This window comes from Monodon monoceros, unplaced genomic scaffold (assembly GCF_005190385.1).
Source record: "Monodon monoceros isolate NGI ecotype Baffin Bay Population unplaced genomic scaffold, NGI_Narwhal_1 Super_Scaffold_3, whole genome shotgun sequence".
NCBI classification, from domain to species: Eukaryota; Metazoa; Chordata; class Mammalia; order Artiodactyla; family Monodontidae; genus Monodon; species Monodon monoceros.
In genome coordinates, this window is record NW_021703780.1 from 53,603,245 (window position 1) to 53,891,602 (window position 288,358).

At 40.1% G+C, this 288,358-nt stretch overlaps 1 protein-coding gene across 3 annotated transcripts; it reads left to right on the forward strand.

Moving 5' to 3' along the window:
- Positions 1 to 75,212: 75,212 nt before the first annotated feature.
- On the forward strand, positions 75,213 to 193,704 carry ARPP21 (cAMP regulated phosphoprotein 21). 3 transcript variants are annotated; one of them, XM_029242664.1, is made up of 20 exons: positions 75,448 to 75,552; positions 77,245 to 77,411; positions 78,395 to 78,436; positions 79,401 to 79,490; positions 83,411 to 83,555; positions 85,014 to 85,092; positions 85,754 to 85,813; positions 86,539 to 86,679; positions 99,178 to 99,286; positions 101,153 to 101,254; positions 107,244 to 107,281; positions 109,183 to 109,242; positions 113,474 to 113,706; positions 123,430 to 123,663; positions 130,744 to 130,925; positions 131,941 to 132,045; positions 132,976 to 133,236; positions 136,613 to 136,739; positions 191,598 to 191,746; positions 192,909 to 193,704. In XM_029242664.1, exons 2-20 carry the CDS (start codon positions 77,283 to 77,285, stop codon positions 193,164 to 193,166), a joined length of 2,544 nt encoding a protein of 847 aa, XP_029098497.1. In that variant the 5' UTR covers positions 75,448 to 75,552; positions 77,245 to 77,282; the 3' UTR covers positions 193,167 to 193,704. The 3 variants fall into 3 exon arrangements, with proteins under 3 accessions (XP_029098498.1, XP_029098499.1, XP_029098497.1); XM_029242665.1 differs by lacking the exons at positions 83,411 to 83,555; positions 85,014 to 85,092; positions 85,754 to 85,813; ... (11 more) ...; positions 191,598 to 191,746; positions 192,909 to 193,704 and adding exons at positions 75,213 to 75,289; positions 79,694 to 81,534 and having other exon boundaries at positions 75,379 to 75,552; XM_029242666.1 differs by lacking the exons at positions 83,411 to 83,555; positions 85,014 to 85,092; positions 85,754 to 85,813; ... (11 more) ...; positions 191,598 to 191,746; positions 192,909 to 193,704 and adding exons at positions 75,213 to 75,280; positions 79,694 to 81,534 and having other exon boundaries at positions 75,379 to 75,552.
- The last annotated feature ends 94,654 nt before the right edge of the window (positions 193,705 to 288,358 follow it).

Here is a 288,358-nt window from a genome sequence, read left to right on the forward strand (position 1 = left end):
AGATGGTCATTACAAGAAGTTTGTTAACAAAGGCTGACAATTATACACATAACTTCTGGAGAATGTTGCAATTTTAACTAATTCATCAGAAATATTATAATGAATGGTGTTAGCAATTCAGGATGGTGAATGTTCTAGATTCTATAAAACCCACGTCAGTCACAGACCCACAGAAGAGAAATCATCCACCTGATTGCTGAGAGATGTTTGTGCCTCTACACTCTCTTAGCTGATCATGCCAAATCTGCCCTTGTGATTCACCCCAGGCAATAAGTGCAAAACCTACCTGGAAGACACACAGTGCCTTTTATTTCTCTAGACTCTAGAGAGTTTGTTTTAAATAAAACAAAACAAGTAAACACAGAAAAGAACCCTGCACTATTGGCCCCCAGACATGGTTCACTGGAGGCTTGTGCCACATCCTGGGTGACCCACTGTCCCATGGCTCTGTCATCGGGCCACCTGTGTCTGTCCACTCCAGGAACCACACACAGAGCTCAGCCAGATAGAATTGGATGACCTAGCCATGCTCAGCTAGAATCAGTTTTTGCTTTGTGGATCAGATTTAGATGTTCTGGTTTGGATAGAGTCACACAAATCCAATTTGGGCCTCTTGACCTTGGAATGAATTCTATTCAGATCATGCTTTTCTATGTAAATTTTATTATTCTCCATTCCTCTTCCTGTGTGGCACTTAGCATGCCTAGCAGAGGGCTTTGGCATAACTTGGTGGTGTTTATTCTGACAAAATATTACTGAGTATGTAAATATTTCAGAATGCATTTGCATACCATGTTAGTGATACCCTAAATTTTAGACCCAGCTAATATAATGGGCTACTCTAACTGCATAGTTTTGTTTATTTGTTTCAACTAATTTAGCATGGGCCTAGACAGATGCTGTCTTAATTACTGCAAAACAGTTTTCTGCTGTTTGAATATTTAGTGGAAATTTCTCTGAGTACTTAAGATGCTTTCTCTGGTGAAATAAACATTTATAATGGAAGAGTTGGTGTTTTTTGATGACCCCCAAGCCAATGTCTCTTGGCTTATGTAGATGTGTGTACAGTGTGCCATGTGATTTGTGGCTTCAGGCACTGGCCCATCACCGCTTTGTGTTTTGGCATAAACATAATATAAAAGAATGCTGGACAGGAGCTGCATGAGGTGCTCTGATGGAGCTAACCAACACGTACTCAGTAACTGCTGAGGAAGATGGATTGTCAAATAATCTACCCGGTGCTCTGACAAGCTACCTTGGTGTGATAATCTTGTTTAAGATCTTGCTACATTATTCATTGTTCTTCTCCACTACTAATCTTTGCAGCATGCTCCTGTTATGTTTCTGCTTGCGTTCTCAGAGCTATGGAGACTGTTGTTTTATGATAAAGATAAAGCTTTTCATTAATTTGCCCATGCTTTGCAGGGAGAGCAAGGGAAAACAATGATCTCTGGTAGTTTGCTGTTCACAGACTGCTTCCTGCAACTGGTAATTTCCACTGGCTAGAGGAGAATTAATTGTACATGAATAGAGATGATGGCGGCTTAGGCGAGGTCTCTGTCAAATGTCCATGGAAAGGGGGATAAGTTAAAAGACTGGAACACTTACCTCCTTATTACAGCACCAACATGGTTCTATCACGTTAATATATTTGTTTATGAACATTTGGATATATGGATATAGACACATAAATACTGCTGTCTTACAAGCATCCATATTCCGTTGCCTTTTAACATCAGCAACATTGCAAGGATAAGGTGAGTTAGCGCAGAGATGCAGTTAAGGAATCACAGAACAAAAACTGAAAAGTTTCTCAAGAATTTACTAGAATACTGAAGTCAGCTGTGGAAACCGAACGGCTGGTGGCTGGCAAGCTCAAAAAAGACAAATACATCGAGAATGAGAAGCTCATCTCAGGAAAGCAACAGGAGCTGGTCACCAAGATGGACCACATCCTGGATGCGTTGTAGCCCCTGCACTTCCAGAGGGCAGGTTGGGAGAGGGGAGTGGTGAACACTGAGGCTGGCAAATGTTGGCACCTGTATTTTGCAAAAGGCCTTCAAGGAAGAGAGAAGCCAGGTCCTGCCTCAGGTAACACAAGAAGCTTAGTTTTTGTCCCTAAAGTGTTCCTTTGAAACACAAACAAAAAAACAAAAACCCAAATCCCATTAAAAACAAAATACCTTTGTATTTTGAACAAAGAAAAAAATTTTACTAGAATAAATCCTAGAAAATAACTAAGAAAATAACTCAAAATAATAGTGAGAAAATAATTAAAGGAATTAACATGCTATACTAGAATTAAATCACTTCATGCAAAAGAAAGCAGTAAAGGAAGAATAGAGAAACTAAAAAGGTAGGAGATGCAAAGAAAACAAATAGTAAAATGGTAGAGATAAATCCAATTGTATCAATAATAATATTAAATGTGACCAGATTAAGCAATCCAACCAAAAGGCAAAGATTATCAGACTTGATTAAAAAGGAAAATCCAACTATTTGATGTTTATAGGACACATACTTTTTTTTAGGGTTTTTTTTAAATTAATTTTTATTGGAGTATAGTTGCTTTACAGTGTTGTGTTAGTTTCTACTGTGCAGCAGAATGAATCACCTATACATGTACATATATCCCCTCTTTTTTGGATTTCCTTCCCATTTAGGTCACCACAGTGCACTAAGTAGAGTTCCCTGTGCTGTACAGTATATTCTCATTAGTTATCTATTTTATACATAGTATCAATGGTATATATGTATCAATCCAAATCTCCCAATTCCTCCCACCACCACCCCCCTTTCCCCCCTTGGTATCCATAGATTTGTTCTCTAAGTCTGAGGACACACACTTTCGATTCAAAGATGCAAACAGGTTGAGAAAGTAAATGGACAGAAAAAGATGCATAATGCAAATAGAAGCCATAAGAAAGCTGGGGTGATTACAGTAATATCAGACAAAATAGACTTTACAATAAAATTAAAATGTTGCTAGGGATAAAAAGGAGCATTTTATAATGATAAAAAGGTCAAATTCATCAGGAAGATTTAACAAATATAAATATGTATGCATCTAATAACAGAACCCCCAAAATACATGAAGCCAAAACTGACAGAATTGTCGTGAATATAGGCAATTTAACAGTTATCGTTGGATACTTCAGTAACTCCACTTTTAATAAAAGCTAGAACAACTTTACAGAAGATCAACAAGAAAATAGAAAACTTGAACAACAAGAAAATAGAAAACTTGAACAACAAGAAAATAGAAAACTTGAACAAAACTGACAGAAATGTCGTGAATATAGGCAATTTAACAGTTAAAGTTGGATACTTCAGTAACTCCACTTTTAATAAAAGCTAGAACAACTTTACAGAAGATCAACAAGAAAACAGAAAACTTGAACAACACTAGAAATCAACCTGACCTAAAAGACATCTTTAGAATCCTCCAGTCATCAGCAGCAACTTCTTCAACCATAATGGGATTGAGAAATGGGAAATGAGAAATTTCCTAACAGAAAACAAGTTAGAAATTAAAAGTGAAATAATATTTTCTAAATAACCAATGACTCAAAGAAGAATCACAAGGGAAGTAGAAAATACTTCGAGATGAATGACAATAAAAAAGCCACTATAACAAAATTTATGGGATACAGCAATGCTTAGAGGAAGGCTTATAACTCTAAACACCTATATGAAAAATAAAAAAAGAAATATCACAATTCAGTAACCTAGCATTCCACCTTAATATGCTGGATAAAGAGATTAAGGTACATCTAATGGAAGAAGAAAAAAGGAAATGATAAACATTTGAGTGGAAATTAATAAAACAGAATAAAGAAAAGAACAACCAAAATTTGATTCTTTGAAAAAGTCAACAAAATTGACAAACCTTTAGCTAGACTGACAAAGGAAAAAAGAGGGGACTCAAATTACTGAATTTAAGAATTAAAGAGGGGACATTAATACTGACCATACAGAAATTTAAAACATCATAAGGAGAGACTGAATAATTGTACGCCAACAAATTAGATAGCATGAGTAAAATGTACAGTTCTAGAAAGACATAAGCTACAAAGTGAATCAGTAAGAAATAGAAATCTGAATAGACTTATAACAAGTAAAGAGATTATAAGGCTTATTACTATATGTTTTTAATAAGGTATTAAACTTTTAAGGTGTTTGTGACAAAGAGCCGAAAGACTTGAAGAGCTCCATCTCTCTTTTACACCAAGATCAATCTTTAGCTTAAAACCTCATAATTGTTAAGACTTCAGAATTCTCTACTGCATTTTAACATGGGAGCTGTCATTGGATTGTGTATCTCTTTGAAACACTGATAGAAAAATCAGAATTGGTTTACGCTAGTGTGCTATCTGAATAGCCGGAATGAAAGCTAGGAAATTAGGAATCATGTAATTATACTTTAACCAAAGGATTAATGTTATTACAGGTGGGACTTAAAAACATCAGTCATTGCTTTGGGTAAGATAATTTTTTTTTTAAGTGGTGTCAGAAGACTACCTGGGAAAATGGGAGTGGTTGGTCCATGACATGACCTCTGTCTTTCTTTAGTTAGCAAGGATGAGTTTATTAAAGCAACAAATTTATCACACTGAAAATTCTCATGGACCAGACCTCATATGTTAGAGAGAGAGAGCTTTGCTCAAATATTTGAGCCCAATCAATATAGGAGGAAGAAAGCAAAGTGGAAAGGCCCTGGGAATTTATAAGAACTTTGGCTGCCTTAACTGCAAAACGAATAGCACCTGTTAAAGATTGCGGTAAAGGTTAAATGAGTCAATGCCTGGTACATGGTAATTGTTTAGTAAATGGTTCTTGTTATGACTCTCTCCAACTTTCAACCTCCCCAACCTTGGACACCCAACTCTACTGTTTTTTCCCCCAATCAAAATTCTTTTCATTTATTTTATTGAAGTATAGTTGATTTACAATGTTGTGTTAATTTCTGCTGTACAGCAAAGTGATGCAGATGTATATATATATATATATATATATATATATATATATATTCCTTTTCATATTCTTTTCCACTGTGGTTTATTACAGGATATTGAATATAGTTCCCTGTGCATAAACAGGGAACTATATCCAATATAGTACTGTTGGATAAACAACAGTAGGACCTTGTTGTTTATCCTCCCCCATCAAACCTTAAATTATCTGAATAGAAGATTTCTTTGCTTCTCCTGTGTCTATAAGTCCCATATTTTTCCTTTTTATGACATGTATTTCAATAGGTAAAATACTTATATAATTTCTATATAATAAAATAGTTATACAATTTCTTTTTTCTATCTTAAGTTATGATGTTGTAAAGGTAAAAGCCATATCTTATTCACCATTTATACCCGCTGATGTTCAGTATAGTATCTTGCTGATAGAAATCACTCAAAAACATTTATTGAATAAACTCAACACTCTTTCAAGCCTTTGATGGAAGTATACCTTACAAACAATAAGTTGCATGAATTATAATTGTACAGAATTATGAGAAGATGAAAAACATGTCCACATAAGCCACCACTAAGGTTTAATAACAGATGCTACTAGCACATCACTAGCACCCTGGAAGCAACCTCCCACACTGATAACCACTCTCCTGACAGCTAACACCGTACAGCCTTTCAGTTTTGTCTGTGTTTTAAACATGTATATCTAGTTATGGATAATCCATATGCACAGATAAGAGTGTTTATTATTTTTTGTTTTCTGATCAACAATACTAGCAGAACAGGGACTAAAGCACTACTTCCAAGTTAAAATCACTTTTAACTTGAAAACACAAGCCCCTCAGGGATGGGCACCACTCCAGTTAAAGGGTTTCTCTGTATTTTCCCAGTCTCCTTCTCACCACTCACAGTTTATAATCTTCAAGAAGCAACTTTTGTTTTCCAGTGAAGATGATTGAGGCCCACTCTGCAAGGTGCTCTGTGGAACGGTGGTGCAAAGTCCACGTCCTCAGAGAGTTGAAAGCCTTCAAAAGCTTAAACTCCTTGGGAACCAAAACAGCTGAAAATTTTAGAAGTGTGAAAGTTGTGCTTTGAATTATAGAGGAGATGAGATCTTACAGCGGATCCAAGAAGCAAGAAAGTTAAGCTCTGAAACATTTCATCTATACTAGTACCAGTTGGAGGTTAGGGAAGCTAACATGTCTGTCTTGGGGGAGGTAAATATCTGATGAGTTAGTGCACTGGTCTGGCATACTTCAGTGCCTTTTGTTTGGATTATATCTTGAGTTTGCCCCTCCTACCCATCTTGCTGTGGTTCCTTCCTTTTGCCTTTAGTTGTAGAAGATCTTTTCTGGTAGGTTTCAGTCTTCCTCATAGATGATTGTTCTCCAGGTAGTTGTGGTTTTGGTGTGCTTGTGAGAGGAGGTGAGCGCAGGGTCTTTCTATTCTACCATCTTGGTTATCCTCCAATGCCTTTTTTTTTTTAAATTAGGGCACAACCTACCTGAGTAACTGAGTAGGAACTAGCAGCCTTGATTTGGAGCCAAGAGAGTTTATGAGGATTGGAAGAATGAGAACATAGAAGATATAAATAAAGCATTTATTCATTTATTTATTTATTTATTCATCAACCAAAAAGATTGCTAAACTCCAAACAGCATTTAATCTGATGGTGGAGAAAGACAGATTAAAGTGAAAATGATTATGCACCAGATTATTATTTGGGTAAAACATAGCTAATTCCTGAGATCAGAAAGAAAGCCTAACCCAGAGAGGAAATTATTTTCATTATCGTAGTTTTTATTTACTATTCACATTAGATGCTGAGAAAACTCAGGTTTGTGAATCATTAATCCTTTCCTGAGTGGCGATGTGGTTTTCTTGATGAGGTGGCATTTGAACAAGATCTTGAAGAATGAGTTGGGGTGTAGCAAAGAGTCTAGGCTACCTTCTCTGAATACTGAAGATGTGCTGTGAGGTGTTATGATGTAGAAACCATTGCTAGTGCTCTGCCATGTATAATAAACATGAAAAGTAAAGGGTCACAATTATTCAGTTCTAATCATGATTGCCAGTCTTGCTTCCTTAGCTTAGGGAGTTAGTTCTAATAGCTGCAGAAATCAATGAGAGACCTTGCTTTGCTGTAAGTCTTTCAGACAGAGCCACTACTAATTGCTCCGTAACTGTGGGTCTGACTGTGTTATCAGCCTTACTTCTCAAGTGATCCTATTCTGGTGTAATTCTCCTTTTAATGGCTATTTGTACAGAACAGCAGAGTCACAATGGCCCTTGGAGACATCTTGTCCAGAATTTTATCATTGGAGCCCTTTCTCCAGACACAATTCTATTTAACATTGTAAACAAATCAAAGAGGAGTGCTCGACTTAAGGAGTCCTTGTATGTGGCCTGGTCTGCTCAACCACTGCCCAGACTCACAGCTGCAGTGACCCTGGAGGAAGCTCCAAGGACACTGTGTCACCTGATCAAAGAGAGTGATCATTGTCTTATCTAACACCTTGTTCTTACAGGTGAGGAAATTGATACCCAGAAAATTTAAGTGATGACTTGAGGTCACACAGCAGGGAGTTGTCATAGCTACCCCAAATTCACGTCACCTTTCACTTGAACGTGGTTAATCTCCCAAGTCTCTTTAGTAACAAATATCAGGAGTTGGGTTCAAAGTGTAGGGTAACATTTTGGCCACTTAGAATAAAACTCATTTAATCCCTTCATCTCCTCACATGAAACAGTATGCAGTACAGTGAATCTCAAAACCTCAAGGGCTTATGAACAACACAGAATCCTTGACCCCATTCCAGAATCAGTAAATCAAAGTGTCCAGAGCTTCCCTGGTGGCGCAGTGGTTAAGAAACTGCCTGCCAGTGCAGGGTACACGGGTTCGAGCCCTAGTCCAGGAAGATCCCACATGCCGTGGAACAACTAAGCCTGTGCGCCACAACTACTGAGCCTATGCTCTAGAGCCCGCGAGCCACAACTACTGAAGCCCGCACACCTAGAGCCTGTGCTCCTCAACAAGAAAAGCCACTGCAATGAGAAGCCCGCACACCGCGACAAAGAGTAGCTCCCGCTCACCGCAACTAGAGGAAGCCAATAGCAATGAAGACCCAACGCGGCCAAATATTTAAAAATAAATAAATAAAATAAGTAAATTTTTAAAAATAAATAATAAAATGTCCTAGGTCAGGGGCTTCCCTGGTGGCGCAGTGGTTGAGAGTCCGCCTGCCAATGCAGGGAACGCGGGTTCGAGCCCTGGTCTGGGAAGATCCCACGTGCCGCGGAGCGGCTGGGCCCGTGAGCTGCGGCCGCGAGAGGCCACAACAGTGAGAGGCCTGCGTACTGCAAAAAAAAAAAAAAAATGTCCTAGGTCAGGATGAGAGATCAGATATTTTATAAGACCATTCAGGTGATTCTGAGGTAGCCTGTCAGTCAATGGGGTTAAGATTCGTCACTGGGCTTATTGTTCTCAGGGAGTTGTGACTCATTAAACTTTGGAACTTAAAACTTCATGTGCAGAAGGATATGTGAATGGTATTTCACTTTCTACAAGAGCAAGATGACTTCATCTAGGGAAGAATTACATAGAGAGTTCGGGTGATCCGTGGGTCTTTCCATCTGTCTTGTGAGATTTGTGCATAAAACGGAATGGTCTGACACTATTGCATGACCACAGAGACCAGTGGGAAAGACTGTGGAAGGCACATCAGTTGTCTCCTTCAATTGTCCCTCCAGATATAATCATACGATGGTAAGATTTTGGCCTCCAAATTTAAGACTATTAAGATCCCTTGGAAAAGCTCAGTGTACACATGTATTCTACTTTTATGTTTAAATTAGAAATGTCAGGTTCATCCCAAGTAGGTAGAGATACCTTTCTTTATAAAATAATGGGTTTTACAGAAGTCAGAGGGATCTCAGAAATCAGGCAGTTTATCTCTATTTTTTATAGATTAGGACTGATGGGGCCCATACGTAGGTAATGGTGGGGGTAGGCCTTGAGTCAAAGGCCAGGAAAGTGAGTAAATTTTTTTAAGTGAGTAAATATTTTGTATAATTTATTAAATGGTATACAAAATAAAGTTTCCTCCAGAACTTTATATACACGAAATTTGAAATAGGTAAGAATAAATAAAAACAAAATGGGATAAGGAGGACATTTAATTCAAATTAGATTACAGATTACTTGAGAACTTTCTAAATCATCACTGTTATTTTCCAACTTGTGTTTATTGTAAATCAAGGTGGGCACACAGTGGTTTAAGAAAAGGGATTCACCCTCATTAGTTTCTCAGCAAAGGGGGGAAAAAAGCAATAAGATTGAACTTGATTTTTAAGACACTGTGATTTTATATGTTTATTTATTTATTTATTTTTAACATCTTTATTGGAGTATAATTGCTTTACAATGGTGTGTTAGTTTCTGCTTTATAACGAAGTGAATCAGTTATACACATACATATATCCCCATATCTCTTCCCTCTTGCGTCTCCCTCCCTCCCACCTTCCCTATCCCACCCCTCTAGGTGGTCACAAACCACCGAGCTGATCTCCCTGTGCTATGCGACTGCTTCCCACTAGCTATCCATTTCACATTTGGTAGTGTATATATGTCCATGCCACTCTTTCATTTTGTCCCATCTTACCCTTCCCCCTCCCTGTATCCTCAAGTCCATTCTCTAGTAGATCTGCGTCTTTATTCCCGTATTGCCCCTAGGTTCTTCATGACCATTTTTTTTTTGTTTTTTAGATTCCATATATATATGTGTTAGCATACGGTATTTGTTTTTCTCTTTCTGACCTACTTCACTCTGTATGACAGACTCTAGGTCCATCCACCTCACTACAAATAATTTCGTTTCTTTTTAATGGCTGAGTAATATTCCATTGTATATATGTGCCACATCTTCTTTATCCATTCATCTGTTGATGGACACTTAGGTTGCTTCCATGTCCTGGCTATTGTAAATAGACAAAGCAATCTTGAGAAAGAAAAACGGAGCTGGAGGAATCAGGCTCCTTGACTACAGACTATACTACAAAGCTAAGTAATCAAGACAGTATGGTACTGGCACAAAAAGGGAAATATAGATCAATGGAGCAGGATAGAAAGCTCAGAGATAAACCCGCACACATATGGTCACCTTATCTTTGATGAAGCAGGCAAGAATACACAGTGGAGAAAAGACAGCCTCTTCAGTACGTGGTGCTGGGAAAACTGGACAGCTGCATGTAAAAGAATGAAATTAGAACACTCCCTAACACCATACACAAAAATAAACTCAAAATGGATTAAAGACCTAAATGTAAGGCCATACACTATCGAGCTCTTAGAGGAAAGCATAGGCAGAACACTCTATGACATAAATCACAGCAGGATCCTTTTTAACCCACCTTCGAGAGAAATGGAAATACAAACAAAAATAAACAAATGGGACCTAATGAAACTTAAAAGCTTTTGCACAGCAAAGGAAATCATAAACAAGACCAAAAGACAGCCCTCCGAATGGGAGAAAATATTTGCAAATGAAGCAACTGACAAAGGATTAATCTCCAAAATTTACAAGCAGCTCATGCAGCTCAATATCAAAAAAACAAACAACTCAATCCAAAAATGGGCAGAAGACCTAAATAGACATTTCTCCAAAGAAGATATACAGATTGCCAACAAACACATGAAAGGATGCTCAACATCACTAATCATTAGAGAAATGCAAATCAAAACTACAATGAGGTATCACCTCACACCGGTCAGAATAGCTGTCATCAAAAAATCTAAACAATAAATGCTGGAGAGAGTGTGGAGAAAAGGGAACCGTCTTGCACTGTTGGTGGGAATGTAATTTGATACAGCCACTATGGAGAGCAGTATGGAGGTGCCTTAAAAAACTAAAACTAGAACTACCATACAACCCAGCAATCTCACTACTGGGCATGTACCCTGAGAAAACCATAATTCAAAAAGAGTCATGTACCACAGTGTTCATTGCAGCTCTATTGACACTGTGATTTTAGATGGAAATGTTTCTACAAAGAAAGAGCAAAGGGCCAGCATACTAATGGCAGTGAATGTCTAGGAGCTGGTCTAAAAAATGTTTGGTCCTCTAAGCAGACATGCAGACTTTTCAACCATAACTCATACTTCTCAGCAAGTTCATTTTATGCACTGAAATGCAGCTTTTGACGAAACTCGTGGCTCTGCCTGAATGTGCCTTTGACTGCGGCTTAAGCAGCTGCCTCTGACTCTTCTTAAGTCTGTCAGCTTGTGAAAGAGATGTGAAGGGGCCAACCCTGCCTCCCGGTGGGAACAGAATCAAGAAGTTTTGCTATCCTCCCTGCCCTCCCTGTCCCGGCTACCTCTTTTTGCCAGTCCCCACTGGAGCAGAGAGAAAGGCAGAGTGCATGTGGGAAATGCTGCTTCTGGTGCTGAGGTGGTCTCAATCTGTGTGCCAGCAAGTGTGGCGCTTGGCCATGTATCAACTTTGGAACCAGATAGTGCTACGTTTGAACCTTGCTTTCTCCTCTGAGATCTCGTGTAAATTATTTCATCAGTCTGATCTTGTTCAATCTCTGGGCCTCAGTTTTCTCATTTAGAAAGTGAGAAAGATAAGAATACTAGCTCCCTCTCGGATTTTCTAAGTTCATTTTTTTTGTACCCAGAGCAAAATAAGTTCTCCTTAATGATTGTTTACTCCACAACCTTTATCATAGATTCCGTTCTGGACATCTTTGTTTTGACAGGTATACCAGTTAGCTTCTGCTGGGTAATGAACTACCCTAAAACATTTTAAACAAAACCATTTCCTGAGCTCAGCGTTCTTCCGATTGGCAGTTTGAGCTGGATTTAGCTGGACGTTGTGTTGTGGATTTGGCTGATGTTGGCTGGGCTTGCTCTTAACTGCGTTTAGCTGGTAAGGCACCCAAGGCTGCCTGTGACAGGGGAGCCTTTCTGGAGAGGCTGGATTTGTTCCCACGGAAATAGCGGAGGTACCAAGAGAGCAGAGTGGAAGCTGTAAGACCTCTTGAGACCCAGGTGTGGAATAAACACAACGTTTCTTCTGCCACATTCTTTCGGTTCATCAACTCATAAGCCCAGCCCAGATTTAAGGGGCATAAAATACATTCCGTTTCTTGATGGAGGGGCTGAAAGAATTGGTGCAATATTTGCCGTCTACCAGGTAAGCTCCTTCTAGATACAGTTTTAATTAACAGAAGGAACACTGTACTGCATGACAGGATGCTTGGTTCTTAGTCACTTCACTGAGTCTATCATCATCTACAAAGGAGGGCATTTGTAGCAAAGCTTTGTTATTTTAATTTAAAATTGCGTCTCCGTCTCCTTGTGATTCATCCCAGAGCTAAGACAAGCATTGATGCCATGCATTTATTTATTGGGGGGTTGGGGACACCTCCTCTTTTTTTTTCTTTCTAACAGGTGTCCTGGGAAATCCTTCTGGAGTAGCAATCTGGCCCTTCATCTCATTTTGTCAATCCGATCACCCTAGGGTAGGGCAATTTAACAGGAGTAATTAATCATTGTATTTTCTGAAATTCGAAGCCAAGGCACATTAGCCTCATACCAGAGAGCATGTATGCAAGTGAGGGGGTTATGAAGGAGTGTGTGTAATGAGAGAGGTAAGAGTCTTATAATTAAGGAGGAGCATAAATAATAATGAAAGTCATTAGTGCCACTCGGTTGAAAGAATGTCATCAATGTAATTGGGGCATTAAAGTGAAATCCATTATGACAAACATTAACACATACAGAGGAGGGGAAAATGTGGTTATCTTGAGTTTGACAGATAGTGTCAGCTTCCAGTGGGGCCCAGATGGCATTCAGGAAAATGTTATGAGCAGTTTTATTTTAATATTTTTGGTTATGTGATATTTGGGAATCGAATGACACAAACACATGAGGAATTTTCACATGCCTGGCCTTGAAGCGGCTGGCAGAGAGGGGAGGTCACCGGAGGCAGCAGCCGACTGGAGGACTTCCATCTCAGTGCACGATGTTTTTTCTTAGGTGTTGTGAAAACTCAAGGCATATGATGCAGCCTGGCATTTTTTCCTCTGTGAAATTCCCCGTTGAACCAGACATGCAGTTTGGATGCTTTCTTTAAAAAATAGCAAAGTGTGGGGGGAGCGACAGGGATGAGAATGAGGACATTTAAACAATTATGCAGGAAATTATATGATGCTAAAATTGAACACGGACAGACTGTGCAATGGCAGGATTCCCACTCGTGCTGAGCTTTGCAAAGTAGAGGATTTTTTTTCTCTCTCTGGGACTGTCGTTTTTGAGCGTGAAATAATTTAGAATATAAAACAAAAGAAAAAATTTAAATATGTCTAGAGATGGAGGCAAAGAAAAACAAAAAAGAAGGCAGTTGTAAAAAATAAGAGAATTAAGATGAAGTGTGAGAGAGGGAGTGTGTGTGTGTGTGTGTGTGTGTGTGTTCAAAAGGAGAAAATGATAAATGATGGCAGTGGTTTGGAAAGAGGTATGTTCTTCTCTGGGGTTTCTTTTTTTTTTTTAATAAATTTATTTTATTTATTTATTTATTTTTGGCTGCATTGGGTCTTTGTTACTGCGCACAGGCTTTCTCTAGTTGCAGCGAGTGGGGGTTGCTCTTCGTAGCAGTGCATGGGCTTCTCATCGTGGTGGCTTCTCTTGTGGAGCATGGGCTCTAGGTGCGCGGGCTTCAGTAGTTGTGGCACGCGGGCTCAGTAGTTGTGGCTCACGGGCTGTAGAGCACAGGCTAAGTAGTTGTGGTGCACGGGCTTAGTTGGCTCTGCGGCATGTGGGATCTTCCTGGACCAGGGATCAAACCTGTGTCCCCTGCATCGGCAGGCAGATTCTTAACCACTGCGCCACCAGGGAAGCCCTCTGGGGTTTCTTTCCAGGGTAGGACAGACTCGAGGGGATTGAGTCTCTGCCAGCAGGGGTATCATGAGGATTCAATGAGTCTATATATGTAAAAGCCTTAGCACACTGACTAATGGTAAACCCTCAATAAGTGGGAGCTATAATAACTATCATTATAAGTGTTATTGTATGTCAAGACTGGTCGAGCAATCCATATATGGGGGGGTCTAGATTATTCATGCATGATGGCGAAGAGGGCGGAGTACATTGACATCTGTGTCAAACCCACTGTATGCAAAGAGATTTAGATAATATGTTAGCTCATTTAATCCACGTGGCAAACCTGCTCAGCAGGTATTATTGCCTATAATCTAGGAGACAAAGGCTCAGTTTAACGCATGTAAAGCAGTTAAAATAGTGATTGGTACATAATAAAGTCTCAATAAATACTAGCTCTTATGATTGCCACACTCAAAGTCACACAGCCAACCATTGGAAGAGTCAGGTTTTAAATCCTTCTCTCTTTAATTCCAGCTGCACCAAGCTGCCTCTCACCTGACTCACCTGGAACAATCTGCACCCCACAGATGAACATTCTAGGGTGAAAAGGCTGTGGAGACAGCTGGGATGTGATGTAAAGGCTTTGAAGCTTGGAGCCAGATACTTAAGTCGAAATCCCTGATACTTAGATGCATGGTTTTTGTAGTGCACATGGAATCAGGAAGGAAGGACTGGCTACCCCAGTTACTGGGAAAACTGTTAGTGCTCATATAAGGTCATGGCCCTTCCTGAGATAGTCCATACTTGATCTTGATGACTAATAGCCATGGAAGTGTGAAGGCATAGACATCCCAGCTTAGTAGGAACGACTCAGAGGGGCCATCATAGCTCTAGGGCTCCTCGCGTGCAGGGGTGTGTGTGTGTGTATGTGTGTGTCTGAATGTTGCCTGAAGCTGTCAAAGGTCCTGCATGACAACTGGATTCCTCCTTCCCATCCCCTGTCTTTTCCATCCTTTCCACAAGAGTAGATCCCAGACACTCTTTTTAATAAACATTCTGCAGATTAAACTCTAGTTCAGAATCTGCTTCCTGGGGAATTCAAGTGGAGACAGTTTTGAATCTGCAAAGGGAGGTGGTATGGTAGTTGCCTAAGAGGTTTCTGTGAGGCTCTGAGGGGAACTTGTCAGCCTATTCAGGCAGGAACACAGCTCTGAGCACATAAAGGAGTTTCAGAAAATATTACTGAATCTAAAGCTGAGTTGATTAAAGAAAAGATGATGAGCACACATCGTAACATCAGCACTGAGCAGGATCATTCAGGGGGGCTGAAGAATTTCAATCAGCATCTCCATCCCACCCTGAGGAGATGCCATCCTGCATTCAGGTTCATCCCCAGGAGACAAAAGAGATTGTTTGAGTAACAGTGTCTTGCTGAACTTCCCCCATGTATGTGCTCTGATGTAGGAAAAAAACCTATTTAAAATGAATATCAAAGACATCAGAGAAGAACAAAAAAGAGTCATAAAATGACAACATTTAAACCTAAGAGGAAATGTAGAGAACAGGCTTGTGTCTTGATTTAGGAAGCCTGACTTAAGAGTCTAAATAATAAGTAATAATAATAATAAGAGTGGAACTAAGGAGGAACAATCAGAAGCAAGAGACGGACTGACTTAATTTTGTCTGTTTGCTTACTTGTGTTTTTTTGTTTGTTTGATTGATTGATTGATTGATGGCTGCTTTTGGGTCTTCGTTGCTCACACGGGCTTTTTCTAGTTGTGGCGAGTGGGACTACCCTTTGTTGCGGTGCACGGGCTTCTCATTGCAGTGGCTTCTCTTGTTGCGGAGCATGGGCTCTAGGCGCGTGGGCTTCAGTAGTTGTGGTGCATGGGCTCAGTAGTTGTGGCTCATGGGCTCTAGAGTACAGGCTCAGTAATTGTGGCACATGGGCTTAGTTGGTCTACGCTTGTGGGATCTTCCTGGCCCAAGGATCAAACCCATGTCCCCTGCATTGCCAGGCAGATTCTTAACCACTGCAACACCAGGGAAGCCCCTGCTTACTTGTTTTTAAATTACATTTTTATTTATTTTAAATTAGATGAATAATATATAAATATGATCTCATAATACAAAAAAGCAAGTTAGTCCTTTAAGGATCTAACCCTAAAGGACTAGATCCTGCTCACCCTAGAGGTCTTTGGCAATAGAAAACATTGTTGGGCTAGAGATTCTTTTCTATTAGTGAATACAGTATTTGCTCTTATATTTTTATTTGTTTTTTTAGAATTTTCAATTACTTTTTGAGCCTTTTTTAACTTACATTTTTCTTTAAGATATCTTATTTCTTCAAACTCTTAAAAATTATTTGTAGAAGGTTGTTCGTAACTTATTTTGGAATTAAACAAAAGGAACCTCACATTTGTAGCAAAATTACCCTTATACTTCCTAAGAGTGTTTATTTGTATATTGTTCCTTATTTTCTTAGAGAATTTCCTGATTTTTAAAGAATGAGCTGTGTGCGGGAAAAATAATCTTTGTTATAATTAAAATTACAGTAATTTAATCATTATACTTTTATATTGTTTTAATTTTTGGTTTAACTACAATTGTCTTTCTATGTTTTACAGCTGGATATTTAGATAATCACATCAACTGTTTTTGTAATTATCCATCTATCTACCTATCAATCTCTATCCATTATTTGTAGGGCTGTGAAATCCCCTCTGAGCACAGCTTTAGCTACTTCCTAGTGGCTTGAAAAACAGGTCATTTATTTTAAATAGTTTCTATATTGTTACTGCATTTTAACTAGTTTATTATTTAAAAGTATAAAATTTAATTTCTCAACATGTTTTGGAGGGCATTAGCCATTAATATATTATTGATTTATAATTCAGTTTCATCAGGGTTAGAAAATAGATTGTCTGCATGTATTTTTTAATTAGAGATAATTCCCTGTTGCCTAGCATATAATCTGTATTTATAATGTTTCCTAGGTTTGTAAAGAATGCATATTTTTTCTTTGGAAATTATGAGCTGCTCTAGAGAGCTATTTGATCGTACTTATTGTTTGTATCACTTAACTCTTATATCTTTACTATTTTTCCCTTCTTTTAGGGAAAAGGTTTCAAAGTCTCTCCTATGAATTCTCCCACTTCAGCTTTATATATTTGTGAAGATATTGCAAAATCTCTTTGCATTTTCAAAATTCCATCATTAGAAATGGATTACTTTCCATCCAAATGGATTTTTATTTTCAAACATTTTCTAAAGAAATGCCATCAGCCTTAGAAAAGGTGATACTTCCAGCTGGCCTGGCAATCGCAAGGTATTGATGCCTCTCTCTTCCCTCCTGGGCCTTTGCCAGTCTTGGCTAATTGATCAAGGTCTTCCTTCCTGCAGAGTCCAGATGCTACCTTGGAATATACTGCTCAAGTCAGTTGCTACCAACTGATCACAGTTTGCCCTTCAGTTAAAACCTATTTGCCCTCCCTGTTTTAAACATTATTAGTCAATGTAAGAAAGTAAAGTTGACCAATGCCTACTAGGTTTGGAGAGATGCCTCAGATTAATACTTTATCTGTCAAGCTAAAGCTGTTGGCCAACACTGTTTAACATGGGAAATCTCAAGATAAAAAGTATCCTTGAGACCTTCTCAAAATAATTATTGGACAAAATCCAGACAGCCAAGTGATGAATCAAAATAAACAATTCTGCATTAAAGAAACTATGGCCATGGAATCCATCAAAATAAGATTAAACAGTTATAGTTACAGGACAGAATATACACAGTTTATACTCTGACCATGGAAATACAGAGTGTTACTGGCTGGAAATAAGTTAAAATAGCTGATCTGTGATTATTGGGAGGATATTTTTGGGGAAGGATAAAAGCTGTTGACCTCACCTAATCTTCTTTTAAACATCGTGGTAACTAAACCCCTTGGTAAATAATGATAGTTGGTAGGAGGGAGGGTTCTTATCTATGGAATTGTCTTCACAGAATACCCATGGGTTAGGATTGCCTATGATGAACAAGACTAGTACAAATGGATTTATGAAACATAATTCCCCAAGAAATATTATATAAGCTATATGACAATCTAGAATATCAAATGAAAATGTCTCATGACTAAAATGTTTTCCACTGGGTAAGACTCTAGCAAATTTCAATTAGAGGCCTCCTATATTACTCTAGTCCAAAGATCTCTTCTCAGAAGGAAGAATCTGAGGAACTATTAATGGTCTCTGGGACCTCTCTTCACTTTGCTTGGGCCTCTCAATTCTTGCATATTGAAATTATTAGTAAAGCTTGGTGTTGAGTAAGGCCATTCATTTTCTTGACTCATATTTGACAATCAGTTCTTCATGTTTGCTGAGTAAGAAAATTGGGAAGATGCATAGACAGAAGTACGAAACTGAGTATTTCATCTTTCTTAGCATGGAATCCAGCAGAACTGAAACATGGGACTAACAAAATGTTTTACTCTCAACCTGTTAATGTTTTTCAAAGTATTCTTTACATACTTAGGGGATTTTTAGGCAATTCCATCACTTAAAGTGTAAAATGTTTACCTATTATTTAACAGATCATTTTGTTTTGCTTCTATTTCTCCTCATTCTATATCCAAGTAATTTATTATTATTAAAAGTAGCATGTACTATAAAATCCCTGAAAAATGTTTTGTTTCTATCTACCTACCCGTACTTTTTTTCAAGGAGAGCACACATGTTATAAAGATTATTTAACATTAAATTCTTTATGATATGTGTGAATAATTTTCAAATGATAAATTATTTATTTAAAAACTGTGTGCCAGATCCTTAGTAAGGATTGATTTAACAAATGTCAGGGCCTATGGAAATGCTAAAGGATGGGGAAGAAAATGATTAAAATGTGGAACCCAGCATTCTCAATCCTAACATTTTGTCTCCAATCTGGTAATTTATACAGATTTTTAGAGTGTTCATTCTCCCTTATTTTTTCTACATGCACAGCTACTTATAATGTCCTAAGCAGTATTTTAAGTGATGATAAAAAGAAAAAGGATAGAAAATCTTCCCTCAAGGAGTTTAGAGTTCAAAATAAAAGTAGAAGTGTGGTGTATTGTTAAAGGTAACAAGCTCTGTATAAAGCGCCAAGGAGACTTGGAAGAGGAAACAGTAACTGCCTGGGGCAGCTAAGGAAGGCTTCCATGAAGAGATCAGTGTACAAACTAGGGACATCTAATTCATGGTATATAGGAAAGTTTTAAGACTTTGATATTCCATTATTCAAAATAACACCTTGAATGGGGTGCAAAATACAACATCACACCTGATTGAAATAGTCATTGAAATAGTCATGAATAGTCATGTCAACACTGTAAACCTTGACAATTAACATCGTTATGGATTGACATAAACTCTTTGGGTTTCATTTTCTTCATCAGATAAAAAGTGGGGTTGAATTGCATTACCCAGTACTTTTTGAACACAGGAATCAGTGTTGCCAAGACTAATAATAAATTTATACCAGAAGACAGACTATAACCAAAACCTACCCTAGGAGGCATTAGCTTAGCAATCAGGCAGCAGGTGTGAGAATCCTGATATAAGAAGTTGGAAAGAGCAGAATGTCTGACGAAATTGTCACCTACAGTAACCTAAGAACAAATCACATTCCTTACATGCATGAGGGCATAGGGGGAAAGTATGAAGACAGAACATGTTAGCAATGTGTGTAGAATATTGTTGGATGCTTTGGCAAAGTGTTAAAAGAAAGAGATTAACTCCAGATAGAATTGGCTGGTTTCCAAATAAAAATGAAGGAACGCAAAGGGTTCTAATGTTGGAAAAGCATACTGCATCTAAACCCTAGTTAAGATGGCAAATATAGAGGTTTTGAATGGAAATATGCCCAGTAAATCTGATCAATTGATTAAAATGATGTAAGCAAAAATCAAAGTAAGAGTATAGCCTACATACTTATTGTTAAAATTTTTTCAGTGGGTTATTGTGCCTCAGGGAAAAGATTGAACAAAGGGTTTGGCCTTTACACCTGTTATTGTAGATAACCTCTTAGAAGCAGCATAGAGAGAGAGAGACAGGGAAAGAGAACCAGAGGTGTGGGGAGCAAGGAGGAGGAACAGGAAGAGTTTAATAAACCGCCATGAGTGTAGTTAGCACATAGAATTTACTGGTATCAAACTATAAGAAGCCAAGTAAGTTTTGAAAAATAGTTACTACCAAAGAAACCAAGAGCTTGAGACTTAAAATGACCCTTTGGCTCTCAAATTGCTGCAGGCAAGAGGCAGAATAAGAAAGTCACACAACCCTCTAGGTGGGCCAAGGAGGATAATGGAAAAAGAACCACCGCCCCAGAAGGCATTGCCTAGAGACTCGAAGAGCAAAGACAAGGTTGCTTCTTTCCAAGAACAGAATCAAGACTTAAAGACTTCTCTGTATACAGAGAATGGAAGACCTTAAGAATGTCTGCCCAGAGGATTTCAAATTTGCTACAAACCTGTGGCTGATATGTATTTCCCATTTCTCCACTTTCCACCTGGGAGTGTTTACTGTGGTTATCCTCTCCTTGTCCAACCTCTGCATTTGAGGGTAGGTTGATAGGGTGTCAGGAAATGCCTTTTAATTCACAAATTTCTGTAATACTCTATGAAAGTTCTTCTGAACCTGATATATAGTAATTACTACACATCACTAAGAGATCCTAGACTTTGAAATAAATGTGTTGATCAGTTGATATTTGGGATTGTCTCCCATGACAAGCGAGTAAATGGGTTTTGTTATTGTTTTTGGTTGTGTTTCCTAAATATGTGGGAAGAAAGGGAACAAAGAGATATATGGTGATCACTAGGATAGAAAATTACGGTATTTATATATTTATATGTCTGAAACTCAAAAAATATCAAGGATAGCTGAATTTGATTAGTGTTCATGTCTAGGTGTTTGATGGCTCAGCAGTATTCGGATGAGTGATAATATAAAGACGTACATACTGTATAAATCAATGTACACTTATTTGCTTTTCTTGCCTTCACTTCAGGTAAAATCAATAATTATGTTTTTATATAAAGTTTGTCCCCTAATTTGTGTTCAGGTGACAATAGTAATAGAAAAGGTTAAAGTATAACGTAGAGGGACTTCCCTGATGGTCCAGTGGTAAAGAACCCGCCTTCCAATGCAGGGGACATGGGTTTGATCCCGGTTGGGGAACTAAGATCCCACATGCCACAGGGCAACTAAGCCCACACCACAACTACTGAGCTCGCGCATCTCAACGAGAGAGCCCGTGTGCTGCAAACTACAGAGCCCACGTATTCTGGAGCCCACGCGCCACAACTAGAGAGAGAAAACCCACACGCCACAACTAGGGAGAAGCCTGCATGCCCCAACGGAAGATCCCACATGCAGCAACAAAGATCCCGTGTGCTGCAACTAAGACCCAACGCAGCCAAAATAAATAAATAAATAATAAATATAAATATATATATATACAGTAGAGATATAGTCAAAGTGCAGACAGTTTGAATATGAAACAAGCATAAACAATAAAAAATATAGAGTATAGATTTTCAGGAATGTTATTTTTCTTCTAGATTGTTTATTTTTTTTGTTAAAATAAAATGAAAAAAATCAAATCACTAATTTGAACAAAATATAGTAAATTAATTTGGATTTATTTTTTTAATTATTTAAATCAAATTCATTACTCTTTAGATATAAAACTATTCACAATTCTAGCCTTTAATGTCCATCTAGATGCCAGTGTAAACAATCAGTATTGTCCTTCAGACATATTGCCCAATTTTATCAAATAAAAATGCAAGACACCCCATTAAATTTGAACCTCAGATAAACAGCAATAGTTTTTCGTATAAGTATGTTCCAGATATTGCATTAAGGCATACTTATTCTAAAACAGTTACCCATTTTTTAATCTAAAATTCAAATTAAACTGACTGTCCTGTATTTTATCTGGAAACCCTAATACACTATAAATTTAACAGTAATTGAATTTGCCGAATATTGCAACATGTTCCAGAGTCACTAGATACAACTGTTGCAAATAGTATGGTGATATGTAAGTAAATATCTGAGGAGGAATTAATTGAAAACCACAAGTAGCAACAAAACAGGCACTTGGCAATACAGGGAACATATTTCAGTATATTAAAAAAAAACATTAAATTCACACCCAGAGGATAGATTTGACATGTTAATTAATTTGTCTTTTCTCTTACCTAAGTGCTTCCACTGCTCAAATTCCTCCTGCATTCCAAAGCAGCATCCATCTTCATACTTAGCAATGCCAGGCATTTTCAAGGTAGTCAAACACAGGTGTCTTCTGTCTCTAGGCCATAGGGCAGAAGTCCTGGAGAAGGGTTTTCCCCCAACACCTGAGACCTGCAATGGGATTAGTCATGGGGGTGGAGTTAAGAGTTAAGACTTATGCTCTACCATGCAAAGTCCTTCATCCCAGTGTCATTGGGGCACATGTATTCCTTAATAAGTGTGTGTGTGTGTGTGTGTGTGTGTGTGTGTTCTTATAAAATCCTGGGCTCTTGAACACCCAGGACCCAGAGTAGACATCCCTCATACCCAGGTGTAAAATGAATAAATTAGACCTTAGATATATTTCTTTCTGACTGTCTCTGCTCTGACAATTCCCCAGTCCCCTTTGTAGGCCCCCTTTAGTCCATGTGACTAGTCCTGGGCAATGGACTGTGAGGAGAACTGGGCACTGTGTGTCATGTCTGTGCCATTTCAGAGCTGGTATGACATCCTTCAACTGTCTCCAATAGTATCTGCTGTGGAGATGGCAGCACAAGACTGTAGGGCCTCCATTTTTGACCAAGTGGGAAAGAGCCTGGCACAAACCCACATTAGATATGTTGCAAAAGCAAAAAAATAAACGTCTGTTAGGACAAAACCAGAAGGATTTTGGAGGTTTATTCCTTCCATCAAAGCATAGCCTGGCATAATATGAATAATATCAGTTCCGTACTTTAAAAGAGCTTTCCACATTCTAAGATTATGTATCCACCTGTTTTTTTTAAATCGTAGTTTGTGGTTTTTAAATTTATATTTAAATATTTAATCAAACTGGAATTTTATTTTAGTGTAACATATACCATACATATTTAATCCAAAAAACCTGTCCAGACAAAATTTATTACCTAATCAATGATTTCCCCAGTAATTTCCAATAAAATTTTTATCATCCACCAAATCAGGGGTCACAAACTATGTTCTGCAAGCCAAATCTGCCTGTTTTTTAAAAAATAAAGTTTTATTAGAACCCAGTTATGCCCATTTGTTTACATGTTGCTGTGGCTGCTTTCATACTATGGCCGAATTGAGTAGCTGTGACCAAGACTGTATTCAACTGAAAGACAAAAAGTAAAGTTCAAAAATATAGCCAGGATAATCATTAAAAAGAAGAATTCTCAACAAAAAATAGAGATAAATATGTGAGGTATTGGATATGTTACCTAGATGATGAGAATCCTTTCACCATGTGTACGTATATCAAATCACCACCATGTACACTTTGAATGTCTTACAATTTTGTTTGTCAATTATACCTCAATAAAAGCTGGGGGGGAAAAGAAAAAGAAGAATGGGATCTTGCCTAGAACATATCAAGCCTTAGTATAACCCATCAGTAATTAGAACAGTGTGATACTGGTTAGATGAAAACTTAGTGCTATCACCTCATTTTGGAAATTTAAAAATAAAAATGATGCTTTAAGGTGGAAATGACTTATTGAAATCGCATAGTTGATTTCATGGCTGACTCAGGACCAAACTCCTGGCCTCCTGCAAGCCCCTCTTGGTCTCTGTTTACTTCAGTACATGTTACTTTCTCACAGACCGACTAGCTTTATAAAGCAGGGAATCTAGGTTGTACTGTGGTAACAAAAAATCTGCAGAAGTCAGTGGCCTAAAACATAATTTTTATTTTCTTGCTTAGTTTGTCTGACATGGGTCACTGTTGCAGTCTGCTCTACACAGTCACTCGGGGACCCAGTTTGATGCAGGCTATCACCATGGAGCTGGACTATCTGGGCATCTGACCTCCTCTGTGGTTGTGTGGGGGCCAAGGAGAACCCAGAGGATTTTGCAGAGGCTTCTTACTGCCTCGGCCCAGAAGTGATATGTACAACTCTGTTCACTTATTGTTAGTGAGAATTTGTCACATGGCCAAGCCTGACTGCCAAAAGGCTGGGGCGTGTGCTGTCCTCTAAAGGAAAGGAGTGGGTGTGGTGAGCCCTGGGTTACAATTGCATGTGATGAAGTGGAAGTTACTGAATTGTTAGACTGGTGATTTCTTTCTTTCTTTTTTTAATATTATTGGAGTATAGTTGATTTACAATGTTGTGTTAGTTTCAGGCGTACAGCAAAGTGATTCAGTTATACATACACATATATTCATTCTTTTTCATTCTTTTCTCATATAGCTTGTCACAGAATGTTGAGAAGAGTTCCCTGTGCTATATGGTAGGTCCTTGTTTGTTATCTATCTTATATATAGTAGTGTGTGTATGTTCATCCCAAGCTCCTGATTTATCCCACCCCCCCGCCATCATTTCCCCTTTGGTAACTATAAGTTTGTTTTTGATATTTGTAAGTCTATTTCTGTTTTGTAAATAAGTTCATCTGTGTCCTTTATAAAATTAGACTCTGCATATGAGTAATATCATGTTATATTTGTCTTTCTCTGTCTGACTTACTTCACTCAGTGTGATCATCTCTAGGTCCATCCGTGTTGCTGCAAATGGCATTATTTTGTTCTTTTTTATGAATGAGTGATATTCCATTACATATATGTACCACATCTTCTTTATCCATTCATCTGTCAAAGGACATTTAGATATGCTTCCATATCTTGGCTATTGTAAATAGTGCTGCAGTGAATATTGGGGTGCATGTATATTTTCTAATTGTGGTTTTCTCCAGATATATGCCCAGTAGTGGGATTGCTGGATCATATGGTAGTTCTATTGGTAGTTTTTTAAGGAACCTCCATACTGTTCTCCATAGTGGCTGTACCAATTTACATTCCCACCAACAGTGTAGGAGGATTCCCTTTTCTCCACACCCTCTCCAGCATTTATTGTTTGTAGACATTTTGAAGATGGCCATTCTGACCAGTGTGATGTAATACCTCATGGTAGTTTTGATTTGCATTTTTCTGATAATTCGTGATGTTGAGTGTCTTTTCATGTGGTTTTTGGTCATCTGTATCAGACCAGTGATTTCTTATCTGATTGAAAGATAAGAAATTATTTCTCTCCCACAGAAGCTTCCGGGTTTTTAACATATTCCTGACTCTCTGTGTCTGTACCCTCATCCTGACAGTTGAAGGGTAAATATATGTCAAAGCAGTGATTTTGGCCCTGTGTGCTTAAAATGGTTAAATTGATAAGCAAAAAAAAGGGGATGAAAACAATGGTTTGGAGGCTTGCTCATGGCTCCCAGGGATCTGCTGTATTTCTGGAGTGAAGGAGGGCAGAGTCCACCAAACCATCCGCAAATTCTTGGCCTGAAAGAGTTCACCCAGCTTCCTCAAATATTTACCATTTTTTAATAGAAAGAAAAGTGTTTAGTGTTTGTGTTAAGGGAAAAGCTTGAAGCAAAAAGATAATTAGTAAATTCACAGAATTTTTATTTACTTCTCTCTCCAAAATGAAAATTTTGCCTTATGACAATTCAATTAAAAATACACACATAACAACATTTCGTAGGTTTGTAATGGTATATTTATCTTTTTATTCTATGTAATTTATACCAGGAGGCAAAGGTCAACCAGCTCTTTAATAAAGATTAGTAATCAAAACAAAAGATATTCTGAAGCCGCTGTAGCATCTTTAAATCTAGTATTATGCCAAAATGTAAACTAAAGGCACGTTTGACAGGCAATTCAGATTTAAAGATTTACACTAATGGGATAATCCTCCAGTTTGGAAACCACACCCTCCAGTAGCCTTCACTTTTGCATAATACCCATGTTTTGTATTTAATACACCACTCTGCTGTCATTAATATATTGATGTAGTCAGTGTCATGGAGATAATGCCCATGACTTATTCTAAAGAAGAGAATAAGGAGCATATTATAAAGTGACATGCATTTTGCAATCCAGTTATGTAAAACATACCTGTATATTTATAGATATATATGCACAGAAATTGGCTAAGCATGAAAGTGATGGCTGTTGAGGTGGTGGTATTTTGGGAGATTTTATTTTGTTCCTTTTTCATTTTGATTTCCACCCTCATTTTGTTTTTTTACGATAAATCTCTATAGATTTTGCAAACGTGCATTTATTTTTCAAAATTAAAAAAATTCTTGGGAGAGTAGCTTTGGAGAACAAATTGTACATTCATGTAGAATTATAAATGTGCACATTGTTCTTTAGATGCTGGATATTGGCCTACAACTGGGTTTCCAGTAAGATCATAGTACTCTTTTGAAATAGTAACACTGTGAATATATTTTACCTTTTAAACACACACACACACACACACACACACACACACACCATTTTAAGTTATGAAGAACAGTTAAAAATGCAAATGTGCTATATTTCATTAGAGATGGATTGTAGCTGTTTTATTCTAGTGGCTAATTCATAGACCTTTTAATGTTATCTCATTGTGGAGAAGCCAAATATATTATTCCAGTTCTGAATAACTTGGTAACCCTTTTTGTCTCCCTTTGCGTGAAAAAGGGAGCGGTGTCCATTACGGAAGAAAATGCTGTATCTCAGGGCCAGGAATGTAAAACTAGAGACAGGATTACACATTTGCTTTGGCAAATGCTAGATTATGCTCTGTATCATTCCTTGCATTGCAGGGAGAAACGTTTTCCTCCATCCTTCCCAAATATGCCCCTGATGCTTCTGCTACATTTCTGCTTTCAATTCTGGGCTCTGTTTTTAAAAATCAAAAACATCTTTCATGGGTTCCGTGGGAAGTTGAGAGCACTTCATGCTGAAGGAGGTCCTAGAGGGCAGAGCTAACCCTAGGCAGGTAGAGAGGCCCCTAGACGTCTTGCCTGAACACACGCCTGCTCTGCAGTCAGATTCCCTGCATCTGAGTGCCTTGCTGCCTGGAACACAGGCCTCGGCTATGCAGAAGTCACGGGTCCCTCAGGGCAGTGGATGCAGAGAAGGAAGATGCACAGTGCTCAGGGGGACCAGGGGCCCAAACCCCCAAATACTAAGGTTGTGTCTAAATGCTGGTATTTCTTTCCCAAGAGATGCTAAAAAGAAATACGCGGTTTAGTCAACAGCCTTTCTTGTCTTTTGATGCTCAGATGACAGGTTTCCTAAACCTCTCTTCAGCTTTTTCTTCTTGTTGTCCCTCCGCTGATTTAGATGCATCTCCATGAAAATACTACACACATTCCTTTTTGAGGAAATTTCTGGGTTTGCCCTCACAGCAAAGCATCACCGTGTGCGTGTGCTGGCCAGTGTTCATTTCCGGTCTGCCTGTGAGAACATCAGGGTTCATGGAGATCATTTTCTTGTACTGCACACAGCAGACTCCGGAGGGATCTGTGCCATCAGAACATTTGGTTTCTAGTCTCCCAAGTCCTCTTTGTTTTTGATCGTGACATTTCTTCATGCTCAGATGCATACGTGATGTAACATTCTTTGTTGATGTTCTGAAATGTGTTTTAGAGTTATTTTGGCTTAGCACGAATTAAGAATGGGGAACTAAACTTTTCTGATTAAAATGTTACTCTTCGCCCCCCCTCCTTATTCCCCTGCCTTTCTGTACCAGGCATATCTGTATGGCTTTAAACCCAAGACTCGTATTTTAGACCCTAGACTGTTATGTTGGAAATAGGGCAAATGAGAAGTCTCTCTGGGGGATTTGTGAGCCTTTGTTGTGATGGGGGAGAATGCCCTAAAGGGGAGCTCCTAGCAGCCTAATTGTTGAGAAATGATGGAAGTTCAACAGCATGGAAATTTACTTCTCGCTTCAGCTGAAAAGGTGCTTATAAAGGTAGCTGGGCTATTTTAGCAATTTGCCTTGTTTTGAAAATCCAATTTGAAAGCTTCATTAAAGGGCACTAATTTAGTGTCTTAAGGGAATATGTGTAAAGGAGCTTATCAACAATCTTAGATGTTTGCCAGTGTGTAGGTGAGCTCAACTCCCCAAGCTGGCATTACCTGGTTACCTGTATGCCCTTTCATTTCAAACACAATGCCAAGTAAATTCAAAAGCATCCAGACCAAGAGGCTAACAGCACAGCTTCTGCTTGCCGCACGACAGGCCAGTAAATCGGGAGATGAGTTCTTGGGGCAAGGAATAGTGAGTGACTTTATTCGGAAAGCCAGCAGACCGAGAAGAGGGTGGACTAATGTCCTAGAGAACCATCTTACCCCAGTCAGAATGCAGGCTTCTTTTATAATAAAGAGGGGAGGAGGTGTGGTTGGTTGTTACAAACTTCTTGGGGCAGGAATCCTCTGTTCTTGCAGCTGTCCACCTAGGTCAGGCCAGGATGCTCCTGTAAACCTCCAACAAGACAAATTGTTGTTCTCTGTTCTGCAACTTTTTACCTCTATATGAATGGAAGAGTGTTATACTCTTAAAGGTCAGAGCCTTGAAAATAGGCTGTCATGTGTATTCCAGGCTATAGGCAACATTCGTAACTCAAAGCAAAAGAAATAGAATACAAAGGTTAAAGTAAAAGAAACAGATCTAATATGGAGTCAGATTTTGTTCTTCCCTGTTGCACTTCCTTTTTCCCCCATTACCACCACTTCCCACCCCTAAAGGCAGGATGCTTTCAGTGCAGAAACACCTCTGCGTGGGCATCAGCATCATAGATGTCATGCAGAAGTCCAATAAGGTAGACAACAGATTTAGTGAGTTTAGTGGTAGTTAATATACAGCAGACCAAGGGCCTTAAGGAATGGTAACTGTTTGAGATTGTTTAAGGAAATACAAACACCTTCCAAATGCCTAGAAGAGTCACGTACTGTTCACTGCCTGCCTCATATTCCCAGAAGTATATTTCAGGCCCACATTGGGATGCAAAAGTTAAAATTGGCAAGCTGAATTCTAATTACCTGCATGGCCTCAAATAAACTTGAACCTTCTCTAGTCCCTAATTTGTTGACTACATATGAGAAAAGGTAGAAAAATTTAGCTGAATTAAATGAATATTATTCTTCTTTGTCACACTTTCCTTTCTAAATAAAGGTTAAACTCTATGAGAAATTGCATTAAGTTTCATCGTCAAGCTTGTCTATACACTGATAAGGTATTGAAACATTCTGTCTTTTTCTTTTACATAATCACCGAAGTATGTACTACGAGTGCTGTTTGAATTCCCCTTCCCCGATCAATGGTTATAATTTCTAATCCAGTTTATAGAATCGAGTTCCTCTGTGTGTGTGTGTGTGTGTGTGTGTGTGTGTATTTCCAGAGTGAAGTTCGATCTAGAAGACTTGGTGTTAAGAATAAGCTCTTCAGGTTTCCTCTTAGTAGATTACCCATTCACCCATTCAGGAGCTGCTTAGGTGTAGTTCTGTCCAAAAAGAAAATCAAGTACACTGATCCTCCTTCCATGCAGTCCCAATCGTGTGAGTTTAAGACAGCACAACTTGTCACAACAATTTCCCCCAAGGAAAGTAGATTTTTTAGAACATGACTTGAGTTGAAGGGAAGAGAATTAGAAATACTTTTGATGCATTTTTCCTTGAATTCCATATGGCTGGAAGGAGGGGAGAAATGCCTGTCAAAATGTTTTTGGAGAGGACTAAGTCGAAGTCTCAAAAACTAGATCAACAGAAGGGTCTTGAATTCTTTAGGCTTCATTTGCTGAAACCTCATACAATAGATTTACTCTTATTCCAGCACGGCTGATCCCCAAGGGAGGCATTTTCCAATATTTGGGAAATATGTATTCATCAAAGACCAGTACAACCTTATCCTCATTCTTTTCATAGCATTTGCTAGAACCACACACACCATCTGTTTGATATTTTAATCAATCTCTTAGCATATATGAACATGGCTACTGCTGTTGAAATTACATTTCTATAAAAAGTGGAAGGCGCCTCCCTTAATAAATCTGTTTATGATGTCTGTCATCGGGAATGGGTGTCAATAAATGGAACTAAAAGGACATTTATTGACGTGTATTACTAGTTATTTGTTGTCTCTTCATGGGGTTACTAATTGCAGCTGTTAAAAGTTGATTTTCTCTTCTCCAATTTATTGTGGGATGGGGCATTCATTGCGCCAGATCCATAGTCATTCAGTGCCTACATTTCAGAAGCTGAATTGCTGGATACTGTCAGAATGAGCTTTGGCAATTCCATGCAGGCGTGTACAAGTATAATTTTGCTTCCCGTTAATAACAGCCTAGCAAGGAAGCTCAGAATCAAATGCCTTGCTCTCAGCTGGGGGCAGAACGCCAGAATGATCTATCTTGGCTGGTGACCTATAATGTTGGAAAAGTAGGCTCCACATTCACTCAGGAGGGGTGGGCGGTATTCCGGAAATGTATTCCCATTCCTCCACTATTCCTTTTTTTTTTTTTTTTTTTCCTTTTGGTAGTGTGCGCCTTGAAACAATGGGAAAAAATGAATTACAGATAATAAAAATAGCACATCTCCAGAACAAACGGGAAATGCAGTGCTTTTATTTCTTGGGTTGTCAACTCGGCGCCCTGCCCCACGCCCTAGCCTGCCGGGGTTTCTGGGGGCACCTCTGCGATTCTCAGTCAGCGCCCGAGTGGGCAACGGGCTGGGCAGGCGCCCACGGGGAGTCCACTTGGCGTCGCACGCCGGGACTTGGGGTCCTGCTCAAAACCGCGAATCTCTGAGAGCTCTGAGGCTACGGCTCGACTGGGGTGGAGTGAAGTGTTATTGTTGTGGGATATTCTCTGCAGAGTTGGCCTGGAGAGTGAGCCCCGGAGGAAGGGAGTGGGCAAGGCTTGGCCAAGTGTCCGCCAAGTCGGAGTCGGGAGGCGCCCGGGAGAGGTACGCGGGGGGTCTCGGCCCGGGGCGGGGAGGGATGCGCGCTGGCCGGCCGGCGGGGAGCGGGAAGGCAGGGTGGAGGGGAAGGGGGCAGCGTGCCAGTTTTCTCTCTGATGAATGATGCTCACGCCCTGTGCGTGGCTCACGCGCTTTGTCTCTAGCCCGGGGCCAGGCGGAGGAGAACGGCTGGGGGGACGGATGGCACCACGCGCTCCGAGCGCACCGGGCAGGTGCCCGAGCTCCAGCTCGGCCAACTCCGGCCGCGCCCCGTGGCCGAGGCCCGGCCCCCGCAGGCGCCCGGCCGCGGCCATCTCCCGGGTGTGGCGGGTCGGGGACTGGAGTCTGCCAGCCGAGCAGCTGCCACGCCACATGCCACCCGCGCGCTGCCGCCAGCCCAGGCGGGGACCGGACGCTGCCGGGGCTGCGGGGAGGAGCCGGGCGTGTGGGAGGGCAGGGGCGCGCGGGACCCAGGGACTACCCGAGCCGGCTGGCTCGGGGGATGGGGGGCGGGGGGGAGACAGAGTGACAGAGCGACGGACAGGTGGGAGCAGTTAGACAGCTGGAGACTCGGAGACCGGCACGCAGAGAGAGGGAGGGAGAGTCAGGGGAAGGAGAGAGAGAGGAGGGAGAGGGAGAAACAGCCTCGTCCTCCCTTACTCCAGACGCCCTCTCCTCTGTCCGAGGGAAGCGGCTGGGGCATCGAGTGACAGAGCGACAGAGATGCGGGCACAGAAGACGGGGAGAGGGACCCTGCCTCGCTAGTGGGACCGAGATTCGCGGAGGGACAGACCGACACGAGGGGCAGCTCGGAGAGCTGAGCGCGGGACAGCGAGAAGCCCGCGGTGGGCCGCCAGGCTGAGCGACAGACGGCCAGACAGACAGACGTGCCCGGGGACGGACCGGCAGACAGGAGGCGGGGGCACGCTCGGTCTCCGCAGTCAGCAGGGCGGAGAAGGCGGCGGCGGCGCCCCCTGAGCGCATCCGGAGCAGCGACGAGCAGCAGGGGCCGCGGGGTCGCCGGCTGAAGCCACCGCCGTCGCCGCAGTCCTGGCCGCCGCAGCCCTGCCAGGAGCCCCGCCGACGCCGCAGAAGGCTCCTTTTACTAGCAGTTAAATAAACCCACCAATAATAACAATAATACTAATAACCCAAGCCAAACCAAACAAATACAGCCAGATCGATCCGTGAGAAACAATAATATTAATAAAAGCCAAAAACTAAATCAGATCAATCAAGGCACCGAGACGCTGGGGGGATATCCACTGTTCGGTCAAGGTAATATAATTAAGGTCTTCAGACGTGAACGTTGCACGCCTTTTGTGATTTTTTTTTTCTCTTTCTTTCTGCCTTATATCTGTGCTTTCCTTTCTAGTCTGTATTTCTCCTTTCTGTTTGTAGAAAGCTGTTGTTTTATATGTATTGTGTATTTATGTTTTGTCAGAGGAGGGGTAGATTCCCCCTCCCCAGAATGAGGCAAAAATGGAAAGCTGCGAGAGAATTGAAAAGGGCAGGTCTCTTCATCAGAGAAGTCTACAGTGATTTATGCAGGTTTCTCAGTAGAAAGTTTGGAGTGTTTTTATTTCATTTGGAAGAGAGCTGTGCAAGGGGCAGAAAGTTGTCATCTGTTTGTTGTCCTCAGGGGACTTGAGGTCCCAAGGGGTTTAGGGGGAAGAGATGTTCAGTTTTATTTTTACATGGTTGAATTCTGTATTTCATTGCAGACTCCAAATTTAACGTCTTCCGTCTGAGGTTGTAGATATGGTGGTAGAACTGAGTTGACTGAGACAGGTGTTTAGAAAGTTTCCCAGGAAGAGAAATTGACTCACTGGATTTTTATGCATAGAAATCAAGCTGGAGTAGATGTGGTTGCTGTCAGCTGCTTGGGTTCAGTATTCCGAAGATACAGGATAAGGACAGAGTCCAAGCCTGAAAGGAAAGACAAAGAAGGAATTGAAAGTTAGAGGGATGGGAAGCTAGGAAGTACGATGCAAGGCTGGTAGGAATCACTTTCATGGTAATGTGTTTAGAGTGCAGATATCCATTTTAATTTCTGATTTTTTTGAAGTTTGTTGGTATGACACTTCAGCCTCCCCAGACACAAATGACGATCCCCAGAGTTGGAGTGAATCTGGACAAGATTTCACTCAAATGCTGAGTAAATCCAGATGATCCCCACCTCTTTCTCATCCACTTTGGTGATCAAAATGGCTATGATTGTTTTTAGAAAACAGAGAAATTGAAATGGGAGGAAATCATTTTTCATTTGGTAAAAGTTAGGAAACCTTTGACACTTTAAAATAAATGCACCTACTGCTTTGATTCGTGTCACCACAGGGTTTGCATGTCTTCAGAAGATTTTAATGTCATTTTCGCAGAGGGCAGTCATTTGGAAGCCTAGAGCTCTAGCTATGTAGCCGAGTGGTCTACTGTCTTGGCAGTAATTGCTTCTGCTGCCTCCTAATGTGGATCGCACAGGAGAAATTAAGTATGTACTCTTCCCAGGTTTATATGGATTTTTAAGGTATGTATTTGTGTTCGATCCTACATTTCCTTTCTTATCACATTCTTATACTTCCTTTTATCACTTCAACTAACAGAACGTTTTTCAATTTTCCAGAGAGGGAGTTTAGAATACTCTCTAAGGAATACACTTCCTCCTCACAAAAGATACAAAAGGCTAGCCTATTTCTATCCTTGCTTATTAATACCATTACTTGGTTTAAAGTAACTTGGTTTAAATGCAATTTTAAGACATTTAGACTGCTATGCAGAGATGTCTTAATTTCCCCTCACTGGACGTGATTGATGTTGTCCAATAAATCATATAACTAAGTTGCTGTGGATGAATGAATGTTCAACGGAGTACTTGTTTGGGTGAGGCATATTTAAAGAAACTTATGCAGCTCCAGAAATGGTCCTTTAGCTTCTCAGTGACTTAATTTCACTCTACCCTGATTTCTCTTTTACAATATTCAGCTCAGACTGAGACAGGTTTGTGTGCTCTATTAGATTTGCAAATTGCTGATCTCCCAGTGACTTTCCCTCTTAGAGACCAGCTGAGTGTGGTTACCTTGAGAACTGTGGCATTAGCCCATTAGAGCATGCTCCACTGGGGAGTTCTGTGCAGTCTATTTTTAATGCTATTTAATGAAGGAGCGAGCACCTCACTCAGCGATACAAGGAGCAGGATGGAAGACAGAGCTGGGCATGGTTATGGATACTGGAGAGGGATCTTTGGAAAGGTACAGACTGGCTACTGGGTATGGTAATTTTCATTAGTCCTAATATATCACACTAACAGAAATCAATTGATTTTAGTGGGAGAATTACACACGAATAGTTTGATATGTGTTTTCATCAACCTTTTCAGTAATTCTTAGAAAGAAGACTCAATAATTTGAGTGCCTTAAAACTTCAGTGAGACAGTAACCAGGGAGTTGCTGCATATATACTATTTTTAATTCAAGCTGTCAGGTGCTTGGGTGGTAAGAAGTGCAGAAATAATTTCAGATTTCTAAAATATTGTACTAGGGAAGGGTTTGGAGCTTGTAAAATGTTCCAGGTGTAAAATAACTAACATCCTTCTAAGATGCTGATGACTTGAAGCTCTGCCTTGTGATTTTGTTTTTCATTTTCCTTTATAAACTTGGAGTCTAGGTCAAGTATTGTGAAAATGAAGTGAAATAGGAAGTTTTGGTTGAACTTGTTAGAATATTTGAGTTGTTTTCTCTCCTTACTCTGAGATAAGCACAATAGATTATGTTACCGAAGGTTAAATATTTTAAAAATGTAGATAGCAGAGGCAGCACTGGTAATTTTGGGAATCTTATAATGAGGGGGGAACATATCTTTATATTATAGTGTGTAAAACATGCAAAGCCATCTGTCTGCAACGTTTGCATATATGCAGAAGACCTGTCTTGAGGTAGAAAGTGAGAATGTTCAATCAGAAAGGTCTCTGCTGTTCATTTTCGTATTAACAACCTACTACAGTCGGGTTACTTCTTTCTACAGAGTAAAGCTAACTAGAAAAATGCCTAAGCAGTTTCAAAAGTAATAAACATAAGAGAAAGTGAGAAGTTTGTATTAAGTGGGGAAATGAGTCATATAATTATTGTTAAATGAAGCTGTTAGAACAATCTACAGAGTTGTCCTGGATCTTGCCAATTTTTACAAGAAATAATCAAAAAAAAAAAAAGTACCGAAGGGAAATACATTGCAAAGAGTTACTGTAATTTGCTGTTGTTGCTTCTGTTTTCCACCTTGTACTTTTAGAGGGAGAAAGTAATCTATATTGACTGTAATATTTCCCTTAGTGGTCAGGCTATTTGGACCACTGTGCTGCTACCTTTCTCAAGATTCTCAAGGCAGTGGGCATTCTCATCTGAATTCAATGTGTATTTTGTCTGTGGACAAGATAATGATAAGCTACATGAGTAGAGTGTAGAATGAGTCAGCCGCTGAAGACACAGTATACCATGTAGCCAGAAGTGGAAAGGATTGAAAATTCTCATTAGTATGGGGAGACAGTTTTAAGTCCATAAGTTTGGAAATTGCAAATGAACCATTTGTATACACGTTAGTTTAATTCAGATCTGCTTTGTGACAAGGTTAGGAAAGAATCTGGGGCTTAAAGGTGAGGTCGACACCGCGAGCCATCTCTTCAAATGGTAAGTACTGGCATCGTCCTAACTGGTACCACACAGTGGTAGCCTGTTGAGAAATTTGTGAATCTCTAACCAGAATAGGAATTGGTTTCCTTAAAAATGCCTTATGTCACCTGCAAAGTTCTGAACATATTCTAAGTCAGTGATGATTAACTTATAAAATACATGCTTCCTCTCTTTGGACAAAGGATCTTTATTTTTTAGGAAATTGATGGTTCTAGAGGCTTTACATTTCTGCTGACTTTGCTTTCTTTTATTTTTCATGCTAACATTTAAAGTTAAATATGATAAATGATTTCAAGCAGTGATAGAAGTCAATGCTAAAGGGCTGTTGAAGGTATAAGCAGAACATTAGCAAGATGTGTCTGTGACTGGATTTGTTTTTCTCAGGTGGTCTTTGCTTCTGAGGGTCAGTTTCCTTTAAGGTGTATTTATGCCAAGTGCTAATAAAGTGATTTTTTTCAGCGCCTCAGAGTCTTATAATTTAAATTAATTTTACTCGTCTTGGATTAAACTTGGCCCTGGATGTTCAAAGTATTTATTCTATTTACATCACAGCGGTTTCATTTCTCTGAGGATGAGATGGGAGCTGATACAAAGTATTTAAATTGCGTACATTAATATCATATGCTTGATAAAAAAATAAAGTGCTTGGGACAGAGTATCAAGTTTATACAGCAGTTTTTAATGTTTGGCAGCAGTGTTATCTTGTGGTTTCAGAATTCTCTGTAGTCTGGTGATATTTTCCTAAGTTATAAAATGCCCATCTAACGTTTTGAAGGTACCTTTCTCTAAAATTACTGGGACATATCTGTGCCCTGGGAAATAGCTATGCAGGTAAGCCAAAAAGCGAATTGAAATAATTACATTGAGACAGTTGAGGGGATATCAAAAAAATAAAAGGACTGACTTCTATTTACCAAACTGACTCTACTTTCAAACTGAGTCCTTAGCATCATGTTATGTTCTTTTCTTGCTGCCAGCATAGACTTTGGTATCGCCAGGTGGAAAGACTGGTAATCACGGTCTGTGGCCACAGTAGATCAACATTTTAAATTTCTCTACATACTTTTCTGAAGAAAATTTCTTCTGGTAGTTTTTTATGACCCCCGCTTAATATACATGTCAATGCCAAAGGTTATATAAGATTTTTAAAGTTCTGTAACCAAGTGATATCTATTAGGATAAACTTGCATCTGTGACTTATTTAAATGCCAAGGAATTAATCCAAAATTATCTCACTCAAGGCACAAGTTCATAATTATCCCTCAGTCGTAAGTTCATACAACGTTTTTAAAGTAGTATAATTTACAATTGCTTCTTTTATCTAGCAACAGAAAATATTTCATTTTCTCCGGGTAAAGGGGAGAGGGTTCCACTAATCATTACCCTTTAAAAAACAGGCCTCTTACCACTTTGTCACATTTATCAGTACCTTAAAATTATACAACAGTTTTTACATTAAAAATGTGTTGTGGATAACACACAAAATATTAAGATTTTATTGACAAAATCACTTCTGTAAATAAAAACTGGTTTTAATATAAGTAAAAATAAAACATGGTTTCAATTGAAAGGAGGACTTAAGCTTTTTAATAGGAAAACAGTTACGTCACGTTTTATTTCAAATATTTCAGCAAATTTTGTAGAGATTTCTTTGGTATCCTGTGGTTACGCAGTATGTGATTCTACGCAGAATCACATAATGTAATATACAGTCTTTTTTCTGCAGGTTTTTTCACTGCGACATATTCACAAAGCTAATCTACCTACTAGATAAACCCAGATAAACTTCCTGATACCCACACAAGATAGGAAATCAGTGTTTGTGATAGGGACTTCCAAAAGAACTCTGTGACTTCTCAACCTAAGGTGTAGTGCTGGAATTTTTAATAGTGGATATGCATTCTTTTACATTTGCATTATCATTGCTTGCTTCTTTATTATACACTAAATGCTTGAGATAAGAATGAAGACCATCTCTAGGGAAATGGAAACCAGAGGAATGATCCTCCTATATTTTGCAGATTTTCTTCCAGTTGCCAAGATCCAGTACTCACTGTTAGAACAATCTAATCCATAGAATCGTACCTTAAAGGAAAAAAAAATGCATGTTGACATATTGTGATCTGGTTGAAATTGAAAATCAACACCCATAATTGAGGTAAACTATTTCTACACCTTCAGAGAATTAAAATGGAACGTCAATTTCTAAAAGTTTCACGATCCTTCAAGTACAAATATAATATGCCTTGACGTGTAAATCAGAAGGCCTAGCTGTCATCCGATTGTTCCGTCATTTGAGTTGCTTTCAGGTGATTTCATCACTCTCGCATAGATCTAGAAGAATCCAGCCATGGGTCAGAAGAGAATGAAGGAGGGGCATGGCAGCTCACTGAATTTCAGGGACTACGTATAATTGTTTAACTTCTTTTTGCTCATAAACTCAGTAGGAAGATAAAAAGCTATCAAATTGTTTTTGCAGTTTTTTTATACATTTCTAAAGCCACCAGCTAAAATCCCCCCCCCCTGAAGTTCAAATATTTATTAATAAGAAAATATCTATACTCTGGATTGACAGATTTTTCGTAGCATTTTGCTTGTTAATATGTATACCACTTTGATGGAAATCCCAGTGTTGCTGTCATCTGACTTAATTTAATCATCAAAGAGCTGTTAGAAAATAAGTAGATTCTGTCACATGAGTATTTCAGCATTGTTTACAAGCTTCAAATACCCGTTTCTTTAAAACATGACTTTTTTAAAAAAAATGTTAGTGTCAGAAAACCTTTTGGTTGGAAATATGGCAATTTATTTTCTGTTTTTAGAGAAAGAAGATAGAGGTTTATAGTCAGATGATCACTCTTTAAGCCAAGGAAGCACACAGTTGTGTTGAAATTGCTATTGAACTCTGCCAAATTCATTAATTGTCAGGACTTTGCAGTCATGTCTGTAATCCTGTTTCTTTTATCTGGCTTATGGGAATGATCAAGCTAACTCTTTTAAATTACATAGTTTTATATTTGTTTATTTTAAATTTACTGAGATACGCTGGCATTGTAAGAACTTTAGGAAATTATCAAACAAATGGCATAGCACTCAAGATGGATTCCAAAATCCCAACTAGCTGGTATTAATGATTCGTCATTTTTTTTTTTTCACTCTGGTGCTTATTTAACTTTGGTCACAGCACATACTTCCTTTGTGAAGATTAAAGTAGTTCTCTAATCCTGAAATTTCCACACAATCACTACCAGAGTTTTGGAAAGATGAAATGATATAGCACGCCATCATAATGCGTGTCCATGCTGTTGCTATCTGCTTAAGCACCATAAAGCACCCTTAACAACTAGACTCCTTTATCTTTAATTATTATTATAATTATTGTCTTCATCCGGAACTACACATGACTTTGTTTTCAGTGGAGTTTTCTTTCAGCATCAAGAGATGGGAGAGTATATATAGTTAAATGTGAGAATTTACATATGAAAAAAAAGTATACGTATTTTAAGACAAGAATGTAAACATCCCTCCAAAAGGGAAATCAGTTTACTACACAGATGATTGCAATGTCTGCGTTATTTGTCAAGTGTGATGTGGGAAGCTCTAGTAGAGAGATATTTTGAACTCAGTGGTGCTTCCGATCCAATGTCAGGTTAAAAGTGAGCGAGGGATGTATGCTAGAGCATACTGGAGCTCATCAGAGAGGGAGCAGGTGACTGCTGTGCGCCGTGACGAAGGGCTTTACTTCTGAGGTATGCGGGCCTCCGTGGAATTCTGCAGATCAGAGAAACATACAAAATCTGGATTAAAATAAAAGGTCTGGAAAACAAAGTCAAAATGTGGTGGTGCACCCAGATCTCACTTCTCCAAAACTTACATCCGTAAATATGCAATTTACCACCTGAACAACCCATCCTGGAGTTTGGCCTCTGGATCTGAGTAAATAAATAGAAGTGTGTCTATGGCCAAGACTCTCAACCCCTCTCTGCTTCATAGTTTCTGCAGGTAAAAGAGCATAGTAACACCAGTCCAGAAGCAACAAATGACTAGTTATGTGACTTCAGTGATTTCGTTAATTCCTCATTGCTTCTATTTTCTCATGGAGAAGGTAGGACAGATAAGGCCGACTTTGCAGGACTGAAACAGAAACAAAGTACCTGCCACATAGGTATTTTTCACCAAAAGGAAATCATCATCTTTTCATATAAAAAAGTTTAGAGGGAGATTTAACCTGATTACATGAATGAGAAAAACGTCCTTTTAAGAATTTTTAAAAATAATATAGAGTACAGTTCTCTTCTGTTCCCACCCCGTAAACATTTTTACTGGTTAGAGTTGGAGACTAGCTTTACTCTCTCTGGGCCTATGAAATGTTGAAGGCCAAGCAAAGGTAGTAACTAATCTAGGAGGTGTGCCTTGTACATGGATAAAGATGCTTAGTAGGGTCATTATCTTCTGTAGTCTGTAGGGGAAGGGATGGCTCCATTCAGAGTTGTCTGGAAAATGAACAGATAGGAATTATTTCTCTAAAACATTTTAATTGTGTAATTTCTACCATCCCAAAGGGGTGGTAATCATCGAATAGGAAGGGGTTGAAATGAATCCATGAAAGAATAGCCCTACAGGGCTTCCCTGGTGGCGCAGTGGTTGAGAGTCCTCCTGCGGGTTCGTGCCCCGTTCCGGGAGGATCCCACATGCCGCGGAGCGGCTGGGCCCATGAGCCATGGCTGCTGAGCCTGCGCGTCCGGACCCTGTGCTCCGCAACGGGAGAGGCAGGAGCGGCAGCTCTGGGTTGGCATGAGAGGTGGAAACATTTTTCAACGACCTCCCAGACGTGAAGGGAAGCAGAGCTGTGGGCTTGCTTCTGGGCTCTCTGGCGACCCCTACAGACAGCTTTGGTTTCCTGTCTCCAAGCGCTGACTGAGCTGTTTGGGCAACTGATACGGCCTCTGATTTTCAAGTATCTTCACTTAATGTTGCGGAAATGAATCATTTCGGCACGTGTGTGAAAATAGTCAAAGGAGGGAGGGGAAGACTTCTCTCATAATTGGGGTTTAATCAGTTAGTCCCCCGTCAGAAAATGTAGAACCATGAGTTGTGTTCAGTGCAGAGGGTGAGCCATGCAAAGCAGTAAATGCATCAAATAACCACATTTTATTTTTTATTATAATTAAATATCAGCCATTCTTCTGAGGGATAGTACCATCAGAAAGTCATCCAGTGAAATTTCTCAGAATGTACCTGAGAATAAATTTATAATCCTTTGGTATTGTAATATGAGCTGGAAAACAAAAAAACAAGGAAAGGGTAGACAGATTACATATACTGTATACACTATATAGATATATACATATGTATATCTATATAGAGTGTGTGTGTATCTAGAGTCAGCATACAATATATGCTTAAATAATAGCTATTTAACTAACATTAAGCAAAAAACTAATTTATCTCAAAAGGATACAGGCAAACCTCAGAGATATTGCAGGTTCAGTTCCAGACCACCTCCATAAAGTTACTATTGCAATAAAGCACATCACATGAATTTTTTCTTTTCCCAGTGCATATAAAAGTTATGTTTACACTGTACTACAGTCTAAGTGTGCAATAGCATTATGTCTTTAAGAAACCAATGTACATACCTTAATTTAAAAATATTTTATTGCTAAAAAATGCTAGCCATCATCTGAGCCTTCAGCGAGCTGTCATCTTTTTGCGATAGTAACATCAAAGATCACTGATCACAGATCTCACTATAACAAATATAATGACAAAGAAAAGGCTTGAAACACTAGGAGAATGACCAAAATATGACACAGAGACATGAAGTGAACAAATGCTCTTGGGGAAAATGGCACCAATAGACTTGCTTGATGCAGTGGTGTCACAAACCTTCAATTTGTAAAAAAAAAAAAAAAAAGCAGTATCTGCAGAGCACAATACAGTGAAGCGCCATAAAACAAGGCCTGTGTATATTTCCCAGTGCATTTTTTTCGCTGTCTTTAGCTGTTCTTGCTTGCACATGCCAGATATTTAATCAGCTTGTTGAATTAAAAATTGACCTTTATATTGTTGATGGCACCTAATATTCAAGATTTAAAATCAGCTCTAAAGTTTTAATTGTGATTTTTTTCCCAAAAGTTTCAGCCAAAGTGGATCTGACATTCATCTTTCTGACAAAGAGAACAAAGAGATGCCCTTATATGTAGAGTTATAACTTCACTAGAGATGATTTTGGCTGTTACAAAGAAGCTTTTCCTTCAGATCTCAGACAGTGACTCGGGCTTCTATGGGGATAGCAAAGTCCCTAAAACTTCAGTCGTTTAAACCGAGTACCTAGATCACTTTTACATCTACATGGAAGGAAATTACAGTTAACAGTCAGTTATGGTCTCGGGAGAGAAGATGAGGCAAGTTCACAAACAATTTCCAAATCACTGGCACGCAGAGCTAGAGACAACTGCTGTTTACTGGAGATGTGCCTTCGGAGAGATTAACATTGGTGAAGGTGATCCAGGTTGTGGGGAAGAAATTCATTCCTCTGAAGAACTGGGCAAGTAGGCGGTGATGGATTAAAAGGCCGGGGTTAGGGAGTGAGGAGAAGAGAATACTGACAAGTTGGGGTTTCCTAACTCCTCTTCCTACCATAAGGAGAGTCGCCCTACTCTCCCTGCTATGTGGGAACAATGATAGGATTAACCAGAGTTAAATGGCAAACCATTTAATCCACTTGGGACAACCGGAACTGAATTAATGTCTTACTCCTATCTTTCAAAACAATCTAGTCCTAAAGGATGGGATCCAGTCGATTAAGAGTAGAGTGAGTTTGCTTTCTTAATTTAACTTCTACATTTTAAGATATGCTGAGTGTGGTTCTGATTGTATGAACATCTACTCTGACTTCCCAAAGCAAAACAAAACCTGGTACCTTAATTTAGAGAGATGAGGAGAATATTCTCTTTCTTCTTTGAGGCTACGGCAGGCTTTAGGAAGATGTGGATAGCAGGAGATTCTGACACAGCTGGTATTTTCATCAGGAAGCCGGAAAAATATCTTCTGAACCACACTGTATCAAAGTAGGGGAACTTCCATGGGAGCTGAACTGAGATTGGGTTCTTGTGTGGGAGTCAGCAAGACTTGTCTGTTGCATCAGATGTCCCACTCATTCATTTATTTTTTCATTCTTGTTTTTCAGATATTTATTGAGGGTTTCCTATGTGTCAGGTCTCATGCTAAGTATTTGGGAAATTTGCTATATAGGATTTTGTAGGCATTTGGGAGAGAGAAATGCACTAGAACATTTTGAACAATGAATTGAATGGTTGAGAGTGTAAGGAAACTCCAAAATGATAGGTGGGCGATATCTTGGATGATAAAGCAGTATGAATTAATTTGGACAAATGAGAAAAATCTTTTTTTACCAGTAAATCTCGTTAAGAAAGTTGACAAGGAGTGTACCTTGAGAGCGGAGACCATTACTGTTTCCAGAAAACAAACAGGGAAGAAGTAGCCCTGCTACTGGGGAAAAGTTCTGTTGATGGTAATAGAGCACAAACTAAAACCATCAGTTGGGAAGTTCTCTAACAAGAGAAAGAAGATCAGCTGATTATGACAAATGTGTATGGAATTGGAATAAGCCATTTTGTTTTCTTTGTTGATTTATAAAATCATATATTTACAATATTACTTACTAGAGCTGCAAGCAACTGGTACAGATTTAATTGTAATTATGAACTGCAAAGTTCAGGTTCATATCAGGTCAAACCAATGTATCTGTTTAGAATTAAAAAGTAAGTTTTTCTAAAAGCAAATTATTCTTTGAATTTGTTGTTAGATTCCACATTGTGCGTTTGAAAAAGGAAACTGAAATAGTTCCAGAATTTTATAAATGTCCTTAATAGATTAAAAATAATGCCTGTGATTAGAGGTAGGTGGAATTACATACGGTTCTGTAGGGAAACTTTAGGAGTAAAAGATTGGATCTATAAGTTACCCGAAGGATTTTTTTTTTTAAGGATGCAGTTCTTTCCACTGGCAGAGATAAAGTTAAAGATTTAGGTATTTGGAAGCAGAGAGATATCTTGATACATTGTCCCAAAACCTGGCATCATGTTAAAATTTCTTGCCCTGAAACACTGAGAAAGAACTTACTTTTAGAAGTTACCCATAAAGCAATAGGATTACACCAGATGATTTCTAAAATCTCTTCCAGTTTTCAATGTCTATTAATGATTTTGGGGGGTATAATATTTGTGAATCAATTTTATATTGCATTGTCCATAAATTTTGGTCATGCTTTTTTTTTTCTTAGCCTTTAAACTAAGCACTAATGCTACAGTATGAGTGAAATGATTAGAAGGTTATCGTTCTTCTATCACATAACTAACTTATCAGGAATAGAATAGTTAGTTAAGAAAAAAGGATAATGGATTCCCAGACCTGGGTTCAGATCCCCCTCTGCAACTTGCTAGTAAGTTTCTCAAGCTTTCTAAACCTCAGCTTCCTCATCTCTAAAATGGGCTTGTTGTAAGAATTAAAGATGCAGTACTTATCCCAATGCTCAGTATTCATTTATTTATTTCCTGATGCTTACATTTTCAGATACACACCTCCAAGCCAATGGTTCAGTGAGGAAAGGCCATCTGTGAACCCCTAAAATCCAGATGTTTTCCAAAAGATGCTCCTTTGCACAGACAGCAGGCTTCGACATTTTAGAAGCTTAGATGGACAATAGGGACCCTGGAAAAGAGATGTGGGCATGGATGATTTAGAATTTCATTATCTATTAAGGGTAACTCACATGGGATAAGACTGTGGCTCAATGCTTCTTTACAAAGAAAGTTAACTAGGCTTTTTTCTAGATTTGTCTAGAAATGGTGTAGAGAGTTTAGTCTTAGCACCATTCTGGGGAAAATTTGGGACTTTAAGAACTAGGAATGATTGCAAATAAAATTGTGGTAGACTTATGATTTGTACACTTTGCAGGTAAAACCAATAGCTATACCCAACAGAAGGCCATTTGTGTAATCAGAGATCTACCCAATGAATCTAGCAAGAGAAGAGAGCTCTAAAATCAGCTTTTCTAAAATCACTAGAAAACATTACCTCATTGTTCTGACCTGGCTGTAAAAATAGATTGGTTTGGATGTTTTAAGAAAGGATGAGGGGATGTCACTTGTTTCATTGTTTATAGATTAGATCCTCGGGCTCAAGCAGGAATCAGAGGGTTTGCACTGTTAGTGAAGGAATGTACAGCAGTGAGACAGACCCAGACCTGTGAACTTGAAAGGACTGATAGATGTTACTCCAGGTCTTAGTGACCTGACCTAATGTATTGAATTGAAAGAAAGTCAACTTTGGGGGTATTCCTAATGAAGTACACCCAGAGACGTAAGGGAATTTTAAATGAAAGAGACATGGGGTTTTGTTTTTTCTGAATTTTTTAAGAGATGTTACTGAGTATCCATTTGTGGAGGAAATCTGTACTTATTTCTGTATTGATTAGGTCATTAGTGCCATTTGTTCTGCCCTGTGGGTGTTACTTTACTTGGCTAGCTCCTTCTGCGCTCTGCATTACCCTGTTTCTTCAGGCAAAAGTTCTTATTAATAAGAGATCCGAGATTTCTGTAGCCCTGCATGTATCATTTGCTGGAGCCACAGGGACAGTGCTAAGGAAAAATCAGTATCCTTCCACTGATTCTGAATTTACCTTTGGATCATTTTTGGTCAAAAGTTGTCTGTGGCCTTATTATTTTGGAGAAATAATTTGTTTCATTGTTTTGCAGTGTAAAAGTTCTCAGATATTTATGAACACCCTCTCTTACGAAAGAGAGGGACTTGCATGCCCATGTGATGTCCACGCCGATCTGCTCTTGGTTGTGGTCACAGCCGTGGCAAAATTTCTGTTGTGGCATACTTGCAGATTCTTGTTGCAGGGAAAAGAAAGGTGTATATTTCATTCTTCTTCTATTTTTTCCTCTGTAATATGGCTTACACTGTAATATGTAATAGCCGTATGAAACACAGAGAATTTGATCTAATCTAGGCATAAGGAATTGAGAAACAGGATACAGTGGGATAGTGGAAGGATATGTATGGAGCCATGACAAAGGAGGGCATGGAAATTAACTTCTGAAATTGGTATAGCCACTTGGGACAAGAATGGATTCTCAGCTCCTGATTTTAGGGACATTTTCTCCTGGTATGATGGAAAGGCAATAGGCTTGAAGTCCAGGTGACTTAAGTTTGAATTCCATCCCCGCCTCTCACTGACCTAGTCAAGTTAATTAACTACTGTGAGCTTCCAGATGTCAGCAACAAAACTCTCTTCATGAATTATCATACGTAAAATGCTAGCCACAAACAGAAATGTTGTCTCTAGCCTGCTTCCTCCTACAGGGCCTGACTATTAATCCGTTAAAACATTGAAACCTGTAAGAGCACATGTAATGAAATGATATATCAATACTTGTTTTAAAAATGCTACGAAGCTTGAGTCACAAGTATTTTATCTGACCACAGATTACTGGAAAAAAAAAGATAAAATTATTTTGGTGGGTGGTGGGATTTTTTTTGTTGTTGTTGGCTATGCTGTGCAACATGTGGGATCTCAGTTCCCCAACCAGGGATCAAGCCTGTGCCCCCTGCATTGGGAGCGCAGAGTCTTACCACTGGACTGCCAGGGAAGTCCCATGGTGGGATTCTTTTGCTTTGGCTTTTATACAATGTTGACAATACATATAGCATAGTTAAGGAAAAGAATAATGAAAAAAAAAAAAAACTACACCACATCTAACCTGTATCTTTACTCACCACCCAATTTAGTCTGAAACAATGTTATTGATTTAAGGGACCCAGTGGTTCATACTTAAGTACAAGTAGATGCCCAAGGATAACTGATTAAGGAACAAAATGTTAATTAAAAACTTCTGGTAAATAGATAATGGTTTTGAAGATATTTATTAAATGAGGAGTGGAGTTTCAAGAAAAATTGCCTTTCCATTTTTTTTTTCTCATGGAGTCACGAGGTTTGGGCTTTTAAGCGCATGCTTGACGGTACACTTGTGATTCTTATAGTTCAGGTATATTGCCTCGCTCTTCAAATATGTGTTCTGAGCTATCACTCAGTCAGGTTGGGGAAAAGTTTATTTACGCTCTGCCTTCTGTCTCATGTTCCCCATTAGTTCTTCCTGAACTGATACCAGGTAGATAAACCTGTTTTAGGTCCACTGGCCAACCCATATTTCTGCAGTTTCCTAATATTGAAGATGAAGTTATCAGTTTTTACTGATACGTTTTCCCTGAAATTATCTTCCGGAAAACCTAAGTTAGAATGAGCCAGTGTGAGCTTTCTTCATAGATGGTTTGTCCTCAATTCGTTTTCTACCTAGCGAACCCCAGACACCTGGGACACAGACCCACTCGTTCTTTGCCTGTGCTTTCCGTGTGTTTGCGTAGAGGGTGGTGGTTGCCTTTGGCAGATGTACAGGATCAAAGGGGCCTTTTTATCCTGCTACCCTCAGGGAGTCAGTTTCTCAGATAAAGGAAGTAGTGAGGTTAACAGTAGTTTCAGCCCTCCCCTGAAATAAAAGATAAGTGTAGTAGGTATAATAAACATATTTATTAATTATTTGTCAAAGGCAGTGGCTTGGTTAAAATATTTGGACAGAGAAATTTAAGGATTATGCTTACTTTTTATTAATTAAATGCTTTAATTTTAGTAATTGCTGTAAATGAGATATACATTTACATATACACATATATTACATTTTATAGCATATATAATAAATTATATATTATATGTATATATATGTGTGTGTGTGTATATATATATATATGTACATGTATAAATTTGGGATCTGGTTATATTATAAAAAGAGCAATCCCTCTTTTTGGGAGCTCTGTGGTGAGGTGACCTAAGCCAGCTGCTTTTCTACTTCATTTTCCTTCTGAATTCATTTACCTCACTGCTGATGAACAATATCCCACTAAGGACAGGGTTACAGAACAGAGCCAGTGAAGAGAGGAAACTTGCATTTGCCCCTGTTCTCTACGCATCAGTACTGATAAAATGGCAAGACGGAAATAGAAGGTAGGGCGATGAATTCATTGTTTCAACTGAGGAGTTAGGGATTTCTGTACATTTCAGGTTTTGATTCCATAGCTCTGCCCCCGGTGACCAAAGTGAACCACACTGTCTGTGTTATAAATGTCAGTGGGTGATCTAGGGCTCCTATGTGAACACAAATGAGCCATCTTCTTTTTAAGTGACTCCTACTACAGAAGGAAGTACGTGTAAGTCAGTCTGTCATCTCGAGGGGAAGTCTTGGACTATGGCATTCTTTTCTGTACTGCCCAGAGTCGTTCATCCCTAAAGCAGTGGTTCTCAAACCTACACGAGCATCTGAAATCACCCGGAGAGTTTCTTCAGACAGAGATCACTGGACCCCACTGCCAGAGTTTCTGATTCAGTAGATCTGGCGTGAGGCCCAAGTATTTGCATTTCCAACAAGTTTCCAGGCGATGCTGACGCTGCTGGTCGATGGACCACAATTTGAGAACCACTGATCTAAAACATAAAACTTTTTGTCAGAATGTAGAATTTGCATGATTGATGTTTCATAATCTGAAGTATTAAAGAATACTGTAAAATATCAAAAAAAACCTCAGGATAAATTTTGATTTACTCTGATTTAAAAATTATTTTTTAAGCATAGCATCTTAAAAGAAGAGATGAGGATTCCAAATTCCACTAAACAGAAAAGAGTTAGGAGCCTCTGTTTTGGATGACTATAGGAAGGTGCAGATTTTCCCATGAGGGTACGTTCTAAGAATCTCCAGTGTAGGATCTAAAATCCATGGACATAGAATAATCCCAAATTCACAAGATTGGGTATTCTAAGGATCAAGAAAAACTTTAGAATAAAATTTGGTGAGCACCAGATGTTAAAACTATGAACACAGAAACCTGTAGATAAAGGTCTGTAATAGCTTTATTCATAATTGCCCCAAACTGGGCGATTCGTGTTTCAAAAGGTGACTGGATAAAACATGGTGCATCCATACCATGGAATATTACTCAACAATAAAAAGGAGCAAACTGCTAATTCTTGCAAAAATTTGGCCGGATCTCAGGGGCATTATGCTGAGTGGAAGAATCCAATCTCAAAACATCACAGACTTCATAACCCCATTTATGTAACGTCTCAAAATGATAAAATTATAGTGGCAGAGAGGAGGACAGACTAGTGAATGCCAGGAGCTATGTCAAAGGGGAGGTGTGATAGGAAAGAGATGGCGTGAGGCAGTGTTTGGGATGATGAAACTGTTCTCTAGCCTGATTGTGGTGGTGGTTACACAAACATACAGGCATTAAGATTCATAAACCATACAGCCCCCTGTCCCCAAGAAGTCAAATTTACTATATGATCACTTTAAAGTTAAAAAAATTAACATCAGAATAGTGCTATCTTTTATTCGTACCAAGTAACTGGATTTGCACAATTACATCAGGTAAAAGTACCAGTGTATTTAAAGAAATAAAAATGCTTTACCTCAAGCGAAAGGAAAACAAAAACAAAAACGTGATTTTCATGAAAAGGGATCTTCATAAATGGTTAAGGTCGTTTGCTGCTAGCAGAGATCCTAGGAAGTTGGAAAAACCTGCCTGACACCGTCCTGACCTGTGTCCCCTCTAGGAGTTCTCTCTCATTTCCTCATTTTTCCTTTTTCTTAGAAACCTTCTCTGTAAGCTTTGTTGCTTTCAAAATGAATTTCAGGGGCATTTGAATTTAATTTATATTAGCTGAAAAAGACCGACAACCCCAGAACTGTCATCCACGTACCTCCCACATATACGCATGAACCCCCAGAAATCACCATCCACCCACAGCTTGAATAACCCCGTGATGGCTCCTGGGAGCCTTGGAAGGATGTCAAAACCGTTTGGAAGTAGCTGTATTTTTTAGACACACTGATGTCTCTAGAAGGTCTGGCTCTGCAGAAATGTTGACGGTTTAATATTAGCCAGGCTCTAATCAGGTGATATCAGTATCTGTTGAATGGATGCATATGTTTGTCTCAATGGGACATAGAATGCTAATTACGAGTGACAGTGTTCTTCTGAGTGCTTCACATGCGTTAACTGGTTTAATCCTCACAACCGTCGGGGGGGGGGGCAGGGGGTCTCATTATTTGGGTTCCCAGATAAGGAAACTGACGGCACAGAGACACGTAAGGAAATTGCTCAGTCAGTGGTAGAGTCAGGCTTCATCCCTGGACATCTAGCTTCAGAGTCCGAGCAGTTTCACAACTGTAAAGCTCTGTGATGTCTTGATTTTGCCTCTATTTTCTCCTTTTCAGGACAGGCTGATACTTGTGTTAATGGTGCCTTTCAGTTTCCATGTGACCACCAACCCCGAGGTCCCTCATTAACTCTTGTACACAAATGACAGTTGGTTGTTGTACCAACTGGGCAGGACATACAGATTCTAGTGTTTAAACCCAATCACACAGGATGCCACTGGTTACCTGAACCTCGTGTGTGAGTCGAGTTACAGCTGTGGGCAGAGGGAGAGGGCAGCCAAAATGCCTGCTGATACCCGAAGCAGTACGCTGCTCTTGTGGACGCATACACATTGGCAAGCTCCGCAATACGGTGTCTCTGGTCTTTGGATGCCTAGACTTTACAGTACTTGGAAGCTGCTCTCACGTCGGTCAGGCCCAAGTGCTGCTTGGTTAAATCAGAAGTTTGTCCAAGAAGCCTGCTCCTGGCCTAGGGAATCTGCTTTTCCAACCACCTTGGGTGAGCCGAGGAGAACTTGACTTTGGAATGGAGAGAAGACTCCTTCTCCTCATTCTTCCTCTGATGCAGCTTGTGGAGCAGACAGAGGAGAACAAGAATCCAATCTAGACTTTAGAAATACAGAGGTTTTCCTTAGGTTCACTGCTAACCAGCTCCTTCTCAGGCTGGACTCTGGTGATGTTCCCCCAGAAATCCTCCTTATCAGAGATAGTCGACTCAGTCCCCAAAGACAGCTGTGGATTGAGGTTGTACCGCCTTGAGGTCGGCTCCATGCATCAAAGAAATCCCTGTGCCTGAATTTCAGCATGGTGGTCATGGTGAGACCTCATGAACCTTAGAAACAGTCCTTCCCCCGGGTGGGGTAACATTGGCATGGACCACAGGTCATGCATCCATTGTACACTAACAGCTCTTCTGTAGCTCATCTGCTTCTCACTTTTAAGATTTTATAGAATCAAGTATTCAGTATGCTTTTTTGTATTGTAGTGGGACATCCAAGGCAACTCTACTGATGAAACGTAATTGCAGGTTTCTGGCTAGGGACAGCAGAAATGATCCTCTCTTGCGGTAAAAGGTGTAGTTATTGTGCGGTTTGCCATCTTTCTGGAATAAGCACCCGTGATTGTATGTGTGGTGTTGCAGTCACTCCTTGGTGCATGCATACCGCCGAATGCACAGATTGAACAATGTTATGGGTGGCAGTGGACAGAGCTATGTCAAAGGGGAGGTGAGTTTTTGAGACCAACATTTGAAGAATATCAGTGACATTTGACCTTGGGCAGGGGACCTGTCCCTTTTGAACTTCAGGTTTCTCTCCTCCTTCCCTCCCTCCCTCCTTCCCTTCCCCTTCCTTCCTCCCTCCCTCCCTTCCTCCTTCCTTCCTTCCTTCCTCTCTCCCTTCCCCCTTCCTTCCTTCCTTCCTTCTTTCTATTAATATGTGAATGAGATTAGCAGTAGTGAAGATTAAAAACACTACGTGTAAAGTATTTCTTGCAGCATTTGGCACATAATATAAGAAAACATGGTGGCTATTATTTTTTAAAGTATGAGTTCGTGCATCTGTGCATAAGTTGAATTAAATATGAACAACTCTGGAAATTTGTGACTATCATTATCCAGATAACAATTTTACGATTTACTTTAAAAAAAAAAGTGATATGGAGGATCAATTTCCATTGGTTACGAAGGATGCTCCCAAGGCTCTTCTGGTGACTTATCAGTAAGTCTCGTGAGGAAATAAAGTAATTCAAATATAAGTTTCACTCCAGCACAACCGTAGAGGCAAATATGTCTATTAAATAAAGCACTTGATGTCTTAAGAAGCTGCCTTTTAGACAGGTTCTTTCTGAACTAACCCCTCTTTGGCCCCCGGGCTCTGGTGTGTGTCACTGGACTTGTGCAGGGCTGAATCTCAAGAGTGAGTGTACAACTGTCACGCACAGTCTGCGTGTGAGCGACAGAGCACCGGCCAATCTTCTGCAGCTGGGAGCAGCAATTAGCCGCTTGGTGAATTAGGGTCTTGTTTACACTGTTGTCCAAGATAATCATTTGCTTGTTTTAACTGAGATGCTCTATCTTCCTCAGAGGCATCAATCCTCGTATTTAAATGATAAGTTCTTTAAATCTCACAAATCATGTGTGGGTTTCACAGGAGGAACCCTGTCACAGCCTGTATTTTCTCTCCCTAATTGGGGAATCAAGGCATGAGTTACAGGTATATTTCAAATTATTCTTCAAACAGTTATAAAAACATTATGTGGTCTAGTCCAGCAACTTTTTGGACACAGACCTATTTTTAAGAATGCCTTTTATGTGAACTCCCAGAACACATCTATACGTACACATGCACAGACACGCCCCCTCCCCCCCCCACCCCAGCACACAAACACCCGCACACACAGATGCGAAATTCGAGTTTACAAAATAAGGCATAGCCTTCCCTAGGGTATCGTACTCTAATTCTTACCTATTCTATTCTAGTGCATCTCATTTCACTCCATTCTATGTTCTGTTTACTTCCTTTACAAAATTCAAGTTATAACCAATGATTTGACTTTCTGATTTACTAACATGTCACAACCTGAAGTTTGAAAAGCATTAATCTACATATAAATTGACTTTGGATTCTATCTGCTCTCCAAGTATTTGCAGAAAGGAGTACGTCTGGCATTACTATGTCTTTTTGATCTTCAGCTTCGTGTGATCACAATACAATGATCCAAATATGTCCAGATTTACTCTACCGAATAAATGCCAATTAGTACCCCTTTAAGACAATAATGACCTCTAGTCACTCAGTATGTACTTATTGATGAGTCAGATAAGTTATTTTGGAGATCATGAGTATGAGTCACTACCTACTATATCCGGTTTTTCCAGAAGAGGGACTTCCTGAACAAAGTGTCTGTGTATTCCTAGGAAATGTTTGCTGGTCTGAGTTGTGTTCTTCATGCAGCCACAGCTGCATGTGTTTAAAAAACACAGGTTTTTTAAAGACATAAGTCTTAAAGACACATTTTAAAATTTTATACCATGAATATAATATAAACAGTTAATATTTTAAACAATTGAAAAATTAATACAGCATTCCTGGTTAAGATGATTAGAAGACATTCGCAGAAGACATTTATCTCTTTTAGAAACCATGGTTAATTTCCTGTTACGTTCCAGATACCTTCGTGGTTTCTGGAGACCTAGAGATAAGTAAGACATAGTCCCTGTTCTAGAGGCACTAACGCCTGACTCTCAGATGACTTCAGGACCCTCTGATAAGTGCTGGAATGGAGATGTGTCCTCTGATGGAGGTCAGTGTGAGCACAGAGGAGGAACAGACCGTGGGGAGTGGGGACAGAGCCAGAGATTTGATGGGGAAGAGGTGACTTTCAAATCTCATCTTGCTGGTTAATATATAGGTTTAAAGCAGTGATCCTTCACATGTAAAATGAGTTTCTCCTTTGGAGAGTGGAGGTGGCTGGGGTCACCTTCCCTCACCGCCAACTGATGGAGGGGCTTTCTGCTTTATCCCCAAAGCCCTATACCCTTCCAGAGTAGCCCAACCAAGAAACACATGGGTACACAATGACCATGAGGCCCGGATGTGTGAAATTCGTGTTAGTTCTTGTAACAAAAACATCGGAGAGCTGTTTTGTGACAAGTGTCACAGGTGTGCATTGCACCATCTGCTGGCACTGGAAGAATATGAGAAGCATTGCCAAGGGCCGGATTGAAGTTCTGGCCCTGACAGGCCTTACTGGCATATTTCGCAGGGTTCTCAGGTTATATGGACCTTGACTTCTTTCCCTTTTTGACTGGGTTCAAGGCCAGAGGTGGTTTAATAAATAATATAAGGTATCTCTTCTAAATTAGTGAAGGTTCTTTTAAATGTGTACATTTAAATGGTTCTTTTCAGTTTCTCCAGTGGGACATGGGGTGGGGCTAGTATATCCACACTAAGCAACAAGCAAGATGATCTGTAGGCCTGAAAAGGCGGGGGCGGGGGGTGGGCAGCCATCAAAGGACCACTTACTGTGTGTTTGCTTGTGACTTCGGCAGCTTATCCTGGTCTAATCCGCCCAGCGTGAGCAGTGGAACTCTGCCTCTGCCCCGCCTCCTGCATCCACACCGGAGGTGCGCATCCCTACTTTGACCTTGCTCCTCTGCCCCTTCGAATCATCCTGGCCGCCGGCTGTTACCTTTGCCCTCCTTTCTGATCTCTGCTGCCCCATCCTTGGAGAAAGGCCTGGGCTCTCAAGGAGGGCAAGAGGGAGGCTGCTCCCAACCCTTCAGGGTGTGGAACCACAGGTTCAGATAATGACCGGCTTCATTCTTAAAGTTCACGACTTGGCGAATAATTGTCAGACTCAAAAGGAGAATTGTTAACTCTTGACTGAGGACTTTGGGTAAATATTTCCTTTCTTACTGGGAGGATACTACTTTCTTCATTTCATTGGGTGAGAGGATGTTTTCTTCAAAATCATAGATTAGTCTAATCTGTTATCCTTGAAGCTTAGTGAACTACCCAGTAAGGATTCATTTGGAATTCGTTGTTTAGCATACTCGCTGAAAAACAGAGAAGGTAAGTCCTTGAAACGCTAAGTTGAATAACTCCTCGTTTTTAGCAGACTGTAAATTTCCTGAAGGCAGGGGCTGGACCATATCAATCTTTGCACGGCTCACAATTCCTAGCAGACTGGATTGTACCTAGTAGGAGCTGAGTAAATAATTGTTTATCCATTTCACTAGCATTAACAGCCCTGATTACACACATGATCACACACACGGATTGTCTGGGCAATTAAAGTGGGGTCCTCCAAGAGACTAAATGTTTTACCTAGACTGATTTAAGTACACATCTTCTCAGCCTTGTAAAACATCAAATGCTGAATACAACTTACTATTCTCATATTGATTCATTGTCGTAGTATGAAAATCAGTTATTGAGCTGTGTTTGTGGGAATAACGATTCATGCTGTTACAGCTTCCCCTCCCCCCAGGCCTATCCACAAAGAGAAGTGGTGAAGGATGCCACATAAAGAGGGAAAGAGATAAAGTGACTCTGTGGGTTGTCACTGGTAAAGTTTATAGAATGCTGCTCAGCCTATAGGACCACAATGAGAGCATTAGCTGCTATTATAATTGTTTAGACTGCTCCTTTATTAGTGTCTTTGAAGTGCTAACATACTTGCTCTGCATAGGGGAAATCAGAACACTTATAAATTTCCTATGGCCAGCTATAAAAATTTTTAAATCAACAATATTCAGTTCTAATTTACCTTATTATGTCCTGCCTATTCCTCCAAAGAGTACTTTAGATAGACAACAGTAATACATGTTTCCTGTGGTGAAAGGCATGGTCAACACTTTCTAACTTGTATAATCTCGGGCAATTTTCTTGACCTACTGAGTCTCAGTTATCCCATCTGTATAATGGAAACTGTGACAGCTAAGTATTAGCGATTCTGACAGAGTAAATGATATCATGTGTATAAGCCGTTTATCATGATATCTTTAGTGCCTACTGTGTATCAGGCATGGTGTTAGCTGCTGGTGGTCTTGAAATGACATCTAGGAATGTCACTTTCAGAGGTGCCTGCAAGTAGATGTGTGCTAGATTTGAGGTTAGAGGACTGTGTAACCTAATAGTGGCCTCTGAGAATTGGAAGTTAAAAATAGGATCAGATTTTATGTTTAGATGAAAATTCATAACTTTGGAGAGAGTTATAGATTTTTAATTGACCAGAATTAAATATGGGGTCCAATAAGAAGCAGTTACTCGGAAGTACAGATTGATATACAGATACACATAGTATGTACACGTTTCAGTCCCTTTACACGTATTGCAAGATTTGGATCAGTAGTGAGGTGTCCAGGGTTAGAGAAGGTGCGTTTTGTTACCACCACGATGCGACTTCAGCCTTCCAGAGGGAAGTCCTGAGGTGTGGCAGGCAGGGCCCCCAGAGCAGCCTCTGAGGTGGAGTTCAGTGTGCAGGAGGTTTACTCAGGATGGTTCTTGGGACCAACACCATGAGGGACACAGGGAAGGGAGCAGGAGTGGCCAGAGGGAGCGGTGAACCACAGTTCAGGCCTGAGGATGAGATCAGCCTCGGCCAGCTCCGGGGCCGTGCAGCTAGGAGGGCCCTGAGTGTCAGCCTAGGCTGGAGATGGCCATGCTTACCTTCCCACGTCAATCACTTATTGGATATGGACTGTCCTAGGAAGAGTGTGGCATTGGAGCCTCAGACTCTGCAGTCGAAATAACCCCTCAAGAGGCAGCAAGTCCTTCCTTGAAGAGGATTCTGTCTCTACTACCAAGGTTGACCAGAAAGATTAAAAAATGACCACCACAGTGCCCTAGAACAAGTGTATTTTAATGTGTACCCCAGTGTTGCATAAAACTTGTCTTATATCACTCCTTGGGGAAAAAAGCCTTAACTAGATATGGGTCCGTTTTTTTCAAAGAAGCTGTGGATCTGAGAGATTTTCAGACCTCTCCCATTCTCCCTGGCGATAACCATCAGTCATCTGTGAATGAGAGCCTCTCCCACCTGGACTGAAGCCCCGTTCGGGTGCACAGTACTTCTGTCTGATACTATTATATTATTTAATCCCAGAGGAATTTATTATGAAGACCTTTAAAACATGCACAAAAAATAACGATAATTGAGTACCAACCCCCCATGTATGCATCAGGGAGTGTCCACATTTCCCCTTCTCCTTCCGGAGGGATTTCTAATGCATAAAGCATAGCCTCCTGGGTTCATCTGAGACAGATCCTGACGGGTGTGTCCTCAGAGCAGGGTGAGATTTCACAATGTTTGAAGTCACTAATGTTTCTTAATAGCACTGACGTGAACGCAAGTTGGAGTTATCAGATCCATGGTTCCGGGAAGCGACCTGCTCACCACCCCCAGATCTTCAAAGCAGTGCCCCGCCAGCCACTCACATTTCCACTGTCTTGCCTCTGCAGCTCAGCAGTGGGAATTAGATTTGGGCCTGGAATGAGGGCTGATGCCTGAGGCTGTCTCAACAATGTTCATGGCAACCCAAGAAGCCCACACCGGGAGTCACAGGCCGAGAAAGGTGCATGGAACTCTTGTGCTTCAGTTTCGTGACGCTGTTGTGTGGAGGGGCCTCCTGAAAATTGATGGACACGGAAGTGACCTGCCAGCCTGCTGTGCTCTTGGCAATATTTCAGCCCAATGCAACATCAAAATCAAAATTTCAGTTTAGGAAAGGAGCATCGTAGGGAAGTCGTACAGAGACTATCTAGAGCCAAATCGGGGATCTGATTAGAACCCGTGACCTGAAGTTCCAAGACCATTTCTGATTCCCTAGCAAGTTCGAGTCCCCAGGTGGGTCTTCCGGGGTGTCCAGGATGAGGCCCCAAGCCTTAGGCTGCGCTGGGCCCGGCTCTGTCCTGAGCGGAGCAGCCCTGGCATGCCAGGGAGTGAGTCAGCAGTCCCCTCTGCCCCCGCGGATGCAGTGGGGACTTGGTGGCTGTTTGGCCCCAGCGCAGGTGGCAGCGGGGGTGGCGGCGGTTGCATTTCCTCTTTGAGGTGGGGACTCAGCTGTTTCCTTGGTCACGTGCCCCTCCTAAGCGCTTGGAAGAGGCAGGAGGCCAAGAATACAGCTGAGACTTGAGCTGCAGCCAACTCCCAGCAGCTGCTACTCTGTTCTCTGAGCTGGAATCAACTCCAGGCTGCAGTGTGGCCTGATCTGGCATTTGGGGAGGGGCCCGGGAGGGGTGTCACTTGCATATTCTGAGTGACTTAACCCACCTGCTGTGTGTGTGTGTGTGTGTGTGTGTGTGTGTGTGTGTGTGTGGCTTAATTTAAGTGACACTTTTCTAATATCCCAGTTACATGAAAAAAAATGTAGCTCAGTGAAAAAAGGAGAAGGCGTTCACTTTTGGGGGGGGTCAGTGGATTTGTAGATCTTAAAGGAATTACTTTAAAACATAAAGCTGAGGGTACCATCCTAACTCAGAATGTGTTTAATACAAGCATGTTTTGGTCTACACATTTTCGTCTCTATATATGCACAGAAGCAGCTTGGCAAGGATATTGCACCAGGAGCAAGAAGTACTGAGTCCTAGTGATTGTGTGGCCTTTACAAAGATAGGTATGTGATTCTGGACACCATCTTTGTTCTCAGCCTAGGCTGTTTGTTTGTTTGTTTAACATGCTAACTGAAGACAATAAATCTCTCAGATCAAATTATGAGTGTTTTTTGGAGAAGCAAAACAAAGAAAGTGGAAAGTTTTGGGCAAAATGCCAAAAAATCAAATTTTAACAGTCTACAGAATCAAAATGTGTACTTAGTTAACACACAGTATCTATTTCTTTTTTTCCCCTTTATTTATTTATTTATATTGAAGTATAGTTGATTTACAATGTTGTGTTAGTTTCAGGTGTACAGCAAGGTGATTCAGTTATACACACATATATATTTTTTCAGATTCTTTTCCCTTACAGGTTATTACAAAATATTGAGTCTAGTTCCTTGTGCTTTACAGTAGATCCTTGTTGGTTATCTATTTTATATATAGTTGTGTGTATTTTTGTATCTGTTTCTACACAGCAATAGTTGATAGGTCTTTAAAATGGCTTAGCATAGAGCTGTTTTATGTAATGTAAACATATCCATTTGGAGGTAAGAGATCCTACCAAACATCTAGGATTTTGTTACTTCCTATATTTGAGAAACCAGAAAAAGAATTATCTGCGTAAACATCTCATGAGTTCCTGAATCTGTCCTCCTATTTGAAAGCATTGCTGTTGACGAAGAGCCACCTTTAATGAACTCTACCTGCTTTTTTATGCAGTTAATACAAAATCCTCCTCAAATCTGGGTCCTCCAGAGGGTGCGGTGTATTCTAGTCATCTTTGGACCCCCTGTTCCTATCAAGGTGCTCGTTAAAAGTATGTAGAAGAAACGAAAAGGCATTCAGTTTATCCTGTTCATTATGCTTTTGAAAGGAAATGTGATGATGATGTGTGTTGTCGTGGTTTTAAAAATACCCAGATCAGGCTTCCCTGGTGGCGCAGTGGTTGAGAATCCGCCTGCCGATGCAGGGGACACGGGTTCGTGCCCCAGTCCGGGAAGATCCCACATGCCGCGGAGCGGCTAGGCCCGTGAGCAATGGCTCCTGGGCCTGCGCGTCGGGAGCCTGTGCTCCGCAACGGGAGAGGCCACAACAGTGAGAGGCCCGCATACAGAAAAAAAAAAAAAAAAAAAAAAAAAAACCCAGATCGTCGCTCACCGTGTAACAGCTCCGCTGGTCTTTACCCTTCTTCCCAGACCCTTGGCTCCAACCTGCCCCTGAAAGAAGAGTGGCTGCAGACAGGAGATGTTTAAAAGTGACAAACTTATAGGTGGCTGCTGAGTAAAAGGGACTACAGATGGTATAGTTGGAGAATGCTACAAATGATGACGGATGTCACCCAGGCACCATTCCCTGAATCCAAACCTACAAAGCGGAAGGGAAGCACATTTCTTTTAATGAAGTTACAGGGTTTCCCCACGAACAGTCCATTTTCATTGAAAACTTTTGGTTGATTCCTTGTAGAAGCAAGTAAGCTCAGAACCCAATATTCACGTCAATGGCTCCATATAAAAATATCCTTGAATTCTTAAGACATTTAAGTCCAGTCTGACTTGTAATTGTTTTTGACTTTGTTTTTAATGTATTTGAGTTGTTTTGATTTTAATATTCCAAGAACAAAACATATTTTATGATAATTTAAGTGTTTATCTAACTCATTTTGAGATTCTTCTGGCATTATTAAAATAGTTCTAAAAAATTTTATTAAACAATTTGGTTCATGTGTAGGGTATTTTTCTTTAGGTTTATCTTTGATGTTTATTTATTTATTTATTTATTTTATTTATTTATTTAGGCTGCACCGGGTCTTGGTTGCGGCACGTGGGATCTTCGTTGAGGCATGCGGGATATTTCATTGTGGCGCGTGGGCTTCTCTCTAGTTGTGGCGTGTGGGTTTTCTCTCTCTAGTTGTGGCATGCAGGCTCCAGAGCGCCGGGGCTCTGTAGTTTTTGCAACACGCAGGCTCTCTAGTCAAGGCGCACGAGCTCAGTAGTTGTGGCACGTGGGCTCAGTTGCCCCGCGGCACGTGGGATCTTAGTTCCCCCACCAGGGATTGAACCCACATCCCCTGCATTGGAAGGTGTGATTCTTTATCACTGGGACACCAGGGGAGTCCCTGAAGTTTATTTAAAACATGCCTTTCATAGACTAACTCCTTTCACTGTGCATTTGATTAGATGGACTTATTCTCTGCTTTTGGTTTTGTTAACAATTGCATTGTCTTTACTTTCATGTTTTCTAATTGAATGGGTAATTTCATGGCAACCAAAAAGGGATTCACTGTGCAATTAACACTGCAAGTAGCCTATTTGAACTCATTCAATATTTTTTGGTGTCTTCTCAATCTTTCAGTTTACTTTTTCTGATTGTAAAGTTAAAATAGGTTCATTTGAGAAAATTTAGAAAGACTGGGGTAAGCATGTACCCTCAGATATCCTGTGGTTTCATCCCATGGATTCCAAAGCATCACTTTGGCTGCCTTGGTTACTTATTATCAGGCATGTGGTGATTGTTATTCTCACTCATTTGAAAGTGTTGTGGTTGAAGTTGAAGTCCTGTGGCCAGTCTGTCAGAATCTGAACTCTAACCCCACCTTGTCCTAGAGCAAAATCTTAGCTATGATACTTAATGCCTCTGTAGCTGTTTCCTCCATTCAAAAATAGGACATTTGAGGGTGAATCCTTTTATCCTATATTTTTTAATCGAAATAATGTCAGGTACACAGTGAGCAGTAGATGTATTGAAATTGTTGTCAATCGGCTCTGTTTACATTAGCATTAAACTTTCTTTTTATGTAAAATCTCTAATTGTATCATAGTAAAAGTCATTTTCTTTGCAGTGTGATTTATGGCAGTGATAATGATAATGAGGAAATAATTGCTAGTTTGAAAGTGGGACCTCAGCGGTTTTGCATTATGACTAGGTACCATAATCTCATGACTTGTTAAATTTATGTATTCATTCACTAATTCATTAAATAAGTACATCATCAAACCATCACTGAACACCAGATGTTTCCATACAATAAAAGTAAGGATAGTCCCAGTTTTTAAAGAACTTATGTGAGAGTGAGAGAGATAAGTAAGAATCTGTTACTTCTCTCTCTCTCTCTCACAGAGGAATCCACAGATTCTTCCTGAACCTTGACAGTCTTTTTTTCAATGTCCATTGGAAGCTGGGCTCCATTTGGCTTACTTCGTTTTTTTTGTTTTGTTTTTTTTTTTTGCGGTACGCGGGCCTCTCACTGTTGTGGCCTCTCCCATTGCGGAGCACAGGCTGAGGACGCGCAGGCTCAGCGGCCATGGCTCACGGGCCCAGCCGCTCCGCGGCATGTGGGATCCTCCCGGACCGGGGCACGAACCCGTGTCCCCTGCATCGGCAGGCGGACTCTCAACCACTGCGCCACCAGGGAAGTTCCATTTGGCTTACTTCTTAATAGGTTTTGGAGAGGTGCTGGATTAAAAGAAGAAAAAGAAGCAATGTAAGATTTTTTTAAAGTTAATTAAAGGAAAATATCTAATCTGAAACGGGAACTTATAATGCACAAAAATGTAATTTATAATGAAATTTCTCCTAAATAATGCACTCTGAAAACTAGCATGGAACAGGCATCTTGACAGCGTATACATTCTTGAGTAGACACTGATTTTCAAAAGGAGGACCTTTACATACTGGTAGTATAGTGGCTGAGTACCAGTAGTGGTGACTGGAGCATCCCTGTACCATCTCTGAATTTGTTTTTATCCATTTGGGGTGAGAAGTAGTCTTAATTAGATATAGAAGTGTTCATTTTTGCCTGAGCGTATCTATACTAAAAAAGGGGGGAGAAAAGAGAACCTAAAAGCCTTTTTTAGGGGTGAAACTGTAAATATTACTTCTAATAAATATTGTTTATTGCATTCTTCATATATAGCCCAGATGTGAGTGAGTGTGTGTGTGTGTTTCTGTGTACATGAATGTGTATCTTTAGAGAGGTTAAGATGTGTGGAGACTACACTTCACATAGACCATGACGAATACAGTATCAATAGCTTATTATTGCTGGTCAGAAAACAAACTTTTGCTCCAGTGTTTATTTAAAGGCTGCAATTGTCTTTCAAAATCCACTAAGAAACCTGCCCCCCCAAATGCAGTTATAATGTTTTAAAGAGAAAAGAAAAAACAGTGAACAGAAAAAATTTACTCCTAATTTGCATACAGAACTTTTAACAAAATAAAATATGTGAAAATGCTGCATCACAATACGTGTTAAGAGAAAGATTCCTAAATTTTCTACCAGTTTTTAAGAATGTTGCCAGACACAAAATCTGCAGTAAAGCCCAGGCCACTCAACTAGGTTCTGTCTAGAGAAAGCCAGGAAATAAGGGTAGGTTTGGCTTATAACCAGAGCATTGTTTTTTTTTTAATTTTTTATATATATATTTTTTTGCGGTACGCAGGCCTCTCACTGTTGTGGCCTCTCTCGTTGCGGAGCACAGGCTCCGGACGCGCAGGCCCAGCGGCCATGGCCCACGGGCCCAGCCACTCTGCGGCATGTGGGATCTTCCCGGACCGGGGCACGAACCCGTGTCCCCTGCATCGGCAGGCGGACTCTCAACCACTGCGCCACCAGGGAAGCCCAAGAGCATTTACTTTTTAAACAAAGTTTTCCAGAATTGACCAACTGAATTCATGTATACACGATACAGCAGGCCGGGAGGATTTAGACAGGCAGCTCTTCTTTTCAGTTTTTCACAGTCTCCTGAAGTTCGGCTTCTTGGTGAGCCAGTGGATGGCCTGTGGAGGGAATAGCCAGTGGATTCTGTCCCTGTGTCACTCTCCCCTTTCTCCTTCTGGAGTCTCTGAAGTTGAGAAAAATTATGGCCTCACCTGGAATTGGCATCTGCAGGTGTGACCAGGCCCCCCATGGGAATGATCAGGCCACAGAATTTCCAGCAGAAACACTCGCAGGCAAGTTATAAGGATAGTTTCAGACCAGAAGGGATTTCAAAGACCTGGGATTGTACAAATCACACATGTGTGTTCTCTCTCTGTGTATATATGTATACATATATGCACATAGATACACATACATATACACACACACATATATATATAAAATCTTAATATTTAAATTAGGATACTAACAATACCTTTTGAGGGTAAAAGTAGTCATATATGTTGACATGCTTAGAATCCATCGGTACTAACAGATTCAGATTACCTTTCTTATCATTATGTACGTGATTTGTGAGGCAACAGGATCCAATCATGTTCTTTACACATCTTTTCCTTTTCAGTGAAATTACATAATTGTTTGAAGTGTAGAACCCTTTTTTGTATATACCATACTTTAACAAATACAGAAAAATGCTCTCCTAACATATCTATAATAATGAACCATCCCGTCTTTGCTTAGATGCTAGTAATAATGAGTGAATGACTCTTTTTGTCTTCCTAGTTTTCAGTCTATTTATGAAAATTAAAATTTGTTTCAGGCTCCATCATGAATTCCTCCAAATATTCCATGTTCTACTTTCACATATTAATTTTGGATGATTTTTTCTGACAGTTGGGCTGGCCTGCCCCTTCCTCCTTACCTTTTTTTCTTTCCTCCCTTCCTCCCTTCTGCCCTTCCTCCTTCCTTCCCTCCCTTCCTCCCTTCCTTCCCTCCCTTCCTCCCTCCTTCGTTATGAGTAAAAAAAGTTATGTTTTTTCCCGCTCTGTATAGTTTTCCCCATGTTTACGACTTGGACTTTTTATTAAGGAGATTGTATCTAACAAAAATGTTTCCACTTCTGAGCATGCCTTGCTATATATTATGATGCAAGTGTTGACTTCTCTTATCTATGTTTAAAATCTTGAAGGTATCACAAATAAGCCAGTGGCTCAAAAGCTGAATATTACACATTACATAAGACTGACAGATGTTTCATTTCTACAATAGATCAAATCATAAATTTGATTCTTTTGCAGATAATTTCATCCTGGCCATTTCCACGTCTGAGGCTTGGATGTACAGTCTTGCAAACTTTTAAACAGCTGTTGTTTAAAAGTTGTTTTCGTTCATTTTGCTTGTTTTTGTTCTTTGATCCAATACCAGATTTCCAGCCCCCATTTCAGGAATCCTGTTGTCCTACTGTGTTGCAGGGATACTACATCCCATCTGACTTTTAACTTCAAGGTTGCACCTTAGAGATATCAAAGTGCGCGCATTAGCCTCACGTCTTTCTTCCTAAAATGTCCGTTTGCACTAGGTCCACCCGCAGTCCGCCTTTTTTGAAGTCTCTGAAAATCAAGTTAGTTTCAAGGCTATTTTCTTCTAATCATACGACAGACACATGTACAAGGCTAATAGCTCCTTCCCGACCCTTAGCTTAAGCATTACACACCCCATGAATAGAATGACCCCAAATCTTCAACTTCACCATCAGGAATCCTCAAAGAATTTTTACATACAGCTTAACCCTGTTCTTCCAGTAGTCATGGGACCCTTCAGCCCTGGGATCTCAGGCCCACATCTCTCATCACCTGGGTTGAAAGTGACCATGTATCTCCTGAATTTCATCAGTGATTTCTGCCAGTTCCCTTATATAGATGGTTTGATAACCTGTTTTTTCCCACGACAGGTAACTCTAGCAGGCTCTAATAACTCACAGAGCTTACAGCAATGCATAGTTTTGTAAGATTATCCAAAGGTATTAGATATTTTAAAATATAGAGAATTTTAAAAAGCACACACCTGTTTTCCCTGGGCTTCTCTGGATTGAAGGGACATGTTGGAAAGTTTGAACAGGGAGCATCCCAATAGGAGAGTCTATCGAAGTAGAAGGCATTCACCTGCAAAATACTGCAGTCTTGAATGCAACTAACTCTCTAACAGCCCCTTAAAGCAAGAATGTTTTCTTTAAAAAAGAAAAAGAAAAGCTTTGAGGTCAGGCTTGAGGCAGGGAGCAGGGGAGAGGTCATGGGTGTCTGGCCAAGCTTTTGAGGTACACAGTGGTCATGTGATTGCAGTAGTGACATTGAATGGTGGCACACAGGCCAACTTTAAAGGGCAGCCCCTATCCTTCAAGTGACCGGCCACAGCTCCCTGTAGGTGACTTTGCAAGCAGGGCACCTCGGGTTTTAATCACCATTGCCATAGATGGCCCCAGACCTGGGGAAGCACGCACATGCACATTCATATGTCTTAAGTAGGAAATTACCTGCCGGGTGAGTCCTGGGACACCTGGCATAGAGACAGATTCTGTTCCACCAATGTGTCGTAAGCTTTCTGAAAATGTTTCCCTCCCAGGAATATATCCATTTCTCCTCCCGGCAAATTGGTACAGATTGTGTTCTTGCTGTGTGTGAGGCATTATCCATGCTCCCAGAGACACTGGTCCAAGAGCCCTCTGTCCAGGGAATTTAGTCATTCTCCCACCCATGTTTACCACCTGGAATGCTTTAGATGGTTTATATTTAAAGCAGGATCCTAAAACAAGCCAAACCCTCGATGGCTTAGAAGTCAAGGCTTTGAGACACCATATTGCATATTTGCGTTCTTCTCCTAGACGTTTGTTCTCCCTGAGTCTCTGTAAGTCCTGTCTCTGAAGCCACAGAGGTTTCACTCCCTGCCTGCTTCCCTTCTCGTCGAGGAAAGGAAGCATCGCAGGAAATGTTTTCCCATCACTTTCTCCAGCACTTGAGGTCCCAATGCAGACTCTTTTCCCGAAATCCATTCCCGAACATCCTTTGGTGGTTTTGTTGTTAACTCACTCTCCCACACCTACAATTTACATAGTCTTTCTAGAGATTTCATTGTGGTGAGGAAAAATTCCAACACCGCGTTGCTAGCCATTAAAACTAAAAACATGCGGATGTCAAATGAATTCATGTATCCTACATTTCAAGTGCATTTTCTCCCAGGAAGTCTGAGGACAGTAGGAATTATTTATTGAACACTTATGTTCTTCTCTAGCAAATCTGTTGATCTCAGCCCAGTGGCTTTCTGGTTTTCATGACCGTGTTTGCAGGGGTGTCAGTATGGAATTTTGTGTCGTGCTGTACTAGGCAGCGTAGAGAAAGAGGAAAAACAAGAGGAATAAAGTTCCCCGCATTCAAGAAGGGGCAGAGATGGCCGGTAGGATGTAGATATATTATCCTCCTCTATGTGGGCTGAGCACCATTGCACTGCAGTGGGGGCATGTCATCCTGAGGGGCCAGATGACACAGGTGAGGGGCCTGATGAAGTGAGCACTTGGACGAGACTCCATGGAAGAAACTCGATGTAATAACTGAAAAAAATGGAGTTTAGAAGGAATGAGAGGCACTACTTCTGTATTTGTTTTTAGTCTGGAAATGTGAGCAAGGCCTAACTGTCTGGCCAGTTTAATTGTAATAACTCATACATTTGTTGGATGCCATCATTTTCATGAAAACTCGGACACTATCAAGGCCCTAAAGAAACTCACCCGCATGTGAGTCTTCAGTTCAGGGTTTCCATGCTTTCCTTTTATCTAATGAAAACGTCTGCCCATTGTCTGTTTTCTGTCACTTGTATCTATTAGTTCCCTTAAGACTGCATTCAAATTAGCCTTTGTGAATAGAAGACTTTGAGGAAACATTAGGTCTAAGGTTGGCAGTGGTGTGCGTTTTTGTATTGTATGCTTTAGTCCTCTGGATGGGATTGCTTTGCTCTCAAATCCCTTTGTCCGCTGAATTCTCTAGTTGGGTTGTTAGCTGTCCCCGGGGGCAAGCGCCATCTCTTTCCTTTCTCTAGTGTCCTGTCCAAAAGGCCACACAAGTGTAGGTGCTCTCTAGGTAAGCTTGGACTCTTTCTCTGAATGGACTGTCCATTATCACAGACACACAGAGCTCAGTGACACCAAGGCCCTCTTGAGACCCTCCCATCCAGAAGCGTGTCATGGTTTTGCCCTATTAGTGGCTGTTGGGCGTTTTCCCTTAACCTTGCCACATTGGTTAATAGGTCTCTGGAGGGTTAGGGGTTGGAGGAAGCAGAAAAAATAGTACAGTGACAACAAGTCCTGCTGTGTGTCAGGCACTGTTCTCAACACTGAGTTAATACAGAGGTAAACTAACCAGGCACAAATCTCCATCGTTGTGTAGCTTATGTAATAGTGGGGGGAGAATGATTTTTACTACTTGGTTCAAATATTGAGCCTTGTTAAAGAGTGACTTGTCTGAGTGTCTAAGATCTGGGGATTTCCGTGATCGAAGTAGCCAGTAGCCAGCTGCCCTAACACTAAAGAGACAAGATAAGTGGGCGTGGTCTTGCCCACTATAGGTTAGCAACAAATAGTGCAGTTGATGTGAGGATAAAATGTAATAATCTATGGAAAACACTCATTCCAAAATCACCCATGTGGAAGTAAATACTAAAAGCATTTATTGGTGTGGCTGTTGGATCTTGTAGAAAGAGCTTGCTATCAATATATTAACACACAATTGTAGCCCAGAGTCACCCGACAGAACTAAAACTCCCTTTGTTCCTGAATCTCCTGAAATTCCCCCTGCTGTACTTGGGATGGCAGCAGACATCCGTTTCTGGTAAATCTCTCTCTCCTGCCTCTCTCCCTCCCTTTTAGGTGTAGAACTCGCCTCCTGCGGTCATAGACCCTTAAGACCCACACTTGAGCTTTTTATTTTGGGGGAACATCCTTCAATTCCTTTGCTCCCCTTGAAAATCTTTTCATTCTGCTGCTGTTGTAGGGGGGTGGAAGGAGGCAGAGCTGAGGTCCTGGGTGGGTAATTTAAACTTCTATGTTGATTCACTTTGATTAGATTTAGTGATGATGTTAGCTAGTAATAATTCTGAAAAGGCAACCTTAAGGCATGAAATATTCACAGGCTGTGGCACCAAGTAATACCCCTTGACGTAAGGGAAAACAAAGATAACGTGGCATCGTGGCCGTGAAAACCTCTTATTTTTCCCAGTTTATATATGGATAGAACACGAACCTTATCGCCATTTCAAAAACTGACAGAATAACAATTTATCGATTTATCTTTGCTTTTACTCATTTTATCTAAATGTCTCTTCCTTCTTTTCTGCAAGAAAGGTTTTAATGACACACACATTTAGCTCACCCTGTGGCACCTATAACTGCATCACATTTGTTAAGTTTCATCGCATTTGAAATGACAGATTCTTCCTTCACTTCTTGTAGGAATAAAGGACAAAAGAGTTCACATCAGATACGCTGAATAAAATTAGTATTTCTCCCCACCCTTTTTTTGAAGTGCCTTTTCTCTTCATGATGAATTTTTAGAGTTTTGAATTCTTTAAGCCAGAATTGAAAATATGCATTTGTGATAAATCCTTGTTCCGTTACAAGGTGTCTCCAGTATACATAACTGAACATAAGTAATGGATTATATTCTTGGCATCCAGATCCTCCGAAAGAGGACATCTTAAAATATTGCATTGAACTGAATTGAACTGAGTTGAGAATACAGAACTTCTGACATCTGTGAGATTAACAATGCTCAAGCAAAAGTATCATTTCAATTGATCATCCCCTCTCCCTTCCCTGAAATAGTGTTGTCTGTCCCAGGAGATCATGGTACAGTGATACCAAGGGAAATATTTAGGATAAGCTGTGTAACTTGGTGAGATTCCTGGAAGATCTAACTATTTAGAAACATTTTTGTTTGAACAAAGTTATGTGGTATCATCGGCAACAAGATCCCAGCAGTGTTATTTACTTTCCCGGAAAGTTTGTTTTAGTTACACTTGGAATAAAAAAGCAACTTCCCAAGTCGGAGATCCTGGCTCTTTGCTTAAACATTAAGGAGACACTCATTTCTAAATGTTACATGTGTTCTGGCACCAGTAAATTCAAATTCATTGTTCCATATTTAAAAAAAAAAAAAGTATAATGCTTTCTGAAAACCCTGGGCACACTTTATCTGGGAATCTTGCAGGCATGTGATTTTCTTTATGGCTTCTGGAAAGACAGGTACCATGAGTTCTAGAAGTGAAGGAGGAAACTGGGCAGATAACTAGCAGACATCTAGAGGTCATTCTGATGACTATGGCTTATGGGCTTTCGGGAGTTTCAAAGAAAAAGATGAAGCACAACGTCTAGAAACACACATGTGTCCATAAAATATTAGGGATAAGATCGGGAAAGAAACACACGTACCATTATCAGACAAACTGTTCATGAAGTTTCTGGGCAGTATTTGTTGGCTTATGCGACAGGAAGGGCAGTAGTGGTCTAAGGAAAAACAATGTGTGGGTGTCTCTTGCAATATCCCAGGAACTAATTGCACAGATTAGATAAGCCTCGTCTGTATTTCTAATAGAGCCCCCAGTCGCTAGAGGAACACGGAGTTTTAAAAACAGCTCTGATCCCCAGTTAAAATGACAATGTTTCTTACCCAGCTCTGCCACTATCTGTTTGTAGATCTTCTCCAAGTCACTGGGTTTAATATCAGCTAGACTAGCTGATTTCAAGGTTCTTTGCAGGGCTGTGGTTCTCTGGGTACCTTTTTTTTTTTTTTTTTAAGTTTGCACATGGCTGCAGGTTGGTGATGCTACCCTGTGTATGGATAAATCATACCTAGACTCTTAACAGATTGAGGTAGGAAACATAAGGTGGTGATTAGCCTGCATGGCCTATGAAAGTTGAGGCTATTTTAAAATCCTGGGACTGGTCCCAGGGGTCACCCAGTCAAATCTAAACAAGCCTCAGTGCTTTCTCAGTCTCGGATTGTTTTCTAACATGACAGCGGGGCCACTGGCCCTGTTCTCTGTGGCATTAATTGTGGTCAGAAAATTCTCCTTATCTGCAATAAAAAAATATGCAGGGCTTCCGGGTTCCGGCTTCTGGGACCGGGTTTGTGCCCTGGTCCAGGAAGATCCCACATGCCGTGGAGCGGCTGGGCCCGTGAGCCACGGCTGCTGAGCCTGTGCGTCCGGAGCCTGTGCTCCGCAACGGGAGAGGCCACAACAGTGAGAGGCCCGCGTACCGCAAAAAAAAAAAATATGCAAAATACTCAGTCAGTGATGTGACAAAGCAGCTGATCAGCTGCCCCATTACCGGCAGCTCTCTCATTCAGATGATTGACAGCTCATGTTTGTATTGCACTAAGATGCGCCCAGAGTTGTCTTGTGCAGTTAGAAGTGGTTTCTGTTACCATTTGTGGATGAGGACACATTGGCCAAACATGCACTGATTCTAGTAGAGGTGCAGCAGAAAATTCTCAGCACATCACTGCATCCTAACCTTTTATTCTTGCAGTGTCCACATTGGATGGTTAAATAGCAGAGCTTATCTTGCCAAAGATGAGACTGCTAAGATGATGCTGAGGAGGAGGATGGCCCCATTTATTGGGTACCTATTTGAATCAGTACAAACCAAGGCAGGTTACATCCACCATACTTGTCTTTCTACGTATGTGTTATCAATACACCAGAAGCAGTTTTGTAGAGTAGGCCAGTTCCTCTCTTGTACTATCATTTTCTGCCTTTGATCTGTTTGTGTGTATATTGATTTGTCTATTTTTCATTTATATCACATTCAGGAAGAAAAAAGTTTTTTAGGTTCTTTTATTGTGACAAAATATACATAATATAATATTTATCATTTTAGCCATTCCAAAGTGTACAATTAAGTGGCATTGAACTGTGTAACCATCACATCTGTACCCACAACTTTTTTTCCCCCCCCAACTTTTTAATCATCCCCAACAAAAACCAATTAAACAACAACTCCTTTCTTCCTTACCTCCAGCTCCTGGTAGCCTCCCTTCTACTTTCTGTCCCTATAAATTTGCCTGTTCTAGGTACTTCATATAAGCAGAATCATACCATCTTTGTTCTTCTGTGTCTGGCTTATTTTACTAAGAATAATATTTTTAAAGTCCATACGTGTTGTAACATGTATCAGAATTCCATTCCTTTTTAAGGCTGAATAATATTCCATTGTATGTTCTAGTCCCTGCTTTCCATTCTCTTGGATGTATATTTTGGAGTTGAATTACTGGGTCATATGGTAGTTCTATGTTTAGAAAGGTAGGTTCTTATTTTTTTTCCTAGTGCTAACTTTTGAAGCAACACCAAGTAAGGCCAATTCCTTGTTCTCTGAATATGTTTTAAAATAGCGTTAGAAAATAGCTATTTTGTCCTCCCTAAGTCTTCTCTTGTCTAAACTAAAAATTGCAAATTATGCAACTATTTTTTAGAACCCAAATGTAAGATCTTTTGTCCTGCTACATTTCACTTTATTACTTTCATCAATTAGTTCTGAGGATATCCAAATATTTATTATGGGACCCAGTACATTATTTACTTCTCCCAAGTTTATGTCTTTCTTTGAAATACACTGAGAAAACATTTAAGAATTACAAAAGCAGAAGTCATCTTTGTTTTCCAGTTCATGAATAATCAAGAAAAGGATGATGAAATTGTTTAACCCGTCTTTAAAATTTTTCATGTGGATCCATTAGAAGTATTTAACTTTTATCTTATTTTATTTTTTTGAAAAAAAAAGAGGATTTTTTGAGATTGTGTTACAGCATCCTTGCAGGTGGTAGAGATTCCGTAAACAGTTGTTATAAAAGTGAGGAATTGAAACATTGGCCTTTTTCCTTCAGATGTTTTTACTGAGATCAGACCTCTCTTATTTTTAAAGACACTTGTGATTATTGTGGGGCTGTTCTTATGTTCAAAGCTTTGACATCAGTTTTTTCCGTTACTGAAGTCTGCTAAATGTTGATGTAGGTTATGTTTGTGTCCAATTTGCTGTAATAATAAGGAAGAAAAAGTGATATTCTACATATGAGGTACTGTATGTTTATAAACTGCCTAGCTATCAAAGTTGAAGTAAGAATATTCAAGTAAAATACTTCTACCTTTAAACCCCTAGTATGAAAATTCCTTTTCTTAAATATCCTCCTAGGTTCTTCCTCCAAAACAGTTGTCTGATCACTTTGGCATTTGCATGGTGGTTCAAGAATTTTACAGAATGCCTGTGCATTGAGTTGACCAAAAAATGTTTAATGAAAGGGTAGAACTCCTGGTTGAGTATTTCTTATACATGTATTGAAGGAGACATTTTTCTTTGGAAAGTAAACTTATGTGAAATTCTCTTATTGATGTTTTTCTGTTACCTGGGGAAATTTTCAAGCTTGCTGAAGGTATTAGTCTGTATGTTCTATTCATGCCATGATGCCATGGTTGCTCTCATTTCTGAAAGGATTATATTCCAATTACTTCTCTTTTCTTTCTTTCTTTCTTTCCTTCTTTTTCTTTCTTCCTTCCTTCCTTCCTTCCTTCCTTCCTTCCTTCCTTTCTGGCTGCATTTTGGGTCTTTGTTGCTGCGTGCAGGCTTTCTCTAGTTGTGGCGAGCGGGGGCTACTCTTCGTTGCAGCGCGCAGGCCTCTCATTCCGGTGGCCTCTCTTGTTGCAGAGCCACTAGGGAAGCCCTCCAATTACTTTTCTTCTCTCTTTTTTTTGTTTTTTAAGTCTTTAAACTTAATCTTACATGTTCAAACTAACTCGTTTAACTTTAACAGAATAACTGTTTTGAGACTAGGGTGTATCTTTGGTTGATAAGGGGTTGCAGCATTTAAATACCTTATGCAGAAAATTGACAGATCCCTAATATCACAGTTTGCTAGTGGCTTACGTTTGCAGAACTGTGACTAGCTAAAAGAAGAAGGAACAGTGCATAAGGGGAAAACATTTCAGTTGTTCAAATAAGTAAATCTTGATTGTGTTGTCTCATCATAAAGTACCTATACTGATCGAGGATAAGATTAGTCATCCTCTGCTAATTTGGAGTAGAAGGATTGTGACAAAAGTGACTAATAAAGTGGCCCTCCCAACTTGCTAATAGAATTTAATGTCTCATTTTAGATATCCTCTGAGAACTAAATCACTGCTGGAATTTGAATTAAACCCCAAGCTTTCTTTCTCCACATGACAGCCCAGTGATTAATGTATGCAACACACACACACGCGTGTGTGCACACAATTAGGACATGCCTATTTTGTTGGTAATGATGAAAGACAGAATATTTGGTCTTCTGCACGGTGCTTCTCTCCTCTCGCCCTCTCTTTCTCATTCCCACAAACCCAGTTGCTACTATATGCAACTCTAAAGTCAGCCCAAAAAATAAGAAACAACATAATCTAAAATAGTCATTATTTTACTCATTTTCCTCATTGTAAATAGCTGACAACACCATTGATCAATTTCCTATAGCTTACTTATTGCCTGCCTTTCCTCAATATCACCCCCTAAACCGTGGTTAAAATATTATTTCCACTGAAAGAACTGCAGTGACTTTTATTTTGTGCATTTGTATAGAGTCTCCTTTTTCTCCCTCCCCACCTCCAACCATAACAATTGACACTTGGCCAGGATATCTATTAACCAAATGTTGGGTAAAACATATTTGTTAGACCTGGTTTTGCTTCTTTGTGAAAAATGGGAGAAATTGGGACAGATGAAGACTAAACAGCAGTGGAAGAGTCGGGTTAGTTTGGGGAATGGAAAGCTGGACTAGGGTTGATTCCCTGGCACTGCTTTCTTAGCGAAGAGAACAGTTTTAATCAGTTACAAAAATATTTGTGATCCATATGTTCCTCCCTGCTCGTTCCCATATGCCCATATTCTCTTTTATCTTGGTGGATGATGACTTTATGATTCAGGGAGGCAAGAATAATACCTCGCTGGCTTTAGAGCACAGTGCTATTTCCAAACGTGTCCTGGTAATTACGCACGCACACATATCCAGGCTGTTCACGCTTTGAGATGGTTACGTGAATACCAGTTTGTTCTTTCTTCGTGGAAAGAATTATATCTTGCATCCACCTACTGGGGCTGGAATAAGGCATCTAAGGCTTAGATTTGAAAACTGCATGGCCATTTCACCGGCTGGATTAACCACCACTGTACAAATAGGAACATCAGAAAAAGGAGACAGGAAGGCTGCGGTGATCGTTGATAACTTCATTTTCTTTGGGAAAAGGAAAACAGAATCCAAAAAGCATTTGGTAAATCCATCCATCACAGGTGCCTATTCTAAGACATGTTAGATATTGAGCTGGTTACTTAAATAGATCCTAATTTTAAGGCATGTTGACTTCTATTTAGTATCAAGTTTTCATTATGTGAAACTGATAAAAATTGAGAAATTAAAATTACTGTTGATGAGCAACGCATTTGATCCCTAAATTCATGTTTCCTTCGCCATAGTTATATAATTTTTAACGACAAAAGAAACACTTTTTACAGCCAAAGTATCCATTTTAATAAGACATAAATAACGCTAGAAATGATTGACTGTATAAGCGATTGAATTTTCAACAGTTGTTTTCCTCTTACACAACAAATGGTGTCGTAACCCAATAGGCTGTTGATAAAGCTGCAGTAAAATCCGATGAGGAGCCAGCTGTGCTCATGTCAACTTGGGAGGGGGCAGCGAGGGGGAGGCAGAGAGAGTTTCTAAACTTCAGAGTAAATAACTGAGATGCATTTAGTGTTTTCAAAGTCGGGTATATGGTGGAACACGTGCGCAGGCTGTTGGATTTAGCAGATGTGCGCCAGGGTAGAGTTGCAGCAAAGGGAGAGAGATACAGCTTGGTTTTGGCAAACGTTATTAGGAATCTGTCTCTCTCTTTGCATTCAAGCTGTATTTGCCGCTGCTCCTGTAGGAGTTGTGAGAAAAAGAAAGTGCACGTTATAGCAGGGATTGTTTTCAACAGGCTCAAAGTTTGCAAATCTGTTGAATCCCTCTGACAGTGTTGCTTTGCTGTCAAACAGAATGCCCAGCTGACGGTGGCAGTCCTGATTGGGAGGGGCCAGTAGGTGGCGGGTAAATGATGCTCACACAGCAAAGAGAATATTCGGAATTCTTCTCAAACTGTCAGTGGAGAGGAAAGAGCTCTCTCAACAATACCACTGTGAAAGTTTTCTTTTTCCTTTCTTTGTGTTTTTCACTTTTATAGCTAATGCCTCATTAAGTCAAAAATCTTTCAGCCTTCTTAGGATAACTTTCAGAAGAAAAGAGTCACAGGAACAGCACTCAGGTAGATTATATTGATCTATAATTAAGACAAAAGCTTTGGTTAAAAACGGAGGCAAGACTTTTGCTCATAGGTGATCTGGATTGTCATTGAGGCAAACACACAAGCTTGTTTTTTTTTTTTTAATATAAAGTGCGAGATTTCACTAAAAAAGGTTAAAATTGAAGTGAGTAATCTTCGGTGCATAATGCAATTGTTAATTTTAGCTCGTTGCGTGGGTGCCGCTCTGACTTGAACAGCCGGCTGTAGCCTTCATTAGAGAAGAAGCAGGCAGCTCGGGACAGGTGGAGTGGATCAAGCTGTGAACGTGATTTGCTGGAGGCCGGTCATTAGTGTTAGAAACCCAGTCTTGTTTATTTCGTCCCTCACCCTTACCATGGTTGTTGCAATTATTGTGACTATTGACTTTTCGTCTTTTTTCAGGTGGATGATGTGTCAGGCTGTGTAAGGGAATCGCACGGAGATGGGCATTTTGAACTGTTAATGGGGACATGGGACTCCCGCTGTCTCTGATCCCTCGTGTGGATTTTCCCAGCGTAGAAGGACAGAAGCCGCTCGTAAGTCACCAAGACCGACAGCAGAAATTCTGCGCAAAAGGTAAAGGGCTGTCATCAGATGGCTATCATCTCATCTGTATATTTTTCTCATTCTATAAATATGCCTGTTTGCATAAAACAGTTCATGAAAGGCAACCAAAACAGACAGGATCTGTATCAGGGATTCAACTGCCTTAGTGTTTGTAAAATTAGAGCTCAATTTGTTCTTTTTTTTTTTTTTTTTTTTAAAGCTGGCCACAATCTGTTTTTTATTGAAACCCTCTGGAAAAAAAGTTAGGGCAACAGAAGTCCCATCTCCTGCCCCCACTCAGTACATTGAGAAACAAACTATTTGCTACTGGGAAACAGAACTTTTTGTTTGGTTAACTACACACATCCCCGGTGTCACTGAAATACAAGAGATCTGTCAGATACACTGAATGGATATCCTCAAACCTCCCCAAACCTAAGAGCCTTGCTCACCAGGCCCTCACAGACTCCCAAGTACCATCCTTGAGGAAAACTTCCTTTTCCATTCCCACAATCCTTTGCCAAGTGAGCTTGTCCTGTCATGGTAGGTCTTAGCAAATTTGCAACAGAAATTACTGCAATTTAGATTTTTCTCGTGCTTCCTATGTCCAGTTGGAAATAAAGTTACTGAACTAGTAAATGATAAACACTCCCAGAGAAACATGTCAAGACACTGATTTGTCCAGTAATAGTTACCATTGTAATGACTAGGAACAGGGCAGTCATTACTTGGGAATTTTTGTGAAAAAACTGACTTTCTAGGCTACAAGGTCTTTCTCTTATTTTTCTTTCTCCTTCGTTCCTCTCTTTTCTTTCTTTTCCTCCTTCCTTCTTTTCTCTCCTTTCTTGTTTTTCTTAAAAAAAAATTGAGGAGGAAGTAAATGCTAAATTATTGAGGAGCCCCCTTTGACAGCACATCAGAAGGGGAAGTGTCAGAGCTTTATGGAAGAAGGGAGAAAAAAGTACTAATAACAGGCTTACACTTTGAAAAGCCATTTCCAGTGTCTGTGTAGTCGTCTCTTGTGAGCCTGGAGCATCGGAGTTCAGTTGTGATAGCTTCCTTCTGCAGAATCTCCAGCATCAGTCACCGACAGGGCTTGGGGAGGGCTTCTGCTTTTAATAGCGTCACCGTTACTTTGAAGCCTGAAACTGTTGTCCCTGAACGGTTTACTGCCAAATTTAGATCCTATGTGTATACTGAATTATTACCTCTTACATTGACTTCTGCCCCTTGTAGAGTGTACTGAATCCCTTATACCCAGGAAGGTATGTCTGTGGTTGAAATTTGCAAATGATTTATGAGTCATCTTAGAGATGCTGCAGAACCTAGTACCACCTCCCGACTCAGAAGTGGAGGAAGAATTGGGGAGATACTCTCTTCTTCTTTTGCTTCTACTTTGTAGAGGAGCATAGGAACTGGGAGACGTGTGGGACTTTGATGTCTCATTTTAAGATGTATTGACCCACCTTGACGGCAAGGTGTATTCACAAGAGCATGTTTATGTGTTTGGAGGGGCGTGGACAGGGCAACTGAATCTGCCTCTTGTGTTTGTCTTGGGTACTTGATTTGATCTTGTTTTATTCTCCTTTTGTATAAAATTGTCAGGGAGGCTGGAGTTGCTTATTCGAATTTGAGTACAAAGGGAAAAATCAAATATCTCAAGGATAATGGTCAAGACTTCACCCTGTGCTGACATTACTTTCTGATGTCTTAACCTTGTAGGGTGTCAAATCTTGTTATTTTAATTTGCATCTGGGAGAATGTCTGAGCCAGGAGACCTGAGTCAAACCATAGTGGAGGAAGGCGGGCCTGAGCAGGAGACGGCCACTCCAGAGAATGGCGTGGTTAAATCCGAAAGTCTGGACGAGGAGGAAAAACTGGAATTACAGGTGAGCCTGGAGAAGTCCCATTTCTCATACCACTATGTGCATCCCTTTCTTTCATTTTGAAGATACTCTGAAGGTTTGGGGGTTTTTTGCTTGTAAAGAGTTTGACTAGTAAAATAAATAGGAAATCCATAAAATGAATCTTCTCCTTTCCCAATTATTAGTCTTTTTTTTTTTTTTTTTTTCTGACCAAACAGTGCATTCTGGTCAAAATGCCCTTTGAAATGAAAAAAAAAAAAAAAAAATCCAAAGAACATATTTAATGACTGAATTTGCCCACAGCTTCTGCATATTAATTTCCAGATCAACTCAAGTAGCCTGTGGAGGACTTCTCCTGAGGCAGCTTTACACTAGCTGAGTTATAAAAATGGGTTTGTAGTCCATGGAATACAGCTCATGACAGACTAAGAAAAATCAAAGACATGAGCTCTGTTGACCTTCCTGGGCAGGCTAAGCTTCGATTCTTATTAGCAGAAAAGCCTAGAATTCCCAGCCAGAGAGAGAGAGAGGGAGAAAGAATGCTCTAGAAGGGGTAGGGGGAAGTTTGGGAGTGATTGACGGTACTGAAAAAGTGATATGATTAAATACTCATGATTTATGAGAGAAGGAGATTTGGTAGAAGGAAAACAAACTACTTGCAAATAACCTGTATCGATTTTCTTTAAACCAAACTACAAAAGTGTTAACTCTTTTTATATAAAAAGGGAGCAGAGGCTGATAACAGCATAATGGCCAAAAAAGCCTTCAAGGCCGGCTTTTCCCCTCCCCAGGAGCTGCTGTAAGGAGGGAATGAGAAAAGCTAAATGGTCAAAAGTTTGGGGAAGCAAGAGCTGGGGGAGTCCTCCCTGGTGGTTATAATACCTTGTTGCTGTTGTTATTGATTTTTCAACTCTGGTGACATCTTTTTCTCTCCTTCTCTCCCCTCCCCTCTCCTGGTTGTTGGTGGACTGTTTGTTTGTTTGTTTGATTTTGTTTCTAACATACAGAGGCAACTGGCGGCTCAGAACCAAGAGAGAAGAAAATCCAAGGTAGGGTTCTGGAATACTACATTGACCTGATATCATGGTTGCACGTGGATTAACATCAGGGTTAGAGAATTTGCCAACGATTCACATGGCTGTATGTGGATCTTGGCTGCACCGGTGCTGCCTGCATTTAATGGGGTCGTGTTGATGCCTCTCTGCTCTATGTGCTTTTTTTGGATGTGGACTATTTTTAAAGTCTATTGAATTCTGTTTCATGTTTTGGTTTTTTGGCCACAAGGTATGTGGGATCTTAGCTCCCTGACCAGGGAACGAACCTGCACCCGCTACATTGGAAGGTGAAGTCTTAACCACTGGACTGCCAGGGAAGTCCCTCTGTAGGCTTTTTAATTAGAGCATTTAGGGTTCACATAGCTGCAGTGTATATATTTGATCCTGGCAGACTTGACAGTGCTTTACAAACACATAGCTGCTTGTTTTCTTTTCATTTTAAATCAAGTTTGGGGGAAATGTTTTCGTCTGTCTAATTAGTTTCTGCCTTGAAGTAAACAGGTTCTGGTGTTTAGGACACAATCTTCAACTTTTAAAACATCTTCTCAGTCAGGTCACTTCCAAACCCAGTTTTAGTAGAAATTAATTTGTGTTATCTTTTTCTCCTTGTACTTTCATGAAAAGACAGCAATTCATTCTTTGTACGTCTCCAGTGTGATGGGCACAGTTTGCTAGGCGTGTTCCTTAAATTCATCCTTCCACATTCTCCTCCACCTGCATCTCCATCAACACTGGGGTCCGATGCTTTAAGCCAGTGTAGACACTGCATCCCCATCAACACAGGGGGGTGATGCTTGGAGCCGTTGTAGACAGCACTGAGCAGTGGATCTGAAGCTTGCTTTTAAAACTCTGATTTGGGAATGTCCAGAGAAGGTGGAGATGATTCGACAGCCTGAGGATATTTCCTGGGGGGTTTTTCTTTATTTTCCTTTCCTTCTCGTTTCTTTTCCCTCCCCAGTCAGGAGCAGGGAAAGGTAAACTGACTCGCAGCCTTGCTGTCTGTGAAGAATCCTCAGCCAGACCAGGAGGGGAAAGTCTTCAGGACCAGGTATACCCCCCGTCGTTATGGATCATTGCATGAACGGGATCTACCTTTGTGTGCATGAGTATTAATTTGGCATTAAATAGTGTTTTGGGGGAGCAAAAAACAGTTCAAGAAGGAAAAAGTCTTCTGGCTTCATCCTCTGTTTCTGAGACATTCAATATTAGTTGAACAGTTTGTCACAAAGTATTACATTTGTTTTTTTCCAGACCCTCTGAAAACTGCAAATGGAAAGGAATTCAAAAGAAATTTAGATTAAAACTTAAAATGTAAGCACAGTCGTGCTGATATTCCTCAAAGGCTCTCTCTTGATAAAACTGAACCAAATATAGTCCCAAGTATCCCATCTCCTTCCTTATTGGAGATTCTTACCTCCCCAAAATGCACTTGCCTGTAAAAAAACAAATCTTGGCTTTTATGAAACTTCAGAAATAGTGAATAAGGTGCATTGAGTTTTGGAGACATACTTTTATGGCCTTTGGTGGAGATTTCTCACTACTGGAAAAATTGTCCAGAAATAAACCTGAGATGATGGTGAATTTGAGTTAATATCATTAATACATTGCTGCATATCCTTATACCTATTTTTGCTCCTTATAGCAAGACTATTAAGCTCTAAAAATTCAAATTCCAACAAAACCCTTCTGTGACAAAATGGGAAACTTCACATCATATTTATTTTTGTTTGCCTTTCAGGCATCATATTCATTTTTATAAAAATGGTCTTGCTGCTAAAAAATTTTCCTTATTTTATCAGAGGCTGAGAGCAGTCAAGACAAGTAAAATGATTTATCTGAGCCCAGAGGAGGAAAAATTGATTAAGATAGCATTATTTTTGTTGGGCCTTGTTTTGCTTCGCTCTTTTTACTTTAATTAAAATAGTCTAAATTCTCCTCATGGGTACAGAGAGCATTGAGAGCACTTTCTTTAAAAGGACCAAAAATAAATTCCTTATAGATTTTGTCCTAAGAGTATTTTTTTTTCCCTAGCCTCATTTCCTTAATAAGCCACCCATGTCGTAAGCCATGGGCAGGCTAGCTTTCAGTAGCCATCCCTATGTTTCATACACAGGCTTTATTTTACTTGGGCTCTGAGAAATATGTGGCTTTTGTTCAGCATTTTATTTGTGCTTCTTCTTTTAAGGGAGATTGAAAAGGGGGAGTAATGTGAATATCACAGCTTATATTATTCAACATTGATTGATGGCTTGTGATGTAATGCACACAATATATGTTAACACTGCAGAATGACAGACCCTGGGAGAAGTAATGCCCCAGTGGTCCCCCACTTCTAATGCCAGGCAGAGGAGGACAGCCTTTATAGATTTCATCTGCTTTTTATCCTATTTGACAAGTACCAGGAGGAAATTTTTTAAGAGATCATCTGTATCATTGTGCCCATCCTGGACCTAAGTCTAGGTTCTCCATACAATTGGTGCAGAGAAATAAGAGGCAAACGGTGCTTTGTTCCTGCTGGTTCCAAGCTGAGTAACTAAGACTAGCTTTGTAGAAATTAGAGCTTGCAAGCCTCTCTTTGGACTGGCTGAGGTGTGGTGGAAGCAGGGGGCTGATAGACACACAAATAAGCGAGTGGCCGTGCTACTTTTTTTAGAAAATAAAGAAGCAGACCTTTGAGCTTGAATGCAATGCCTTCATTAGGTACTACCGGCACTTAAACAAAATGTGGGAACTGAATCCCTGAGAACACTGGCCGAAGTATACAGTATACGGATTGTATTGCTTCCCCAATGTTTGTATATTCACAGTATTTGGAAAACTGCCTTCATTTTCCTGCGTGGGAAAAACTCTTGCTACCTGTATTACTTGATCTCAGACCCATAGCTGATGGTTCAGCCTGTCCTTAAGTTAAAGGAGTTTTGCTTTTCTAATGTTATACTATTTACCTATCAGTGTATTACTGCAACTTGAATCATTCTTTTCCTGTTGTTGGATATAAACTTATCCTGTACCGATGTATTTATTAATACTTGTATTTTATTATTGAGCATATCAATAAAAATATTAAAAAAGAACAGATTGTTTTTTACCAACTCTATAGCACTTTTGTGTGTTCTTTCAACACCAGAATGTGTAGAAAAGACAGGTATGTTTCTGAGTATGGTATTTGTCAACACACGGCATGAGTTTGTACATATTTTTGGTAAATGATGTCCTTTAGCCTGTGCTCTTACATTTATATTTCCAAGCCTCTTTGATTTTAGATTCAAACTTACCGAGGCTGGATGGTTCAATCGGTTTTGAAGAAGCAATGAGACCACTGCCATGGCCTGGTACCATCACTTTTTTCCCCTGATCCACTGTCGAATCGATTCTTCCCCACTCAGAGCCAGAAATGTTCCAGCTGTTTCCTTAACAAGTGGAAGCAAACCGTAACCCCGAAGTCTGCCTGAATCTTTGCAGACTGAGACATTTCTGTCCCAAGTCCGGTGATAAAAGACCTTACAATCAAATTACACTCCATTTTACATAATTTGTATATGTCCATCCCGAGGATAAACATGTGGATATCAGGAAACCCGGCTAAGATAAATATTTACCATGAGAAGGTGTTTTATTTCATCCTCTGTATCATGCATCTTTCCAAACATGGTGACTTTTTAATTCCAGCCTGGAATACACAATGGAGCCTCTCCCAAAAAAGAAATTTGGCTTTGGAGGATTTTTGTTTTCTGCTTGTTAGATTAGCTAGATTTACCAAGAACCATTAAGAATCCCAGATTGACCGTAATTTGAGGATGTAGAGGCATAGTTTAGTCACATGTAGAGGAGCATTAGTTTAGCTATCAGTGAGAAACACTATTAGTCATTGGGAATATTTTTTTCCTACGTCATAAATGTTAATGTCGCTAGTAGAAGAAAGCTTTCCCATCAAATCATCTCTTACATAAGAGCCAGTGGGCTTAATGTTGGCTCATTTGTCATAGTTTTAATCATAGTGTAGTTTTTTCATAAAACTGAAAAACATAATTTGGCTCATTCTTCTTCAAAACAGTGAACATACTATCAACCAAATGGCTGATATATGAGTTAATACAAAATGATCTGTTTTCAGTGAAAAATCAATAAATATAAAAGTGGATCCAGTCCCAATACTGTAAATGGTCAACCAAGCATCAGTTCAAGAGAATCTTACATCTTGGAAAGGATTAACTGATGCTAGAATTAAAATAATATTAAATATTTATGTATAACTGATGGAAAATATAGTCCTATTTTCTACCTTTTCTAAAAGGCAGTGCTTATTGTAACCATATATTACGATGATTTATTAATAGCCTTTGTAAACAATGTATGGTAATAACCCATACCTAGGATTCCTGCAATTCTATATCTTGAGTTTTCATAGTGATAGAAATCATTATTGATATGGTTCTAAAGCAGATTTTTAATTGTAAATTGGCTGTCATGGCCTTTATTTATGTCTGTTTTTTCTGTAATTATGATTCATAGTATCTGTCTGTCTGTGTTTGTGCCAATTTTTCCTTACAAGGAATTATAGAAAAGAACTGCAGAAGCCTCTTTTTTTCGTTTTTTTTTTTTTTTGAGACATGACAGGAGCTGTGATGCAAGCTTATTGATAAAGAAAATTTTTCCTAGGTGTTTAAAAATAAACCTGTAGAGAAAATCAGTGTTGTTATCTACGGAAGTTTAACTTGCTTATGGTTAATATTCATGAGGCAAAGTTTTAGTACTATATACTTCTCATGACCTTCCATTGACTTCTGAAGTTTAATTCACCTTAAAGGGCAATTATTTTTCTGACAGGTTTAATTTTTTACCATTTAAGAAAAAAAAAAATCTGCACCTGGCTTTCATTTTCCTGTTCTTAATAATCTCTATGCAAAATGGAAACCAGACAGAGATTCTTAAATCTGGCCCTAAATTATTATATTTTTTCCCCAACAGGAATCAATTCATTTACAGCTTTCCAGTTTTCCCAGCCTGCAAGAGGATGATAAATCTAGGAAAGATGACTCTGAAAGAGAAAAAGAAAAGGATAAAAACAAAGATAAAACCTGTGAAAAACCCAAGATCAGAATGTTATCAAAAGGTGAATGTGAAAATGTTTCCTTAACTTAATTTGGACGCATAAATAGTCACAGAATACATTATAGATTTTACACACATGTCACCTCCCACCAAATTCTGCATATAATTTTATATGTGTACGTGTGTGTGTGTGTAAAAGGTGATGTGACCTTGATTTTTTTTTTCTGTTCATGGTGTCATTTTTGTGTATCTAGAAAGGTTACTTTTAGGATCACATATTTCTTTGGATATTCGTTTGGATATCCTATTTTCAATGAGAAGTTTGTACAAGGGAGTGAATATAAATATGTTCTTAATTCAGGTTTATTAGTCCAGTTAACTCGAATTGATGATCAGTAATAGTACCCAGTTTTATATCTTAACTTTCATGTTTATCTTAAAAAACAGATAGTGGATTAGCAATTCTCAGTCGATAAGTGGTAAGTGTTGTTATCCCCAAAGCACAGATGTATATACCAATGTCAGTGGAACACATATTAACATTTTATCTGGCACAGATGAATTTGGTCTCTGCAACCCATATACTGCTCCATAATGTCTCATTTAAAATATACACACTTCTACTTCAATAAAAAATTCTTCCCCAAAAGTTATTCCTTCTAAAACCCCAAATCTACAATCCGGGCTTTTCAAATTGTTGCCTTATGTATAATTATACAAAACTAAAACCAAAAAAAGAGAGAGAGAGAAAAACAAAACTAAGTTGAAATGAAGAATACCATGAATAAATAGCTTGGCAGTAGAGTATTTTTTTAAAAAATAACTGAGGGAGCATAGGGCATCTGATCAGCTGAGAAATGACAACTACTTCTCATATTATGCTCTATAACCACATATCTGCCTATAATGATTATCTCTGCTGCTGAATATCTAAAACCAAGGTGTATCCAAGAGTAAAGAAGTACAGCTTCCTAAGATGGCTTTAGAAATTAAGCTTTAGCCAGCATCAAAAGACTTGAAAGACTTGGAAATATTTAGTGCCCTCCTATACTTTGTATTGATTATTATTTAGACAGTCTTATAACAGAACTTTCAGTTTTTGCCTTCTCTGTTTTAAGAGAAAGAGAGTTCCATGGTATCTCAAACTCTTGAGAGCTCTCTCTGTGGGTTGGGAGTACCCCTCACTGTCACGGTGAGGTCGTGCCCTTGCTGATTGACAGCACAGAATGAACACATGACATTTGACTCCACCCACCCACCCAGACTGTGCCCACTTCCTCTCCTATGACAGTTGGGTCTTTCCACACTGGGAATTTACTGGGTGTTCTCAATCCCCGAATCTAATTTTCATCCTGATGTAATATTACCAGGTTGCTAGTTTTGTAACATGTATCTTTCACACCAATAGCTTCACCTAAAGTTTACCTGAGCAAAAGGGATCGGGAAAGGTTGGGAAAACCTTTTCCACCCCACCTCCCCATCGGCCTTTCTGACAACTCCATCCTGCTATTTGTTTCAGATTGCAGCCAAGAATATACGGATTCTACAGGCATAGACTTACACGAGTTTCTGATTAACACATTAAAGAATAATTCCAGGTAAATTATTAAGTAAACCTCTCATTTCTAGAAGAGTCAAGTAGAATATTACAATCAAACTCATTAATCCAAACACTTCTAAGAAGAGAGTTGTAAAAGGCAGGCTTCTTCTCTGATGTCTTAAACTGTCTCTTGTATTTTCTTTTTTCTGCAAATAGTTTGCATGTGTACTGTTTATAAATAGTCTTAATTCCTGGGTACTTAGCCAATGAATAAATTACAGTTTACAAGTTCTGCTTTTCTGGTCACAAAGAGATACTGATTAAGGGGAAAAAATAGAGGATGAGAATCAATGTCAAATAAACCAAATATGCATCAGTACAGCTATAGAACCAACTACTTAGGCTTAGCTTTGTTCCAGTTTCCTATCAATTTAAAATTTACTTGATGTGTTTTATGGGCCTAATACCTTGCATGCCTTAATTAATATTAAAAACTACAGGAGTTTCAATATTACAAAATACTTAACAAATGAGATGAGAAATAATCTTAAACAGAATGGAATTACAGGTATTTGGACAGCATATTCCAGAGAAGAGTTAGATACTGATTTGTAGCCACATAGATTTAAACAATCTTTTCCATACATATAAATGAAATTGTTAAGTCTTTGGGAATGGAAAGTACATAAAGCCTTTTCATTTTAACATTTATTTTGCAGAGACAGGATGATACTCTTGAAAATGGAGCAGGAAATTATTGATTTCATTGGTGACAACAAGTATGTTAAATTGCAATGCCGGTTAATTAATCTGATATGTCTTAGTTTGGTATTTGGGTTTAATTATTCATTCTGGAAAGATTTTTAGGGATAGATAAAACATTATTTAATGTGTTTGCTGACTCATTAAACAGAGATGCTATTGGAGTTAGGAGCTATGTGCTGATGGGAATTGTTGCTTGGACCGTGTGTGCTCCTGCTTGTTAAATTCCTGACAAAATGGCTATAAACAGGGGGCCACTGATTAGCATAGAGTAGCAGTAACAAGAAGCGACCCTTTTCATTTTTATTATAGTTTTTTAATGGGCGCCAGCTGGCTGTAGTCAGTTATGCCTGGAAATAATTGTACTGCTTTCAGTGTCAACCATGTAATGACATATCTCCAGATAGGCATCTGCAGTCCCGTATTATGTCATGTCATTTGTCCTGTGCCTGGCTCTGTTGATAAGGTATCCTGGACCAAAACAGAACACTTTCCAGTGGACATTAAGTTCTCTGTGGTCTGAGAAATGTGCAACTATAAAACAAAAACACTTATTGTAACTTAATCAATACATCTGTAAGTGGAAAATGTGTCTGGAAATGAGGACCTCACGTGATGCCAGAAATGAAATAAGCTTAATGGTTTGGATGAAAAAGAAATGGTTTTGTTTGTGTGCCTCTAAAATGTACTACAGGCCAGAAACGAATATGCTGATTCTGCTGTTTCTTGTATTCCTTTCCAGTAATCATTATAAAAAGTTTCCTCAGATGTCGTCCTATCAGAGGATGCTTGTCCATCGAGTGGCCGCTTACTTTGGGTTGGATCACAACGTGGATCAAACAGGGAAATCTGTCATCATCAACAAAACCAGCAACACAAGAATGTAAGCCCCACCACTGTATTTATTTAGCATTTGCTTTTTCTCTTGTGGATTCATTTATAAGAGCACAGTATAAAATTCAAAGTACATGGCATTTAAAATGTGCAGTGTTATTTATCTCTTGCTCTTATCAGCAGTAGTGGCATTTATCTGTAGAAGATTGTCTGAGGACCAGGAAAGTCGATAAAATTTAGGCCGTACTGTGTATTTATTGCCTGATCTTTTACATAACTCGTGAAACGCAATTTTCTTCCTTCCATCAGTAATCCCTGTGATTACATACAAAACATGGAATGTGTTATGTCAAATATACCTCCAATGAAAAATAACAGACATTTTAAAACAATAATGACATACATAGGATAATTGTCCTTTTCTTTGTTTTTCTGTTTTATAGACATCGATCTTAGTGTGGTTTTTAGAATAACAAAAAATTCCAAACCTGGAGACAAAAGTCCTGCCTCTAAGACCCAATTCTTTTACTTACTAGCTGTGTGACTTGAAACAAGTCATTTAAAATCTGCCATCTCAGTTTTTTCACCTGTAAAATGAGAGTTTTTGAGCTGGCTAATATGTAAGTTCTAGATCTAAAAGGAGGTTGCTTGTTTGGTTTTGCTCCTTTCAGTAATTGTTTGCTTCTATCTTAATGACTTTTCATGGTGCCACTGAGTCACCAAAAAGCATAGGATGAATAGTCATTTGCTTTGGTAATTTGGAACTGTCTCTCTTGAACTCATGTCTCCTTTAAGTACAGCACAAACCACCTTCATAGCAAAACTACACATTAAACTCAAAAACTGTCCCTATATAAAGCATTCTCTTAAGACATCTGTGTATTATAATTTCTTTTTTCACAGTGTTTGGTAAATTGTGTAAGCTGCATGGTTTTTAGGAATGCCGTGTTGGTGAAGGGAACTTTTGTATCAAGCACAGCAGCATGTTTAAAACATTATTTTCTACTCACCGGAGGTTGGGACTTGTTGGGATGGAGATGAGGCTCTTTCTCTGCTCAAGACTCAGTCTGTGTTCAGCAGAATGAGAGTGAAAGTCATCGTGGAGAGAGCTCAGACTAGGAGATCTGGGACTGAGGTTGGCTATTATCTCAGGAACACTGAACACTTCACTTCTCTGGGCTTCAAATTACTTATTTACCTGCAGGAGAGTTTGAAACGGATAATGTTTAAAGGCCCTTGGAGCTTCAGAATTCTTGGGTCCTGTGGTTGCATTCTACTGTGCTGGCAAAATACATCTTAAAATGTATTAGCTTTCCACTTTATCTGATTGTTGGCACGTGGACCTCCTATTCTGAACAGTAGTAGGAATGAAAGATTACTGTCCTTTAATCCTTTACATCTTCCCTCTCCATCAGATACTCCTGGTTGTTGCTGTTGTTTTTCACTCTCCATTCTGGTTTTTCTTATGACGTTCTGATACTAATGCAGGGACACACTGATTGCAAAATAGGCAAGCAAGTGACTCTTTCCTTCTAATTTCACCTCTTTCTCTGTAAGGCCATAACAGACATGGAAAAAACCCATGGGTCAAGTAGATTGGTACAGTTTCAACGAGTAGATATAGTGCATTTATGTTTAATTCACTGTGATTTTGCAATCGCATAGTCATAAATATTAATACACATGTTTGAGACCTGTTTCCTTGTATAACAGTTTTTGAGAAAATAAACCAGTGTATAAAGGCTCTCAGTAAACTCTGAGTGATGACTCTGAACTTGCTCAGTCCGATGTAGTAGTCACTACTTATGTATGACTATTTACATTTTAAATTAATTAAAGTTAAATAAAATTTGAGCATTAAGATTCAGTTCCTCAGTCAGGCTAGCCACATTTCAAGTGCACCTGTTAGAGCATATATAGAACATTCCCATTTCTTCAGAAAGTTCTATTGGTCAGCTCTTCTCGAAATCCTTATGATTCTTGCAAGTTTCCATATACCACTAAACGACATAATTTGTCCCTTAAACCTTTTATTTTCTGCCAATGAGCATCATATTATCATAATATCAGACTTCTTCACTTCCAAAAGAGCACTAGATTTTCTTTTTCTTTTTTTTTTTTTAAATGGCCAGTTTCCAATAGACCCCATGTGTTCATGCCTCCAGGAAGAGCAGAAGGAGAGTTTATGCAGGGTACACCTTTAGGTGTTGCTGCTACAACAAAATGCCCAGGCTGCTAGACATTTTGCCTGGTTCCTGCTCTTGATCCTCACTCTGTGAGTCCTAAACAAAAAGAAATGACCGTATGTCATGGACAATCAAGGTATTTTCTGAAGAGCTGAGCTTAATAGTCCTTCATCCACAGTTGTCAAGGCCTACTGTCCTATTCCAGCTGCCTTTCTGACCGTCCTCGATTTGAGTGGCTCTTGCCGGGGCTGAGATGGGGTTGGGGGAAGTTAATATCTTTTAGGACAAGACTAAAGGAAGAATTAAATGTCCTTTTACAAATGTCCTTAACAAGTCACATTTCCAGGACCTGAATCACTTTGGGCAGTTTCAGCAAAGGAGAAATAAATATTGTTCTGTGGGAAATGATACATTTGATGTTTGAAGTCTGTTGCCATGTTCTCATGGAGTTGAAGTTGGAAAGGGAACATCTCTTCAAGTTCTAGGTGTCTTGCGTTTCTTTGAAAATTTCAGGAGTTGTGCCATCAGCGCAATTGGCATGTGATGGTCGTGGGGACCGTATTGATTTAGATATATTATTAGATGAAAATGTTTCCATTTCTATAAAGGAGGGAGGCTGAGATGGAAATTCCTCAGATGGTTCCTTGTGGGTTTTGTGTTTTAGGAATACCTTTTCAATGTGTACAGTTTTATGCTATTCTGAAGCAAATACATTACAAATGCATATTTTAAATGGCACTGCAGCTTGGGAGAAATGCAGAAAAACGTGGATGGAAGATACAAAAATGAACCAGAGGGCTGAGGGAGAGAAAACACTTTCTTATTTAACTTTTAATTTTTCTTTTTCAATGACACTGAGCTGGCATATAAGGTGTTCCTCTGGCGTGGATGCATATCAGCTAGATATTGGCTAGGATTTATTTCCAGAATCCCTGTTTTTCTAGATTGTCAGCAGTTCAAGTAATTATAGAATGTGACTTGAAAATGTTAAGTTTTGCATGGAGAGAAAATAGTTTCACCTGAAGTTCAAAATATTTAAGTCACGACAGCAGACTATGAGGATAATACATACACGTGTGTGTACCACACTCACTTCTAGTATTTTCTCTAATGTCTTCAGATATAATACATCCATCCTTTCATGATGGAAAAAACTTATCTCAGACTTCTCAGTTAGTTAAGTGGTATAATCTCTTATACGAACATTACCTAATGTTCGTTCAGTTGCACTGGGTACTTTACCTCTTATTTAATGTATATTATTTCATTTAATATTAACAACATATAACATAAGTCATTAGAGGTTCATTTTACAGAAGAAGAACATTAAGCACAAGCTCAAGTTCAATTTTGGACTTACAGAGAAGCAGTGCTCAGCGTGGCTGGGGTCTAAACCAGTGTGTCTAATGCTGAGAACAATTTTCTTAAATAATCTAACTCTCTTTAAAGTAAAAACGTCCAAAACATCTTGGGCAAAATCCTCACGCTCTCCGGGATTGGTTGGGATTTTCAACTCTTAAGTCTTTTGTTGTCTGATAAGAAACAATGATTGAGGGAGAAGATCTTTTTGAAGATTAACTCAGTGGGGTCAATAAATAACAGAGACTTCCTATAAAATGATAGTTCTTGCCAGATTTTCTGTATTTATCACTGCTACAAGATGTGATATTTGGGGAGAAAAAGATGCCGTATTTGGTAGGGGGTGATAGCCATCCAGTGGAAACTTCCTATACTCCATTTCGATCTGTGTTTTCAAGAATGAAAAAGCTACGCTTATGGATAATGTCGGTACAGGAGATAAATGTATCCATTGTGTTAATACAAAATTACTGCTCCAAGCAATTCAATTGTCCAAATGCATGTTTTCATGTCATAGCCACAGGAGCATGGGGTTAAGGATGTAGTAGTCCTGAGAGAGTAGAAAATAAGAATCATGTTCATTTGGGATACGTTCCAAAAAGGTGCCTTCTTCTGAGTGAACTGATGCACTTTAGAGACTTTAGCAAAGGAAAGTCACCTTAGCCTGGCACCACTGCATCCTTGTTGATTCTCAGGGCTAGCCAGGGTGAGAACCAGGTGAGTGTATGTCACCTACAGCCATCCAGCACATCTGTTGTTCCACGAGTTGGATCTGAATGGTTAGGGATGCCTCTCATTAGAATTGACTGCTTTTTGTTGAAATAACAGAGTTTTTGAGCTGAGGCTCACTACGTGGTTTTTTTTTTTTTTTTTTTCAGCTTTTGTTGGGCTCTCTTTCCCCCGTTTATTGCTAGAAATATGTTTCACTCTCTAGCACTTTTAAATTTTTTCTGTTGACATTCTTTGTTAACTGTCAGATTAGGTGGTGACACCAAATGAGCCCCTTGGAAATCTGGGGCAGAGGTACTAGGGTCTGTGCAGTTTGGTAGTGCAAGTGATATTTAGAATGTATCCACTCTCTATCATGTTACTTTTTTGATAAGTATTGAGGATTGAGGCTAAAAGATGAACAGTGCTCTTTTAAAAATATTTAAATGTTACAAATATATGGGTCTATTTTCTTTATGAGAAGCTTTATTCTTCTCTTTGTTTCTCTCTCTGATCTTCACTTTTTCTCTTTTGCTTATTTTTCTACGTGTTTAGCCCAAAGCAGCTCATTGTTCTCTTATTAGATAATATTTTCCCGCCCCCCCCCCCATTTTCTCCTTCTTAGAGAAAAGATGTATGCTCAGGGTGTATCATATGGAGACGAGAAACCATCTACTTTGACTAGTATTTTCCAAAGGGCCAAGATCAGTCATAGGCAGAGAAAATCCCACGTGTATCTGAATGTCTTTGCATATGTCAGAGTAACCATTTAACTAGCTCCAGATAATTTTCATGTTAAAATGTTGTCATCTCTTGAATATTTTTTTCTTTTGTCTTTCACATCCACCCACTGTCATTGCCTCCCATCCCCTACTCTTAAGAGTGCAAAGCAAGGAAAGGAAATGGCAGATCTACTGCGGAAAGAGGATACAGGCCCCTGCACCCATGAAACAAGAATAATGGCTCAAAGGCAGAGGTTGGGGGTGACAGCTTAAGAGTCCAGTGCTCAAGAGCACAAGGTCCCGACTCCTGAGAGGTGTGGACGTGGGTATTGGCCTGGAGTGATGAGCGGCGTATGGTGACTGTGGTAGTTTGCTTGTTTGTTGCAGAAAGGATGATTCACTGAGCTGGCTATTAGGTAAATCACAAGAACCATGAAACTTGTTCTGGTGCTAAGCAAAGCCTCTCTCTGAGTGAAGCAGTTGAGCCCAGTTGACTTTGCTAAGAATCCCTGAGGTGATGGGTGATGACTGCCCTATGAAAAGGACTGGGGGACTGCCCCCTTCTCAGGGGGCAGACCAGAGAGGAGTGGCCAGCAGCACAGCAGGGTCAGTGGACATCTGTTCTGCTTAGTTTCCTGAAGGGACTCAGGTTGAAGATGGGAGTCATCAGTTCTTGACCCTTAAGCACTCACTCCCTGCAGGTGATGGAGTGCATTTATAGCAGAACAAACCAAAAAAACCCATACTTTTCCTCCCACATCTGTTGTATTTCTTTTCCTTTGTCTCGGAATGTGAGTGGCACCAGGAATAAACTGAGCAGCGTCCTGATATGATGCTTGCTTACTAACCCTCTGAAGAGGACTAAGCATCACTTCAAGTGCCTCTTGGAAATCTGTGAGCGGTTGGTTGGCATCCTGTCATTTCTAAACAGGACAAATTTACTCTGCACTTTTTATAGGAATAGCATTGAAAAATCATCTGACCTTAAGCCAAAGGTCAGAAACCTAACTAAGAATCACTTTCAGGAAAACCGTGGGATTTTATTTACTGAACAGACAACCGAGTTCTTTAAACAATAGTCCAGCTCAAGGTTCAGACATTTATTTATTAACATTGGTCAAACTCTGCATCATGTCTCTCAAAATATATTTTCTCATATTATTATTCTCAAATACCTCAGAGAACATGTGTCTGTAGATAGACAGACATACATTGTGAGGACAGAAAATAAGTGTGCTGTGTTCCTTTCACAACTTGAAATTATTTATGGGCCTTTGAGTGTTGAACATATAATTTACTGTTTCATTTTGGAAATGAAACATGCACGTACCTTCTATAATGTTAATATCCTTAATATAACTTTTTTTAAAAAAGAGCTTTCCCATGCAGTAATAATACTTTCCAAATATCTGTATATCTATCTATCTATCTGTCTAGCTCACAACATTCTAGGTAGATAAAGCTAGACTGTTTTACAGAAGAGAAAACTGAGGTTCGTGTCTTGATCTTACCTGGTCATTTCACAGAAGATCAAGACTGAAATCCACGGCTACTGCCACTCAGCCAAGACTGAGGTTTACATGGTGTGTAAGTGCAAGCCTGTGTGTATAAATGTGTAAAGACATTATCTGTATTATACAGTTTGGGACGGTTTAGAGGGAGGTTCACTATACACATAAATACTACATATAGTCTTTTCCTATATGTAGAGTAGTTTGGAGGGAGCCAGATTACAGTGATTTGGTTCCTTCCATCAGCACCTTGGCCTCCTATAGGGAGCAGAATTAGGCCCAGTTTCTGCAGACTCCCTTTGTTGCTTCTAGATCCACCTTTAGTAGGAGCAGTCACATTAGCACTCTCCCTGGGGGAAGTTGTAGGGCATACTTGAAGGCCAGAGCCTGCTTGTGTATGATGAATCTTCTGGTGTATTTCCTGTGTCTTATTAATCTTAAGATTTCTAGAGAACAAATGTATGGACACCAAGGGGGGAAAGTGGTGGGGGAAGGTGGTGGCGGTGGGATGAATTGGGAGATTGGGATTGACATATACACACTAATATGTATGAAATAGATAACTAATAAGAACCTGCTGTATAAAAAATAAATAAAATTCAAAAAATAAAAATGGTCAATAGAATGAACTGAAATTTCAACAGAGAACATATACAAATGACCAAAAAAAAAAAAAAAAAAGATTTCTGCTAGTGGAGAGGCCGTGAGTGTGTCACCATGACTTCAGGAAAGGTGGAATTGGGGCATAGAGTAGAAAGAGAAGTTGTAGTCTGTTGGTTGAAGATGTTTGGTTTCCAAACTTAAATGCTAGAATGCTGAATTTTTAAGGCGTAGTCTCATTTAAAAGAGAATAAAATGGTATAGAATGATAAGGTGGAAGTGGAAATCATGAAATATGTAAAGAACATAGGACTTTCTTTTTTAAATAAGAGATATCAGTTGTCAGTATCGTAATTGAATATTTCCACGTGTTAAGGGAACAGGGCCACTCAGACTTCTGTAATATGTTTGACTATTAAAATATTTTTGACGAATGTCTTTGACATCAAAGTATTTCACCCTGCTGTGCACAGCAACCTTTCATGCATATTGATGACCATCTTTCCATTATTCAGTATGAAATTCAAAGATGTCCCTTTGTGCTCCTCCGCATTTAGCAGAATTGAATTCTTCATTTGTGCGTATGTGAGGGGCGGGGATTAAACTGAACTATTTGGATGAGAAGTAATACATTTGGTTTCAAGAAATGGAAACCAAATGGCAGTGAGAGTAAACCACTGAAAATACTTCTAGATCAAAAAGATTTTTTAAAAATAATAAAGCATCCTCATCTTTTTTTAAGGTTCAGGTGAAAGAAATCTAACTAAAATTGGAATCAATTGACGAGAAGATAGAGTTTGATGGTCTTACACAGTATTTCACTCAGCCATACTGCCTGTCAATTCATCAGCTCTGTCTAATAAGGAACAATGAAGAGTTAGTTCTAACTTTTGAAAGGTTTGACTGGGGATGCCGAGACAGAATGGAAATGCCAGTACTGCTCACCACACGTGATCAATGAGTGTCACAGTAGACACCTGCTATGAATTGTGGGAAAACACTTTTTTAAAAAACTTAAGAAGAGGAAACTATTTTTTTTTTAATCAAGAAGAAACATTAGGAACTTCCCTGGTGGCGCAGTGGTTAATAACCCGCCTGCCAATGCAGGGAACACAGGTTCGACCCCTGGTCCGGGAAGATCCCACACGCCACGGAGCAGCTAAGCCCGTGCACCACAACTACTGAGCCTGCACTCTAGAGCCTGCGAGCCACAACTACTGAGCCCGTGCACCACAACTACTGAGCCTGTGCTCTAGAGCCCGTGAGCCACAACCACTGAGCCCACGTGCCACAACTACTGAAGCCCGCACGCCTAGAGCCTGTGCTCTGCAACAAGAGAAGCCACCACAATGAGGAACCCATGCACCACAAGGAAGAGTAGCCTCCGCTTGCCACAACTAGAGAAAGCCCGCACGCAGCAATGAGGACTCAACACAGCCAAAAATAAATAAATAAAATAAAATAAATAAATTTTGAAAAAAAAGAAGAAACATTAAATTTGTTTTCTCTGCTTTTTGATAATGATAAAGAGACAGCTAAAAATAATAACTCATGGACTGAAATGTTCCAGGAAAAAAAAATGTAGGCATGTATAATGCATGGCCATGAGATACATAGTAAACTCTAGTTATCATTAATTTAATAAATACCTTGACCTTTTGAAGCCTTGAGGAGTTTTTCTTAGAGTTACATCTTGATACATTAAAAATAATTGATTACCATTTTAAATAAAGGTCCATGATATATTACTTTAGTTCCATTCATTTTATGGCTAAGAAATAATATTGCTATAATGTTAAAGTAGTGGTAAAAAAGATTTTTAAAAGCGCTAATATAATGGTGCATTACCAGTAATTTTTAGTGTAATCACATATAATACTTCAGTAATAAACTGTAGCCTGCGTGAGTTTAAACCTAAAATTACTCCTTACCTCTAGGTAATTCTCTATAAAATCAACCTGGAAAAATCTTATTAGGTTTATTTTATTCCTTTTATGCAAACTTCAAATGGTTACTTTCTAACCTTTCAAAATATTTTTGGAGAATCAAGAAGGGATTAGTAACTTGGACTTTTAGTTTCTAATGTTTGAAAACAAATTTAAACAAAATACTTGAAAAGCAGTCGTGCAAGATGCAGTTTGCATAATTTATATCAGAGTAACAAATATTGTTGTCCTAAATAATATTTCCATTATTGATTCAAACAAGCTCCTTTGACTACTCTTGCTTATGTGATGGATGTATTTTTCCTGCTATGAAAAAAAGAAAATCAGCACTATGAAGAAACGCAGATGACATTTCAAAAATAATGGTTGAATAGCTCTCTCGTAACTATAATGACATTTTAACTGAGAAGTTCCCAAACTAGAAAAGCTAAAATTCCCATGTCCACCTCTTTTCCCAAGATATCCTCAAATGTGAAAAGCTTTTCTTTAATAACACAATTGACTTGAAGCCAAACATAAATCTGATTTTTAGAGATGTTCCTAATGGTCTAAATTTTTTTTTAAGATTTATAATTTATTTATTTTTGGCTGCATCGGGTCTTAGTTGTGGCACGCGGGATCTGCATTGAGACGTGCGGGATCTTTCGTTGCGGCATGAGGGCCTCTCCCTAGTTGTGGCAGGCGGGTTTTCTCTCTCTAGTTGTGGCGGGCAGGCTCCAGGGTACGTGGGCTCTGTAGTTGTGGCATGCGGGTTCCAGAGCATGCGGGCTCTGTAGTTTGCAGCACGGGGGCTCTAGTTGAGCCGCGGGAGCTCAGTAGTTGTGGCGCGCGGGTTTAGTTGCCCCACGGCATGTTGGATCTTAGTTCCCAGACCAGGGATCAAACCCGCGTCCCCTGCATCGTAAGGCGGATTCTTTACCACTGGACCACCAGGGAAGTCCCTCTAAATTTGAATTTATGCTCCTATTAACCAAACTCTCTCCTGTTCTGTTTTATAAACATTTGTGACTGTATATCTTACTCAGTGATTCTTTGATCTGTCCCTGAATTACTGTGATTTATATACAGCTGCGCTAAATTTTCATTCATTCATACATTGAGTAATTTATTCATCCAACCAAATGCCTCCCATATGCCAGGCATGGTTCTAGGCACTAAGGATTCAGTTTTTAAAAAGCAAGGTCCCTACCCACATGGAACTTGCATTCTATCTCTGGTTACTACGCTGAAATCTCACTCTAAATGATTTTCTGCCTAAAGAAGAATTTAGTCTGAAGCAAATTCACCTTATGCTCGTGAATCCAAAAGTTCACATTCTTAGACCATTTCATTTCTAAATGAACATTTATAGATGATTAGCAACAAATAAAAGAAATATATCTGTATATTTAGCAGTCAGCAAATCATTTCATTGACTAGAGTTTATCAGGTTTACAGAACTTGGGGCTATTAGAAGAGGCTTAATTAGTATTGATACTATCAACGTTTGTACTTAAGTTAATATCCTAATTTTACATGCTACATAAAAAACAATACAACAACATCTAAGTGTTTGAAAATGTTGGGAAGCTTTAAAAAAGCTTTTTTTAAAAAAAAATTTGGATATCACTGTATTATACACCTGTAACTTATATAATATTGTACATTTACTATATGTCAATTAAGAAGAAAGGAAAGAAAACAATATAACAACATCTAAGTGGTTGAAAATGTTGGGAAGCTTTAAAAAAGCTCCTAAAAAAAAAAAAAGAAAGAAAAAAGAAAAGCTCCTGGAGAATTTTTCTCGTTTACAGCGACCTGTAGCTATTCACACTAGTATTGTCAGACTTTATAGCGTAATAAGTAATTGAAGTGACCTGTGACTGTGCTCCACCAAAATATATTTAATTTCTCTACTGTAAATGACCTCTTCATTATAAAGTGCAAATTTACTCTGTTCTGATGTTATAATATCACATTCGCACTTCCAGATTGCTGTATTTTATTACATCTTAATTTTGATGGAAAACGTTTACATTGATATTGAAGATGATATGATGCAGATTTTTTGTTCTTTATCCTGAGGTGTGAGGCCCTCCAACCCACTGAGTACAACAGAAGCAGAGAGAGACTGAATCACTTCTCTGCAAGGATGTGAATAGGCTGTTTGATGCCTGTGGCTTAGTGGGTGAATCTATAAACTGGAGTCAAAAGATTTAGCGAGGGATGGTTTCTTTATCTGTAAAAGAGGCAAAAAATATTTGCTTTTCCTACATCAAAGTTTTTTTGCAAGGATTGAGTAAGATAATGATATCACTTTGCAGAAATTATATACAATTCTAGAAGCTATAACTGGTATTATTTCAGTTTTCTGGTTTTGTCTGCTCCCCAATTATTATTATACTTTATGTATGTGCGTTTAAGGAGACAATGCTTCTCATCAAGATTTGAATTATACAGTTAAACTGCTCCTTTGTTTTCAAAGTGCTGTTTGCTTATTTTGGAGCTAATGATGTGATTCCCTTAATTACTGGTCACCTTAATTGCTGGTCATATTAAACAATAGATGCTGTCACATGGCTTCCCAATGACTGGATACATACTGAACCCAGGGGACTTACGGAGTAATACATCAGACATGAGAGACACTTTAATGACAGCCGTAAATTACAACTGCTCCTAAACTGGGGAATGAACATTTTAGCACTTCCTCTGGGATGAACCCAAGCCCAAGTCATTCATTGAGTTCTTTGGTGTGCAGTGATGCCCGTGGGAAATTAACAGGGAAGTGGAGCCCTTTCCTGTAATAATACAAAATGATTAAGAGGACCTTAAAAAAATCAATTGACTAATCAATAGTGTATAACTGCTTGGAGCATTTTCCCCATGCTAATCAGACATTAAGTTGTTTAAACTAAATATCTCCAGTTTCCCCTATTACTGAACTGATTTATAAGACATGGTCAAGGATGTCAGAGTCTACTGGAGCCAGATTCCAGAGCATTTGTCATTAAAGAAAGACGGAAATAATTCATAGATGGTTCTCTCTCACTACAGATTTAGAAGGCTCTTGAAAGGGAAGATATAATAGGAAGATATAAAAGAAAGTGTTCTCCTAGTTTCCAGACATTGGTGAATGAATGTGGCAATCCCAAATTCTAAGCATGTATAGTTGCTTGAGAATATGGGCAGGGACTTGATTGAATTCAGGAGTGATGGAGGTCAAAATAACTATAGAAAACATCTATACACTATATATTTTCAGGCCTTTAAAATTTTTTTTTAACTTCAGCCATGGTGAACAGCATGCAGCAAACAAGACTCCGAATTCCAAACAACCAAAGGTATTCAAACAACACCTGTGAAGTGACATATTATTACCTACCTGTATATTGCCAGCAATTCTACTATCGAAACCACGTGTACACTTTTTTTTAAAGTTGAATGCCACTGTGCGGGGTGGGGGGAAACACTAAGAAATAACTTTAAACAGGGGGAAAAACTTTTTTTATTGATATGTTTTACTTTGCTGGCAGACCAGAGCAAAGGTTTTGTGAACATTTAAAAGATGAAAAAGGTGAAGAATCCCAGAAGCGGTTTATCTTGAAGCGAGATAACTCTAGTATTGATAAAGAAGACACTCAGGTTGGTTCTCAAGTTTGAGAGTGGCTGACGTTGTTGTTTTTGAAGGTGGGCTGCCTGATGTTCTTGTCATTCTGTTGTCCCCGCTCCCCCTCCCAAATCTCCCCTGCCTCTGAAACGACTGTCCCCCCCAATCCCCTGCCCCCCTCCCCCCTGCCTCCCTCTTTGGCATTCAGTGGGTAGCAAAACACCACATCCTGGTTGCTTCAGCGATGGCTCTGTGTTGGGCTGCATGGGTGGCGCTTGGCGCAGGCTCTGCTGCATGTCTTGGGGGGTTGGGATGCCGCAGGCTCCGAGCTGATGGGAAGAGCTTTGTCAGTTGCATTTCCAGGTGTCTGTGTAACTCTGGCAGTCGTTCCCCTCCCTACAGCTTTATCCTTCCGTTGTGCACACATTGAGCTGGATTGTCAATACGGACCGCTGATCAACTGATGTAGCTGTAAACAACAAACCTTGTTATGGTGAGGCCAGGTGGATTTTGCAAACTCTCCTAAAATAAGTCTTCACAACAAAGAATTGAGTTCAGGTTTTAGTCCCCCACCCCTTCCCCTTCCCATGTTTTATCGTCCATGTCAGTTGTCTGCTTGTTTTGCACGAACTGGAGCAGAACTTCCTCCTTACGTGTTTTTTGCTTGTGACAAAACATTACATTGTTCTAGAGTAGCCTTACTCATGGGACCTCAACAAGGCTAGAGAGACTTTTCTATGGATGGAGGGGGTGGGATCCAGGGTGATTAAGAAGAAAACTAAGTAAATGGCAAAAGAAAACAAAATTTTAATGATAAGAGGAACAGTAGAAAGTCATATAAATGTCATTACAGTTACCCTTTATGTCTCTGACAATCAAATAGATTTTTTTTTTTGGCAATGACTTTGCTTTAGAATGCTGAAAGGTAAGACAATCTGCGTCTCACTCAAGTTGTTATTTTAATTACCCACAGTGAGTCACTGTGAGCCTGTGTGTGCATCTCTGACGCACTTTTTTTTAAAAAAAAAACCCGTTCGTCATTTGTATCTCGTTTCCTGCCACCACCATCAAACCACACCATGGCTCGAGTTGACTCTGGAACATGTGCCCGTGTCCTGTACTTAGTGGGTGTTTGTTGAATGGATGGATGGACGTGGTTAGTGCAGGGCGTTTGGGGAGGAACGGCAGGAATAAGATGGGAGGGCGGTAGAGACACAGGAAGTGGCTCAGAGGGAAGAACAGCAGTCCTCATGCTGGGTTCTTTGAATTGTTAGATTTCTTGACATCGACCTTAATCAGCAGACAAGCTTTTTGAATTTAGTTCCTCTTTTTATCCCAGACGCAATTCACAGAATAAGTCATTGAGTGAATAAAAATACAAGTTAGGATGCAGAGAAGTAGCATCCACATCTTCCATTCTGCCTGTTCCCTTCTTTACCGCCTTGCTCTGTTTCTCCGGTCGCCAAGTTTTCAAAGCCATTTCTTCTCTTAGCCATCTTGAACTAGCCACTTCCTCTTTTCTCACCACCATTCTGCCTCCTTTTGGAGAGTCAAAATCACACAGGTTTGCTAAGGAGACAGAGCCCATGACTCATGACCCATCACGTAGCCAACTGACTGAATACCTGAGGCACATTCAGGAGCTTACACTCCAGAAACTCCCATGCTACTTGCATCCAGCAAGGGAGCAAGCAGGAGTAACAAGCATCCCCTGCCATTGCATGGCACACACACCACACACATACCCCACCACGGCTTCCTTAGGGACCAGAGGGAGTAAGGCTTTTCACGCCCCATTTGCTTAAGTGAACATTTATTATTCTCAGCTGACAGTTTTTCTTAACTGCAGATTTCCAACAGCTCAACTTGGATAACCCTCCTGATTTCTTTTTTCTGTTCAGCAAAACAGAATGCATCCATTTAGAGATGACAGACGAAGTAAATCAATTGAAGAGAGAGAAGAGGAATATCAGAGAGTGAGGGAGAGAATATTTGCACACGATGTGAGTAGTTGTTTTCATTGCCTCTTGAGTGCGGTCCTTCCATCAGCAGCAAGGCAGCCTCATTCCCCAGACAGGGAGCTGGCAGGGACGAGGGAAGCTGGAGGCAGGGAACAAACCGAAGGGCAGCAAACTAGAGGTGTTTCTGGAAGAGGACCTGCTTCAGGGAAGTGATGGAGGAGGGGCCGAGGGTTTGCATGTGTTCTCTAGGGTATGACCTGTGGGGAAATAGAGATACCATTTTGGTCAATGAAATAGACTGTAAGTACAGAGAGAGGTTGCCAGATTTGCAGAAATCCCTTCACGTTCATATTAGCCAGCAGATACCACACGGTTGTCTTTTTAAGACCAACATTGTACACAGGAAAGAATTACAGGAAAAGAAAGAAGAGTCGTTGATCTTACACACACACACACACACACACACACAGAATTTTCTGCAATTTAGCAAGTATGGACATTTTATTATATCAAAGTTAAATAGTGATATTCATCCCCCCCACCCCATTTTCAGATCGAATAGTTCTGTGAACAATTTTCAAGGATATAGTCAGAAAACAATTTTTATTGTTCAAATCCCAAAGAAGATGCGGTTGTTTGTTTGTTTTTTATCCTTTTCCTCAGTGTGGCCAAAATTAAATGCAATTAAATTAAATACAAATTAAAAGGTTTAAAAAAACTGGATTTAAATGCAATGAAATGAAAAGGACAAGCTATTGCCATAGGCTTTCCCTTCCATGAACTCATCTGGCACCCTCCTAAAATGCTGTGGCCTCTTCTCTCTGCAGAGGTACAGCCGTGAGCACCTTTGTGTAGACTCTCTGCTGCCAACACCTCTGGCGTTACTAAGTCAGGTGGAGCGTCTGACCTCCTGTGTGATTTGCTCCTGGATGTCTTACAAAGCCAGCCTAGCATGGAGGGGGACTGCTCTCCCTAGAGGTGTTAAGCCCAAGCCAGTCTCCCTGATCTCTAGATCCTCTCTGCCTTTCTTAAAACACAATTTTCAGTTGAATAATCTGGCCCAGAGCTTGGGAATTAGAGGAGTGTGAGAGAAGGAGATGGAGGTAGCCATATTTGGCTGATGTCCAGGTACAATTCTAGAAGATTCTAGAAAATTCTTTTATTATGGTCAGAATTATTGAGGGTGCATAGGACAGCAAGACACATGGTAGACCTTTCCTTATGTTTGCTGGATACAAGAATGCAGTAATGAGAGGATCTTTTCTAGTCATGATACTATAATGATGCCAACTGTGGACTGGAGGTAGAATGTTCCTGTCTGATGACCTTCAAGAAGAGAAATATTTCTGAAGGCTAGTTTATTTTCTATTTTCTCTGTCTCTTTCTCTCTCTCTCTTACACACACACACACACACACACACACACACACACACACACACACTTTTCCCTCTTAGTCTGGTTCTGGCAAGTCATATAGTTTATGAATGAGTTGTTACATTGATAAACAAATACTTATCACCCACATAATATACAAACAACATTATTCTTTTTTTTTTCTTGCCAAAGCTGTGCCACATTGCCAGACACTCAAGAGCCAGGTGACAGTAAGTAACGTCACTGATGCATGCCTATGATGGGGGTGACACTTGCCCTGCTGTACTTCATTTGTGTATTCTCGTGTCCATAGGGAGGTCGTCAAAGGGAGGAGGGGTCAGCGTGACTCCCTTTACACATTGCATTTCCTCACATCCATCTTAAGGAGATTATTTGTAAGCGACCTGGGTTCCAGGCTAAAGATTGGAGGCAAGGGTTCCTGTTTAAAGCCTCTATGGCCACATGCTGTATTAACTTTTTTTAACAAGTAAAAGCAGACTTAAATGTGAGAAAGCTTAAATGCAAAGCTATTGTCATAGCCTTTTTATTCCATGAAATCATTCAGCAGCCTTCTCTACAATGCTGTGGCTGCTTCTCCCTATGGGAGTGGAGGCATGAGCTCCTTTGATAGGCTGTCACGCCCGGTGGCCAGCACTTCTGGCTTTACTGATTCAGGTGGGAAACTGCCTGTTTCTGACACTGCTTTTCACTTGATCTCCTAGGGCAGTAGTTTTTTAATCAGCATGCTGTACCCAGAGTGTACTCATAAAGGGCTTCAGAGATCAAATAAAATCCCTGATATTACCTGCAAAATATTATGTTCATGAGCATATGTGCATTTTTCTAAGGATAAGATCTGTAGTGTTTATCATATTCTTATATAAGTTTTCATGATGCTTAAGTGAGCCACTAAGAGCCGCTTTCCTAGATGGAAAACAAAATGTCTTTCTCCCTAGTCTGATAGCTCTTGTAGAGACAATGCAGTCATACCACTGGTATTCTCTGTTTTAGCTATTAATATTCCCAAATTCAGCAGCTTAAAAAACAAACAAACAAAAATCTGCTTCTCTCACGGTTTCCATGGGTCAGGAATCTGGGAGTGGCTTAGCTGAGTGATTCTGACTCAGGGCTTTTCATGAGGTTACAGTCAAGCTGGCAGCTGGGGCTGTACTCATCTGAAGGCTTGGTGAAGTGGTTATCTGCTTCCAGGTTCACTCGAGTATCTCCAGACCTTAGTTCTTTGCTGGCTGTAAGCTGGAGATCTCACTTCCCACATAGTGATGTGGGCTTCTCCATAGACTTGACAGGTGTCTTCAGAATGGCAACTAGCTTCCCCCAGAGCAAGTGATCTGAGAGAGAAAGAAAGAATCCCAATTGGAAGCCACAGTCATTTATAACCTGATCCTGGAAGTGACCTACCTTCCCTTCTGCTGTATTCTGTTGGCACACAGACCAGCCCTGGTGCATGTGGGAGGTGCTACACAAGGCAGGGGTCACTGGGCGCCACCTTGTACTAACAGGATAACACAAACTCAAGGACATAACAGCAATATGAACTTTCTCGAATAGATATAGTAACATAAAGACAGGACCCTTTAGGGAGCCTTCACCTATGCAATTCCAGATTCCCAAACGATCATTACTGCTGCCCAAATTGTCGAGGTTCACAAGATAATAATTAAAGTATCTTAACTCAATTGTAAAACAAATGCAAAGAATCCAGCATAAGGAAATTAAGTTACAGGCATCTAATCTTTTTTTTTAGCTGGTCTTTAATTTAGCATCTTCATAATTTAAAAACAGAGGTAATATAACCAGCTTCCTTTGCCAATTATTAAGTAGTGGAGTAGTTCAAACAGGTTCAAATATCGATACACTTAAGTAGGATTTTTTTTTCTACTTGAAGTTACAATAGAGATTTATAGAAAAATACTTCCTGGTATTTACACTTTAGCAAAATCCAGATTTGTTTTAAAATTAGAAGCGTTCTTGAATATTTTACAAATGTATCTTGGTTTCTAAGGATGTGTGTGTGTGTGTGTGTGCGCGTGTGCGCGCGTGTGCTTTTGTACATAGGTGCACGATCAATATATGCAGATTCCTTCAGGGTTTTCTAGAAAAAGTTTTTCAAATACAGTTGGAGAATTTTGGTATCTTGAAATAAGACCAATTTATCTATTATTTGGGAACTAAAATGTTATTTAGAGCACACAACAATTTAGTTCTCAAATAATAAATAAATGTACTTTTGTTGTCAGAAGCACTTGAAATATAGCTCTTGTTTCCTTTGGCAAGAATTTCAACTTGTTTTATGATTAATCCTATGCAATGTTGTTCCTTTTAGGAAGGTTAAGTTGATAAAGCAATATATTTGAGAGAGACCTGTTTTGCCTGTAGGGTGATTTCTGAAGGGTATTTATGTATAAATAAGGATTCGGGGGGGACCTCATCTTTGGTCTCCTTTGCACGTGCTGGGATTCTTCAGGGAGAGCTGATGGTGAGGGTGTGAGGCACCACCTGGCTTGGGGGTGTCACGTGGAAGAGAATTCTGTAAGCCATCGGCAAAAACGTTTTCCTCCTTAAAAAAAAAAAAAGACCTTTATTTACATCTGAGAATGCATATACCTGACAGCTCTGAATGCTGGGCTTAATTACTGTGACAATTTTATCTTTCTCTGCTATTAAAATTTGTAAGTTATTAATGCTACTTTATACACACACACACATTTTCATCAGTTACTGAATTGTAGCCCATAACTGTCTCTTGTCTTATTTATGAAAATGTGGTAGATGGATGATGAGATGATTTTTTAGGACCTTTCCACAAAAATCAGGCAGATGCTCTGGAGATTGGTTTTGGGGAACATCATCTTTGACTTGCAAGTGACTTATTTTTTAATTCAAAGAGTTTTGGGCTGCTTCACTTTCCCCCAAATGCTATTAGATTAATGAGTCTGAAGAGGTCAGCATGTCTTTGATCAACTCTTTCAAAGAAGTAATTGAGTCTCAGTTATTCGGTACCAGCCAGAACATCCTAAATGTAATTGACCTCTTTTCAACCTCAACAGATGAGAAATAACAAAGTATTAAATTCATCGTGGATATCTGACACAATCTCACTTTTGTCACATACCAGGACTTGGCTCAAACTTGACTCAAACCCGTAGGGAAACCAAACTAAAGGAAATAAAGACAATGGGATATTTAGCTTACTTTAAAGAGATCCTCATAGGAATAATGTCAAGGGCACATCATCTGTATTTGTTTCCTTTTATAAAATTAAATGTCAAATTTTTTAAAAAAGATATTTTTCTGAAAAGCTTTTTTCTTAGTTGGCTGTTTTTGCCTTTTGTTTAATAAAATTTTTGCACACTTGGTCTTCGGGATGCATGTTAAATGCGCAGAGGTTAAAACAGAAATCGTTCTAGAGATGCCCCCATTAAAATGCTCAGACCACTGAGAAAAACATTTATGCCCAATCTAGCCCTTTGGCTTAGTGGAAGGAAATGATTTTTCCAGTAAAATGTAGAAAGAAACCAATATCCTACTGGCATCTCTGAGCAGTGGTTACATTAGCAGCATTTTTTTTTTTTCATTAGCAGCATTTTTAATTCAAAAATTCAATATTGAAAGGTCATTATTATTTCTTTAGTTTTATTTTATCTTAAAATCGACCTATTAAGTCTCTATTTATCCCTTTAGCCAGGTGACTTATTCATCATTTAGAAAATCCACACGTATAATTTTACATTTGTAAATTTACATTTACAAACTTAGTACTTTGAACATGGTTTTATATTAGTTCCTAAACACAGTCGTATTTTAGGACTGTTGCACCATATTTTGTTTAGACTTCTCTTTCTCTGTTAAAATTTAATTTGATCTACCTTTCCCGAGCACATATGATAATGGAATTTTATCTTCCCTAAGTTGTATATTAAACCCAAGATAGCAGAGAAATGCGTGCTAGAAAATGCAAGCTAAGAAGAAAGTCACTGGGTTTTTTGTGTGAAAAACTAAGATATATTAGATGGAGCTTGATATTCTTTCCCAATTAACTTCATTTTGTTCTCACTTGTTTTCTGAGCACCCCGCTGCCCCCGCCAACTCCCCGCCAAGATTGTTTGATAGCATCTCTTCAGTTTGAGAGTCTTGCAGGTCATCTGTTTATGTTGTGAGAGTTTATTGTAGCCAGGTCATAATTTCAGGATTGTGGCTTTACAGCTCTCCTATCCTCAGGTGGATCGTGCCAAGTTTGCACGCTCTGCCTTGATCTGAACTTGTCCTTTTGGCTCCTGATGGCGGCTGCATCTCGGCAGCCCTAGAGGAAACCACTAGCTCAGGACCTGATGCTCACAGGTTTCTCCAGCAGCTTCATTCACAACATCTCTCTTCTGACCTTGGCGCTACACGGGCTAAATCTGTTTGAAACCTGGAGACACCGTGATGGAAAAGAGCTGCATGAGAATGGTTTACACTTCTAACTCTAACCGTTTTTTTTTTCCTTTTTTTTATTTCCATTTTTTCTGAAAATGGTACATATTTTTCTTAATTCTTTTCCTCTTGGAGGGGAAAAGTAGTTTGAAAAGCAGGCAAGGATTTGGGCTCCCTCAGCATATCCAGAACATCTGATACAATGCTTTTTTTTATTTTTCAGTCAGTTTGCTCCCAGGAAAGCCTTTTTGTGGAAAACAGGTAAAATGAAATTTGCTTTTTCATGTCTTTAGAGGAACAAAGTCTGTCATGTGTCTTGTTTTTCATAGATATACATATGCCATATATAAGTGTGTGCTTGAATATATGTATAAATACATATATCTATGTGTACACACGTATATATGCACACATATATGTTATTTAGCATGTCTAAAAGCTATTTAACTTTGGGGAAAAATTCCCCCCATTACTTCCAAACATAAGTTTCAACAATTTCCTTATTTAAAGTCTCAACTTCTGGTCCTTCCAAAGGTATAATCCTGTTACCTTCCCCAGGCATTAAAAAGTATAAATGTTGAGACGAGAACTTGCAGTTTCATTGGCTTATTGAATAGGCTGCTAAAAGTACTTGTGTATTTGGTGTTATTGGCCTCTTCCTGTGCCCTATCGTTACATGTAGCTACACAGATGATAATCTGAATAGTATTGTTTTATGTTTCTCATTCTCAATAATCTGTCTTCATAAAAGGCTGAACTTGGAAAACTTATCTAAACCGATCTAGATTTATCAGTGTACCTGGCTGGGTATTAGTAGAGAAGGTGGTGGTTATGACATGAATGTGTTAAAACATTTATACAAAGTCTTGAGTATAAGAGCAGAAGTTCTCAAATTTAGCATGTACCTTTTAAAAATAGTTCTAAACTGATATAGATATTAAAATGCTCCATTGATTTAACTGCACGTTTTCAAGGGGAATTAAGGAATTCCTCATTAGCTGTACTGATCACACTAAAATGCATCACAGTGGTCAACTTGGATTGGAAATATGGTAGCATTAAAAGAGTGGTGGTTAATTTCATTTCAGGTGTTGGCTTAATGGGTATCCCTATAAAATCGATTAAAATGGAGGCTATTTAATTAAATTCCAGTACTTAGAGAAAAGTTAAACCTGGCATTCAAGAGGATTGGTTTAAAAAATGCCCTCATTCATAGCAGCAGTTAGAAAACGTCAAGTAACTACCCTCAACTGAATAACCTCTTGTAGAAGAAGGGATGAAAGTAGTGAACAGGTCTTTACAAGGCATCCAAAAGCATCCTCAAAAACCCATACAGTTTTCAACAAGTATTCCTTTCTTACAGTAAATTAAGAATCCGTGAGCTTTACCATCGTAGGGATGTTAAAGCAATCCAAAATTCTATATCCAAAATTGAATTTGGATATTGGATGCAACATTTGGATGTTGAAGCAATCCAGAATTCTATATCCTTACCCAAAGAATGAAGTGAGCATTTAGAATTCAGTTTAGTAGGACGTGTCATTCCCTAGTCTTCTAGCCAATCATTTTCCCTACTTACTCCCTAATCTTCGTCATATACTTGTGTTTTGTATGAAAAGACTGCTAGTGCACTTGTGTCCCTAATATTCAAATTGGATTATATTCATCAATACAATAATTGGTCACAAATATGCATTGCATATGTGAAGAAGTATTGATGGTCCCCAAAAGCAAAATTCTGAGTAGATCCCTACAAAAATAAATATATTTCTTTGATACCTGCCTTTGGAAGGCATATTTCACTATGCCCAAAATATAAAGAATAACATTACCCAAAGAAAAAAATCGCAACCGATATATTTAATTAATTAAATGTCTATTATATCTATATCCATTTCTTTGATTCTCCCCTCCTCTTCCATTCCATCTGTTTCTTCTTCCCTTCTTTCTCCCTGTCTAGCATCGGTACTTTATCCTAGGGTAGGGAAAAATCAGGCTGCCATTAATTTATTAGGGCAAAATTCTACATCTTGAAAATAAACCGTAGCATATAGGGTTGATTTGCAAGACAGGTGTGCTGTAGTTGAGTACACATCCATTTAACATAGGGCATTTAGTACCCTTAGATTTTATATCATAAAAATCATGTTTTTCATTTCCAGTAGGCTCTTGGAAGACAGTAACATATGCAGTGAGACCTATAAGAAAAGACAGCTCTTTCGGTTGGTATGGTTTACTTTTTTAAAACTGTGTTTTCAGATGATGTGGTGGAATCAATGTTAAATATAAGTGTATTAGTATAAAATATCTCTGTTCATGAAATAAAATATGTTTGGTTATCTCTTTGTAAAGGTTGTTACTGAGCTAGTGTTGAAGCCATACGGGGTCCTGTGAGATACAGGACTGGGAAACCAAGTGCTTTGTCTACAGTCCTTTAGGGTTCTTCCTCTGATTTTCTGGGTTTTTTTCCTCCAGGACTAACTTTGACAGCACACTGATTTCACATTCCCAAATCAACTTTGGTGAATTACACTGAGTTAAAATTTCTCTTATAGCTTGCAATTGTGTATACGTTCCCAACACTGGAAAACAAATCAATGAAAACTCTATTTGAGTAGTTGATTTTTAGCCACTACTATCCATCATAATATTTCAAACAATATTTTTTCAAGCACAGATTTTATTTCTAAAGAAAGATATGGGATTGTTTCCAATTATAATGAACTACTTAAATCAAGATCTGTGTGGGATAAGGAGAATAGATTTTATATATATATATAATATGTATAAAGTTTTATACTAGGCTAGAGAGTGCCATGAAAGCAGAGGTACTATACCTGCTCTCTCATTACTTTATTTTTATTTTATTTTTTTTATTTTTTGCGGTACGCGGGCCTCTCACTGTTGTGGCCTCTCCCGTTGCGGAGCAGCAGGCTCCAGACACGCAGGCTCAGCGGCCATGGCTCACGGGACCAGCCGCTCCGCGGCATGTGGGATCCTCCCGGACCGGGGCACGAACCCGTGTCCCCTGCATCGGCAGGCAGACTCTCAACCACTGCGCCACCAGGGAAGCCCACTTTATTTTTTTAATTAAAAAATTTTTTTATCTCATTACTTTATTAAATGTGTCTCTACCATCCATTATAGGGCAATGGATACACAGTGCTATATATATTTTATATGTATATGTGTATATATATATATTCAATACCTAATACATATATTTACCTAATATATATATTTAATATGCTAGTGCTTTTATGAATATTAGGATTCATCTCTGTTGTAGGAAAGGCAAAACAAACGAACCAACAGAACTTCTTGACCACTGAGAAAAAAGGAAATGCCCAGAAGTAAATGAATTCTGTGCTTAGAACATATCTTTTTGCTGTAAATCTGAACTTATGACCTCATCCTTAGAAAAGTTAGAGCAGTTTCTTTTCTTTTTACACTTTGGCAGAAACAAACAAAAAGACCAGGATCTATTTTTTTAACTTCCTTTACTTTTCTAGGTTGAACTAACTTCTAGAATGTATCTGTGCTCTTGCAGTCACACACCATGACCTGGCTTGTTTAGACCAGTACAGATAAAATGTGGGTTCTTGACCCCTAGAGGCATTTAGTTTTACATAGCCCCAAATCTGGTCCCTAGCCAGAGCTACCGTCTACTGAAGTCAACCATCCCAAATACGGATGCTATAACCCACCAAAATTACCAAGCACAGAAACTCAGGAATATGACTTAGCACAAAGCCATCCACACACTGATAAAAGCAGTTCAAAATGTACATCATACCTAACTTGGTAAAAAAAATAAAAATAAAAAAGTGTCACGTCCAGTCATGAAGGACATAAAAGTTATCAGTTATGTTCATCAGCACAGAAGCAGAACTTAGAGTATGTGCTTTGTGACTACTCTGGGGTCAAATTCTAGTTATGTACAAGAGGGCCAACGCCTCTTGATGGCCAGATATTCATTATCATTGTCTTCCTGGTTTCCAATAGAAGAAGACTAGGACTGGGCTTGTTAGGAAGTATAGGAAGGCAGTTGTGGATATGATACCTATGATTCCACACCCAAATAGATATGAAATTCAGTTCTGGACCTTACCTTGCCAGTGTTAAGGTGAATGATTGATAGAGCAGTAAAAGATATGATTTCAGTGTATCCGTATCTAGAGATCATAAATTAAATGCATTATTTTGAATCTCATTAATGCTAACTCTCTAAAGCAACAACTTAAATTCCATTTTTTATGAAATGCACAGATCTTGACTTGAGATGAGGATTTGAGCCAGTGGATTAGAGGTAGAAGAAGTTAAGGAAATCTTAGGTTGCCTCATTGGCTATGGGATGTGACATGAGCCTAGAGGAACTACCCAGTGCTTTAGAAACACACTAAAAAGCACTTAGGAATAGTGGTGGACACCTCCTTTGCAGAGAAAGGCTTAGCCACTCTGGCATTTAGAGGAAGTCTAAATTCCTCCCATGGAGGTGCAGAGTTGATCATTGAAGCAGACTTTAGTGATGATCGCCTCTATATGGGGAATTGCCTTCTGATGCATCCTGTATGCTGAGGACCCCACTCCAAATCTTTTCCTATAATAAATATTCTGCGTTATCTACAGGAGAGATTATTGTCACACCCTTGGTACATTCATGATTGCTAAATAATGATTTAGTCAGGCTTTGTCAAGCGTGGGTCAAATTAATCAGAATTATATGAGAAAAGAATGAAGCTGAATTTGGAGATTTAAAGGGAAACAATCAGGAATAGAGCACCTTGAAGGGCTGTTTTTTCTCCACCCAGTCTTCTCTAGGCTGTTTGAATTTCATAGGTTTTAAGAACTAAAGACACCTGGCCCTTGGTGAGTGTCTGATACTTCCTACTCACAAACTAGTCTTTTTTTTTAAATAGTCCTTGTTTCTAAAACCAGCCATCCCCGAGGTACGGAACACAGAGAGAATGTTTGTAAGAAAACATTAAGAGAGGACAGCAGGGCGCTGAGTACTTTTTGTTTTGTGAATTTTCTGTTGCATTTCCTCCTCTCACTGTACAAAGTCTTTATCACAGACTAGCTGTTTCATCTTTATTATCTCCTGGATCCATTGACCTTCTTAAGTTTTCACAAAATGAAAGAAAACGTTTAGTAAGTAAAGTTGAAGCAAAACCTAAAATTTTCTGTATACCTTCTGTACAATTTGGTGGGTGAGTGTTTCAATCAGATATGTATACTTCTAGCAATCTAAAGACAATCTTTAGAAGAATTGTCTTTAGAAGAATATTAATTGTCTTTAGAAGACATTGTCTTTAGAAGAATATTAATATTAATAAAACTGCTATTCACCACTGTGATCAAGATTTCTATCACATTGCACAGTGTTATGAAATTAGGGGTTATATCTATTGCCCATGGTTTTTGTCCCCTTTGCTTATTCATAATCCATGAGAATCTTAGAATATTTTGATGATCCATTATTTCCAAACTGCAGAAAAGCCTCTGAAAAATAGTAACCAAGTCACTCTTTAAGCAGTTGGAAACCAATGAAAATGCAGATTTCATCAACTTTCTCTATAAAATACATGCAGTTTTGCACACTGCTTAGAAATACTCTGTAGTCTTCAAAAATGACTTTTGGCTATTGGATCTCTTCCAATAAGTTCAATCTTTTTCTATTTGAATTTTGAACAAATGTGTCATTTCATCTATGGAGCTATTTTGTTATTCCCATTGATCTCCTTGGAAAGTTTCGTGTCAGTGTAGTGTTTGCACTGTTGTTATTATCACGAATTTTTCTATGTGAAAGTTATTAAAGGGCTCTTTTCCCTGCCCGTGAAGGTTAAACTCACTGGGCAAAATTCTCACCAAAGGTTAACAGAGGAATTCCTGTGATCTCTGTGCTGTCTGCCAAAGCCTTAATATGTATATAATATAGTTAGCGACTAAATTAGTAAATGGCTTCTTTGAAACTGTGTATTTTACCATGGTCCCTTTTAGCATTTACTTAATGCTAAAGGGAAAGAGGAAACTCTTCTTCGGTGGGAGTTGCTTTTAGGATCATTTAACATCATAATTGCTTTCAAACACTGCTTCATTGTTGATTTCAGTCAGGAGAATTTACCTTCCTCTCTCCTCTCCACAAGAGAAGTTACCAATTATATCTTATATCCTATTTTTCTTGTTGTTTCCCCTTCACTGGCAGAGGGACCATGTGACATTTCTAGGTTTGGTTTTTCGTTTGTAGCATGAGTGTTTGTGTGATGTGTTACCTGTCTGTCTGTACATCAACAAGGTGTCTGTGCGCTGTTTGTGAGGCGACAGGTGTCAAGGAAAGGATTGACAAGAAGGGCCTTGTGTAGACAGTTCTTACAAGAAAGGTCCCGCTCTGTATCCGCTCTGCTCTCGGAATCTAATGCTGTCCCGTGCATCTTTCTGATGGCCACACTCCAGGGGCAACAGAGACAGCTCGGGGAGAACATCTGGAAGTCGGCAGAGCAGCTCGGAGAATGAACTCAAGTGGTCCGACCACCAAAGAGCCTGGAGCAGCACAGATTCTGACAGCTCCAACCGCAATCTCAAGCCTGCCATGACCAAGACGGCGAGTTTTGGGGGCATCACGGTGCTGACCAGGGGTGACAGCACATCCAGTAGCAGGAGTACCGGGAAGCTGTCCAAAACAGGTAGCTAGTACTGAATGGGTTTATGTCCTGTGATAGTTTCCTCTGATTCCACCCAAGCTGTACAGTCAGCGCTCTCACTGACTTCCCTGAAGTAAAGATAATGATGTGAATGATATTAATCACTGGGATAGCAAAAAAGTCAGAAGGTGCAATTGCAATAACAATACTGCCTCTTGCGAGCTGTGTGCCTGGGTCCAATTATTAACCTCTCTAATCTTCAATTTCCTTATCTATAAAATGTGGATGGTAATAGAATGATACTGTAACTCCCCTCAGTAGACTATTGTAAGTTTAAATTTGACCATTTATATAAAATCAGTTACCAAGGCACCTGCACAAGGCGGCTATTTAACCAAGGTTAGCTATTTTTAAAAATTCAGTATTATGATTTATTCCTTAAAGATAAAGAATAGGATAAGCAAACAGAGCCTCAGAAATTTTCAAGTCTCCAAGTAGCTAGGTGCATGCATCTTCTTTTTGCCCATTTTTTTCTTATAAGTGAATAGTGATCTTTTTTTTTTTTTTTTTTTTTGTGGTACACGGGCCTCTCACTGTTGTGGCCTCTCCCGTTGCGGAGCACAGTCTCCGGACGCGCAGGCTCAGCGGCCATGGCTCACGGGCCCAGCCGCTCCGCGGCATGTGGGCTCCTCCCGGACTGGGGCACGAACCCGTGTCCCCCGCATCGGCAGGCGGACTCTCAACCACTGCGCCACCAGGGAAGCCCGAATAGTGATCTTTTGACATAGGTAGTTGAAGTTTGCATTCATACTGGTGCATTCATAGCCTGCATGTGCAGTGAGTGGGAGTCCAGGGCCCCGAGGGGAAATGCTGAATGGACAACGCCAAGCAGAGGTAAAACACGGGCAGTCCTCCACTGTGAATACTTTCCCAACCAAGCTTCTCACTAACGCTGGGGAGCCTCTTTGTGAAATCTCGGCTCATTATGCTAATGGTTTAACATAATTATGTTGTTGACAAGTGCTTCCTAAGAAATTATCTTGTGTTTTCCTACATAGGCAGAAAATTAATAGCATTTAGTCTCAGCCACTACTTTATGTATATATCCTGCTTCTTGGAAAGATTCAGGTGGGCTCGCACTGCCTTCTGTCATCTTTATTCACCAATTGGTGAATTCTTGATTTCTTCCTCTAATTAATTGCTCTTATATCCCACTATTGCAGCAACTGAAGTCAAGAAAATCCACTGTGGTACACTTGAGTTCCTGTAAACTAAGACAGGTTAAAGAGTTTTAAATCTCCTTCAAACGCAGAAACGAAGTACCTTAAATGGTGCACTTAAAAATTCCAGCACACCCAAAGAGCTCTTAAGATTTTTAAATTAATCGTCCTTCTCCACACACCAACCACCAATCATCTCCAAAGCAAAGCTCTTTGGAAACATTTAAAACACTTCAAGAATGCTAAAATGCCGTGTTCTTTGAAGAATGATTAGAAATTGTAAGTGCTTCAGACATTTTTTTTTTTTCTTTTCATCTAAGTGTCTCCATTTGAAAGCCTGTCAGGGTACAGGAATGGCAAGAAAAAAAATTAAAGGGGATCAAGATAGGATGTCAAAACAAACTTACAATCTCCCAAGATGGTTTTATGAAGCAAAGCTGTCAATTTTGCTGTCATGGAGCTTCAGAACCACACAAGTTTCTGATTTTTTACTTTATTGTTCACAGTGGAATGGCAAACGTTTTTTGACCTTTTAGAAACTAAGTCTGGAGTTGTGACGTTTAAGTTATTCTTCTCCTCCTCTAATTACATAGGTTCTAGCTTCAAATAGTTAATAATGAGACTCTTTCCAGGTGGGAAACATGTTTTGCTACATTTGGGGAAAAGCATATTAACTGAAGTCAGAATGCACAAGCACATCCTCTTGAGATCTGGGCTGTATTTCCCTTATTGTACCCCCTGCACTGAGCACAGCAGTGGTCACCTATCAGGGGTCCAGTGCAGGCCTGTGGAGACAGCTGATTTCATCACATCCTCATTGGGAAGAGGACTTGAATGGTGCTTGCACTGCGACCCCAGCTGTTTCTTGGTAGTGGCAATGGGGTTGAGAGAGAAGTGTGTGTGATATCTATTTCTTTCCACACTGATCACACCATGTTGGGTTTTTTTGTTTGGTTGGTTGCTTGGGTTTTTTTAATCTAATTTTTATTTTATATTGGGGTATAGTTGATTTACAATGTTGTGTTAGTTTCAGGTGTACAGCAAAGTGGTTCAGTTATACATATAACTGAATTCTTTTTCAGATTCTTTTCCCATATAGGTTATTACAGAGCGTTGAGTAGAGTCCCCTGTGCTATACAGTAGGTCCTTGTTGATTATCGATTTTATATATATTAGTGTGTATCTGTTAATCCCAACCTCCTGATTTATCCCTCCCCACCCTTCCCTCTTTGGGAACCATAAGTTTGTTTTCGAAGTCTGTTTCTGTTTTGTAAATAAGTTCACTTGTATTGTTTTTATAGATTCCACATACAAGTGATATCATATGGTATTTGTCTTTCTCTTTCTGACTTAATTCACTTAGTATGATCATCTCTAGGTCCATCCATGTTGCTGCAGATGGCATTATTTCAGTCTTTCTATGGCTGAGTAATATTCCATTGTATATATTTACCACATCGTCTTTATCCAGTCATCTGTCAATGGACATTTAGGTTGCTTCCATGTCTTGGCTATTGTAAATAGTGCTGCCATGAATATGGGGTTGAGAAATAAGTGTGTGATATCTGTTTCTTTCCACACTGGCCACACCATGTTGTTTTACTACCGTCCTTCCCTCTTGATGTCCAGAGCAGGGCTTCTCGACTTTAGCTGCATCAGACTCACAAGAAGAATTTGTTCAAGCACAGATGGCTTCTCTACAAACCAAGCTTGAGAAACAACTGCTCTGGAGAAATAAGATAGCCTTCCATTTTGTTTTCACCATTTTACATGGCCTGGCATCTTGTTTTCTGGAGACAAGGGTATCCTTGTTGTTACTTTCCTCGTCTATGCCTTGGGGTATTTCTGGAGCCAGTGCAAGATGCCTCATCTTTCCATCACTTCCTCTTCTCCGTGTTTATTTTTGTCACTACACGAATGCATCCTGGATATTCTTTTTCCCTCGTAATTTCAGAAGCTTTAGGTTATTCTACTGAACTCTGACACTTGGATCTGGAAACATTTTCTCAAACTCAGGAGAAAAAAATACTCATGGTTCAGGGTCCCTGTAAAAGAAAAATTGCATCTGATGAGTTAAAGTGGCAGGGAAGACTTTACCCATAACTGATTCGATAGAGGTCAAGACTGTTGCAGTAGGGGAGAGAAACTAAACTCAGCCCTGCTGAAACAACGGCAGGAGAGTCTGTCAATGAGCTAGAGGGCCTTAAAGAGGTGATTGGTCAATTTGATAAGACCGCCGGTGTTTGCTAATTGGTGCTGAGACTTGCAGAGAAAGGCACCATTTTTCTTGAGGACTTCACTTCAAAGGGATGGCTCCCAAGTCCTTAAGAAAGACCTTCCCGGGTTGTAAAACTGATAAAAGTCTGGGAGAAGATTTGCATCTTTTTTTTTTAAAACATCTTTATTGGAGTATTATTGCTTTACAATGGTGGGTTAGTTTCTGCTTTATAACAAAGTGAATCAGTTATACATATACATATGTTCCCATATCTCTTCCCTCTTGCATCTCCCTCCCTCCCACCCTCCTTATCCCACCCCTGTAGGTGGTCACAAAGCACCGAGCTGATCTCCCTGTGCTATGCGGCTGCTTCCCCCTAGCTATCTATTTTACGTTTGGTAGTGTATATATGTCCATGCTGCTCTCTCACTTTGTCACAGCTTACCCTTCCCCCTCCCCATATCCTCAAGTCCATTCTCTAGTAGGTCTGTGTCTTTATTCCCGTCTTACCCCTAGGTTCTTCGTGACATTTTTTTTTCTTAGATTCCATATATATGTGTTAGCATACGGTAGTTGTCTTTCTCTTTCTGACTTACTTCACTCTGTATGACAGACTCTCTAGGTCCATCCACCTCACTACAAATAACTCAATTTCGTTTCTTTTTATGGCTGAGTAATATTCCATTGTATATATGTGCCACATCTTCTTTATCCATTCATCTGATGATGGGCACTTAGGTTGCTTCCATGTCCTGTCTATTGCGAATAGAGCTGCAATGAACATTTTGGTACATGACTCTTTTTGAATTATGGTTTTCTCAGGGTATATGCCCGGTAGTGGGATTGCTGGGTCGTATGGTAGTTCTATTTGTAGTTTTTTAAGGAACCTCCATACTGTTCTCCATAGTGGCTGTATCAATTTACATTCCCACCAACAGTGCAAGAGTGTCCCCTTTTCTCCACACCCTCTCCAGTATTTATTGTTTCTAGATTTTTTGATGATGGCCATTCTGACCGGTGTGAGATGATATCTCATTGTAGTTTTGATTTGCATTTCTCTAATGATTAATGATGTTGAGCATTCTTTCATGTGTTTGTTGGCAATCTGTATATCTTCTTTGGAGAAATGTCTATTTAGGACTTCTGCCCATTTTTGAATTGGGCTGTTTGTTTTTTTGTTATTGAGCTGCATGAGCTGCTTGTAAATTTTGGAGATTAGTCCTTTGTCAGTTGCTTCATTTGCAAATAATTTCTCCCTTTCTGAGGGTTGTCTTTTGGTCTTGCTTATGGTTTCCTTTGCTGTGCAAAAGTTTTTAAGTTTCTTTAGGTCCCATTTTATTTTTGTTTTTATTTCCATTTCTCTAGGAGGTGGGTCAAAAAGGATTTTGCTGTGATTTATGTCATAGAGTGTTCTGTCTATGTTTTCCTCTAAGAGTTTGATAGTGTCTGGCCTTGCATTTTAGGTTTTTAATCCATTTTGAGCTTACTTTTGTGTATGGTGTTAGGGAGTGTTCTAATTTCATTCTTTTACATGTAGCTGTCCAGTTTTCCCAGCACCACTTATTGAAGAGGCTGTCTTTTCTCCACTGTATATTCTTGCCTCCTTTATCAAAGATAAGGTGACCGTATGTGCGTGGGTTTATCTCTGGGCTTTCTATCCTGTTCCATTGATCTATATTTCTATTTTTGTGCCAGTACCATACTATCTTGATTACTGTAGCTTTGTAGTATAGTCTGAGGTCAGGGAGCCTGATTCCTCCAGCTCCATTTTTCTTTCTCAAGATTGCTTTGGCTATTCTGGGTCTTTTGTGTTTCCATACAAATTGTGAAATTTTTTGTTCTAGTCCTGTGAATAATGCCAGTGGTAGTTTGATAGGGATTGCATTGAATCTGTAGATTGCTTTGGGTAGTAGAGTCATTTTCACAATGTTGATTCTTCCAATCCAAGAACATGATATATCTCTCCATCTATTTGTATCATCTTTAATTTCTTTCATTAGTGTCTTATAATTTTCTGCATACAGGTCTTGTGTCTCCTTAGGTAGGTTTATTCCTAGATATTTTATTCTTTTTGTTGCAGTGGTAAATGGGAGTGTTTTCTTAATTTCACTTTCAGATTTTTCATCATTAGTGTATAAGAATGCCAGAGATTTCTGTGCATTCATTTTGTATCCTGCTACTTTACCAAATTCATTGATTAGCTCTAGTAGTTTTCTGGTAGCATCTTTAGGGTTCTCTATGTAGAGCATCATGTCATCTTCAAACAGTGACAGCTTTACTTCTTCTTTTCCAATTTGGATTCCTTTTATTTCTTTTTCTTCTCTGATTGCTGTGGCTAAAACTTCCAAAACTATGTTGAATAAGAGTGGTGAGAGTGAGCAACCTTGTCTTGTTCCCGATTTAGTGGAAATGGTTTCAGTTTTTCACCATTGAGTACGATGTTGGCTCTGGGTTTGTCATATATGGCCTTTATTATGTTGAGGAAAGTTCCCTCTATGCCTACTTTCTGCAGGGTTTTTATCATAAATGGGTTTGAATTTTGTCGAAGGCTTTCTGTGCATCTATTGAGGAGCAGAGATGCACTGAGAAAAGGGAGGTAAAGGGCCTGTAATCAGAAAGAAACCTATTTAAAGTATGGTTAAGCTGAGGGGAACTGCAAGGGCATCATCCTCACCTCTACTCATCATTTAATCTGGTGGCTTATATTTTACAAAAGAGGACGTTGAGGTCTAAAGAAAATGTCACTTCCTGAAGGAAATACAACTAGTTCTGGCAGAACTGGAACCAAAACTCAGGGTGCTCCCTCCCTGGGGAGTGAATGCTCATTCCCTCCTCCAAGGGACTCTTCCCTTGCCCTTTCCTTTCTGCCCCATCCCTTTCCTGGATTTCCATTTTGCTTTGCCTTATGATCTCTTTTCCAATCTCTTCCCATTTTTCCCTTTTCCTGTGTCCCTCTTGAGGGTTCATCTGAGGCTTTCACCCAGCCACCCTAGTGTCTTCGGTCTATACCTCCCACCAGCTGCCCCTCAGGGTCCAGCTTCAATTTCTGAGCATCCCATTGTGAGTAGCATTGAATTTCTGTGCAGTATCTCCTAGAACTTGGCATAGGCCTGGTCAGGGCCCTGGTCCTACCTGGTTCTTGCTGGAATGACTTTAGGGTAAACACATGACCTGCAGGCTTCAAGCTTGGTCCCTGAAGTTGCGTTGCCTGGGTTTGAACTCAGACTCCTCCACGCGCTAACTGCACTTGGGAAATTTACTTAACGTCTCTGAGGATCAGCTCTCAGCTGCAAAATGAGGTTGCTATGAAAAGTAGATTAGATAATTCATATAGCGTGCTTAACACTGTTTGTCACATAGACATACTGTTGAAATAATTGCCGTTGCTGTCACTAAGTCCCTAAACAAGGAAGCACAAACCACTCTCAGCACCCAAAGTAGTAAAGTTCTCAAATATTAATTTTTTTTTTAAATCTGTGAACACTTCTAATCCTGTGCCTTTTATCACCATTGGTAGCAGCCATTTTTGATCAAGAATTTCAGTAATGCTGGCTACGTGTCGAATACTGCTTTACCTGATTCTAGGTGATGGATGTTTAGAAACTGGTCAGAGCTGGTTATACACCAGCCAGCCTGCAGGGTGATTGCTGAGCCATCGCTCCAGGGAGGTCTGACTGCCTCCATCTTTGCAAGTGTTGAGAGTTTAAGCCAAATTTAATTTTCCTTCTTCCCTTCTTTTAACCTGTGGGATCAAATCATTTCCATTATCTTTACCTTGTCTCCTCATTATTCCCGTTGAAGCTGCTGCTTTTTCTCAGCCAGTAGAAGGAAATATTGTCAATCAGTGATGAATGGCCATCTTCCAAAAGCCAAAATGAAGTCATCTTTTGGATTTTGTTGAGGCACGTTAGTCTCTGTGTATCAATCTCCACCACCAGCACACACGCCCAGGATGGTGCTAGATGCCTCGTTAGCCCCGACTTTTTCTTACTGTCTAACCCCTCCTCCTGGATGTGGGCTGAGTCAGTTGTGTACGAGCTTCATTGTCTGGGGTCAGGAAGCGTTACTGTATTATTACTGTTCTTGCTGTTGTTGTTGACGCTGCTAAGTGTCAAACTTGGACTGTAGCATCAAATCATGGGCACAAGTCCACAAACGCATGCTATAGTTTGCACTGGGACAGTGACTGCAGGATCAGACGTGTCAGCCATGTGGTCTGAAAACTACTCTTAGTATTTCCACATTTCCTTTTATCCTTCATTTTTCTGCCCATACATTATTCAGAAACCCATCAGCATTAGTTAGATGGAACATCCTGAATTAATCTGAAACTTTATCATTCTGAATAATAAAGTCATGGGAAAAGCAGAGAAGATTCCCACCTGAGAACACTGGTGGCAGTCGGTGTTGGGTCATGGTTAAATCTAGATCATTCTGCCTGGATCACATCCCAGCTCTGTCACTGTCTACCTGTATGAGTTGACTTGAGTTAGCTGCCTTTTCTGTGCTTCCATTTCCCTACCTATCTAGGCAGTATAGTCCTTATAATTACAATGCTTATCAGGTACCCACACATACTAAGTGCTCAGTAAATATCACTGTCCTTCTTCTAAAAAATTACCACACTCTCCAATGGCCCCTCTTCTCTGCAATCACATGTTGTATTCCTCTCATTTATTTAAGAACTTGAAAAAGAGTAGACACATGTATATGTATAACTGAATCACTTGCTGTACACCTGAAACTAACACAACATTGTTAATCAATTATACTCCAATATAGAATAAAAAAATTTTCAATAAAGATAAAATAAAAAGGTCTTCAGTTTACCATAATTTAGAACTCCATATTCTCATTAAAGATGACAAATCACTTATTATTCCTTTAACCACTTATTAGTACTGGAATAAGTTAGGGCTGTAGAGTTGAAATTCATATGTTAGCCACACTTTTTATTATTAAAAATGCTGAGAATTTTAGAAGGAACATAACAAAAACAGATAGTAGAACTAAAAGCCGTATCATTTCAAAGATAAACTTCATCACATGTTATTTTGTTACTTATATTCTTCCCAGTATCCACTGTACAGAATATTTTTCCTCTTTATGTTTTGCAGAAAGATAATTTATAAGGCATTATACTAAATATCACTTTGAAAAAATGGTTTAATAAAAGAATCTGTGTTCAGGGAAAAAAAAAGGTCTTCAGTTTAAGGGCACGTTTTAGAATCTTCTAAACAATCTTAACTATTCCCTATATGTGTTAACCTTTAATGACACAGAATAATGCATTTTTAATGACATAAATCAATAATGTGGGCTGATAGTTTTTAAAGTTTCTTATACTCCATTCTTTCAAACTATGATGTCACTCAACCCATCTGTTAGTTTGAATTCACAGATACAGAAATTTTGCTCAGTGCATTTTCTCTCTGAGGCTCTGGTTAATATTCAGAGCCCAGAACAGTCACAGTCAAGGGTGCTGGAGCTGCTTGGTTCTGGTTGCAGTGAAGAGTGGCTGGTGCCTAATGGACGTGGGCTATAGCTTTTCTTGTCCACATTGGAGGGAAAGGGAGATGATTAGGGCTGGATTCCATCTTGGGAGCTTCTGCACACTGACCCAGTTACTTACATATTTGAGGAATCTACAGTCCACAAATCTCCCCATGATTCCACTCTTCTGTGTCATCTGAAGGATGCTCAGTCAATATCATGATGGCCAAGCCCTCCTTGGTTCACCTCTTGGTCATATTAACAAGACTTCTGTGAGTATGGGAGGTACAGTGCAGCTCTTAAGCATTTCTAATAGGAATGAGCGAGTTCTTCTACTCACATTTGAGGGAAAAGATCGTTTCTGACCATGACCCTTCAAAATACAGCTTTACGGATGTTGGAGAACCAGTACTTTAGAACCATCTGCGTGACCACAGACTCCTCCTTCAACTGCAGTCTCTTTAACCTCCATCCATGTCATTTTACTGTCGTAACTCCGGCTCAGTGAGACATTTCCACTTCATTAGTTACTCAGAGAGATGGGAGTTTTCAGGCCCTGAGTTCCCAGCTTTATGGTACCATTTACCAATTCATCACCCTAGTGGCATGTGAGAAGCCGGAAAGAGAGAGCTCATTCTTAATCTCTCTTTTCCTAGAAATCTGACACATCTGAAAAATATGCAGCAAATATTTCAATCAAATGTGGGAGGGGCATTAGTTAATCTCATCCTGCAGTGCTCACCTCAGATTCTTTAGTGATGGATTCTTTACACTAAGTAGTGGTTTCTCTCCTCTCCTCCATGTGGAATGATTTGTTGATTTGTGTCTCTCCGGTAGGTTCTGAGTCCTCCAGCAGTGCAGGCTCGTCAGGATCGCTGTCGCGTACCCACCCACCTCTCCAGAGCACACCGCTGGTCTCGGGCGTGGCAGCCACTTCTCCTGGCTGTGTGACCTACCCAGAGAATGGGATGGGAAGCCAGGTCGCTCACAGCAGCACCAGCTACATCCTCCTTCCACTCGAAGCTGCCACAGGCATCCCACCCGGAAGCATCCTTCTTAATCCACATACAGGTTCGTTCATTACCTCTGCTTTGGCTGAGACATAATATCAGAGGTTTATTCTTGTGTTTGAGCTTATAAATTTGCTAGCAAGTGTTCTGAAAATTCCTGGTGCATGGATTGTTGTGTAGGGTCTTGATTTAGGAAGAGCAGATCTATAGAGAGCTGGAATCTATATCTCTGTATCGTTATCAATATTGGTATGTAAGTCGAAATACTGATACTCCCCAGAAATATCCACTTTTCTCTCTGTCCTCTTCCTCGAGCACAGTGTCTCTCACGTATTCCCAGGAGCTAAGATCAGAAACCATGGAGTGATGAATTGGGATGTACTAATTGAAAATTGATGTTTCTCAGACCAAATCCATGGTTAGCTTGTTGTTGTGTCAAAAGCATTTTTGCATCCAAGATATTTCAGGAACTTGAGATCTCGATTGGAGCACATAGCAGATTCTTCACTACAGAAATTGACTTCCCACCTTAGAACTCCATGCAACTCCTTCTGGGAAATAAGGAACAGCCGTGGCAAGAGAGTACAGAGGGCAAGTTCTTATGTATTTTAGGGATTTTAGGATTAGACTGGTTTTGGTGGGGTTTGGAAAATCGGTAACTTCATGACTATTGTTTCTTTCATGATGAATGGCCATTTTTTTTACTTTTTTAAAATTGAGGTATAGTTTTACAATATTATATAAGTTACAGGTGTACAATATGGTGATTCACAATTTTTAAAGGTTATGCCCCATTTATAGTTATTGTAAAACATTGGCTATATTCCCTGTGCTGTACAGTAAATCCTTGTGGTTTGTGTTATACCTAACAGTTTGTACATCTTACGTTTTTTACTTTTTTAATTTCTCCTGTGGTCAGTTAACTTCCACACTAATTTCAGAGGACCCAGAGCATTGGGCAAATAGACTGATGAACACCTGCTTCATGGGGGAAACTTCTCAACCAGAGGCAATTTTTCCGTGCCTCCAAGGCCATTTGGCAATACCTGCAGATATTTTGATTATCATGACCTAGCGAGGAGGGGCTGCTACTGGCATCTAAGAAGGTAGAGACCAGAGATGCTACTAAACATCTTACAATGCACAGAACAGCCCCTGACACAGGAAGATTATCCAGCCCAATATGTTAGTCGTGCCAGGGCTGGTAAACCCTGGGTTAGAAGGCTTGATTTGACAAGTCACTTCTCTAGAAACCTTTGAAAGAGATTGAAAAAAAAAATGAATTTTCTCAAAATATATCCGAGGTTTGCTTTAGATTACTTAAAAATGCAACGCTGGATGAGAATCTCGTAAAAGTGATCTGGCTCAATCTTCTCACATGTCTAGTGCTACTAATAAGTAGGAAATTCAGAGAAGCACGACAGTAAAATAGTTACTTGAATAATTGCCACATTTTCATGAAAACATATGGCACATTCTTAAGGAATGGTGTTCGATTGAGACATTTTGAAAATGCCATAAGTTTGAGGGAAAAGGAGGCATAATCATTTTATTGAAAACCATTTGAAAGCTTTCAGATTAGATACTTCTAAGGAGAATATTAGATATCTGGATCAGTGTAAGCACTATAAAGGAAATGAAAAGAAAACCAGGATCATATTCATTACTCTGGGCACAGATCAAAGTATGATCTGACTCTGTCAGCTTTAATTCTTTCACTTTTAATTGAGATGGAAGGTTTGTAGACAAGAGTAGCCACTAAGCGTAGTTTTGAGTGTTACGTTTTAACCAAAATTGCAGAGTATTTCGGGAAAGCTCAAAAGAGTATTTTTAGGGTACAGCGCAGGAATATGATTTGTAATGAAAGCGTGGATGTGTGTGTGTATGTGTATATTATCATCTATAATCTTGTTTATAGAAAAGGAAAGAATGTGCTCTTGGTGCCAAGCCCCAATTACAAATTGGAATGAGTAATTTGGAGCTGTTATTAAAATTTATCCTTTGCAAAAGGATCCTAACTAAAGAAAAGGATCCGATAATACTGTGGAACAACAGAGTTTCCCTACACACATCTCTGATCTGACAAATGCTAGACATAAAACTATCCCTCGACCAGGAGGAAGATGTACTATTCTATTCTGTGATTGAGTGGTGCGATGTAAGGTGAATTGTGATATCTCTTTTTTTCCCAGAATGTGTTTATTTTTGTCAATTAAAAATATGCGTGGGGGGACTTCCCTGGTGACACAGTGGTTAAGAATCCTCCTGCCAATGCAGGGGACACGGGTTCGATCCATGGTCCAGGAAGGTCCCACATGCCGAGGAGCAACTAAGCCCGTGCGCCACAACTACAGAAACCCACGCACATAGAGCTCATGCACCGCAATAGGAGAAGCCACCACAATAAGAAGCCCGCGCACTGCAACGAAGAGTAGCCCCCGCTCGCTGCAACTAGAGAAAGCCCGCAGGCAGCAACAAAGACCCAATGCATCCATAAATTAATTAATTAATTAAAAAAATATATGAACAGGAGTTCCCTGGTGGTCCAGTGGTTAGGACTTAAGGCTTTCACTGCCGTGGCTCCAGGTTCAATCCCTTGTCAGGGATCTAAGATCCTGCAAGTCATGTGAAACACACACACACACACACACATATATATATATATATATATATATATATATATATATATATATATATATATGCCAGCACATATGAATGTACATATACATCTATCATGTATCATATATATGTATGTATATGTGTATCTGTGGTGAGTCATGTGCATGTCTGTCTATCAGGCTATCTGATCACTTATTTGACTCTACTGTTGAAACTGGAAATTTGCCTCCTTTGGGCTGGAACTCATCTTTCTCTGGCATTGCTGTGTCCCCCTAGAATCCACACCTCTTACCTTTTCCTAAATACCCTCTGCCAAATATGTGGTAGGAACACTTTGGTATAAGCAACCCAGAGCATATGACTACCTTGCTTCTTATGTGAATTGCCCTTGGATCCATTTCCCTGTTACCAGCACATTCATGAGCTTGTGGGGAGGAACCGTACTTGGTTATATTTTTGGCCTCCCTAGAGTGGATAACAAAGGTCCTCAACAATTACATATTTTTGAAACAATATCTACTATTCATCATATGTGCTAATGTGGATAATAGAGCAGCTTTTCATCCAATGTCATATATTTGAGAATGTCCCTCATATGTAAAACGATGATTGATTAAATATGTGTCTTAAGCAGTAATAAGACAAGCAATGATTTGAAATACTAAGGTGCCTGCCAGTCATTTGTCTATTAAATGAAACAAAAATGAAACTTCCTTTGTCAGCACAATTGACCGGGCTCTTACTAGGAACTGAATATTTGGCAGCTGAAACCAACCCACTCACATACATTCTTGTGGCTCCCCAGATACAACCAGGACTTTTTATTTCGTCTGGCTTCAGACTCAGCTCCCATTTGGTCCATTTCCAACTCTAAACCTGCGTTGGCTGTTGTTTCTTTGCTTTGCAGGCATCTGGATGAGGGAGTCAGAGGCTCTTTCTCAAAGTTATCCCTGGACCACATCTTCATCCTTGCCAGGCAAGCCTGGGTTTGACTCTTGAGAATGATCTTCCTCCAGCCGTCTTGGACTCAGCCTCAGTTTGGAAATTTCTAGCTGAAAGCTCATCTTTGGCTATTTTCTTTCAACTCAGTGCTATCCAGAGATGTCAACAGGTGTTGGCATCCCTCAAGTGCTCGTTAGTGCCACGTGTGTTGTTTTGCCATTTTGCTTTGCTTTCATCTGGCAGGAGTCCAGGAGCGTGAGATGGAAGAACACGCCATCTGCAGGGACTTGACTCTGAGCCGCCTTTGAGGGCTGGTCTCGTTCAAATGCTCCTGATGGGCTTCCATAACACTATGCTGTTTTTGTTTTTCACAGGACTTGTAGAATCGATTTATCCAAACTGCTTCCACCTTTCGATTAAATGCACCATGAAGGTTTTGTGTGCTGTCTAGAAAGGTATCTTTGCAAGGCCTGAATCAGTCTTTGGCTATCCATAATGATCAGCTCCCTAATGATTTGATTGCTCACCTTCTAAGGACTAGGAAAGGAAAATGTTTTTCCCATCATCCCCTCCCTTTCTTTTTAAATAATACCCTTCTGCCGGGTACATGGTAGCAGTGCTTTGGTATTGGAAACCAAGAGCATACGATTACTTTGCTTCTAGTGTGAACTGCCCTTGGATTCATTTCCTTATTACCAGCACATTGGTAAGCTCTTCAGGAGGAGGAGTCCTACTTAGTTTCTCGTTGTTTGTTTTGCATCCCTGGAATGGATAACAAAGCTTTAGTCCCCCTGCAGGGGCTCAATCATTATATATTAGCAACATAATGTCTGCTGCACATTACACACATTGATGTGAATAGTGGAGACGTTTTTCACCTAAAGTTATGTATTTGAGAGCGACGGACGCTCTGCATTCAATCCTTTTCTCTGCCCTGGCTCAGCTCGCCACACTGGCTTACCTCTGTCACTACACTCTCTTTACCTGCTAACACCCATTCCAAGGCCTGCTGGACACGCTTCTGCAGTTCTGACATGAAAACCTCTGCTAAGCGGAATAGTCCTAGAGCCAGTGTGTCTTTCTCTTTTGATTTTCAGCCACTGTCATTCAAACTAATTGTCTGGATTCAGTCGTAATTGCATCTGGATTGGTAAACAAGGTAGAATACCGAGAAGCCACCATAGCCTGACTTGAAAACCAACAGTCAGTCATCCCGGCCCTCTTAGAAAATTGTTTTTGGTCTCTTCCCTGGCATCCATCTGACTTCTTTCATTTTCCTCAGTTCTCTCCACCACTCATTGGTGAGCATGAGAATCAACCTTTTATACTACCTTCTCTTTCTAGAAGAACCTGCCATCTCTCTCTACCCAGGTGAATTCTTAGTACTTTCCACATGCGGTTATTTAGAAATATTTCTTTCTTCTGGTCCACAGCACAATAATAATATTTTAAACAGAGGGTCTAAAATTTATTGAAAATGGCATCTGAATATTTTGCTGTTATATTTTCACCCTAAATATGGTCAGTTTTTCACACTTCCTTAATTCTCACTGGGGTAAATCAAAAGTCACAGACATAGTAAAGAGCCTTTTCTTTTTAATTTTCCGTGTGTATGTGTGTGTGTGTGTGTGTGTGTGTGTGTGTGTGTGAGTGAGCTTAGAGTGAGGTTGACTTTAAAATTATTTTGTATGAAGTTGCTGTGATAATTTTTTTAAAATGTTAGGTACCTAAAATTTTCATCTTCCCTATTAAGATACAAAAAAGGAGACAAGTAAGGATTAGAACCCCAAATGGGCTAATAGATTTTTATAAATTGACCTTTTTTTTCATCCTTTCCCAAATTGCTGGGTTTTGCAGGGAAAAAAAAAAATGGGTTGCAGATTTCAAATTCAGAAGAGTTATTTTGGAAAGAAGAACAATAATTTAAAACAATAAAATATAGCTAAAATTAAGTAACAGTGATAGGAAAACAAGTGCTTATGAAGAACATTGAAAAAAAAAAAAAAAACTTCTAAATTTAGTCATTGTTCTCTGACTAAAATTCTGGCACATTTGCTTTTCCATCACATCATGTTGTGATTGGTTATGAAACTTGTTAGAACTCCTGTGGTTGTGGCAGGTATGTTCATGAATATGCAGCATGTAAGGTTACTTGTTGCATACATACACACATACATATGTATATAAATATTTGGGAGGGTACTGAAAATTTGGGGACTGTTAAAGCTTTCATGTCAGTTCCTAACTGAGCTGAAATCAAGTCCACTGCTCTTTCGCTGTAAGCACTTTGCCCATCTTTTCCCCCAGATTCTGATTCTTCTTTATTTACCAATCCTGGGGGTGATTCCACCTTGAAACATGGCCCCCACCTCTCCTAACTTCTCATGTGTTGATGAATAATTTTCAGTTACAATTGGATTTTTTTCATGGTACCTCGTTGTACCATGTACTCATTAAGCAAACTTGGATAATTCACTTAAGTTGTGTGGTATGATGGGAGGTGAATGGACCAGGGCCGTTTCCTGGGTGTCTCACTTACTGCTTTGTGTATTTCTGAATAAATTGCTTGGGCCCTCCGAACTTTGATTGTCTTGTCTCTAAAGTGGAATGAGATTGCACACCTGTGGGGGTCTTGGAAGAGAAGACCATGGATGTAAGGTGCCTGTTGCTGCACCTTCCATATTGGAAATCCATTTCTTCTCTCCCTTACCTCCTTTCTCTCTCTTTCATTTGCTGCCCTTTAATCTCTTCCTTTCAGCTCCTTATTCCTGTAATCTGCCTGGTGGGCCTTCATTTCCTCTTCTGAAACATAGGGAGATGATACCTACCTTCCTCAGAGGCCCGGTGAGGTTCCAGTGATACTGTTTTGTAAACCATAAAATACTCCTCAAATAGTAGGAACAATAACAGTGAAGCAAGCCATTATCTCAAAAGGCAAAATAATGTATATTTGCTCTGCCATGACAAGATGATTCTGTGATGGGTTTATTATGCATCACCTTCAGATTCTCTATCCCCTCCCCTGTGTACTTCTGCTTGTGAGAGAAGTGAGTGAATGCATGTGGTATATCCTGGTTGTATATATATTTGTGGAACTGATAATGATTCTAAGTTGGTGACCAGCCCAGTGGAAGCAAAACAAATATATTGGTAAACGTTGAGTAACTGAATGTCGCCAGAGCCGTATAAACGGAGAGCAGCCCTTATATTTCAGTGTAAGTTATCTCGCTGGTAGCTGTGAGGTGCAGGGCAGCAAGACACAGGACTTGGTGAAGGTTGCTTCTCCACAGGCCTTCTGCACTGGGTGCCACTGTACAGATGCACTTAGCTTTGGCAAATTGCCTTGAAGGTGATGGATTCATTTGCGGCTTCTTTAAGTTGCTGTGGGCTTACGCTGTTACCTCGCTCAGCCTGATGGGTCATAAACAGTCAAGCCTTCACACTGGCAAAGGCTCCAGTGTCCTGGACTTCCCCTGCCCCTTTGCTTTAGGTTCCATTTTTGAGTATCTGTCGGAGTGGTTCTTTGTGCCAAAGGAGAGCTTGAGAAGTTTACCTTGACCAAGGTGTGATTCCACTGCAGGCCAGCCCTTCGTGAATCCCGATGGAACCCCTGCCATATACAACCCCCCCACCAGCCAGCAGCCCCTGCGAAGTGCGATGGTGGGGCAGCCCCAGCAGCAGCCCCAGCAGCAGCCCTCCCCGCGGCCCCAGCAGCAGGCCCAGCCACCCCAGACGCAAATGGCAGGCCCACTGGTCACTCAGGTAAGAGCTGGTGGGAAGGCAGGGAGGGGAAGTGCTCGGAGACGCAGACTGCACCAGCCTCAGCGATGCGGTGCATCAGGAAGAGGCGATATTTTCCATGGGTGCCAGCCCCATCCACTCAACTCCATAATAAAACCTGGCAGCCTAGAGCCCTTGGTTTCAGGTTGACAGGACTTCAGCTGGAGCCTTAAGCTTAGGTAGAGATGAGGGCCCCGTCCAGTGACTCGCATGGTGAGGCATGGTACTTGGGAAAATGAATGACAAGTCTTGTCTTAGATCTAGATGCTGCTTTTATGTGTCAAGGAGCCTGTACTGTCTAGGGGACTGAACTCAAGCCCATCCAGGCCGTTGTGTCACCTTGCTCACCCATTCCTAATGCAGATCAGGTGGCCTGACTGTTCATTTGTCCCTTGGAGAGACATTGGGCTGTCCTCCTTTTCTAGGGCAACACATGGAAATGTTCAGAAACCTGAAGTGTTCCAGGCAGGTTGCCAGGGTGAACCTCTTTTTTTTTTTTTTTTTTTTTTTGGCCACAGTGGGCGGCATGCAGGGATCTTGGCTCCTGGGCCTGCAGTGGAAGCAGAGTCTTAACCACTGGATGGCCAAGGAAGTCCCCTGAACCTCATTTTTTTTGTTTGTTTTTTCTTACTTTTTAGTACTTGGACTATATTTTTAGACCCAGGGACCTGACCACCACCACCAACATGAAAAGTATCACAATAACTTCTTTTTTTTTAATTGAACGAAAGATTCTTTAAGTTCTATAGTGCTTTACAATTTTCAAAAGTTTCACACACAGGACTTCATATCTGAGCAGCAAGCCTCCCTCAAGGCTGGCTGGCACTGGTCTGCCTGCATTGGCTTCCTGTTGGTGGCTGGTGCCCCTCTCTGGAGTGCACTGAACCAGGAGGACCTATGAGGGGGATGGTGGTGTGCTTCAGATACGATCGCCTTCCGGTGGGATTTCAACCCCCAGTATTTCCCTGTTACCTGACCAGCTTTTTCTTTCCTCCAGTCTGTCCAGGGGCTGCAGGCTTCCTCCCAGTCAGTGCAATACCCAGCTGTGTCTTTTGCTTCCCAGCATCTCCTGCCCGTGTCTCCGACGCCGCAGTTCCCCATGGTACTGTGTCATGTGGGGATGACTTTTCACCTGGGAGAGCATATTCACTGGTTTGACTGCTTTCTTGTGCAGGGCAGGCTGATGCTGGGTGGGTGCCCTGGGCTGACTGTAAGGGGGGAGGTGGTGTGTGAATGTCTCATTCTCCAAAATAATGCTTTCCTTTCTGTCATCTGTCCCATGTTTAGTGCCTCTGCAGTGGTACCCTTTTAAGAGTTTGCAAGCTAAGTGGGAATTGAATGTCCTCAGAGTTACATGTCAGGAACAGAGAGACACATGAACTTGGTGTGAGGGTTGGGAAATATCTTAAAAGTCAATATCCAGATGGTAACTGACATCACCCTGTGCTTCTGATACAGGTGTTCCCCTAGAATCCCAATCCTCCAACCGCCTCTCATTTCTCCTCAATGTACTAGGTCCTTTTGGACAACTTGAGCATTGTCCCTGAACATCAGGCCAGGCCAGTGACTAAATACTCTTTAACGTGCAAATGAAACCCCACTGATGACACCAGTTCTGGCTCGATTTTTGTGGCAGCCATGGGCAGCACAAGTCCTTCTGTGTCCTCCAGAAGGCAGATCCTATGGTTACTGCTGGTAGACCAGATGACCCTCCAGGACAGAGCCCCAAATCTTTCTTGTCTCAGTGCCATCCTGAGGATCCCAAGCCCTCAGTGAAAAAAATAATAATTTGTTTCCACTGAAAGAGGGAGATATGGGTCAAACTGTTTGCCATCTCTAATCCTCAAGATGATTAAAATCTGTCTTCTCTTGTTATGTTCTCTTGGTGTTCTGAACAGAGAATTCCTTTCGTTTGTTTTTTCCAAATTGTTCTCCCTCCGTCTCCCATAAGGACAAGCCTGTGTCCTATGTCTGCCATTCCCATTCCTCAGCCACTCTTGCTGACGCCCTGGTTTCTCTCCATGGCTTGCAGAGAGAGGATGTGACCACGCAGTTTGGCCAGATGAACCTGAGCCGGCAGTCCTCGGGGGAGACTCCCGAGCCCCCAGCCGGCCCTGTCTACACACCGTCCCTCCTGCCGCAGCCCACCCAGCAGCCAAGCTACGTCATCGCCTCCACAGGCCAGCAGCTCCCAACGGGGGGCTTCTCGGGCTCTGGCCCTCCCATCTCCCAGCAAGTCCTCCAGCCCCCTCCCTCGCCCCAGGGATTTGTGCAACAGCCTCCACCCACACAGGTAAGTGTGCTTTTTCTCACACCTGTGACCCAGAGCTGGTTGCTGGTGCATCTTGACCTCTGTTTCCATGTAGAATATCACCAGCTCAACTAATCTCGCTCTTGTGGTCCATACTGATATTCCCAGCCTACAGGACCCGGTCTGTCGCATTCATCAGTTGTGTGAAGTCTTGGGGGTTCAGAACGTTAGTTTAATGACGCAGACCCGTGTCCCTGGTACCAGGGGAAGTGGCCCATTTTCCAGGCTGCTTGTGCAGAGGCCATGGGAGAGCATTGCCCTCCAGCAGGATGTCAGCTCACTGGGGTGATTGCCCAGGGAGGGAAAGCCTCGGGGAAGAAAGGGGAAGGCCAGCTCCTGGGGAACTTTCATCTCTCTTGCTGCTGCTCTGGAAATATGTTGTTTCCTTTCTTATCCATTCATAAGCATTTTCTGGAGCTTTTCTGGGGCTCCTCTCTGAATATAAAGGAGGAAGCTAAGCCCCATCCACTGTCCTCTCCACTTCCCTGGGGAGCGGGGCTCCTGCACATGCTCACAGGTAGCCATTAATCATATTTAATTGACTTGAGCATGTAAGACACCACAGATCACTGATTTTTACTGTCTTCTCAAAGACTGATTATGTGTTACTCTTCACCGCCAAACATCTCTGGGGCTCTCCTGGGTATCCCTTGCAGAATATTGCAAGTGATTACTTGTCAAGATGTAAAATGCACAGAAGCGTTTTCTGGTCCATTTTCAAGGCATGCACATCCCAAGCAAATTCCATCCTAATTATGAAATATTGCATTGGATGAGCCGTTTAAAGTACAGTGTCACCTTCGTATCATTTGTGGTGTGGCACTGCCTTAACATCTTGAATAAATTATTTTCTTTTCCAGCCATGCAGAATCCTCCACCATGAAATGATTTTCACCCAGTTGTTCATTTTATTTTGAGTGATAATTAATAGTCAATCTTTAGTTGCCTTCTATGTAATGTAGTAATGTTGCTGGTAGGGTTTAAGGAGATGTTAAAAATAATTTTGAGTTACAGGAGAAAGGACCCCATTGATATATTAATTATTTTACTAATAAATATTTACTTTAATTATCAGGGAAAAATAGTTTAACTCTTTTAGCCTAAAGAGCATCTAAGTGTCACCCTTATCTGATGTCAAAGAGAAGAGTTGGCAGAATATTTAATTGAAGACTTTTTTTAAAAAATGCCCTTCCTTGATTGAAGGAATTTCAATAATTAGTGCACTACAAGAGCAAAGACAACTCAGAGCTTTGGTGTGTCTGCAACAGAAATGCTTTCATTCCCTCTCCAACAGATTTAAAAATAGAAAGAGGGACGGAAGAAAAAAAAAGGAAAACAGATGCTCATGAGCAGTCTGGACAGCTGTGAACTTCTTTGTAAAAGTACCACAGATAAAGGTATAGGATATAACCCACAGTGATTGTCAATTTAGTAAACATTTTAAAACTCAGTTACTCAATTATGTATAGTGTTGAAAAGAACACTTGAGATACAGTCCATGGGCATATATGGAAATACGTTATGTTTATGCAGAAAATGACCTATTTAATAACCTTAAAGGTCAATTTTGTCTGATTTGGGTGAATGCTTTCTGAACGCCCACTGGAAGGGTGAAGCAAAAATGTATGGACAAGGGCTTCCCTGGTGGCGCAGTGGTTGGTTGTCCGCCTGCCGATGCGGGGGACACGGGTTCGTGTCCTGGTCTGGGAGGATCCCACGTGCCGCGAAGCGGCTGGGCCCATGAGCCGTGGCCGCTGAGCCTGCGCGTCCAGAGCCTGTGCTCTGTGATGGGAGAGGCCACAGCAATGAGAGAGGCCCGCGTACCGCAAAAAAAAAAAAAAAAAAATGTATGGACAAGGCAAAGAGGGAAAATAAAATAGCCATAAAATTCACAGTTCTTAAACAGGTGGCTCCTAATGTTATTCTAAGCAGATAATCCTTGCAGGCTGTGTACTGGCACGCCTCTGCTTACATTTTAAAGAAGCTGATAGAAGAAAAGTCAGAGGCCTGTAAATAAAAAAGTAATCGATTAATAAGAAAACAGGGCTTCCCTGGTGGTGCAGTGGTTAAGAATCCACCTGCCAATGCAGGGGACACGGGTTCGAGCCCTGGTCCGAGAAGATCCCACATGCCGCGGAGCAGCTAAGCCTGGGCACCGCAACTACTGAGCCTGCGCTCTAGAGCCTGTGAGCCACAACTACTGAAGCCCGCACGCCTAGAGCCCATGCTCAACAAGAGAAGCCACCTCAATGAGAAGCCCGGGCACCACAAGGAAGAGTAGCCCCCGCTCGCCGCAACTAGAGAAAGCCCACGTGCAGCAACGAAGACCTATCGCAGCCCAAAATAAATAAATACATTTCTAAAAAATAAGAAAACAGCCTTAATATAAATGACCTGAGGCAGGCAAGGAAGTCTTTCCAGGTCAGGAGACATTTGATTTGAATCTTATTGGAAGTAATTAGAGTATTTTCAATCATTCTTAGTCATTAGAAAGTGACAGAAGGTGACATGAACAGTATTTTTAACATATGTCCCTTTTAAAACTGAACATCCACTTTTTGGGATACCAGCTATGTGCCAATCACTCTGAAAAGTGCTTTGCTGGGCCTCCCCCTATTTCATAATTTCATCCTCTGATTCTTTTAGGCAGGAGATCAGCAGATTTCATGACCTACCTGTGTTTGCATTAGCAAAACAATTCAAGTTAATGACCATATTTAAAACTACGTAAAAATGTGCTGTTGTAGATGACTGTTTCATTCACTCTTGTTTCATTTAAAAAGCACAAAATTCAGCACCTTAAGACAATCACCATTGTATTACTCACAGCCAGGTCGGCAATTTGAGCAGGACTTGGCAGCGATGGCTCGCCTCTGCACCACATGTGGCTTGACTGGGCCTGAAAGATCCCAGGTGGCCTGACTTACATGCTGCAGTGTTGGGGTCTTGGCTGGGCTGCCTCTGTTCTCCACACGGCCTCTTTCTCCAGCTGGGTAGCCTGGACTTCTCCTGGTGGCTGGGTTCTGTCCTGAAAGAGTGGAAGCTGCAAGTCTTCTTAAGAATCAGGCTTACAAGTCTCAGAAGTCATCATTTCTGTCTCATGGCATTGGTCAAAGCAAGACAGATCCAGCTCAGATTCATGGCTTTCGGGAGTAGATTTCACCTTTTCATGGGAACAGTAATGCGCGCGCGCGCACACACACACACACACACACACACACACACACACGTAGGCAGGGTGGCCGTCTTTGCAATCTACTGTACTCACGTTATGTCATAAGATGACAATATTTTACGTTTCAAAATGTTACTCCATTTACAGCTCTCATTTCCTGCCATTGTTCCCTTTCTTCCACAGATGCCTGTATATTATTATCCATCTGGTCAGTACCCTACCTCAACCACGCAGCAGTACCGGCCCATGGCCTCTGTTCAGTTCAGTGCTCCGAGAGGCCAGCAGATGCCACAGACAGCACAGCAAGCAGGTACTTGGAATGCGTTTCCCATTTTCTCCTCCAACTCAGTTATTTTGCACATAAATCTCTCAGCTGTCCTCTTTGGATGAGTATCCAAGCTTGGCAATTTAAATCAGCTCATTTCCCTTCCCCAGAGAAGATAAAGGAGCATTATGATTAACTCCATGTGGAAAAGTGACAGGTCCAAGGAGGAGAAGCCCATGTCACGCCAGCATCCCTAGCATCCCCAGCATTCCTAGCGTGCACGTGAAACGCGGTCTCCGTAAATGACTTGAGGATCCTCTTAGTTTCTCTGAAAGCAGAGAGCCAGCTGCATCCCTATCTTCCTAGTTCATACTTTTTTCCCCCTTTTCAACCTAAAGAGACTTTTCCCCTGTTCCTAAGGCTAGGGCACCAAATTAGGTTGTTTCTGTAGCATCCTAGAAAGCAGCGTTTTGAGAAGAAGGCCACTGACCCTGCAGCCTGTGTCCCGATGGAACTCAGACCCTGGCTTATGGTCCGGAGGGCCACAGCCTCCTGCGGCAGCCGCTGTGCAGTGGGAAGGGGGGCCGAGGCACTGTCCGAGAGTGAGTAGCAGGTCTCACAGTGAACCGGTCTCTTTCCCTACTGTGTCACACTCCTGATGGGATGCCGCGACCCCGACAGCAGCAGGAAGCCGGCAGGCCTCAGCAACCTATGCTAGGGAGACATTTGTGTCCTTTCTGCTGCCCACACGGCAGAGAAAACCGCTGATGGTCCTGCTGAAGACCGCCTGGCTGGGGCACCCTGCCTTCCGTGAGTAGGGCAGCATGTTAGAGCCCACACTCCCATCTGCCACCCAATTTCTGCACTGGATATATGTATGTGCATCTGTAATGTGTACAATATGCCTGTGTGATATCTACAGGAAATGGACAGTTTTTATACGTTATGACAAAAAGCACCATCCTTGCCAAGGATGAATACCAATCCCCGCTAGAATACTCACGCTGATGCTGCTAGCATTTTGTCACCTTGGAGGGGTCCTTTAATTCCTCCGTGGTGGCGGCAGCTGTATATTCTTTAGTTCATCTCATGGCTTAAAGTCTGTGGGAGAAGAAGGAGACGCATATAGCAGCCAACCAGACTATGTCTTATTTTCAACACTGTATCAGTTTGGGGAAGAATATATTTTGACCTCTGAATTGGCTTTACACTTTTACAGTAATGAGAGCACTAAAGGACTGCTAATTATTAGTTACTTTAAGACAAGCATTTGGCCATATTTTCTGTGACTGTTGGAAAATGGTATTATCTCTATCATTCTGGTGGTAACTGTGCTATCAATTCAGATACAGACTCTAGTAACGTGTTGTTTGCATTTTTGAACCGTCTTTTTTTTTTTTTCCTGCTCATGTTATCAAAGAGTTAATTTATAAACTTCTAGCTATTGGTCCAGAGGCTGTAGCAAAGTTTTCCTTTTGGTTGCCACTGCCTTTAGAAGAAGAAAGATGCCAATATCTAATTGTAATGATTTTTTTTTAATTTAGTTTAGTGCCACTGTTTGAGAGTTTTCTGAAGGATATGTGTCTTGTGTTAGGGTATAGTTCACATACAGGAATGCAGGTCCAGACGTGCGGGATCCCACTATCCCGTGAACTCTGGGTCTGTGTGAGGGGCTGAGAAAGTTGGATGAATATGTTAACTGGGCAACAGAATAAGATTTAGAACAAGCCTCGGGCTCCCCACTGACTCTTCCCCGCTACCTTCACTGATGCATGTCAACCCAAAGGAGAATCCACGTGACCTTTTCTTACCCTTTTTAAAACACTGTAGGGGAATTTGGGGATGCAGACACCACCCTCCCCATCTTGGGGAGACCTAACTCATGGCTTTTATGACAACCCAGTGGCTTTGACTTGTCCCATGCCCCACGTCACCAGGGAACTGCCACCCCAAGGCAAGTTAATGACACGTAATTAGAAGAAAGCATTCTAAGTCAGTATCTTGCTCAAAATAGCAGCTGGTGCTTCAGGTGTCAAGGAAGTGAGTGGCAGCTAATGTGCCTGTGAGGGTGGGGAGCTGAGAAATGCAAAATGATACATGCACAGTATCTTCCCTGAGAGTGATGTGACATCAGTATACACATGTAGACCCTTGTGCTCCTAGTGTGGTGGCCATCACAGCTGACATCAGGCCGAAAATCCCCCTGTGGTTTCCACCTCTGCTGAGTCTACTGAGTGTTTGGGAAGGCAGATCGTGTCCCCAGATCTCACTGAGAATCACCTCTGCCAATAAAATCCAAGGAACACAGCTTGGCGATGGCTCTGTGACGGTGGAAGGGGGCTCTGGGCCCTACAGCTGGGAAGCTTTTCGCTGAGCTTAGTGACACCATCAGCAACTTCCCAAAGGGACATACATAGAGGAGTTATTTGGGGGAACAACTCCATGTCCGTGGACTGCCTCATAGAGGAAAGAGCCTCTTAATTAAGCCTGTGTGTTAACCAATTTATCATAATGACATAAACATACTTACTAGTTTTGCCTTTATTTCCTGGCATGGTTGATCCTGTAGAACTTAACATGCTGTAACTAAACCAGCGTGTTACAGAGGTAGATAACATTTAATTAATTATTCAAGTACACAGGGTGGCTTAATAGCAGAACACATTGAGAGCCTGGACTTTTGTCTCCCGACTCACATGGGCTTCCATGTTATTTTGCAGAGCTGGTCAGTAACAAACGGCAGGGAGCAGCTGAGACATTCGTGCACAAATCACACATTGGGAAGGAACAAAATAGCGTTCCTTTTACATCATGTCTCCAAATTCCCTTTTCAGTTTGACTTAAAAGTGTGCTCGCTCTCTCTCTCTCTCTCTTTCTCTCTCTCTCTCTCTACATATATATGTATATAGCTTCATTCTTCATTCTCCAAGATCTTGGACATGTCCTAAAAACAACAAAAATGAACTTGTGAAGTCCCATATACTTTCCTAAATGGGTATTTGGGAATGAATAAATCCTAATTTTGGTATTAGAATAATACTGGTTTCATAAAATAAATTAGGAAGTGTTTCCTCCTCTTTTATTTTTTGGGTGAAATTGTGTAAAATTGGTGCTAAATCTTCTTTAAGTGTTTGGTAGGATTCTCCAGTGAAACTGTCTGGGCCTGGGGATTTGCAGAAGCAGAATTTTTTTTTTTTTTTTTTTTTTTACTTTTTATTTGAAGATAATGTGTGCAGCTTTTAAAGTATGAATTCGTTATGGTTATAAGACTATTCAGATTATCCGTTTCAGTTTTGCTGAGTTTTGGTAGTTTGTGGTCATTGAGGAATTGACCCACTTCTTCTAAGTTGTTGAGTTTATGAGTATAAAGTTGTCAGTAGTATTCCTCTATTATCCTTTTAATAGCTACAGGATATGTTGTGATATCCTGTTCTATCTTGATATTGGTAATTTTAAATTTTCTTTTATTTTCATAAATCTTGCTATATTTATCAATTTTTATTGATCTTTTCAAAGAACTACCTCTTTGTTTCACTGATTTTCTCTATTGTTTTATTGTTTCAATTTTATTGATTTCTCCTCTTGTCTTTATTTTTCTCCCTTCCGCTCATTTTAGTTTTATTTTGCTCTACTTTTTGTAGCTTTTGAGGTAGGAAGTTAGATTATTGATTTAAGACCTTTTCTCTTTTCTAATGTAAGAATTTTGTGCTTTGTTTCCTTCTCACCCCTGCTTTAGCTGTGTCCCACATATTTTTAGATGCCATATTTTGATTCATGTTTATATATTTTTTTCTTTTATTTGAGATTTTTCTCTTTGACCGGTGGATTTTTTAGAGGTATGTTGTTTAATGTGCAAGTGTCTGGAGATTTTCCTGTTGTATTTCTGTTATTGATTCTAGGCTGATTCCATTATTGTCAGAAAACATACTCTGTATGATTTCAATTCTTATAAAATTGTTGCAGTTGGTATTATGGCCCAGGGTATGGTCTATCTTGGTGAATGTTCCCTTGAGCACTTGAAAAAAATGGGTATTCCGCTGTTGTTAGGTGGAATGTTCTATACATGTCAGTCAAATCCGGTTAGTTTACTTTGCTGTTAAGATCATCTGTAATTTTGCTGATTTCCTGTTTACTCGTTCTGGCAGTTGCTGAGAGGTGGATATTCGTGACTCAAACTATAAGACTTCCTAAAGTCCTGAAATGAATCTCAAGACAAAGGTTGCCCCCGTATCCCTGAAGTCCAAGGATGAAGGGGAGACTGTAGCTATTTGGAGCATGTTGGTTCCTTTCCCAAATAAACAATAAATGCTTCATTCCCTAACAGAAGCTAGAAACGTTCCATAGAAGCAGTCTGGAAGGTAAAAGCCCTCTGACCAGTGAAGTTTGGGTAAGGTCTTCCTGTAAGCTGCTGTCCACGTCTCTCACATGCCAGGCTTTCAGCCCTGTTGCTTAAGGGCAGTAATACTACTTTAGGTTTGGGTAGAAAAATCATGTAGGTGACTGTTTACAGCAGACAGTCCAACAGTTCTGCTTTCCTAATAGAGCAGATGTTTCTGTATTCTTGAATATAATGAAAATAGAACAACAGGAAGAGAACATGGATGGCTTCAGAGCAGAGCAGGAAGGGGGAAAAACATGAAACTTGCGTGAGCCTTAGATTAGATTATAACTGCAGTAGATCATTTGATGTGGATTCTGAAAACTGTGGGGATGCCTCTCACCTCTGCTTTTCTAAAATCCCATTCCTCTCCCACCTTCCCCCACTCCCAACCATCTGCCGAATGATTCATTTTTTGGTAAAAACCAATCTCATAGAGCATTTTCCATGACAATGTTTTACTTTTCAAATCATAGTTTAAAAGGAAGCCATGAAAAGGTAATCTTAAAAATGCATTGTATTGCAAAACTCCATGCAGCTTTTGTGGGGTTCTGCTCGCCTATTTACTTCTGCTCTGCTCAGTTCTCTGGATTGGGTCCATGAGGCTCCAACCTGCCTGGTGACGGTAGAGTTGGAATCTCTTACAGGAGGCAATGGTGGAGGTCTTCAGAAGTTTTTGAACTTTACTCACTCTTTTCACTTGGATTTAAGATAAACCTCACTTGGACTTTCTCTTATGCTCTGCTCGTCAGCCATCATGATATTTAAATAGTGGAAATAGAAATGGAAGGTAAACACTCAGTTTTGCTAAATGAGGAAACTGAGGAAGGTCAGCCTCCTACCCGATGTGGAGTCTTTCTCGTCAGAGCCAGAAAGGGGACTTCTGCTACTTCAGTCTTTACAGATTTAGTAACCGATGCAGCTCTCAGACACTCAGCAGGATTATTCAGGCTGACTTGTGAGATTTTGCCCTTGACTATATGAACTCAGAACCAACTAGCATGTCAGGTGGTAAGGAGGGCACATGAACAGGAGTAAAAATAACATCCAGATAACTCGGAGAAGTGTTATCACCCCTCCCTATTCATAGGAGAAAAACTGGAGCTTCCCTACCTCTTAGGGCATCATCTCTCCCTGCCCTGATAGAGAAGCTGGAAATAAACCTTGCAGCAAGCCTCCTAGTGTCCAGTTAATCAGAGTGAAGAATGATGGATGCAGATAAAGAAGGTTGCAATTTATTTTAAATATATGTAAATAAAAGGTATACAAGAAGAATGGTGAGGGAAGAGGAAACCAGGTGAGGGAGTAGAGATCCTGTTTGTTTTATTTTGCTAACTGATGACAGGATAACAGTAGAATCCAGGAATCTGTTGGGGACACTCTGACCTTTGGGATATAGATTTCATTGATCCAAACCTCCATGCTATCTAGGAAGAAAACCACTTATATGTAGAAAGTTCTTCAGTGAAGAAGGTAGAGTTCAAGGGGGTCAGCCTGTCAGAAATACAAATGATATAATAGGCCATTAGATTTTTCTGTTCTTCTCTGGAACAAAAATCCAAAATATCTTCTACTCTTTAGGTAGAGCAATTCAACTCCCTGTAGCTCCTTCCACACACAAATCAACTCTAGGTCTCTGAATATTCCTTAACTAGATTTTGTAAATGCAATGTCTGCCCCCTCATCCATTTTGGATATTTGGGGGAGGGTGACTGTAGCCAGTGTGCCTCAAACTTTCAGGCGTATACGTAGCACCTGGGATCCTGTTCACTTGTGTATTTTGATGCAGTAGTTCTGGGTGACTCCTGAGATTCTGCATTTCGAACACACTCCCAGGTGATGCTGGTATTACTGCTCTACCATCTTGACAGCAATGTAGTAGATGGTACATTTTTAACCATGGCTATCTTGTAGACCAGCTACTGACAAGAGAAAGGACCTACCGAGATTCACTCTTTGATTCAACATTATTTATATCTCAGGCATAAATCTAATACTTCCTGGTCAGCATATGTGATCTTATGAATTATAGCTAGTGAGTATTTAGAATAAACAGGTTAAAGCTTACAAATGCAAATCTTGAGATAGAAAATAAATAGAGCATGATTCTACTACATAGCAGGTACTCACAGGTGCTGAAAGAATGAATGCTATGTGTACCTATTTTATGTTCACGTGTACAGGGAGCGTGTGCTTGTGAGTGAGAGAGCGGAGAATGTGGGAAAGTTTAAAACGTTAAATGGAAACCTGTCAGCCCTCGAATTTAAATATCAAAAAGAGCAAATTAATTAAATGTTATGAAATCAAGTAAAAGACAGCCTAACCAACCAATCCATGTTAACAAACGAATATACACATTTTTTTCAAAGTTCAAACATCCAAGGACTATGTTACAGATACACATTCAGGGATATAGTATGTTTGGATTTTCATATGCTTAGCAATTTGGGAATTTCTATACATTTAAAGTAATGAGGGGCTTCCCTGGTGGTGCAGTGGTTAAGAATCCGCCTGCCAATGCAGGAGACGCAGGTTCGAGCCCTGGTCCGGGAAGATCCCACATGCCGCAGAGCTACTAAGCCCGTGTGGCACAACTACTGAGCCTGTGTTCTAGAGCCCTCGAGCCATAACTACTGAGCCTGTGCACCACAACTACTGAAGCCCGCACGCCTAGAGCCCATGCTCCACAACAAAGAGAAGCCACCACAATGAAAAGCCCGCGCACTGCAATGAAGAGTAGCACCCGCTCACCGCAGCTAGAGGAAGACCCCATGCAGCCAAAAAAATAAATAAATAAAGTAATGATACTTCCATCAAAACTCATTTTACAGGGCTAGTTTTTTTGTTTGGTTGATTTTCTTTTTTTTTTTTTTTGGCTGCGTTGGGTCTTCATTGCTGCGCACAGGCTTTCTCTAGTTGCGGCGAGCGGGGACTACTCTTCGTTGCGGTGCGCGGGCTTCTCATTGCTGTGGCTTCTCTTGTTGTGGAGCTCGGGCCCTAGCTTTCCTTTAATCATTTTAGTTGCCTTGTGAATGCACAACGATGGAATGGATTGGGTGGCATTCCTGGCAGGAAGATAGAAATTATCTGTGACCCGTGTATATTTGAAAATAGACAAAAGCCTCTGTTCCTGATAGGAAAAGCAACGTCTTAGCTTTTTCTTTCTTTTAGGAGTAATATTTTTTGTTGCAATAGAATATTGTTCATATTAACAGCTCCTAGTGAGAAAGAGGATTGCTGCCTCTTTACTGTTGCTCTGAAACACATTTGGGATGGGGCAGAATGTACCTTAATGGAGTCTATAAATTTATCTAATCAGTGCAGTGGAGTAAACTTGACAGTGAATTCTGTATTTTTAGCCTGACTTATTAAGCAGTCATTGTCAATGTAATTGAGAGGGATTTTATCTGCAAAAACCTTTTCTCTGTCTTTGTTCTTAGGATGATATTCTTCACCTTGACTTCTTTCCCTCTTAGGATTGGCTCAGATGAGGAGAGGGAGCATCAGAGATCAGAGATAAAGAAAGAATGTGGGGCTTCCCTGGTGGCGCAGTGGTTGAGGGTCCGCCTGCTGGTGCAGGGGACGCGGGTTCATGCCCCGGTCCAGGAGGATCCCACATGCCGCGGAGCGGCTGGGCCCGTGAGCCATGGCCGCTGAGCCTGCGCGTCCAGAGCCTGTGCTCCGCAGCAGGAGAGGCCACAACAGTGAGAGGCCCACATACCGCAAAAAAAAAAAAAAGAAAGAAAGAATGTGGTACACCAGTGTGACCAATAAGAGATGTTCATTTATAGACAGTGGGATCTTCTCTTTTTATCTTAGATTGCCTTCCAAAATTTGATGATTTTTTAAAAAAGAACTGTTTGCCTAATTACCCTACATATAATTTCCATACATTTTAATATTTTAAATCCCATGAATTTTTTTTAGTTTGAGAAAGAATATATAAATGATAATCACTCAGAGAAGCGATGCAAAATTTTTTACACTTGACAACTCTAAGGAAGTGATTGCACTTTGGATGTCTGCATTATTATGTTCCTAAAAGCAGAGGGGGTAAATTATCAAAGAGTTACAGGAGGATTTAATTGTCTGATTTCTGTTAACATCAGTGGAAGTCACATGGATAAATCCTTGTGGAACATGCTGTCCTGAAAATATTGGTCTGGAAAAGGTTTCTATGGAAATGTTCATGTGTTTCTTTCATTAATTGGTCTAATTATTCCATTTACAGAAATGGGAATGAGAAGTATTAAGCTGAGATTATGAGAAAGGTTAACACTGTTAGGAGCATTAATAGGAATTATGCTATTTTGAGGTCTGAAAATCTTACAGGTTCCCAAAACAATATAGATGGTCAGGTCCCTCTGTCCCCTAGGAGGTTATGGTAAAAGAATTTATTCAACGTGTTTGAAATAGTTACTTTAACACTTTGCATTTTATGTTTTGGTGTTAACATACTCATTTGTTATGCATTTAAGCACTACAGGACGGTTAGGATTTCTGCTTTTCTGTAAAGATAGGAAGTAAGACAGATCATAGCATTATCTGTTTTCTTTTTTAAAAAATCTGTTTCCTTTGTCTTATGCAACAGAAAGTGGAAAGCTTAACTTGTAAGGTGGCAAGAAAAGCATACAAATACATGTGTTTTTGAAAACTGTTAACATCTTTCCTAAGAGAGATATAGTTGTCCTAAGAGAGAATCTGAATGCATTAGAAAAATCCAAAGAACCCGAACTATACTTGTTCCAAGGTGTCAGTTACCTGATGGTTTAACCAAAGTAAATTAAGAGAAGTTAGGGGGCTTCCCTGGTGGCGCAGTGGTTGAGAGTCCGCTTGCCAATGCAGGGGACATGGGTTCGTGCCCCGGTCCGGGAAGATCCCACATGCTGTGGAGTGGCTGGGCCCGTGAGCCAAGGCCACTGAGCCTGCGCGTCCGGAGCCTGTGCTCTTCAACAAGAGAGGCCACAACACTGAGAGGCCCACGTACCACAAAAAATAATAATAATAAATAAAAAACCAAAAACAAACAAAAGAAAACACACACACACACACACAAAAATAGAAGTTAGGATGTTTTGTGCCATGTGCAGTCTTGACCCTCCCTTTTTGTGTTCTGCTCTTTTTATGTCTTGTGAATTTGCTGCTAGCAAATTCTGCTGTCAGCTGTCACCTAGATCTATGAATGACCTCATTTTTCAGCCCCACTTTTCTTTAGAAACATTTTTTTAATTCCTCAAGGTCTCTATTTCCTCCCCATCCCCAAATCCGTTTTCTTATTTTATTTTCTATCTTTAATTCTTAACTCTACACAGTCTCCTTCCCTTTCTCTCTCCCTGTCTCATTTGTTTTCCTTTTACTTTCTCCTTATATTAAATAAGATTTTCACTCCAAACTCTGGGTGCTTGGTGTCTTTCATCTTATGTGTTCATTGTCTGCATTTTCCCCTTTATTTTTTTTTAAAGTCTTCATTGAATTTGTTACAATGTTGCTTCTGCTTTTATGTTTTGGTTTTTTGGCCGCCAGGCATGTGGGATCTTACCTCCTCCACCAGGGATTCAACCTGCACCCCCTGCATTGGGAGGCTAAGTGTTAACCACTGGACTGCCAGGGAAGTCCCTTCCCCTTTATTTTAATTTATCGATATCATTTCTTTCCACCCTACACATCCCTCTCCATTAAGAGATAGGATACTGCATTCTTTCAGAGACATTCACAATCTAGCATTCAAATGATTAAGAAGAATGTTCTAGATTTTCCCAACCTTCTGGAAGCAGAGCATGGAAAGTACTAGGCTATTTTTTGTTCCCGTTGCTGTCCCTAAAGCCAGCATCAAGTTAGCTGTCAGGGTTTGACTCCACTTAGAAATCTGTGGTGATAAAACAGTGAAGAGCATCTTGAATTACGTTATTTTTATCTTGCTTCCCAGATTCCAAGCTGCCATGGTCTCTACAGAAAAAATGATTAGGCTGGTATTTAAATTTGTCATTTCCAAGGGGGTTACTATTGCTTAAAATTATTGATTTTTTTTTTCTAACTTTGAATTGAAAACAGTGTGCAGATCACTAAATTCAAAGGACACTACCTCCAAGTAAGTAGCCGTGAAATATGTTCCTTTCTTTTTTCCACGGTCTTCAGATGTGACCATTTTCTGTAGGGACACCAATATCAATTCAGCCAAGCCAATCAGCATGGATGTACTTTATTCATGACATCCTAGTTTGCCCCTTCCCTGGACCAGCAGCGCAAGAACAAAATTTTAATCACCCCCTCCCGCTCTGAAGTGCCACTGGCCCTTCTGTCCAAACGATGGCACATGAACGTGATAGCTCTGGGTCCAGACAGCAATCCAGGAAGGCTGCGGGATTGTAGGAGCCTCGAAAGTTAATATAATGCTCAAAGAAGCGCAGTGGCTCCCATACCCTCTTTAAAGCAGGTGGAGGTCGCATGCTTACATGTAGGGTCACTACTTCAGTTGTTACAGCCCGATTCCACGGCAGAGGCATTTTTGCACGGCTGTTCATTAGAAGAGCAACATGCAATAGGCTTCACACTCATGCTCTTGTTCAGATCCCTGAAGAGGCCACAGCCCCACTGCGTGGTTTCATCCAGGTGCACTTCACAGTTGTCAGCCCATCTTCCCTGGCTGTAGCCAGGATTATTTTTTTATATATAAATTTATTTATTTTATTTTTGGCTGCATTGGGTCTTTGTTGCTGTGCATGGGCTTTCTCTAGTTGCGGTGAGCGGGGGCTACTCTTCGTTGTGGTGTGCGGGTTTCTCATTGTGGTGGCTTCTCTTGTTGCGGAGCACGGGCTCTAGGCGCATGGGTTTCAGTAGTTGCAGCATGTGGGCTCAGTAGTTGTTACGGGCTGTAGAGTGCAGGCTCAAGTAGTTGTGGCACACGGGCTTAGTTGCTCCATGGCATGTGGGATCTTCCCAGACCAGGTCTCGAACCTGTGTCGCCTGCATTGGCAGGCGGATTCTCAACCACTGTGCCACCAGGGAAGTCCCTGTAGCCAGGATTTTGATGCCCTTCCAGGACCGCCACCAATCCCTAATTGCCCACTGACATCTTCTCCCTGATTCCCACACCATTTCCTTGAAGACACCTAGAGATTCATTAAAATTGCATTTTTAACGTTTTCTCAGATGCTCTTACTCTGTCAGTTTTTGTTTTTGTTTTTGAAGTAGGTCCAACGCCATTGCACTTTTTATGAGCCATTGTGGGTCATAACTGTTTGAGAATAAAAAATAAATGGCAGATAGAGGAGTTAGAATAGAGCCCCCAAAATGCAAGATACTGCAGTGGAGTACACATTTCGAGGGACTGTAAGAATACGCAGTAGGATATGTCAAACTAGCTCCAAGTGGGTTTGTGTTTCTTTCCCAAGGGAAACAGTTTATAGATAAATATCACTCTGAGTACTCATCTTTGCATGGATGGTGTTAACCGGGCTGTGTGGTATCACATGATACAGGTCAGAGGGCTTGAGATACTCTTTAGTGAATTTTGATGAACACCTTGATTTCCCCAGTTGAGACCAACTAGATCTATCTTGGAGGAAAGGCTCAGTTTTTACTGGGGAGATGAGTCAAAGAGAACAATCCAAGGACCACAAAAAAAGAGAGTAAAGCTCCTGCCTAGCTGAAAATTGTGGCAATTTTCAGTCCTAACATAGTAATTTTTGTCATTTTATTTAGAATATGAAACGTTTTATAAATTGTGAAAACAACACAGTACTTACAGGGAAGAAATTTTTTTTTTTTTTTTTTTTTTGGCTGCGTTGGGTCTTTGTTGCTGGGTGCGGGCTTTCTCTAGTTGCGGTGAGCAGGCGCTACTCTTCTTTGCCGTGCACAGGCTTCTCATTGCTGTGGCTTCTCTTGTTGCAGAGCATGGGCTCTAGGCACGTGGGCTTCAGTAGTTGTGTCGCATGGGCTTAGTTGTTCCGCGGCATGTGGGATCTTCCCGGACCAGGGCTCGAACCCATGTCTCCTGCATTGGCAGGGGGATTCTTAACCACTGCGCCACCCGGGAAGCCCAGAATGTTTTGCAAGACACAAAAACTCCATGCTGACAGAACAATGATTTTTTTGCCTTCTTTTTTTTCTGTGTTTGAGCTTATATATATGCATGTTATAGGCACATAATCATAGATCATGCCACTTTCTTATTAATACAATGTTTTTATTTATTGAAAACACCTTATTATTTTATACATGCATGTAAACTGATTCTCATAACAGTTCTGAACACTATATTTCTATGCAAAACTGTATTTTCAGGTGACGTGCCTGTTTAAATAAAAAAATTCAAGACAGTCTACAAAACAGTTACTAGAACGAATAAGTGAGTTTAACAATGTTGCAGAATACAAGGACACAATATAGGAATTAATTGTATTTGTATATACTGGCAGCAAACAAATGGAAAATTTTTAAATGTAATTGTAATAATATGTGGCATAATTTTAATAGCAATAATGAATCACCCCGCTCCCAACCTTGTAGGTCCAACCTTGCCTCAGTCATTCAGGACTACTCAGGAGAACCCCAAACACTCGGAAATATCTCGCACAGTAACAGCAGTTTACAACATGGAATGTTTCCCAGAGCAGCCCTTGCACTCCTGGTTTCCTGTTTAATAAGAAAGTACATGTGGTGGCGGAACAAAAGCTTTCAAATCTTTCATTTATCTATCTTCCTTAATGTCCATATCCCAGGACTATTTCATAACAGACTGTTGTTACTGGCTTTGCTTGTTCTCTCCCCAAACAGGGAGGACTCCACAGAAAGTTCAGGGTATTTCTCTGCCTTCTGTCAAGCACTCATGTCTTTTTAATTTCCCATTGTTAAAGCGACAGAATTCAAGGAGCTCATAATCTTTGGGTTGGAGTCTACCTCAAGAGTCTCTGGGAATGTGCCACACAGAGGAGGTTTCCTTGGCAACAGGAATGTGGGGGAAAACACATGGAAACATTTGCTCCCTCCCTCCTTCCCTGGGGCTCCTCAGCACTGCTGTCTGTCAGGCATAAAAACTACACTTGTCCTCGCTGTCAATTCATTTAGCCATTGACCCCACTACCAACCACTTGCTCTGTCTTCCCATTCATGAAAATAGCTCATCTGTGAAATGGACACTGTTTCATTATTGCCTTTAGCTGGTCTTTTCTAGACATCCAAATAGAGAAAGGGAAATTGGGTTTTTAAGAAGTGTGTGTGTGTGTGTACGAATGTGATTGTCCAAATAAACTGAATTTAAATGACTGAGTGGTAGCACTTATTTTTACATGTATTTTCAGTTCTGAAATTTGCATAATAGGCATTTTCCAAACTCTGGCAGGATGTAATGGCATATTTGGTGACTAGTGTGAAAATGTATTAATTTGGCAGAACTTATGACATACTTTCTAGGTATGCTTCTAAATAAGCCCCCAAGAGCTCAAAATGTTTTTCTCCCCCTCTTAAAAATGGCAAGACAAATACAGGCATGTGAATTTATAGATAGGTGAACCTAGGAAGTCCGATTCCAGGGACATCATTCAGCAAGTATGGGAATCAGCTGAGGTGACTTTCAGTCCTAAGCTCTCACTATGCCCCAGGAAATCAATAAACCTGTATCAGTCTGGATCCAAAACTCAACCTCTTCCTAACCCACTTCATCCCTCTTATCTGTATTTTCTCCTTCCTCAGAACAATGATAGAGAATATGCATATATAGCTGTTGATTTCTAAATTATTCTGCTGCTGAGCTTGTCAGCTAGTTAAGGATATTTAGTGTGCTGTAGGCTTTTGCTTCTTTTTCCGGGTAATTGAACCACCTGTTCAACTTGGAACTTAAGGAATTTAAGAGTTTGCCAAGAGATTTAGTGTCTCTTATTCAGAAACAAGTCTTCAGCGCAAGTAGCAAAAATAAGAGGGTTAGTATGCGTGCGTGCGTGTGTGTGTGTGCGTGCATGCGTGTGTGTGCGTGTGTGTGTGTGTGTGTGTGTGATAAAGAACTGGCATTTATTTCTCACCCCTCTGGAGGCTGGAAGTCCAAGGTCAGGTTGTTGGCAGGTTGGCTTCTTCTGAAGCCTCTCTCCTTGCAGAAATCTGTCCATTCTTTCTAAAGTGAAGAATTGAAAAAAGATATTAAGTGCAGAAAATCAGTGTGTTTTGCCAAAGAGTTCTTATAATGCTGTCAACAAGCACTAGCACGTTGGATTGTTTCACCCACCACTGGCTAAAATTAACCAGAACAAAAACAGCGATCCTGTGTTGCTTCCCATTTTGAGTTACTCTAATGTTGCAGGAACTACCTTATCCCTTCAGGACCTAGACGGCATATATTAAACATCACATTGTACCTGTGTGTGCTTGTAAATGGGGATTTAAAACCTAAAAGGGCATGCCAGGCTTATTCAAGAGGCTGTGAAACAGAGTAAAAAGACACCAAAAGCTTTCTCTCTTTTTCTTTTTCCCCCCTTTGTTGTTGTTTGTTGTTGGTTTGTGGTGACAGCAACTGACTATAAATTATGTGAGTCGGTAATTCCAGCTCTCAGCATCCCGCAAGCTCTCTTCCTGTTCCAGCTCACACTGGTGGCCCTGAGGGTCCGCAGGATTGTCGGGAAGACCGGCTACTTGAATCCTGTAAATTTGCCTGGTGGTGACAGCCAGCACTTGTACAACGACACCTGCCATCTGGCTCTTTCTGCTAGATTTGCAGCAGAAGCCTCTGTAGGGTGGAGGGGATCTGAGAGTCTCCAGGCAAACCAGAACCTCTGTGAAATCACTGCAGATGGCTTTATTTTGGGAACTAACAGGCGTGGAAGTCGAAGCAGGAAGTAAAAAAATAAATCAGCTGGGAGTTTGATGTCTGCTGGTCTTCAAGGGGCTTGAGATAAATTTCATTGATTTATTAGGACAATATTATGTACCTGGAAAAATTTGGAAGCAGTTTGAAACTTTAAAGACCCCATCACGGAACTGTAGCTACTCTACTCATCTTCAGAAAAGGTGGTGATGCGATAGAAATTTCCCATTGGAAAAATGCACTTTCATCACTCCTAAATCACTGTTTCTCAAGAGATGTTCCATCGGCATTAGGCTGGGGAGGGAAGCTTATAAAAAATGCGGATAACTGGATTTTCCTGAATTGTTGACAGCTAGGCATCACCTCTCCCCAAGGGGTACTCTCTTTTTGTAGGGAAGGTGCATTTCTTCAGTCTCTTTAAAAGCTTTTTTTGATTTTAACTAAGTGCAACTTATTCTAATGCTCAGACAGATCAGCTTTTCCAAACTGCATTCTCAAGCAATTAATGTGCCATTAATCTTTTTTTCTTCTTAACATCTTTATTGGAGTATAATTGCTTTACAACGCTGTGTTAGTTTCTGCTGTATAACAAAGTGAATCAGCTATATGTACACATATATCCCCGTATCCCCTCTCTCTTGTGTCTCCCTCCCACCCTCCCTATCCCACCCCTCTAGGTGGTCACAAAGCACCAAGCTGATCTCCCTGTGTGATGCAGCTGCTTCCCACTAGCTGCTTTACATTTGGTAGTGTATATATGTCGATGCTACTCTCTCACTTCGTCCCAGCTTACCCTTCCCCCTCCCCGTGTCCCCAAGTCCATTCTCTACGTCTGCGGCTTTATTCTTGTCCTGCCCCTAGGTTAGTCAGAATCTTTTTTTTTTTTTTAGATTCCATATATATGTGTTAGCATACGGTATTTGTTTTTCTCTTTCTGACTTACTTCACTCTGTGACGGACTCTAGGTCCATCCACTTCACTACAAATAACTCAATTTCGTTTCTTTTTATGTCTGAGTAATATTCCACTGTATATATGTGCCTCATCTTCTTTATCCATTCATCTGTCACATTCATGGGCACTTAGGTTGCTTCCATGTCCTTGTGCCATTAATCTTTAAGAACCACTGCCCTAAAGCTAATCTACTTTGAGAATTCCTCTGATGTTTATTTGCTTCTCTATGTTCTAAAGAATCCTTATGGGCAGGAATACCATCGGGTTCAAATTGGCGGCAAATTTCCATCCACATCTCCAAGGATGTCTTTGTTGTCAAGAATGCTGTCTGATGCAGCAAATGTTTGCTTTCTCTGTATTTTGGGATGTGTTCGGAGGTGATTAAGATGAAGAGGTGGCAGAGTGGTTAGGGTAGGCAAAGGTACACGAAAAATGTGACCAGAATTTTTTGACTGCTTATAAGGCAAAGCTACTTATAAACGACTCACGTGACCTCTGTGCCTTCATGGGTGTTTGCTCTCTATATAGTAACAGGATACAGTTATACAGTCACCGCTCACAGGAGCCCAGGGACTTGCTATTGGAGAATACTTCCTCCTGTACCACCTCCTCCTCTCTGTGCCTTGATGCCCATGGAGCTGTCCCATCGAGTCTGTCAGCAAAGTTGGCGTTCTAGTCTGTTTCTAAAGAGCATATTTTAATCCTCTCTGAGGGAAAACTTATCTGAGTGGAATTAAGAACCAATGTGATTTTTTTATTATTAAATGGTGGAAAGTGGGAGCTAAAATATTGTGGATTTCCAGTATGTGGAGACCAGAAAGATTAGCACTGCTGCTAGTCAGTAGTGCTGACACTACTAACATCCCCAGTGATGTGAATGACCAAAACGTTTGTTCAGGTGTATCATGAGTTCTGCTCGTACAGGTTTAATTTCCAGGTGGTTTTGTAATCAGGCATTTATTTATTCAGCAAATGTTTATTGAGCCCCTGATAGGACCAGGCAGGAATCCGGTGATATTTGGAGACACAGACCTGGTGTCATCTCACACTGAGGCCATTTGCACCACCCACTCACGAATCTTCTCAAATCTGTTGTGATTTTACAACATGTTTAAATAACAAAGAGCTTCTTCCAGACACAGAGCCCTCAACATCAAAATCAAAAACTATGATACCTGCACACACACGGAGACACACTCACATACCACACATACACGCATATGGAATAGATCATTATTCTTACACATTAATCTTACACATAAATTTTTTTCCAAAAATCAGTTGTTATTCCTTCACATATATTTTAAACTAAAATTACAGAGAATCAACTATATGCCAGTAGAAAATAAAAATTAAATGAATAAGTAAAATTACAGAGATACTCTGTCATGGAAAATATTCTTATTTGTGTTGATAGCCAAGGTAGAATATCCTTTGAACACTAAAAAATGATATTTGTGATGCTGATAAGACGATGCTGATACTATTTCTCAGTGTTTACTTATTTACTCGTTCACATTCAGTGTTGGCAACAGGCACTGCCTGTGTGCACATATGTGATACTATTCACATGTGATACACAGGTGTGATACTATTTGGTTATTAGTATATTTGAACCCTCAGTCTGAGACTTTCAGCTCCTCATATATGTTCTCTCATCATAATATCTACTTACTTCTGATAAACAGTAGATTCATGAAGGCTGAAGGGCTGGGGAAAGAAAGCATCCTTGACCTCTTACTGCCAGTTGAGACCAGTCGTGTCAATATAAACCTCACATAGCAGGCACACAATCAATATTTTTTGAATGAATGAACAGATGGCAACATTTTCTAAAACAATAAGACCAAATGTTGAAGATGGTTCTAAGTGTCTAATTTAACCCCAATTTAAAGACCTGCATATGTTGAGGTTTTGTGCAGTGTTAATTCAGCATTGTATTGATGGCCAGAAGTTCAGAACCAGAATTGGCCTCTGGAGCCAAGAAAACTATAAAGCAGCATCATTTCCCAGGATCACTTGGTTCTAGTGGGGAGGGGTCATTTCCCCTCTGTCCCTCAATGACTTCTTTTACTAAATGTTATAGATTCTAATGCTTAGACAGACCAGGTTCTCTGAAATATCTTTGAAATAACCACTGGAGAAGTGAATCAGAGGCCTCAGTAGCAGACACAAATATAGAGCCAAACAATTAGATATGGTAGAGAAAAACCCCAGGGACGTAGTTCTAAGGTTAGTGGTGCTGTATGTCTTTTTAAGGCTGTGATTACACAGCTAGGGGTGGGGAAACCTATCAAAAGTTCTCTAATATAATTAACTGACATACTTTGGTTGTATTAACATCCCAGTGATTCTGATTGAGTTCTCCCACTTGCGTCATTCCTGCCCCTTGTAACCAGGATCTTAGTGGAAGGTGGGATGCTGGCATAGCCTCAGGACAACTCATCAGAGAGTCAGCACCATACTGTGACTTGAAATCCCGTGGAGGGAATCCTGCCCAGCACTGCTGGTTGTACATCTGATAAAGTTCTTTAAAAGTCTTGATGTACGTGTAGCATCCACCTGCCTCTCATTGGCATTCCATGTGAAGGGTGAGGAGGTGGGTAATGGCTGCCTCCCCTGCCCCATGCTTTTCCATCTGTGAAGGAAGAGAGCTATTTCCTAATCCCATGGAACCATGTGGAGCTTGTCCAATCACCAAAATGGTAACCCAGCAGTTGTAACTTGGCAATCATAAGTCCTTTAGGGATCACCCTAAAATCTAATACATTTTACAGAAGTGAATATAGCATATTGATCTTGAGTTTGAAGTCATAACTGACATCAGTGTAAATGTAGAGGCCTAGGTAGGGGCAACCCCCAGTCCAAGTATAGAAATCATGTGCTAAGTGGTATCCTTTCCAAATCTTTCATCACCTTCTAATATTTGTGGAAACATTCAGAAATTGTTCATCAACAGTAAAATTTTGTGAATGACTATCGTGTAGTCCGAATAGGATTTTCAGAAGGGGATGAATTGCTACAGATGACTAAAATAAAAAGGTACATTTTTTAAAAAATTAACTTGTTTTAGGCAATTAAATGTCAGTGTCTATTCTTGTCCCATGAAAGACCATGGTGAACCTTTTAACCTTTATTGGTAAGCTAAAAAAAATAATGTTGATGAAAAAGAATAGTTTCGGTCCCTGTGAAACCTCTTAGACATACTTGTCAAGAAAAATTAGAGCTGTTTTACATGCATATTTTTGCATGATAATAAGAGCATTTTTAGGAATATTTATTTTTAATATTGTGGCTTTGATTTTAAAAGCTGACGCTTGCACTAGAAATGTAACAGTTGTAACCAGCGTACAGTGGTGTGGCAACAGATTCTAGCAGTTTTTTTCCTCCATGTATTCTGTTTTGTTTTCTCTTCCAGGGCTGATATACGCCCTCAGTTTTCTAGGTTAAATGTGGCTCTTTCGGTGCTTTCCTCCATGCATCCTTTGGGGAGGTAGCAACGCAGGACACAGTGGGTAGCTTTCCTCCATGCATCCTTTGGGGAGGTAGCAAAGCAGGCCACAGTGGGTAGAAGTCAAGAATTGATCTCAGAAAGTGTCACACCTTCATCCCTAACTCTAGGTGACTGTCTCAAGCAGTTCTCTTTGGTCACGAAAGAAGTCAGTAGGAGCACAGAATTACTGGGCAAAAAAGGGACCTTAGATAACGTTTGGGGGGGTGGGGTGGGGCTTTAGTTTTCTGTTTGCATATACATGCATTTTGGTTTTCTAAATGGTTGCAGAGAGACAAATGTAAGTCTACCACTCTTACTAAAGTATTACAGTTCTCTTGTTTGTATGTGAAAGATCAAAATCCATATACATAGTTATACAAAGTCTAGAGTGGATTTTTTTAACTACCTACTGAGTTATGGCAAGGAGTTTAACACTCATTATTTCCAAAACCTCTTCACTTCTCAGGATCTGAAGTAATTCTCTTTGTTCTCTTGGCTAAATATAAAGCCACAGCATCAGAATTAAAATCATGAGAAATGCATTATTGTCTCATGTATGTACTATTGGTGAAGGACAAGGAAAATTCTGCTTAGGTGAGTTAAAAAAAGAAAAGAAAATTATCCTTTTAAGCCATTGAACTAAAATTTTGGATAGAAATTTTGCAGAAGTAATTTCACTTTCCCACCTGACAAAACAGAATATATACACTGAACACAGCATTGTTCTCACCCTAAATATCCCAAGACTACACTTCTTTTTGCTGATTTTTGTCTGTCAAAATGTCAAATTCTGAGCGGGATTACCTCCGCCCCATTTTTTTTTCTTCTACTCTGACTTGGGTTGAGAGAGTGGTAACAAGGCTTGTTAGAGACATGTCTGAGATTGATTCTGAGTGATAGCTAAGAGCTTAGCTAAGAACGAAAAGCCTGGGGTTTAGTACAGAAATGCTGTAACAAGTAGTTAACTGGGTCCACTCTTTTGCCCTGGGTCCTTCCGTTTATTGCTTAAGTGAAGCATCAGTGCACTGAAAATCCATCACCAATCCTTCTTGTCAGTTAGGCATAGCTGGGATGCAGTTTTGCATGCTTTCCAGACAAGGAACAAAGCTCAGCCATTCCAAGAAACAGAGGTGACATGAAAATGTAAATGAAAGTAAAGTGCTTTCAATGCTTATTCAATTGATTGAGTGTTAAGTAGTTTCTTCCTACTGAGATCAGAGATGGGAAGGATGGGAAAAAAAATGGAAAGGATGGAAAAGATAAAAATTAGTCCTTTAAAATAGATCAGTCTAAATAATTGTTACACGTAAGTAATTTGTCCTGCATAATGGAATGGTTAGAAATAAGAAGTTAGATTACCTGGCTTCAAATCTCTGCCATTTGTAGCTGTGTGACCTTGGGCAAATTAACCATCCTGCCTTGGTGTTCTCATCTGTAAAGTGAAGGGAATCCTAGCACTAGCTCATTACTCATTAATGCAGTAATGAGAGGAGACTGCTTGAATTGTGGGAACTAAGTGCTTGATACACAGATCACAGTGACGGATGGGTCATGTAGCTCTGGGTACCTCACTGAGCCTGTGGAAGAAATGGGCACTGATTCTGAAGACTTTCTGTCCTAAGGTACCTCTTTTCTATGTAGGGGGAATGTCTAATATCCAGTGCAGTGAAATGTTCCACTCAGTGCTCTTCCATTAGGAATTTAGCTTTCTAGATTTTAAATGCTTGTCACACAGCTGGAGTCATGTTTTCATTCTTTAAAGAGGAAACTGGGCATTTTGGATTCTTTGGTAAAGTATAGGTACGTGGCTCTGCCAAGTTTAATTCTGGAATCAACTGAGAAATCCCCACCAGTTATACTTTTAATGGCACACAGTCCTAAGCCAATGTTGAATGCAGTATGGGGGTGCCAGTCTCTTTACTGATAAAAAACAAGAGAAGCTTCGTTATTACAAAACAAAAACACTCACACAAAAGAAAACAATGAGGCACTAATTTGTTTCTTTGCCCACCTTAGATGCCACTGTATGTGAGATTATCATGGAAAACACATCTTGCTATAATTTGGAGCCTTTAGGCATTTGATGTGCCAATTGCCTTCACTTGGATCTGGTCTGTAATTTATCATTGGAGTGTCCTACCTTGCTCAAATGCACCCTTTGTGGGCAGAGGCAAAGCTAATATACTTTCCAAGTGCATTTGAATTGCTTCAATAAATCACAGCTGCTACTGTAAGCAGCTTTATCATTTGCCAGAACAATAAGTTATCTTCATGCTTTATAGATGCAGTGCTCTCCAAGACTTTTATTTGTGTAAATTGTAATGCATCATAACCCATTTCCTAAAATGAAATTAGGAAGCCACATATATATATATATATATATATATATATATATATATATATATATATGTGTGTGTTTTTTTTAAGATGCAAGGAAATATTCCAAGGAACTCGTTTATGCTCACCAAGAAATGGGGAGATTTTTATCCTGCTTATTTTATAGCAGCAATTTATTTCTTTATTATTACTGTAATGATGTGGGCATTAAATGCTTGCAATTGGGGTTAAACTTCATTTAGCTCTTTACTGCTCCAGTGTCTCAGTAAAACCAGTCCACAAAGAAATAGGACTGAGCACAAATGGTTCCCGTTGGATCAGCCAGGAACAAGTTGGAGAAACCTGATATTTCATAAATATTTGTTTCTATTGACAGCTGTATTAGCAGTCATTCCAATAAATCAGGCTGCAGAATCAAATTTTTGCCCATAGTGATCTCTGGGACTGACTTCCAGTTTCCTCTTTATTTCATGATGACCAAACCCGAATTCAAACCTGATTTGAACCCGTTAGACGCCTGAGAGGGAAATGTATTACATAACAATATTATGTCTGAAGATCCCGATGAGGAAAACATAACCTAATTTTAATACAACTTCAGGACTCTAATCAACATGATGAACAATAAAATGTGCTCTTTTTTATTGGCTTGACTGAGTAACTGCTAAATATTTATAAACTAATTTGCCATCACTTCTTCCATGATAAGAAAATACTTTTGTTCATAATTGCCTCAGTAGCTCACTCCAGGCAGAGAAAACAATGTTTGTCAAGAAGCCAGGTTTCATAATTAGAAACTAATTTATTTGTTTCAAAGCCAAGTGTTTTCCCATGCATATTACAATATTTGGATTCGCTTTAATTTTTTCTGTCTTCATTACCAAGAGGGGACTTATACATCCTGCCACGGAGTTTTAGATTTTTCCATCCATCTCTCGAGTTAACAATGCTGTTTATTTTTATATCAGACTGCCCAATAGCTGTTGTTAAGAGCGTCATAAACCCTCCTTTTTGCGTGATTACAGGATCTTTAAACCAGTGTTTTCCAACCTACCAGTAGCGGTCCCATCCTGCCCCTTAAGCAGAACTCCATGCTCACCAATTCTCAATCATCAGTGTCCAGGTCAGCATCAGTTCCCCCAACATCTGCAGTTTATTCAGGATGCATCCCCATGACTCTCATCTTCTCATTACTCCCATTCCCTTACATGGTTTCTGGCTCCACCAGCCACCTCCTTGCCTTTCTGATGCCAAACCCAGGCAAACCCACCCCAGCTCCGGGCTCATACCCTGCTAGATGACCATGCATTCCTGTGGGGGGGGGGGCGGGGGCGGGGGGGGGGTAAAGGATGGGGAGGATGGAGGTAGAGATGGGACTCAGATTTAAGCAGGTAGAACTTTGCCTCTCTCCTTCCTATTTCTTCCTTTTCCCCAGGCCCTCACCACATTGCCTTCTTTCTTTTTCTTTTTTTGAAATTTTATTTTATCTTTTTATACAGCAGGTTCTTACTTGTCATCAATTTTATACACATCAGTGTATACAAGTCAATCCCAATCTCCCAATTCATCCGACCACCAACACCACCCCCTGCCACTTTCCCCCATTGATGTCCATACATTTATTCTCTACATCTGTGTCTCAGTTTCTGTCCTGCAAACCGGTTCATCTGTACCATTTTTCTAGATTCCATATATATGCATTAATATACGATATGTTCACTCTGTATGACAGTCTCTAGACCCATCCACGTCTCTACAAATGACCCAATATAATTCCTTTTAATGGCTGAGTAATATTCCATTGTATATATGTACCACATCTTCTTTATCCATTCATCTGTCAATGGGCATTTACGTTGTTTCCATGACCTGGCTATTGTAAAGAGTGCTGCAGTGAACATTGGGGTGCACGTGTCTTTTTGAATTACGGTTTTCTCTGGGTATATGCCCAATAGTGGGATTGCTGGATCATATGGTAATTCTATTTTTAGTTTTTTAAGGAACCTCCATACTGTTCTCCATAGTGGCTGTATCAGTTTACATTCCCACCAACAGTGCAAGAGGGTTCCCTTTTCTCCACATCCTCTCCAGCATTTGTTGTTTGTAGATTTTCTGATGATGGCCATTCTGACTGGTGGGAGGTGATACCTCACTGTAGTTTTGATTTGCATTTCTCTAATAATTAGTGATATTGAGCAGCTTTTCATGTGCTTCTTGGCCATCTGTATGTCTTCTTTGGAGAAATGTCTGTTTAGGTCTCCTGCGCATTTTTGGATTGGGTTGTTTGTTTCTTTAATATCGAGCTGCATGAGCTGTTTATATATTTTGGAGATGAATCCTTTGGCAGTTGATTCATTTGCAAATATTTTCTCCCATTCTGAGGGTTGTCTTTTCGTCGTTTGTAGTTTCCTTTGCTTCGCAAAAGCTTTTAAGTTTCAATAGGACCCATCTGTTTATTTCCATTACTCTAGGAGGTGGATCAAAAAAGATCTTGCTGTGATTTATGTCAAAGAGTGTTCTTCCTATGTTTTCTACTAAGAGTTTAATAGTGTCCAGTCTTACATTTAGGTCTCTAATCCATTTTGAGTTTATTTTTGTGTATGGTGTTAAAGAGTGTTCTAATTTCATTCTTTTACATGGAGCTGTCCAGTTTTCCCAGCACCACTTATTGAAGAGACTGTCTTTTCTCCATTGTATATCCTTGCCTCCTTTGTCATAGATTAGTTGACCATAGGTGTGTGGGTTTATCTCTGGGCTTTCTATCCTGTTCCATTGATCTATATTTCTGTTTTTGTGCCAGTACCATACTGTCTTCATTACTGTAGCTTTGTAGTATAGTCTGAAATCAGGGAGTCTGATTCCTCCAGGTCCGTTTTTCCCCTCAAGAATTCTTGGGCTATTCGGGGTCTTTTGTGTCTCCATACAAATTTCAAGATTTTGTGTCTCCATACAAATTTCAAGATTTTTTTTTCTACTTCTGTAAAAAATGCCATTGGTAATTTGATAAGGATTGCATTGAATCTGTAGATTGCTTTGGGTAGTATAGTCATTTTCACAATATTGATTCTTCCAATCCAAGAACATGGTATATCTCTCCATCTGTTGATATCATCTTTAATTTCTTTCATCAGTGTCTTATAGTTTTTGGCATACAGGTCTTTTGTCTCCCGAGGTAGGTTTATTCCTAGGTATTTTATTCTTTTTGTTGCAATGGTAAATGGGAGTGTTTCCTTAACTTCTCTTTCAGATTTTTCATCATTAGTGTATAGGAATGCAAGACATTTCTGTGCATTAATTTTGTATCCTGCTACTTTACCAAATTCATCGATTAGCTCTAGTATTTTTCTGGTGGCATCTTTAGGATTCTCTATGTATAGTATCATGTCATCTGCAAACAGTGACAGCTTTACTTCTTTTCCGATTTGGATTCCTTTTATTTCTTTTTCTTCTCTGATTGCCATTGCTAGGACTTCCAAAACTGTGTTGAATAATGGTGGCGAGAGTGGACTTCCTTGTCTTGTTCCTGATCTTAGAGGAAATGGCTTTCTGTTTTTCACCATTGAGAATGATGTTGGCTGTGGGTTTGTCGTATATGGCCTTTATTATGTTGAGGTAGGTTCCCTCTATGCCCACTTTCTGGAGAGTATTTATCATAAATGGGTGTTGAATTTTGTCAAAAGCTTCTTCTGCATCTATTGAGATGATCATATGGCTTTTATTATTCAATTTGTTAATATGGTGTATCACATTGATTGTTTTGCGAATATTGAATTATCCTTGCATCCCTCGGATAAATCCCACTTGATCATGGTGTATGATCCTTTTAATGTGTTGTTGGATTCTGTTTGCTAGTATTTTGTTGAGGATTTTTGCATCTATATTCATCAGTGATTTTGGTCTGTAATTTTCTTTTTTTGTAGTATCTGTCTGATTTTGGTATCAGGGTAATGGTGGCCTCATAGAATGAGTTTGGGAGTGTACCTTCCTCTGCAATTTTTGGAAGAGTTTGAGAAGGATGGGTTTTAGCTCTTCCCTAAATGTTTGTTAGAAGTCACCTGTGAAGCCATCTGGTCCTGGACTTTCATTGGAAGATTTTCAATCACAGTTTCAATTTCATTATTTTTTATTGGTCTATTCATATTTTCTATTTCTTCCTGGTTCAGTCTTGGAAGGTGATACCTTTCTAAGAATTTGTCCATTTCTTCCAGGTTGTCCATTTTACTGGCATAGAGTTACTTGTAGTAGTCTCTTACAATGCTTTGTATTTCTGTGGTGTCTGTTGTAACTTCTCATTTTTCATTTCTAATTTTATGATTTGAGTCCTCTCCCTCTTTTTCTTGATGAGTCTGGCTAATGGTTTATCAATTTTGTTTATCTTCTTACAGAACCAGCTTTTACTTTTATTGATCTTTGCTATTGTTTTCTTTGTCTCTATTTCATTTACTTCTGCTCTTATCTTTATGATTTCTTTCCTTCTGCTAACTTTGGGTTTTGTTTGTTCTTCTTTCTCTGGTTCCTTTAGGTGTAAGGTTAGATTGTTTATTTGAGATTTTTCTTGTTTCTTGAGGTAGGCTTGTATCGCTCTAAACTTCTCTCTTAGAACTGCTTTTGCTGCATCCCACAGGTTTAGGATCATCGTGTTTTCGTTGTCATTTGTCTCTAGGTATTTTTTGATTTCCTCTTTGATTTCTTCAGTGATCTCTTGCTTATTAAGTAGTGTATTGTTTAGCCTCCATGTGTTTGTGTTTTTTATATTTCTTTCCTGTAATTGATTTTTAATCTCATAGCACTGTGGTCAGAAAAGATGCTTGATATGATTTCAATTTACTGAGTCTGGATTTGTGACCCAAGATGTGATCTATCCTGGAGAATGTTCTGTGCACACTTGACAAGAAAGTGTAATCTGCTGTTTTTGGATGGAATGTCCTATAAATATCAATTAAATCGATCTGGTCTGTTGTGTCATTTAAAGCTTGTGTTTCCTTATTAATTTTCTGTTTGGATGATCTGTCAGTTGATGTGAGTTGTTAAATTCCCCCACACTTATTGTATTACTGTCGATTTCCTCTTTTATAGCTGTCAGCAGTTGCCTTACCTATTGAGGTGCTCCTGTGTTGGGTGCATATATATTTATAATTGTTATATCTTCTTCTTGGATTGATCCCTTGATCATTATGTAGTGTCCTTCCTTGTCTCTTGTAACATTCGTTATTTTAAAGTCTATTTTATCTGATATGAATATTGCTACTCCAGCTTTCTTTTGATTTCCATTTGCATGGAGTATCTTTTTCCATCCCCTCACTTTCAGTCTGTATGTGTCCTTAGGTCTGAAGTGGGTCTCTTGTAGACAGCATATATATGGGTTTTGTTTTTGTATCCATTCAGCGAGCCCGTGTCTTTTGGTTGGAGCATTTAATCCATTCACGTTTACGGTAATTATCGATATGTATGTTCCTATTACCATGTTCTTCATTGTAATGGGTTTGTTTTTGTAGGTCCTTTTATTCTCTTGTGTTTCCCACTTAGAGAAGTTCCTTTAGCATTTGTTGTAGAGCTGTTTTGGTGGTGCTGAATTCTCTTAGCTTTTGCTTGTCTCTAAAGCTTTTGATTTCTCCGTCAAATCTGAATGAGATCCTTGCCGGGTAGAGTAGTCTTGGCTGTAGGTTCTTCCCTTTCATCACTTTAAATATATCATGCCACTCCCTTCTAGCTTGTAGAGTTTCTGCTGAGAAATCAGTTGTTAACCTTATGGGAGTTCCCTTGTATGTTATTTGTTGTTTTTCCCTTCTTGCTTTCAGTAATTTTTCTTGTCCTTAATTTTTGTCAATTTGATTACTATGTGTCTCGGCATGTTTCTCCTTGGGTTTATCCTGCCTGGGATTCTCTGTGCTTCCTGGACTTGGGTGGCTATTTCCTTTCACATGTTAGGGAATTTTTTGACTATATTCTCTGCAAATATTTTCTCAGGTCCTTTCTCTCTCTCTCTTCTCCTTCTGGGACCCCTATAATGTGAATGTTGTTGCATTTAATGTTGTCCCAGAGGTCTCTTATGCTGTCTTCATTTCTTTTCATTCTTTTTTCTTTATTCTGTTCCGCAGCAGTGAATTCCACCATTCTGTCTTCCAGGTCACTTATCCGTTCTTCTGCCTCAGTTATTCTATTGATTCCTTCTAGTATATTTTTCATTTCAGTTATTGTATTGTTCATCTCTGTGTTTGTTCTTTAATTCTTCTAGGTCATTGTTAAACATTTCTTTCGTCTTCTCGATCTTTGCCTCCATTCTTTTTCCGAGGTCCTGGATCATCTTCCCTATCATTATTCTGAATTCTTTTTCGGGAAGGTTGCCTATCTCCACTTCATTTAGTTGTTTTTCTAGGGTCTTGTCTTGTTCCTTCATCTGGTACATGGCCCTCTGCTTTTTCATCTTGTCTATCTTTCTGTGAATGTGGTTTTCGTTACACAGGCTGCAGGACAGTAGTTCCTCTTGCTTCTGCTGTGTGCCCTTTGGTGGATGAGGCTATCTAAGAGGCTTGTGCAAGTTTCCTTGTGGGAGGGACTAGTGGTCGGTAGAGCTGGGTGTTGCTGTGGTGGGCAGAGCTCAGTAAAACTTTAATCCACTTATCTGCTGATGGGTGGGGCTGGGTTCCCTCCCTGTTGGTTGTTTGGCCTGAGGCGACCCAACACTGGAGCCTACCAGGGCTCTTCGGTGGGTCTAGTGGAGGACTCTGGGAGGGCTCACGCCAAGGAGTACTTCCCAGAACTTCTGCTGCCAGTGTCCTTGTCCTCATGGTGAGCCACAGCCACCCCTCCCTTGCCTCTGCAGGAGACCCTCCAACACTAGCAGGTAGGTCTGGTTCAGTCTCCTGTGGGGTCACTGCTCCTTCCCCTGGGTCCTGATATGCACACTACTTTGTGTGTGCCCTTCAAGAGTGGAGTCTCTGTTTCCCCCAGTCCTGTCGAAGTCCTGTAATCAAATCCTGCTGGCCTTCAAAGTCTGATTCTCTAGGATTTCCTCCTCCCATTGCCGGACCCCCAGGCTGGGAAGCCTGATGTGGGGCTCAGAACCTTCATTCCAGTAGGTGGACTTCTGGGGTATAAGTGTTCTCCAGTTTGTGAGTCACCCACCCAGCAGTTATGGGATTTGATTTTATTGTGATTGCGCCCCTCCTGCCGTCTCATTGTGGCTTCTCCTTTGTCTTTGCATGTGGGATATCTTTTTTGGTGAGTTCCAGTGTCTTCCTATCAATGATCATGCAGCAGTTGTGATTCCAGTGCTCTCACAAAAGAGAGTGAGAGCATAGCCTTCTAGTCTGCCATCTTGAACTAATCTCTCCTGCCTTCTCTCTTTGAATCCATGGAAGGGAGCTAATTTCCTGTTCCCCTGAATGGATTCAGTTGGCAAATCCTGCTCCCAACAGTTTAAGTGGAAAGAGAACTATAATTTTTGGAAGATCTGCTCATTTTCACCAAACACGGGGCAATGCCTAACACTGAGATTTTAATGATTCCTCTTCTAGAAAACCAGTTATTTACGGGGCTATCACTATTTTATAAACACTCATTTAAAGAAGAAAAACAACTGATAGTTGCTATTTATATCATTAATTTTAATAGTATATCTTTGGAAGAAAAGAGCTATACAATAAAATATAGTATGCTATCATAGATGATTGTTTAGAAAGTTAATTGGCAACACTTCTATATAAAATCCCATTCAAATATTTGCTTTTTATTTAAAAAATCTCCATTTGAGCATGTTGAGTTTTACATTTTTTCAAGTGCTGAATTGAGCATGACTCACTCTCGTTTATCTATCTTTTCACCAAAAGGCCGCCTGCGTCCTTTTCTAAATTATTGCAGTGTTACAGTATTATTACTATAATTATTTTATCATTAAATGCTTGCGATTTATTATCATATTGCCATTGTGTTCCTTAAATCCTGGCATGATGTTTTTCAATATCCTGAGTTCACTGTCTAGGCATAGTTTACTAAATAATTAGGAATGTTATGGAAATGAGAAAGGGCTAGAATAAAGGAATTTCTCCTTGGGGGTTTCAACCTGTGTCAAATCCAGGTGGAAGGTTAAGGGAATGATTATTGAGAATCCATGAAGAAATGATGCATTCTCTGTCTCTGTCTCTCTCTCTCTGTCTCTCTCTCTCGTTCTATTGGGTTGATCAAAAAGTTCATTCCGGTTTTCCCATAAGATGGTACAGGAAAAACCCGAATGAACTTTTTGGCCAGCCCAATATATGCTTATATATCTATATTTTGAGAGAGTAAAAATTAGCCCAGGCTGAGAAAGTAAAACTCTGCACAGCCATTCATCAGGCTAGAATAACAGACACAGAGAACAGCAGGGGCAACGTTAACATGATATGTGTCTCCTAAGGACAGGGAAATCTAGAGTCACAATAACCCCCTTATGTGAGTGACTGCTGCCCTCTTATTCACGGAGAAATCTTGTCCTCTTACATTATGGACTATGTAAAGTTACATCAGTGAAGAATAAAACTTCCCACTCCCACCTGGAAGACCTAAGTCACTGTAACATAGAGAAGCAGCCTTGATTTACAACCCATGTGCAGGGGTTCAGACAGACGCTTCTGGACACAGCATTTCACATCTAACCTTGTGGTTAAGAGAAAGGAGATAGGACCCTAGGTCCACTGTGCGTGCAGTCCAGAGAGGGGGATGTTAACTCCTTACACAGCTCTGCTTTGTTTTAAACCGATTAAAACTGCTTCACTTAAATGCTGTCTAAACTCCCTATGAGACCTATATTTTCCTATGTCCTTTGTTGGTAAGACACCCTAAAGTTCCTCTGTTGTGTGGCCTCCCTCATTGCAACGGGTAATAATTTATCAAATTACAGGTTTTTTTCTTGGTAGTTTTAGGCTGATTGTGCCAAGACAATCTCTGTCCATCAACCCAGACCCCTTTGATTGATCATTTGGGGCAAATTTTCTTTGCGCCTGCCTAGAAAAGTATACATTCCTGTAGCCAAAGCAACCCTGCCTTGCCAAGCAACAGGAAAGGCAATTGATATGGAAACATCATGGGAGTAGAGGTATTGCTTGGAAAAACATGTGGTAATTTGGTTTAAAAACTCACAAAAGTTTCCCCCAAACTGCAAAAATAATAATTGTACAACTCTGCAGGAGTGTGGTGGTATGGAAACCACTCAGGAGAGGTTTCACAGTCCAGGGGACTCACTACTTAAATTTGCGGTGTTGTCACAGTTCATGGAACCCATTGCACCCGTGTAAACATAAAGGCAGCTGGAAAGCTTCTCAACCGCAGCATTCATTAACTGCCAAATGGTCATCCGAAATGTACTTCTTTTTTGTTGTCTCTGGGATTAGAACCAAACCTGTTTTATATGATGTTCTTCTCAGCCTAGCCCCAAATTGGCCTTCTAAATTCTCTTCAAGAAGGAATGCCCTTAGTCTTCTGGGTGTCTCAGATCACTCCTTTTACTCGTTTCTTTTCTTTTCACCAGCTTGGTGTAGGAAAGAGTGGCTGGGTTTTACCAACAGTAGTTTCTTTAAGGGTGTATGTTAGTAAGATTAATAAACTGGTTCTGAGTCTTGGGAGTCATGTTTTTATAGCTCAAGCTGCCTCTACTGTTGGAATGGTGGCCTTTCATCTCCATGACTTGGGGACAGAGCATTAGGAAGTAGCGTGTGGTTCTTTTTACCACAAACAGCATTGACTGTTTGTGGTGAAACAGTTCTTGCCACGGTTTTAGAAGATTCTTAAAGAATGGCCCCAGCCCTCGGAACGCGAACTATTTGATTATGAGTTTTCACAGGTGGGCAGTGACTCTACCAACTTCCCTTGATGCCACATCATTTTTGAGCCTGGTAGATAGCCTGCAGAAGAATTAAACATAAAATGTTAACATCACAAACAGTAGACTGCTGGGTCTTCCCATGCCATGATTCTTTATTCCCTAATAGGCTGTTTGTGTCATTCATGTAATTTACTTGACAATGGGAAGGTTATGTGGAGGAATCACTGCTGTAATATATTATTTCAGTCAGCAGATGGTTGTGTGGTGTGGCAAATAGAATTAATCATCAATAAAGACCCAGGGTTTTCAAAGAGAGCAGGAGAGTGTCTGTCAATATTGACAAAACATGAAGGTCCTGAATTGTTGGAACTGGAAGAATCGTCCAGCACTCTCATTCTTCACCTATGGGGTGTGGTGAGTTACGTGCTCTGCCCAAAGCCTCGGTGTTCATCTGTGTGTGACCTGACCTTCCACTGGGAGAGAATTTCTTTTCTCTTACTTTTGTTGGAAACTGCCTGTGCCTTGGAGCTAGAGTCACACTTAGCCAGGTGGGAAGTCAGAAGAGCTAAGGACCACAGTGTTTCCCAGTCTCCTTGCCCACATGCACGTTGGTGTCCGTCGTCACCTGTTTTACTTGTTGGCCTCTGGGTTCTACCCTTTCGAAACAAGATGTCTGGGTGGAAGGTTACGTAACATCAAGGCTTAATGCTGTTTTATCTATCAACTTTCACTTAACGATAACAATACATTTATTAAAGCATCTGCTGTGTGCAGGAATTGTTACTGCATGGAGAGTATGGGGTAAGCAAAGTGGGAGCCATGTAACAAAGACAAATGATAACATAGAAGCAGTCTCTTAAGGGGACTTCAGTCAAGAGGAAGAAAAGTGACTCTTAAAATCATTGCATAGTCATATACATTAGCAAAATATTTTTAAAGGCCTTTTGGACTGTATTCAAATCAAAAAGGATTTCTTGGTCTGTTTATTTTCTCCCCCAAAATACTGATATAAACTGATCTGAACAGACCGACCTTAACAGACTCCATGAAAACCCAACTCACATTAGGCAAAAAAAATTTTTGTAAACAAACCTAGTATCAGATTTGGTTCAGGTTCAATATTATCTTTTCAAGTAGCAAATGTAGCTCTTCTCTGAATCCATTAAAGTCCTAATTTTGGTTGCAGCTGGTTATTGCACCCAGTGAGAAATGGAACCTTTGATGAATTTGGCAAGTTGAATTTGAAGCATTTGGAGGCATCTGTTGAAGTATCCAATGTCCATATCAGCTATTCCTGGAAGTGGGATAAAAAGAAAGGGTATTTAAATAGGAAACATCTTCCAGAGCTTCAAAAGTTGGTGACAGAATGCTTATTTACTAAGTCTTCCATAAAGCAATCCTGTTTAAATATTAGAATGTTAGAAGAGCTCTTAAACAGATCCAGTTTAGCTCAGGGCCCTAGCTTGACAGTCATATTCATGGTGAGGAAACCAAGGCCAAGGGTGGTTAAGTCACTTGCTCAGAGCCATACAATGGAGTAAAAGTCGAGAGCTGAAGTTCAGGTTTCCATACAACTGGTCAGTGATCAGCACAGCTAACCTTGTTTCAGAGATCAGGATGTTTTCTGCATCCAGACGCGAGGCCGTGGCCTCCTGGGTGGTTCCTACAGTCTCAGGCTCACCAGCACATTTCAGTCTTGCCTTTCTCAAAGCCAGCCTGTTTTCTTTCCAGTCCAGTGGATTTACCTCTACTAGATATAATCCTCCTCTTTTTTTTATTCTACTTTATTTTGGGCAATCATCTGTGTGGTGATCACAGATTTCTTAGCTGCAGATAAATTAAAGGGCTTTGGATACCCGAGAACAGCTGCACAGGCTTCGGCTGGGTTAATGCATTGATTGAGTTCAGCCTTGCAGTGCAGGGTGCGAGCTGGAACCTGGCTCAGCTGCTCTTCTTTCTGGAAGGGCGCCTCTGTAACAAAGCCTCGCACTAGATTACAATTATTTTTGCTTACAGCCACTGTTCCTCACAGATATTTTACTTTTTATGGAAATGAGAAAGAAAGGATTTTATACTTTTAAAAGACAGCTTTCTTAGCCATATCTTCAGCATAAGCCTTGAGTTTCTTTTTATTCAGGGACTCGAAACTGTGTCTCAAAAAATAAGTAGAAAGTATATCATCTTGAGGGTAAAGCATCTTATTAGAGTATGATGCCTTTTGGGCAAACCCTGGGGGGTGGCGTACTCTTGGCAGCAAGTGAATTTCTAACTTCACATCATTTTTAAAGTTATAAATTAAAGCAACTTGACTGTTTTCTCTCTATATGCCAGACAGTGTGCTTAGGGGTGTATTACTACTTAATCCTCACTCCAATCCTATGAGATTGATGTCATCAATTGTGTCACCTCCCCCGCTTTCCAGATGATGGAAATAGAGGTTTGGAAAGGGGAAGTAACTGCCCTAGGAGACACAAGGAGTCTGTCACCCAAGGCTGGGTCTTTACTGTAATATATACTGCCTCCTGTGATTTGACAGCTGTGCCTACAAAATAGAACAGTAATCATCTTTGCTTTCTCCCAAAGAAATGTTTTTACTGGTCTTCGGATGAGATGTTTGTATCCACTGAGATATCATTAGGTGTGTGGTCCTGGGTATTAGATATCAAATAGCGGTTCTTTCACACCTAAGGAAAGCAGTTGTAATCATCTATTTTTAAACTGCTCAACTGTGTCCTTCATCATGATCTTGTTAGTAATGCTAGGCTGCTCAGGAGTTATCAGTCATGAAATTTCATCATATAAGCTTTCCAGGGGCTCTCACTTGCTGAAACACCAACTCTCCTTAATTAAAATTTTATTCTCAAGAGAAACAGCTCTATGTGTTTTTTTGGTGAGTTAATAATGAAACTAATTATCATGGTTGGCTGCGTCTTTGGCTACATCTATTTAAATATGGACATTTGTAGCCTTGTGTTCCCTGGCAGCATTATGAAGACACACTGTCAGCTAAGCGCATGTTTTTGGGAGAGGTTCTGCCCACTCCATTTCAATCGAACACTTTTGGAAGATGGTGTCTGTGTCCTGCCTTTGCTGGTAGACAGTTTTATTGATGGGGAGGTACAAAAGCCTAACAGCCCAGCAGGGCGTTTTTATTTTAATGTGGCTGAGGTAGGATGGAGAATGTCCCCCCAAAATGTACTTACCGATTTAATAACAGATTAGAAAGGATTTCCCTAAGGACAAGCAATTTTTTTAAAAACATGGCTGGAAATATAATGAGAAACATTTTATTTATTTTTTATTTTATTGCAGTTGATTTACAATGTTGTGTTAATTTCTGCTGTACAGCAAAGTAATTCAGTTTTTTATATATATATATATTCTTTTTCATATTCTTTTCCATTGTGGTTTATCACAGGATCTTGAATATAGAGTTCCCTGTACTACACAGTAGGACCTTGTTTATCCATTCTATATATACTAGTTTGCATCTGCTAATCCCAAACTCCCAATTCTTCCCCCCACTCCCCTTTTCCCCCTTGGCAACCACAAGTCTATTCTCTATGTCTGTGAGTCTGTTTCTGTTTCCTAGATATGTGCATTTGTGTAGTATTTTAGATTCCACAAATAAGTGATAATCATATGGTAATTGTCTTTCTCTTTCTGACTTACTTCCCTTAGTATGATGATCTATAGGTGCGTTCATGTTGCTGCAAATGGCGTTATTTCATTCTTTTTATGGCTGAGTAGTATTCCATTGTGCGTATGTACCACATCTTCTTCACCCATTCATCTGTCGATGGACATTTAGGTTGCTTCCATGTCTTGGCTATTGTAAATAGTGCTGCTGTGAACATTGGGGTGTGTGTATCTTTTCAAATTATAGTTTTGTCCAGATATATGCTCAGGAATGGGATTGCCTGATCATAGGGTAGGTCTATTTTCAGTTTTTTAAGGAACCTCCATACTGTTTTCCGTAGTAGCTGCACCAATTTACATTCCCACCACCAGTGTAGGAGGGTGGAGCGTCCTACATCTGTTGGTAATCTCTCTTGGATTAGTCATAGGTGCCTGAACTTGTCTAAGACACTGAATTGCTCTTCATCAATGCAGATTTATTTCTTGTGAATTCCTCAAGCCCCCTCTTCCACTCCTATCTTCCACTCCTTTTTAATAGTTAGGATCTTGCTGGAAGAGTGTATTGAGAAGTTGACTGCTTTGAATCATGTTTGTTATATTTGAATGATAAAGAATGAGAATTGCTCATTTCTCCCACTAGATCAGGAGTTTTAAATTCTGGGTTTTGTGACTGGGTTTCCGGAGTTCCTGAAACCAGTGGAATTTTATGTAAAGTGTTTTTTGTATGTGCCCAGGTAAAACTGACTAGAAAACGGGTTCAAGACTCTCAGTAAATTACCAGTGTGATCCATAATCCTCGGTAACTGTTAAATGTCAGTGCCCTTGATCGATAAACTTCCCAGTGGTGCCTATTGTTTTGTTGCCTCCCTTTCAAAGGTTAGTGAGGAAATGAAGCAGCAGTTCCCAAACTGTCGACATTAGGGCTTCTGGAAGTTTCTGCTGTTAAAAACAGCAAATATGTCAATCTGAAGGAGATTAATACATCAAATTATTATAAGCATCCCCCATCTCCCACCCTCCCCCCAACAAAAGGAATTCAGCAGATGCGCTCTGAGTGGGAGGAGAGCTCAGATGAGAGAGCTGCCATGACTCAGTCACTCATTCTTTTTGGCACTGTTTTGAACCCAGTTAGTTATCTGCCAAACTGATTTAAATAGTTTCAGTTTGAAACTATACATTGTTTAGCTTATATGCATAACAGAACAGGAAGAGAGAGAACAGCCAATGTTGCAATGCAAGAAATGCGGAGCACAAAAAGAGTGACATTTCTCTAAATTCATATCATAAAAATCTTCACTCAATTCCTAAAAAAATATATTTATGTATACATATACGCATATTCATACACATGCAGACACATATATATGTATATATGTGTGTAAATGTGTACAGTGTATGTATATACCTATATATAGTAACTGCAAAATTTCTCATCTGAACCCATACTGATTTGAGAGTGAAAAGGAAGGCTATTAATAATTACACTAGAGTAACTGGCATTAGTAGACACATGTGGTCACCTTATATGTAAATGCAGTATTTGCTCGGTTACTAAAAAAAAAAAAAGTTTTAGAAGTGAGGGAGTTAGATTTTAATCTTAATTTTGTGCCCCTTTGGACAATATGTATAAAATAAAAACTGATGATTAGAAATAAATAAATACATGCCAAATTCTAAGAGAGGGAAATAATGACATTTATATCTAATTTGGGTTTTTGTTTGGGAAGAATAAAGGCTGTCTATAATCCACAATGTGTTTTTTGTGGATAAGGGCTTGCAGCGAGCAGCGGGAATCCTTTTATCTCATCAATTAGAAACAAAACACAAAAATTATCAAAACCAGTCAGTTGATTTCTTTTAACATCTTCATTGGAGTATAATTGCTTTACAATGGTGTGTTAGATTCTGCTTTATAACAAAGTGAATCAGCTATACATATACATATATCTCCATATGTCTTCCCTCTTGCGTCTCCCTCCCACCCTCCCTATCCCACCCCTCTAGGTGGTCACAGAGCACCGAGCTGATCTCCCTGTGCTATGCGGCTGCTTCCCACTAGCTATCTATTTTACGTTTGGTAGTATATATATGTCCATGCCACTCTCTCACTTTGTCCCAGCTTACCCTTCCCCCTCCCCATATCCTCAAGTCCATTCTCTAGTAGGTCTCTGTCTTTATTCCCATCTTACTCCTAGTTTCCTCATGATCCTTTTTTATTTCTTTCTTAGATTCCATATATATGTGTTAGCATACGGTATTTGTTTTTCTCTTTCTGACTTACTTCACTCTGTATGACAGACTCTAGGACCATCCACCTCACTACAAATAACTCAATTTCGTTTCCTTTTATGGCTGAGTAATATTCCATTGTATATATGTGCCGCATCTTCTTTATCCATTCATCCGATGATGGACACTTAGGTTGCTTCCATGTCGTGCCTATTGTAAATAGAGCTGCAATGAACATTGTGCTACATGACTCTTTTTGAATTATGGTTTTCTCAGGGTATATGCCCAGTAGTGGGATTGCTGGGTCGTATGGTAGTTCTATTTTTAGTTTTTTAAGGAACCTCCATACTCTTCTCCATAGTGGCTGTATCAATTTACATTCCCACCAACAGTGCAAGAGGGTTCTCTCTTCTCCACACCCTCTCCAGCATTTATTGTTTGTAGATGTTTTGATGACAGCCCTTCTGATCAGTGTGAGGTGATATGTCATTGTGGTTTTGATTTGCATTTCTCTAATGATTAATGATGTTGAGCATCCTTTCATGTGTTTGTTGGCAATCTGTATATCTTCTTTGGAGAAATGTCTATTTAGGTATTCCGCCCAGTGTTGGATTGGGTTGTTTGTTTGTTTTTTGATATTGAGCTGCATAAGCTGCTTGTATATTTTGGAGATTAATCCTTTGTCAGTTGCTTCATTTGCAAATATTTTCTCCCATTCTGAGGGTTGTCTTTTCGTCTTGTTTATGGTTTCCTTTGCTGTGCAAAAGCTTTTAAGTTTCACGAGGTCTCATTTGTTTATTTCTGTTTTTATTTCCATTTCTCTAGGAGGTGTGTCAAAAAGGATCTTGCTGTGATTTATGTCATAGAGTGTTCTGCCTATGTTTTCCTCTAAGACTTTGATAATTTCTGGCCTTACATTTAGGTCTTTAATCCATTTTGAGCTTATTTTTGTGTATGGTGTTAGGGAGTGTTCTAATCTCATACTTTTACATGTACCTGTCCAGTTTTCCCAGCACCACTTATTAAAGAGGCTGTCTTTTCTCTACTGTATATTCTTGCCTCCTTTATCAAAGATAAGGTGACCATATGTGCATGGGTTTATCTCTGGGCTTTCTATCCTGTTCCATTGATCTATCTTTCTGTTTTTGTGCCAGTACCATACTGTCTTGATTACTGTAGCTTTGTAGTATAGTCTGAAGTCAGGGAGCCTGATTCCTCCAGCTCCGTTTTTCGTTCTCAAGATTGCTTTGGCTAATCGGGGTCTTTTGTTTCCATACAAATTGTGAAATTCTTTGTTCTAGTTCTGTGAAAAATGCCAGTGGTAGTTTGATAGGGATTGCATTGAATCTGTAGATTGCTTTGGGTAGTAGAGTCATTTTCAGAATGTTGATTCTTCCAATCCAAGAGCATGGTATATCTCTGCATCTATTTGTATCATCTTTAATTTCTTTCATCAGTGTCTTATAATTTTCTGCATACAGGTCTTTTGTCTCCTTAGGTAGGTTTATTCCTAGATATTTTATTCTTTTTGTTGCAATGATAAATGGGAGTGTTTTCTTAATTTCACTTTCAGATTTTTCATCATTAGTGTATAGGAATGGCAGAGAGAGATTTCTGTGCATTCATTTTGTATCCTGCTACTTTACCAAATTCATTGATTAGCTCTAGTAGTTTTCTGGTAGCATCTTTGGGATTCTCTATGTATAGTATCATGTCATCTGCAAACAGTGACAGCTTTACTTCTTTTCCGATTTGGATTCCTTTTATTTCTTTTTCTTCTCTGATTGCTGTAGCTAAAACTTCCAAAACTATGTTGAATAATAGTGGTGAGAGTGGGCAGCCTTGTCTTGTTCCTGAATTTAGTGGAAATGGTTTCAGTTTTTCACCACTGAGGACCATGTTGGCTGTGGGTTTTTCATATATGGCCTTTATTATGTTGAGGAAAGTTCCCTCTCTGCCTACTTTCTGCAGGGTTTTTATCATAAATGGGTGTTGAATTTTGTCGAAAGCTTTCTCTGCATCTATTGAGATGATCATGTGGTTTTCCTCCTTCAATTTGTTAATGTGGTGTATCACGTTGATTGATTTATATATATTGAAGAATCCTTGCATTCCTGGAATAAACCCCACTTGATCATGGTGTATGATCCTTTTAATATGCTGTTGGATTCTGTTTGCTAGTATTTTGTTGAGGATTTTTGCATTTGTGTTCATCAGTGATATTGGCCTGTAGTTTGCATAAACTGTAACATTTCGAAACATCAAGTCAAAAAGCATTTTAAAAATCTATTTTGGCGCTTTAACATGCCTTTAACTTAAATGCCCATTTTAGTATTCATTGGTCCCCAAGCTGAACATTTTGAAAGATATTTATTCACAAATCATGATTTTTTTTCCCTCACATAGTTAAATAGAAAACAAATGAAACATCACGTGTCATTTGTTAAATGGGAAGAAGTAAAATTGGTCCAGATATATCATGAATATTATTAAATATTGCATTTGAAAGAATACTGTAGTATAATCAATAATATATTCATTGAAAATATACTTTTTTCCTAAAAACTGCTTGCTTAATCATCTTGCATAAAAAATAGCACAGAATGGTTAGGTTAGAAATATTCCTAAAGTGGAAGATTCTCTGTCCCTCTGCAATGATCTCAGGGGTTCTTGGTGCTGGGAAGTATCGTAATAGTCTAAGGAGTTAGGAGATGGGCCCACAGTGAGAGCAGCTGGCCAGGGGAAGCAGAGGAGGGGTTGACGCTTTGTATCTTATCTTTGATGTGATGAGAGGGGGCTCCATTCATTAATTAGGTCACCAAAAAAAAAGATGGAAAGGCACGTGCTTGAACCCAGATTTCCCCCAGTCTTCTTTTGCTCTGAGACAGCTTTAGATTAGGACACAAGAGAAGAGGGAAACTTGGTCTGTTTCTTATATGGGAACAAAAGGAAGCCTCACATTTCTCTGAGTCTTTGGTGATAAACATGGAGCAGAGCCTCTAAACAAAGGATAGACAGCACCCTGGCTGTCTTAAAGTTACAGCCTAGAAATCAGTGCTGCGCCAGTGCTTGGAGTCTGGACGCACAGGCCTTGGCAAATGATTCCCACCTGCACACAGCCTCCCCAGGTATGATTAGCTTGCCTCTTCCACTCCCTGCTATACTGAGTGCTTTGCCTACCTTCACGTTCAGAGCTGCTTCTGCTGCGTTTTGTTTGTTTGTTTTGTTGTTTTGTTTTTGCGGTACGCAGGCCTCTCACTGCTGTGGCCTCTCCCGCTGAGGAGCACAGGCTCCAGACGTGCAGGCTGAGCGGCCATGGCTCACGGGCCCAGCCGCTCCGTGGCATGTGGGACCCTCCCAACCACTGCACCACCAGGGAAGCCCTCTGCTGCTTTTTGCTACTAGAGATTACACTTTCCTCATAAACCCAGGTCAGAAGAGCACATTCATTGCAGCGCCCATGGTCATGTCCAGGTGACTGTGTCTTGGCTCATAGGAAATTTGGGGTAGTGAAGCCTGAACATTGTGAGCTAGATGGGGCAATTCCAGGAACTTTTTTTGGCATTTGGAGTCCTTCCTGGTACTATCAACACCCAGTTTGTTCTTCATGTAAGGTACAATTCTGCAGGGAGTGAAAATACTTTCACTTTACATAGCATCATTTGGTGGAGACAAATGCCAATTACCATGTAGTCAATGCCGTGTCTGAAGACGTGTGACTCATATCTACTTGATCTTCATAAAAGCCCTGGGAAGTTGGAAATTAATAGGCAAGCAAGACAAAGCTCAAGGATAATAGATAACTTCCCAGTCACGGAGCCAGTGGGTGGAAGGCTTAGCAATCAGCCTCTTGTCTGTCTGATTACGGAGCCTGTGATTTTTCTATTAGGAAGCAGAAACTTAGATTTAACACCAGAAGGCTAAGTTGAAGTCTCATTTAAGTATTCTTTTACAGTATTTCATCTTGCTGATAATTCCTTTAAATATCTGAAACAATTATGGCTAAATGTATTAAACTTGAGACTAATATATAGCAGAACATTTTCTAAGCCAAATATGCTTGGGGAATGCGGAGATCAGTTAAGGTCATTGTGGAAATAAACTAGACCCTCCTTTTTTCTTTTTCATTTTATCCCGAAATATCCTTTGCCCATTGTTATCCATTTGATCTCAGCCATCTGGTTCTGCAGCCAGCAAAGGAAAATGTCAAATTCAACAAAATGAGTAGTACTGCTTGAGTGAGTTGAATCATAATTTAACTTTTTTTCTCTACCCTACAGGATATTGAAACAGTAACATAACTTAATAGTACTTCCTAAGTTATTATCAGTTTCCTACAAACAATGCCATTTCCTCAAAATGGAAAGGCAAGCATTAGGGCTGAGAGTCAAATATTCTGCCCTAATAGCCAATGACATCTAAATTTGAGAATTAACATTTACTTAATTGCTGAAGCAGTCATGCTAAGTGCATAGTCTGACACATCATCAGGTGTTAAAAAAAGATAATTTCTGAGGGGAAAAAAACCCATCTATAAAACCAAGAGACAGTACTCTGCTAAAATTATCATCCACCTCTCCTTAAAATCTTCATTTGATCAGGTTGGCGCAGTGGCTTGGGGAATACCGCTTGACATAGGAGTGTATTCCTTGTACTTTTTTTTTTTTTTTTTTGCGGTACGCGGGCCTCTCACTGTTGTGGCCTCTCCCGTCGCGGAGCACAGGCTCCGGACGCGCAGGCTCAGCGGCCATGGCTCACGGGCCCAGCCACTCCGCGGCACGTGGGATCTTCCCGGACCGGGGCATGAACCCGCGCCCCCTGCTTCGGCAGGCGGACTCTCAACCACTGCGCCACCAGGGAAGCCCTCCTTGTACTTTTTGAAGGGAAGGGGTGTGCTGGTTATTCCGTTTGCTTCTCCTCTCATCACATAGCCATTCTGCATCCTTCTGTTAGCTTCCTTTGTCCTGTGGCTTCCAGGTGGGTTTTGCTAATGGAAGGCGTCAGAGGGCAGAGGAAGAGGGAGATCAGAGTCTCTTCAGCTCCTCCCTCCCTTGCAGTGCAGTTTGTTCTCCAGGTGGCCCCTAGGCTCTTACTGGCTTCTGGTAACACTGGCTCCTCCCCTGAGACCTGCAGGCTGAAGGGAGAGAACGGTCCTTCCTGTTGTTAGGCTCTGGGTGCCCCTCGCTCGCCTGTTGGTCACGTAACTTGCCCGCTCATTTGGCAATGCTCTCTTTATTAACAAACACCTCTTCAGATGAATCATTGGAGTGCAATTCTGTTGCCTGCCAGGACCCTGAGCTGGAGGTGGGAAGAAATTAGTAGATACGCCTGACTTAATTCTGGTTCTTCTAGGCTGCATGGCCCTAAACAATCTACCTGGATTCCTTGTGCTTCATTTTCATTGTGTAAAATGAGAGTCATAACGGCACCCGCTTCACAAGTGCTTAACTCAGTAAGGCATAGGCCATAAAGGTTACTATTAGCTTGGCTAAAGAAGGGGGAACAAATGCTTGTTCTCCTGGTTTGAGTTAATGCAAGCGTGGTCCGTATTAACCCACTATATGCCCTCCTGGGAATGTTGCCTGTTGGTAAAATAACTGCTAATATCTGTACCTGAACATCGAGATACAGCCACGCTGATAGTTTCAAAAGAGATGGTTTGGCTCTGGGTTTTGCAGCTCATGACATGTTCCTTGAATCTCCAAACTTTTCTTTTCTTTTTCCCTAATGCCCTACTGTGGGTTATCTTAGAAAAGTCTGTTGGTAGCTCCTAGAAACAAGCTTGGTGAACTCCAGTTCACATACACAAGTTATATTCTCCAAACTCTTAGTAATAACATGGTAACAGCAACAGAGCCAACGCATGTGTAGCTAGGAAACAAAACTATGCCTAGCGGTCCAGTCTGTCTTATTTGGAGGAAGCACTATATAGCATATATGCTAGCAAAGGGACTAACAGGAAAATGGGATTTAGTCCCCAGTTTCTGAGAAATTCTGCGTGTGATCCTGTGCCTACTTAGCCCTCTAAACCCCAGCTTCACCACCCAGAGCTTGTTGGGCCAGGAGATCTCCGATCCATTGTTCCCACTCAGGTTGAAGGACTTCAGGCTTGCGGGGGGGCCAGGAAGAGATTTAGAAAAGCAAGGAATTCCAGCCGTATGCTGTAGGAGGGAAAGTAGGTGAGGTCCAGGTTTCTTGCTTGCCTTTTTTTTAGGCCAAACGAAGATTGAGACACAGTCACAAGGGAGCATAACCATGGGTTAGCAAACTCACAGTTGTTATGTCCCAAAGACACGAGGCTACAGAAATCTGGTTTGTTTTCCTAGATGCCTCACCAAGTGCTAGCAGATAGGTTTGAGAAGGCCAAACAGGGTCTCCAATGGGTTTTCCTTCCCTCTCCCACTCCCTATTTCAGCTCCTTCCCGCATCTTCTCCTTTCCTTTTGTGGATCTCTCCCGATGCCTGTCCCATTAGCATCAGGTGGAAGTGGAAAACTGTGCTGTGCCCTCTTGATTTGCTGCTGGAAGGAACTTCTTTTTTCCAGAGGCAAAGGGGCTAAGAGAAAACATTTGGCGACCAGTCGTCTTTGTCTTTATTCTACTGTGATGGTGATAAATTGTTTCCATTTGGCCCTGCCTCACGCATGGGCAGGGCTGGGGGCTCTCTCTTCTGAGTACATTTGCTTCTTCATTCTTTTCCTTGACGTTTTTGTTTGTTGGCTTATTTTCTGTAATGTGGCATGGTAAGAGTCGTTTAGGGTGAATGCAATGAGGATGGTTTTTTATCAACATCATTGATAAAATGTTCTTGAGACACTGAATGTAGAATACGGGGCTAGGCCCAGATGTATAAGATACGCTTCCTCTTCCAGAGGATTATAATCTACCTGGGAAGCAGGACCTAAATCAGTAATAAAATTTAATTCAAGTTCATACAAGGTGGAAAGTGAAAAGAGCAGAGGCAGGGCAGTCACATATCTTGGTCATTGCCAGGTGCTCAGTCCCTGGGATTTGTCTTACAAGAGGTGCATCTTGGACCATCCTAACACCCCTTGAGAAAGGATGGTCCCCATTTTACAGATAAGGAAAATGAAATCAGAGAGGAGAGATGGCCCCCCCCACAGGATGTGATGTGCCAGATTCCATCACCCACTCTATGAAGGGAAAAGTAAGCGGGTTAAACGATAGGAATTCAAGGAATTCAAGTATTTATTGAGACCCAGGGTCCAGCAGTGATTCCCAAAGTGTGGTCCCCAGACCAGTGGCATCAGCATCCCATGGGCACTTGTCAGGAAGGCACATTCTCAGGCCCCATCCAAATCTACTGAATCAGAACCTCTGGGGGTTGGAGCCCAGCAATATGTGTGTTTTAACTTGGTCACTTTAACCAGGTTATTCAGAGACAGGAAAATGTTGAGAACCACTGACCAGGGAAAAGAGTTCCAGCTGGGCGGGGAAGCAGGCACTCAAACATGGAGACAGGATGATGAGGCAGGACTAAGTGGCAAAAACCTTGAGAATCCAAAGCTCCAAGAAGGCAGCATACACTCCTTGCTGGGAAGGATGGCCCTGGTTTAGCACACTCTCAGCACAGCCTGGTGTCCTGCCACGGACAGAACCTGAGGCCTTCGCTGGTTCTCTCAGACCCGGCGTATTTGCATCCTCTCATTACGTTGAAGTCAGCAGGCAGCAAAGGTTGTGACTATCTTAAAATGCTCATGCTCTATTTGGGTGCTTATAAAGCATTTAACCATGATGAAATGTGAGTTTTACTCTTGCAGGCCTTGGGTGGAAGACCATTTGTCCTTCAATTTTACTTTTACTCTAATTATTGTGAAATAGGATTTAAGTGTGGACCATATACTCTGATTCCAGCTAAAAAGATAAGCACATTTGTATTTGTGTGGACAAGCCTGTGGATTTCTAATTGTTGTCTCAACCCAGATAAAAGCAACACTTTTAAATAACAGTTCCCCGCATGGTGAGATTAAAGATTGTTCTTATTGCTGTTAACAAGGACAGTCATGTGTTGATTACGCAGATGAACAGAAAGTATCTCTTTATTGTTGCTTAGAGTTGTGACATCATCTGGTGCCCAGCAGCTTTACTTTGGGGCCATCTGTCGGAAAACTGATAAAGAGACAGCGAACAAGGGAATCAGGAGTTATGTTCCCTGAACCCTATGATGAGAACTTTACAAATGTTTATCCCCATATTTTCTCCTTGGAAAACATTAGTTATGGATAGAATACGTACATTTATACCAAGTTCAGTTGTGGGTTTTTTGTTTTTGTTTTTGAGCTATACATTATATAATTTAGAATCACTTTAGAATCACTCACTCTTTGGTTGTAATAAAATGTAAGCAAGTTGACTTTTAAACTTTTTTGGCATCTTGAGATTGAGAACGGACTGATGTGTCTACTGGACTGCAAGGAAAAATCAGAAGAAACTAAATCCTGAAATCAGTTAGAGCTTGGCATTTTGCATATATGTTCAAAGGACGTGTGTCCACAATGTACCAGAAAACATCATGCTGGTGCTTCAGTTTCTTCACAGTTCGGTGTACATCCACTGTACAGCCCAGTGTACATCTCAGTGTACATACAGTGTACGGTCCAGGGTACAGTATAGTGTACGGTCCAGGGTACATTCCAGTGTACAGTGTATCGTGTACAGTCCAGTGCATATCACGTGTACAGTGTACATCTCGTGTGCAGTCCAAGGGCACATCTGGTGTACAGTCCAAGTGCAATCTGGCGTATAGTCCAGTGCACATCTGTGCACATCTGGTGTGCAGTCCAAGGGCACATCTGTGCACATCTGGTGTACAGTCCAGCATATGTCCAGTGTACCATCCATTGTACAGCCCAGTGTACACCCAGGGTACGGTCGTGTACCATCCGGGGTACATTCCAGTGTACGTCCAGTGTACAGTCCAGTGTACAGCCCAGTGTACGTCCAGTGTACAGCCTAATGTACAGTCCAGTGTCTGTCTTCTCCATGTTCATAAAATCCTATGAATGGCTTTTACAGTCATTCTTACAAGAAATGTCAAAGAACAAATAGTCAATAGGTTTGAAGAAGGAAGGATAAAAGGAACAAAATTTAAATGAACTGAAAATTGGATTGCTTGACATTGAATTCAGGTCAGTGGTGTACCAGAGCTCTCTTGTTCTGGCCCACACGAGCAACATTCAAAACATCAGGAATTTTGCCAGCTGATTGTTAAGCCCTTTATAGCTTGAAATTGGCCACAGTGGGAATAGTTACACCAGGGAAATCAGCAAGCACTACAAATCAGGGCTTTTGTTTATCAGAGAGTTCATGTTCTAGTGGACACGTGGACAACGGACATTCATGACTATGGTACAAACTCGTCCAACATGTGATGGCACTAAAACTCCTAGCTGCCAGTGTCTGGCAGTTCACATCCTAAGTATTTCCCCAGTGTGTCCCTTCTCTGTCATCCTACCATCTCTGCCTTAGTTCCTGTCTTTACTGTCTCTGCCCTAGATTATTGCTCTTGCCTCCCAGCAGACTCTACCAGTGGAACAATGTTATTGTTAAATCTACCACTAGAATAAAGTTTAGTTAAGAACCCTGCCAGTCTGGAATTGAAGAAAAGAAGATAGTTATCTTTGACTATTGGGAAAAATAACGTATAACGCTTTCCTATATAAACAGAACACTTCTGATTGACTCTAAAGTAAGTGGTTTTTGGTTTTTTATGTTTTTTTCTGTTTTGATGTGGGTTTCTACAGATTGAATCTATGACCATAGAACTTACTTTCAAAATAGTTTGGCCAGGGACTTCCCTGATGGTCCAGTGGTTGGGACTTCGCCTTCCAATGCAGGGGGTACAGGTTCGATCCCTGGTTGGGGAGCTAAGATCCCACATGTCTCCCTGCCAAAAAACCAAGACATAAACCAGAAGCAATATTGTAACAAATTCAATAAAGACTTTAAAAATGGTTCACATCAAAAAAAATCTTAAAAAAAAAAAAAGTTGGCCAGGGCTAGGTTACAGCCTGTAGCTATGTGACAGTGACAGTAATATGATCACAATGGTATTGACCCCATGACCTTTGACCTCACGATTGTCCTGTTCTAGCCAGCTGATCAAAAGCAATTCGTCAGTGAAAATATCCACCAGAGGGAATGCTACTGTGGGGAATGATTAGACCCATCTTTGTCTTGACTTTGCCCCGAGCTTAGTCTGGGGAAAGAACTCCTCCAAGTTGCCTCAGCAACAGTTCGCTGTCACCCAGCCTGGTGTGAACACATCCGTAATTAACACCGGTAGATGTGCAGAAACGCAGGAATGCCGTATTATCTTCTAAGCCACAGGGCCTCATTAATAAAGTAAAACGTTTGTGAGGCTCATGCAGGTTTTCTCCCTCTGGGCTGTGGAGGCTCTCTGGCTGTCAGCACAGCACTCAGGGCCAGGAAAGTTCAGAGAATTACTTCAATAATATGACAGCCTCGTCCTTTTAAAATGGAATTCAATGCCGGCTTCCCTCAGAGGCATTCATTGAAATTCCATGCATGAGCCATTCCTGTAGTCACTTAACAATGTCTCTCATGTTTGCCCTGATTTAAAAAAAAAAAGAAAGAGAGAAAGAAAACCAACTTTGTAGTTGCGATAACATGGATCTGGATGGTCTAATTACATGAAGAGGCCCCGAGCCTGCAGTAATAGATGGTTCATCTGATGTGTACGGCCATTAGAAACTGACCCACGCGTGGACATTCAAGGGGGACAGTAAAGAGGCTTTTAAGAATTACACTCTGTGCAGTAGGAAAGCTAACGAGCAAAAGACCAAGTAGGAAGAAAAGGTACTGCTTCAGGAAGTGTAGTTCCATTTACGGCCTGTGACAGCTTTCCTCAAGTTCATATGGATGGACTGGGCTTCCCTCTATTCCCATGCAGCCTCCCCATGGCTCATTCTGCATCTTGTTTTTCAGGAATGAAACCACTGAATAATTAATAAATGGTGAGGAAGAGAAAGGGGATGGATGCAGAGTCTGCCAGTAAATAAGATGCAGGCAGACACACAAAGATGAAAGAAGTCATAATGGGCTTCAAGAGCCCAAAAAAAAACAATTTTTTATACTTCTCTTTTTGACTTTTTTATGCTATTTTACTTCATATATTAAGAAGAAAACAGTATCTTATTATGATGTCCAGGCTAGATATTTTTATCCTATATCTTAATTTTTGGACACGTTTGAAAACAAGTGTCTTCGGATGCAGTCTGTACGGCTTTCTTGTTTTAAAAGTCCTACGTGGCATTTCAGGTCACATAATTTGGGAGGTTGACGTAGAGGCAAAACGCTTCAAAAGATACACACCTTGCTTTTCAAAGTGGACCCCCCTTCACCTACACTGTCACACCAGGGAGTCAGCACCTAGGAGTAAGAGTGGGACAGTGTCTGTAAAGGCCAGTGAAATCATATGCCTCCTTAGTCCCAGAGGACCCCCCGGTTCTGGGAGGCCTCAACGTCAGTGGAACTGTCGAGGGCATCTTCCATTCTACCTGAGGTGGGCGAGGGGCTATCGGTACCCCAGATCCACTTTCTGAAGCATGAGGTGGTGGTTCCTCTTTCAGGAAACCATAGCGATATCGTGATACCATAGGATACATCTGTTCCCCCTACTCAAGCCTACTTTGCGCACCAACGTGCTGTAGGTAGATGAGGCCAGAAAGGACCCCTGTCTTAAAGACAGTGCCTTCATAACGAAGTAAAACTGGGGAACAGATCCATAGTATTCATAGAATTAGAACACTGATGAGAGCAGTCTATAGACTCCGAACGTACAGCCGCCTCTAAGTGGCCTGGGGGATTTTGATTTCTCTGACAGCCTAGGCTGTTTCGCAGAGTTTCTGTGTATCGTCTCTCTCTTACCCACTTTTATCTTTCAAATACTACAGATACTATTTTTGTTTCCAAAGGTCAAGTGACTTTCCTAGGGGCAGCAAGTTGCCTGGTGCAGTCAAGTAACAGAACTGATGTTACACTGAATGTGCAAATAAGTTATTTTTACCTTATATTTTGAGAAAACAATCCAGAGTAAATATACAGAGTCTTCAAAGATTGTGAGGAGAAGCGTTATTTGAACCGGTCTTAGTAATTGAAAACTGTAGTTTCCACTGATTAGAAACTAATTAAGTAAATGAAGGGACTAGAATCCATTTGACCCTACTCCAACCTGACTGCCTGTCTAGTGTCCCAGTATCTGAGTAACAAACCTTTAAAATGTTATTACATGGTCTGAGTTGATTTTGTCGGGCAATTATGCTTTACCTTTGATTTTTTTCCTTTGATATCAGCAAGATCTTGTTCAACAGACTATGGATCATAACTCTTGTCCTCTTTACTTACTTGAGAAAACAATTAATGCAATGAACAGCCATTGAGTACCTGCCATGCTAAGGGGATTTACGTTAAGCTATGAAAGTTGGAAGAATGTATAATAAATAGTACTACAATTTAGGGAGTAAAAGCAGGGATGCCCAAGTGAGAAAACCACAACTTAATTTCTAGCGTTCCCTCCTACTAGCTGTGTGACCCTGACAATGTCTACATCTAAGTCACAGTTGTCTCTTTTGCAAAAGGAGTTTAATAACACTGACTGCCTCCCGGGGTTCTTGTGACAATAAAGTAAAAGTGCTTAATTTACTGCTTGGATCGGAGTAAGTGATCAACAAATATAGCTTGTTAGCTCCTTTAAAATGGAAAATCTTTAAAGAAGATGAAAGTTTAGAGGAATTGATAGGAAACCAAGAAACCGAACCGGGCAGATATTAGGCAGTGGTGTGTGCAATGCATGAACTATAAAAATTCAGCAAAGGGACAAGCCAGCCCTGGATAAGCACTTTTTTTCTTTTTCATAGTCCTCACCAGCCATGCCACAACCGAACTACTGTAATTCCATCTCAATACCATGTACAAAGAACAGAATTTGAATTCAGAATCAGCTAGCTGGTTCCTTAGAAACCTGGAGAAATGTGTGTATGTTGGTTCATCCAAGATAAGTCATATTTTCTGTTAAGCAGATTATTAACTTTAATCATTTGAAAAGGCATTCTACCATATTAAGAATACTTAACAAACCCAACAGGAAAATTACACTGCTTGGGTGGGTTTGGGGAGGTGATGAGAACTGTGTAGCTTCTCAATTACTTTGCTCTGTAGATATTTGCCCTCCTAACTACACCCTTCCTCATCGTCAACCTTTATAACCAACAACAACCAGGGAATCAAAACCCTCAAAATACAGGTTACGGCTTTGTCATTCATTCATTTCCAGAATGTTGGCTCTGTAACAGTGTATTCAAATAAGAGTTAAAATAGTGTCAGTCACAATCATGCAATTTATAATTCCTAAATTGTAATCCCAATTAACATTCTGATTCTTCGTAAATATGCTACATCCAGGGAAATGTTTCCTTGACAGAATATTAATGAATTATCCTCTGACTACAAACAGTATTCAATAACTGCTGTATTTTAGTCAAAACAATATTAAATTTTCAGATTTGTAAGCTCCAGACATTTTAAATGTTATAACTCCTCCGTCTTAGTAGAGGGTACTCATTTATTTGCTAAGAGGCATTTGTCCTTTCCTAACCTTTTTACCTTCAGAAAATAAATGATGCGTGTGACTTGAAAACTGAATTAATCTCAACTGAAAAAGGAATAATAACAGTAGCTCATGTCTTTATGATCACCATAGCAAGCCTACAGGGCAGTTACTTTTGCTATTTCTGTTTTGTCAGATGCATTCTATCGACTAATCCTCAATAAATGTGAAAAACTGATCATTTCACAGCTAAGAATTGACAAACTGGAACACATTTCTCATTTGAATAGACGAGATAAGCAGGTTGCCACCAGCCAGCGTTGCCACCTCTGCCTTCAGGCGAGCTGTGTCCCCGGTAGACCCTGTTAGTTCGTGCTTAGGTCACTGCTATCACATTTCTATTTGTCTATTCCTGGACCGGAGCTCAGATTCACATTCCAAATAGCCTCCTGTCTCAAGGACCATTCTGCCGCCTACCTTCTGTAGCATCATGTAAAGGAATGGAGCCCTCCAATTAAACCATTCCAGGTGTACATTTCTTGCCTGGAGAGCGAATTGAGAAATGAATGGGGTTCATGAATATAAATTGGGCTTTCCTTACACTTAAGTTTTCATTTGGAAATTGTATGGCATGATTCGCTCCCCACATAAATCTTTATTTGCCTTAAGTGTGTTTACTGTGGGAATCCCAGTGCACAGCTGGTAGCCCATTGCTATGCATGACTGAATATTAAAGTTCACAAATCATCAGGCAGAGGGGGCTTGGGGAGGGCGACATCGCAGTGTCCCTGCATCTGTGTGCTCAGCAAAGATGAATCACACCCTCCCAGGCCGTGCACCTTTACTGGGACGAGGCCACCCAACCTCACTCTTTTTCTCTCCTTGAATATTATTTGACAGTTGCTTCCCCTTTCTACCAAGACATTCTGTTTTCTGTATGTCTTAACAGCTCTGTTATCATCAGACTTATTTTTCCTTTCACCCCAATTTTGGTTTATAGAGCTGATGTTATAAATGACTCTTTCATAGGCCACCTCAATTTATTTTTGAACAGACTCTGTGAAACAGAGTCATTTTGAAGATGACTCGGTGAAAGGATGGAACGATTCAATAAGCAAATACATCATCTTTAGATGCAAGGCCACGGGACCTCTCCTGCCCTCCCCTCTCCCCTCCTTTCCTCTCCTCTTTTTGTTTACATAATAGCCGTGTGTATTCTGCAACAGGACCATTGAGGCTAACTGGGCTTTCACCAGAAGACCAAATATAAGTCAGACTTTTAGAAGACATTTCTCTCATTTTCAACCTGTTCTTTGAATCTTCAGCCAGAAATAAGGCACCATTACACAGACTTGGAAGTGTGTTCACATTGACTGCTCTTTGTTGTAGAACTAGGAAATGGTAAGGAAGGCTGTGGTCATAAATTTTCTATAGTCATGCCAAGTTATTTTTTTTAACATATACAACAATTCATATGACAGTGAATCTGACGTGGCTAGGAGTAATGTCATAATAATAGTAAAAGAGCAACAGAATTTTTTTAGGGCCAACGGGTATATGAATAAGAGTGGTAGATCTAGACAATGGGAAATCATAGAAAACAGTTTTTTTACAATTAATGTTTAATTTCTCCCTGCATATAAGGCATTCTGGGAGGTAGTAAGGGCCATGACATGGCCTTAAGTCACATTTCTTGTCCCCCAAGTCTGATGATTTTTCCATACTGTATAAACTGCCGCAAAGCGTATGTAAGGGAGGCTTTGACTGTGTTACCCCAACACAATGTAACTGGAGGAAAGGTAGTCAGGACCCTTACTTACATTCTTAATATGTGGTGTCTTTGCGAGAATGTAGAATACCCTAGTAAGGAAAACCATTATGACAGTGGAGTAGGGAGAGTAATGTGAACGTGAAAAAAATGGGACACATAAAGGAGGTCAAAGGATGACTTTCCAGATTACACACCTGCTCCACTTACCAATCAATGCAGGCACAATTCCAGGCCTCCCAACTCGGCTCATCCCCAAGTTTGCTCTCTCAGGTGTTCCAAGCTGACCACACCTTATCTCCATCTCCTTAGATGAACAGACTTTAACTCAGTGACTATCTGCGAGACACGTTTCCACAGTATTTCTAAGATGAGTGAAAACACATTTTTCCAGAGCAAAGGAGAGCGAAGTACTGTCTGTTTAAAATTACATTATAGGGCTTCCCTGGTGGCGCAGTGGTTGAGAATCTGCCTGCCGATGCAGGGGACACGGGTTCGAGCCCTGGTCTGGGAAGATCCCACATGCCGCGGAGCAGCTAGGCCCGTGAGCCACAACTACTGAGCCTGCGTGTCTGGAGCCTTGTGCTCCGCAACAAGAGAGGCCGCGATGGTGAGAGGCCCGCGCACCGCGATGAAGAGTGGCCCCCACTTGCCGCAACTAGAGAAAGCCCTTGCGCAGAAACGAAGACCCAACACAGCCAAAAATAAATAAAAATAAAAAAATAATAAAGGAATTCCCTTTAAAAAAATTTTTAAATTACATTATAGTCTTTATGTAATTTTACCCTTTCTCAGCTAAAACTCTCACATGCACTCAAAACAAGGTCTATTTATAAACAATGTGGATTGATTAGGAATCTTTTACCCTTTGTTTCAATTTTTAAAATCTGGTTGTAAAACAGTGTCTGCGTTAAGAAAATCTAGGATTGTAAAGACTTTCTCGCAGGGCATTGTATTAAGACAGCAGTTCCACTGATTTCCAGGCACTCAGCACAGTTAATAGTATGAGCTCTGGAAGGACCTTATTTTACAGCATGAAGTAAATCTGTTTTATTTCCCTATCACCATGTCATTTTCACCTACATTACAACTTTCTTCCCAATATTTGTAAGAACAGTTCACAGCCTTCATTTAAGAATGCATTTTAAACCACATCTTGTAGTAGGGATTAAGATAATTAGAATAAATCCTGGTCCACTTAAAAAAGAAGGAAAAGAAAACCTACCAACTGACCCATCCAGAAGGTCATAAACACATACCTTCTTTCCATGTTGTACTCTGCATTATCTGTGATATGTACATGATCCCTCATGGCAGTGTTTTGCCAGAACGTTTTCTTGGGAGCTAGTGGTGGCACAGAATAAAAGCATGACACACCTGCTGTTGCTACCTTTTGTCTAAGTCAATGAACGTTGAATTATGTAGAGCAGGGAGTCATTTTGTTCACTAGGGTGTGGGAAACAATGCATCCTAAGTGAACAGGCTGTTTGGTGATCTGTGTGTGAAGTGAGGTGATGCAGAAAAGCGAGAGGGTAAGAGAATGAATCAAATTAACTAGGAAAAAACTTGATAATGTGTGACTTCTCCAAGTATCACTGAAACCAAAGCAAAAGATAGATCTGAAAGGTTTAATTTACAGCAGCCAACCGATGTCAGTACAGGTTTCCGTCTTTGCACCATGAAGAATTTACCACTGTCACAACCTGCTGATTGGACCACTCTTGAGGATGGACGTATCAGTGAATTTTTTGGAGTCATACCCTTGTCCGCCCTAAGAAGCAAAACATGCGTTATTAGGAAATACACACTCCTGATACAGAGATTGAAAGGTCTGCAGGTTGCCTGGTGAAGAAGTGCTCTCATCCCGTACAATATCATCATTGTTCTTCTTGGTACAACCAGTTCAAATGGTGTTCTTTCTTCACAGGTTACCAGCCGCTCTTGTCTGGTCAACAGGGGTTCCAAGGCCTCATGGGGGTACAGCAGCCGCCTCAGAGTCAGGGCATGATGAGCAGCCACCAGGGAACTCCAGTGCAAAGCGTGATGCTCTCCTACCCAACCGTGTCTAATTATCAGGTGCATATCAGTAACTTGGAAAATTGTGTTTTATAAAGCAGAACTTGCCTAAGTACAGGCTGTGGGTATGTCCCCACATCGGCTGGTTGGCTGGGTGGTAGGTGCTAGGCCCAGCCAGTGCCGACGGCTGATTTTGAGTCAAGATTATAATAGACAAGCAGAAAATGGGAAATGTATACTTCTGTAACTACTGTGGCTTTTGAATGCCCTGCTAAGTGTGATTCCATATAGACTTTGTATTCATGGAAGAAAATTCTTTAAAGTTCTATTCATGAAGACCTTCGGGCATTCTGTTGAAATTGTACTTACTGGGAGAAAGTCCTCACAGCAAATTTTCATTTGTTTTTGGTCACACTCAAAGAAACTTCATTTCACCACAAATTTATCTTATAAGGGATTTTAAAATGGCATCTCAAGATTCATTTAAAGGGCATTTATTGGACCTGACAGCTGCATTTTCCAGACTAAACCCACACTGGGTATTTAAAAAGTGTCATGCCCCCTTCTGTAATGTATATCCTGAAATACCCTGGCAGGGGGCAGGAGGTAGTGAAGGGTTGGTGAAACACTTTAATCATTAAATTTAGCTGCATCAGGTACTTCTGGCCCTGGAGAACTTATCCTCGGTCCTCCTGCCCTGACAATCCTTGTTCACACTGCATCAGTTTCTACCTCCAACTGGAAAGGAGATGTTCTCTAAAGCTGCAGGTTGAGACTGAGCTGGTGTTCCTGGGACAGAATCCCCTTTTACTATCGATGGCTCCAGACCACTTTGCATAAAACCGGAATGGGAGCATGGCTTTTCAAAACAGAGAGAAATCCGGAGTGGGAGGTCCAGATGGCAGTCCCTCGAGGGCCAGGAGAGAGGAAGGAAGGAGGCTCAGAACTAACATCTCCTGAGCATGTACTTCTAGCCAGATGTGTCCCAAGAGCTGTACACCCCAGCAGTCCTTTCAGGGGCACTTTGAAGGAGGTTACATTATGCAGATGGACTCAGAGAATCAGAGAGGTTAAGTGACTTGCCCAATGTGAAACAGCTGATAAAAGGGAGAGCTGGGATTCCAACCTAAAAGCATGACTGTTTTTGATGACACCACTGTAGCTCATGGGACACCCCAAAATAACCTCTTCATACAGGCTTCTGTCTTGTGTCTTTCTACAGGTGCCAATGACCCAGGGTTCTCAAGGACTGCCCCAGCAGTCATACCAACAGCCAATCATGCTACCTAACCAGGCAGGCCAAGGGTCCCTCCCAGCCACTGGAATGCCTGTGTACTGTAACGTCACACCGCCGACCCCTCAGAACAACCTTAGGCTGATGGGCGCTCACTGTCCCTCCAGCACTGTCCCCGTGATGTCAGCCAGCTGCAGGACCAACTGTGCCAGTATGAGCAATGCTGGGTGGCAGGTCAAGTTCTGAGCACTCTGGCCATGGTACATGTCTTCAGATACTACTCATGGCCTTTAAGGGAGGAAGAGCAAGGTGCGAAAACTCACTGAGGACTTAAGTATTCACTCAACACCCAAATGACTGCTGCTGGTATTCTGTAAAAAACAAAACAAACAAACAAAAAAAAAAACAAAGACTAATCCACACATTAGCTGGTTAATGGTGCATATTTCCGTCATGTCTGCTAGGTATGCCTTTCTAGCTTAGCTAGTGACATGAATTCATCAAGGTAAGATTTTCTCCTACCACTGAATACCACTGTGTAGATGATAATATCCCTAATTTGGATTATTAGTTTTGTACTTTGTGTTGACTTTGTGATGCTAAAAGTATTTAAAAATTATATACTGAAATCACATTGTACCAAAGCTGTAATGGAAAAGAATTGATGAATGGAAGGAATAATTTATATACACTATAGAGTTTTCTTTTTTTAATGGATATATACTGTATTGTAGTGTCTAATCAAAATAAAACTATTTGACCTTATGGAGGAAGGTCATGTTTTTACCACCAGTTTGCTTCACTCTCTGTTCCAATATATGTTGGCTTATGTGTCACTGTTATCCCTTTTGAGCACTATTTCATGAATAATGCACAGAAAAGATGTTCCAGGTGTTTGTAGATGAACTGGCATCACCTTGGTAGGCAAACACTGAACCAACTGTAGTTTCTTGTCACGAATACTACAGGGGTCCTGAAAATCAGGCAACATTCATCTCATCTGTTCACTGACTTCACATTTTTGAAATGTGTACCTTGCTTTTAGTTTTAGGCCCATTGAATGCATGTAGCTATACTTCACCAACTAGGAAAACCTGAGTATCCTTGGTAACAACAGCTCTACACCAAACTCTATACCAAACCCTGATCCACCTCCATTCAAATTCCATCACCTACCTGGAAAACAAGATATCTTTGCTTAGAGGGAGATTAAAAGAGGCACAGTCTAATTTATACTGGGTCACACAATGTAACGTACCACTAATACTGACAGTAGGTCAGTATCTCAAAGGTGCTGTTTGTCCTAATAATTGAAAACAAGGCAAAATATTGCAATTTGTTTACAAATACTCAGAACATTCACACACACAAAAAGAAAGAAAATTAGAAGAAGGCTGTTCCTGTCTAATCCCAAAATGTTTAACTCCCTATAGATTCTGCAGGTAAGACTGATTTATGACAACCTTTGAAAAATAATATCAGAACTCTGTATACCATCTTTGGCCCTTCCAGGAGATTTTTTTTTTTTTTTTTTTTTTGCGGTACACGGGCCTCTCACTGTTGTGGTCTCTCCCGTTGCGGAGCACAGGTTCCGTACGCGCAGGCTCAGCGGCCATGGCTCACGGGCCCAGCCGCTCCACGGCACGCGGGACCCTCCCGGACCGGGGCACGAACCTGTGTCCCCTGCATCGGCAGGCGGACTCTCAACCACTGCGCCACCAGGGAAGCCCTCTTCCAGGAGATATTTAATAAGAGACTAAAACCCCACAGCTTTCACTTTGCTATGGCAGTACAATGACTAACAGTTTTGTATTTTATACTCTTTACCTAAAAACCATTATTACCAATGAGAAGGATTTGGAAAGTATATCTGGATAATTACCATTGTTTTTCATATTATCACATTCTCTATATTAGATTTTTCATGTTGTTTAGCTGGAGATAGAGTTAGGCAGCTAGTTAAAAACTCAGCCTCCCAGATTACCGTTCCTTAATTTTACACTATTGTTGTATTTTTCCTTTAAAGGGGATTTTTTACACATACTATCATTAGTTTTATTCCTTGTGAAAAGTCTGTCCCATTTCCCCAAATCTCAGTCTACTGATTTCTTCATAATAAGTAAAACCCTATGAAAAACGTTATAAAAAGAGGATGTTGCATTTTTTTTAATTGAGCCATTAAACCAATAGGCTGAGTAGCTTTTAAACCAAGAGCTGCTCTGAGAAGAAGCTATGTGTTTGCCTAATTAATATCTTCCCCTAATAGAAGGAGGGGGCTGACCAATATAGATTCATTTTTAAAGATATTCCCCATGTAGCCCTCTGATCTTGGCAGTGATCCCAAACTCAAGGATCCAAATATGAGTCTGAATGTTTATTTTCTTTTCATACAATTCTGAGAAATTTTGAGCATTTCTTTAATGATTCTTAGAATTATTGAGCCTTCTTTCCCATGGATTTGAAACATACGTCATGCTAATAAGAATAAAGACAGACCTTCTTTCTTGTTGGCCATTCTTCTCCAAATGTGTTACACTCTTTCATATTTAGACATTTGACTTTATTGCATAAATCCCTTCGGTTACTGTTTCCAAGCTGAGGCATCTTCCTTACTTTCACGAAATATTTGTATCCAGCATTACCTTATTCCTAATCTCATGTTATGCTTACTGTCTTTTTACATTTGAATATTCAAGGTGGTTGTGTAGAGTGCGGGTCCCCAACCCTACCGGTCCGCAGCCTGTTAGGAACCCAGGCCACACAGCAGGAGGCTCCCCATTGCCCTCATTACCGCCTGACCATCCCCTCCAGCCCCACACCCACATCCGTGGAAAAACTGTCTTCCACGAAACTGGTCCCTGGGGCCAAAAAGGTCGGGGACTGCTGGTGTAGAAAGACAGTTGTTATTAGTGAAGCACTTCCAGAATTTAATTTACCTTCAGGAGAACATTCCGTTTTTTTCACATTAGTTAAAATTTTATTACAATCACATTTTGAAAATACATATTACATATATGTCTATAAACTTATATAGATACATACATATGCAGATATAGTCATCCCTAATGATCCTCCATGTGAATGTAAAAGAGAACACAAGTGACTTATGCATTCATTTATTCAGCAAAGTTTTATCGCATACTTCATTATATCCTAATTATGTGGCACATTTTAAAATAAAAGTGCAAATAAATTTCACGCCCATAGATTTATTCTTGTAAGTTTTATCATACATTTGGTTATCCTGTGATAGTTGTAACTAAATGTGCTAACTAGGATACCGATGAATTTCAGCCATAATTATTTTATTGTTTTAATATCGTTCCCCAGGATGTGGGGTAGGATAAGATAGTGTGTTATATAACATTATGGAAATGGATTTATGTCATTAATTATAAGTATAGTTGGAGGATTTAGATAAAGTCGTAAATCACCATAACAAAGTAAGTGGGGTACCTCTGAGCCAGAGCAGCTTCACAAGAAAGGATGGAAGGACAAAGCAGTTCTAGCTCTTAACTCTTAGCAATTCTGTTTTACGTGCAGCAAAGCTTTAGCGGCATGTATTTTCTTTTTCCCTCTTGGACAGAAGCTTCTGTATGTAAGTGCCCTGTCTTAAGCTGCATCACAAGGCACAGTTCCTATAACCCATCAGGATAAAACAAATGAGACTGAACAGAACATGGAGACAGCACAGGAGGGCTGCCAAGTCTCCATCACGACATTCTGTACCAATACCCAATATGCAATGAAATCGGGTAAGTCCCTCTTGTTTAAAAAAAAAATGGTGAGACATTTATCCATTCTGACTCACAAAACATTTTTTGTTTTCTGTACTTTGCTGGATGCCACTTCTACACAAGACCAGAAATCTTTGCTTCTTCCCATACGATTCTGTCCAAAACCCTCTTTACTGAGAAAGTTGTTCTCTTTAGGGCTTTGACACTGTTTTCCAATAGTTCTCAGCTGTAGTGTTTATTTCAAATTCAAATCTTTATCACTTGCCTTCTGTGAAGTTTTGTAACCGCTGGTCTTCTCCCCCTCAAAAGATCTGCCACTATTATGTGTCACCAGTGGCAAGAGCTTTTCACTCTTGGAGCTGGGTTCTCTGCTCCTCTTGGCATTGTGTACACAGTGGGGGTGAGAGGCATCTGATACTATTCTTCTGAAGAGGAAAATCATTTTCTGATTGATGTCCTAACAGAGAACCGACTCTTCTACTGGGCATGAGGTTGCTTCCTCTCAGACAATAATAACCAGCTCCCTGACTGCAGAAGCTCAGGGAATGCTTTGAAATTTGGGTTCGTTATTTGATTTGTTTTACTGCCTTATTCCATATTACTCTCACTATTGTCATAGAAGGAGACGGAAGAGGTCAGATACTGAGCAAATAGGAGGAAACGTAAATCTGAAGGGGGTGAGTCCTGAAACCGGATTCGATGGACAGTCAAGGAGCAAACCCAGCAGGCACTCATGATAATGTGTGTGCCACTGATGCACTGGTCAGACCAATTCAGCATCCTGTTGGAAGAGTAGCTTTTTGAATGTTCAAGACTTCACTCCTTTGGTGTCTGGTATATACAGAGGACGGGGGAGACATGCAGAGGTGCGGGGGAGAAGATGAGGCATAGAGTATAGAGATTCTGGAATTAAAAGTAGGACAGGGCTTCCCTGGTGGTGCAGTGGTTGAGAGTCCGCCTGCTGATGCAGGGGACACGGGTTCGTGCCCCGGTCCGGGAAGATCCCACATGCCGCGGAGCAGCTGGGCCCGTGCACCACAGCTACTGAGCCTGCGCTCTAGATCCCACAAGCCACAAGTACTTAGCCTGCACGCCACAACTACTGAGCCCACATGCCACAACTACTGAAGCCTGTGTGCTCTAGGGCCCGCATGCTGCAACTACTGAAGCCCACGTGCCTAGAGCCCGTGCTCTGCAACAAGAAAAGCCACTGCAATGAAAAGCCTGCGCACTGCAATGAAGAGTAGCCCCCACTCGCCGCAACAAAGACCCAAAGCAGCCAAAAAAAAAAGTAGGGCAGCTTATTTGAAGTTCTGAATCATGTTTCTTGCTAAAAGATGCAGCGTCCCCATAAGAATGGCCCAAGAAAACAGATCTGGTTAAATATGGGGGCAACTTAGGGCCTTATTGCTCTCTCTGTACCCCCGAAGTTTTCATTGTATTAATAGCTTGGAAACCATTGCTGTTTGCATTGCCGTAATGCTATCATAAAACACCCCCCTTCTTGTAATTCGACTCCTTTGTGTAGAATTTGCAGCTGACTCTTCTGGGTTCTCCAGCAAGTAAGTCAGTAGGACTTCTGTCTGGGCACTTACAACATCCCCCTTTTGTATAAAATAGCTCATATAGGATTCACATTTCCTTGAAGAAACGAATGTGCGTACCATCCTGTTATGGGGTGACTGGAAGAAACACCAAGCATATAATGACATCTGGGTCACTTATAGCCGTCCCATGAATTGTTTCTAAACTGATGAAAAACACAGAAGCAGGAAAACAACATGTTTTTTTTTTTCTTTTTAAGAAACAAGACAATCACCTGTCATTTTCAAGTGTTTAAATATTTTTGTCTACAAGGAGGAGACCACATTTTCAGATGAAATGCACAAGCCAATTTCACCGTTTTCAAAAGAGAGAGGAGTCACTTAAGGTGCTTAACGGTAATGTAATAGGGAGCAATGGCCTGAGACAGAAAAAAGCAGCAATTTAAATTGGACATTAAGAAAAATTTCACTGGAAGCAAGGGCAATTATACAATGAAATAATTTCCTAAGGGAGAAACAGTGAGGCACCATTAAGAAGAGTTGTTTAAAAGTGAACAGATTAAAAAACACTTGCAGCTGAGGCTGCTGGAGGATCGTTTTATGATTTATTGCTTTACTCTGCCTGCGTGTCATACTCACGAGATTTCCCAGGCTCAGCTAGCTTACCTTCCATCAAGGAAGGATCTGCATGGTGCCAGAGGTCTATGATGTCTGTGTTTATTTTTCTTTATGCAAAAATGTAGACAGAGCTCTAAATGGAGTATCAGTGAAAAAGGCAAGGAGAACCTAGATGGCTCTAGTTGCTTGAAAACTACTCTGTGTCAGTGTCCTAGGATATTTTACACACATGCACACCTCTCTCTCTCTCCAATCTTACTTAAACCTTCCCGCAACTAACTGGTTGACCTGTTCAAACTGGTGGCCATTAATCAGTTAGTATGACTGGCCATGAGGATACATGACACAATTATTTCTTCACACAGACAATGCTATGCATGCAGCGTGGGGGGTAAAGCATCCTTTACCTGATGTCCAACGTCTTGCATTTGAATCCTAGCTCCCATGATCAAGCACCCTCAAAAACTAACCTCTGGGTCCCGCCTGTACAGGTCTCTAATCATTGCTATTCCTTTTTTTTTTTGCGGTACGCGGGCCTCTCACTGTTGTGGCCTCTCCCGCTGCGGAGCACAGGCTCCGGACGCGCAGGCTCAGCGGCCGTGGCTCGCGGGCCCAGCCGCTCCGCGGCATGTGGGATCTTCCCGGACCAGGGCATGAACCCGTGTCCCCTGCATCGGCAGGCGGACTCTCAACCACTGCGCCACCAGGGAAGCCCCTGCTATTCCTTTCTTAATCTCTTTCCTCCCTTATCAGGACCAGCAATTTTCCAGCCAGTTTATGTAAGGATTTAACACTAGTTACCAGCCTACCAGCCAGGAGAGGAAGGGAGGCTGTCTGCTGAGGGGGAGAAGGGATTTCACGGTGCTTCCCAGCCCAGCGCTGGGGAGAGACCACCTCCATGCACTCTGAAGGTCCAGAGGGGCCTGCAGAACCAACATCCCCCGGTACATATATCAAGATGCTCCCAGGCCACGTTTCGGGATTTCTGGTTTTCTTAACCAGGGCCCCGACTTTAGCACGGCAGACTTTTTCAGCTGAGCATTCAATGTCTCTGGAGCTCTGAAACTGTGAGATCTTGTTTGCTGTTTCCTGTTCAGCTGTGTCCCCTCTTCTACAACAGAAGCTTGAAGCCTTTTTGTGTGCTCCCAAAGAGGCCCTCTGGCTCTCACCCTTAAGACTTGAACTGTGAATGGTCTTTGGTTCTTTGTTAGCCCTCTGCAGAGTGTCCATGCAACTTGGCAATAATTCTAGCCCCCTCTCCACTGCCTTGCAGGCATTTTCTCCTCACGTCTTTCATATGCTTGAATCATCATCCCTTCAAGGGCATTTTCCCCCACAGGGATGCTTTGCCCCATCACACCAGGGCAGTACTTAGCAAGGGAAGCACGTGTCAAGGGACTCAGGACGGTATATTACACCACTCTTGGCACCACCTGTATTAGTTCAGGCCTCTGAAAAGCAGATGCGAAGATGGAATTAGACTTTTTAGAGATTTAGAAGGAAAACTCGGTAAGGAAAAAATGTGTGGGGAGTTGCAGGAAGCCATCAGAGTCATCTGACTTGATGCAAGTCTGACCTCTGTGGAGGAGAGAGGAAAAGTCTTAGAATTCAGTGCAATTAAAGAAAGTTTCATCGAGATCTACAGGGGGGTCCTCAGATCAAAGTCTCTGTCAGAGACCCACACGTCTCAGGAGTGAGCCTACCGTAGCATCTCTGCTGAGCTCATTAGTGTCTTGGGCAGTGTGTTTGCCTTGGTGTAAAGGCAGTGATGGTTTTCAGAGTCCCCACAGTCAGAGATATGAGAGGTGCATTCCTATGGCTGCCACACACAGAGACCCAGAGTCCTTCCATCTTGACAATTCAACCTTCTGTATGGCTAAAGTCCTCTGCATTCAGCCAGTGGATAAGAAGAGTGAGAAGTGACACACGTCATGGAGGGAGGGAGGGAGACGGATGGACTGAGAGTTTGGGATTGGTAGATGCACACTATTACATTTAGAATGCATAAACAACAAGGTCCTAACGTATAGCACAGGGAACTATATTCAATATCCTGTGATAAACCATAATGGAAAAGAATATTAAAAAAGAATGTCTATATGTGTATAACCGACTCACTCTGCTGTACAGCAGAGACTGGCACAACATCGTAAATCAACTAGACTTCAATTAAAAAAAAAGAAGTGACACACATACCTCTATTCACAAGGATGCACTTCATTGAATGGAGAGTCTGAGAAATGTGTACCTGGTTTGGGGGCCACTTAGCAGCAAGAAGTCTACAATAAAGAACAAGAAACGCCTTTGATGGACAGCGGGTCATTCCTGCCACTTAGAATAAATAAAAGTGAGTGGAGGGCTTCCCTGGTGGCGCAGTGGTTGAGAGTCCGCCTGCCGATGCAGGGGACACGGGTTCGTGCCCTGGTCTGGGAGGATCCCACATGCCGCGGAGCGGCTGGGCCCATGAGCCATGGCCACTGCGCCTGCACATCCGAAGCCTATGCTCCGCAACGGGAGAGGCCACAACAGTGAGAGGCCCACTTACCGCAAAAAAAAAAAAAAGTGAGTGGAAAGCTAACAAAAATGTCGTCATTTTGATGGCATGAATGATGAAAAAAGAAAGAAAAATTAAACAATACTAGAAAGGAAAAACAGGGCCTAACTACAAACACACTATAAATCAAAAATAAAGTGTCAATGCTCTGAACAACTTTATGCAAATAAGTTTTAAAAGCAGATACTGTATTTGCAAAATATTGATTACCAAGAATGACAAAAGTAAATGCAAAACCTGAGTAAGAAGATAACAGATTAAAATAATTTACAGTTAAAGATATTCCAATCCCCAAACACCAGACTCAGAAATATTTACAAGGGACTCCCACAAAGCCATCTTATATACATTCTTACATATTTTTTTAAAGGCCATTCCCAAAATAGCATACAAGTCTGCTAAAACCATGAAATCAGAACAAAACAAGGAAAGAATAAGACAGATCACAGTCAAACTCACTCGTGAAAACAGATGCAAAATATTTGCGATGAAATATTAACAAATGCTACCCAACAATATGTATATGTGTGATCGCATCAGAAGAAGCCAAACCTGCCGACATCTTGATCTTGGGCTTGAAGCCTCCAGAACTGTGAGAAAACAAATCTCTGTTGTTTAAACTAGGGTTCCCCAACCCCCAGGTCATGGACTGGTACCAGGATGCAGCCCGTTAGGAACCAGGCCACATAGGAGGAGGTGAGTAGCGGGCAAGTGAGTGAGGCTTCACCTGCCGCTTCCCATTGCTGGCATTACCACCTGAACCTCCCCACTCCCAGTCCATGGAAAAATTGTCTTCTACGAAACCAGTCCCTGGTGCCAAAAAGGTTGGGGACCACTGGTTTAAACCACCTCATATGAGGTATTTTGTTATGGCAGCCTAGCAGACTAATACTTCAGTTCTCCACATATTAAATTAAGAACTCAAACTGATTATAAACAACGTTTCAACCTATTTTTAAGGAACTTCTAAAGTGTACCCTAAAATTCATGTAGAATAGCCAACAGCTAAGAACATCAAATAAATATGAAGGAACAAGATGAGAGCGTTGAGACCTTCAAGATGGTGGAGGAGTAAGACGCGGAGATCACCTTCCTCCCCACAAATACATCAGAAATACATCTACATGTGGAACAACTGCTACAGAACACCTACTGAATGCTGGCAGAAGACCTCAGACCTCCCGAAAGGCAAGAAACTCCCCACGTACCTGGGTAGGGCAAAAGAAAAAACAGAGACAAAAGAATAGGGACGGGACCTGCACCAGTGGGAGGGAGCTGTGAAGGAGGAAAGGTTTCCACATACTAGGAAGCCCTTTCGTGGGCGGAGACTGCAGGTGGCGGAGTGGGGAAGCTTCAGAGCCATGGAGTAGAGCTCAGCAATAGGGGTGCGGAGGGCAAAGCAGAGAGATTCCCACACAGAGGATTGGTGCCGACTGGCACTCACCAGCCCAAGAGGCTTATCTACTCACCCGCCAGGGCGGGCGGGGGCTGGGAGATGAGGCTCGGGCTTCGGAGGTCAGGTCCCAGGGAGAGGACTGGGGTTGGCTAATGAACACAGCCTTAAGGGGGCTAGTGCACTACAGCCAGCCAGGAAGGAGTCTGGGAAAAAGTCTGGACCTGCCTAAGAGTCAAGAGACCATTGTTTCGGGGTGCGTGAGGAGAGGGGATTCAGAGCACCACCTAAACGAGCTCCAGAGACAGGCGCAAGCTGCGGCTAAGAGCGCAGACACCAGAGACGGGCATGAAACGCTAAGGATGTTGCTGCAGCCACCAAGAAGCCTGTGTGCGAGCACAGGTCACTATCCACACCTCCCCTTCCCGGAGCTTGTGCAGCCCGCCACTGCCAGGGTCCCGTGTTCCAGGGACGGTTTCCCTGGGAGAACACACGGCGCAACTCAGACTGGTGCAATGTCATGCTGGCCTCTGCTACCGCAGGCTCGCCCCGCATTCCGCACCCCTCCCTCCCCCCGGCCTGAGTGAGCCAGAGCGCCCGAATCAGCTGCTCCTTTAACCCCGTCCTGTCTGAGCAAAGAACAGACGCCCTCAGGGGACCTACATGCAGAGGCGGGGCCAATTCCAAAGCTGTGCAAACAAAGAAGAGAAAGGGAAATTTCTCCCAGCAGCCTCAGGAGCAGCGGATTAAATCTCCACAATCAACTTGATGTACCTGCATCTCTGGAATACCTGAGTAGACACTGAATCATCCCAAAATTCAGGCAGTGGACTTCGGGAGCAACTGTAGACTAGGGGTTTGCTGTATGTGACTGACTGGTTTCTAGTTTTATGCTTTTGTTAGTTTAGTATTTAGAGTTTATTATCATTGGTAGATTTCTTTATTGATTTCATTGCTCTCTTCCTTTTGTTTTTTTATATATAGAGATACATTTTTTTTTCCTTTTTCTCTTTTTGTGAGTGTGTATGTGTATGCTTCTTTGTGTGATTTTGTCTGTATAACTTAGCTTTTACCATTTGTCCTACGGTTCTGTCTGTCCGTTTTTTTTGCTTTGTTTTGTTTTAGTATAGTTTTTAGCTCTTGTTATCATTGGTGCATTTCTTTTCTGGTTTGGTTGCTCTCTTCTTTTTTTCTTTATTACTTTTTAATTATTTTATTTTTAATAATTTTTTATTTTAATAACTTTATTTATTTATTTATTTTTTCTGCCTTTTCTTCTGAGCCATGTGGCTGACAGGGTCTGAGTGCTCTGGCCAGGTGTCAGGTCTGTGCCTCTGAGGTGGGAGAGCCGAGTTCAGAACACTGATCCACCAGAGACCTCCCAGCTCCACACAATATCAAAGGTTGAAAGCTCTCCCAGAGATCTCCATCTCAACACTAAGACCCAACTCCACTCAACGACCAGCAAGCTACAGTGCTAGACACCCTATGCCAAACAATTAGCAAGACAGGAACACAACCTGACCCATTAGCAGAGAGGCTGCCTAAAATCATAATAAGGTCACAGTCACCCCAAAACACACCACCAGATGCGGTCCTGCACACCAGAAAGACAAGATGCAGCCTCATCCACCAGAGAACAGGCACCAGTCCCCTACACCAGGAAGTCTGCACAAGCAACTGAACCAACCTTACCTACTGGGGGCAGACACCAAAAACAACGGGAACTACGAACATGCTGCCTGCGAAAAGGAGACCCCAAACACAGTAAATTAAGCAAAATGAGAAGACAGAGAAACACACAGCACACGAAAGAACAAGGCAAAAACCCACCATACCTAACAAATGAAGAGGAAATAGACAGTCTACCTGAAAAAGAATTCAGAGTAATGTTAGCAAAGAGGATCCAAAAACTCAGAAATAGAATGGAGAAAACACAAGGAACATTTAACAAGGACCTAGAAGAACTAAAGAGCCAACAGACAATGATGAACACCACAATAAATGAAATTAAAAATTCTCTAGAAGGGACCAATAGCAGAATAACTGAGGCAGAAGAACGGATAAGTGACCTGGAAGATAAAACAGTGGAAATAACTACCACAGAGCAGCATAAAGAAAAAGGAATGAAAAGAATTGAGGACAGTCCCAGAGACCTCTGGGACAACATTAAACGCACCAACATTCGAATTATAGGGGTCCGAGAAGAAGAAGAGAAAAAGAAAGGGACTGAGAAAATATTTAAAGAGATTATCCTTGAAAAATTCCCTAATATGGGAAAGGAAATAGTCAATCAAGTCCAGGAAGTGCAGAGATTCCCATACAGGATAAATCCAAGGAGAAACAGGCAAAGACACATATTAATCAAACTATCAAAAATTAAATACAAAGAAAAAATATTAAAAGCAGCAAGGGAAAAACAACAAATAACACACAAGGGAATCCCCATAAGGTTAAGAGCTGAGCTTTCAGCAGAAACTCTGCAAGCCAGAAGGGAGTGGCAGGACATATTTAAAGTGAGGAAAGGGAAAAACCTACAACAAAGATTACTCTACCCAGCAAGGATCTCATTCAGATTTGACAGAGAAATTAAAACCTTTGCAGACAAGCAAAAGTGAAGAGAATTCAGCACCACCAAACAAGCTTTACAACAAATGCTAAAGGAACTTCTCTAGGCACGAAACACAAAAGAAGGAAAAGACCTACAATGACAAACCAAAAACAATTAAGAAAATGGTAATAGCAACATACATATTGATAACTACCTTAAATGTAAATGTATTAAATGCTCGAACCGAAAGACATAGACTGTCTGAATGGATACAAAAAGATCCATGTAGGGCTTCCCTGGTGGCACAGTGGTTGAGAGTCCGCCTGCCGATGCAGGGGACACGGGTTCGTGCCCGATCCGGGAGAATCCCACATGCTGTGGAGCGGCTGGGCCCGTGAGCCATGGCCGCTGAGCCTGTGCGTCTGGAGCCTGTGCTCCGCAATGGGAGAGGCCACAACAGTGAGAGGCCCATGTACCGGAAAAAAAAAAAAAAAAAACAAGACCCATGTATGTGCTGTTTACAAGAGACCCCCTTCAGACCTAGGGACACATACAGACTGAAAGTGAGGGGATGGAAAAAGATATTGCATGCAAATGGAAATCAAAAGAAAGCTGGTGTAGCAATTCTCATATCAGACAAAATAGACTTTAAAGTAAAGACTATTACAACAGAAAAAGAAGGACACTACAAATGAATAAGGGATCAATCCAAGAAGAAGATATAACAATTGTAAACAACTATATTTATGCACCCAACATAGGAGCACCTCAATATATAAGGCAAATGCTAACAGCCATAAAAGGGGAAATCGACAGTAACACAATCAGAGTAGGGGACTTTAACACCCCACGTTCACCAATGGACAGATCATCCAAAATGAAAATGAACAAGGAAACACAAGCTTTAAATGATACATTAAAAAAGATGGACTTAATTGATATTTATAGGACATTCCATCCAAAAACGACAGAATGCACTTTCTTCTCAAGTGCTCATGGAACATTCTCCAGGATAGAACATATCATGGGTCACAAATCAACCCTTGGTAAATTTAAGAAAATTGAAATCGTATCAAGTATCTTTTCTGACCACAAGGCTATGAGATTAGATATCAATTACAGGAAAAGATCTGTAAAAAATACAAACACATGGAGGCTAAACAATACACTACTAAATAACCAAGAGATCACTGAAGAAATCAAAGAGGAAATCAAAAAATACCTAGAAACAAATGACAATGAAAACACGATGACCCAAAACCTATGGGATGAAGCAAAAGAAGTTCTAAGACAGAAGTTTATAGCAATACAATCCTACCTCAAGAAACAGGAAATATATCAAATAAACAACCTAACCTAACACCTAAAGCAATTAGAGAAAGAAGAACAAAAAACCCCCAAAAAACCCCAAAGTTAGCAGAAGGAAAGAAATCATAAAGATCAGATCAGAAGTAAATAAAAAGGAATGGAGGAAACAAGAGCAAAGATAAATCAAACTAAAAGCTGGTTCTTTGAGAGGATAAACAAAATTGATAAACCATTAGCCACATCAAGGAAAAAAGGGAGAGCACTCAAATCAATTGAATTAGAAATGAAAAAGGAGAAGTAATAACTGACACTGCAGAAATAAAGGATCATGAGAGATTACTACAAGCAACTCTATGCCAATAAATGGACAACCTGGAAGAAATGGACAAATTCTTAGAAATGCACAACCTTCCGAGACTGAACCAGGAAGAAACAGAAAATATAAACAGACCAATCACAAGCACTGAAATTGAGACTGTGATGAAAAATCTTCCAACAAACAAAAGCCCAGGACCAGATGGCTTTACAGGTGAATTCTATCAAACATTTAGAGAAGAGCTAACACCTATCCTTCTCAAACTCTTCCAAAATATAGCAGAGGGAGGAACACTCCCAAACTCATTCTACGAGGCCAACATCACCCTGATACCAACACCAGACAAAGATACCACAAAGAAAAAAAACTACAGGCCAATAACACTGATAAGCATAGATGCAAAAATCCTCAACAAAATACTAGCAAACAGAATCCAACAGCACATTAAAAGGATCATACACCATGATCAAGTGGGGTTTATCCCAGGAATGCAAGGATTCTTCAATATACACAAATCAATCAATGTGATAAACCATATTAACAAATTGAAGGATAAAAACCATATGATCAGACTTCCCTGGTGGCAAAGTGATTACGAATCTGCCTGACAATGCAGGGGACATGGGTTCAAGCCCTGGTCCAGGAAGATCCCACATGCCACGGAGCAAGTAAGCCTGCTGCCACAACTACTGAGCCCACACACCTAGAGCCCGTGCTCTGCTACAAGAGAAGCCACCACAATGGGAAGCACATACACCTCAATGAAGAGTAGTCCCCACTCGCTGCAACTAGAGAAAGCCCGAGCGCAGCAACAAAGACCCAACACAGCCAAAAATAAATAAATAAATACATAAATTTAAAAACAGAAAAAAACAAACAAAAAGAACCATACGATCATCTCAATAGATGCAGAAAAAGCTTTTGACAAAATTCAACACCCATCATTTATGATAAAAAACACTCCAGAAAGTGGGTAAAGAGGGAACCTACCTCAACATAATAAAGGTCATATATGAAAAACCCACAGCCAATATCATTCTCAATGGTGAAAAACTGAAACGATTTCCTGTAAGATCAGGAGCAAGACAAGCTTGCTCACTCTCACCACTGTTATTCAACATAGTTTTGAAAGTTTTAGCCACAGAGATCAGAGAAGAAAAAGAAATAAAAGGAATCCAATTCAGAAAACAAGAGGCAAAACGGTCAGTGTTTTCAGATGACATAATACTATACAGAGAATCCTAAAGATGCTACCAGAAAACTACCAGACCTAATCAATGAATTTGGTAAAGTGACAGAATACAAAATTCATGCACAGAAATCTCTTGCATTCCTATACACCAACAATGAAAAATCTGAAAGGGAAATTAAGGAAACACTCCCATTTACCACTGCAACAAAAAGAATAAAATACCTAGGAATAAACCTACCTAAGGAGACAAAAACCTGTATGCAGAAAACCATAAGACACTGATGAAAGAAATCAATGACAACACAAACAGATGGAGAGATATGCCATGTTTTTGGATCGGAAGAATCAACATTGTGAAAATGACTATACTACCCAAAACAGTCTACAGATTCAACGCAATCCCTATCAAACTACCAATGGCATGTTTCACAGAGGAAAACATAGGCAGAACATTCTATGACATAAATCACAGCAAGATCCTTTTTGACCCACCTCCTAGAGAAATGGAAATAAAAACAGAAATAAACAAATGAGACCTCGTGAAACTTAAAAGCTTTTGCACAGCAAAGAAAACCATAAACAAGACGAAAAGACAACCCTCAGAATGGGAGAAAATATTTGCAAATGAAGCAACTGACAAAGGATTAATCTCCAAAATATACAAGCAGCTTATGCAGCTCAATATCAAAAAACAAACAAACAACCCAATCCAACACTGGGCGGAATACCTAAATAGACATTTCTCCAAAGAAGATATACAGATTGCCAACAAACACATGAAAGGATGCTCAACATCATTAATCATTAGAGAAATGCAAATCAAAACCACAATGACATATCACCTCACACTGATCAGAAGGGCTGTCATCAAAACATCTACAAACAATAAATGCTGGAGAGGGTGTGGAGAAGAGAGAACCCTCTTGCACTGTTGGTGGGAATGTAAATTGATACAGCCACTATGGAGAAGAGTATGGAGGTTCCTTAAAAAACTAAAAATAGAACTACCATACGACCCAGCAATCCCACTACTGGGCATATACCCTGAGAAAACCTTAGTTCAAAAAGAGACATGTACCACAATGTTCACTGCAGCACTATTTACAATAGGCAGGACATGGAAGCAACCTAAGTGTCCACAGATAGATGAATGGATAAAGCAGATGTGGCACATATATACAATGAAGTATTACTCAGCCACAAAAAGAAACGAAATTGAGTTATTTGTAGTGAGGTGGATGGACCTAGAGTCTGTCATACAGAGTGAAGTAAGTCAGAAAGAGAAAAACAAATACCGTATGCTAACACATATATATGGAATCCAAAAAGAAAATCGTTCTGATGAACCTAGCGACAGGAAGGGAACAAATACGCAGACGTAGAGAATGGACTTGAGGACACGGGGAGGGGGAAGGGTAGGGTGGGACGGAGTGAGAGAGTGGCATGGAGATATATACACTATCAAATGTAAAATAGATAGCTAGTGGGAAGCAGCTGCATAACACAGGGAGATCAGCTAGGTGCTTTGTGACCACCTAGAGGGGTGAGATGGGGGGGTGGGAGAGAGGCGCAAGAGGGAGGAGATATGGGGATATATGTATACATACAGCTGATTCACTTTGTTATACAGCAGAAAATACCACAACATTGTAAAGCAATTATACTCCAATAAAGATGAAAATAATAAAGATATACAGTTAACATTTCATGGTGTTAACACACCAGCAAATTAATATATCTGCAGGAATAAAATAAAGGGTCCAGAAACAGACACAACCACAAATAAAAATAATGCAACACTAACTCTAGGAAAACGATACTTTATCCAGTAATGGGAATGAGACTATATGTAATCTCTATGAAAAAAATATAATTAAATATTTTATCTCACAAGGCACAGAGAAATAACATTAAAGTAGATGAAAATCCTAATTATGTAAGTTATTGATGTGTTAACTTCTTTGATGAGGGGAGGTCTTTCACAATGTATACACATATCAAATCACCATGCTGTATACCTTAAATAACTTATAATTTTATTTATTAATTATACCTCAGTAAAGCTGAAAAAAATTCTAAATACAAAATACAAAACCATAAGATGTTAGAAGAAGCTACAGAAGAACATCTTCAGGTCCTCAGGTTATATATTGATTTTTTTTTTAATGAGGATGCAAAATCACAGTAAAGAAAAAGTATTAATGAATTTTGATCACCATAAAATTTAAAACTCCTCTAAAGAAATGTCACCATGACAAGGTGAAAAGAGAAGCTATTGACTAGAAGATATTGTATATATTCAAAAAATATAAAGAACACTTAGAAATCGATAAAACAGACACCCAACCCAATATAAAAATAGAGAACAATCAACTTACAGAAGAGTAAACTTGAATGGTCGATATACATATTGAAATAAAGGCTCAGTATCACTAGTGGTCAGGAAATAGATTTAAATTTCTACATACCATTTTACTCTCAATCACATTAGCAAAAATGAATAAATGTGGCAACAATAAATATTACGTGAGAATGAGAAGCTCTTATCCACAATTGGGGGTGGGGGGTTGGATTCGTGTGTAAATCGGTACAGTCACTTTGGAAAAGAAAATAACATTATGTAGTAAAGTTGGAAATAAGCTTATCCAGCATCCAACAATACCATTTGTAGAAAAACAGCCCAGAGTACCCCTTGTACAGGTAAACAAAAACACACAAGAATGATTAATGGCAATTTTTTAAAAATTAATCTATTTATTTATTTATTTTTGGCTGCGTTGGGTCTTCATGGCTGCGTGTGGGCTTTCTCTAGTTGTGGCGAGCGGGGGCTAGTCTTCGTTGCAGTGCAGGGGCTTCTCACTGCAGTGCCTTCTCTTGTTGTGCAGCATAGGCTCTAGGCACATGGGCTTCAGTACTTGTGGCACGTGGGATCAGCAGTTGTGGCATGAGGGCTCTAGAGCGCAGGCTTAGTAGTTGTGGCGCACGGGGTTAGTTGCTCCGCAGCAATGTGGGATCTTCCCGGACCAGGGCTCGAACCCGTGTCCCCTGCATTGGCAGGCGGATTCTTAACCACTACGCCATCAGGGAAGTCCCTAATGGCAATTTTTTTAAAAGAGAAAAATTGGGATCAGCCTAAATTCCTACAAATAGAATGGACTGATGCATTGATACAATGAAATGAAATACAACAGTAATAATGAATGAACTAAAGCTGCACATATCAGCACGGGAAAATCTCAAAAACAAATTTCTGATAAACATGCAAATAGAAAAGAAATATTTAAAATATAATACTTAAATAAACTTGAAAACATTCAAAATAATATTGTGGTTCATGAATATGGATAAAGTATAATTTAAAATGTGCAATAAAATATGCAGGTGAATAATAGTAAATTTAGACTACTGCTTCATAATAGAAGAAGAGGGTGAAGAATGGAAAGGGCATATTTATATTAGAAGCTTCAAATTGATCTGAAATATAAAATAGGAATGAAATGTAAAAACAATAATGACACAAAAAATAGATGGTTAAAGAGCTGACTGTTTGCAAAATTTATTCTCTATATTTTCCTGAAACCTTGAGATTTCAAAGTAAACATTATTTGAAGACATAGGAAAAGGTGTTTTGTTGTTGTTTGTTGTAGTTTTATCACTTTAGTTCTGAGTTTGGTGAGACTTCATAACTGAGAAATAGCCTACATTTCTTCTTACAAACATCATAGTGTAGTAAAGGATAAATGTTTGGAAGTTTAATAGTTCATCCATGAGCAGTGGTAGCATTTTTTTTGCCTCTTAGGTGAAATGTTACTTCATATGGTCACCTGGATACAGCTGCCTATGGGTTTTTGACTTTCCTAGCAGAGAAAGCAGAACTAAAGCTATATTAATGGAAGAAAAGAAGGGGTGTGTGTGTGTGTGTGTGTGTGTGCGTGCGAGAGAGAGAGAGAGAGAGAGAGAGAGAGAGAGAGAGAGAGACAGATGTCTCAAGTTGTGGATTATTTGCCAAGATGAGTCAGATTGAATTTCTCAGAACTTTTTGGACATTTGGGTATTTTTGGTACTTTTGTGTTTAGCTGAGTTCAAATAACATTTCATCCCTATTTCTATGACTGCTGTAAATAACAATGACTAGACACTCATTGAATGCCCATTGAATGCCAATACCATAGGTTAACAGAAAAACTGAATTAACCATATTTAGGATTTTCTTGAAAGAAATGTGCTTCTTTGGGGTCCTGATTGATTTTCTTGATATACCCAAATGTCCACTACTGAAGCTGCTTTGAAGGCTCTGAGTAATTTCTACAACTGCAGGCGAGTTAATAAATGTTTGGGGCTCGAGTTTTCTCATCTCAGAAAGGTATTATTAAGCTTAAACGTTGTTTATTCTTCTCCTTTCCAAGAGATTTGACACATCACTGTAGCAGGAGGAAATCACTGAATTGTAATCTCTTGCATCTAACAAGACTGCAGAGAGCATTTAATGTTAGCAGAGGCCCCTGAGGGTGAATTTTGAAAGCTCACAGTGACAGTGTCAGAAGTAGAATCCAGATATTCTAGTTTTCATCTTAGTAGTTATTAATTCTAAAATGAATTTACTTCAAGCCTCTCCTGGTGGCGTAGTGGTTAAGAATCCGCCTGCCAGTGCAGGGGACAGGGGTTCAATCCCTGGTCCGGGAAGATCCTGCATGCCGTAGAGCAACTAAGCCCATGCACCACAACTACTGAGCCTGCACACCACAACTACTGAAGCCCATGAGCCTAGATCCCGTGCTCTGCGACAAGAGAAACCACCACAATGAGAAGCCCGCGCACTGCAACAAAGAGTAGCCGCCGCTCGCCGCAACTAGAGAAAGCCCACGCACAGCAACGAAGACCCAATGAAGCCAAAAATTTAGAAATAAATAAAATAAAATGAATTTACTTCATTATTTTTCCCTCGCTGGGAAAAATATAATATCATCATCAGTCTCTATATTTTTTATCGACAATGCCCAAATTAAATTTTAAAGACATGCAAGAAGAATTTTTAAAAAAATAATCAGATGATAAAAGCAAATCCAAAGATAAGATATAGAAGTACATAGGGAAGTTTAAAATGGCCACATAAATAAGTTAGAAAAAATAGATTTTTAAATGTCTGAAAAAATGAAGAATTTCAATTGAGATATGGAATCTACAGAAAAGAATCAAATGGGCATTCTAAAATAAAAGTGGATATTCTGAAATATATATATATTTATATATATATATATTTATATGTATATATATATATATATATATATATATATATATATACTGCCTATTAACTGAGAACTACTAGATGGGTGGAAAGATACACTGAGCAGAAGACAGAATTAGTGAACCCACAAGCAGATACATAAATATATTAAAATTAAAGCATAAACGCACAAAAATGATGGAACGGGCAGGACAGCATAGGAAATGTGTAGGATGCAAACGGTCTGACATACAGGTAAATGTAGTCCTAGAAGATCTTAGAGGACAGCAAGATGCAATAATTAAAGATTCAATTGTCAAGCTATTTCCTAACATGCTAAAAATGATAAACCCACAGATTCAAGAAGCTCAGCAAAAGCTAAACAAGATTAATACAAAGAAGATTACACAATGTTTTAGGTTATTTGGCTGAGCTGATGGATCAGTTTGATCAGCTGCTGGGTCGACAGGGCTGGAAGGTGCATGATGGCCTTAGCTAGGATGGATTGTATTCGCTCCATGTGGTCCCTCATCCTCCATCAGGCTATCCTGCTTATTCTCAAGGCAGCAAGGAGGTGACAAAAGAGGAAGAAGTAAGGCTCAGAACCGACACACTTCCACCACATTCTATTAGCCAAAGCAAAACACAAGGCCAGACCAGGTTCAAGGAGGGGAGAAATAGTCTTCACCTCTTGATGGGATGAGCTGCAAAGTTACATCATATGGAGTACAGATACAGGAAGGGGAGTAACTGCTGACAATTTTGTAACCATCTACCGATGCTTACCCCAGAAACCCAGAGCTCTTTGCACACACATACCATTTATTCTAATTTGCGACCATAGTTTGGGTTAGGTTTCATGAATGAGAAAAATCAAAGAAAAAGGATGTCATGTAATCTATTTAAGGTTACAATGAGTGATGGAGACTTACTCTTTTATAATACGCTGCCTTCCAAATGCCTGTGCAAAACCATCTATTATAAAGTTCTACATGACTGATCACACTGCCACCTAAATATATCTTAAAATGTGCATTATCTGGTCCTTACAGTGTTTTCAAAGTTTTGCACTAGTTGCTGAAGCTTTCAAGTAAAGTCCAAATTCCCACCTTCTCTGGAGCATCAGAAGATCCCCACCACCGGACGCCTGCAGCTTCATTGCAGCAGCTGTGGGAAAGAATGTTTCCCCAGCCTGTACCTCCCCCGGCACTCCCCATCACCTCACCCACAATCAGCTGCCCACATCCTTCCTGGCCTTTGGAAGCATGAGACTTTGTAACTTCCTGCTCTATACCAAAGGCTCAATTCTGTTGCCAATTAATTTAATAGCTACCAATATTAGGTGGATAATTAGTTTGTATATTTATCTTAGTGCAGAAGAACAAAACAGAAGAACTAATTATCTTTTGCACCTCCCTATCCCAAGAAGAATTAGCAATGCCTTGAGCCCCAGAGTTGGGGATCTTGCAAAAATGCTGATTCTGATTCAGCAGGTCTGGTTGGGGTCTGAGATTCTGCATGCAACTTTTTCAAATTGAAGTATAGTTGATTTACAATGTTGTGTTAGCTTCTAGTGTTCAGCAAAGTGATTCAGTTATACATAGACACACATTATTTTTCATATTCTTTTCCATTATGGCTTATTACGGGATACTGAGAAGAGTTCCCTATGCTCTACAGTAGGATCTTGTTGGTTACCCATCCTATATATACTAGTTTGCATCTGCTAATCCCAAACTCCCCATCCTTCCCTCCCCCACCCCCTTTCCCCTTTGGTACCCACAAGTTTGTTTTCTAAGTCTGTGAGTCTGTTTCTGTTGTATAAATTAATTCATTTGTATCAACTTGTACATTCAACCTATAATTGATATCATATGATATTTGTCTTTCTCTTTCTGACTTACTTCACTTAGTATGATAATGAGATTCTGCATTTCTAACAAGCTTCTGGGGGATGGCTTTGCTGCCGGACCCCACTGAGCCCCACTGTCACAGAGAACTGCCACCTCCCTAAGCTTCGGGGCAAGCTGAAGATGCTCTGCTCCCACAACCTAAAGTTCAAGAAGACAAGAGCGGGATTGTCCAGGAGGAGAGCAGATTGCTGCTGCAAGAACAGGGTGGGAGAAGGGGAGGAAAGTTTCCAGAATGAAGAGAAAATTCCTAAGCCTAGAAAAGAGCAGTTGGGTTTTGTGGATCCTGGAATTAACAAGAACCTACCTATTTCCTTAGAGAGCCAGACTCACAGGAACTCTGATCGGGTGACTAGGGATGACCCAGAGTTCTAACATAAAGCACAGGAGTGGCAAGGCAGGCTCATGGAAACACCATCTGTGCAGCCCTGCAGAACCCCGTGCCTAGAAGGCCTTGCACTTGCTTTAAAACTCTGCTCTTACCATCTTGAAACTCTTAAAAAATTTAAACCAGAAGCCCTGAATTTTCTTTTTGCACTGAGTCCCACAAATTATGTAGCTGTTTCTTAGTAGCAGTGAGATTTACCTCAAAAGATGCCTATTTAAGAAGCAGGGGGCAGGCGAGAATTCTATCACTGAATTTGGAATTTGAGAGTAACAGATACACACTAGCATATATAAAACAAACAAGGCCTTACTGTATACCACAGGGAACTGTATTTAATATCTTGTAATAAACCATAATGGAAAAGAATCTGAAAAAGAATACATACATTTATATATACATGTATAACTGAATCACTTTGCTGTACACCCGAAACACTGTAAATCAACTATACTTCAATAAACAAATAAAATTTTTTTTAAAAAAGCAGGGGAAGCCATCTTTGAGGCAACTCCTGAGTTCAGATAAGAAGCATTTAGGAGACAATGATAATGAATTTATCTCTAAACTCATCTACACCATACCCTCATGTCACTCAACAATTTTTGGCAGCCCCAGAAAAGGGGAATCCTCAAACATGACTGGGTTTGAATTTCTTGTCACCCAGGGGAGTATAGGCTCAGAATTCAATCTTATTTAATTTAGATAAATAATGAGAAATTTTTTAAACCTTGGATGGCAGAACAAGGAACATAACCCCTGCACATGTTTCAACCAACCGATCAATCTGATTAAGAATTCTACAGACAGTCGAGAACATTATAAGTACATAAACACCTAGCCAAAAGGACATCATGTCAGCTGAAATGATTGACTGTTAAATGGAGGGTAGCTTGTGATTACATCTGTTCAACAGACTCTGTTGTATCCACATCATCAAAGCAGTGTTAACGTGGGCTGTGAGCCAAGAAGGGAAGCTAGCTGCATTACAGGGACCGGGCGCTCTGGTGGCGTTCATTAAAATCGGATGCTGTCACACATCTTGAGTGATTAACTGGAACAGGAAGCAACTGACATTTGTTCAGATCTTGCAGGGGAAGCTGGATGTGTGAACAAGAAGAGTTTGAAGAAGATCTTCATTAGTGGTGAAGTGATGCATCAAAGCTTGCAGGGGAGACTTTGATGCCCAGAGGCCCAAGAAAATACACGTGTCAAAATCAGAAGTGACGCCCATGTTGATTTTTTTGTTGTTGCTGTTCCTTTGACATCAATCGCCTTGTTCAAAGAAAATTAATCTCTCAGGGTCCAGCTATCCTGTATGGTTAGAAATTAAGACACAATTGAGAACGTCTGTATAATCTAATAGAATCGAACTATGCTTTTTCCTTCATAAATTGAGCAGGTAATCTATTGAATACCCACCATTTGAGTAACTCTCTGCTTTGTGCAAGGGGCTGTGAGAGAATATAAAGATGAATCAGCCTTGGGTCCTGCAACCAAGATTATACTTTTCAGAGACAAGATAAGACCTGGACAAAAATGAGAAAAAAAGTCATGCCATGTGAAAGATACTGTGAAAAATGCTTACAGTTGTGGTGAATTCAGGAGCTTTATTCCTACTTGAGAAGACTGGATGGGAGGATTAGGGGCAAGTGGATGGAAGATGATGCAGCCTTCTTGCTGGGTCTTAAGATACTGGTAGAGTTTAACTTCTCACTGTTACTGGGGAAGGCTATTCTTAGTACAAGAAGCAACTTACATAAAGACCGGGAGGCAGTGAAGAGTGAGCATATATGAAAACTTTTAGGGGAAAATTCACAACCTAACATTCTAGAACGTGTGGTTCCTAAACACATCGTGGAATGAGGGATTGCAATAGTGAGAAAGTCCTAATCCCTTGGGTGGTACTAATGCTTTCCATTGTCAATTTGTTGATTTTTGGAGGACTTCTTAAAGATCTTAATATTCTTATGTTCATATTAATTCCACAAAGGAAGACACTGTAGAGTTTGCTGGGGTTTTTTTGGGTTTTTTTGCGGTACGCGGGCCTCTCACTGTTGTGGCCTCTCCCATTGTGGAGCACAGGCTCCGGACGCGCAGGCTCAGCGGCCATGGCTCACGGGCCCAGCCGCTCCGCGGCATGTGGGATCTTCCCAGACCGGGGCACGAACCCGTGTCCCCTGCATTGGCAGGCAGACTCTCAACCACTGCGCCACCAGGGAAGCCCTGCTGTTTTTTTAATAAAATTTTATTTTGGAACAGTTTTAGATTGTAAGAATTACTGAAAAAATAATACACAGAGTTTTTGTATATATCACACCCAGTTTCCCCCATGGTTAAAATCCTCAATGAGTATGGCACTCTTATCACAATTCATGAAGTAGCATTAATATATTCTTATCCACTAAAGCCCATACTTTATTCCAATTTCCTTAGTTTTCACATATTTTCTGTTCCAGGATCCTGTCAAGGATACCACATTAATTTAGTAGTTGTGTCTCCTGAGGTTCCTCTTGGTTATAACAGTCTGTCAGTCTTGCCTTGCTTTTGATGACCTTTGCAGGTTTGAAAATTGATGCCTAGGTATTTTGTAGAATATCCCTCCAATGAGGTTTTTCTGATGTCTTCCTCATAATAAGACTGGGGTGTGGGTTTTGGGAGGAGGTCCCAAGGTAAAGTGTCAATTTCATCACATCATATGAAGTGTGCATACAACCAACATAGCTTATTACCGTGATGTTGATGACGTGGCTGAACAGTGTATGTCAGGTTTATCCACAGTAAAGTTATTTCATGTTTTTTTCTTGTTTCCATACTCTTTGAGGAAGTTTCTATGCTCCACCTCCTTGGGAGCAGACCTTCTGCAGTCGACGATATTTGTGTGAGTGTATTTCCAGGCATGGGATTCTGTTCCATTGATCTATGAGTCTGTTCTGTCAATAATACCATGCTGTCCTGATTACTGTAGTCTTACAGTAAAGCCTCCATATCAGTGTTCACTCTTCATCGTTGCTCCTCTTCCATGTTTTGTTTTGTTTTGTTTTTTGCAGTACGCAGGCCTCTCACTGTTGTGGCCTCTCCCATTGTGGAGCACAGGCTCCGGACGCGCAGGCTCAGCAGCCATGGCTCACGGGCCCAGCCGCTCCGCGGCATGTGGGATCTTCCCGGACCGGGGCATGAACCCATGTCCCCTGCATCGGCAGGCAGACTCTCAACCACTGCGCCACCAGGGAAGCCCCTCCTCTTCCATGTTTTGATGCTTTGTCAAGGTTTTTTTCCTTTCCATTAAAGTTTACAGTCAGTTATCATTATTTACAAAATAGACAGCATGTAGACAAGAGTAGATAAGATCATTTAAAATAGTGGAGATAACTGATAGCGATCTATAGTAGAGGGTGACTGGGGGTGAGTTTTGCCAGTGTGATTAGGGCAGGTCTCCCAAGGAGATGTGTTTTGAGAGAACTGAATGAAGAGAAAGAGCAAGTCCTGTCAAGTTCACGGAAACAGATCTGCAGAGAAGAGACTGAGGAGTGAAGGGCTCTGAATCAGGTTCAGTTTGCTTTGTTTTAGCAACTCCAAGGCCAGTATGGTTGTTGCGAAGCTAGTTGGGGGAGAGTAATAAGAGATGAAGTTGAATGAAGTTGGAGCATGAGGCAGGGATTTGAACATGTAGGTGCTGATGGGCTAATTGAGACAGAACGAGAGGAGTGGGGTCAGAGGGACCCTGGACAAGTGTTTGACAGAACCAGGGCAGGGACCCTAATACTTGATTGAAATTCACACACAAGAGATAATTTCTTGCATTGAGTTCAAAAGTTTTCCCACTCTTTTTAACTTCTGCAGCAGTTATAAAGGCAGGCTAGAAAAAGTGAAAGAAAATAATTCAGAGAAGTTTGTACTTTCCAGTATGAACTGAAGTTTCCAATAACCATAAATAGGTGCCTCACTTGTGGAAGACAGATTAAAATGCAAAGAAGCAAGCGTCCGTGTAATCTGAGACGTTCTTCATGATCCTGGACTTGCTTCTGTATAGTACTTTTTTTTTTTTAAATAAATTTATGTTACTTTTTTATTTTTGACCGTGTTGGGTCTTCGTTGCTGTGTGCAGGCTTTCTCTAGTTGCGGCGAGCGGGGGCTGCTCTTCGTTGTGCTGCGCAGGCTTCTCATTGCAGTGGCTTCTCTTGTTGCAGAGCGCGGGCCCTAGGCACGCGGGCTTCAGTAGTTGTGGTGCGTGGGCTCAGTAGTTGTGGCTCTAGAGCACAGGCTCAGTAGTTGTGGCACACGGGCTTAGTTGCTCCGCAGCATGTGAGATCTTCCTGGACCAGGGAGCAAACGCCTGTCCCCTGAATTGACAGGCGGATTCTTTTTTTTTTTTTTTTTTTGTGGTACGCAGGCCCCTCCCTGCTGCGGCCTCTCCCGCCGCGGAGCACAGGCTCCAGACGCGCAGGCCCAGTGGCCATGGCTCACAGTCCCAGCCACTCTGCAGCATGTGGGATCCTCCCGGACCGGGGCACGAACCGGCGTCCCCTGCATCGGCAGGCGGACTCTCAACCACTGTGCCACCAGGGAAGCCCCTATAGTCCTCTGCTTAAATGTCTTACTCTTCTTTTATTATATCTTCCCCCACTCTCTGTCTCCCCTCTCTACTCTCTTTTCTCTTTAAATCTAGCTCATTCTATCTATCTATCTATCTACCTATCAATCATCTATCTGTATCTAATATGATCTAAATCAAGGAGCTCCAAAGGTAAAACTGTTAGCATTGCAGTATTATTTTGACTAGAGAAAGTTTATGCTTCAACGATGAAGAGTTATTTGCTCTTTCCCAAACTCCTTCTGCCTCCTCTGTTTGTTCATGCTGTTTTGCTTCCCCTGGATTATCTCCATTAGGACCCCAGCCTATAAGAAACCTACCAATACCACAGGAGCCAGTTCTCTACAAATCACTTCTTGAGAGTCAAAATACTAGAGATGACTTTTGACCAGGGTATCGCTGGATCTGAACTGTGCTTTGGGGAAATTACTCTGACATGGGTATGGGATCACTGCAATATAAAGAAGTAAAAAGGAATAGTCAGGGCTTCCCTGGTGGCGCAGTGGTTGAGAGTCTGCCTGCCGATGCAGGGGACGCGGGTTCGTGCCCCGGTCCGGGAAGATCCCACATGCCGCGGAGCGGCTGGGCCCGTGAGCCATGGCCGCTGAGCCTGCGCATCCGGAGCCTGTGCTCCGCAACAGGAGCGGCCGCAACAGTGAGAGGCCCGCGTACTGGGAAAAAAAAAAAAAAGGAATAGGTTGGTAAGACTCAGAAACCATTATTTTTGAAAGCCTATGCGCCATTTCCCCCAACTCTCTGCAGTTTTGCACCTTTTCCTTAGTCATGTGTATCAGTGGCACAGGTGGTCAGTAATTTTATTTCTTAATGAGTACAAATGAGTCCTGGATGCTTGACGGTGACTGGTTGAGTCCCCGTGATGATGACAAAATCACTATCTTGGTCCTGGAGTTGAAAGAATACTACGTAAACAGGGCTGTGAGTCGCACATATTCAATTTAGGCAATTGCATTTGGACATGGGATGATTCTATCTGGAAATGAGATCAGTCAGGAAGAAAAATGGACTTTGTGAGGCTGAACAAATAAGTTGCTCACCAAAATTTGAAATTCTCAGTTTTTCCCTGAGTTCTTAGATGAAGCTGTCCATGTCTCTGAAGCTCTGGAGAGTTCTTCTCTTGTTTTTTCCCCTTGTGTCAAATAAGATGTACTGTGTGTGTGTGTGTCTGTGTCTGTGTTTACACCAAATGCCTACAATGATCCTGGTGTATTTGCTACAGAGCAAGATGCATGGCAATATATAGCTGTTGGTGCATTTGTAAAATGCAGGCTTCAAGACAGTTTCTCTCTCTCTCTCTCTCTCTCTCTCTCTCTCTCTCTCACACACACACACACACACACACACACACACACACACTTTCTTCCTCCTTCCTCCCCCCCTTTCTCAATCTAAATCAGAATGAACAATGGTAATGAAATCTGCCTTGGCAAGCTAATTCCATTTCCTGAACCAAATGAGATAACACTAGGGCTCTTGGGAACCATGAGTTAACTAACTTTGTAACTCTATGTTTGTAAAAATATGATTTCTTCCTCCCCTGTCCCTCAATCACAGCTAATCTGAAATGTGCACTGTCATGATTGTTCTAAGGGCAGACAGCCTTTGTTTCTGAGCCAGGCCATCCTCTAATGCACTTTCAGTTACTAAGGCAGCGACTGCAGGTTGAGATTCGCTCTCTAGAATTGTATTCAGTAGTAGCAGTAGCAGCAATAGTAGTAGTAACATGTATGATTTATTGTGCTGTAATTATATACTAGCCATGGAGCTAAGCACTTGATACATAGTATCTAATTTAGTCACCCTTGTCATCTTGTACAATAGGCATTATTATCCCCATTTTGGCAATGTGCCCCATTTCAGGCTGAGAAAGCATATAGGACAAACAACTTATAAGTATTAGAGCCTGGATTCAATCCCAAGCCTACTGAAATTGTCATCTTCATCTCCCTGCCATATTGCCACTCAGAATCTTTAGAAGGAGAAGCTCTTACCTCTAATATATATTCATATATTAATCATTTTTTGCAGGCAATATGATAGTGAGAATGGGGCTTGCTTTAGAAGTTAACCACATCAATGGCATTTTCTGCACTGAACAAAGGAGCATGAAGACTTGTAACATGGTGAGGAAAGAACACGTTGAAGTTGCTAAATGGAATTCAGTGAAAGTATATCGGTTTCTACTACATGCAAGGTATACACTATACAAAGGGTGATGAATTAGACCCAATCTTTGACTTCAAGCAGAGTTGGAGAAGAGGTTCATACAAATAACAATTAAGGTCACATTGTTAAAGAGTGCTGTTAACAAAGATACATTAAAAGGAATGAGGTGATCGGGGAACCATAGACCATTTGCAGTACTTGGAACATTGCATTTTGAACAACAATGTTCTAGAAAGTTGTAGATTGACAATTATATGAAACCATGTCAAGGAGTATAGCCAGGTCTAGAGGGAAGAAAATATCATGCATGGATGATAAGCAAGGAAGAAATGACCCTTCTCATGACTCACGGTGAAGAACGGTCAGCCATGTGATCACAAGGGTAAACAGCCCATACACTGACCATTTGTATGGGCTGAATGCATACAACCATTTTGTTGTTCACTTTAGGTACAGTATTCAATAAATTACATGTGATATTCAACACTTTATTATAAAATAGGTTTTGTGTTAGATGATTTTGCCCAACTCTAGGCTAACGTAAGCATTCTGAGCACGTTTAAGGTAAGCTAGGCTAAGCTATGCAGTTCAGTAGGGTAGGTGTAGTAAATGCATTTTCGACTTAACAATATTTTCAACTGGTAATGGGTTGATCCTAAGTCAAGGAAGATCTGGACTGAATTGTGCTAAGCAGGTTGAAATGCCAGTAGTGTGTGGCTGAAGCCGGACCCATCTGACTCCATTGCTTACCGCAGCCAAACCACAGTTTTCTCATTCTCTAAAACACGGATAATAATAGAATTTTATTCAAAGCTTAACAGGTGATTAGTGAATTAATATGAATCATGTACGGAGCACATTACCTGAGAAAAACTTCTCAAAAAATGATGTTACTCCTACAATTATTTCTGTTGATGACATTAATATTGATTCAATAGATATTGATTGGGTGCCACTCCTATGCCTAGAGACCATGGCCTTGAGAGAGAACAAAGACAGTAGAACCAGGCTGATTAGAACAGAATCAGCAGTTTAACACATCTTCCAGTTGATGGTGATGACCGATGACCATTAGTGCTTGAGGAACTCTGTTTTCGTCTGAGCAATTTTGACATTTGAATAGCCTGGTATTTAGAGATCTAAACTATTCATCTGCCAGTAAGATAGATAAGAGTTTGCACTATAAAATAAGTGCAGCTTGAAACAATGTGTCTGTTTCCAGTAGTCTCCATAAAATCATTTCCCTCCAACACAACATATTGAAATAAGCCTGAAGCCAACCTCCTACCTGGGTGAAGCAGCTATATTCAGAGCAGACAACTATTCACTCTTGAACTTAGAGCTCTGTAACTGCTCTTTGTCAGACAATTTCAACTGTGTAGGATTTTGTATGTGCATATTTATGTATTTATGCAGCCCTGGTGGGGATGATCCCATTCTTCTTTGCTACCCATGAACTCAGGAGGTCACGTAATCAAAATCAACTAGATTCAATAGGTACTTGTAATTTGTTTAGCACCAAGCTAGGAGCTATGCAATGGAAAACAAGACACCGCTATCAAGATTCTCAAGAGTAAGTTAAAAAAAAATGTGGAACGTTGGACATGATAGTAGTAGGTGGTATTAAATAGTTTCAGTTGCTGCTGATGTCAGTCCTGGTGCCACTTTTGGTAACGCGTGTGATGGGTTGATTATGTCTCCCAAAGATATGTTGAAGTCCTAACTCCCAGTGCCTCAGAATGTGACCTTATTTGGAAATAGGTCTTTGCAAATGTAATCAAATTAAGATGAGGTCATTGGGGTGGGCCCTAATCCAATAGGGCAAGTATCCTTATAGGAAGAGGGAAATTTGGACACAGAGACACAGGGAAAATGCCATGTGAGGACAAAAGCAGAGACTGGAGTGATGTATCTACCAGCGAAGCAACACCAAGGATTGCTGGCAACCACCAGAAGCTAAGAAAGAGGCATAGAACCCATTCTCCCTTGAAGCCCTCAGAAAGAACCAATTCTACCAACACCCTGATTTTGGACTTCTGGCTTTCACACCTATGAAAGAATAAATGTTGTTTTAAGCCACCCAGTTTGTGGTGCTTTGTTATGGCATCCCTAGGAAACCTATTAAATTAAAAAAATAACCTTGGATACTGTCTGAGAAAAGAGGTTTATAATATATTTGGGAGCATGCCATTTGCGATCTCCGAGAGCAGCTTCATTTGAGTGTATGTGTTTAGGAGACAGTCTCCAGATAGCTGCCAACAGTTCCTCCCTTCCTTGTAAACAAATGCCACTGCTCATTATCAAGGGGTAGAGACTACAGTTTTGCCTTTCTTTGATCAATTGAACGCAGTGGAAGTGACATTCTGGGACTTCCAAAAATGGGCTTTAAGAGGACAGGTAACTTCTGCTTCTTGCCTTTCAGAGCCCAGCCTCCATGGTCTAAGGAAGTCCAAGCTAATGAGTTGAATGATTAGAAAACATCTGAAAAGAGACCCTAAATGACGAGAGTCCACCTGGGATGTTCTAGTTCCATCTTAACTCTTAGCTGATTGGAGCCACTGGAGTGACCACAGTCAGCATCACCGAAAACAAAAGAACCACCTACCTGAGCCCGGCCTCAATTCCTAACCTCCAGCATTGTGATAGATAACAAATTGTTTTTGTTTCATTTTACCAAGTTTGGGGCAGTTCATTACATGACAATGGATAAGTGATACAATGTGTATGAGTGTTGGGGGCTGGGGCAGAAATAGAGAGGTGGGCCCCTGGCTAGATTACAACGAATTTTAAGACAAAGGTGAGTAGAGGAAGGTGAACACTATTGAGATCAGGAATTTAGCAGCGAAGTGCAGATGTTAATCTGCGAAGAACAAAGAATAGATTGGACTTGATCGTTTCTAGGCCAGAGCAAGTTGGGTGTGTTTATAAAAAGAGCCCATGATTGAGGAGTAGTTGGTCATCTCCAATTTTACTTTTAACTTTAAGCTGTTCAAATGACTTCTGCATCCAGTTTTGTCTAAAGAGCAGAAGCCTAACATGGGCCATCACTAGATCCTCTGGTTCTGTACCTCTTAGCATTGATTTTTCTCTATGTATTTTTCTCCTTTTGTTCAAGATAACGTTTTACAGCAAAAAGTTTATCATGTATTTTATAGATGACATAACCATTTTTACTAAATTGTCATAATTATTTAATGCTTTCTTCTCTAGATATGTTACGATGACTCTGGTCTAACCCATGTGGTTCAGAAAATGCAAATTATAATTGATATATTGCCCAGCCACACAGCCGACTTTTTGGTGCAAAGAACGTTCAGACAAGAGGAAGTACAATGTCATGCCCCTCGGCTTTTTTACACAATGCTCCCTAGACATCTGAGACTGCTTCTCCCCCTCCCCTTATCCCATACAAACATACATGGCCACCATAAGGGCAAATTCACACTCATGTCTGACAACTGAAGACAGATGTTGCCTTCTTGAATCCTGTCTTGCAAGCTCCCATGTGTTTTCACTGTGCTTTTTACATGCCTCTCTCCTCCAACATTTTGAATTTATATATTTTTCTCTGTAAGTCTGGGAGCTCCACAAGGGCAGTCTTTCATTTTATTCATTCCCCTAAGCTCGGATCCCAGCACATACAATTGTTCAATAATATGAAATAATAAATGAACATATGATCTGGTATCAGAATCTGGGATGTTATGACCTTGTATGAGTCATCTAACTTCCCAATGCTTGATTACCTCTCTACCTTTAACTGAAAGAGAGTGATTGCCACTTGTTCCTCTCTCCTCTATACTGCCTTTCTGGAGTGTAATCAATTAATAATCATAAAACACTCCCAAGATAAGGGACAGGAACAATGCCAGATGGCAATAAAATCCCAAGGCATCTGGAAGAGACCTGTCAATCAGTGAAAAGTCATGGAATGCAGCTTCAAGCACCAGATATTCTGACAGCTGCAGAATCTTGTCTGTATGCTATGCTGGTGTCAGGGATCCTGGGGGCTCAGCTATGATTCCTGCTGATTGATGTTCATAGTCTCAGCTCTGCTTGCACCTGTTTGGATGTATCATTGAAACGTGAACATGTAACACCACTGCATTTGGCTCTGATATTCAATTTCACATGTGTTCTTTATTTATCTGCAACAGTTGCAAACCTTTTATAGTTGTGAATTCTAACATCACAGGAATTCAAGGCTGGGGTTGTCTAGGACAGGCTGACATTAGCCCAGAATGTCATGGTCAATTCTTACCACGCAGTCCTACTTTGGATAATCAGATGTTGGATGAAAAGCAAATATTGCTGTTTAAATGCAAATAAACATATATAAATGCACTTTCCTAAATTGTCCACGCTTTCCAATATTTCCATTTTCTAATATTTTCTCAAATTTGCTGCAACAGTAGATCCTCCCATTTAAGCCACCCCAGCTGATCCTGCAAGGAGCAGAGCTCTTCCCATCAAGCCCTGCCCAAACTGAAGATTCAAGAGATAAATGTTCATTTTTTTTAAGCCCCTAAGGTGGTTTGTTATACAGCATGTGAATACTGATACACCTCCTTCTCCATTCTTAATTCCTACTCTTAGAGGCAGATATTTTAAACTTTTTTGCTATTTCTCCTGGAAATTGCTTCCATATTTCCAGCTAGCATCATCTCAAAACCAATTAAAGGAAATTATGCACACTTTCTGAGGCTCGGTCTTATCTGTAAAATGAGGTAGCAATAATAGCTTTGTCACTAGTTGTTCTAAGGATTAACTGAGAGTATGAACTCAGACACATAGGACAGGAAATGGCACATAGTAAGTATTATATAAATTATAATTACAATTTTTTAATTAGGAGAAAATACATTTTTTCATGTCCATGTAGAATAATCAAGAGAGTGGAGACCCTTATCAGGGATACACGTGATCAGGGTCCATTTAGATTTAAAATTAGCATGATCTTGAAAACAGAGAATTATGTATCAGGCATGGATGAGTCAATTCATATATGTTTTTATAGGTATTTCTTGAATTTTTAAAAAGTGAACATTATCAGGAAACTCTATATTATAGAAAATGACCACTTATTTCTTTTATAGTGATTATAAAGGCATTTCCTTCTCCATCTCCCTGCTATGGTAATACCACAAATTTTGGTTTAATTAATATTAAGTATTTACGTTATAACCATTTAAATATTTTTATATCCAATCCATATTCTATTATTAAACTATGTATTTTTTCATTTTTTTGAAGCTAATTCTTACAGCTTTACTGTTTTGTTTAATTTTCTATAACCTGGCATTAATTCATAAAGAAAGGCTTCACTTTAAGCTTTCCTCTGATTCTTGGCTGTCTGTTCAAATTTGCAGTTGCGTCACTAAAAATCTAAAAATCTTCCTTGAACTGACAGTCCATGCAAAAGGCAAACTGACAGGTGGTTTTGAATGTAGAATGATAAGGAGTTAAACTGAATTTTTAATTAAGATTCCCCCAATGTCATTCTCTGTATCTATGGTCTCTGGGGCTGAGGAAACATCTCCAGTCCTGCCTGAAGTGGATAAATCTGGTGGCCTCAGCAGGGGAAGAGGGCAGAGGTTCTCATCATTCATGTGTTTTCAGTTGGGAATTTCTATCACACTAGCCATGTCATGACCACATGATCCGTAACTGCAGCTTCTCCAGAAAGTAAACCTAATGTGTCCTGGGGTTATGGAGTGGCTGTTACCTGGTTGTATGGATCTGGAGAATGATGTGATAGGTCTAACTGATCCTTAAACAAAATTTCCATCCTTTTTCCTGTCCCTCCACCCAACACACCAGCCTTGGAATCCACCTTCAAAGGTAGCTGGAACTTCCAATTTCTGAGCCTTTCCAGAGCTCTGTGGCATGAATCAGTTTGTTCCTTAAAGGCTCCCCCACTGCACACTTTCAGCTCTGCTATGTCAGTTTTCACTTGTCCATATTCTTTCCTGCTTCCAAAATTAATTGAAATAACATCTTAAATAAGCTGCTGCATCTTCACTAATTCTCATATCACATACTTTTCTTTTTCCTTTACCTATCCACATTTTTATTGCTTTACTTCCATCTTACTGGAGCTTAAGAGGAAGTGAAGTAAATGTATTTGTTTACATTAGAATGTTTAAGAATTTTTCTTTATCTTCCATCAATTATTCTCAAACATTCTCCTGGATTAGAATCAGAAGCTAAGAGTGTACCCAAGGGAAGTTGGGTCCTGGGGAAAACAGTTCCCTTCACTTTGGACCCTGGGACTGGCTTATTTGAGGGGATATTTTAAGCTCATTGGTTAGTGAAGCTCTCATGATTATGGTACAGATTTCTGGGACACCCCCTGTGGAATCAGAGAGGGAGTGAATCCTCATGAATTTTCACACTGGAATCAGGCTGAGTCAGAGAAACAAGGTAACAAAGGCTTTGTTGGAGTAAAAGTTATTATTTCTTACAGGACTTGGAGCCGGGGGACCCATCTTTCATCCTTGCCAAAATACTCAAGCCAGAAAAACCTTGTTTCCCAAGAGGAAGGGAAAAACCTCCATGGGTTTCTGCGAAGCCAAAGCGCAAACACAATCTTCATATAGATCTTTGAGAACTGACAGAGGACAAGGCTGAAGCCTCGGACTGTCACTCCCCACAGGACCTTCTCAAGGCTGCTGCCACCCAATCTTCCTAGCTTCCTCATTCCTCAGCACTGCTTAGCTTTGCATTTCTAAAAAGTAAACCTGCCTTTTCGTTTTAAAACTCAAAATTTTAGTTGTACATAGCGACTGGCTACTTCACAATTTCTTTTCACGCCCTCAACTCCAATGGCTAAGTAAAGATCTCATCCCAACATGAGAAGTTTTTCCTTTTGAGAGGCGATCAAGGAATCCCTTCTCCCTGTCCGGGTCTCCTAATACATGGGGGTTTCCAGGACCTGCCCTCAAGCACCGTCTTCTCACTCTGCAGTCTAGAACAAGTTGCTGGAAGTAGAGATGATCTAAGAGAAAAACAGAACTTGAGACTCTTAAAATCAATTAGAGTTTAGTGAGAAAATTCCTCTTAAATTGTGAAAAAATATATATTTTTTTCTTTCAGATTAGTGGACTGTTTGTTCCCTTTTGAATGGATGATGAAATTAAATCAGACTTTTTCCTTTTCTCTTTTGGTAAGTTAGCTACCATTCAATATGCTGAGTAAACCTGAATAAACCGATTAGGCAATCTTGATCATTAAGAATCAGGTAAACAAGCCCTTTACCTCTTTCTTTGCATGTTATTTCTTCTAAACTACAGTGAATTTGTTCATCTTGAAGAAGATGTTCTTAGAATCAAAACAGTAGTAATTTCCTAAGTTAAAAATAGTGAGGGTTCCTCATCCACTTTTCACACAGTTTTCACGGAAAATTCCCATAGAAGAAAGCAGTGGGATTTGTATGCTGTTTGCATTCTTGGAGTGCTACTGTATCCTCCATGTCCTTTTGCTAAAATGGATAACAATTCCCAGATGGCATTTTCTGGCGGAAAAATCAACCTGGGCATCTTACAAAAACAAGTTCTCCAAGTGTAAATGGCTTACTTTATATTCTCTTTCTTCTTCTTCCTCCCCTTTCCTCCCCTCCCCCTTTCCTACCCTCCCCTTTTTCCTCCTACTTCCTCTTCCCCCTCCCCCACCTCCTCCTCTCCCTCCTCCTCTTCCTTCCCGTCCTCTTCCTACTGCTGGTGGCTGGGTTATAACTAAAATAAAGTTGTCCAAAGAAGATATTTGTCTATTTAAGAGCTTGTAAAAGACAGGCAGGATAGTCTTAACTGTTGTAGCCTTGGTGATAAAAATCAAATACCGTTTTAAGACTTGACTCTTCTCTCATCCATATCCACTTCTCTGTTTTAGAAACCTCAAACTGATTTGTCAAGACAGATCAAAGAGAAAATTTTTTTCCATTGGGATTATTGCTTCTGAGGGCAAACAAAAGACAGACAATGAATTAGAGGCAAAAAAAAAAAAAAGGTGGAAAAAAAATTATGGTGTTCCAGCTTCATTACTTTTTATAAGGCCAACTAATGATGACTTTCACCATCTTCCTGATAAAGAGAAGCAACAATATTTCCATTTTCCCCTAATCTCTCTGAGAGAGAGATATGGAGAAACCCTCGTTACTGAAGAGCTAAAATAAGTTTGAAACCTGTGACTTTAGGTGCATGCATGTTGGATCAGTTTTTTGCTTTTAATGAAGCAGATGGGAGAAATTCCACACATGGGGAAAGCATGCTGGAAAATCAAAACCCAGTGAAAATCAACTGGAGTGATGCAAGACACACCCAGGGATTATCACAAAGCCTCTTGGGGATGAGAGAGGCAGGCACAAGTAGTTTTAAAAAGCTCATTTAATACAGCCATTGTTTCAATAATGAAGCCTACAGAATTTTAAGCTGGACAAAAGTCTCTTGGCTTAAGGGTGGTGCAGGGATGGGAGAAAGGCAGAAAATTAGTCTAAAGGAACAGGCAAGACTGGATTTACAATAAATGGCCTTGAATGCTATTTTAAAAGTTTGCAATTTGCTTTGTAGGAAATGGACGGGGGATGGGCAGCTTGAAGGTGCAGACAAAAGTGTAGATTGGTCAGGACAGAATTCAGGAAGATGACTGCGTTGGCCGTGTAGCATTTTGAGGGGCTGATTTGAGTATGAGGGGGTTGGCAAGGAAAGAAGCGTAAGAACAAATCCTAGATCTCTGGCCTTCAATGTTAGGTGGATGTTTGCACCACAGGTAAAGAGAGGGGAGATCCTGTTTATTTTTTTTAAAAAGCTAAAAATAAAAGCTACCATATATCAAATGAACTTTGTGGGGGGTGGATTATTTCCCAATTTTACAAGTAAAGAAACTAAAGTTTAGCAAGACTAATAATGACTTCCCTGAAGCCATCTGGTTCATAAATCCTGGATACAGAATTCAAATCCAGATTTGCCCAATTTCAAAGCAACTCTGATTTTTGCTATTCCATCAGAGACAGTGAGTTATTTTGATGGCTATGTGGCAGAGATACTTGTCCTGCTCTGTCACTCCTTCCTTCCTTCCTTCCTTCACACAGCAACAATTACTGAAAACATATTATATATGGGCAAGGTCTTTGGTCCAGACTATTTGAAGTAGGAAAAACAGATATTGTTAAGTTACCATATTTTGCCTATAGTGTCCATGCATTATGTGCTTTCCACTCTGGCTTGAGGGATTATTACAATAAATAACAAATAAATAAATAAAAGTTAGCTATTATTTTTAGAAGTCATAGTAGTAGTTGTATTAATAGTAAACATCCCAACACTACTGTGTTGAAATTCATGTTTAAAATTCCACTATTTATAGCAAAAATTATGAATCCTTCTGAAATGTAATCTTCTAGCCCATAATTGGACCTCAAAATGAGGCTTTATAACAACAAAGATAAATGACTTTGCCAGAGCCATGTGCCAGGGAAGTGACATGAACAACTCCTAAAATTTGTATAAGATTGCTTCCAGGGACATCCCAGACGTAATTCACTTCACAAGGACATCTGGTTGAGGGCGTGAGTAGCAGCTGAAATCTAGTCCAAGTTCCCTTGCCAAGCATCAGTCCATAGATCCTTTTTCTAATTCACACACATCCACTGTCCACTCACCCAAGCCACATGTCAATGCAGCTGTGTTTCCACAAAGGAAGAGAGTGTGATTTCAAATTCTCACAAAGGTGCCTTGAGGGCTAGTGGTGACGACAGCCGGTTTGGATGCCCACCTGCGGACCCAGGCTCTGAAGGTCCTGAAAGCCACGGCCAGTACTACGGTGTACCTGAGGTTGGCTTTTTAAAGGTAGCATTCTAAGTCTATAGAGAAATGCATTTTCAAGTGGTGTGAGTTTGAGAATATGATTAGAATTCTCTTCATTTTTTCTAAACAATTTGCCTTTTTGGCTGCTTCTAAGGTTTTTAAGGTGCAGTTGAATGGATAGGACTGAACAAGTATCAGGGAGGCAGAGTAAAGCTTGATAATGGAGATGTGATGGCACACGGTTATGTCTGGTCTCTCTATATCTGTAATATCTTTGTTACTATTTTCAAACTCTAAATGAATCATGGGTTGGAACTTCACCGTGGGGGGATTTTGAGGTCTTTATCACATGTCCTGAATGGAAAACACTTTCATCTCATTGTTAAAAAAAAAAAAAAAAAAAGTCTGTCTGAATTCAGGTCCTCATGGTAACACATTCTGAGACTAAAGACTACATTAAAATAGTGTAAAACATCTAGAGGTGCCATTACAAAAGGGTCAGTGTTTGACCACCAGCCAATAGAAAGCAAAAAATAAATGGAGCAAACAAATTCTGTGCATTCGCCTGGATCCCTGTGCTCCTTTACTCGGGTCTCTCTGCTGGGGTTACATATTCCTGAATATCTTACTGCTGCCCTCAGGACCATGAGACCTCTACTCACCCACCTGGTCAGCATGTTTCCCATTTCTTTCAAGTGCCTCTTTGAAGCTTATCAAAGACACTTCTCTCACCATCCTTTAAAATTTTCCCCTTAAATGGCCTCCAAAGCTGAAAGTCCCTCACCTTGCCCTTTCTGGTTACTCTAGTGGCGCCTACTGATAATGGATATTCCGATGACTATTTTGAGCTTAATGATTCCCAAATTATTCACACAGTCTATCTCATGAATTCCCTAGGGACTCATCATGAAGATGACGAGAACCCCAAGTAAATGGTGAACATCACAATTTGGATGTTTCAGATGGAGATGACCTAAAGGCTCTGACCTTGAAAAGTCATGCTTGTGTATTTAATAGACAAGTTTCACTCTGATCAGGGGCTCTGAACACTGTAACTGGTGTATTAGTGGCTTTTGCTTCTGGTAATGGCAGCCTAGGCAAATTAGACCAACTCTCTCTTTTTTTTTTTTTGCGGTACACGGGCCTCTCACTGTTGGGGCCTCTCACTGTTGTGGCCTCTCCCGTTGCGGAGCACAGGCTCCGGACGCGCAGGCTCAGAGGCCATGGCTCACGGACCCAGCCGCTCCGCGGCATGTGAGATCTTCCCGGACCGGGGCACAAACCCATGTCCCCTGCATCAGCAGGTGGACTCTCAACCACTGCGCCACCAGGGAAGCCCATAGACCAACTCTCTTGCTGAGAACAATTAGAATCACTGGAAACAAAGCCTAAAAGTGACTGGATTGATAACAAGCTCGTGAAGAATTACCAGAACAAAAGATCTAGGAAAAAATGAAAACTCAGATGGGTAAGACTGTCATTTGAAGCTCCTTTTCTCCCAAAGGCTTTGCTGAATTCAGAAGAGAGAGACTGAGAAGCTACGCAGTATACCTGACAGCCTCTTGGGTTTAGAAGGGAGAAAAATTGGATTCTGTTTATTGTTCCATAGCCCACCTGCTGTGATTGAAAACCCATACTGACTGAGCTTGGTGAGGAAGGAGGCAGCTCCAGGCAAGAATGCCACATACTCATACTCTTCGTACTCAAGTTCAGCAGTTTTGATAAACACATATTAGTTTGTTGCATGCCTTTACGTGAATTTCTGAGCATTACCATGGTTGTTTGGGACCATTTTTTCCGAGTTTTTAGATGCCTTCTGGGGAAGTGACTTTTCAACCTTCTCACTCCATCGTGCCAGAAGAAAGAAGTCCCGATTTGCAGGGCAGAAACTGAGACACAGATGTAGAGAATAAACGTATGGACACCAACGGGGGAAAGGGGTGGGGGTGGGGGTGGGGGTGTGATGAATTGGGAGATTGGGATTGACATGTATACACTGATGTGTATAAAATTGATGACTAACAAGAACCTGCTGTATAAAAAAAATAAATAAAATAAAATTCAAAAAAAACAAACAAACAAACAGAAGAAAGAAGTCTCCACAGCTTTTTAAATCATTCTTTCTGTGATGGTTTGTCCAAATTCCTTAGCCCATTAACACCTCTATACATCTTTTTTCTTTCTCTTACTATGGCCCTTTCTTTGTCCTTATGTTTTATATACATCTCTAAACATGCATATAGCTATATTTTTTGTTACCTTATGTGACAATCTGTATCTTTTAATGAAATATTTTAATGCATTTTTATTACTGTGACAACAGCAACATTTGCATTTTCTTTTCCTTTTGCCTTCAATTTTTCATACTTTTCTCTTTCCTTTAATATATAGAGGCTTTAATTATTTTTCCACTTCACTGGCTTGAAAATTTTCAATTCACTTTATATCTCTTTAATGGTTACTTTTGATTAACATACATAACTTAAAAAATGAATCAAATCAGTGTATTTATACTCCTCTTAAACAAACAAGAGCCTTAGACAGTTTTAACTCCAAACATTGCCTTCCATTTTGTACTTTGTGTTATTTTTGGTTACCAACGAATCAGATATTAAAAATGTGTTTTTTCTGTATTTTTGTAACCCTGTAAATTAGACATTAAAAATATTCTTCTAGGGACTTTCCTGGTGGTCCAGTGGCTAAGACTCTGCACTCCCAATGCAGGGGGCCCAGGTTTGATCCCTGGTCAAAGCTTAACTAGATCCCACATGCCACAACTATGAGTTCGTGTGCCATAACTAATGATCCTGCATGCCTCAACTAAAAGTTAACGTGCCACAACTAAAGATCCTGCATGCCTCAACTAAGACCCAGCACAGCCAAATAAATAAATAAATATTTTTTTAAAATATTCTTCTATACTGTCAGTGCTTATTAACATTTACCCATGGATTCCTTGCCTCACCATTCCTTTTGCATCACAGAGTACCTTTATGACTATTTTCCTTTATTCTGGAATCCCTTCCATGAAATTCTTTGGGTAAAAACTCATTTCTGTTTCTCTGACATTTCTTTATTTTGTCCTCTTTGAACAACTTTAGGTTTCTTTCAGCACTTCTGTGATATCACTGACTTATCTTTTACATTCCATTTTGCTACTGAGAAAGCAGCTGTCTTATTTCTCTTTAGATGATCACTTTTTTTAACAGCTGCTGAGATTTTCTTTTTTTTAGTTGCATACAGTCTCACTACTATGCGTCTAGGTGTGGATTTCTTTTTCTTTACCATGGTCGAGATTTCCTGTGCTTTCTTTATATGAAGCTTTGTGACTTTAATTTCTGAATAATCTTTGCTACTCTTACCTTATACATTGCCTGTCCTATTCTAATCATAATTTCCTGATAAAATACACAGAGCTTACTCAAAGTTCATCGGTTATATATGCACTCGTGTGTGTGTGTGTGTGTGTGTGTGTGTGTGTGTGTGTGTGTGTAGCTCTATACAATTTTATCATGCATTGTTTCCTATAACCACTGTTGCAAACAAGATCCCTACCTGTACCATTACCATGAGGTTCCTTTGCTACTGCTTTATACCTCCACAGGTCTCCTGCTTCCCCATCCATAATCCCTAAATGAGTTTTGAATGGAATGCCAGCCTTGCATACCTGGCATTAAGTCCTACTTGGTCCTGATATATGTTTTTTACATATTGTTGGATATAATTTGCTAATTTTTTTGAGGATTTGTACATCTAAGGTCATTAGAGATATTCATCTATAGTTTACTTTTTTATGCTATGATTTTCATATCAGGAAAATTTTGGTATCATAAAACCAGTTAGGAAGTGCTCCATCCTCTTCCATTTTCTGGAAGTAATTGTGTAGAATTAATGTTAATTCATCTTTAAATGTTTGGTAAAATTCTCCAATGAAACAGTCTGGGCCTGGATTTTTTTTTTTTATTGGAGTAAAATTGCTTTACAACGTTGTGTTCGTTTCTCCTATACAATGAAGTGAGTCAGCTGTATGTATACATATATGTCCTCCCTCTTGGACCTCCCTCCCCCAACCCCCATCCCACCCATCTAGGTCATCACAGAGCACCGAGCTGAGCTCCTTGTGCTATACAGCAAGTTCCCACTAGCTATCTGTTTTACACGTGATAGTGTATTTATGTCAAACGTAATCTCCCAATTCATTCCACCCTCCTCTTCCCTCCCTATGTCCACATGTCTGTTCTCTACGTCTGCGTCTCTATTTCTGCCCTGCAAATAGGTTCATCTGTACCATTTTTCTAGATTCCACATATAAGCGTTAATATACTATATTTGTTTTTCTCTTTCTGACTTACTTCACTCTGTATGACAGACTCTGGTCCATCCACATCTCTACAAATGACCCAGTTTTGTTCCTTTTTATGGCTGAGTAATATTGCATTGTATATATGTGCCACATCTTCTTTATCCATTCATCTATCATTGGATATTTAGGTTGCTTCCATGTCCTGGCTATTGTAAATAGAGCTGCAATGAACAGTGTGCTACGTGACTGTTTTTGAATTATGGTTTTCTCAGGGTATATGCCCAGTAGTGGGATTGCTGGGTCATACGGTAGCTCTATTTTTAGTTTTTTAAGGAACCTCCATACTGTTCTCCATAGTGGCTGCATCAATTTACATCCAACAGTGCAAGAGGGTTCCCTTTTCTCCACACCCTCTTGGGCCTGGATATTTTGTTTTGGGGAGATTTTTAAGTGAAAAGTCAATTTCTTTAATAGTTACAGAATAATGTGGGATATCTATTTCACTTGGTTGACTTTTGGTAGTTTGCAGTTTTTAAAGAATTGGTCCATTTCTTCTAAGTCATAAAATTTAGGAACATAAAATAGTTTGTAGTATTCAATTATTATCTTTTGATAACTTCAGGATCTGTTGTGATGCCACCTGTTTTATTCCTGATATCGGTGATTTGTGCCTTTTGCTCTCAGTCGTGCTAGAGGTTTCTCGATTTTATTGTTTTTGAAGAGACGGCTTATTTGTTTTATTAATTTTCTCTACTGTTTTCCTGTTTTCAATTGCACTGAATTCTGTGTGGAATATAAAAACATCAAACCCAGAGTAGAATAGTGGCTGCCAGGGGCTGAGAGGTAGGGGAAACAGAGGTAGGGGGAATGTTAGTCAAAGGGTAGAAATTTTCAATTATAAGACAGGTAAGTTGCAGGGATGCAAGGTACAGCCTGGTGACTACAGTTAAAGCGTACATTTGAAAGTTGCTATGAGAGTAGAGTTCTAATGTTCTCACCATAACGACAACAACAAGAAGATAATTATGAGAGGTGAAGATGTGTTAATTAACCATATTGTGGTATCAAATCATCACATCATACAACTTAAATTTACACAATGTTATATATCGATTATGTCTCAATAGAGCTTGAAAAAAAATAAATTCTCAACAGATACCCATACTCTACGTGAACAAATCTCTGGCTACTTCCCTGAAATTCTCATGAAACTGTCTTTATTCTCTAAACTCTAACTTCCATAGCCTTGCTCTGTTCTGCAAACATGTGAAGCTAGTTTACTCTTCAGGTACTAGCAACTCTGACTTCCTTAGACACTCTTTTGTAGACGTGATTCTTTCCAATCTTTCAAGTCAAAACCCAATTGTCTTCTCAGAGGAACTTTCCTGACCACTTGGTCTCAAGTAGCCTCCAGTGTATCTACCCAATCATTCTGTTTTTTAATTTCCGCTAGCATTTGCCACTATCTACAACCACATTACGCAGGTTTTCTTGGTTATATGTTTATCTTTTCTCTCTCTTTGTTCTTAGAATGCAATCCCTTATAGACAGAAAACCTGTTGTTTTTATATTCCTTAATACATCCTCCCTTCTTAAAAAGAGTCTCTAAGTGTAATAAATGTTACGTGAATGGATGAGTGAGTGTCTTTCTTACTTTCTCTTCAGCTATAAGCCTACTGAAGTACAGGACTTGCCTTGTTCATCTACAGTGTCTGTTATATAAGCAGATAACTTGTATTGAATAATTATTTTGAAATGCTGAGTTTTTGCTTGAGAAATACACGGATGCTTGTCATTCTTGAATATTGTGCAAAACCATGCTGATATTCAGTGGGGAAAAAAGTGAACTTAGGCTCTAAGAGGTTTGCTATGAATTAGTTCTGTTTCATCTTGTCAATTCTTCTGTACTAAATCTGTGTGACTCTTCCCCCAGGTGTAACTTTGCAAAGTATCTTCTAAGCCTCTCTGTTTTTGCTCCTTACTTTCTGATTCCTTAGCCTTTCTTGTCTCTCTCTCTCCCTCTCTCATTTCCTTTTCCAGGTAATTTATAAAGGGTGGTGTCAGGGACAGCTGAGTCCCTGCATAGCTCACCAGGCAACCTCCTGGCAGTTATATTTATTATCTCCACACAAAAGCAATTTTAGTGCCATTTTTAGTCTCTCGGGAGACTTGGAGTGTTCAAAGCTTTCTTCCTTAGACTAGGAAGCTTTATTTATTTAAATAAAATGAACAGGAAGGTGACAGCAAAGGGACTCATACAGTCTCCAGTTGGCACATGATCTTCATCCTCCTCGGGAGTAACCTACTGGTTGTAGGATCACAGTATCTAAACAGAGAGACCCCAAGGAGCAGGGAAACATGAATGAGAGTTGACAGTTCATGCACACCAGCAGACAGCTACAAAACGTTATTTGACATTAAAAGCGATTTAGAAGTCAGTTTCTCCTTCACTGGAGACAATGTTCTGGTCTATTTCTGTGAGTCAAGTGCTGTTTGAAATATTTATCTATGGAGAGAAACATACTCTTATAAAAATCCTCACTCTAGACATTCACTTTCTGTCATTCGGTAGAATCTAATGTAATTCCTCAGAAAATCTGGGGCTGGCCCCTGTGGTCTTATCAGCCTGCCTCCTTCCCTTCCCCATGAAATGTTCACATGGAAAATCTTGCCTTTACTGAACTCACTATACAATTTCATTCTTTCTGTTCAAATGATACCTACTCTGTGAAATCCTGTTTGGTCCATCCTAAGCTGGTGAGGATTCCCTTCACTAAACGGTATTACAATAGTCTGTTCAGATATTCACCTTTCCAGTTGACTCTGGGACCATGACTGAATCCCCACTGTATCTTCAGAACCAAGACTTGTGGCTAGCTAGGTTTATTTACTGAAGAACATTTAAAATAATTTTAGGCGCATGCTGAGTTTACTGTCTCATAGTTGGTTATTTTTTTATAATGCCAAGAAACGATTTTCCCTCACAAACCAAATTCTGAATACATAAGGGCCAAAAGTTGATTGGTTCTTCCTCTATTAGACTGCATCCTCTTAAGAGTAGGACAATATGTCTGAATTTTTTTCTCTATGCTGGCCCCTACAAAACTGTCTGATACAGAAGAGGCACTCAGTAAATACTTGTTGAAAATAAGGACAGAAATACAACATTAAAAGAGGGACCATGCGTATAAAATTGAGTCAGAACAACTGACTTCCAAAAATCACAGTCTAAGTTCACACTGTATTTGTAAAGTAGAAAGAGAAAAAAAATAATTACTTCTGGTTTAGATTTTTCCCCCAAAGTTGCTGAGCTATGTTGATGCTACAAATAGAAAGGGGAAAATTGATGTTCTAAGATGAACTGAAGCTACTAAAATAGGTTTAAATTTTTCAACCTAAAGTTAAGCTGTCCTTGGAAATAATATTTCCTTTAATTCCCTAAGAGACTGAATATTTGCTGAACATCCTTGTACTACTTTTCCTCGGCTTTGAATTGCTGCAGCAGAAACTTTTAGATTGGTTTTAGGTTTTTGATCTGTTGTTATTATTAGCCCTCTAGTACTCAACTTAGCATTAGAAAAACCAGGGCTAGAAGAAATAAATTCAGCTTCATTTTTGAGCAAGAGTCAGTCTCAGAGAAGTGGTACATCTCAGGATTCCTAGAGGAGATACCTTTAGTTTAAGCAAATCATACATAATCATAGTTTCACTCCCCATTTAAAGTTTTATTTTTCAGCTCTTGCTGAGACGGATCCACAACATCAAATGGACTTGGATGTTTTAGCCATAAATTTCAATAATATAAGATCAAATGTAGCTATTTCAGGAAGGAGGGAGAAGAGAGAGTCAGCTGAGAACAAAGAGACACATTTGGAGACAAACAGAAACCGCTGAGCCAGAATAGTATTCATGAATGCCTGGGTACATGGAGGGATCAAGGGCGAGAGACAGGAAAGGAAAATATGATGGAAAAGTAGGCAAAGGCACACTGTAGAATACCTGGTGCACTGTTCAATTTTATTTTGTATTTTAAAATAAGAATGAAGAAATGTGTGCCGCAACACCAAGAGCTCTGCATTCTCTCCTTTAAATTTCTGAATGCTGAATTTTGGAAACTGCTAGAAGAAACTGCACAATGGCCTGGTTCTGCATCCTGGGGGCCGGAGGCAACAACTTCACACAACTGAATGAAAAGTAGGCAACACTACAACGTGACTCTGTTACTGCATAGGTAACCTATAGGTGATGTGATGGAGTCAGCAGCCTAAGATAGAATGATGCTTAGCCTTTTAGGTATTTGGCTTCATTCTGAGTTTAGAATTTTTTTACTTAAAAATCTCATACCCAGGCTTCTCCTAATTATTTTTTTTAACTTTTATTGGAGTTGATTTACTTATAGTTGATCTATTTATAGTTGATTTACAATGTTGTGTTAGTTTCTGCTGTACAGCAAAGTGAATCAGTTATACATATACATATATCCATTCTTTTTCAGATTCTTTTCCCATATAGGTCATTACAAAGTATTGAGTATAGTTCCCTGTGCTATATAGTAGGTCCTTATTATTTATCTATTTTATAAATAGTAGTGTGTTTATGTCAACCCCAATCTCCCCATTTATCCCTCTCCCCTCCTAATTTTTTAACTAGAGGTTGTCCTATAATGACTGATGTTTTAACATCATTGAAGGAGGGGTGTTCAAGTTAGTTATACTATAGGACCCTGCTATCCTAATGTTCAAACAACCACCTTTTTATTCCTTGGTTATGTACATTATTATAGCGGTATGCCTAATTGTTAAACTATTTTGTAGAAAAATGCCTGACTCTTTGGGGAAAAAAATGCATCAAAGCATTAGAGACTAAAATCCCATGAACCTTTAATCAGGTATAATGAAATCAAAGCTATCCACAAGTTGACAAGTGAGAAGCAAAGGAGGTTGTATTTTAATTATCAGAAACGAAACATGTTTCAAATACCAGGCAAGATATGAAGATATCTATGCATAAAACACAAGATGCATAGTGCTTTGTGAGATAAAATTATATGTTTTTGAAAAACAGTAAAGTAGATCTAAATAAAAGGAGAAACATACTATGCTCACAGATTGGAAGATGAAGTAGAGATGTCAGTGTTCTTACAATCAGCTAAAATTTAATCTAGTTCAATAGAAAAGTCAAGAGATGACTAACAGAACTTGACAATTTGAGTCTAAAATTTCTGGGAAAGCTGAAGTCCAAAAAAATCACAATACTGAAGGAAAATGACCAGGTAGGGAACAGGACAAAGATTTATTAACAAGTTAGAGTAGTTTTAAAGGCTATTGATAAAAACAGCATGATTTTGACTTAGTGACAAACAAATAGACCAATGGAACAGAGTAAAATTCCAGGAACAAACTGATGACAATATAGAAACAGCACTTGTCAACTCTGGTATTGCAGATAATTGGGGAAAGGATGGATTACTCAATGAATAGTGCTATATACATTAGTTATATATGTGGGGAAAATAGAATTGCAAGTCCTACATTTTACAAAAAACTTTGTGAATAAACTGCTTAAATGTGCAGGGCAAAACTATAAAACATTTTTAAAATATGAATTATACTTATCACATAACAGTAAAGAAGCAGTCCTTAAACAAAATAGAGAAATACTCAAATTTGACTATTAAAATGAATAACCTCCATGTCTGAAAAACTACTGTAAAGGAAATGAAGACATGTCACATACTGAGAAAAAGTAGTTGTGCCATATTCAACAAAAAATAGTATTCTTATCTAAAATAGTTGAATCTCCATGTGAAAGACACAAGAAATCCAATACAAAAATGGATAAATAACTTAAGCAGGTACTTTAGAGAAGAGGAAACTCAAATGAACTCCCTGAGTAAACCAAAAGTAATTAAAACAGGTATTTAATTTATAGTCATTTTTGATGAGTAGACCCTCAAGGCACCTTATAGAAGCAGATGAAAGTTCTCTGTTGAAAAACCCACATTACTCCAGGCCTCAAAAACTCCTCATGCATATAGTAGCAGCTCATGGGGCGGGGGGAATACAAAATACAAACAAGGCACATAAGATAGTCATCAGAAACAACAGACATCACAATGAGAGCCTAAAAATTATAGATACAGGAATTATCCAACTCAAAATAAAATGTTTAGTTTTTTTCAAGACTTGAAAATATAGTATACACACTACTATATTTAAAATAGATAACCAACAAGGACCTACTGTATAGCACAGGGTACTCTGCTCAATATTCTGTAATAACCTAAATGGAAAAAGAATCTGAAAAATAGATACATATATATGTATAAGTGAATCACTTTGCTGTACACCTGAAACTAACACATTGTTAAATCAACTATACTCCAATATAAAATAAAATTTTTTTAAAGACTTGAAAATGTGAATAATGAGCACAGACAGGTCATTCATAAAAATATTTAAATACACTACTTCTGGAAATAAATCGAATTGTCTCAGTTCCCTGCACGTTTTGGAGCTCTGTGTTGCTGGCACTTTTGAAGGCAGGTGTGCCAATCTCTATGGGTGTGCCTGGGAGGAATGGAAGCCCAGCCCAAGGAACTCCAGAGACCTTAGAACAGAAACGGTGTTTACTCCCCAGCAATTCCAGCATCTGCTAGCTCCCTGGTGCTGTCTGCATTTACACCTAGCAGCCTTCCATATGTGAATGAGAGATGCTCATGTACTCTTCAGACACTGCTTGAGCCTGGGGAAGGTAGCTCTCCCTTCAGAGCTCATCTAGTAATTTTCGGCTGTTGACACTGTTCATTGGACATACATACTGCTTTCCATTGGATGGTGACTTACTGTAAGAATCAGTGCCAAAGTTGCTCTGGAATCCAACAGGTCTGTCCTTGCTCAGTTTCCAATTAAATGCTGCATTTTCCTCCTATACTCTACAAATTTGATTGATAGTTTGGTTTCAAGAAAGAAGGTAAATTAAACCCAGTAGACTATCTGACATGCTCATAGCTTAAGACAGCTGAGGAACAAGTGGTCTAAAATCTACAGCCCTTTCAATTAATTTAGTGGACTCACTTGGGTCTAATGCTAAGAAAACCCATTTAGTGGCCATGAAGCTGTCAGTCAGAGACCCTTCAGTGAAGAGATAGAAGAGCAATACGATTAAAGTAAAGCAATTACATTTGCCAAGTAGAAGACTTTATTTCATGAAAAGGAACAGCAACAGGTGTTACACTGGATCAGCTGAAGATTATGTCAATTTTTTTCTCTATAGCTTTTCTGGAAAAGTTCATAAAGATGGTCTTTTTTTTTTTACCTTTATGACCAAATAAGTCCCTATATAATTTTTCTGCTGCTTGGAGTCTGCACTATTTGTATTATGATGGGGTGGAAAAGTTTTCTGCTTTAAAGATCAGGCCCCCCCGCTTGGGGCTTCCCTGGTGGCGCAGTGGTTGAGAGTCCGCCTGCCGATGCAGGGGACACGGGTTCGTGCCCCGGTCCGGGAGGGTCCCGCGTGCCGCGGAGCGGCTGGGCCCGTGAGCCATGGCCGCTGAGCCTGCGCATCCAGAGCCTGTGCTCCGCAACGGGAGAGGCCACAACAGTGAGAGGCCCACGTACCGCAAAAAAAAAAAAAAAAAGATCAGGCCCCTGACTTTTTATGGGTGCACACTAGTTTTTGAAACACAAATGTCTCCCATTCCCCATCTGCTACAGCCCTTACACATTAAAAATACCTAAAGATACAAAGCAGACCAGCAGGAGACATTTGTAACATGTAAAAGAAGTAACTAATTTCTGGAATGTAAAAGAACACCTTGCAGAGCAGAAAAAGGAAAAGAAGGAATTCGACTGAAAATGGACTAGGGATATGAAATAAGAAGACTCCAAATGGCTAACAAGTATAAGGAAATTCAATGTTAGTAGTAATCAGAGAAATGTGGATTAAAGCAAAACTGAGACTTTGTTGTTCCAGGTTAGTTACACGAGTGTGTTGTTCTAAAAATTTATTTACCTGTACACTTAGGATACTTATCTTTTTCTTATGTTTATTATATTTCAACAAGAAGTTAAAAATGATTGAAAAGTAGAAGCAGTAGAATAACATATAAAAAGAGACACACCAATGTATACCCTTACAGACTGACAAAAATTAGACAACTGAAATGATATTAAATACTATCAGGGATGTAAGGAAATGCAATACCTCTTACACTCCTAGTGGGAATATAAACGGGCACCATGTTGGGCTGCACCCCACAGGCCTGCAAGTCCCGTGCCTGGCCAGCTTCAAGACGGAAGAGTCAGCAACAGAGACATCAACGGTTTAATGGTTGGGTGATCTTAAGTGTCTAAAGCAAGGTCCTAGAGCGAATCCCCACCGTGTATGGCAGGACATGGCAGTAGTCTTCATTACCGGGGGAGAGGAAGGTTACCAGTTATAGAGGAAATTGACATCTGGTTGGCTCACTGGTTACCAAGGAAACCAGCAGAGGGGCACACCCCTCACTGCCCCTTTGATAAGCTATCCTGGTGAAGATGTTCTGATTTAAGATTAGAACAATCACTAGATGGGACAGGGGCAAGAAAGTAGGAAGGTCAGTCATGTGAGTAGGGTGTAGGTGAAGCACGTACTGGTTAAGCAGGGATGTACAGAGAGCAATCCCAGGGGGAGAAGAATCTGGCACTGTTAGTACGGAACTGAGGATTCTCAAAACTCTAGGATACAGTTAGATTCCTGGAAATACACCAAGAAACTCTCATTCAGGTCCACAAGGGAACATGTATAAGGAAATCAGGATCAGTAACAGTTCTTTGAATCTGATATTTAAAAAAAAATGAGATATTACACATAAAGTGCTTGGGGTACCTTTCCATACTGTTGATCACACAATGGGTTAATTGGAAAAAAAAAAAAAAAAGCAGAAGATGGCAGGACACGCCTGGCTGGATCCAAGATGAAATGTGGAAAAAAATGAAGCTACCAAATTAAATATTGCTCCACTAAATCCATTTTTAGAAGTAAATAAAATTTTCCCTTGATTTCTAGGCTTGTGGAGGGAAGTGGGGGGAAAAATGAAAGCAAAAACAAAAACTTACAGAAGACTGAGTGAATGAAAGAGGTAACAAAGCCTGAAACAATTCAGTTTTTTTAATGTCCCTGGAGCCACTGAAAACCTCAGAAAGTCATTCTGGGTAATACAGATGCTGATGGCCTGAAGAGTCACCAGGAGAGATGAGGAATCATGAAGTGACAAGACAAGCAAAGAAGGTATACTCAGGTGACACAGTAAGCGGCAGAAGGGTAATGAAAAAACAAGGCCTTGAAACCAAAGATAAATCAAAGAGGAAGAGTACAGGCAGAGGTGAACTGACCAGAAAGCTGATTACATTTAAGCTTCAGAGTCCCTCCCTTGCACAGGTCCATCAAAAGGTCTGCATCTGGGCTTCCCTGGTGGCGCAGTGGTTGAGAGCCCGCCTGCCGATGCAGGGGACAGGGGTTCGTGCCCCGGTCCGGGAGGATCCCACGTGCCGCGGAGCGGCTGGGCCCGTGGGCCGTGGCCGCGGCAGGAGAGGCCACAGCAGTGAGAGGCCCGCGTACCGCCAAAAAAAAAAAAAGGTCTGTATCTAACTTTGTATTCCTCATAAAGGTAACTGTATCTAACTTTGTATTCCTCATAAAGGTAACTGTATCTAACTTTGTATTCCTCATAAAGGTAACTGTCCCAAATTTTACAAGGCTAACAGAGAAGCCAAACGTGCCCCATTTCTTGTCTCCAATCTAGAGATAGGCTCTGTTATTGTTCTGTCCCGCTTATTTTGAGCGTAAAGGAATTACAGGCACTATCTGTCCAGTGGTGTCACCCCGAGACAGCTTTGCCTGGAGAGATACAGACAAAATGTCCAAGGAAGCAGCTAACACTCTCATAGTTTCACCCACCTCCCTGCCCCACCATCAGTACAAAATAAATGCTGTAAGGGATTACCAGAGAAGGAATTTAGAGCCGCAGCAGCCGAAACAGCCAAGGATAAGACAGTCTCTTTCATCCTGAGTCCCACACAGGACAAGGAGGTAATCAGGGCTGCTGCAGCCTCCCCAACATGTGTAGTTGACTGAATTAATTACACAGGTCAGCTTTTTCCCTGTGTGCCCAGAAATAAAATCTATAAGAACTAGAAAGCCTTTGATGAGGACACCAATAGGTCACTGGCCAGATTCACATTTAATATGAGGATTGATTACCTTTCTACCTGGGGATGCATAAGGAGGCCACTGAAACCTGCATAATTGCTACATTTGGGCAGAGATTTTCAGCATTTCACAGACTTGGGAACCAGTCTCACCTCCTGTGGGGTCTTATTATTGCACTCAGTTTGCTAAACAAACGTGTAATCTGTAACCGCTGGCATAAATTACCTATTTCACAGCCTGCTCCAGAGCATGAAAGAAATCAGGGAGAGATAAAGATTCTTTTCTGTAATTCCACCCACTGCGGGCAACTTGATGAAACAGCTTATGCAGTTTATTAATTAAGTGAGCTGACCCCCGAAAGGTAATACACAGCAGCTGGAAGTGTCCAGGCAATCAAAGCAAGCTGATGTGGATGTGACCTGCTGGACTGCAGCTCAATTTAATAGAACTGACTGTCCTTTAGAGCCTTGCTACTTTCTCAAAGTGTGGGCCTGTGTCAGAAGCACCCGCATCACCAGGGAGCCTGTGAGGATGCAGATTCTTGGGCCCAGCTCTTGACCCACTGAACAAAATCTACATTTAAACATCCCCCAATAATTCATATGCACAACATGTGAGAAGAACTGGTTTCAAGGAATGATATTGAAATGATCAAAAATTCTCCCCAAGGCTATCTGAGATCTAAGCTCACTGTTGGGATCTGAGACCACATGCAGTGAGTTACTTTACACAGGCTCTGGAATCAGACCAAAAGGATACAAACTCTACATCAACCTTTACCAACTGCGTGCCCTTGGGTAAGCTGTTAACCTCTGTAGCTTCTGTTGACTATAAAGTGGGATAACAACATCACTTTTTTCATATGATTGTGACATGCATGCCAAGCTGAGAGCCTGTGGCCTGCAATAAGCCCTCAATGTAACTTCATTCTTAATATTATCATTTGAGAGTACAGATGCTTAAGGTGTGACTTGGGAAAGCATAACAGAATCCAATGACCTCTGCTTCTGGCCTTGATTATACAATTGCTGACCCTCTGCTTGCCTCCTCCTGGTTCAGTTCTCTGCAGGAAACACATGGACTCCCTCAGTGACTTTGTCTGAACCTTAACACGCCTCTTACCTCCTAGTGCAACTCTAGGATTAGCTCATTTTTCTAGCAACTTTTTAATCTTTTTTTTTTTTTTGAGGAGTGCAGATTTCAAAAGTAGGCCAAAGTAGAAAATGTGTTGGCCTTTGTACAAGTTATTTGCAATTCAGCAACATGTAGATTCTCAACTGGACCATCTCCACATTTAGGCATCTCAAAGGAGCAGACACAGAAGGGAAATTCTGAGTTCAATTCACCTTACTTTGGATTTGCCCCAGAGCCAAGCCAGCTTCTGTAATTTTTTATTTCAAGTCAAGCATCTTATAGTACTGGTATTCTGTGTCTGTTTCATTTATTTGTTTCTGAAATCATTATTAATTCATTCATTTATTATTTATTCAGAGCCGTTGAATTGTGAGTGGTGCTAATGGAACTGAAAGATGAAAGAGACCTAGCCTTTCTCCACCAAAGATTTACACTCTAGTAACTTACATCCAAACAAATAATTACCATAACCATATAAGTCCCCCCTCATCACACTTTTTTCCCCCAAATGTTCTCCCTGTTATTCCTACAGGATCCCTCTTGCATTCCTTTTCTTTCACATCTTGCCTTACTCTTTCATTCTTTATTTCTCTTCTCACTGGCACTGCCACTGATTTTGTTTTTGTTGTTGTTTATTTTTTAAATTAATTGTTATTGGAATATAGTTGCTTTACAATGTTGTGTTAGTTTCTACTGTACAGCAAAATGAATCAGTTATACATATACATATATCCCCTCTTTTTTGGATTTCCTTCCCATTTAGGTCACCACAGTGCACTAAGTAGAGTTCCCTGTGCTATACAGTAGGTTCTCATTAGTTACATGCAATGGAATATTACTCAGCCATAAGAAGGAACGGAACTGGGTCATTTGTAGAGACATGGATGGACCTAGAGAGTGTCATACAGAGTGAAGTCAGAAAGAGAAAAACAAATATTGTATATTAACGCATATATGTGGAATCTAGAAAAATGGTATCGATGATCTTATTTGCAAAGCAGAAAGAGACAGACGTAGACAACAAACGTGTGGATACCAAGGCGGGAGGGAGGCAGGGTGGGAGGAATTGGGAGATCAGGACTGACACATATACTGTATGATACTGCCACTGATTTTGAATGTAACACTAGAATTGGTCTCATGAACTGATAACAAGAATGTATTTCCTCTGCTGTTTTAAATAGCACCTTTCCCAGCTGAATTGTCTCTTTCAGTTTATCTGAACATTCTGAGAGATAATTTTCCAATTTTAGTTAAAGAAAAATGCCAAATGCAGTATATTATCATGATAGGTATGTAATGGCAGCTTTTCGGTGAGCATGGAAATGGCAGTTTTCATCTCAGAAAAAAATAAAAACTAGACAAGTACAGTATTACATTAGATGACGAAAAATATCGAGAATATTTGGCAGCAAACAGAGAGATGTTAATGTAGATATACTTTTAAGTTTGGATTGCAAAATTCAGTATATGTTACCAGGAAATAGCACAGATTAGAATCTCAAGATATGGCTGCTCGTGAGGCCCATTGCTAGTCAGAGAGGAGTACGTAGGTTGTCGAGTTGTTGTGGTTTTTTTTTTCCCTGTCTGTGATCACAAGGGTCCACGATACCAGAAGCTCCTAACAACTATTGCTGCTTTTAGTTGACCACCGTCTAGGTTGCGATTTCCATTCTCAGTTGTCCACGACACAAAAGCCAAGTCAATTACCCACAACAGCCTCAGCAACTTGGCTTCAGCCATTTCCAGGATGTTTTCCCAACATTCTGATCCAAAGGATGTAAACACCCAAAGGATGAATTGTGTCACAGCAAATGAGAACCAACTGGCTCTAATTCTCCAAATTGGCCCTTTAGGAAGCCAGAGAGGCTAACTTTTAAAAAAGCCTTATTTTGGTAGGGTAATGTTTCCCAGAAAACAAAACAACACAAAACAAACCTAAAACACTTTCACCCTTCCTTTAAATACAAGCTGTCAAAATTTTTGGCAGCTCTATGCATTCAAATTGCTCTCAAATAGAACAGACTTGTGGCTGCCAAGGGGGAGGGGGCATCGGGGAGGGATGGATTGGGAGTTTGGGATTAGCAGAGGCAAACTAGTAAATATAGGATGGATAAACAACAAGGTCCTACTGTATAGCACAGGGAACTATATTCTGTGATAAACCACAATGGAAAAGAATATGAAAAATAATATATATATATGTATAACTGAATCACTTTGCTGTACTGTAGAAATTAACACAACATTGTAAATCGACTATACCTCAATAAAAGAAATTTTTTTTTAATTGCTCTCAAATCTATTTTTGGCCATTTATCTCCAGTGCTCCAGTATAAGCCCTCATCATTTCCACTCTGGATGGTGACTGCTACCATCTACTAACTCTTCTTTCAGTCTCCAGCCTAAATTGATAGAGCAGCCTCTCTCAACTCCATCTGATCAACTGTGGGTCCCCATTGCTGTGGGGATAGCATTCAAATTCCTCCATGTGAATACAAACCCTGCCACCATCTGGTCCCAGGCAATCTGCAGTTTTCCTGTGCTCCCCATGTTCTAACTTCTGAAGATTCCCCCCTGACCTGCTGTTACTCAAGCCATTCCCCTGCCAGGAATTCCTTTTACTTTCTTTACTGAACATCTGTATCCTACATCACACTCTGTTTAAAACTGACTTCTGTAGTTGCCCTCTGCCGATAAGTAATTACGTGTTTTAATTTTTTTCTTTTTTTTTTTGCGGTACGCGGGCCTCTCACTGTTGTGGCCTCTCCCGTTGCGGAGCACAGGCTCCGGACGCGCAGGCTCAGCGGCCATGGCTCACGGGCCCAGCCGCTCCGCGGCATGTGGGATCTTCCTGGACCGGGGCACGAACCCATGTCCCCTGCATCGGTAGGTGGACTCTCAACCACTGCGCCACCAGGGAAGCTCTATGTGTTTTAATTTTTATTTCCCTTTCCCTCTCATGACATGGTCCCTGCCTACTTCTCACCTCTGTTCCTGCCTCCTCTCCTCTCCTTCTGAGATTTCTATTCTGTATGGAATGATCCTCCCTTTCTCCTAGTGTATTTCTTCCACCCATCTCTTAGGTCTCAGCCTGTAAACCATCATTATAGGTGAGCATTTCTCCCATAGTCCCCCCCAGATAGATTAAAACTCCCTGTTCATTCTGTTGGTTGGTTGGTTGGTTTTTTATTCTGGCATAGTTTATTTCCTTCAGAGCACCAATTACAGTCGGTGATTACCTTGTTTTCTTGTTTATTGTTTCTGCCCCGCCCACCCGTAGGCTGTAAGCTCCAGCAGGGACCTCATCTTCTTATCCACTCTGTCACTAGCATGCCCTGCACCCAGTGGGCACTCATTTAATTTTTGTTGAATGAATGAATGAACTATTAGCTTCAGCCCATACACTGAAGATGATCACATTCCGTTTATCACATTCTAAGTGAATGAGCAGTTGTTTGACCTTTGTCTCCCCTGATGGACTGAAAGCTCTGTGAAGTCAGGGATAGTAACTTCGTCTTCACTTTGCCTGGAAATTATCTGAACTTGTCTGGAACTAGGTAGCTATTCACTTGTTGGAAGACTTCAAGCTGCCTAAAGACAATAATGATATAAATAAATATATGTAACATTTAAAAGAATAAAATTACCTTAAATATTATTAATTATAATAAATAAAATAAAACTGCACTGATAACATCATTAAAATTGCTAAGGTGCCATCATTTTCTCCACTAAATGACTTATCCAAAGGAATGTATCTTCATGAAGAATCAGAATTTGGGAAAATTTTAAACTCACTGGAGAAAGGCATGTTTTCATTTTTTAAAAGTCTCTGAATTATATGCTATTATGAAGTTCTATTTATTTTAAATTCATAGACTCTGACATGTTAGTGTCCTTTGGGACTGCTGTGTTTAATGGCTACATTAAGAATAATTTATATTAAATTATTTATATACATATAAATTATTATTATATTAAATTATTTATATACATATAAATTTTTGCTAAAGCATTTAAAGCAGTGTTACCAATTAGATTAAACATATCTCCCTAAAATATGATCAGTGTTTTCATTTGACTATCAAGTAGTTTTAAACTAAATAACACAAACAAATTAAGCACAAAATAAAAATATTTTACTCAAATTTCACCAATTCCAATCAAAAGGATGTCAGTTGGGGCATTTAAATATATTTAAGCCTCTAACACACCACCAGCTACATTTTATTCAATTAATACAGTCCTAGTGTTGATTGAACAATTTCCACACACCCTACACATTTTCCTATGAGAAGATATTTGTTACATCTCTTTTTTAAATTGGAAGCTCTTTGAAGACAGGGAAGTTTTTAGCATTATTGTCACAGCTGTGGTTTTTGAGCAAAGTTCCCAGGGAAAACACCAGTGAAGGTTACCGGGTCCAGTATGGACTCTGGGCAAAAGACCAACAAGTATCTTGGTCCCCATTCCCCCAACATCTTTTGGAGAGTCGTCCTTGGGCTGAGGGATAGCTGGATATGGTGTGGGGCTGAGCTCCAGCCAAGGGACCTAGACTCTTCTTTTTCATGCATCAGGCATGGTAGCAACACTGAGTGGTTGCCATAAACATTTGGACTTGGATATTAAGCGGTCTGAGATTGGACACCAATGATTTGGTGCAGTGCTGAGAAATGCCAGACTCCCAGCACATCACGTGGAGAGCTTGGGCACTATGGTCCTGTAGGAATTGAGTCTGTGCACAGCTCTTCCCTCTGGGAGATGAATGCCAGCACACTCATATCACCTGACAACCTGGGATGAGACTTGAAGCAACCCATTAGAAATTCTGCCTGCCTTCTCCATGCACATCTTCTTTACTCATGAACTCTTGGTTTCACAATGACTGAGTTGAGACTTAAAATACTGGTGTTCTTTTTTCTTTAAGGTATTGAATACACAGAAGCCTGGAAACTTGATTTGTTAACAACCAATCAGGAGAAATTGGTCTTTGATTATTATTTAGTTGAGAACTGGGATGAAAAAGGCAAAGCGACTATTTTTGTGAACATCTGCTCACAACTGTGACATCATCTCTTCCTACAATACCCCTATCCAGTATTACTGGATTACTGGCCCTCTTTGAAAACTAGAAAAGGGAGAATCATTAAATAAGTGGCCCAAGGTGCCATCACTGGTAAAAGGCAGTCTTGTCTGAATCCAAATCCCATTTGTTGGGCTGATTTTCCGTGGTTTCCTGTAGTGATCACACACACAGACACACACACACAGTTTGTTGTTATGACAACTACACAGAGCTTTTGGGTCAATAATTCAGTGTTATCTGTAGGCCCCAGACAATGTGTCATTTACTTTTTTCTTTCCTATCCCATCTGATCATCCACTTGTCTTCAGTGGATTTTCTGCTCAAATTCTAATTAAACCACAAATCAGTGGTTTTCAAATTTTTCTTAAATTAGTGGAATCCATTTTTTTTTTTTTTTTTTTTTGCGGTATGCAGGCCTCTCACTGTTGTGGCCTCTCCCGTTGCGGAGCACAGGCTCCAGACGCGCAGGCTCAGCAGCCATGGCTCAGGGGCCCAGCCGCTCCACGGCACGTGGGATCCTCCCGGACCGGGCCACGAACCTGCGTCCCCTTCATCGGCAGGCGGACTCTCAACCACTGCGCCACCAGGGACGCCCTGGAATCCATTTTTAAGTGAAGGCCTAAATCAGAAGCCCCACTTTCTCTTCTTCAAATACAAGGTGCTCTTGCACATATTTTGGAATACAGGTACTTCACAGAACATGGACTTTGAGAGTCATTGTTTTAGTCAGGAATGTACTATGTACTATAGGAAACAAATGAGCAGGTCCAGCTGTGAGCTTTCTGGTTCCCCAGAAACTCTGTCTTGGACAGAAGGCCATGCCCTGAAGGAGAGGTGAAGGCAGCTCACAGTGTGTTGAGTGGCTGCCACAGCAAATAGAGGACAACATTTTCTCTGAAGTTTCAACTCACAAAATGGGAGAATCACCTAATTACCCCTGGATGTGTGTTACTGCGACTCAATTGTATGGTGTACAAATGTTGGTGTCATAAAAATTATGCTCTCAATATATCACGTTGAAATTGACCTAACCTTACCCTTACAATAAACTCATGAAATCACATGGATTTGCAGCTTGAGTCCATTTGTCTTCCTGGTCCATTAACAGTGCATTTATCAACAAGTGAACTTAAAATGATTTTGCTGCTGTTTGCTCTCAACAGTGTAGGTGACCAAGGTACTGACATCACTCGGTGAATCTTACCGGGGGTAGAGACTCTGTGGGTACACAGGAGGCTAGAAAGATTCTCTGAAAGAGGAGAATAAGAGACTCAGCAGAAGGCAGAAGTCAAAACAAAAAACGAAATCACGGAATAGACTGACCCTCTGTGATAGTGTCTCAGACAAACATGGCTCCTCTTTTGGCAATAAGGAGGAGTGAGCATCCTTCAAGGGTTTATGCTTTATTCTGCATCATGGGTTTTACTTAGTGAAATTGTCCCTAGAGCCTAAAATGGAAATAAATGCTGTCATTGTCTTTATCATTTGGAGGTAAGAAAACACAAGAACTTTGTGATACCCAGGCTGCCTTGGCTCCAATTTGTTATATGAGATACTGCAAATGTATTTAACCCCTTCAATGTGGTGAGTTAATCAGTCTTTTCAGAAACTGTAATGTCAGACATCATCTCTCTATGGGCCCCTTCAGCCATTACACCCATATAGCCCCTTTTACCTTTAAGGCAACACCAAGAGCAATGAAACAGCCCAAAACAACACTGACTCTTCTGTTCCTGCTAAGAATCATCGAGTTTCGTTTTACATAGCCAAACAACAAGCCACCTCTTAACTCATTCTCCACATTACCAGTTTCATCCTGGATTCAAAGCCTTGCTGTCTCTTTCTACCCTCATCTAATTATCTCCTTCCAAACAAGAGCACAGAGCACTGAGTCAGGAACCCAGTAGGGTAGCTTGAGATTTCAGACAGCTGGGGTGGGCCTGAACTTGCCCAGAGTTCATGGAGTTATGTCAGAAGCATCAATGAAACAGAGAGCAAAGGACATCCAAGCAGAGAGAGTCTACCTGAGTCATAAATTCTGAGGTGGAAGCTGGGCAGGGCAGGTGAACTCTGGCAAGAAGCAATGGGAAGGAAACCCAGGATCCCATGTGGAATTTCTCTACTCTTGTTAAATTTTTAATTTATTTCCAATTTTTTCTAGGGTCTCTTCCTTCTTATAAGGGTGCTTATCCTACCATGCGGACTCCACTCTCATGACCTCACCTTCTAATACCATCATACTGGGGTTTAGGCTTTCAACGTAAGTATTTTGGGGGACATATTCAGTCCCTAACACTCTGTAACCTTGTACAAGCAAGCTACTTAATAATGCTGAGACTGTAAAAAGGGAAATAATAATACCTCACCCTTAAAGGGCTGCTGTGATGCTTATATGAGATACTGCAGAAACAGTGTTTAGGATGGTGCCTCATACATGGAAAGACCTGGAAAATTATTTTGTTCCCTTTTGTTTTCTCAGGGAAATACACAGCTATTTCTTTCCAGGGTAGAACTTAAACAAAGGAGTAAACACAACCTGTACTGCCTAGGGAAGCATACATACAGTCCCAGAATGAGGGAGGGATTCACCTCATCTCTGCACCACTGGCTCAGATCTCAGTCCTTCACCTGGAGTGGTCTCACATAAAGGGAACCATGCCCAGAGGACACTACCATGATGTCAAGGCATCTGGACACCAAGACACTTGCATTTACTTAGAAGCATCATATTTTTTAGGAAGATTATTAACAGACGTGGGGATTTCTAGAGAAAGATGACTAGGTTAGGAAAAGTCTGGAAGCCAGGGGAATGAGTGACCAATATACTAGAATTAAGGTTGCCATATTTAGCAAATAAAAATATAAGAAGTCCAGTAAAATCAGAATCTCAGATAAACAACAAATTATCCTTCAATATAAGTATGCCCATTGCAATACCTGGGGTCTACTCATACTAACAATGTACTTCTTGTGTATCCAAGATTCAAATCCAACCAGGATCTCTGAATTTTATCTGGCAATCCTGGCTACAATGAGTTTACCATCTTATAGGAAGACAGTGCATACCCATGAGATAGAATGTAACATCACAGTTGTGAGCACGTTTTTTGTATTTACACCTGAATAATACGAGCTGCTGGGTATACACATTTCTGAGTAAGCAATGGGAAAGTTCAGAATTAGGGGGGCATTACCTGGGGAGAATTCTTCTACTCATTACAAAGAAAGTCCTCCACACTAATGTAAGCAAGGAGTAAGAATTACCACAGAATTTCCTATATCTGTAGCCTCTGGCCTGTTGTAATCTGAGGATTCCCAGAAGTAATCTTAGGATCCAGTCTTCCCAGGTCCACTGTTTGCTATAGTCTGTCCTTGTCTGCCATCATTGCTGGTTCCAGTCAGGGGAATTTTTAGGATCATACTGTGGACTCTCTTACTGACTCCCCAGTGGGTTAAGTCTTAGGTTATCCACCTTTCCTTCATAAAGACATGAAGAAACACTTCATAGAAATGTATTTGCTTCTGGGATGATAGCAACCTTCTCAAGTTTCCAATTTGCCACACAGTGTTCCATGAATCTATTATATAACATTTCAATACAAATTCCCAAACATGATAATGTAAATAAGCCACCAGCAAAGGAACAAGAGACTGTTTCACAAATTCTATTTGGGAAATGCCCACATTGCTCAGCTTTTCTCTAATCTTTATGCTGAGGAAAAGAAACTGCAAGAAGACATCTTATTCAAGGAAACTAAAGGAGGTACCTTCCTGAGCTAGCATTTGGCTACCACAATAAGTGCCCCAAATAAACTCTTCAGCCCAGAAGAGAAGGCCCATGTCGTGCCTGTTTCCATATCTACTTCCTTCCATACCTGCCCAGCCAAGGTGCTGCATCTCTGAAATTTCAAAACAAAACTCTGGTAAACCAAACATTTCTTTTCTCATCTTATCTGGATCTGTAATATTCAGAAGGACCCACAAAGAGCAACTCCCCAAACTAAGCAAGACCTCTCTCCCTCTGGAAGTGTAAACAGTGTGACAAAAATCACATAGCTCCAGCATGATGGAGTGAGGGGGGCAACACATCCTTTCCCAAAAGCAACAAAAGAGCTTGGGTAAAACTATCAAAAACAGCCATTTCAGTGTTCTGGAAATTGTCAAAAGATGAAAGACAAACTGAGATGCATTCATTCGTGAAACTGTTGAACTTCTGCTAAGAACAGAGCATCCTTGCCCAGCACTCCCCACTCCCCACTTAGTGTGGTCTTTCAACCAGGGCAGAGCAGGCAGTGGACACCAGCAGCTTTCCTTCCACTGCTGACAGAGAACCCTTAAATAGAACACTGTCAATTAAATGGTGACCTCAGTGGCAAGGAAACAAAACCAGCAGCTAGCTCCACTAACCTTGTAACAGTCCTGTTTGGGACTGGGAATGAATCAGCAGACTAGCCAGGGATTTAACAGTGAATTCTGGGAGACAAGAGAGCCACAGGGGCCTGTAATCTCTCCACTCATCGTGGGTGAACTGGAGGTTTTGCAGGTGCAGGGCACAGACCCGCACAACTGGAGGGTTGATTGCAAAGAGACTCAAGGAGGTATTCTGAGGTGGAGCAAATAATCTAACATTGGAGTGGGTTATGGGTGCACAACTCCATAAATATATTGAAACTAACTAAACTGAATATTTACAAGTTATACAGCATATTATATTACGGTATATAACTTATACCCAAATAACGCTGTAACAAATTCACATAACCTGTAAAAAATATATATAACAATTCAAAAGCAAAGACCCAATCTACATAACTGGATACCAAATGAATCTGAAGATATTAAGATACGCCTTACTTAAAAGATTTTAAATTAATAGATATTAATTTTTGAAAGTATTATAAAAATCTAGTAACTTTTTAAAGTATTGTATAACAGAAATTTAAGAGCAGTATTGCCCAATATAACCTTTTGCAGTGATGGAAATCTATAGCTGTGCAGCCCAGTATGTTGGCTCCTATTTGCATGTAGCTTTTGAGTTCTTGAAATATGGCTAGTGTGACTGCGAAATGGAATTTTTTATTGTATTTCATTGTAATTAATTTAAAGGTAAAGTTAAAAAACTATTTTTGACTAGTGGCTACTTTATAATACACTATATAGTGATATGTAGTGATAGTACAAGTCTAGAAAGAGCCCAAATATATACATAATTTTGTTTATGAAAAGTGGCCAATTCAAAACAATGGGAAAGGAATGGATAATGTGGAATACATTTTTAAGGTTTCCAATTCAAGAAATCCAAATTAAGCTAACGTGACACTATTTTTACCCAATTAACTTGGCAAAAGAAAAATATATTACCCATTATTGAGATTGGTTCAAGATGGCAGAGTAGAAGGAGGTGATCTCACTCCCTCTTGTGAGAGCACGGGAATCACAACTAATTGCTGAACAGTCATCGAGAGGAAGACACTGGAACTCACAAAAAAGATACCCCACATCCAAAGACAAAGGAGAAGCCACAATGAGATGGTAGGAGGGGAACAATCACAGTAAAATAAAATCCCATAACTGCTGGGTGAGTGACTCACAAACTGGAGAACACTTATACCACAGAAGTCCACCCACTGGAGTGAAGGTTCTGAGCCCCACATCAGGCTTCCCAACGTGGGGGTCTGGCAATGGGAGGAGGAATTCCTAGAGGTTCAGACTTCGAAGGCTGGCGGGATTTGATTACAGGACTTGGACAGGACTGGGGGAAACAGAGACTCCAGTCTTGGAGGGCACACACAAAGTAGTGTGCGCATCAGGACCCAGGGGAAGGAGCAATGACCCCACATGAGACTGAACCAGACCTACCTGTTAGTGTTGGAGGGCCTCCTGCAGAGGCGGGGGGTGGCTGTGGCTCACCATGAGGACAAGGACACTGGCAGCAGAAGTTCTGGGAAGTACTCCTTGGCGAGAGCCCTCTCAGAGACCACCATTAGCCCCACCAAAGAGACCAGGTAGGCTCCAGCGTTGGGTCACCTCAGGCCAACAACCAACAAGGAGGGAACCCAGCCCCACCCAACAGCAGAAAAGTGGATTTAAGTTTTACTGAGCTTTTCCCACCAGAGCAACACCAGTCCCTCCCATCAGGAAACTTGCACAAACCTCTTAGATAGCCTTATCCACCAGAGGGCAGACAGCAGAAGCAAGAAGAGCTACAATCCTGCAGCCTCTGGAACAAAAACCACTTTCAAAGAAAGACAGGCAAAATGAAAAGGCAGAGGACTATGTACCAGATGAAGGAACAAGATAAAACCCCAGAAAAACAACTAAATGAAGTGGAGATAGGCAACCTTCCAGAAAAAGAATTCAGAATAATGATAGTGAAGATAATCCAGGACCTCAGAAAAGGAATGGAGGCAAGGATCGACAATATGCAAGAAATGTTTAACAAAGACCTAGAAGAATTAAAGAACAAACAAACAGAGATGAACAATACAATAACTGAAATGAAAACTACACTAGAAGGAATCAATAGCAGAATAACTGAGGCAGAAGAACGGATAAGTGACCTGGAAGACAGAATGGTGGAATTCACTGCTGTGAGACAGAATAAAGAAAAAAGAATGAAAAGAAATGAAGACAGCCTAAGACACCTCTGGGACAACATTAAACGCAACGACGTTCGTATTATAGGGGTCCCAGAAGGAGAAGAGAGAAAGGACCAGAGAAAATATTTGAAGATATTATAGTTCAAAACTTCCCTAACATGGGAAAGGAAATAGCCACCCAAGTACAGGAAGCGCAGAGAGACCCGTATAGGATATAGCCACCCAAGTCCAGGAAGCGCAGAGAGACCCGTATAGGATAAACCCAAGGAGAAACACACCAAGACACACAGTAATCAAATTGGCAAAAACTAAAGACAAAAATTATTGAAAGCAGCAAGGGAAAAACAACAAATAACATACAAGGGAACTCCCATAAGGTTAACAGCTGATTTCTCAGCAGAAACTCTACAAGCCAGAAGGGAGGGGCATAACATATTTAAAGTGATGAAAGGGAAGAAGCTACAACCAATATTACTCTACCTGGCAAGGATCTCATTCAGATTGGATGGAGAAATCAAAAGCTTTACAGACAGGCAAAAGCCAAGAGAATTCAGCACCACCAAACCAGCTCTACAAGAAATGCTAAAGGAATTTCTCTAAGTGGGAAACACAAGAGAAGAAAAGGACCTACAAAAACAAACCCAAAACAATTAAGAAAATGGTGATAGGAACATACATATTGATAATTACCTTAAACGTGAATGGATTAAATGCTCCAACCAAAACACACAGGCTTGCTGAATGGATACAAAAACAAAACCCATATATATGCTGTCTACAAGAGACCCACTTCAGACCTAGGGACACATACAGACTGCAAGTGAGGGGATGGAAAAAGATATTCCATGCAAATGGAAATCAAAAGAAAGCAGGAGTGCAATACTCATATCAGATAAAATAGACTTTAAAATAAAGAATGTTACAAGAGACAAGGAAGGACACTACATAATGATCAAGGGATCAATCCAAGAAGAAGATATAACAATTATAAATATATATGCGCCCAACATAGGAGCACCTCAATACATAAGGCAACTGCTAACAGCTATAAAACAGGAAATCGACAGTCACAATAATAGCGGGGGACTTTAACACCTCACTTACATCAACGGACAGATCATCCAAACAGAAAATTAATAAGGAAACACAAGCTTTAAATGACACAATAGACCAGATTAATTGATATTTACAGGACATTCCATCCAAAAACAGCAGATTACACTTTCTTCTCAAGTGCACACGGAACCTTCTCCAGGATAGATCACATCTTGAGTCACAAATAAAGCCTCAGTAAATTTAAGAAAACTGAAATCATATCAAGCATCTTTTCTGACCACAACGCTATGAGATTAAAAATGAATTACAGGGAAAAAACATAAAAAACACAAACACATGGAGGCTAAACAATACGCTACTAAATAACCAAGACATCACTTAAGAAATCAAAGATGAAATCAAAAAATACCTAGAAACAAATGACAATGACAACACGATGATCCAAAACCTATGGGATGCAGCAAAAGCAGTTCTAAGAGAGAAGTTTATAGCTATACAAACCTACCTCAAGAAACAAGAAAAATCTCAAATAAACAATCTAATGTAACACCTAAAGGAACTAGAGAAAGAAGAACAAACTAAACCCAAAGTTAGCAGAAGGAAAGAAATCATAAAGATCAGAGCAGAAATAAATGAAATAGAAACAAAGAAAACAATAGCAAAGATCAATAAATCTAAAAGCTGGTTCTTTGAGAAGATAAACAAAATTGATAAACCATTAGCCAGACTCATCAAGAAAAAGAGGGAGAGGACTCAAATCAATAAAATTAGAAATGAAGAAGAAGTTACAACAGACACCACAGATATACAAAGCATCCTAAGAGACCACTACAAGCAACTCTATGCCAATAAAATGGACAAACTGGACGAAATGGACAAATTCTTAGAAAGGTATAAACTTCCAAGACTGAACCAGGAAGAAATTGAAAATATGAACAGACCAATCACAAGTAATGAATTGAAACTGTGATTAAAAATCTTCCAACAAACAAAAGTCCACAACCAGATGGCTGCACAGGTGAATTCTATCAAACATTTAGAGAAAAGCTAACACCCATCCTTCTCAAACTCTTCTAAAAAACTTCAGTTGAAGGAACATTCCCAAACTCATTCTAAGAGGCCACCATCACCCTGATACCAAAACCAGACAAAGATAGTACAAAAAAAGAAAATTACAGACCAATATCACTGATGAATACAGACGCAGAAATCCTCAATAAAATACTAGCAAACAGAATCCAACAACACATTAAAAGGATCATACACCATGATCAAGTAGGATCTATCCCAGGGATGCAAGGATTCAATATATGCATATCAATCAATGTGATACACCATATTAACTAACTGAATAATAAAAACCATATGATCACCTCAATAGATGCAGAAAAAGCTTTTGACAAAATTCAACACTCATTTATGATAAAAACTCTCCAGAAAGTGGGCATAGAGGGAACCTACCTCAATATAATAAAGGCCATATATGACAAACCCACAGCAAACATCATTCTCAATGGTGAAAAACTGAAAGCACTTCCTCTAAGATCAGGAACAACACAAGGATGTCCACTCTCACCAATATTATTCAACATAGTTTTGGAAGTCCTAGCCACAGCAATCAAAGAAGAAAAAGAAATAAGAGAAATACAAATTGGAAAAGAAGAAGTAAAACTGTCACTGTTTGCAGATGACATGATACTATATACATAGAGAATCCTAAAGATGCCACCAGAAAACTACTAGAGCTACTCAATGAATTTGGTAAAGTTGCAGGATACAAAATTAATGCACAGAAATCTCTTGCATTCCTATACACTAATGATGAAAAATCTGAAAGAGAAATTAAGGAAACACTCCCATTTAACACTGCAACAAAAAGAATAAAATACCTAGGAATAAACCTACCTAGGGAGACAAAAGACCTGTATGCAGAAAACTATAAGACACTGATGAAAGAAATTAAAGATGATACAAACAGATACAGCAATATACTATGTTCTTGGATTGGAAGAATCAATATTGTGAAAATTACTATACTACCCAAAGCAATCTACAGATTCAGTGCAATCCCTATAAAAATTACCAATGGCATTTTTTACAGAACTAGAACAAAAAAATCTTAAAATTTGTATGGAGACACAAAAGACCCCGCATAGCCAAAGCAGTCTTGAGGGAAAAAAGTGGAGCTGGAGGAATCAGACTCCCTGACTTCAGACTATACTACAAAGCTACAGTAATCAAGACAATATGGTACTGGCACAAAAACAGAAATACCTATCAATGGAACAGGATAGAAAGCCCAGAGATAAACCCATGCACCTATTGTCAACTAATCTATGACAAAGGAGGCAAGGATATACAATGGAGAAAGCACAGTCTCTTCAATAAGTGGTGCTGGGAAAACTGGACAGCTACGTGTAAAAGAATGAAATTAGAACACTCCCTAACACCATACACAAAAATAAACTCAAAATGGATTAGAGACCTCAGTGTAAGACTGGACACTATAAAACTCTTAGAGGAAAACATTGGAAGAACACTCTTTGACATACATCACAGGAAGATCTTTTTTGATCCACCTCTTAGAGTAATGGAAATAAAAACAAAAATAAACAAATGGGACCTAACGAAACTTAAAAGCTTTTGCACAGCTAAGGAAACCATAAACAAAACGAAAAGACAGCCCTCAGAATGGGAGAAAATATTTGCAAACGAATCAACAGACAAAGGATTAAGCTCTAAGATATGTAAACAGCTCATGCAGCTCAATATTAAAAAACAAACCCAGTCCAAAAATGGGCAGAAGACCTAAATAGACATTTCTCCAAAGAAAACATACTGATGGCCAAGAAGCATATGAAAAGCTGCTCAACAGCTCTAATTATTAGAGAAATGAAATCAAAACTACAATGAGGTATCACCTCACACCAGTTAGAATGGGCATCATCAGAAAACTACAAACAACAAATGCTGGAGAGGGTGTGGAGAAAAGAGAACCCTCTTGCACTGTTGGTAGGAATGTAAACTGATACAGCCACTATGGAGAACAGTATGGAGTTTCCTTAAAAACTAAAAATAGAACTACCATACGACACAGCAATCCCACTACTGGGCATATACCCAGAGAAAACCATAATTCAAAAAGACACATGTACCCCAATGTTCACTGCAACACTATTTACAATAGCTAGGTCATAGAAGCAACCTAAATGCCCATCGACAGACTAATAGATAAAGAAGATGTGGTACATATATACACTGGAATATTACTCAGCCATAAAAAGGAACGAAATTGGGTCATTTGTAGAGACATGGATGGATCCAGAGACTGTCATACAGAGTCATGTAAGTCAGAAAGAGAAAAACAAATATCATATATTAAAGCATATATGTGGAACCTAGAAAAATGGTACAGGTGAACTGGTTTGCAGGGCAGAAATTGAGTCACAGATGTAGAGAACAAACGTTTGGACACCAAGGGGGAAAAGCGGTAGCGGGGGCTGGGGGGAGTGATGAATTGGGAGATTGGGATTGACATATATACACTAATATGTCTAAAAGGGGTAACTAATAAGAACCTGCTGTATAAAAAAATAAATAAAATAAAATTCAAAAATATATTACCCATTATTAAACAGATGGTTCACTAATAGATGGATGAACTTGGGAACTTGATTTTTAAGACACTGCTGATTGAATTATCAAAGAATCTGGTTTCTGGGGGAAAATTGGCTGTGCATAGCAAATAATTTAAAATTATGCTTTTAGTTGATTCAGAAATTCCACTTGTAGGAAACGGCCCTACAAAAATGATTTAAAATGAACATAAGTGTGCTCACTACTGTGTTTACAATAACAAAACACTGGTAGTAAATTAAATATTCAAAAATACAAGACTAGTGAAATAAATTACACCGTTGTATTGGTAGAATTATAGTGTCTTTTAATATTTACTTAAACTTAAAATATGTTTATTGTTTGTTAGTAAAGGCAAAAAGTAGGTTGCATAACATTCGAAAATGTGATTTCATTTTTGAACTCTCTGTGTCTATGTTTATCAGTCTCTGTATCTAGAAGCAAACAAGTCAGAGAAGCAGCAGGGTTCATCTATGGGTGATGAAATTATGAGCATATCAATTAGGGAATCTGTTGGCAAGCACAGAAATCAATTCCAGTTACATTATGCAAGCACTGTTTATTTAAGAAGACTGAAAAAATAGATTAACCCATATTGAATCTAACCAAGGGGAAAGAGAGAGAGGCACGAAAGAGTAGGAGAATTACATGAGGTACAGCTCTCTATATAGCTGTATGGCAACAAATTTATAAACCTGAGTGGTCTCCTGATAGTCCAGACATTAAGCCTTTAGTTGCTGGACTATAAGATGGTCCAGTGGATCTTTGGGAAAGAGACCAGGTAGCAAGGGTCAGAGGTGTGGAGGAGAGTTCAGGGATCAGGTTAGTAGCTAGCTACCAAGCGGTACAGAAGTGTTTCAATAATTTTAAACAACCACTACAGCTATACTCATGCAAGCAAGTTCACTATCAGCTTTGTCTATATCTACATCTCTACATCCCATATTTACTAGTTCTTTTCTCCATGAGGTCTCTGTTCTATTTGTTTATTAGAAGCATGATTCAAATATATTTCTTAGAAGCATGATTCAAATAAACTATGTGGATTATTCTAAGAGTTCTTAAAATTCCTCAAAAATTAGATAGATAGAGATATAAACAGAATAGAGATATATTTGTCAAATAATATCTTTCCTAAATTTAAGACACTTTTGTTTCAATTGTTTGTTTTTAATGATATATAAATACTTTTCCTCTGACTTCTAAATGCAAACTTTGCAATTGAGGAATCTGATAGCAGTCAAATTCTGTGTATTTTTTGTAGGTACCTTCTTTTGGCCTGCAAGTTTATATCATTTTTATCCTTAGAGAGCACGGGTTTTACCAGGTATGCCTGGGAGGCTGTGCCTTTTCTGATTAATTTAGATGGAACTCTGAATATGTTCAGTCTAGAGACCCTGATCTTTCTTCTTCAGAGTTAACTTTACTATCTATTTAACTATTGCCTCTACTCCCTTGACTTTTTTTAGTGAATCATGACTTTGGTATCATGATTAAGAATTTTCCCCAAACCCTTGGTCTCACCGAATTTCTCCTATACCTGCTTCTAAAAGTTTTATATTTAAATCTGTAATTCATTTTGAGTGAATTTGGGTATATGATGGGAGGCTTAGGTTCACTTTTTTTTAAATTGGCCTTATGTTTTTAGAGCAATTTGAGGTTCACAGTATTTTTTACCCTCCGTTGATGATCTTGCTTCTTAATTCACTGAAAAACTGAAGCAATCAGAAGATAATTTCTCATGACTCTTAATACTCACCTATATATCTAACATCTGTATTCATATGCTCTGCCTTCCCTAGTGATACAATAGATTAACCATCTGCCTTCCTGTGTAAAGCATCCTCCCCCCTCCTCTCTCGTTTACACAAGGACAACACTCCAGTAATATACCATTCCCTCGAATATTATCAGTTTCCTCCCTCAACTGGATTATTCATACTAGCATATGAACATACTGCTATTTCTTCTGCATTAAAAATCTAGTATCTTGAACACACATTCCTTTCAAACTGCCACCCATTTATTTGTTCCCCTTATCAACAGTACTTCAAATTGGTGACTGTAGTGATTGTCTCCATTTCATCTCTTTTCATTTTGTCTTATACTCAGGCTAATCAGTGATTTTCCCCCATTATTCCACTGAAATACTATTATAAATAGCCTTCATGTTATTAAATCCAATGTTCAAATCTCAGTCCCTATCTCATTAGAGTAGCAGTTTTTATGGTGGGTCCCTCCTTCCTCCTAGAAACAAAATCATGACCTGGCCTCCAGTCTAGGTTTTCCTCTTATTCCATTGGTTGCTCCTTCTCAGGTTTCTTTGTTATTTTTTCCCTATTCCCCGAAATCCCCAGGGATTTTCAAAGTGAAATCAAAGTCACAGATATTTATCTTCCTTCAATAACCTGTCCATGGCCTCCTTCTCAGTACCGTCTTCAGGACTCTTATGCCCTCCACCAGGAACAAACCCACTCTTGCCCAAAGACTTTCCTGTGTCCTATTAGGGATGCTCTGTATAGATCTGGATCACATGGCCCAGAATGCTCACAGTGGTCCTCCGATGCATCAAAGAAAAGATTCCCCCTTAAGATGTGAGGATCTCGGGCTTGTGAGAGGGCAATCCAGAGGCAACACCGAAGCCTCTGTAATTAATGGACTGGAGAGTAGTGAAATTCCTTCAGGCGCTTAAATAACTTGCGAGTCTGCTTTTGTGATCTTAGACCAATTTGTAGCTGCAGGGTAAGGCAGAGTGACAAAAGATGAATGGCTAGAATTGGAGTGTGCTTTAAAGTGTCCTGTAGCTAGGGTACCCACCTCCCTTGTTCAGGAAAGAACACATAAATGTAAAGAAATATCTCTTCTCATAATTTGTTCTTACACGGGGGTTTCTTGGCAGGGATCCCTAATAAAAATGTATTATTTTTTCTCTTCTTCATTTTTGCCTTCATTAGTTTCCTGTAGTGCTTCTCCCTGAACCTCTTTTCACTTTATTAAAGCTCATCTTGTGGAAATTATCTTACACTAAAGAACATAATTAAACTTTTATTTAGCAAGCTGTGGAAATTAGGGATATGCAGCAAAGACAACTGAGCTTATTAAGCAGCAACGTCGCTAATGCTCTCTCACTCATTACTCATCCATTTCACTGATTGCTTTAACAGGAGAGGAGGCGCCACTTCTCCCTTGGATCATCACATCCTTCTCTATGGGTGTCACAGAAGATAGGAGACAGGGGCCGGCCAGACTATGGGCTTTGGTGCTTCAGGAGACACAATGGGAATGTCATCACTGACAGCTCCAGGGTTGGGTATTAGCTGTCTCAGGCTCTTCCCTTCCCTTCTCCCTCTATAACGGGCACAGAAGGAGGCAATAAGAGGCACACTGAGTTTAGGAAATCCTCTGAAATGGAAATTTCATACTCAGCATTTGGTGGGAACTAGTTCAGGGGATCCAGAAAGTAGCATCTATCATTGATACAGTGCACTAGTTTATTTCCACTCTAAACCTGTGTTTACAGAGTTAGCTCAACACTGATTCTACCACTGTTACTGCCGGAAGCATCCTTTACCCCAAATAATTGAAAGAACTTGTGATACATTTCACCACAAGATTTGTTCAAGTTCTTGTAACAGGAAATATGTAGAAACTGATCTTCAGACTCTGAGTCAGGTAAGGAACCTGAAAGAGTCTTCTATCTACACATGGGAACAGACTGCAGGAAATTATCATCTGTGTGTACATAAATTCATGGCAAATTTTCAGCTACCGAATCACATGGCAAAATGGCTGGAGAAAAAGAAGTTTTTTAAAGAGAAGTAGAGTTGATTTACAGCATTATATTTGTTTCAGGTGTACAGCGTAGTGATTTGGTATTTTACAGCTCATACTCCATCAAAAGTTATTACAAGGCAATGGCTATGATTCCCTGTGCTATACAGTATATCCTTGTTGCTTATCTATTTTATACATAGTAGTTAACGTTTTAAGTAGACTTCCTTAAAATATAGACTATGTGGCATATATGGAATTCACTTGGTGACTGGGGGTGGATGACACCTCACAAGGCTGGACCACCATCCTCTACAGCAGCAGGTTTGCAACAGAGTTGTTCCTTGCTGGAACAGCAACATAACAGGTACTGCAAGGTGAGCAGTTCCGTGTAGTTATTTCCTTAACAAGGGGCAATGATTCCCCTGGTAATGACTCTGGAGAAGAAATCTAGTAATGTCATAATCTCAGCTATGTGTCAGGCACAATCCTAAGGCTTCAATTGTGCCGTGTCATCAAATCTCCAAAGTAATTCCATATGTTAGGTATTATTGTTACCCAGACCCCCTTCCATTTCACACATGAGAAAAGAAGGACCAAGCAAAAGGTCCTACAGCTAGTATGCAGCCGTGCCAGTAGTAAAAACAAGGCTGCTTAACTGCAAAGCTGTTGCATTTGACAGCTACCCTCCAAAACATGAAAAGTCAGGATCATAGTCTTTACATATTCATCCCGGGTAAAGAAGATAATATACAAGTCAGCAAAGTAAGCAGCAGGTTGAGATTAGGAGAAGCAGAGCAGTATGTGCCTGAGGTTAGAGGGTTAGAGCCTGGAGAGATTACAGAAAACCCAGCATGGAGCAACTGGAACTAATCGAGGGTATAGATAAGGACCAGGGACACCACTTCAACTTTCCTTGTGTCTGAGACATAATAATGCAATGGAAAGTCAGCTTGAATCAGAACAAGAAACCCAGCACTTCTTCGCACAGGTTTTCCTCTCTCTATTCAGTAAGTGGGGGACAACAGGGAGAAAGGGAATAGCTAGAATTTGATTGATTTTCCAATGCAGAGTGGTAACTGACCCTTCTCAGAAATGACATCCTGGGGACATCAAAAGAAAACCTTGGCTAGGTGGCGTGCGCCCATGTAAAACTGGAATTCTATTGCTAAAGAAAGCTAGCTAGTCAGGGCCCAGTAGTTATAGAAGTCACTCCTGCTCCCATTCTGCCCAAATGAAGAACTACTTTAATCAACGGATCCTGGAGGCACAAGGGCTGGATTCTTAAATTTGTTGGCTAGGAAAAAGCATAGATGGGCTTTGTTTTATTTACTGATTATAAAATGAATACATCTTTATCCTGGAAAAAAATGAAATTTGCAAAAGTGTATAAAGAAATATGCAGGGGAGTAAAAGGTACAAGCTATTGGGTATAAAATAAGCTACAAGGATATATTGTACAACGTGGGGGAATAGAGCCAATATTTTATAACTATAAATGGAGTATAACCTAAAAGAAAAAAAACGAAATATCAATCACCCATATTGCCACACTTTAGAGGCAATCATTGTCAGCCGACATAACTTTTTCATACCCTTCATCTACTTCTAACTTCAGACCCCACTAAAGTCCAAGACGTCCTAAAAGATACTATTTATAATTAACGGGGACTGTACCACATGTGCTGAAAGAGTCTAAGAAGGAAATCCTCTTTTTCCTTCTTCTCAGGCTCTGAACAACCATTTCTTCCCCTGTGATGGACAATTTGATTAAGGAAGACTCCTAGTAAAATTGATGTGTGATTGGGGCAAAGGATTTTTCTCAGCCCTGAGAGTTAAGATTGCCTAGTGATAGGAAATGGGTGTTGTTCTGGGGTAGCCACAGTGAGATCTTCAGATAGCCATCCTTTTGTCAGCTTCATGCCAAACTCCACAAAGTACCTCAGGAAAAGAAATTAGTTGGCAAACCCATTGCTTATCAAATCGTTTCTTTTTCTCTCAAAGGCTGTCACCCTTTGAGAGAAAATAATGGGTGAAAAGGTACCACTTCCCAGCACAGAAGTTTCTGAGGCACAGAAGGTTCTTTCTCAAGACTCTATTACTTCATGCTAGTAAAGAGCCCTTCCCGAAGCTCTTTCAGAAACTGAAACTAGAATGAGATGAGATCTGGGACAACTTTCACCAAATTTCCCTCTCCGTTTTTGTATAATATGTTTGTGTTTCTGGTGGGGCTACAACAACTGTACACGTGTGCAGTGCACACAAAAATACATCTCTTTGATGCATTCACCACTCAGCCAATGTTCACAGACCATCACCTACATCCCAGGGGCTATTTTGGTTACTGCTGTGGTAATGAAAGCACCATGTACTCTGGAGGGCTTATATTTTAGTAAGAGATACAGACAATAACAAATCGTATCTAATATAATTCAAAGTATTGGGACTTCCCTGGTGGCGCAGTGGTTAAGAATCCACCTGCCAATGCAAGGAACACGGGTTTGAGCCCTGGTCCGGGAAGATCCTGCATGCCGCGGAGCAACTAAACCCGTGCGCCACAACTACTGAGCCAACGTGCCACAATTACAGAAGCCGGCATGCCTAGAGCCCATGCTCTGCAACAACGGAAGCCACCGCAATAAGAAGCACATGCATTGCAACGAAGAGTAGCCCCCGCTCACCCCAACTAGAGAAAAACTGCTTGCAGCAATGAAGACCCAGCACAGCCAAAAATTAAAAATAAATAAATAAATGAATAATTCAAAGTATTACATAGCACAACGAGAGAAAGTTTTAAAAGCATCATACAGACATGATCAGATGCTTCTATTTTGCATGGGATAGTCAGGTAAAACCCTCCGAGGAGGTGTCTTTCAGCTGAGTTTGAATAAAATAAGGGGGCAAGACCATGGTTGACTGGAAGAAAAACAAACCAAACAGAGGAAAGAGTAAGTACAAAGGTCTGGGTAAGGGGGAGGTGGGAGGGATCGGGGAGGTGGTGAAATTTGCTTGGCCTCTTTAAGCAACAGTACTTGTGGCTGGAGTGAGGGAGGGAAAGGGGAAGTGGAAAGAAAGTCCTTTAGAAATCAGATAGACAGAGCCTGAAACACCATGAAAAGACATCACCATGGAAATCACTGGTTTCTCCCCACTTCTGCAGCCCTGAACTCTGAATTCCTTCATGGGGCACCCACCGTCTTTGATGATCTGGACGCCACTCACTACTCAGCTCCCAGCCCTGACCCCTGGCTCATGTTCAGGCTTCTCTTCAGTTGTCCCGAGCTATCTCACCCACCCAGCTCCTCACAGCCTTCCTGGCCTCTCTGCCTCTGCACAGGCAATTTCCTCAGCCTCGAAAGGTTTTCTCCATATTGATCTGGTGAATTATGACCTTTCTGAGAAAAAACACCTTTGATGTGAGGCTTTTCCTGGCTCACACAGGAAACCACCCTTGTCTATACCGCTTCTATTTCTAGCATATCTGATAGCTGCTTTGGGGTAATTAATTCTCTGCATAAAAATATGAACTTTGTGCAGTCACAAACTAGCTCTTTTAGATTCCGTATGGTTAGCACAAGGCCCCATGCATGGTAAAATAATAATAATAATGCACATGAATAAGTGAATGAGCTTGTGAGTGCCTACATGAATGAAAAGTTGTCTGAATGAATTTGGGGTTTGTTTTACTTTGGGTCAATAACACAAAGAGTCATCACAAAACGGACTCCTCTTTCATTCTCATTCAGCCAAGAAGACAGTTTTTTTTCTTTTTCTTTTTCTAAGAGAAAACGGCAAGTGAAGTAAATGTCAAGAATGTTCTATGCATGGAAAATATAATAACTACATAATACACCTGTCAAAATGGTGTTTAAAATAAAATGCTAACAGGCCCATAAAACTGAAGAGGCTTTGTGGGAGTTGCTATTATAAAGCAGTTTTTAATGCTCTGCAAAGAAAATTATCACCTACGTGAAACTTTTAGAGCAACTGTGATTTAGAGCTGGAAACTGTACTTGACACTACCAGTAAGCCATTTCAAACACTTCTTATATCTGATCATTGGTTTGCAAATCTATAGAATGGGCCAACCCTTATGTGCTCAGGGCTGGATGGGGAGGAAATGAAAGACATTTCAGAGTAAAGTTTTTCTTTAAATATTGCCCTTTACTTAGGGTCAAAGTCTAAATTTAACATAGAGTATTAAATATATGAAATTAATATGTGCCTAAATATTATATAGGAAAAATAAATGATCTTCCATATGATTCAATGATCGAATTAAGTTGGAAATAAAATCCCCTCATAAAAGTCAAGCTATTAAAAATCAGAGGTAGGTCAAGAAAATGAACTAAAGATACTTTTCCTGCTCTATTTTTTCATGTCCAACATCTCTTTTCTCACTTTTCTCCTTTGGTCACAATTGCTCTAGGTTGCTGTTGATCTTCTCTCTCCGGCAGGGATAGGAGTGTTCCAGCAGAGCCTAAAGTAGGAAATGCCTCAGGTGAAACCACGGTGGACACTGAAATCATGGATATGGGCAGAGCTCATCCAAGTGTACAAACTAAATCTGGCGATTTGGAGTCTAACTGGGCTAACCAAATGGAGAAGCCAGAAAAGGGACAGATATCTGAGGTCCACAGCCAGGAGAAATGGGGGTCGGTGGCGGGGGAAGAAGTAGAAAGGAGAGGAAGGAAGAGGAAACACAGCTAACACTTATTCACAGCTCCACATTGTTAGGCACTATTTTAAGTACCAGAAGCACAAAGCTCACAATTAGCCAACAGCATCCTGGCACCTGCCTGGAGTAGGCTTGATAATCAATTGGAGGAATTACCTGGCACGGCTGGCTTGGTTCAAAGGAGAACCTATTGGTGGTAACATGAATAGTCATCATTTTCCATGACTTTCCAAGAGAATCCCCTTGGATTCTCTTCTTACCACTGGTATTGTTCCTTCTCTGCGTTTTCAGTCTGTCATTGTAATTGTGGATCTCTAAAGCACAGTCATTAGCCCTCTGGTTTTCTCTAATACTCTCCCTCTTTCTAATTAGCTGAAAATACTCTCAATACTTCAAACAGGATGTCTAATGACAATTCGCAGATCTTTAAGCATTCTCTCTAATCAGTTGAATGTAGGAATCACCATTTGGATGTCCCACCGTTACTCAAACTTAGCATAGCCCTGTTATCACCTTCAAAGAAACTTCTCAAGACATTAAGGGAATTATAAATTCTACAGAGGTATTTTAGACATATTGTATTTATTAATTTGTTCACTCTTCTTGGATTCCAGGACATTTGATTCCAGGGTTTGTGTCTTTTTCTAAGCAGCATTGCTTAGAGCATCTAGTACGATGCTTGGCACATGGAGGGACCCATCACGTGTTTAGTTCACTGAAGTGAACTTAATGGTTAAGTAAATATGAAGAAATGGAATAGCTAAGAAAACACAATTTAGTTAAAATATTTTGGACTGTTCAGAAAATATTTTTAGCAATATTTTCAACCCTGGATTCTCTATGTTCATGAGTGATTTTCAAAATATCAAGGAACATAAAATATATCATATATTTTGTTGAGCAAAATATATACCTACATATATATGAAAAAACAGAATGATTTCAATTGCAATATCATTTGTAGCACCAAGCAGAAACCACAGAAAAACTCATTAATGAGGGTTGGTAAAAGAAAGTGTGGTACGTCAACAAAATAGCATATCACATTAAATTGTGTGTGTGTGTGTGTGTGTGTGTGTGTGTGTGTGTGTGTGTATGAGAAAACACAAGGTGCAGCCCAGTTTGTGTATCATTATCATTCTGCTTGGACTTATTTTAAAAATTCACACTGCACAAGAAACTGGGAAATACACACTACTATATATAAAATAGATAAACAGCAAGGTCCTACTGTATAGCACAGGGAACTATATTCAATATCTTGTAATGATCTATAGTGGAAAAGAATCTGAAAAAGAGGGACTTCCCTGGTGGTGCAGTGGATAAAACTCCACGCTCCCAAGGCAGGGGGCCAGGGTTCGATCCCTGGTCAGGGAACTAGATCCGACAGGCATGCTGCAACTAAGAGTTTGCATGCCACAACTAAGGAGCCCTGGAGCTGCAACTAAGGAGCCTGCCTGCCGCAACTAAGGAGCCCACGTGCTACAACTAAGGAGCCGGCAAGCCACATCTAAGACCCAGCACAAATAAGTAAATAAATATTTTTAAAAAAGAATCTGAAAAAGAATATATATTATATATTGTATATATTCACTGTACATAAGCTTTTAGTTTGATGTAGTCCCATTTATTTTTGCTTTTGTTTCCCTTGCCAGAAGAGACAGATCAAAACATACGTACATTGCTAAGGCTGATGTCAAAGAATATATTGTCAATGTTTTCTTCTAGAGTTTTGGTTTTAAGTCTTACATTTATTTAAGTCTTTAACCTATTTTGAGTTTATTTTTGTATATGGTGTAAGAAAGTGGCCCAGTTTCATTCTTTTGTATGTTGCTGTCCAGTTTTCCCAAACACCATTTACTGAAAAGGCAGACTTTTTCCCATGGCATATTCTTGCCTCCTTTGTCATAGGTTGACATATAAGCTTCAGTTTATTGCTGAGCTCTCTATTCTATTCACTGATCTACGTGTGTGTGTTTTTAATGCCAATACCATACTACTATGATTACTATGGCTTTGTAATACAGTTTGAAATCAGGAAGCATGATATTTCCAGCTTTGTTCTTCTTTAAGATTGTTTTGATTATTCGGGGTCATCTGTGATTCCATACAAATTTTAAGATTACTTGTTCTAGTTCTATAAAAAATACCATCGGTATCTCGATAAGGATTGTGTTGAATCTGTAAATTGACTTGGGTAGTATGGATATATATATATTTTTTTGCCTCTCACTGTTGTGGCCTCTCCCGCTGCGGAGCACAGGCTCCAGACGCGCAGGCTCAGCGGCCATGGCTCACGGGCCCAGCCGCTCCGCGCCATGTGGGATCCTCCCGGACCGGGGCACGAACCCGCGTCCCCTTCATCTGCAGGCGGACTCTCAACCACTGCGCCACCAGGGAAGCCCAGTATGGATATTTTTTAACGTTAATTCTTCCAATCCATGAGCATGGTGTATCTTTCCCGCTTTAGCTGCTTCTCACAAATTTTGATATGCTGTGCTTTCATTGTTATTTAAATCAATATTTTACAATTTTTCCTTCTGATTTCTGTTTGGGTTACTTAGAAGTATGTGTTTAATTTCCAAATATTTGAGAATGTTTCAAGATATCTTTTGTTATTGATTTCTGGTGTAATTTTGTGATGGTCAAAGAAGAAATATATATGTATATAATTGTTTAATATGTATACATATTTAATTTTTTAAGATTTATTTTATGACTCAGAATGTGGTCTAGGTCACTGACTGTTCCATGCACATTTGAGAAGAAAGTTTGGTGGAGTGTTCTTTAAATTTTAATTGGGTCTAGTTGGTTGCAAGTTCTGGCCATCTATAACCTTAGTGTTTTTCTGCTTATTTGTTCTATCAATACTTGAGAGAGAAGTATTGAAATCTCCAACTATAATTGCAGATTTTTCTATTTCTCCTTGAAGATCTATCTGTTTTTGTATCATATATTTTGAAGTTATATGGATAAGTGCATAGAAGAAATATGTATTTTTTTAAAAGAAAAAAGTCAGGAGTTACAATGATATTTTCAGTTAAAATTTCAAATGAACAAGTTTTGACCTAATTTGATTTCATATTTGTTAACTTTTTTTAATTGAAAATCATGTTTTCTGAAATATATTAAGAACATTAAAGTTTGTACTTCTCTGATCAGTAAGAGCAAATATCTTTTCATACAGTTAAGGGCCATCTTAAATTATTTTTCTCTAAACTGTTTACTCATGTATTTTGTCCATTTTGCTGTTAGTCTTCCACTTCTTAATTTTTAGGAGTTCTTTATATATGAGAGATTTTCAAACATTTTTCTGTTATACATTTCCATGTAGATTTTCCCAATATTTTCATTTGGATGTGGGTTGTCAAAGCTTTTTTTAGTTATAAATGCTTTGTAATGTAAATGAAATCACCAATATTTTCTTTGCTTTTAAATTTTGAATCATAGAGAAATTTTCCACTCCATTTTAGAATGAAATCCATCCAGTCTTTTCTAGTATCTTTATAACCTTTTAAAAAAATATTTAGGTCTGTCAACTATTTGGTGTTTGTGTTTGGAGTGTTGTACAAATTTTTATCTTTTTTCAAATGGCTATCCAATTTTCCAACACCATTTATCAAAAAGTCCATCCATTCCTCACTAACTTGAGATAACTTCTTTGTCATATGTTAAGATTCCATATACCCCGTATATATTTCAGAGATTTACCTTTTGTCCAATTAGTCTGTAGGAACATTCCCATATAGCCAATACCATACTATTTTAATTATAGAGGCATTACAATTTGGAAGGGCTGTTCCCCAAATTGCTCTTCTCTTTAAGGATTTTTCTAACTAATTTTGTCTTAGAGAACAGTGTTGTTTTCAGATTGTTTAGTTACAAAAACAATGTATGTATTTTATTGTAATGCCACAAGTTTATGAATTTACTTAGCAAGAACTGACATCTCACCAATATTCCTTAGACTCTCTAACCATGAACATATTACTTTTCTATCTGTTGAGGTCAAATTTTCATAATGAATAATTATTTTAAAGGTTTTCTCATGTAAGTTTTAAACATTTTAAGTATATATCTAGGATCATTTGTTGTTTGTATTTTGGTAGGGGGACATTAAAGATAACTCCGGCTTCATTAAATTAGTGTGCAATGGTAATTCTTTCTCCTGCTCCCTCACCATCGAAGGCTCCCTACTTTCAAGCTTCTACAAAGCATCTATTACTGCGACCACCATTTCATCACCTGTAATTCTGAAATCTTATTCACACACATTAATGACAACCTGGATTGTAGATTGTTCACAGGGTAGGTTGGAATATACAGGAATCTTTCTTGAGTGTATGTGTTGGAAGCTGGCTGAACTGGTATAAAATCTAGAAGGAAGAAGATTGACATGTAAACTTATTAAGGTGAGTTCAAGAAGTTGTAACTTGGCTTATGAAACTCAGAATGTCAGCAGCCCTGTTCTTCACTTAACTTCTTGCACGCCTTTCCCACCTGGTAGATTGCATCTCTCCTGGGCATATATTATGTCAGCAGAACATCCTGACATAAATTTTCTTTCACTTAAGTTCACAGGCAGTGTTCAGGAAAACTACCATTAGGAATTGTAAGAGTGAAAGTTGAAGCGGGTGGGATGCAGAGGGGTGGGGACGACAATTACGAACTGAATTGGAGGCATTGTTCTGATGCTGTGAAAGGTGCTTTTAAGTATATTAGTGATAATCCTGTGAAAGCCACCTTATTCATTCAAAATAAAACAGCCATTATGTAGAAATTGTGACACAGAAGGAAAGAACATAATGATCCTTTTGTTACAAACATCTAAGGCAAATAAGTCAAGATTTAATCAGGGTTCCCTAAAAGAAATGTTAAGTGTTAGAATTAATGGGTCTTTTGAAAATATTTCTGAATATTAAAAAACTATTAAAATAATCTGAAAATACCTATTCTTTCTTCCCATATAGTTCTTTTCTCTCTTCCTTATACTAATAAGTCTCCCTAGAAGTTAAATATCTGTTTCAATTAACCTTACTTCTTGTTGACACTGAGCTCCCAATTATTAAAAAGTAGGACAGAAATAAATGGTTACCAAAATTAATAATATATGTAATTATATTCTATTCTCTACATTGGGTAGTAACAAAAGATACTCTCTCCAAATATTTTTGCATAAATTCTCATGCATATACAGAATAATATCCAAGCATTTTCAAATTTTTGAATATTGGTCATCCCTTGGCTATATTAATAATGTATTGGAATGTATCCCAACTCTATCTCCTTTATTCTGACTTTCTTGTCTCATAATAGAGCTCATTAGAGTGTAGGACTCTGCCTATACGTGGAACAGAAGCCACATTGGTGGGGTGTTGAGTTTCTCTCAATACCATAATTACAGGTGCTTGCTAGTAATTAGCAAGATGGGTGTCATATAATTTTGAGAACCATCTTTCAATCCTGATCACTTTCTCACAGCAACATTCTCTGACAGGTATATTCATCTTTCAAATTTAAAAATTGCGAGATCAGGAGACTTAAAATGACCAGATCCAAAAATCAGTGCTAAAAGAGGGAGCCCAAAAATTGAAATGATGATGATAACTATCCCACCTCTGAACTATTAGCTCCCTTGTGTTTTCTTCTTTTTTTTTTTTTGACATGAACCATTTTTAAAGTCTTCATTGAATTTGTTACAATATTGCTTATGTTTTATGTTTTGGTTTTTTGGCCCTGAGGCATGCAGGATCTTAGCTCCCCGACCGGGGATCGAACCCGCACCCCCTGCATTGGAAGGCTAAGTCTTAACCACTGGACTGCCAGGGAAGTCCCTCCCTTGTGTTTTTAGTGCCACTTGTATTGGTGGTTAGAAATGCCTCCCTGACAAAATGACATGCTTGCTTCCCAGTTATTGAGAGAAGAGCTGGAAATTGGTGGCGTTACTGCTGCCCTATCCATAGCCGACATTCTCAGCTGTAGCAAACATTCTAGAATCTGTCATTATTTTAAAACACCAACCAGAAGGTACAGCCATTTCCTTATAGCTATGAATAATTCATTGAATATTTCAGGTACTGAAGTCACTAAAAATAACAGGAAAGTTGAAGGCCCTGAGCTTAAAACAAAATCCTAACTATTGCTCAATACTGTTATTTTTTTTAAAAATGACACCAGTCAAGCTAATTTCCTAAAGACTTTGCTTGTTGTATTTTAACATACTGACTTCACAGTAAAATTCCAAGTACCTTCTGAAATATCGAACAAATGCTGAAGTCATTCTTATAATATTTCTCTAGTTCTTAAAATTTAAGTACAGATGAGATCTTACTTTCCTTTTACACTCTTATCCCGATGCCTTAACATGACTGACACTTGAATATTGAACCAGACTATGAGAGACTGAAAATTAGTTTGAAAAATCCTGTGGAGAAACTGGAATTGTGGGCAATAGCTCTATTTTTCCTTTTTTATTTTTCCATTAAAAAAATGTTTTTAGGGCTTCCCTGGTGGCTCAGTGGTTGAGAGTCCGCCTGCCGATGCAGGGGACACGGGTTCATGCCCCGGTCCGGGAAGATCCCACATGCCGCGGAGCGGCTGGGCCCGTGAGCCACGGCCGCTCAGCCTGCGCGTCCAGAGCCTGTGCTCCGCAACAGGAGAGGCCACAACAGTGAGGGCCCGCATACGCCAAAAAAAAAAAAAAAAGTTTTTATTGAGACATAAGTGACATAGAACATTATGTAAGTTTAAAGTGTACAACATGTTAGTTTGATACATTTATATATTGCAATATGATTACCACCGTAGCATTAGCTAACACTGCTATCCTTTCACATAATTATTATATCTTTTTTATGGTGAGCCCAATTAAGATCTAGTCTCTTAGCAACTTTGAAGTTTATAATACAGCATTTTTTACTATAATCATTATTCTGTGCATTAGATCTCCAGAATTTATTTATCTACTAGTTGCAAGTTTGTACCCTTAAACCACATCTCCCCAAATCCCCCCACCCCCAGACACTGATAACCCCTGTTTCACTCTCTGTTTTATGAGTTAGGCTTTCTTCCATTTTGAAGATGGATACTCTATTCTGTTAGAGAAAAAAGTTCTGAATTTGGTAATGATAGATTAGGTTAATAACTACTAGCTATATATCCACGGGAAAATCAATCTGCCTCTCTAATCCTCTGTTTTCTCATCTGTTAAGTAGAGATATTAACACCTGCCTATAAGAGTGTTATACAGATCAATTGAGAAAGCATAAGTGAAAACCTTTTTAAACCATAAAACAGCACAGCAAATTAAGTAATATTGTGATTGATTTTAAAAGAAGGAAGTAAAATCACCATAAAGGAAATTTGGATAAGTTCCCTCTCTTATTTTGAGTTAAGGGTATTTTTTCATATTATTTTATTCACACAATACATGAATAACTTATTGTAAAAGATTCACAAGTATATGGAGAAAAATGAGAACATTTTTTTCTAATGAACTTGTTTAGGTTTTTTCCCCCTCAATGTAAACCATTCTTAATAGTTGAAAATATATTTTCTTCTTTCTTTATGCATTCAATCTGCTGTTGGTACATTTGAGACAGATGTGGGAAGGTGCTGTGGTTTCACCTCTGTGTGACCTTCTTTGTCATTTTTCCTGCTTGGAATGTGTGGATCTTTTAGATGTGAAGAAATAGAAATCACCTTCTGGATTCAGGTGATGACAAACTGAATCATTAACATCCCCCCACCCCAAAAGCTTGGTGTTCGAAATGTTAGAGGGTTTTTTTTTTTTTTTTTCAGTGAAAAGATCCCATGATTCATCAATTTTAGGCTGTTAGTAACATGAACGTTTGAGAATCAAACTGACAGGAAAATAGCACCAAATCACTAATGTGGATCTTAAAAATGCTGCATAATTTGATTGCTCTGCTATTTTCAGTGGAATATAATGCCAAAATGATACCTTAGATCTGTTGAATATACAATTTCTTGTCAAACTTTTTTGAGATGCTTTTGAATTTTACATTTCAGATGTTTCTTACTACTCTAGAGGTACTGTGATGGAAAACAGCCACTAGTTTATTTGGGATTTCATAAAATTTTGTATCAAATCTTAATTGAAAATTTCTACTTACAGATTCTAAGAATCTTTATCTTAATTGTTAATAAAGATAATATATTTTTATGTTTTATATAACCACAATAGCTATACACCAAAAGCTAATTTTCATTTTTATAACTATTTTAGGAAGTGAGAAATCTACATCCATGATCTTTAAAATTTGTGCTTTACCCCTAAAAATATGTTGAAAAACTATGTACCTCTTTACATATTTAGAGTTGATGTATAAAACTTTTTATTATAAATCTAATTAGTTGTAAAATATGTAATTTCTAGCATATCATAAATAGACATTTTAAAATAAAATTCTTTAATTGCATCTAATAGAATCTAAACCCTCAATCTATTTGATGCCCATATTTATTTATTTAGACAAATACCCAAACTCTTATTTGGGTATTGATGTGAAATATTTTACATCATTCCTTAATGTTTTTGAACTTATATTTATATTCTATGTAACTCTGGAAAGGTGAGGCACAGGGAGGTCAAGTGAGTTGCCCAAGGTCACACAGCATGTATATGGTAGCTCTGGGTATGAACCCAGACTGCTTGCCTCAGAGTCTGTTATTTACATTTATTATCAACAATCCATTATTTACATTTTGAATTTAAATAAAATTTAAATATGTATGTTATTACCACATTATCTCCCTTCCTTTCCTTTTCTCTATCTAGAAACCTGCTAGTGGTATCCACTGTCTCTAATTAAGTCTGATTAAGGGCTTTTAAGTCTTGCTGTGCCTTGAGAGTTGTCAAGATTAAATACAATGCTGAGCCTTACTCTGGAAGAACTGACAACCCAGTGACTGCATCTGACAGTTTTCTCTATGTCACCCACAAAACCCATCCCACAGTGTGGAGGGTTCAAGGCATTTGGGAGGAGGCATCAAAATTATTTACGCTACAGCAAACACTGTGCCATCCATCTCAGACACATTATGACATTAGATACAGATAACACAACTTCTACATCAGACAGATGAAGAAACAGAAGCTTTGAGGGCTACTAAAGGCCATGGAATAGGGATGACCCAGGTCTACCTGGCTCCAGCCTGTGCAAAGCTGTTTCCCTCATCCCCTCACTGCCTCTGGCCATGTGGTCATCCCTAAATAAATTCTGATTGAACTGGATTCCATACCTCAAGTTTATATTCCATGAAGAGAATACTTACGGAAACCTTAGCTATTACTCAGGCCTCCCCACAATCTGAACTGTGGCAAGACGCCAGTCTTCCACAGAACATATTCTACTGTACCATTTCTTTCTTCTGGTTTCAGAATAAATTCCTTTCAGTAAGAGTCTGAAGGCTTAAACTGTGCCTTTTTCTTCGTAGCTGTGCATATATTGGACACAAACTATTTATGGGAGTTAAAATAAAGCTTCATTGAAATGGAAGATTTTTTTTTAAATTTGCCATGATACTATGCTAAACTCCAACAGGTTACGATTAAGGGCATACACACCCACAAAGTGAAATATCACAGAAATGACAAACATTTAGAGCCAGCAGGTTTTTCTCAGCTGCTTTGGAAAGGTAAAACTACATCTTTTTTCTCTCACATATGACCATATGTCTTTCACCATGATATAAGTGTTATTATATTCAAATTGCACTTTTGTTTATTCATTTCATCCTGACAGCAAATATTTAGGAAAGAGCTATAGGAAAATGTTTAAATGACTGATACTGCATTTGCTATCCAAAGCACAAATCAAGTTATCTCTAACAGCACTCAAATCCCTTTTCCATTTGAAACACAGATAATAAATTAAAATGTCAAAAATACACTTTGGCTTAAACATTTGTTTTGAAGATTAAGATATGACCTGACTCTATTGTTAGTGAAAGTCAGACACATTCTGTTCTTTGGCGCATTGCAGCAGTGTGAGTCCATAAAAAGAAAAATCAGTTTTGGACTCTTCATCTTGAGTACTTGCTATTTTTTTTAGGATACTTGTATTCGTGTGTCTTGAATACAGCAAGCTCACTTTTGTATAATATGGGAAGCAGATCTGGTACTGTGCAAAAACACAGGAAATGGATTCAGGATCTGTTTCTTCTTCTTGTTATGTAGATTTTGGGAAATTCATAATCTCAGTTTCCTCATCTATATAATGGGTGTGATAGTGATGCCTGACTAATAGAATTGTTGCAAGTATTAAGTGTCATTATATGTGTAAATATCCTTACCATTTTACCTGACATGTAGTAAGGTAGTATGGACTCAAAAATTGTCATTATTAATTGCATTACAGTTATTACATATGAGAAAGTTGGCTAGGGTAAGAAAGATTTGGAAACATTTTCCAGAGTGATTATAATCAAATAAGTGCAAAATACACACAAGCATACTGAATGCTCGGAAAAGTGCTACACTGAAGAATGCTCCCAAGCTTTAATTAACCCAGCATTTTTCAATGTTGTTTACCAAGGACAGGTCCTCTAACACAACACCCTAAAACTTTGACGTGAACATCCTACAGAAATCAGAATAGTGATAAGTACCCCAATATCAAGCCGTTCCTTGGTGGGATTTATATTTGAGAAATGTGTTGGTTTTCCTGATGATGTTGGCTTTTAAAGTAAGGTATTTTTTTTATAACAAAGGAATGCACAGTTATTACTGAAGTTTTGGAAAATTAAAAATATAAAATATAATGATTAATTACACTTAGGCTCATCTCCCACCCTCCCAGAAAAAGCATTATTGTTTTTTTTTAAGTTGGATTTTTAACTGAATATAAAACTTAAAAGATATGGTGGAATGTACATTAAAAGCTTATTACATGCACAATACCCCAAGCTATCAGTGTAGGGAAGTTACAGATTTTTCACTTCATTCAGCTGAGTTTTTAAAACATGAAACAAAATATGAAAGTTCTAATGCATGTGAGCTCTTCTAATAAAGAACAATGATCAACAGCAAAAAAAAAAAAAAAAAAACGCAATCAAAAAATGGGCTGAAGACCTAAATAGACAGTTCTCCAAAGAAGAAATACAGACGGCCAACAGGCACATGAAAAGATGCTCAACATAGCTAATTATTAGAGAAATGAAAATCAAAACTACAATGAGGTACCACCTCACACCAGTCAGAATGGCCATCATTAAAAAGCCTACAAATAATAAGTGCTGGAGAGGGTGTGGAGAAAAGGGAAGCTTCCTACACTGTTGGTGGGAATGTAAGTTGGTGCAGCCAGGGTGGAAAACAGTATGGAAGTTCCTCAGAAAACTAAAAATAGAATTACCATATGATCCAGCAAACCCACTCCTGGGCATATATCCGGACAAAACTATAATTCAAAAAGATACATGCACCCCTATGTTCATAGCAGCACTATTCACAATTACCAAGACATGGAAACAACCTAAATGTCCATCGACAGATGAATGGATAAAGAAGATGTGGTATATATATACAATGGAATACTACTCAGCCATAAAAAAAAACAAAATAATGCCATTTGCAGCAACATGGATGCAACTAGAGATGATCATACTAAGTGAAGTAAGCCAAAAAGAGAAAGACAAATACCATATGATATCACTTCTATGTGGAATCTAAACTATGACACAGTGAACCTATCTATGAAACAGAATCAGAATCCAAGACATAGAGGACAGACTGGTGGTTGCCAAGAGGAAGGGGGGTGGGGGAGGGATGAAGAGGGAGGTTGGGGTTAGCAGATGTAAGCTTTTATGTATGGAATGGATAAATGACAAGGTCCTACTGTATAACACAGGGAACTGTATTCAGTATCCTGTGATAAACCACAATGGAAAAGAATATACTAAAAAAAGAATGTATGTATATGTATAACTGAATCACTTTGCTGTACAGCAGTAATTAACACAAGATTCTAAATCAACTATACTTCAATTTAAAAAAATTTTTTTTAATTAAAAAAAAGAACAATGAGTCCTTCTGACGCAACAAGACTTGTTCTAGCAGCTCCTCTCCTAACTAATTACACCTGCTGAGGAAGAGCAAGGTTGCCGCTGGAATAAGGTCACCCCTTGTGGCTGTTCTTGCAGCTCAAGAACTCATTTTACACAACAGGCAAAACAAAAACCTGAAACCAAAATCCATTCTGTCACCATGACAGAACTTCAGAGCAGGATGAAACTTAGAGATGTTTAGAGAATTCGCGGCAGGCGCGTGTGGGCACGTGTTTCTGTGTCTACTGAACTCGAGTGAGCTCCTACAAGTTTTCTCCGGTATGACTTTTCAGATCCTGGCACTTAATCTTCCCGTATCTCTGGGGACCGGGTGAGAAAGAGTGCCAGGGAGAGCTCTAAAAAGCCCTAGGATCAAACCATGCAGTGATTCCCGCTTAGGTCAGCACGTGTTTCTTTCTCATTAGGACAAACACCTGAGAGCAGAATTCCTCAATGGGTGAAACACCTGCACCCACGGCCTCCTCCCGAGTTCTGTGGGCTGATGGAGCACTCCTTAGACTCCCGCGGCCCAGCAGCCACAGAACAGGGGCGTCGCTCCTTACGACGACTCACTAGAAATGAACAGGGCCATTGCGAGGCCAGGCCCAGCCTGCCTCTCCTTTTGTCCACTGTGGGCAGCCCAAAACTCTTAAGGGTAACTTTAAGTCATTATAATCTCATTACAATTCACAGCAACAGAAACACACGCATCCGAGCGCCATGCCATTCTGCAAGGGGCGAAGGTTAAAGCACGAAGGGCCGCGCCGCCCTGGTCTCCCCACCGGCTCCCGTGTCCGTGGCTACACGGCCGCACGCCGCCCTTCGCCGCTACCGGGGCCCCAAGGTCAAGGCGCGAAGCACGCCGCTCAGAAACCACTAAATCACTGCCACTGACCCCAGAACACGAGTGCCGGGACCTGAGGGCCTCGCCGGACCCGCCCTCGTCTACCGTCTACCTCCCCCCGGCAACCGACTAGGCCGGTGCAGGACGACCCGCGGGCCGCCGTCCCCGGGAGCCCCCGGGCCCGGCCAGGCTCCAGCCTGCAGCTCCCGGGCCGCGCGCGGCGCCCGCCGGCCGGTCAAGCTGCCCCGCATCCCTTGGGACCCGCGCAGCACCTCACCCAAGCCCGGCCCGGCCACTCAATTCCCCAGCCCCCCAGACTTCAGCCCCCGGCCAGTCCACTCACCGAGCAGCAGCAGGAGCAGCGGCCGTCGCCGGGCCTTCGGGGGCAGCCATGGGCGCGAGCGGAGTTGTGCTGGGTCGGGGGGCTGACCCGGCGGAGTGAGGGCAGCTGGTCCCAGTGCAGCGCCCTCTGCAGGAAAGAAAGAAAAAAGCATTGTTAACCTGAGTTGCATGACTTTCCCTATTTTTTCTTCGTTTTTTTATTCGGTTTTTATTCGTATGTCTTACTTAGACTCATTCTGCATCTAAAACCTGGTATGTAGCTTTTCCACTTAACATTTTAACAAGTTGTTCTAAACTTCATAGATTTTGTTGGTAAAATATTCTATTGTTTTCAAATGAGTTGCCATGCCATAAGTTACCTAACCATTAATTGATGATAATGTATTTATGCTTTTACCAAGTTGTCATTCTTACAAACTAGTGTTAAACTCTCCAAAAATTCTAAAATTTTTAAATTCTAAAGTTCTCTTCCCCATATTTTGAACTACTTATTCACAGTGAAATCTGAGAACTGGGGTTAAAGTATCAGAGTTGTATTTACTAATTCACTTTTTAAAATAATTTATTTTATTTTATTTATTTATTTTTGGCTGCGTTGGGTCTTCATTGCTGCATGCAGGCTTTCTCTAGTTGCAGCGAGCGGGGGCTACTCTTCATTGTGGTGCGCACGCTTCTCATTGCCGTGGCTTCTCTTGTTGCAGAGCACAGGCTCTAGACACACGGGCTTCAGTAGTTGTGGCTTGTGGGCTCTAGAGCACAGGCTCAGTAGTTGTGGCACACGGACTTAGTTGCTCTGCGGCATGTGGGGTCTTCCCCCAGCAGGGAGCAAACCTGTGTCCCCTGCAGTGGCAGGCAGATTCTTAACCATTGTGCCACCAGGGAAGTCCTAATTCACTTATTTATTCAACAGATACTTACACACTTTTATCTGGGTATCAGTGCTATGTGTGGTGCTAGGGCTGGGAGCTAATGGGATTCAGCCATGGATCCTGTCTTAAAGGACATGCTATCAGATTTTTAAGGCTATGGATGTATAGAGACAAATTGCTTTCCGTTAAAAGCGTGGTCCAAATTAGTGCTATAGATTATCGTAATTAAACTCCAATGGCAGTTGTAGAAATATATTAAAAATATAGACACAGATACAGTTATAGATACAGACATACAGATACTGTATATGGATATGTAGATGTGAATTTGTCTTAGAGAGGAAGGTAGCATTATGATGAATGTGTGAACATCTCTCATTCTTCTCTTTTCATCCCAATTCCGCTTTAGTAGTAACCTATTTATCTAAAATATATGTAAATATCTGAATATCACTGCCAGTTATCTAATTTGAATATTATTTTTGCACGTATTTCCCAAAACAGAGACATCAAAAGAAATTCTTAAGTTTTTAATATATTTTAATTGATATTGTCAAATTGCTCCAGTATGATCTAGCCCTGGAGGAAATTCCAACCTGCCTCTAGGTCCTCAAATTCTCAGGTCATTTAATACTTAAAAATTCACTCAACAAATAGCATTCCAGCAAACTGCTTCCAAATGTTTCTCTCTCTCTACTCTGAATTCCCTCAAATTAATGCCACTCATAGAATCTTCCTTCCACCATTGCTATAGCAACTCAAAGTGGTTTCTCCCTTCTTTCGGTTCTCCCCAACCCAGCTACCAAATCAACACTCCTGAAACCTGATTCTGATCATTTCGCCCTCTCAACCAGGAGCCTTTCATGACTCCCGACTAACCTCAGAGTAAGAATATCTGAAGACAATTTTTTCAAATCATATTTTCTCCTTCCTTTCAGGCAACTCCAGTTCCAGTTAAATCCAAATCCCCAGCTCCCCATACCCTTCACTTTTCCACCTACTTCCTTGACTGACTCTGTCTAGTTGACTAGTTGATCTAGAAAGCCCCATGATGTCTATGTAGTGATAATAGTTGTCAAGATAAATCAACTATCTGCTTTATGCCTGGAACTGAGTGTTTCCAAATGTTATCTCATGTGCTTTAATCATCACAGCCTCTATTTCACATTCAAAACAACTGTGATGACTTCAGTGACTTGTCCAAATTCACACAACTTGCTTAAATTTAGAGCTCTCTTGGACTCCAGAGTTCTTGTTAAACTTCAGTATATTCCATCATCCCAATACTACTTGGTTTTTGGTTTTGTTTTTTGGTTGATTTTTCTTTTTGGGGGGGGGGCCACACCACGCATCTTACAGGACCTTAGTTCCCCAACCAGGGATCTCACTGCCCCTGGCTCACCAGACTGCCAGGGAATTCCCAACTAGTTTTTTAATCACAGTTATCACCAAATTCATGAAGTCCTTTCCCTCATTCCAGTTAGAAGTGATTTCTCACTCTTCCAAGTTCCTGTAAATCTTACTCTGTATCTCTAGCTCATCACTGATTA

Excerpts from the sequence above, each read along its gene's own strand:
- ARPP21 (XM_029242664.1), top strand. The coding sequence starts at position 77,283 with ATGTCTGAGCCAGGAGACCTGAGTCAAACCATAGTGGAGGAAGGCGGG. Across the intron at positions 109,243-113,473 it reads AAGAAAAGACAGCTCTTTCG|GGGCAACAGAGACAGCTCGG; the intron begins GTTGGTATGGTT and ends GCCACACTCCAG. Across the intron at positions 136,740-191,597 it reads ACAGACAGCACAGCAAGCAG|GTTACCAGCCGCTCTTGTCT; the intron begins GTACTTGGAATG and ends CTTTCTTCACAG.